This window comes from Lagenorhynchus albirostris, chromosome 16 (assembly GCF_949774975.1).
Source record: "Lagenorhynchus albirostris chromosome 16, mLagAlb1.1, whole genome shotgun sequence".
NCBI classification, from domain to species: domain Eukaryota; kingdom Metazoa; phylum Chordata; class Mammalia; order Artiodactyla; family Delphinidae; genus Lagenorhynchus; species Lagenorhynchus albirostris.
The window spans coordinates 65,250,901-65,539,258 of NC_083110.1; the positions used below are offsets into that span (position 1 = coordinate 65,250,901).

The 288,358-nt window shown below is 40.2% G+C and overlaps 5 protein-coding genes and 1 long non-coding RNA gene across 21 annotated transcripts in view; 5 read left to right on the forward strand and 1 right to left on the reverse strand.

The window, feature by feature from the left end:
- Positions 1-598: 598 nt before the first annotated feature.
- Positions 599-29,476, forward strand: PDCD4 (programmed cell death 4). Of its 2 annotated transcripts, none has more exons than XM_060126838.1 (12): positions 599-775; positions 6,326-6,433; positions 11,049-11,309; positions 12,901-12,995; positions 14,072-14,185; positions 16,265-16,486; positions 18,038-18,135; positions 19,074-19,188; positions 21,722-21,829; positions 23,211-23,321; positions 24,000-24,139; positions 28,747-29,476. In XM_060126838.1, exons 2-12 carry the CDS (start codon positions 6,391-6,393, stop codon positions 28,805-28,807), a joined length of 1,368 nt encoding a protein of 455 aa, XP_059982821.1. In that variant the 5' UTR covers positions 599-775; positions 6,326-6,390; the 3' UTR covers positions 28,808-29,476. The 2 variants fall into 2 exon arrangements, with proteins under 2 accessions (XP_059982821.1, XP_059982820.1); XM_060126837.1 differs by having other exon boundaries at positions 600-775; positions 11,007-11,309.
- BBIP1 (BBSome interacting protein 1) lies at positions 29,466-47,612 on the reverse strand. Of its 7 annotated transcripts, none has more exons than XM_060126842.1 (4): positions 47,593-47,612; positions 46,283-46,380; positions 35,591-35,661; positions 29,466-31,136 (listed from the first exon to the last, which is right to left on the reverse strand). In XM_060126842.1, the coding sequence occupies exons 3-4, from the start codon at positions 35,634-35,636 to the stop codon at positions 30,970-30,972; spliced, it is 213 nt and encodes a 70-aa protein (XP_059982825.1). In that variant the 5' UTR covers positions 35,637-35,661; positions 46,283-46,380; positions 47,593-47,612; the 3' UTR covers positions 29,466-30,969. The 7 variants fall into 7 exon arrangements, with proteins under 7 accessions (XP_059982825.1, XP_059982824.1, XP_059982826.1 ...); XM_060126841.1 differs by lacking the exon at positions 47,593-47,612 and adding an exon at positions 47,329-47,358; XM_060126843.1 differs by lacking the exon at positions 47,593-47,612 and adding an exon at positions 47,329-47,347 and having other exon boundaries at positions 46,283-46,368.
- Positions 47,168-160,793, forward strand: SHOC2 (SHOC2 leucine rich repeat scaffold protein). 9 transcript variants are annotated; one of them, XM_060126828.1, is made up of 10 exons: positions 47,816-47,873; positions 88,873-88,937; positions 114,234-115,164; positions 129,855-129,992; positions 144,626-144,756; positions 149,019-149,207; positions 154,556-154,678; positions 156,621-156,758; positions 157,080-157,197; positions 158,699-160,793. In XM_060126828.1, exons 3-10 carry the CDS (start codon positions 114,462-114,464, stop codon positions 158,905-158,907), a joined length of 1,749 nt encoding a protein of 582 aa, XP_059982811.1. In that variant the 5' UTR covers positions 47,816-47,873; positions 88,873-88,937; positions 114,234-114,461; the 3' UTR covers positions 158,908-160,793. The 9 variants fall into 9 exon arrangements, with proteins under 9 accessions (XP_059982814.1, XP_059982811.1, XP_059982810.1 ...); XM_060126831.1 differs by lacking the exons at positions 47,816-47,873; positions 88,873-88,937 and adding an exon at positions 47,168-47,183; XM_060126827.1 differs by lacking the exon at positions 88,873-88,937 and having other exon boundaries at positions 47,819-47,873.
- Positions 160,794-184,010: 23,217 nt separating this feature from the next.
- ADRA2A (adrenoceptor alpha 2A) lies at positions 184,011-187,777 on the forward strand. The gene has a single exon (XM_060126559.1). The coding sequence runs from the start codon at positions 184,950-184,952 to the stop codon at positions 186,345-186,347; it is 1,398 nt and encodes a 465-aa protein (XP_059982542.1). The 5' UTR covers positions 184,011-184,949; the 3' UTR covers positions 186,348-187,777.
- A 50,436-nt stretch (positions 187,778-238,213) lies between these two features.
- LOC132507348 (acylpyruvase FAHD1, mitochondrial-like) lies at positions 238,214-238,621 on the forward strand. Its single transcript, XM_060126610.1, has one exon. The coding sequence runs from the start codon at positions 238,214-238,216 to the stop codon at positions 238,619-238,621; it is 408 nt and encodes a 135-aa protein (XP_059982593.1).
- A 10,050-nt stretch (positions 238,622-248,671) lies between these two features.
- LOC132507577 (uncharacterized) overlaps positions 248,672-288,358 on the forward strand; it is an 84,010-nt gene continuing 44,323 nt past the window's right edge. Inside the window, exons 1-2 of the long non-coding RNA XR_009536223.1 lie at positions 248,672-249,055; positions 249,851-249,914. This is a non-coding gene — a long non-coding RNA (uncharacterized LOC132507577). The remainder of the gene's footprint in view (positions 249,056-249,850; positions 249,915-288,358) is intronic.

The following is a 288,358-nucleotide window of genomic DNA, read 5'->3' on the forward strand; positions in this document are numbered from 1 at the left end:
GTCCTGCCCCTAGGTTCTTCAGAACCATTTTTTTTTTTTTTTTTTTTTAGATTCTATATACGTGTGTGAGTTTGAACCCGAGGGACCCGATTAGGCATACTTAGCAACGGGACTTAAAAGAGTTTTTTAGTCTGTTTCCTCATCTATGAAATGGGAGTGATTTCAACCTCAAAGGACGGAGCACATTCGCAAATCTTCTTAGCATGGTGTTTGCACACAGTAAGAGCTAAGGAGAGAGCAGGGGCCAGTGGGAGAAGGAAATGTAGAGGTTAAGGGTATCCCCTTGAGGAGTGTCGGGAAATTGAGGCAGGGCCCCTCAGGAATCCCAAAGCCTTTGCTTCCGCCGAGTTTCTGACCGGCCTGTGAGAATGGGTGAGCGGCTTCAGCCTAGTCCGCAGCCCGATTCTCCCACACTTCCATCCCGCCGCACCTCCCAGCCTCCCCCAACTCCAGCCTCCCTCCAGCCTCTTGCTCCCGCTCCAGCCAGGCCCCGGAGCCCGACGCGCATGCGCCCTCCCGCGCCCTTGCCCAGCTTTCCACGTTTCACTTCCCTCCTATTCCCTCCGCAACTCCCGCTCTACCGCCACGATTGGCCAGAAGAGCTCTTCGCCTCGGCCAATAAACGCTGACCTGTCGCCTCCGTGTTACTGGGTAGAACAAAACAAAAACAGAGCGAAACTGGCCCGAGACGCTTCGAGGCGGCTGCAGGGGCTGAGGTGCTGTGTCGGGGCCGGCGGACCAGGGACGTGGACGAACGGCGGCGGCGGCCTGAGGGGTCAGTAGCGGCGGCGCGGCTCACGCGCTTGGGACGACTGCGACCTCTCCCGCAGCCCCTGCCTCTTCTCGGAGGCAGCCGCTCGTTGGGAGGGGGAGGGGGCGTGGAGGCCGCGGCCAGGTCAGGTCCGAGCCGGCGGGGAGGGGTCCGCTGCCTCTTTGGAGCTCGGCAGGCCCAGCCGCGCCCGCCCCAACGCCCCGGGCTGGGGAGGCCTGGGCCCAGAGCGTGGCGGCGCGGGCCCACCGCCTCCCGGACCCCCTCCGGGCTTAGAGGGGCGCGCGGGGCGCTCGCCGGCGAGGGGCTCCTCGTCCCCCAGAAGGCCGAGTTTATATTTTCCTTTGGGGGTGGGCGTCTGGAGGCGAGTTTCTGGCCTGACTGAAATCCTGTGAGGAAGGCTTGCGCCTTCCCCGCCCCGTGGCCTCCTTGGGGCCCCCGGCCCGTCTTCCCAGACCCGGCACTCCGGCCGCCCCGGTCCAGCATCCCCCGGGGGTCGGCCTTGAATGGGTGCTGCGAGAGTCCCGGCGGGGGAAGCGGGCCGGGCCGCGGCGGGAGTGGCTTCTGGGAGGCGGACACGTGCCCGCCGCCCGGGCTCTGCACGTACTTCGCAGACCGCCCCCCCCCACCCCCCGGTCGGGTAAAGGGTCGCTGTTTAGTTTAAATGAAATTTCCAGGAGAAAACAAAGGCAGGAAGGGAGCCCCCTTCTGTGAAACGCTTGCTGTATAGGCTGTATTTGTCAATTTGGTGCTGCAGTGTTCAAGGGGAGGGTGTTTGTTTTTCCAAGAGCTTCAAAACTGCAGACGTCAAAATCGCCTGTCTCCCAACACCCTAGTGAGAACTGACCGCATAGCTAGCAACTGTGTGATATCTACAGATGATTAAAATGATTAAAAATGCACCTTCCTCTGGGGGAATATAAAGTCACCGCCTGTGTTTTTGTTGCATTTTCACTGTTAAATTTTAGAATTTTGGCATTCTTACTAATGTAAGGCTTTTTAGGAACCACCATTCACTTTTTTTTAAAAAAGGACCACTGCAGATGTGTTGTAAATTATTGGTATTTATGCCCTTAACTTTCCTTTATTCCAGGTTTATTAAACTCCTTAATATCTCAGCAAGCGTCTTTGAGTTATATTTTGATTGGTTTTTCTGTTGTAGTAATGAGAAAGGAAACATGGTTGCTAGGAGTGCAAAAATAAATGATATTTTTCTTTCCTGCTTATTTTTGCATCATTGTGGTCGAATGCTTTTAGCTGATTTTGTTTTAAAAGGCTAGTTAGCTATGATTGTAGCCCTGGATGAATACAAGTAGTAGTTAATGTATGGCCTAAACTTGACTCCAAAAAAATGTTGAAGTGGTTTATGAGGTATATTTCAGGAAATAGATTTTTTGGGGGGAGGTGGGGTGGGAAAGCCAGACTCTTAGTAAATGTCTTGGCAATTGAATACTTCTGATTGTATGTTTCTGTGAAACACACTGGAGAAATGAAAACAATGTTTAATTTCAGCCTTTTGTCTAACTTACAGTTTTGTTTTCTTACTGAAAATTAATTTTATGGTTTAGTATGAAGGATGTGGAGTTTAGATTTTTTGCTTTACATTTAAGTTTGGGGCAAAAATTTTAAGGATTGTTAAGTAACTGGAAACCCTCATTACTTTGAAGAGAGTAAAAACAGGGAGCACATCTTTATCTTTCTGTAAACTCTTTTAAAACACCTGTGTTGCTATCAAGTGTGCCTGAGTTCTTGAATGTGTTATCATTGCCAAAAGACCCAGACAGGACTTTTTCTTCTTGTTGTGATAATTATTTAATAAAAACAAACCTGGTAAGTTATTTGTAGTCAATTACCTGATAATTTTCTTTGCCTGCCTTTTGTGTAATAGTTTAGGTATTATTTTTAGTGTTTGAAAAGCAATATTTAAAAATTTGTTGTAACAGTAGGGGTCTGTGTTTTTGTAAGCTTCTCTCTGTTAACCCTAGAAAAGAGTCTTCCTGTGGGATATTAAAGTCTTGCGTTGAACTTGTGCAAACAGTAGTGGATTTAGAAGGTCTGGGTTCTAATCCTGGTTCTTCCAGTGAGCAGCTATCTCTCTTTGGAGAGATTAGTGATCTACCTTCTCTGAATCTGTTTAGTTGTATGCAAAGTGGAGTTCCTACCTCAAGATTGTTCTGAGAGGTACATGAAATAATGCGTGTAAAATTCTATTTGAATTATAAAGGGCTTTTAAAACATTAGTTATAATCATTTCCTTTATTAGTTAGGTTCTTCAGAAAGTATTCTCTTGAAGATCATATTTGTAGCAAGAATGAAAATGATTTTTTAAATGTAACTCCAGTTTAAAAATCTCACACACGTATCATGTGACATTTTCACTCTCCTATAACATGTAATTCATATACTGAAATGAAACAAATAAGGCATTTTCAGTCCTGGAGGATACTAAATGTTTATGTTTACAAACTATTTTTGTATATATATCTTTTTTTATTTTTAACATCTTTATTGGGTATCATTGCTTTACAATGGTGTGTCAGTTTCTGCTTTACAACAAAGTGAATCAGTTATACATATACATATGTTCTCATATCTCTTCCCCCTTGCGTCTCCCTCCCTCCCACCGTCCCTATCCCACCCCTCCAGGCGGTCACAAAGCACTGAGCTGATCTCCCTGTGCTATGCAACTGCTTCCCACTAGCTATCTACCTTACGTTTGGTAGTGTATATATGTCCATTATCTCTATGTACTTATTTCTGAGGTTCATTTTTTTTCCCCTAAATCTGAAGTTGGTAGGAGAAAGGAGAAGTTTTCTGGAGAAAAGGGCTGTAAAACTTGTAACATGTTAGAATGGTATATATTGAGGAATTTAAAAGTCAGTTTTCCCTTTGAGTTTCAGGAGGCATCATATCGTCTTTCTAAAATGACAACTAACAGTAGGTTATGTTATATAAAAACTAAATGCTTTTTTGTAATTAGTTTATTAGTCATTCTTATTAATTTGTGCACTTTATATATTAAAAAAAGGTCACACTGTTGGGGAAATGATTATAAGTGGCCGGAAGGACTTACATCTAACCTATGTTACCTAAACAGATAAATTCTTAAACAGATAAATACTTAAGTACTCTAAACCACTATTTAAAAAATATTTCCAGAGAGATTCTGAAATCGCATTTGGTTAAATCTTCTGGTGATAGTTTTTATGAAAATATATTTTGATAGTGTTTTTTTTTTTTTACAAGTAACAGTTGATTTTTATCACTAATTGTCTAAATAAAAGGTAACTGATTTCATCAACCAGAACCTTCCATCATTAATAATTTTTAAGCCATTTTGAAACCAAGGTCTAAAATATAGAGATGCTAATGTCATTGTACTTATTCCTTTCTTAAATAGGTAAGATTTAAAAAAAAAAAGAATGGGTTTTTCAGATTATAAAAGTAATTCTCTCATTATAGAAAATGCTGATTTAAAAAATTTCTCCCAAAGGGAGCCCTCTTGCACTGTTGGTGGGAATGTAAATTGATACAGCCATTTTGGAGAACAGTATGGAGGTTCCTTAAAAAACTAAAAATAGAGTTACCATATGACCCAGCAATCCCACTACTGAGCATATACCCTGAGAAAACCATAATTCAACAAGAGTCGTGTACCACAATGTTCATTGCAGGTCTATTTACAATAACCAGGACATGGAAGCAACCTAAGTGTCCATCGACAGATAAATGGCTAAATAAGATGTGGTATATATATATATATATATATATATATATATATATATATATATATATATATGGTGGAATATTACTCAGCCATAAAAAGAAACAAAATTGCGTTATTTGTAGTGAGGTGGATGCACCTAGAATCTGTCAGAGTGAAGTAAGTCAGAAAGAGAAAAACAAATACCGTATGCTGATACATACATATGGAATCTAAAAGAAAAAAAAAAGGTTCTGAAGAACCTAGGGGCAGGACAGGAATAAGACGCAGATATAGAGAATGGACTTGAGGACACGGGGAGGGGGAAGGGTAAGTTGGGACAAAGTGAGAGAGTGGCATGGACATATATACACTACTAAATGTAAAACAGATAGTTAGTGGGAAGCAGCCGCATAGCACAGGGAGATCAGCTCTGTGCTTTGTGACCACCTAGAGGGGTGGGATAGGGAGGGTGGGAGGGAGATGCAAGAGGGAGAACATATGGGGATATATGTATATGTATAGTTGATTCACTTTGTTATAAAGCAGAAACTGACACACCATTGTAAAGCAATTATACTCCAATAAAGATGTTAAAAAATTTCTCCTGATCTCAGAGTCTTAGAACAGTAATTACAGATGCCTACGTGATGAAATGGCAGATTTATCTGCCTTCAGATATGTTTCAGTGTGAAAAATAAGTCAATCATGTCTTTTTTTTAACCAAAACCACGTTGTTTGCATTTTAGAGTACTAGTTCTTAGAGTTCATTGGTAACAAACTAATCAATATCTATGTATAGCAGATTAATTATGAGGCCTGGTATTCCTAAAAAATTTGGAATGTGTATATATTCCTTTAACTTGAAATAAGCATGTATAGCAAACATATCTTTTTCTTTTTAACATCTTTATTGGAGTATAATTGCTTTACAATGGTGTGTTAGTTTCTGCTTTATAACAAAGTGAATCAGCTATACATATACATATATCCCCATATCTCCTTCCTCTTGCGTCTCCCTCCCTCCCACCCTCCCTATCCCACCCCTCTAGGTGGTCACAAAGCACAGAGCTGATCTCCCTGTGCTATGCGGCTGCTTCCCACTAGCTATCTGTTTTACATTTGGTAGTGTATATATGTCCATGCCACTCTCTCACTTCGTTCCAGCTTACCCTTCCGCCTCCCCGTGTCCTCAAGTCCATTCTCTATATCTTTGCCTTTATTCCTGTCCAGCCCCAAGTTCGTCAGAACCATTTTTTTTTTTTTTTAGATTCCATATATATGTGTTAGCATATGGTATTTGTCTTTCTCTTTCTGACTTCTCTGTGTGTGACAGACTCTAGGTCCATCCACCTCAGTACGAATAACTCAGTTTTGTTTCTTTCTATGGCTGAGTAATATTCCATTGTATATATGTGCCACATCTTCTTTATCCATTCATCTGTCGATGGACACTTAGGTTGCTTCCATGTCCTGGCTATTGTAAATAGAGCTGCAATGAACACTGTGGTATATGACTTTTTGAGTTATGGTTTTCTCAGGATATATGCCCAGTAGTGGGATTGCTGGGTCGTATGGTAGCAAACACATCTTTTAATTCCAAGTTAAAGGGGTGCTTTGGCACATTCAGAAATACAGGCTTTTTTTTTTTTTTTGACACAGATAAACTTATCAAGAAGATTGAAACCAAATGTTAATTAGGGGAAGCTCTTTGAAAGTAAAGTGAATGCTTTAAAAAAATGGAATTATGTGGTGATTTTTTTTTTAACAGTCTGAGTAAGTAAATTGAATTTACGTTAATTATATTGGTTTGGAAGATGTTGAAGCTTTTTTTTTTTTTTTTCTTTTTAAAGAAATAACATCCCAGAGGAAGAGTTCCATTTGGTAATTTAATCAGTGCAAGTGAAATTAAGGAACGATGGATGTAGAAAACGAGCAGATACTGAATGTAAACCCTACAGGTAAATAATATCTTGAAGGAACCTTGACTGTATTGTGAGCAAGTTTCAGGCCATACCAAATTTTATGAAAACTTCTTTACTTTAAAAACCATCTTACTCATGCTATAAGAAAACAGGTCATATTTTAAAAATCAAGTTTGTGATTCTTATTTTTATGAAATTCATCACATGTTGTATTTTTCTGCCTGTCCTTTCACATTTCATATGTTTATTCTCCACTATTCATAATAAACTATATGGTGTAGAAGAGGAGAAGAATAGTGAACCTGCTCATTACTGTTCTCACATGAGCTAGTTAGTGGTCTTTATAATATAAACTATTGGTATCATTGATATCTTTCCTAACTAATAATCTGTATATTATAAATTAACTGTGTATTTCCCCTGATTTTCCATAATGCTTCAGTAGTACATTATTATCATAAAAACGGTTTTGTGGAATATGTCCAAAAGCTAAATAACTTCAGATCACTGAAAATGTATATATAGTTTTCAGAATAATCTTTGTAGAGAGTTAATTAGGATTTTGAAATAGTCTCAAGAGTGAGAACTTTTCATGTTGGTACACTTTAGATAATTCTTTGCTTAATGGTTAATATTGAAAAAATCTCTGTAAATATGTTTAACGTATTTCATTTTTTAATACTACAGCTTCATTTTTTCAGTGACTTTAATTCACTATTGTGTCCAGTTACATAGTTTTCTTTGATCTGAATGCATACTTTGAAGTTGAAACTTCTTTGCTATTTTGTATTTACGAACCTGATTTAAAGTGTACTAGAAAATTATAGTTGAAAAAATTACAATAATTAATGATTATTTTGGTGCTGCTTTATATACAATAGCTGTATGAGTACTTGTTTTTTAGGATTACAAATTGGTATCATGGCCCTGCTTCATTGAGGTGAGAATGGTAATAATAAAATTTAAGAATATATTTCACAGATAGGTAATTGTTTCTTCTCTGCACTGTCTGGTATAGCCAGTAGTCACATATGGCTGTTGAGCACTTGAAATGTGACTTACCTGAATTGGGATGTATCGTAGGTACAAAATTACATACCAGATTTCAAGAGACTTGGTATGAAAGAAAGAGATGAAATCCTCAATAATTTTTTCTATTGGCTACATGTTGAATTGATATAATGGATCTATTAGATTAAATAAAATATATTAAAATAAATTTTACTTGTTTCTTTTTAGTTTTTAATATGAATACTGAGAAATTTAAAATTATGTATTTGGCTTGCATTATATTTCTATTAGATGGCACAGCTCTAAGTTTTATACTTTTTGTTTTCTAACTATAACAAGTCCTTGTTTTAATCTTGTTCTTGATGCCTCTGCTGAGTACTTCCTTAAATACTTCAGTACTTCGATGAGCCTAAGGCAGACCTTCTTTGCAATAAATGCTTCCTGTAACAAATAGTCCAAGTCAGACAGACTAGTGTACTAATTCCAACTTCTACTTTTACCATCTCTGTTACTTGGGGAAAGTGGGTTATTTGCTTTGACCTTCAGTTCTTCATGTATAAAGCTGGGATTATAAATACCCTCTTTATAGGTTTATTGTTAGGATTAAGTGAGATACCGTGCATGTGTGTCATACCCATAGCACATATTATGTATGTCACAAATGAAAATGAGCTAATATTGTTAATTATGTAACTCAGTGGACCAGTAATTGAAAATGTGATCATCTGGTACTGTGGTGTAATATAAGTTGGGCTGGTTATTGAGATGTCAGAGAATTCAGAAAGAGGGAATTAGTACATAGTAGAAAAGAAGTCACCAGATTCTGTACTCAGGGTTTTTATCTTTTTAATTTTGGTCTTCTTAAAGTCAGATCAGTGGTGGTTATGGAACCCCAAAACTTAGGTGAGTATGAATAGCAGAATATAAAAGAGCAGTTGATACAAACATGGGTTAAAAATTATAAGATCTAATATATAAAATATACCTAGATGTGTCTACTGTTGTAGATACATAAATGTGTATTTGAAAGGATATTAAAATAGTTGAAGAGAAGAAACTGAAGTGTAGGATATATGATTGCTTGAATACTTTAGTACTCTGAGGGACATTTTAAAGCATTCTAAGAGAGGCCTTTATCTTCTGGATCAGTTGTGGCAGCTTACCTTAATTGTAGAATAATGAAAGCAATATGTTAGAGGTAGATGTTTAATGTTTTCTTAAGTCATCCACTCTTACATGAAATGCCATCTGATTTGTCTGGTCTCTGGTCTTTCCTTCCCTTTCCTCCTCTTCTTTTCTCTCTTTGTATTCATTCCCTTGTTGCCTATTTCTTTAGCTGTCACCACTCTGCTGTATTCTAGCTTTGTATTTTCTATAGTTACAGTCGTCTAAGAGTCAAATGTGGGTTTGAATCCTGGCCGCAGTCCTTTTTAGATATATAACTTTTCTATGAAACATCTTCTCTCTGAAAAATGAGGATAAACAGCTTCATTATAGAGCTTTGTGAGGATTATAGACCATGTATGTAAAGTGCTTGGAACCTGATACAGTAGGTAACAGTACTGATGGTAATGATAGAAGAAGTAATACGACTATTATGACTGACTACTGCTACTGCTGTTACTACTAGTCATAGTAGTTTAGTTATGATGATGTCTCAAACTGACCCTCCTAACACTGGCTTCCTTTCCTAGTCTAAAAATTTTTAAAACACTGTTTTATTCTTTATTCTCTTTGAAAGCCCTTTAGTTTTTCTTTGAAAGTGTCACTTTCTTATTTACCCCAAAGTTATTAACCTTGCCCTTTCCAGTTAGTTTGTGACTGAATACTGCAACATTTTCTTAGCTGGTCTCTCATTTTATAATTTCTCTTTTTTTTTTAATATATCCTGTATTCCTCTGACAAACTAATTCCCCCATCATCTACCTATGGTATCAAATCTCAGCTCTGACCATTTGAATGTGGGAGTGGTCAGCAGCTATTCTAGTGATACGGGCAAGATCATGAAGGACCTAACATTGCAATGTAATGAGTTTACACTTCATTTCGACCCAATAGGAATACCTAGGGTTTTCAGTGGGAGAAATCAGTCTCCATGCAGTTTGGAGAATGGTTTGAAGACTGAAGGCAGCAGACTACTTATGAGACTGCCGAAGTAATTTGGCTCTACTTAATGTTTTGTTTGTTTTTTGATTACTACAGGGTTTGTTACTAACTTTCATACTTTTTGTCAAGAATTGTAAAGATTTTAACACATCTGTGCTTCTTTTTATAGGTTGATTTAAAAAATTTTTAGTTTCTACATATTATTACTTAAAAAAAAATGTTAAAGCCCATGCATATAGACTTGACACATCCTAATTATTAGGAATATTTAAAAACATTTGAGGGATTCAGCTCTGAGTTGAGTGAGTCATAATGAACAAAACTTGGGCCCAGGGATAACTAATTCAGTAGCTTTCTGACTTAAAAAGTTTTTGGAGTAATGCCCAGTGTCTCCATGTCATTTGATCTCCGTTGACATTGGAGTTGATGGTATAAAGGATACTCTGCTAGGTGCTGAGGATACAAAAACTACAGTATAGGCATGGTTCCTCTTTTGAGGCTTATGACTTATTTGGAAAAGCAATGACATATAAAAAGAAATAAAGTGATTTCCATGATGTGGTAAATGAGCAGTGTATGAGTGTTATTGTGGCTAGAATTGTTAGGAAAGTTTTCATGGAGGAAGTAAGACTCCAGCTGTATATCCTAAAGGATTTTGGTAACTGAAAAGAGCAGTGAGGATGACATTCTAAATGGAGGACCTTTGGGAACTCCTAATGTTGCTGTCTTTCAGGGGATAATGTACAAATCTTACACAGTCTGGAAGATTTTCAGAGAATGGTAAGTAGTGTGAGTCAGGTTTGGAGAGATGAATTAGAACTTTGAGATGATGGCTTTCTTTGAAAGCAGTGAAGCATCAGCAGTTTGGCACAGTAATCGTATGTGATCACGTATTTGCTAAATGCCTTTCATGCTCTTTGGATTAGTACTATTTTCTAAGTGTCCACAATTAATTATGAGGTATTTGGCAAGTTATTTAAACAGTCTTAGCCTTAGTTTCCTTGTCTGTATAAATAATGTAGTAAATAGCTCTCAAACTTGTGGATAAATGACAAAGTGCCCAGCCTAGTGCCTGGTAAATAGGCATTCTGTAAATATTAGTTTATCTACCTTCCCTAAAGATCCTTAGTCTTTTCTTACTATCTCCAATTGCTTGACTGTCTTAGCTCATAAAAGTCTCAAAGGTTTTGTACTGTATTTGGTTGTTTATATTAACGAAGGTTTTATGATACAAACACATGAAATAACATGCTTTCAGTAAAATTTTTCATTAACATTCAGTGCCTTAGTTCATTTGGCATGGTAATGTGAAAAGTACTACTAGTTTGTTGTCATGTATTGGACTGAGCCATATGAAATTGCCAATATGTGACTGTAACCTACAAAAATGATAATTTCATGTGATTCAACTTGGTATAACTTATGACTATAACTGGTATAGCAGTAGATGGTTAAAATACTTAGAATTCTTTTCCTTCATTTTCTTTTTAAGAGCCTGATAATTTAAGTGACTCTCTCTTTTCTGGTGATGAAGAAAATGCTGGGACTGAGGAAATAAAGAATGAGATAAATGGAAATTGGATTTCGGCATCCTCCATTAATGAAGCTAAAATTAATGCCAAGGTGAAAAGGCGGCTACGGAAAAACTCGTCCCGGGACTCCGGCAGAGGCGATTCCGTCAGTGATAACGGAAGTGAAGGCCTTAGAAGTGGAGTAACTGTACCAACCAGTCCAAAGGGAAGGTTGCTAGATAGGCGATCCAGATCTGGGAAAGGAAGGGGACTACCAAAGAAAGGTTAGTATATACCACGTCCAAAGACACAAATGGAAAAAATATTATCTGATTATTATACTACAGTTTCCTTGTTCTAAGAATGAGAGAAATTTAAACAGTGATAATGTTAAGGTTTTACGGCTTGTATATGTTTTTACATAGTAATAATCTGAGGACCATACCACTTTTTCTTTTAAGTTGAACCTTTTTTTCTTGTTTGAGTAGATTAGTTTTCTTGAGCAGTACTTTATCTCATATTTCCAGCAAAATACACACCAGTGTTCTTCACAGTTAAGAATTGTGCATGTATTCTCTAATTCTGCTTGAAAGAAGTAGGGTCAGAAATTCATCATGTCTATTATCTAATGAATCTAATTAGTTATGTCCATTGTTAAGAATACATGATAAATATAATTTGACTGGTAATATCTGGGTCAGAATTTTAATAATTTTGTAGATCTGGTTCTGAGTTCTTTTCAGGTCTGTTTGTTTTAGGTACTGGAGTGGAATGGTCTTGTTTCACTGCTGTATCTCCAGTGCCTGGAGTAGTGACTAGCAATCTGGGTACTTAAATATTTGTTGAATGAGGGGTCTGTCAGCCTCTGTCTTTCATAGAATTTTGATGCAATTTGGAGATTTCACCAACTTCTAAATGGTGGGAGCTTCAAATTATGGCCTAGGATACTTGTAAAATGTTTTTGTGCCCTGTCAGAAATTGTTATTTTTGTTGAATGGCTCTGCAACCATTGGCTGGGTCAAAATGAAACCTAGTTATCAGATTCTGTTTTGCTCTGGTGGCAAGAGTTATACTCTATGTGTAAAATAAAAACCTCCCCCCCCAAAACTGGTGATACTGTACAAGTTCTTTAAAAATAATGCAATATACTGAGCTTATAAAAACATTTCAATACGTTTATTTAGTAAAGCAACCTTGAAAGTTGGAATTGTTAAACTTCTGCTGGTGAATTTGTATGTAGAGAAGTAGAAATGATGATTAGTTCTGTTAATGCTTCAATAGCAATTAGTTATTTGTAACATATTTCTAGTTGTGAAGTATTTGTTTCTTTTTATATCTAAAGAGTATTTGACTTTAAAACATTTGATGGTGGTCAGTGTACTTCGTTTTTGAATAATTTCTCCCTTGTGGCGTTTTCCATGCCACATCTTTCTGGCTCAGCATATTTCTTTTTTGTTGTTGCTGTTCCCAAGATATGTCAGATAGAATTTAGAGCTCCACTGCAGTATCACTTGCCTTGAGATCGCCACTACAGCTATTTTTCTGATTTTTTTCGTTTGTTTGTTTGTTTTTGCTTTTATTTTAAAGCATCTGCCTTTTTAGTTTTAACTTTGTAGGCTATTTCAACTTGTTTTTCTGGAAATAGGTTATAAACTATGTAATATCTAATCATTACTGAAAAATCAGTGATCTGAATAAAAAGAGGCTTAACATATAATTCTCAACTGGCAAAATCACTAGCATAGAAATTAAAATACAGTTTTTTAACTGCTATTGAATTAACACCTGAACATCTAGAATTATTTCAGATTTCAATTAAAATTTATGAACTATGGACATTATGCACTCTCCTTTCTCAGTTCTAAACTTTTTCAGGTGGTGCTGGAGGCAAAGGTGTCTGGGGTACACCTGGACAGGTATATGATGTGGAGGAGGTGGATGTGAAAGATCCTAACTATGATGATGACCAGGTAGAAGTGTTTTACTTTCTGTAATATATACTTAAAATACTTATAAACTTTTTGACCTCATGTTTGTAGTATACTCATACATTTGTCAAATCATGTATTCTATATGTATAGTCTATACCATTCAAATCATATATATATAATTTTATAATGTGTGATTATAATTTGTGTGATTATCTGATATGTATATGAGTGTGTATATATGTGTGTACACATATTACACACATTAGTATGTATATCTAAATCATATATATTCAGTCCTTTCAGACTGTCAGGTTAATTTTGGATTAGAAAACCAAGTTAACTGATAGTAATGTATGAATAATTTGCACTTGGTTTCTGAATTTAATAATTAGACATGGAAATATTTCTAAGGGAACATGAAAAATATATTTTAAAACCAGTAGGATTCAAGTACTATAAAATCTTTGCTAAATGTTCTAATTTTAATATATAGTCTTGAAAGACTTGAAAGTATGTTGTTAGACTGAAGCCAGTCACGAGTTGCATATAAACATTTCAGGGCTTTTTTTTGCAGAGAAGGGGGATAGAAGATTATTGGACATCTTATTCTTTTTGAAATTTCAGTTGAATAATGCTTTTTCCTTAAGAGATATTTTGGTCACTACAACATTGATTTTTGTTATAAGGGCTTTTTTATTATCATAATACTAATCATGAAGGCTTTGGCTCCTGCTGTTTTTTTTTTTTTTAAGTGAAGTTTTAATGGAACTACTAGGTGTGATAGGAAGCTTAAAGCTTTTTGGTCACTGAAGTATTGGTTTTGTGGGAGAGAGAAAAAAATTAACAGAAGATATGGGGAATCAGAAGCAAGTCATATATTTGCTGTAGTTAGTGGTTTTAATCTGTATGTTGGTTTATTGTATTCAGATTTTATAAAAGAACAGTGACATAGATTCTGTTTTTATATTATACAAGTGATCAAAGTATGTAGCATCTCTTTTTCTTGCCCTGAATGGGTATTACTAACCAGTTGGAGTATAAAATTGTGAAACAATTTCAGTTCATCTGAATATTTTGTTCTTTGATTTATAACTTTCTGCCCCTTCCCTTTCCAGGAAAACTGTGTTTATGAAACTGTAGTTTTGCCTTTGGATGAAATGGCATTTGAGAAGACTTTAACACCAATCATACAGGAATATTTTGAGCACGGAGATACTAATGAAGTTGCGGTAGGTTTAAAGTTGAAAGTATAATTTATTTAATATAGGAGAGCAGACACTGTTAAAAGCAAAACAGCGTATTCAGAATGATCTTGGATCACTGAAAAAGTTTAAGCATTTTCTTATGCATAAATGAATTTCTAACTAAGAAATGGACTAAAATTTTATTTAGACCACTTCTTACCTATTTGGGATCAGATGAGGGCTCTGTGCCATTTTCTTCTCTGAAAAATGGCACAACACAATAATTTTTATAATTATAGCATTTTTATAATTGATAGTTTATAAAATATAATTAATTTCAAGGCATTTATGGACCTTCTAAAATGTCCTTAGGGATCTCATTAAAAATGCCTCAGTTCCATTTTTTTGACATTCATTTCAATGCTTAGGACTAGAATAAAATTTATCTTTGTACTCTGTCCAGAAAAGAACACAGATACAAAAGTTTGGAAAAGAATGCATACAGAAATCAAGAGAACAAATGTGTGGTGGTTTTTTGCTTTAAATTTATATATTTAATTAATTAATTTTGGGCTGCTTTAGGTCTTGGTTGCTGTGTGCGGGCTTTCTCTAGTTGTGGTGAGCGGGGTCTACTCTTTGTTGTGGTGTGCGAGCTTCTCATTGTGGTGGCTTCTCGTTGTGGAGCACAGGCTCAAGGCACGTGGGCTTCAGTAGTTGTGGCACACGGGCTTCAGTAGTTGTAGTTTGCGGGCTCTAGAGCACAGGCTCAGTAGTTGTGGCACATGGGCTTAGTTGCTCCGTGGCATGTGGGATCTTCCCGGACCAGGGCTCGAACCCATGTCCCCTGCATTGGCAGGTGGATTCTTAACCACTGCACCACCAGGGGAGCCCCACAAATGTGTTTTTGAAGCATAATTTGTATGGGAACATTTACTGTGTTACAAATTGTAAAGTAAATCTAAAAGGGTAAAATTTAATTATTGGTCTAGTTCAGTAGTTTAGTATTACTGACTTAAAGTAATAAAATTGCATCTCCATAGAAGATTTTTATAATTTAGATTCTTTTAATTCAGACTGGTTTTCTTTTTTTTTTTTGTGGTACGTGGGCCTCTCACTGTTGTGGCCTCTCCCGTTGCGGAGCACAAGCTCCAGATGCGCAGGCTCAGCGGCCATGGCTCACGGGCCCAGCCGCTCCATGGCATGTGGGATCTTCCCGGACCGGGGTACGAACCCGTCAGCAGGCGGACTCTCAACCACTGTGCCACCAGGGCAGCCCCTAGACTGGGTTTTCTTGGTTTGTCTGATAATATGAGGTTTGATAGCTTTGAGGTTTTGTAGGAATAAAACCAAGTATTTGTTCAGCTTACCTAACCGGTGTCCTTGTTAGTAGTCGTTACTCTAAGTAACTGAGTTACAAGTTAGTCTCTGCGGTCATACTGCCTATATTCCACTTCCAACCTGGGCACTCCTCTGGGTGCCCTCAGCAAATACTTAATTTTTCTGTGCTTTGGGTGTGGTGAGTATGATGATAATACCTCCCTCAAAGAGTATAAACTAAGGTGGCTGTTATAATTCCTGATACACTGTAAGTGGTCAGTAAGTATTAGCTGCTGCTATTATATTTTTTAAGAGAAAATTTTACTTTATCCCAGCATTTAAAACAATAATCCCACTTAAAAACAGTGGTTTAAGATCTCATTTTAAACTTTATATGAAAGTATAAATATTTGGGTGAAGAGAGTATAAACAGCTTATGATAATGTAAAATGAATTTCCCTACAAATGCTCATAAAACACTATTTCTAGAAGTAATAGAGTATAAGGCAGAGGGTTAGTTAACTCCTAACACCAAACTTAGCAATACTATGTAGTTTAATAAACTATTTTAGGTGTAGTTCACATTCTTGATTTTAGTGATGTTCAGACAGTTGAAGCTTAAAGTGGATCAGTATTTATATGTAGAAAAAGATGTATTTATCTTATCCCCAAATTTTGAGTGTTTCTCTGATTTTTTCCAGTGAAGGAGAGAGAAGGATATATGGGTAATATCTTGATTTTTTTTCAAAAATTAAATTAAATTAAATTGAACTGTAGGCAGTGACATACTTTTTTTTTTTTGAATAGGAAATGCTAAGAGATTTAAATCTTGGCGAAATGAAAAGTGGAGTACCAGTGTTGGCAGTGTCATTGGCATTGGAGGGAAAAGCTAGTCATAGAGAAATGACATCTAAGCTTCTTTCTGACCTTTGTGGGACAGTAATGAGCACAAATGATGTAGAAAAATCATTTGATAAATTGTTGAAAGATCTACCTGAATTAGCATTGGATACTCCTAGAGCACCACAGGTTTGTATGATTCTTCCTCTTGTTCATTCTCTCCGTCTACTTCACTTGCAAGTATAGAACTAATACATACTCCTAGGAAATTTTATTAGATGAAAGAAGAAAAACTGGCCCATACTCCCTGTCACACAAAGATAGCCCTCTAATGTTTTAGTGTATTTTCCCTAGCTGTTTTCACCCCCGCAACATAGTTTTCATCACACTGTAATTTTATATCTTACTTTTCCCCCCCATGCTCTGTATAGTTTCTAGGTCATGTTTTTTTGCTGTCTGTATATTCTCTATTACATGTAGTTAAGCTGTTTCATGAGCTAGGATTTTTAAAAAATGTAGATTGTTATAATTGAGGATTGAGTTTGCTTCACTAATGTTTATTATAAAAATAATGATAAATAAGATTGTTCCCTTTTGTAGCTTTGTGGGGAAATAATTAGAAAATTCATGACTTATGTATGCTTTTGTTGTTTAGATTCTGTTCAAAGCCTTTTACTTTTATTAGATTTCATACATGCTGACACTATAATATGACTTTCTGGTTTGAAATTGAAAATGTGTGAAATCGTTGCTATTTACCTGAGCAGAGTTTTAATGCAAGGTAGGAGCACTTAAACATTAATTTAGGAATAGACTATAGGTAGGTTAACATAAATGCTGTTTCTGTTTTACTTTCCTGTGACAGACAGTAAGTAGTCTGTGTCAGTATTGAGCTGTGATTCAAACATGAATTTTTTTTCTTTTTATACAATACCCATACTTTAAAAAAAAAACTGTACATAAGTTAATAGTCATTATAGAAGTTTTGAAAAATAAAAGACAAAAGGAAGAAAGGACAGCAAAAATAACCACTGTTAACATTTTGGTGTTTAAATCTTCTGTTCTACTTTTTGTGGGTATATATCAGTGTATGGTTTTTACATATCCTTACGTTTTTTGTTTTAATAAAAAGTGGAATCATACTGTATATGTTACTTGGTAAACTTGATTTTTCTTACACCATAAAATGTGGTAAACATATTTGGCCACACGGTGTGCCGTCTTACATATATACCATTCAACCACACAATTACTGTTAGACACTAGGTTGTTTCCAGTTTTTTTAAGAAATAATGCTATGAACATACTTTCAGATAAATATTTGTGCACAGCTTTTCCCCCTCAGATAAATTCCTTTAATCAAACAGTTTTGAGAGACCGTAGTCCAATTTTTTTCTTTCCAGAAGAGATGTTTCTCTTGAGTATTAAGTCATTGACTTACTAGCAAGTATTTTTGATTATATGCTATGTTTCAAGCAGTGTGCAACGTGTTGGGGATTCAGTAGTGAGCAAAACAGATATTTTATGCCCCCATGGCTTTTAACTTGAAGGTTAAGATGTGGGAGTGTATGCCAGGCATAAACAGTAGGTGCTAAATAGGTGTTTTTTGAATACTCCAACATGTCTTAGGTATTGACTGTGTAGTTCAACCAGTCTTTATCATTTATGTTTTTAGAAATTGTGTCCTATAAAGCTTTATTTTAGATTTTTTTATATAGCTCTTTTTTTTTCTTATTATAGCTGGTGGGCCAGTTTATTGCTAGAGCTGTTGGAGATGGAATTTTATGTAATACCTATATTGATAGTTACAAAGGAACTGTAGATTGTGTACAGGCTAGGTAAGTAAATTAATTTTTCTACTTAGACTTTCAAAATAGGGGAAAGTTCTACAGGATTCTGTTGAAATGACACTTGAATTAATCAGACTTTGTGGATGCCTATTTGTCATTTTTGTGTACTCTTTACCATTAAAACAAAATTGAGAGATTCTTGACATGATATAACAGAAAGAAGACAGTACTATAATGCAAAAGTTCTGGGTTTTAGCTAAACTGTTAGCTACCTTTATGTCAAGCCACTTTTCTCTCGGCCTCAGTTTCCTTATTTATAAAATGAAAGGATGGGACTTGGAATGTTTTTTAAGGTCCCTTTAGGTTTTAATATTCTGTAATTATTTAATATTCTAATAAGATGGACAGTATTAACAAAGGAGCCCTGTTTTCAATTCTGTATTTATTTGCTATAGAAATCTTAGGAAATAATGTTTTTCACTTTTTTCTTTGGTATAATTTTAAGCTAAATGTGATATTTGGGAGTTATGCTCAGTGATTTTTCATAACTTCCTGGAAACTTAGACTTGTACTTAGCCATGTCTTAGGTTTTCACAGGTATAGATATTAATTTTCTAGGACTACTTCAGGTCAGAGTGGCATGGTTGCCCTGGTGGAAAGGCATGGATCTATGTAAAAGTTAGTTTTAGGTGAAACATTCCTTCTCAGGCTAGATCAGTAATTTTGAAATAACGTTATTAGACTTTTGTTGACCAAGAATTGGAAATGAGTGAGAGAATATTAATATGAGAAGCAACTTTTTTTGTTCCCAACTTTTTATCTTGAAAAATAGTTTTTTAAGAGACTTCTGAACTTTAGGTTGCTTTTATGTTATATGAAAGCTTTTAGTGTATATGGGGTTTTTTCCCCCAACTTCATCCATAATTTGGTCAATCTCAAGCATGTCCATATGTCAAAATTAACTTTTTTTTTTTTTTTTTTTGTAGAGCTGCTCTGGACAAGGCTACCGTGCTTCTGAGTATGTCTAAAGGTGGAAAGCGCAAGGACAGTGTTTGGGGCTCTGGAGGTGGGCAGCAGTCTCTTAACCACCTTGTTAAAGAGGTAAGTACTGGGCATTGTCTTTAGCTTAAATTTATATGTATTCTTCAGGGAAACAAACTCTACCCTCTAGCTGGTATTGTTGTGGACAAAAATTAATTTCAGTCTTATAGCTGCAAGTGGAAAATGGAATAATCCTTATATATTTGGATTTATGCCCTTTTGCTATAAATTATACAATAATTATATAGTCATCATTAAATTTTTATGGTTTCTCTGACTTAAACTAAGACTGTGTTAAGTTAAAGGGGTTTTCATGAAGAAGGCTGTGTAGGAACCTCAGAGGAATACCTAAAGTCTTTTTCTTGGAATGTAAAATTTTTCAGACTGTTGAGTTTCTGTTTTGTAGTTATTCAGTAAATGTCCATATTTATAAGAGCAGTTTGAAACAGGGTGGTCTCAGATTGTAAGTTATGCATTATGAACACTAGAGTAGATCAGAGTGGTAGATTTTTGTAGGGAAGTTCACTACCTGTATGCATTCTTCAAAAGAAAAAGTAATTGGTTTTTGCATTAATACCAGATTTATTCTCTCTGGATTTTTTTTTCTGGCAGCAAAGTGATATTCTATAATAAGAAACCAGAAAAAGTAGTTAATCCTATTTGAAGATTTTTAAGAAAATTAGAAGATTTATATAGTACATGTGCTTCTGATTTTTGAGTATAATCTTTCATGTGACTATAGTTTTGATATTTAATAAATATTTTAATGATATGTATACCAAGTTTGAGTGTTAAGGAGCTCTAAATATTGTTAGAGCTTTGACCAGTTTTGTTTTTATATATGTTAAGGTAGATGAGTTGGTGTTTGTAATGTCATGATTGCAATATCTGTTTTAAAAAATTTTTAAAGTTATTACAAAAATTGAGGTATAAAAACAGTGGAAGTACCGGAGCAGTTCAGCAAGAAAATAAAATAAAGGCATCTAAGTTGGAAAAGAAGAAGTAAAACTATCTCTGTTCCCAGATGACATGATCTGTATACAGAAAATCCAAGTGAATTCTCAAAAAAACAAAAACACCAAACTATTATAAACGAGTTCAGCACAGTTGCAGGATACAAGATCAGTGTACAGAATTTAATTCTAGGTCTTTTGTACACTAGCAATGCAATGAATGGTCTGAAATGAAATTAAGAAAACAGTTGCATTTGTAATAGCATAAAAAAGATTAAAATACAAAGGAATAAATTTAACAAAGGAAGTGCAAATCTTGTGCACCAAAAACTGCAAAACACTGTTGAAAGAAATTAAATAAGGCCTAAATAAGTAGAAAGATATCCCATGTTTATGGACTGAAAGATTTAATATTGTTAGGATGATAATGCTTCTCAAAATTAATATTTTGAGAAACTGCCGAACTGTTTTATGGTATGTGAATTATCACAACAACAAAAAATGGTCACGATGAAATTGAAGTAAAACTACCAATATATGAGGTTGACATTATTTGGATATTCATTTATTTTACATGGAAGGATGAGTTGGACAGAGAGGACTTTCAGAAATATATACATGTATTTATAATTTATCGTTCTCAACAATGCATGGGACCCAATGAGAAACACTTAAATACTTTAATAACAAAGTTAAAAAACTAAGTGATGTAATTTAAATAATAAATATATTAGCTTATAATTATAAAGTGAAAATACTTTATTCAAGTAACATGCTTCAAATATTTATTTTCCTAAAGCATAATAGCAATTATTCATCAAGATATATTCTGTTGATCAAATTTTACTATACTTTTAATGGAAATACATTGTAGAAGTTGAAAGTAGAACATACTTAAATGAGATTTCAGTCAGCCAATATTCATTGAGTGTCTACTAGGTGCAAAGATTATTTTAACAGGCGATGTATAGGGGAGGACATTCCTCGTTGAAGTTCTTGTGTTGAAAAACTTCTTTTCTCTGGAGCCATAGATGTTCTTGTGCAACTTTCAACAGGAGAGTCAAGACTTGCCTCCTTAGCTATAACTGGAAGCTGAATTACTGACGAACGTTTTAAATAATGGTCCTCAAATCTTCAGTTGTAGAGAAAAGAGAAAACTGCTTTGGAAATCTTTGCCCTGTCTAGTAAAGCCCTATTATCTCTCATTTTTTGGCTCCCACTTAATGTCATGCCGATGGAAATGGGTTTGCACCACTTTAAAAATTCATTTTGAGACTTTCAGTTAGTGCCCTCTAGTGGTATTTAAGGTCCCTTGTTTTACAGGGAGCATTGAAGCATTATGGTCACAACTCAGGCCAAACACATCTTAAGTCTACTCATCGATCGCAGTGGATTATTGAAACACACCGAAACACTGCATTACCTTCATGACTATGAACCATTTAAAATTTGGGAATTTGCTTTTTAATTATTAAAAAATTCTGTTATGATAGTGTCATGTCAAGACTATTCTTAGACAACTGTCTGTGACCTATTTATCATGTACTATATTGAGATGAGGGTAAATAAATCCTTAGGCAAAACAGAATTTTTTTTAAAAATCAAGAATTCTAACACATCTCAATCTTTAAATCTAATAGATTGTTATGCTGCTGAAAGAGTATTTACTCTCTGGAGACATATCTGAAGCTGAACATTGCCTTAAGGAACTGGAAGTACCTCATTTTCACCATGAGCTTGTATATGAAGTAAGATTACTTTGACATTCCAAAAAGAATTATTAAGTGTTCGTTTTTGCACCACAGTGACATAATGCTTCTTTAATAACATACATTTTTGTTTTCTTTTAAAAATTTTAATATTAAGGGGGAGAGGGTTTTACAATTTTTTCTTTTTTTATCAAGGTATAATTTAGAGTAAAATATACTCTTTAGCTGTGCAGTTCAATGAAGTTTTGACAAATGTATCAAGTCACATAATCACTATCTCAGAATATGGAACATTTCCATCACTTCCAAAAGTTTGGGGCTAACCTGCTCCCCTACCACTATCATCTCCTGGTAACCACTAATCTAATGTTTGTCCCTATAGTTGTGCCTTTCCCAGACTATCAGTCATATAAATGGAATCATACTGTGTGTCTGACCTTCTTCAGGTAGCATAATGCTTTTAAGATATGTCCATGTCATTTTATGTAACAGTAAATTCACTTTTTAGTGCTGGGTGATATTCCATTGAATAGACCTACCATATTGTTTCCAGTTTGAGTGATTATTAAAAAAAAGCAGTCATAAATATTCACTCACAGGTTTTGTGTGGACATATCTTTTCATTTTTCTCAGGTAAATACCTAGGTGTTGAATTTCTGGATCATACAGTAAGAGTATTTTTAACTTTATAAAAACATTCATATTCATGATATGTACTTTCCAGATTTTTCCTTTATTTTATAATATCTTTATTAAAATAATGTTTTCATTCCAGAATATGCCCCCTTAACATATTGTATTAGATGTTTGGCAATATGTTAACACAATGCATTGGCTTTAATTTCTATATAGCATCTGTCATTTTATCTCAGATAATGATAATGCCAGGAGGTTTGAGTTAAATGAAAAGTACTTAGATAATGTTTAGCAGTTCTAGATTTAAATCTTAGCCTTGCACTTCTCATCTGTGTGCTTTTGAGTGATTCATTTTAACTTTTAAAGTATTAGTTTCCTCATCTTTTATTATTTATTTATTTATTTCCCCCCCGACACACACACTGTATTTTATTTTTACAAGAGATAAATAAACTGACACCAAGCATTGTAAATGGATGATCGCAACAAAAGCAACAATGATTACAACTACTGAATATGAAACACACTCATATTATGTCATATGACACTCAGTCCAGTAATGCTCCACTGCAACAGCTCCTTTACTTTGCAGTGATAATTAATTTGTATATTTTTTGCTTCTGAGTCCTTGTTGGATTTTTTTTATTCAAACAAAGTCACAAAAATTATAATCATCCTCATCTATACATATATATACACATATTAGAGATGAGAGCTGATAGATTTTAGGAGTAGTTTCTTATATGAAAATGAGCAATAATTCAATCATTTATTCCATTTTTAGGCCATTGTAATGGTTTTAGAGTCAACTGGAGAAAGTACATTTAAAATGATTTTGGACTTATTAAAATCTCTTTGGAAATCTTCTACCATTACTCTAGACCAAATGAAAAGAGTAAGTATAACATTATTTTGAACAATTTTTAGGCTTACATCTTAAATATATATGATTGAATACAGATTACGAATTGTCAATGAATTTTCTTTTAGGCTTGTGTAGTAATATTATGCCTATATATATATATATATATATATATATTAATGGTACTGTTTATGTTTGAACCTCTTATAACTATTTCCTGGAAAGTAATAAATACTCCAGTATTTTTGAACCTGTATTTTGAAAAATGTGATGTGTATGTGTTCTTCAACAGTTCTAAGATACGATAATTTCTTTTTTATATCTAGAGAGAAACATGAATTTCTAACAAATTTATAAAGTACTTAATTTATTCCTATTTAAAATTGTATGCATTGTTATTAAATATTGGTGAGGTTCTTACTTGCCTTTTATTTTTTAAAAATGTAGTAAATGTATTATAGAGAAGTAGATGGGGAAGAAATGTGTCCAACGTCTAATGTCTGCCTGAAGCTCTTTTGAGAGAACAGTTTTAAAGAAAATATTCTGTAAAAAAATAGACTTACTCTTTGTACTTTTCGAGGTTAGGATCTGACTGCAGTCTAATTATATGAACATTTGGCCTTAAATATAGATTGATAATAGTGATGGATTGTATGGCATTATGTATTTTATATGGGCTAACAACTCTGTATGTAATTCCATTGTTTTTAGGGTTATGAGAGAATTTACAGTGAAATTCCAGACATTAATCTGGATGTCCCACATTCATACTCTGTGCTTGAGCGATTTGTAGAAGAATGTTTTCAGGCTGGAATAATTTCCAGACAACTCAGAGATCTTTGTCCCTCAAGGTACTTTCTTTATTACTTTCTCAACGTGAAATACTGGCTGAGGTGCTTGGGAGGGCTAAGCTAATTTTCTGTTATTCCAGCTGTGTCTGAAAAATAATAGTATCTTCCCTGAAGTCACTCATCAGTGAAAATCATCTGAATTTATGGAGAAACAAGGGTGAAGCTTATTTTGTTCTCTTGTAAATCTGTATAGGACTACCTCATGAAGCCACAGTTCATTGGAAGGAAAATAATTTTGTGGAGTAGTTCTGTGTACCAGGCTCTGTTCTAAGTGGTTTAAATATTATTTCAGAGTAGATATCACCAGTGAGATGAAAAAATTGAGGCTTACGGCAGTGTAATGTACCTTTTCTAAGGTCACGGTAGAAGCCAAGGATGGATCCAGACTTTTTCTGGCTTTTAAGATCTAGGTTCGTTCCTGTATTTCATGTGGGTTCCTTTTGCTCCCTCATAGAATGGAGAATTGGGACTGATTGGATTTTACCGCTCTAGAAAGTGTGTGTGTGATTCTTTTGGAGGTATTATATATGTGCTGCTAGGTTCAAACTCCTTAGGAGTTGATGAATTTTTTTTGTTATTGTTAAAGCTTATAATGAAGTTTGTATTGTAATAGATATAAAAGTTTAGCAACAGCTAACCCTCTGGTCTGGGTCTGTTTTATATTTTAAGTTTTTGTAATTTTTATATGAAGAAGTTTCAGTCTTTATGTATTTTTATTTAAGTGCACTGTGAGAATTAAATCTCAAAAAATACTTCCCGATAGTGTCCTTTGCTCTACAAAGTTTAGAAGCCATTAAGAGAGAAGAAAAAGATAATGGTGGAATATACATTTTAATGGCTTTGATAAAAATGTTTGAAAATGTAGATCTCTACTTTGGTGATGGCATCATTGATGTACTGATGTGTGAAGTGGTATACATCAGTAACAACTGCCAGCTTTGGCAAGGCTTTCTGCTACTTGCTGCTTCATTTCCAGCCTTGATCTCCTAATATTATAGTGTGAAGCCTTTACGTTCAGGAAAATATAGCTGGTTTACATTTAGACTTAGTATGAAAAGGGGTTAACTTTGGCACTGGCTCTTTTAAAAAGTTTTTCAGCCTCTATTCAAAGGTCTAACTAGTTACTTCTATTGTGGCTTTACTTTCAAGGATCATTTGAAGAGATGTCTAAACCTTCTATGTATTCCATAGAACTTTCACTTTTTATCTCTATCCTTTTGCTTATGTGGACGGAGTGCACATTTATGTGTGACCTTGAATGCCTGTGTGTATTGGTCTAGGGTCAGAGAATAATAAGGGCTAATCCTGCTCAAGTTCTGTTTAGCACTTACTGCTTTAGGCTGCTGTTCAACTGTTCCTCTTGGGCTGCTGTCACTACATGTAGCTAGTGTGTGGTTACATTATAGAGGAAGGTCTCTTGAGTTTGAAATAGCAGAAATCTCAAAATGGGGCATATGGGACTTCCATATGGGACGTCCAGTGGTAAAGAATCCGCCTTACAATGCAGGGGACATGGGTTCATTCACTGGTCGGGGAACTAAGATCCCACATGCTGCGGGGCAACTAAGCCCGCACACCACAACTATTGAACTCGTGTGCCTCAACAAGAGCCCGCGTGCCGCAAGCTACAGAGCCCACGTGCTGTGGAGCCTGCACGCCGTGACTGCAGAGCCCATGCACCCTGGAGCCCACGCACCACAGCTACAGAGCTGATGCGTCCTGGAGCCCACGAGTCACAACTAGCGCATGCCACGATTAGAGAGAAGCCTGCGTGCTGCAATGAGACAAGTCCACATGCCGCAATGAAGACCCAACACAGCCAAAAAAAAAAGAACATAAATAAATAAGTAAATATTTTTTAAAAAGGGGCATATACTGGAATTAACTGGACTCTGTTTTTCCACATTCAGGTTATGGCTTTTCTATATCTGAGAAAAAAATTAAACATTTTTAAACATAGATATTTTGATAGCTTCCGTAGCTCTAGTTTGCATAATTCCCAGTCATGTTGGTGTTTCCTATTTGGTTCAGTGTTCAGCTTTCAAATAATATTAATGACATACTAGAAATAAATACAGGCATACCTCATTTCATTGTGCTTTGCAGATGCTGTGTTTTTTACAAATTGAAGGTTTGTGGCAACCCAGCGTTGACAAGTCTGTTGGTGCCATTTTCCCAACCAGCATTTGCTCACTTTGTGTCTGTGTTGCATTTTGGTAGTTCTCAGTATTTCTAACCCTCCACCAGCAAAAAGATTAATGACCTGTTAAAGGCTCGGATAATAATTAGCATTTTTCAGCAATAAAGTAGTTTTAAATTTTGATATGTACATTGGGTTTTTAGACATAATGCTTATTGCACACTTAATAGGCCACAGTATTGTGTAAACATAGTTTTATATTCAGGAAACCAAAAAATTCATGTGATTGTAATGTGATAGCACTTTATTGTGGTGATCTGGACCTGAACCCACAATAATTTTGAGGCATGTTTGTATTAAATTTCCAAACAGCATAATAATGTTTGCCTTATTTATATTTTAATTTTTTTTTTTACATGACTTCATTTGGACAGTGAACTTATTTCAATCATCAAGCTTTTATTTAACTAAAAACTGCTCAGATTAAGCAGTTCATTTGATATGTTCTAGGATACGTATCAGGGGAAGTCTTTTCAAAAGACTTAGAGGAATGCTGACTTTTAAAAATATAAATGACAATACACCCCTTCAAAAATTAATGAATAACCAAAAAAGATGAAGTTTTAAATTCTTTTAGTTGACTGTAGTCAGAATTTGTTTTTTTTTTTTTTAACATCTTTATTGGAGTATAATTGCTTTACAATGGTGTGTTTCTGCTTTATAACAAAGTGAATCAGTGATACATATTATTATATCCCCATATCTCTTCCCTCTTGCGTCTCCCTCCCCCCCCATCCCACCCCTCTAGGTGGTCACAAAGCACTGAGCTGTTCTCCCTGTGCTATTTGGCTGCTTCCCACTAGCTGTTAGTTTTACATTTGGTAGTGTATATATGTCCATGCCACTCTCACACTTTGTCCCAGCTTACCCTTACCCTTCTCCGTGTCCTCAAGTCCATTCTCCAGTAGGTCTGTGTCTTTATTCCCATCTTGCCCCTAGGTTCTTCATGACCTTTTTTTTAGCTTCCATATATATGTGTCAGCATATGGTATTTGTTTATCTCTTACTGACTTACTTGACTCTGTATGACAGACTCTAGGTCCATCCACCTCACTACAGATAACTCAATTTCGTTTCTTTTTATGGCTGAGTAATACTCCATTGTATATATGTGCCACATCTTTATCCATTCATCTGTTGATGGACCCTTGGGTTGCTTCCATGTCCTGGCTATTGTGAATAGAGCTGCAGTGAACATTGTGGTACATGACTCTTTTTGAATTATGGTCTTCTCAGGGTATATGCCCAGTAGTGGGATTGCTGGGTCATATGGTAGTTCTATTTGTAGTTTTTTAAGGAACCTCCATACTGCTCTCCATAGTGGCTGTATCAATTTACATTCCCACCAGTAGTGCAAGAGGGTTCCCTTTTCTCCACACCCTCTCCAGCATTTATTGTTTCTAGATTTTTTTGATGGCCATTCTGACTGGTGTGAGATGGTATCTCATTGTAGTTTTGATTTGCATTTCTCTAACGATTAATGATGTTGAGCATTCTTTCATGTGTTTGTTGGCAATCTGTATATCTTTTTTGGAGAAATGTCTATTTAGGTCTTCTGCCCATTTTTGGATTGGGTTGTTTGTTTTTTTGATATTGAGCTGCCTGAGCTGCTTGTAAATTTTGGAGATTAATCCTTTGTCAGTTGCTTCATTTGCAAATATTTTCTCCCATTCTGAGGGTTGTCTTTTGGTCTTGTTTATGGTTTCCTTTGCTGTGCAAAAGCTTTAATTAGGTCCCATTTGTTTATTTTTGTTTTTATTTCCATTTCTCTAGGAGGTGGGTCAAAAAGGATCTTGCTGTGATTTATGTCATAGAGCGTTCTGCCTATATTTTCCTCTAAGAGTTTGATAGTGTCTGGCCTTACATTTAGGTCTTCAATCCATTTTGAGTTTATTTTTGTGTATGGTGTTAGAGAGTGTTCTAAGTTCATTCTTTCACATGTAGCTGTCCAGTTTTCCCAGCACCCCTTACTGAAGAGGCTGTCTTTTCTCCATTGTATATTCTCGTCTCCTTTATCAAAGATAAGGTGACCATATGTGCGTGGGTTTATCTCAGGGCTTTCTATCCTGTTCCACTGATTTATATTTCTGTTTTTGTGCCAGTACCATACTATCTTGATTACTGTAGCTTTGTAGTATAGTTTGAAGTCTGGGAGCCTGATTCCTCCAGCTCTGTTTCTAAAGATTGCTTTGGCTATTCAGGGCCTTTCGTGTTTCCATACAAATTGTGAAATTTTTTGTTTTAGTTCTGTGAAAAATGCCATTGGTAATTTGATAGGGATTGCATTGAATCTGTAGATTGCTTTGGAAATTAATGAATAACCAAAAAAGATGAAGTTTTAAATTCTTTTAGTTGACTGTAGTCAGAATTTGTATCTGTTTTCATGTTTGTGTTCTTTTCATTGCAGGGGCAGAAAACGTTTTGTAAGTGAAGGAGATGGAGGTCGTCTTAAACCAGAGAGCTACTGAATATAAGAACTCTTGCAGTCTTAGATGTTATAAAAAATATATATATCTGAATTGTAAGAGTTGTTAGCACAGTTTTTTGGTTTTTTTTTTTTTTAGCACTTGTTTTGGGTACAAGGCATTTTTGAAATTTTGTAAACTTACATTTAAGGGAAATTTTTAAAGTAAGTGTTTTTTCTTTTTCTTTTTTGAGCGTGTAAAGGAGGGACAGAAAAGTAACCACTTCTTAAGTGGGATATTCTCATAAGCTACCTTTTTTAAGTGCCATGTTTATGACATAATCATTCCAAGTTTTGCATTGATGTCTGACTGCCACTCCTTTCTTTCAAGGACAGTGTTTTTGTAGTAAAATCACTGGTTTATACAAAGCTTTATTTAGGGGGTAAAGTTAAGCTGCTAAAACCCCATGTTGGCTGCTGCTGTTGAAATACTGTGCTTTGGGAGTAAAAAAAAACAAAAAAAAAGTTATTCCTTTGTCTTAAAGAATTTTAAAAAAATGACTTAGTTATGAGACTTATTCATCTTTCCAGGGAACATTGCTCGGTCTTAAAGACTAGACAGTTAAGTAAATGGTGGCTGGAACATCTATTTTTCTACAAAACTGGACGAATGAACCCAGTTCTAGAAGAATGTATGACAAAATAAAACATGTGAAGCAGTGTTGATTCTTTATTGGGAGTACCTTTATTTTAGGGCTTTCAAAAAACATATTTCACACAACAAATTTTAAATCATATAAAAGAGCATGTTTGAACCTAGTGAATTTTAAACTTTGCTCCTAGAAAACTTTTAAAACGAGTACAGTAGTAAATGAATTATTTTAATATTATACTTGGTGGGAAATACTTGCACACTTACCTGTTTTTGATCTTATCTAGAGCTTAATGAAATTTCTAAAACATATATACCTTTCATAATTCTTAAGTTCTATTACCAAGTAATGCTTGTGTTACAAAAAATTATTCTTCAAAGATTCATAGTTTTACATTTACCCAGTGTCTGAGAAAATAGTTACCAATAAATAAGTTATCTAAAGAATGATCACATTTCTGACCTCTTTTGCCAAGCCTAAATACTCAGCAAGGCCTCAAGGTCCATACTAATTTAAATTGTCTGATACCGACTGCCGCAAACCAACCAAGAATTATATTGAGAATTCACAGAGGTATTCTTAGAACATACGCATTACAGGTTTAGCTACAGTCTTTTAGAACGAAAACTTCCAATTTTATGTTCATATTTACTTCATGGGCTCTTTCAAGTCCATATTAATTTCCATTTTTAGGGTTTTAAAATTGTGTTTGATACCTGGAAGACAAAGGTGGCCAGGTAAGTCTGTAAAATCAGTATAATTAAAAGCTTAGGTAACTACTGGATAGATGAGGGTTTCTTAAAAATTAAATTTGTTTAAGAAATACAGTTTTGTCATTACTAGTAGTATCAGTTGGTCAGGCAAGATAGCCTTAAATGTGTCATGACACAAAATTCTTCAAATTCAGTTTTTAATAAACATTTACAGGATTCTCTGACTATAAAAGGTGCATTTACTGACTTGTGCCTAAGAATGTTATCTAGAAAATTGATGGGAATGGTGAACAATAATTGGCAGTTCTAAAAACTTGGGTTAAAAAAAAACCAAAATCTGGGTTCAAAGTTTTAAAATTGCTTCTGTTTAGTACAAACTGGAGTGTTTTTTGTTGTAATTATTTTATATTTGTTTTTGGCTGTGTTGGGTCTTCGTTTCTGTGCGAGGGCTTTCTCCAGTTGCGGTGAGCGGGGCCCACTCTTCATCGTGGTGCGCAGGCCTCTCACTGTCGCGGCCTCTCCCATTGTGGAGCACAAGCTCCAGACGCGCAGGCTCAGTAGTTGTGGCTCACGGGCCTAGCCACTCCGTGGCATGTGGGATCTTCTCAGACCGGGACACGAACCCGTGTCCCTTGCACTGGCAGGCAGATTCCTAATCACTGTGCCACCAGGGAAGCCCCAAATCGGAGTGTTTAAATTCACAATCCAAGTTTTATTAATCTTGGTTATTTTTATGTTATGGGAATAAAATCTGTTTTATTAATACATAGTGCTTTCAGCATACAGATGCAGGTTATTTTCTAGCTATTGTTAATAATAAGGAAAATGGAGGGTGTTCTGCAGAAGTGCTAAGTTATCATTCAGTGACTTATTTGCGGTTTTTCCTTTTCTGCCATTTCCTGTTGGCGAATTGTATCCTGTGCTGCTTGCTGCATTTTCTCCAGTTTTTCCAGAGTCAGAGATTTTAGGGGTAAAAGTTTGGGTTTACACAGCACCATTGTGGTTATATCTTCTACAGACAACTGCCCTAAAGTATAAAAAGAAAGAATTGGAGTGAGATAACACAGCTGTTTGGTGGTTTGGAGTTGCAGCTAGAATTAAGGTGTAAAAACTTAATCCATTGACGTTGAAAAATCTCTTGTTCTCATAGTCCCCCCCCCCCAGTGTATCTTCAGTATAAAAATATAAAAGCAACATTTACCCTACAGCATATCTTCAATATAAAAGCAACATTTAATACTAGGACGTTCATAAGGTATTGAATTTTTTAAGATCCTAAGCTACAATGAGACAACTTTTTGTGTCAAACGTTTAATCTCAAAAAAAAAATTGGGGGGAAATACAATGTACATAAAAATAAGAGGAGGAACAAGATGGCACAGTAAAAGGACCTTGAGCTCACCCCCTCTCGTGAGCACACCAAAATCACAATGCTGAACAACCGTCGATAAAAAAAACTGAAACCTATCAAAAAAGATACATCCAAACACATAAGGCAGAAACCCAGTGAGATGGCAGGAGGGTCACACTTGCAATAGAATCATATCGCATACCCCCCAGGGTGGGTAACCCACAAACCAGAGAACAGTTACATTGCAGAAGTTCTCCCACAGGATTGAGAGTTCTGAGCCCCATGTCAGGCTCCCTAGCCCCGGGGTCTGGCATCAGGAGGGGAGCCCTCAGGGCATTTGGCTTAGAAGGTCAGTAGCGCCTGAATGCAGGAGCTCCATAGGACTGGGGGAAACAGACTCTCCACTCTTGGAACACACATACCAGGTATTGTGTGCCCTGGGACGCAGGGCAAAAGTGCAGTGATTTGATAGGAGCCTGGGCAAGATGGACCTGCTGGTCTTGGAGGGTCTGCTGGGGAGGTGTGAGGTGACTGGTTCTCAGGACATAAAGGCTGGTGGCAAACATATACAAGAGTACTCATCTGAAGGCTAACATCTTGCTTGGGACGTTAACAAAAACAATAGAAAAGATTAATGAGACTAAAAGCTGGTTCTCTGAAAAGATACATGAAATTGATAAACCTTTAGCCAGACTCATCAAGAAAAAGGGAGAGGGCCCAAATCAGTAAAACTAGAAAAAGGAGAAGTTACAAGCAGCTATATGCCAATTAAATGGACAACCTAGAGGAAATGGACATTTTTAGAAAAGTACAATCTCCCAAGACTGAACCAGGAAGCAATAGAAAATATGAACAGACCAATTACAAGCACTGAAATTGAATCTGTGATTAAAATACCCCTGAAAAAAGTCCAGGACCAGATGGCTTCACAGGTGAATTCTACCAAACATTCAGAGAAGAGTTAGCACCTGTCTTTCTGAAACTATTCCAAAAAATTGCAGAGGAAGGAACACTTCCAAACTCCTTCTATGAGGCCACCATCACCCTGATACCAAAACCACAGGTATCACAAAGATACCACAAAGAAGGACAATTACAGGCCAGTATCACTGATGAGCACAGATGCAAAAATCCTCAGCAAAATACTAACAAACTGAATCCAACAATATATTAAAAGGATCATACACCATGATCAAGTGCGATTTATCCTAGGGAAGCAAGGAGTTTTCAATATCTGCAAATCAGTGCCATATACCACATCAACAAATTGAAGAATAAAAGCCACACGATCATCTCAATAGATGCAGAAAAAGCTTCTGAAAGTTCAACATCCATTTATGATAAAAAAAAACTCTCCAGGAATTGGGCATAGAGGGAACATACCTCAACATAATAAAGGCCATATATGACAAGCCCACAGCTAACATACTCAACGGTGAAAAGCTGAAAGCATTCCTCTAAGGTCAGGTACAAGACAAGGATGCCCAATCTTGCCACTTTTATTCAACATAGTTTTGGAAGTCCTAGTCACAGCCATCAGGGAAGAAAAAGAAATAAAAGGAATCCAAATTGGAAAGGTAGAAGCAAAGCTGTCACAGTTTGCAGATGACATGATACTATACATAGGAAATCCTAAAGACACTACCAGAAAAATACTAGAGCTCATCAATGAATTCAGTAAAGTCACAGGATACAAAATTAATACACAGAAATTTGTTGTATTTCTATACACTAACAATGAAAGATCAGAAAGAGGAAATAAGGAAATAATCCAATTTACCATCACATCAAAAAGAATAAAATACCTAGGAAAATAAACCCATCTAGGGAGGCAAAAGACCTAACTCTGAAAACTATAATACAGGGATGAAAGAAATCAAAGATGACACAAACAGATGGAAAGATATACCATGTTCTTGGATTAGGAGAGTCATTATTGTCAAAATCACTATACTATGCAAGCCAATCTACAGAGTCAATGCAATCCCTATCAAATTAGCAATGGCATTTTTCACAGAACTAGAACAAAAAATTTTAAAATTTGTGTGTAAACACAAAAGACCCTGAATAGCCAAAGCAATCTTGAGAAAGAAAAACGGAGTTGGAGGAATCAGGTTCCCTGACATCGGACTATATGACAAAGCTACAGTAATCAAAACAGTATGGTATGGCACAAAACCAGACATACAGATCAATGGAACAGGATAGAAAGCCCAGAAATAAACCCACTCACCTATGGTCAATTAATCTATGACAAAGGAGTCAAGAATATACAACGGAGAAAAGACACTCTTCAGTAAGTGGTGCTGGGAAAACTAGACAGCTACATGTAAAAGAATGAAATTAGAACATTCTCTAACACCACACAGAAAAATAAAATGGATTAAAGACCTAAATGTAAGACCTGATTCTATAAAACTCCTAGAGGAAAACAGGCAGAACAGTCTTTGACATAAATTGCAGCAATATCTTTTTGGACCTGTCTCCTAGAGTAATGTAAATAAAAACAAAAATGAACAAATGGGACCTAATTAAAGGCTTTTGCACAGCAAAGGGAACCATAAACTAAACAAAAAGACAACCTACAGAATGGGAGAAAATGTTTGCAAATGATGAGACTGACAAGGGATTAATCGTCAAAATATACAAATACCTAATACAACTCAATATCAAAAAAACAAACAACCCAATCAAAAAATGGGCAAAAGATCTGAATAGACATTTCTCCAAAGACATACGGATGGCCAATAGACACATGAAAAAATGATCAACTTCACTAATTATTGGAGAAATGCAAATCAAAACTATAATGAGGTATCACCTCACACTGTCCAGAATGGCCATCATCAAAAAGTCTACAAATAATAAATGCTGGAGAGGGTGTCGAAAAAAAGGAACCCTCCTACACTGTTGGTGGGAATGTAAATTGGTACAGCCACTACGGAGAGCAGCATGGAGTTTCCTTAAAAAACTAAAAATAGAGCTACCATATGATCCTGCAATCCCACTCCTGGACATATATCTGAAGAAAACCATAATTTGAAAAAGATACATGCACCCCAATGTTCACTGCAGCACTATTTACAATAGCCAAGAACATGGAAGCAAACTAAATGTACGCTGACAGATGAATGGATAAAGATGTGGTATATATATGTGTGTGTGTGTATATATATATGTGTGTGTATATATATACACACACACACAATGGAATATTAGTCAACCATAAAAACGAATGAAATAATGCCATTTGCAGCAATATGGATGGACCTAGATACTTTCATACTAAGTGAAGTAAGTCAGAGAAAGACAAATATCATATGATATTGCTTATATGTGGAATCTAAAAAACATGATACAAATAAACTTACATACAAAACGGAAATAGACCCACAGACACAGAAAACAAACTTATGGTTACCAAAGGGGAAAGGTGTGGGAGGGATAACTTAGAAGTTTGGAATAAACATATACACACTACTATATATAAAATAAACACCAAGGACCTACTGTATAACACAGGGAACTATACTAAATATTTTGTAATAACCTATAAGGGAAAAGAATCTGAAAAAAAGTAGATATATATGTATGTATAACTGAATCACTTTGCGATACACCTGTAACACAACACTGTAAATCAACTATACTTCAATAAAAAAAAGAAATGGAAATACAACAACAACAAATATGTAGTAAAGTATGGTATTAACATGAATACTCAAATTACTGAATGTAATTGTAATTCGGCTTTTGCTACATTGTTTGATTTAGGTTTCTTTTCCCCCATTTTCAGACCTTATTTAGTATTATGGTAAATTATGGTGCTATTTTTTTCCACTGGAAATTCCTTATTGTAATCTGCAATCTTGAGTGTAACAGAATTTCTACATTTAAGAAACAATCCAACTGTCATTTTACATCCTTTTACTAGTGGGGGCGGGGAGGCAATGGATTACTCCTTTACAACCTACTCATGACAAAAGCATAGTAAAGGTGGAGAGTATGTGTGGTGTATAGAACACAAAATAGTTTCAGATATTTAGCTATTGAGCTTGCTACATGACACTGCCTATTAGTTTTTAGGTTCCTACAATATTCTATGACCTAAGTATTTGTAACTTAGATACCTTGTTTTGGAAGAACTTCCCGGAACATTGACTTCATTTCTGCCATATCTGAATTGTTGGATAGTTTCTTCCTTCAATAAGAAAACAATTATTAGTACTATTCAAGAATGAATTACCAAAGCATATTGCTTGAGATAGATATTTCCATTGTAGTTTAAGAAAATCACAATTCCTATAGAAAATGAACTATCCTATCCTTGCATAATTTTCCCATTAATTACCTGTGAGTCTTTTCATTGAAACAAGGTTGAGATAGTTCATATAAGCATGCAGATCTTGTCAACTTTCATTCATAAGTGGTGGTGGTAATTGGAAGGCTGCATGTTCTAAATTTTTCCCCTCCTAGTGAAAATTGGGCTTAAGTTTTTCAGGCAAAGGTAAATTATCCAATAGTTATCTATCCAGCTGAGGAAAACCAAAGGGATTTATGTGCAGCTGATAGCATCTCCCCTGAATGGTGGGTGATGTAAAAGACATGACCATTTGGGAGGTGGGGTAAGGCAGACTGTTAGGGAAAGGAGGAGGTAGTATGTAAATACTGCCTAACATCCCCACTTCCTTCAGTAACTAACAGCCAGTTTCTACTTTAATTCCTTTGCTATAATGACAAAAAGCATCTTAAGGATCAGTTACTGGCTACATAGCTGCAATTTGTAAGGAAGTAACACAAACAGGTGAAATTGGCTCTTGGATACCAGAAGCGAGGTGTGCTCTCAGTTTATTTTCCTCTAATACAGAGATACTCTATGCTGAAGAATCAGTGAATACACTCACGTGAGTATTTTGTTATGAATATCCCAGCATATATGTCATCTCTGGCTGATTACAACCGTTCCCAGTGTTACATCCCAGTTTATGCCATGTTATATATATTCAAGGTGTTCTGGACTGTAACTTGTAGCATGACCCCTTTCCAAACACAGATGCTACTCTAGACAGTCCCACCCATTTTGTGATATTTCGCCATACTGATGCAACTCACTGTATATCTTTCACAACATCACCACCACAGAAGAAAGATTATTTATAATGTGGTGATGCTGGCTTGGTGCCTGCCTTTACCACCCACTGCAAATTAGTTATAATCAAGTGAAGCTGCTTCTGGTCTTAGTTATTCCCATTACCTCTACTTTGACATTCCTAAAAAAAGCTTCATACTCCCCATCCACCAAGCCTCTTCCCCTTCTTGTTCAAATTCCTATTCTGGAAGATCTAAAGTTCCTGAGGAAGCTCTATCTGCTTTCCACAACTGTCACTGAAACTTACCCCTATACTGCTCTCTCTGGGAATGAAGATGAAGCAGGGAATGGACCAGGAATAAAGCAACTCATCACTACCTAGAATCTGAGATAACTGCAATATACAATTTACTCAGAATGCACAGCTTCTCCTTCTGACACATTCTTTCCTTCTTGTTACTTAGGCCTGCCAGTGGTAACTAGTGTTCATTCTTTTTTGTTGTTGTTGTTGAAGGTTTGTAATATTGCAGATCTCTGAGTAGCCTGAATACAACTATAACAAACAATACTTAGCCTCTCCATTAAGTATAACACAATGAAAATATTCATTAGGCCCTTATTTGGTACAAATCTGACATGATATGCTACTGAAAGGGAGGATAGACATTATAAATGTTGATGAATGTGAGAGAAATGCATAGCATCTAAGGGGTTTTTTTTTGCGGTATGCAGGCCTCTCACTGTTGTGGCCTCTCCTGTTGCGGAGCACAGGCTCCGGACGCGCAGGATCAGCAGCCATGGCTCATGGGCCCAGCCGCTCTGCGGCATGTGGGATCTTCCCGGACCGGGGCACGAACCTGTGTCCCCTGCATCGGCAGGCGGACTTTCAACCACTGTGCCACCAGGAAAGCCCTAAGGGTTTTTATATCACCAAATTTTTAATCACCAAAATGATAAAATGATGGATGAACAAATACTTAACTCTTAGCTGTTTTAGAGTAGCAACTCTAGTTACTCAGAATTTAATCACTATCTTTTGCTATCTCTTCTTTATACCTCTTTCACATCCAAAATCTGGCTTGCGGAAAACAATGAAGCTTGGTGCCCTACCAAACCTTAGTTCTCTGAGTAAGCTTCCATTGTTACTGGAAAGGGTGTGGAGCCAAAGGCCTTGTAGGGAGTGGGTTGGGCCTGGTGTGGGGAAGATCAGTGCTGTCACTTGCCTGGGTGGAGTGTCTACTTTGCTAGGGTTGATTCTTGTTCCTAGGCCCCCCTAGGCATTGGCAGGAGAGGAACAGGAAGGGAGGGCTAAAATAAGTAAGGTGGTGGTTGGATGCCCAGCACTGCCAAGGCTACACTGTCTTGATAATCAACTGCCCAGGGAGCCCAGCGTAGGAAGGAGCATTTATATCCTTCTCCAGGGTATCTTCTAATAGCCAAGCATGGGTGTTTTGCCTGGTGTGATGCACCCTAAGGAGTTGTGGCTACCCCTAAGGGTACTTTCTAATTGGTAAGGTAATATGTGTGTACCACCAGGGATAGATGGGCCAAAGAAGAAATATATCAGCTGGGGATGAAATTCATGTGTATTATTCAAGTGCCACATCATTCAATTCAATAAATATGTGAGTGTCTACCATGTGCCAGGCACCATTCATTAGTGAACAAAAGAGAAAAAAATGTTTGCTCTTTCAGAGCTTACAGTCTAGAGTATGGGGAGAGAAACAAATAACATAATGGTAGTAAGTGTTATAGAAAATAAAATAGTTTAAGGGGATTTAGGAGGGCTGGGTGTTGTGGTGATTACAATTTGAACAGGAAAATCATTATAGCCTCATTAAGAAAGTGAAAATCATTGTGGTCTCATTTTGGTGTGTGTGTTGTATCTTTCGAGATTGCAAGAAAATCAGAAGCCTAGTATTCAGTTAGGGAATGTATAGGGTAATGGACACTCTCTATTGGTGGGCGGGTTTGTTGGTACAGCTTTTTTAGAGGGATAATTTATAGTATCTTTTAATATTTTGTAGTATCTACTAAAACTAAATATGCACATTTTCTTTGACCCAAACCTTCTACTAGTAATGCTCACTAAAGAAACAAAGCATGAGTGTGTAAAGATATAAGAATAAGAATGTTCATTAGGGCACTGCATTCAGGCACATGTCACAGGTCAAATAAATCACGGAACCACCATACCATGGAGTACTATGCCAGATTTTAAAATGATACAGATGGGCAAGCCGTATTTTAAGAGAAAACATCAAATTGCAAAAGTAAAATGGGGCTTTCCTGGTGGCGCAGTGGTTGAGGGTCCGTCCGCCTGCCGATGCAGGGAATACGGGTTCGTGACCCGGTCCGAGAGGATCCCACGTGCCGCGGAGCGGCTGGGCCCGTGAGCCATGGCCGCTGAGCCTGCACGTCCGGAGCCTGTGCTCCGCAACGGGAGAGGCCACAACAGTGAGAGTCCCGCGTACCGCAAAAAAAAAAAAAGTAAAAGAAAATTCCTACAGTAATAGAACCCAAACTTTTAATGCCTAGAGAATGCAGTGTCAATTAGTCACTTTTTGAAGCTTTTAGCCTGGGTAATTAGAAAATAATCTGCTGTTTCCCTTCCCCCCAGTTTCTTTAGTTTGTAATTTCTCCCAGAGATAATGGTTTTGACGGATAATGTGTTTCAAAATCATGATAAAGGAACCAAACCTGTTGTAGCATTTGAGCTAGATGTCTAAAATTAACACAAAAGAACCCAGAGGGAAACCAAATCTTTGTCATGAAAAATTTTACTAAGTTGTTGGTGTGAGAGTTGAAAAGCATTTATGTCTAGGCAGGATTAGTACTTTAAGTCAATCATACACATGTTGATAACATAAATTAGTCATACAACTTGGACGAGTTAGAAATCTCTGGGGAGATTTAGTTTGATAACCAAACTAGATTTACTTTGACAACCAAACTAAATTATGGGTGTGGGACTGGACAAGAGCACTAGTGTGTCCTTCTGAACCTTAAGAATGTGTTCAGTAGTCCTCAAATTTTATCCTTGTATAACCCTTTTGAAAAAACTAGGCAGAGAAATTAGGTCACCTTTTACACATTTCTAGATAGACATATAAATTTGTTATAAGTTTAGTTACAAAGGATAAAATTTCCAGCGTATTTAAAAATAACATATTAATCCTTAAAAATATATATAATATAATCAAAATATCATAGCAATCTGATAGCTACCATCATCCATTAATAAAAAATGAACTTAAAAAAATTTTTTTTTTAAGATTTAATTTTATTTTTTTGGCTGTGTTGGGTCTTCGTTGCTGTGCGCGAGCTTTCTCTAGTTGCGGTGAGCGGGGGCTACTCTTTATTGTGGTGCGCGGGCTTTCTCTAGTTGCGGTGGCTTCTCTTGTTGCGGACCACGGGCTCTTGGCGTGCAGGCTTCAGTAGTTGTGGCTTGCGGGCTCTAGAGCGCAGGCTCAGTAGTTGTGGCGCACGGGTTTAGCTGCTTTGCGGCACGTGGGATCTTCCCAGACCACGGCTCGAACCTGTGTCCCCTGCACTGGCAGGCGGATTCTTATCCACTGCGCCACCAGGGAAGTCCCAAGAACTCTTTTTTAAGTCAGAAATTTTGTATCTTTTTTTCTCCCTACATCTCTATTTCCACTCCACTTAATTTTATTTTAATGTATGTTTTCATGCTTGAACATATTTTAGTAATTATCCTACCATACTTCTTTGCCACAAAAATGTTTATAAATTTAAATGAAAACTTAAAATATTTTGGATTGAGTTATTCCAATTATTAGTGAAAATCGATAAAAATAAATTACACATCAATAATATAATTACTGAGCATAAAGAATAAAGTTAATGGCTAAAAAAAATCTCTTAGTAGGAAAAAATACTTTTTGTCTGTGGGTTTTGTTTTATAGCATTAGTCTTATTTTTAAAAGATGCTGCCACTGGAACTGTCAGATCTCAAGCTTAATCAGCAATAAGCAACACTTGAAAAGCTTACAAGTTTTGCATATTTTTCATAGATTAGCTTATATGAAAACATACTGTTGAGACCAAGATCATGGGTTAAATAGCTAAACAGGACTGTTAGCTTTAAATTGTACTCTATTTTCATCTAGCCAGCTGGAAAATGTAGACTACAGTCAGATGGGGGCAGACAGAGAAGAGGAATAGATTACTCAAATCCAAATTCCATTCCCGGTAACTCAAAACATATACATATGGATCAGAAATATCAAAATGGAAACATACTGTGGATGCCAAAGCCAAGTCTTAGCTTCTAAAAATGCTCAGGCCAGGATTTGGATGTTTTAAAAACTCTCCTCCTAGGTCATACTAAAGTCTCCTTAGTCTAATATTTGATCTTTGATAGGAGCCCCAAAAGAGCCATTCTGTGGGTCAAGTGGTGTGCCTATCACTTCTAGTCCACCATTAGCTTTTCATCATTTTTTTCCCTCCATTAATTTATCTAAACTTACCAGCTTATCCTAATGGTACAAAACCCCATTTTTAAATTCTGAAATTGAATGCTTCAGAGTATTCTAGGATCCCAAGTATTTTAAACAAGCTGCAACAGTATAATCCAATGTATGATTTAAAACAAAAGCTTGTACTGGCATTTTTGTTTGTTTTTGTTTTTTTCGGGTCAGTATATTCCATGTTTATACTTTAAATGGGTTGTACTCTGGCTAATTAGCTTTGTGACATTGAAAACATTTCCTAACCAATTGGAGGTTTGATTTTCTCATAAAAAACATGTTTAGTACCAGTCTTGAGTTGCAAGGTTCAAATGAAAAGTGAATGTAAAAGTGCTTAGAAATACAGTGTGACATTTATTATTCCATGTCTAATTTTCGTACCTCTATAATAAAAAAACTTGTTGTAGATTTCCTGTTAAGTGCCTTCCCACACTTAAAAACCCTCTGAATCCTCATCAACACCACAGTACCTACAAAAGAGCATGATCTATTTAAAGATGTTTTCCTTTAAAAATCTGTCTTAATTATTTACTTTTAAAGAGCATGGGCTACCGGATTGTTCTTTCTTTTCTTTAAATTTAATTAATTAATTAATTAATTTTGGGCTGCGTTGGGTCTTTGTTGCTGCACGCCGGCTTTTCTTTAGTTGCGACCAGTGGAGGCTACTCTTCGTTGCGGTGCGCAGGCTTCTCACTGCAGTGGCTTCTCTTGTTGTGGAGCATGGGCTCTAGATGTGCGCAGACTTCAGTAGCTATGGCACGTGGGCTCAGTAGTTGTGGTGCACGGGCTTAGCTGCTCCACGGCATGTGGGATCTTCCTGGACCAGGGCTCGAATCCGTGTCCCCTGCATTGGCAGGCAGATTCTTAAGCACTGCACCACCAGGGAAATCCCATTTTTCTTAAATATATTAAAGATATGATAATAAAGAAAACTTATTTCCTAATATAATTCAAGGCTGAGAAAATGTGAACAAGTTTTTAATTTGGTGGAAAAGAGTAAAAACCTTTTAAATTGCAATCAAGGAAATAGACACTTAGTGTACATAAGAGTCTATCTTTAATTTTTTTTTTTTTTTTTTTTTTTTGCGGTACATGGGCCTCTCACTGTTGTGGCCTCTCCCGTTGCAGAGCACAGGCTCCGGACGCGCAGGCTCAGCGGCCATGGCTCACGGGCCCAGCCACTCCGTGGCATGTGGGATCTTCCCGGACCAGGGCACGAACCCGTGTTCCCTGCATCGGCTGGCAGACTCTCAACCACTGTGCCACCAGGGAAGCCCCTCTATCTTTAATTTTTGATGGAGGCGATAAGTGACTTGTTACCTTACTTAGAGAAGTAAATGCACCTGAAATACGGCAAAAAAGGAAACATTTCTAAAGCATTCTGAGATTTTCAACCAAAGTACCAATTGCGTTTTTATGCAAGAAACACAGAGGTCATAAACTCGTAGCCCTTGGTGTTACCCAGTTAAATGTTTTGCTGGCTTGATTAATGTTTAAAAAGTATTCGAACCAATGTTTAAAAGTCAGGAGATTTCAAAACAAAAAAAAAATTTAAAAAAAAATCAGGATATTTCACATTAAGTCCACATTTTAGTTCCTCTTGACAAATCTGGTAACACCAGGTCCATATCCCCAGATGGCAAAATTTGGCTGGGGCTGGGAAGTGATGCCCCATTTAGGTGAGCATGGGGAGTCCTCCAATCCCCACCACTGCCTATTGTTTCCCTTAACATTACCTGCCCGGCAACTATAGGCACCTGACTTCACAACTTCAGTAAAACAGAGCCACGCCAATATATTACATGCCAAACGATCCTCTTTTATCATTAATAGGCATTAAGAAGCAAAAATACAATCTCTGGGAACCGAGGGAGGCACTGGAAGCAACCTTGTTTATGTAGAATACAGTAAAGGATATTTTTCTTTTGTGACTATTTATTAATTCCTTTTAAGTAAGTTCAATCTCCCTGCTGCAGGTTGTCGATGGGGGTGGCAGGAATGGCAGGAACAAAAATGAAAAAATTTATCTTTTGTCTTATGCAAGACTTGTGTGGTTGACTGACAGATGAATTTTCAAACGTATATTAGATTTCTGAATGTAAACTAACATGAAAAAAGGTGAAAGAGGGAGTCCCAAAAAACGTGGTTTTCAGCAGATACAAATTAGTAATGCTCACTCTCACTCAAGTGGTTGACCACATGCTAGCAGACTGCTTAATTTGGATTGATAATGTTCAACCAGAGATGCCAAATAACATCATATGTCATGTAGTTGGAAACTAGAGTAGATTCTGTTTTGTTTTGCTATCTGGCATCTGCTGGTAGAAAAATGTTGCAACATGTTCAATTTGGCTAATTAATCCAGACTCATGTGAATAATATGTGCAGTGTCTTCTGAAACATGCCTAGGCCTAAGAACAGGAACTGCTCTTCTTGGGTGAACCTGGATGATGCCATTGGTTCTGTTACATTCCAGTAGCAGACACTACTGTTAAGTTAGTAGAAAATGACATATCCTACTCATGCAGAATACCTTTTTCTAATAATTTGTTTTTTCAAAATTCAGTACTAGAAAGTGGTTCTAAAACTGTTAGCTACTAACCCTTAAAAAAGGGTTAAACCTTTTTTAAAAAACGTATCTGAAGAACTTTTTATATTCTCAGCATCAGAGATATAAACCTACTTCAATAGTATGCAAGGAAGGGGAAATAAAGAATTGTTTGATACTTTACTATTTCTGAAAGCCTGAACCTCAGATCACCTATATCAAAATCCCCTGGACAATTATTAAAAATACAGATTCTTCAGGAGTCTTTCCCAGACTCATGAATCAGAATCTCTAATTTTTAATTAAGTTCCCCACATTAAAGTTGGAGAACCAACTTAAAGTCATTCACTCATCCAATAAATAAATATTTAATGCCTACAATGTACTCAGATTGGACTGCTTTAGAAGCTACTAATAACTACCATACACTGACCATATACCATGTACTATATACTATGCTAAAATAAAGCATTTTATGTGTTTGACTCATTCTGTTCAACAATTCTAAGAGGTTTTACAGCTCCATTTAATAGATGATAAACAGAATGAGTAAACTGTCCAAAGTCACCAGCTAATGAATGTGCCTGTTCCTGAAACCCAGGTCTGATTCTAAAATCTGTGGTCTTAATTGGTATATTATTTTGCCTTATTTGAATCTGGAGTAAACTTAAAACTGTTTCATAGTCCCACCATGAGCAAATTTTCTTCTACACAAAAGAGGTGACTGAAGGAGTGCATTACTTAACTTTCAATATGAAGGCTAAAACCATTCTATATCAATCTAAGAATTTTTGCCCTACCAGAGCATTTTCTTCTGTCCCCTTAAGTGCATTTTCTTCCTTCTGCTTATCTTTCATGATCAAATATAAGTCTAGGATAGAAGGAATACATAAGCTTGGCAATCTGGGGAGTTTTCCTCTTGTGATTATGAAGTAAATTCTGCAAACACTTCTCTATCCATTGGACACAGACTGTACCTAATGTACTAAGTGCTAAGTATAATCTTGATTTTGCAATTTTTAATAAGCTCTGATGAATGCTACCAAAAGCCTATCACAGAAATACCAGGACTAATTAGGACTTGCAAGAGTTTCAGGGAGAAAAATAACATTGCCAAAATTGGATGTGGCCAGATGGCCAGCAGTTGCCCCAGTCTCTGCTTTGATAACATCAAGATTCATCTGTATTTGAATTGCAGGGCCCACACATCTTTCATCAACTGTCCCTGGGGTGCCAGGAGTTGAAAACTCATGAAACTATGCTGACATCAGTACACTTTGCTGAAGATTACATTGCATCAGCTCCAAGTGTAGGCAAAGTAGCAGCAACACTTTATTAAAAGGTAGACAGTCTATGTTGCCATTGCAGGGCACTCTCATACTCTACGTAGGCAAGAGGATTAAATACCAAACTCTTCTTTGTAGGATATCATAGAAGGGTGGTATGTTGAGAAGTGGGATGGATTTAACAAGCAGCTCATGGTATGGTAAAAGTAGCTTCATTTGAGAAGACTTAATCATGATTGGAAAAGTATGAATACTGTGAAGTATTCTTGCAAAAAATGTTAAATTGAACCTAATCACACCTCCAGACCAACTTCTGATTTACAAGAAATAAGAAAAAAGGAGATATTCAAAAAGACCCCTGGCCTGAACACTTCAAAATGACAATGTCACAAGGGAAAGAGAGATGGGGGAACTGTTCTAGATTAAGGCCAAAGAGTTATAATACCCAAATACAATACATAAACCATGACTGGATCCTGGTTTTGTTTCTTTTTTGCAAGGAGGAGAAGGTATAAAAGACATTCTTGGTTCAAATGGGAAAATGTACATACATTCGGATTGAATTTCAAAGACTACAGGATTATTAACTTCCTTAGTTGTGATAATGATGTTTTGCAGGAGAACTTTATAATTCTTAGGAAATACATGTTGGGAATTTTAGAGATGTCTGCCTAACAATAGGTGTCTGCAACCTATTTCCAAATGTCTCAGTGACAAACAGTGTATGAGAAGGAGTGAAATAAATATGGCACGACGTTAACAACTGTTGGATCTAGGTGAAACCTACATGAATGTTTATTGTATTCTTTAAACTTTTTAATGTATGAATATTTCTTTAATAAAATATGGGGGGAAGAAATCATTTTGAAGAGACTTCAGAGTGGAAGCCTAAGAAAAGGTTGAGTAACAGGGACTATGCTGAATTTCTGATAAACTGAAGTTCCCTTCAACTTTGCTGGCAACATCTTGGGCATCCAGGAGACACCCAATATATTCCATTTTTCAGTATTTATCAAAATAATATCATGTGCAGGGTAAAGTAACAGGCAGATAAATCTGATACAAACCATTCTATTTAGGAGTAAATATGGTAGTGAAGCTAAGAACACAAGCAGCTGTTATACAAAATAGTGGTTGTCATAAAAGAGGTACAAAAAGTGCTAGGTAAGCTCAGAGAAAATTACTTCCTGCTGGGGAGAATCTGGAAACACATCTCCAATTATAACTAGGACATGGATACAGAATCACAAAAGGTTGGTGCTTCAGTGATAAACCTTGTTAGAGAAAAGAATACATAGTTCATTTTGGCTGGAGCATGAGTACTAAGGATACAAAAAGAAACTAAGCAAAGAAGGTAGGTGTGCACCCTTGTTGTTGACTGGCCTGGATATAAACAATTTTCAGTTTACCTGAAAGTTCTCCTGATCCTTTCTCCCGCAGCTTTAGGCACCCAACCCGATATTACCAAGATGACTCACAGCTGTTGACTCAAAACCTACAGAAGGAACTACATGAGATAATATGTGACAATTTTGGTAAAGAGCCATATAAAACTAATACGATAGTTTTACGAATATTCACAAACATTGTTTAATAAACCGTAGACACGCAGGATTAGGGCAGTATACCTTCATCCAGAGCTGCAGTCAATGCTTACAAACCCCCACCGGAGGAGAAACAAAGAAAAGGGAGAAAATTCAGAATCTGAAGACAGGAAGTGCGAAAATAAGACTTAGAGGTGTTGCCGCGGTGGTGGGTAACCATCTTTTTCCTTTATAGCTGGGAATGGAAAATGATTTCCTCAAGCTCCAGAATTCTCCCTCCTCAAAGGTCAGGGGGTGAAAGTACGTAACAGACTTTGCGGGGGCGTGGTCAGGAGCTCCACTTCGCGGGAGTTAAGGGCCACACCCAGGCCCCTCCCGTCCCAGCTTGCAGCAGCGCGGCGACGGGAGCCGGTTGAGCCGCCTCACCCCACAGGGAACCTCAAAGGGGCGGAGGGGGGTGGGGGGCGGGCCGCCGCCTGGCCAGCCCGGAAAGAAAACCTTCTTTCAGCGGAAGCGGCTCTGAGTTCGGCTAGCCCCATCTGCGCTTTGTCTCCCAGGGGCCGTTCGGCCTGCTCGGGCCTGACCCACGGTTCGGGACCAAGGGACACTTACCTTACTTCGCCACTCCTGTCAGAATGGGTACTCCCTGGGGCAAGGGGGGGCGCAAGCTATTCCCATCCTTCTGCCATAACCCCATTCAGAAGTGTCAAAGGCAACTTCCGGGCAAGACAGGGGATTCCGGAGCCCTAAACTCCTGTCCACCTAAGTAAGTGACCAGACGTCCCAGCAGAATAAGGGCCAGGAAACCTGCTCCCTCTATCCCCGAACCCGGGCAGGTAGTCCGGAATAGGAATTAACTTGTTTAACATGGGATGTCTGGTCACGTTTGGTTCTGTTTTGGGCCTACTTACAGATGCCTCTCTTCCCAGACGGCTCAACTGGGCGAAGGGAAAACTACGTCACACAGGAGACGGTAGGCCCGGAAACTCCCGATGCCATTATCAGTTATGGCTGCCTTAGCGTCAACAGTAACTTCGGATTGAGAGTTGTCTCTCTACCCAGCTGGAGGCTCTCTCTGTGGCCCAGCTAGCCAGCGGCGCCCTGTGGGCGGGAGAGAGCGCGCTGAGGAGCGGAGGAAAGGAAAAGGGCGGAGAGAGGGAAGCAGGCGCCCATACCTTACTCTGATTGGGTAGCGTCGCTGGCGACAGTGCCTCACTCTGATTGGGCAGCGTCTGTTGCCCTGGCTCCGCCTGTTTTTCTTCCCCAGCGATTGACGGGCCTGCACCGGAGGGGTGGGGCGGGGCGGTAGGAGCGAGAGTGTGTATAGGGGGCGGGCGGGCGGGGCGGGGCGAGTGGGGGAGGGGCGGGCGGGGGGCGGCGGTTGGGCAGAGTCGCCTCCAAGGAGGAGGAGGAAGGAGGGCGAGCGAGGAGGATGGCGGAGTCGCGGCTCCTGACGGTAACTGGGGGCCGCTGAGGCGGGAGGGTGCCTGTTGGCCGGTTCTTCCTGCCTTCCTTCCTGCCCGTCGGGCGGTCGGGCGGGCTGTCGATAGGGGGAGGCCCCGCGCGTCCTGACAGGCGCGAGCCGGCGGGGCCGGGGCGAGGCCCGAGGGGCCGGGGCCCTGGGAGGCGCCGCCGCCGCCGCTTTCCTGGGTGCTGTCTCCGGGAGGGCCGGGCCCTAGTAGCTGGCTCTCGTGCGGGGCCCACAGCCGAGCGCCGAGAGCGAGCCGGCCGGCTGACAGCGTCCGGGGCCGGGCCTGCGGTGGCGGCGGGCGACCAGGACAGCGCCCGGGCGAGGACTGAACCGGCTCGAGAACCGGGGCCGGGGGCGCCCGGAGGACGGTGCTGCTCCACTGGGCTCCCGGGGTCACCGCGCCCAAGCTGCCGGGCGCCCCGTGGGCGTGTGAATCGTTGGCGGGGGCCCTGGCGCGGCGGTAGTGCTACGGGGTGGAGTCTTTCCTCGCCCCTTCCCCAAAGCCCACCGCGCTCTCCCCGTCTTCTCTCCGTTCCTTGAAGAGTGGTGAGTCGGCTTTGGGTGTGTTGCTTGGTGAAGCGAGTTGTAGGCATCCAGGACTGCTCTGTTGGACATGCCTAATGGCAACCTCTTTCCGCGGTAGATTTTAGGGACAGAGGAAAAGTACTCTTCTTTCCCGCCCCCCCCCCCCCGCCCCATGCTAGAGGCTTCAGGACAAAACGATTTTTCCCCAGCCCCTCAGTATCCATTGTTTTGTACCATCCCCCTCCCCCCTTTCCTAGGTAGAAGAATAATGACGCCAAGCCATTAATTGCTCCTTTTTTAAAAAAAATCAAGAGGGTTTGTGTAATTGTGTTAATATGGATGTACAAACAGGTGAAATGAATACCGTTTCGGTAGTTGAAAAGAAGATGCTTTTGAGTGTGTGTGTGTTTAATTAAGCCTTCAACCCTTGCAGTTGGTGATTTGATTTTCTTGTCTGTTGCTTTGTATTATAATGAGGGTGATGAGAATAAAAGAGGAAGCAATGTTTTGCAACCTACCCAAAAAAATGTTTTCTAAGTCTTCGGGGATGCTGAAGCAAAATTGGGTTGCAGATGTGGACTGTATAGTATTTGCCTCCCTCACGATAAGTACCAACAGTCTACATCTAAGCTTACACCTGTGCAGTTTTGTACACTTCTTCATAAATGTCAGCACTTTCTCGTATCTGCTCAGAGTAATGGATAATTGTATCTAAAACTATTTTTTGTTATGTTTTTCAGAATCTTAGGGTACACTTGTGTAACTAAGTATTTTTTATCTAAATGTAGCATCAACACTGAAAGATTGTCTTAATTTTAAAAACCTGTTTATTAGTTGCTAACCTCTACCCTCAGCTTTACATGCCATAGCCCTTGTAACTGTTTGTTACTATGTATTTGAAGAGACATAGCTATTGGGTACAATTTGTAACATTCAGTAAGCTTAGTTCATAGTTTGAATTTGTCAAGTGTTGATGTTTTCTGTGTGACAGTGACAAGAATTATTAGGAATAAGTATGTAAATGACCATTCCCAACATAAGGATCTTAGGCTGAATGTGATAAATCTTTTAAATACTAATTTGGAAATCAGGTACACTGTAAAAGTTTTATTTAATCACGAATATGCATTTAAAAATAGCAGAGAAATAAAGGCTTTGTCTTAAGTTTTGTGACTTTCAGATGGCTTAAATGTAAGATAAAGCTGACATATAAAACTGTATTCTTGAAATGCCAGTTTGGAGATATGAACTTGGTCTATCTGTAAGGTTACTACTTTTCCCAAAGTGTTCAGTTTTTGAAGAAAACATTTATCTCAGGTTGGCACTTGTTTTCTGGTTTCTGATAATACAATTTTCAAGTGTTTAAGATTTTCTCTTATTTGTTATGAATTGTTGTGGATTAAAGAGTGATATTAAGAAATACATTAATAACTTGCAGATGGATTTTTTTTTAGTTTTTAAACTACTGTATTCAGAAAGTTGATCAGAGCTGTGTTTTGATAATTGTAGCAAGTAAGACTCATACAATAACTTGTGAACTAGAAACCAGTCAGAAATGTGAAACATTCCACTTTTCAAAAGGAGCACTAAAATTATAAATTCTTTTGTTATGCTTGCTGGAATTATACTTTTTAAATATTGTTTCTTCAGTGACTTGGGACAGGGCTTGTCCCACGTTCAAGAGAGATATAAACTGGAATTCTATGTGGAATGCTCATAGATGGCTTCTGAATAGCTGCTGGTTTTTTTTTTGCCTTGGCTTACCTATATGGATTTTGAGGGGAAGCGTGAATAAAATTGAAATTCTTTGTTATCCAGACAGTTAAATTGCATTCATATTTGTTTTAAACATATGCTGGATTATCAATATCTGTTGTGTAATTTAGTATTTCTGTAAGACGTGTTCTTTAAACAGTTTAAATAGTTTTTAGATTTTATATATCATCTTATGAGAAAAAATATCAAAATCTGTTGTGTTTTTTTACTAAAAAATATACACTAACCCTGACATACAGATATAAGGATGAAGTTTTTTGGAGGTTGAAGATTAAATGAAAGACTATATCTTTATAGGATTCAGTTCACTATATCATTCATGTATCATTCATGAATGGAAAAGCATAGAATCTATGCTTATAGTAATAAAAACCCCAAACAAGGCCAAAACACCCCCAAAACAATTAAAAAACCCAGAAAAACAAGTTGACTCCAAGTCCTTCAGTCAGTTCTGAGGTCTATAGCTTGGGCTTGGTGGAAGTGTTCTTTTTTTTTGGGGGGGGGTGGTGGTGGTGGTGGAAGTGTTCTTGAACTAGTTTATATCAATTAGGAGAGGAAACTTAGATACAGAAATGCCAAAGTTTTATAAGACTAGTGGGGAATTAGTAAATACTTTGTTATAGATGAATTAGAAATTGGCTGTCATTTAGCAGCAGAGTGGTAAAGTACTTTTATGTGGTACTTGAGAAATGACTACTGCAGATACTAAATTGGTTGCTATTTTTGCTTATTGTTGGACTTACATTTCATGCATTACATGTTATACATTAGGCATATTATAATTAATAATTTAAGGTTAAATCTTTAACCTGCTAAATAATATATAAAAGTTAAATCTTTAACCCGCTAAAGAATATATATGTAAAATTTGCTATTCCTGTCTTCTGAATTTTACATTGTATCAAAGTTGTGTGCTGTAGGCCTTTCTGGAAATATTTTTTTCTGTTAATGTAATAAAGTTTGTATTTTCCTAACTACACTGACTTTTAAAATATGAAAAGTTTCTGAGTTACAAGGTGACCTATGGTGTGCTTGAACTTGATATATTATAGAGTGTTCTGAAATCTAATTGTCAACCAGTGCAGGTAGAAAAGAGCATGCATAAGTCTAAGAAACTGAGTTATGTTCTAAAATACGTAACTGCATTATTTTAAGGTAAACTAATGTTCCTTCTGTCTTTGGCATTTTCTCCTGATTCCCAGTTTTTCAGCACATCATCTTTAACTCAGCAAATCAAAGTTCTAACATGTGAAAAGAGTATTCTAATTACAGAGGGCTCTTCAGCTTTTGAGATGTTGGTAACATATGTGCTTTTTGAGAAAGTATGATATTGCCATTATCAAGATTTAAAGAACTAATTAGATTATTTCACACTATATGTCTCATTCCAACTTTTCTAAAGATTAGAACTGATTGCAAAAAGTAGCTCATGCTGTAAAAGGTAAAGGTTTTTTTATCGGAAAGAATGAACAAATTGCTTGAAGCTAAAACATTACAGGTGACCTTAAAAGAGGGTATAATTGGTCCCTCTGTGAAATGAACCTGAAAGACTTTTATGAAGTATTTTGGCATGTCTGTCTTCTAATGTTCATAGCACTGTGAACACACAGTTTAAGCATTTTATTTGCCCTCAAACACTATTTATAAATCTTGAAAATATAATTAAGTAATTTCACAGTTGACAGATAAGTCTTTTTTCTTTTAGTTTTTCTGATGTCTTTGAGGTAAAGTGGAATGACTTTTTCTGACACAGATAATGTCTAGAATTTTGAGTTAGTTTCATCAGTTAAATTTGGGCTTTCTCAGTGTCCACTTTTGTGTTGTACAACAGTCCTTCCTGCTTTCAGGACTTTCACAATTTTGCAGATAGTCTTTAAGTTAACTTTTAAATTTTGTTCTATAAATATTTCTTACTAACTAGTTTCATACTCACTAATGTCATAGACCTTCTACTGAGTGCCATGTGTGTCCCATACTGTGAGGGAACAGGAATAAATATACTATGTTTCCTGCTTTCAGTAAGTTCACGGTTTGTTGCATGAACGGGACAAACAGTAAATTGTTTTACAATGTGACAAGCGCTTTGATAGCAGTATACACTGAAGAACTCAGATGAGTTAAGATTCAGACTGCATGTATAACCAGCAATGTTTACTGAAGGTTACAACCTCAACTAACTCTTGAGGAATAAGTTGGATAGGTAGAGGGTAGAAAAAGCATAGAAGTTAGAGATGTTAAGGTCCATTGGAGAACTGCAGGGAATAACAATATGGAGTCCATGTATGACCTAATCTTTTAAGTGATACAGTAGGCTCTCATTAAAGTTATCATTTTTAGAGATTGTTCTGTCTTGTGTACCTCATTTAATTTGGGCCTTGAACTATGGATCTCCATTAATGTTGGGGAGCTGCTCCAAATTATTATTTAAAACTTTTAACTGTATATTTTCCATTAATATTTTAATTAAATACAAGAACATATCAGCCTAATGTGGAATAATTCTGAGAATTAGAACTTGGATAATGATAAAATGTTTCAAAATCATATTTAAATATATATTTCTCAGCATGTATGCATCATGTTAAGGTAACATTTATGAATTTCCTTCCTTAGAACTCACGGTAAGGTTTTATTATACAAACATTTAAAATGTACTCTTCTGAGAACATTAAAAACACCTCTTCGGGCTTCCCTGGTGGCGCAGTGGTTGGGAATCTGCCTGCCAATGCAGGGGACATGGGTTCGTGCCCCAGTCCGGGAAGATCCCACATGCCGCGGAGCGGCTGGGCCCGTGAGCCATGGCCGCTGAGCCTGCGCGTCTGGAGCCTGTGCTCTGCAACAGGGAGAGGCCACAACAGTGAGAGGCCCGCGTACCGCAAAAAAAAAGCACAAAAGAAACACAAAACAACAACAACAACAACAAAACAACCTCTTCTCATACTTATTTCAAAGTGTCACTGTTTGCTTTAGGTAAGTCAGACTATGATCAGCAGTTATATCCTGGTAGAAGTCTTTATATGGCTTTATATGATTTAAAAGTTCTCTGAACTTGAATATTAAGTAATTTTTCATATAGGATGATTTAATACTTATTTGAGGGCACAATGAGGGACCTTATTTGTCATTCCAAACTTCATTCCCTCCAAAATGCCATAGTTTTCCCATTTAAAAATTCTTGTGTTGCTTTTTTTTTTTTGGTTTTGATTCTTCCTGTTATTTTCATTATAGAAATCTGAGAAATCCTTTTTAAATGTTCACGTTTTAGCAATTACCTCATAAATATTATAACATTTCACTTATCTCAAGGTTATTTTTTAGGAAACTAAAACGTTTCTGGTATCATCTCTTTGGATACAACCCCATGCTCTCTGCACCTGGCTAACTTCCTATAATTGCCCTTCAGGCCTCCATATCATATCCTTGGGGAGGCCTTTGATCTCTAGTTAGGTTCTCCTGTTTTAAGGTCCCTTACCACACCTGTATTTCCTTTTTATAAGACTAAATTATTTTTGTAACGATGTGTTTGTTTTTTTGCTAGACTGTAAGCTTCATGATGAGCATCAAGTATGTCCGCCGCCTTTACTACCATTTCTCCAGTATACAATGTCTTGACTTTGTAGGCTCTTAATAGAAAATTAGTTTAAATTAATAGTCTCGGGCCCCCAAACAAACAGGCCACTGAAAAGAACAAAGAGTTGTCATAGTGCTTTTGCTCTTAAACACATTTCCTGCTCTTTGAATCCCCTAGGTCTTAATTGAGGGCTCTCTAAACTCTTAAAATGTACAATTTAAAAAAGTTTGTTAACCAAATGTAAAAAGGACTGGGGTACTCCTCGAGACCACATGAAAGTTGAAAATAAGAGCAAGGGTAAAATACTTAAAAAGCAGATATAACACATTTAAAAGAATATAGCAGTTTAAGGCAAATTTATGGGATAAACATTTGAAATCTTTTTAAGATGTCATTTGTTTTATATGGAGAACAGTGTAGCAAAAATGATGTAGGATCATGACGAGATTAATTGCTGTTAGTAAATTTTGTTAAAGATGACACAGGAGCATGTATTATAGTTCAGAAAGATTTCCATCTAAAATGATACAGTTAAGAATTTTAATGTGTTAACCTTTTGTTATTGGGAAGATTCGCTTAATGAGACGAAACGTAATAGGTATTGTAAGTATTTACTGAGTAAAACCAAGTTGAAGCAAATAATTGTCTGAAAGTACTGAATCAGTGCAGTATAATATTACTGCCTTAAAGTTTGTAGGTTTTATACCTACCATGTGTTTCTTTATGTACTGAGGTATGAAATATGTAAAATTGAGTAACAACATGTTTTCATCAGTTTTGAATGAAAACATACCTGTTGCAACGATATGACAAAATGACATGAATATTTCTGCAACTTTTAAACTGTTAAAGAGAGTAAGTTTTGTTTATTTATTTATTTTTGGTATTTCTTGGTAACCTGGACTGGAAAAATTAGATTGCAGGTCATAATTACTTCTTTGCTTGGGTGACCTGAAATAGATTATATTTAATTCAACTTTGTTTTTTATATCTTCTGGGATAAAGAATTTGATATTTCACTGAAGGGCTTTAGTTCTGGTTCATATAAATTGCATTTTGTCTTAGTTTTGTAACCTGTTGAATTCTCTGAGTATTATAAGGATAGGTAAAAGAGCTAGTTATTTCTTATTTGTTGCTAAAACAAATACTGGTTTATCTACCATGTGTTAATTACAGTTTTAAACTCATAAAAATGGGATGCTTATATACCAGGGAGCTTAAAATAGTAAGGTTTTATGATTTAATCTTGAAAATAGTTATTTCTGTACTTTGGAAGTAGGGATTTGAAATTCTTAATACTAGAAATGTGGCCTAGTTTCAGAACACCCACTAAGCAACTGTGGAAACTCAGCATGTTAAATGGTTTGTAGTGCTGCAATATTTTTTAATTTTTCCCACCTCCTGTTATATAATAGCTTATAGTAGTACGCACAGAACATGAGTATTTAGGACAAGAACAAAGTGTATTGAAGTGCCAAAACATGTGAGACTGTCGGGCTTTGGGCAGTAAGGACCTAAAGGTGATCAAATATAATGATGGTCAGTGAGTGAGTGAGTGACATAGATCAGGTAGTAATGTTTTAGGTTGCAAATAAGGCATGAAAAGCAAGAATTGTTTTGGGGCTTGAGAAAAATGACTTTTTAAAAATGGAGTCACTATTTTTGAAGCACAAACATTAAAAAAAATCTATTAAAATTTAATATTTTTATTTAAAAAGTTTGACAACTGATGTAAACATTTCCATGATGCTTGTGTACAGGACTTAAATATTTCAGTGGAAATAATTTTAAACATTTCCCCTAGAATGTTGTGCAACCCAAACGTTGCAGCATTGTGTCAGACTGTGAGAACCAGATACTGAAACTGATTAGAAACTAAATATAAAGAATGAAATCCACTAGTTTATATCCATTGTTCAGGATAGTATATTGTGAAGGCATTTGGTAAAACATACTTTTACCAGCTTATTTTGTTAATTAAAAAAGGGACTGAGTTGATCTACACTAATTATAATATCAAGCAAATGGATATTAGAGTTAAATGTCTCAGTTTAAAGATTTTTGTGATATGAAAAAGGAATGACAATAAATTTGCCTTAAAAGTCAGCTATATAATTTTTATAGAGTCAGCTCTGTCAACAACACTTTGATGCATAACTAATTATCTGCATACAAAAATATAAAAAACTTATCTGACCTTTTTTCAACAGGAGCACACTTATGCCTGACATTTCCATACACACACACACACACACACACACACACACACACACTGTGATAATTGATATAATAATAATGATCCTGTGGTAAGATCTTGAAGATTTTTGTTTTATCAAAGAAAGTTGAAATTGTTTCATATAATTGAAGTTTTGCTATATTTTATTATATTCAAATTCTTTGAAGATGAATGATCTGCAAATGTAGATTCATGTCTAAAAATACAAATAATTTATTAATTGACACATCTTTTTTCTGACCATACCATTATCCAGTTTTTATAACTAACAATTTGATAATATTTGAGTTGCTTCTGAGAGTAATTGAAATTAAGTAAGGCCAAATAATGTTTTACCTTTCTGGCATAATTTAAGTACTATATCACTTGCAACCTGCACATTACTAAATGGGATTTACATCTTCGTGGTGTAAGAATTTTTTTACATCACAGCTTCTGTAAAGTAGGTGGGAATCATATTTTGCAGTTATAGTCACGCAATAGTAGATGGTACATACCAGTTGGGAACTGGTTAGATTTAATGTGTTAAGTTACAAAAATAAATGTGTGGTTTTTTTTTAATGTATATTCAAAACTATAAGCGAGGGATGCCTGTCAATATTTAGAGTAGCTTCTGATGGGAGAAATTCTTTATTAACCCTAAGTTAAATTGGGCCGGGTTGCTCAACGTATTTCTTTTGATCTTGTATGAGGAGGATTTTTTGCTTTGGGATATTTTTAAAAATGTAATACAGAGATAACAAGATTATATTTTTAAGGCCCAAAATGCACGGTGTAAATCCTATTTTAACAGCTATTAGGACAACTAGATAAATAATTAGTTGAACTTACGGTCTTCATCTAAATAATCTCAAAAATGAACTCTGTGAATGTGAGAAAGGCTATTTGTTTTATAATAATGGCAACTTACTAAATACTGATGCTTGAATGTAAGATATCTTCTTTGAGACCACACTTCTAATCTTGCTATGTGTAGTAAATTTTTTTTGTTTATATTTTTTTCTGACAGTTTCTGAAAAATAGTTTATAGAATGAGTAATGGAAAGGATTTATAATCAGATAAGACCTAGTGAAAGAATGTGTGGGTTTATACATACAAAAACAAAGCAGTTAAATGTAATTAATTTTTAGCTTAAAAGTACTGAAAATCATTTGTTTAAGTTGAAAATACTTTGTGAATACTGTAGTCACCTTAGTGCCTATAACCTAAGATAGCAATTACATTTTATCTCTTGTGCTTTACACTGATAATTAGGTAACCAGCTTTTTGATTTATTGCCAATTAGCCCATGTTAAATGAAGAGTAAAGTGTATGTTGGGAATACTTAGGTTCTGTGTGACGATTTGAGTTCATTGGAAAGAAAGGCAGTTTAAACAAATATTCACAAGCAAATCTTTGAGATTGTGTGGCATAAGAGTTTTTCAGATAAAGTTTGCTCAAGATATTTGATGTTTATTATTATATCTTAATCATATTGAGACATTTAAATCCCTTCTACCCCACCCCTGCCTTTTCTTTTGCTGGAGAATCTTGCAATTTATATATATATATAGTGAGTTGAAGTGTTATACAAGAGGGCTGTAGTCTCAATTATGGATTGACTTTTAGGTTGAATAAACAAATTTTCAATTCTTTGCTTAAAACTTCTGTTTGCTCAGAATCAAAATTACGTAATAAGTCTTATTCTTTCCCATAAGAAAGAACACCAGATTTCTTGAAAAACTCTCATGTATTTGCTACTATATAAAATTTAGTCCTTCTCCATGTCAGTCCAAACTATTTCATCTTGCCTCTTTACCACAGCGGGGAAAAGCTGAATGAATGAATTTAGAGGTGCTATGAGTTGTACACTCTTGGCATGATTCTAATTAAGATGGACTAATACAGAGCATTTTATTTCTTTATTTACAGCTATTTCTTTAGCCTCCATGAAAAGTACTCTCACCTCATGTTCACTCATGCTGTTTAAGGATGTGTTTTTCCATTTCTCTCTGAACAATAACATTCCCTTGAACATGTTAATTTTGGATGCTTTCTTGATCTTTGGTCTTCCAGTTTTGAAGATTTTTTTTTTTGACTTTTGAACTACAAAAATATATAGCTTTATGTGATTTGGAGGGGAGAGCAGTTTATTGTCCTTTAAACTATGTAAAAGAGTAAGGAGCATTTCAGATCTTTAAAAACAAAGGAAAATAGTTGAAATGTTGCCATTTTTAGGTATTCATTAAAAAATCGGAGTGATTTAGAGTTAATTTTAGGTAGAGTATAGGGAAACCTTGCAATGAGACAAGGTTTTTGTCTTTGCTTATTGTTCAACTGTCTTCAGCAAGTGTTTAATACATGCTTATTGAGTGCTTAACAAAAAGTTAATAGTATCTTTGAAGTTGTACTTTAGAAATTGTAAGGAGGCTGCTATTTAGTAGGGTAGATAAAGCCAAGTTAACAAATATTTATAATTCTTTCAGTAAATATAACTCCCAGGTATTATTTATAAATATTAGGATACAACTGTGAAAAAGAAGGCTCCCTGTTTTCCCACTACTTTAAATGAGAGAGTCAGACAACTAACCTGACAAATATGATACAGTGTGAAAAATATTCTAATGAGGGAGTTTTAAATGGGAGCACAGAGCGGGGGGAGGCAGTATTCAGAAAGGCTTTTGAGTAGTCAAGAAAGGCTTCCCTGACTTCTGAACTGAGATCTGAAGGATACATGGAGTTAGCTCAATGAAGAACTGTAAACCTGTTTCTGGTCGAATGAAATAGCTCATGCAAAGTCCTGGGGACAAGAGATAGCAGGACTTGCTATGGGATCTGAAAGAAGTTCATGTGACCAGAGGACAAGGTGGGGAATGTTGGAGTTATGGCAGGCGAAGTCAGGGGCCAGATATTGAAAGGCTTGGTAGTTATTGCCAAGAATTTTGGATTTTATCCTGAGGGCTGTGTTTGTGGGGCCACCTATTCTCCCCTCCAAGTGTTCTAAATTGGACAGTTGCTTGATTAGATTTGAATATTTGAATGATCACTCTAATTACAGTGTAGTGGTTAGGTTAGGGACAGGATGGGGAGTGCATGTTGTGAGACCAGTTACAAAGCTATTAGAGGAGAGTATTCAGTGTACCCTGGAACAGGGTAGTGGCAATGAGAATGAAGAGAAGTTGAAGAGTCAGAAGTTTTATGGGAAGAATGGGTAGGATTTAGTGATTGTTAGGATATGAAAGTTGGAGGAGAGAGAGGAGTCAGGATGATTCCAGGATTCCTGACTCCCTCCCACTCTTTTTAGTTGATTCCTTCTTAGATGTTATCTCTTTTAAGAAGAAGCCTGAGTCCCCCAAACTCCAAGGCTGGTTTAAGTGCCTTCTCTTTGTGCTTCAACAGCTCTTACCACACTATGTTTTTTGCCTTTTCCACTTGTTGGTGAGCTTACAGGTAAGGACTTTGCCTTGTTATTGTTGCATACTTAGCATCTTGCACAGTGCATAGCATTTAGTATGTATTAAATAAAATGTTGACTGGATGAAAATATAGTTTTTATATTTATAAAAATTGAAATATTCATAAATGGAGGGAAAGACTGGTTTCTGAACTGCCAATATTCAAAAACTTGGTTTATAACTTCAGTGTGAATCAGATCACTCCAGGTACTTTTGAATATCTCTTGTAAAACAATGTACATTACAATTCACATCTGAAGTATTGAATATATTTAGTTCCTCATGAGCTGTTGTAGACTAATTTAAATGGGCTTTGATTATGTTGAGCTCCTCTTGTATTATATATTCAGGTTTTCTTTGTAAATACATTTTATTATCCTTTGTCAGGTTAAAAGTGAACATAACCAAACTATCATTTTCTGTTTCAAAATGAACATACCTTTTCCCCCCCTCCCTGATTATAAAAGGAGGGAATGCTTATTGTATATATTAAAAAAATAATACAGAGATAAATAAAAGTGAAAGCCATCCTAATAACCAAGGGTAAACATTGCTATCATTTGATAGGTGTTTTTTAGACTTTAAGATTTTATATATATTTATATATATAGATAGATGAACAATATGATTAAGTTAAAAAAATCGAGAGAAAATATATATAATTACATGTATTTATATGTATGTGTATATATATGCATATATATATATACACACATATATATCTCCTTCATTGGAAGAATTCTGATAACTAGTACGTAAACAAATAACTCAATAGTAATGGGGTGCTAAACTTAAATTCCTACAGGAGATCAGGCAGGTAACATAAGTGAACTCAGTAAGGTTAATATATGAGATTGTTAAGTTGGAGAGCACTGGGTGGGCACAACTTCTATTTAGCACCAGTTGCTTTTTGTCATTAAGAAATGTTAACCCAGTGGTGCCCACTTTTTTTGAATTTTTTAAAATGAAAGTAGAGGTCTGAATTTATATGTGAAGCTCCCATTTATTAAATATTGGCACTGTAAGAAAAATTTAAACCACAATGTGTGTTAAAAATAGTGTAGCTATGGTCTGTTTTTTGTCTGAATACCACAAATAGTGAAAGAATGGAAAGATTTGTTCACCCTCACTAATCAAGGAAGTATAGATTAGATAATATATCATTTTTCATACATCAGATTGACAAAAACGAGAACAAATAATAATTGGCAATATTGGGAGAGTATAAATTGATGCCATCTCTTTAGAAGAAGACAGTTTGGAACTACCCATAAATATTTAAAATGCACATTAGATTTGACCAAACAGTCTGCTTTCAGGAATCTGCTTTATGGAAATACTGGTTCCTGTGTATGAAGATTTATGTTGGTTGAAGCATTGTTTGTACTGGCCAAAAAAAAAAAAAGGCTAATAGAAGCAACCTAAATGTCAGTTGATATGAGAATGATTAAGTAAATTATGGTGTAGTCATACCACAAATTATAGCAATGAAAAGGAACGAACTATATCTGTATTCTTGTATAGAAAGAGTCCATAATTTACTGTTTATCATTTATGAACAAAGTTATAATTTTATACATAAATTTATACTGCATGTATATGCTGTCATTTTAAATGTCTAAATGATACTCCATTGTGTGGCACCATAATTTATTGAGACTACTGATGTACATGTAGGTTATTTCTAATGTTTTGCTATTTATATGCACATTGCTATGAACACTTTTTAACATTTGTATTTGTAGTGTTGTCTCCAAAGATAAATACCCTTTGTATATTATGTAGTAACATATTAAATATCTGAACTTTCATAGGTACTTTGAAGAAATACATTTGTCTCTGAGAGTTTGCTATTTATGACCTTTGATCTGAGTAAACGTACCTTAGGCATAGTAGTCAGAGAACTAATCAGAAAAATAGCATTGTGTTCAGTCATCCTAGATTCCTTAACGTTTTTAAGGGTACTGATTTTTAAGTACTGATTTTTATCTGATCAGTATATGCTTATGATACAAAGTCCAAAAGATATAGACATGTGAAGCAAATCTCTCTCCCACTCTGAAACCTCTTCTGCCTGGTTTCCCTTCCTAGGAAACCACTATCAGTTTTGTGTGTACCTCTACAGATAATTTATACATATATAAGCATATGTTAATATATTAATTTTTTCATAAATGATAGCATACTATGCTGTTCTACAGCTGGGTTTTTCTCACTTAACTATAACTAATCTAATACTTATGCAGTGCTTTGTATGTTCTAGGCCCTGTTCTAAAAAGCACTTTGGTATTCATTATTAATCTTCTTCACAACCTTGAGAGTTGTGATAATATTATTTATCCCCTTCTTACAGAGGAAGAAACTGAGGCATAGAAACTTTAAGTAAAATGATAATAAGTTGTGGAGCTGGAAGTTCAACTCCAGCAGTCTGTCTGCAGAGCCCTTACTATTAGCCAGTATGCTTTACTATCTCAATTGTTTAATACCAGTACATGGTTGTTGCCCCATTCTTTTAAATAATTACATAATATTTCACTGAATAAAAAATAATTTATGTAACCAGGCCCTTGGTGATGGATATTTAGGTTGTTTGAATATATTGTTACATATAGTGTTACAGTGAATATTCTTGTGTCTACATAATATCTATGTCATTTTGAACATATAGAATCTGCCTGTATTTCATTTTCATTCTTTCAAATTTGGGTGAGGTGGCGTGAATCTAGTATGCATAGTTATATTTTGTTTTGTGATCTACTATCAGACTTTTTCCTTTAATGAGTGTATTTAGTTCATCTATATTATACTATCTATATTTATGCTTATTTCCTCATCTTTTATAGCTAAGAGATTAAGACATAGATCGAGCTGTAACAATTGAAGTATACTTAAAGGTATAAAGCGTACAGTATAAAGGTGTAAGCATACCTTAGTCCATTTCCTCTCCAGTTTTTGTTGGTTATATAACAGCATTGTTGGGATTGTAATATATACATTATATTCTGTAGCCATAAACATCTCTCTTTTTTTTAAAATTCTAAGACCAATAATGAAATGGAATTTCTGCTCAAAACTTGTCCTTTTGTCAGTAGTTTTTCTTTTTTTTCTTCCAGTTTTATTAAGATATACTTGATATACAGCCCTGTGTAAGTTTAAGGTGTACAGCATAATGATTTGACTTATGTACATCATAAAATGATTACCATAATAGATTTAGTGAACATCCATCATCTGATATAGATATGAATTAAAGATTTGTACAAATTAAAGAAATAGAAAAACTTTTTTTTCCCTGTGATGAGAACTCTTAGGATTTACTCTCTTAACAACTTTCATATGTAACATATAGCAGTGTTAATTATGTTTATCATGCTGTGCATTGCATCCCTAGTACTTGTTTATCTTATAACTGGAAGTTTGTACCTTTTGACTGCCTTCATCTAATCTCCCCTCCCCCTATGGTAACCACAGATCTGATCTATTTTTCTTTCAGGTTTTTTTGGTTTGTTTTTGAAGTATAATTGACCTACAGGACTGTGTTAGTTCTGGTACACAACATAGTGATTTGCTATTTCTGTACATTTCAAAATAATCATTATGATAAGTGTAGCTACCATCTGTCACCATAAAAAGATATTATGTAATTGTACTGTACATTATAATGTACATACTGTACATTTCAGACCCGTGACTCATTTAATTTGTAACTGAAAGTTTGTACCTCTTAATCTCCCTCACGTATTTCTCTTCTCCTCCACCCCTGTAAGCAACCACCTATCCTCTGTATCTATGACTCTGTTTCTGTTGTGTTATGTTTGTTCATTTGTTTTGTTTCTTAGATTCATATATAAGTGAAATCATATGGTATTTGTCTTTCTCTGTCTGACTTATTTCACTTAGCATAATATTCTCTAGGTCCATCCATGTTGTCATAAATGGTAAGATTTCATACTTTTTTAAGACTGAGTGATATTCCATTGTATATACCACATTCATTCACCTATTTGATGGGCACCTAGGTTGTTTACATATCTTGGCTATTATAAATAATGTTGCAGTGAACATAGGGATGCATATATCTTTTCAAATTAGTTTTCTTTGGGTAAATACCCAGGAGTGGAATTGTTGGATCACATGGTAGTTCTACTTTTAATTTTTTGAGGAACCTCCATACTGTTTTCCATAGTGGCTGTACCAATATACATTCCCTCTGGCAGTGCACAAGGATTCCTTTTTCTCCGCATCCTCTCCAACACTTGTTATTTGTTGTCTTTTTGATGACAGCCATTCTGACAGGTGTGAGGTGATATCTCATTGTGGTTTTGATTTTCATTTCCCTGATGATTGAAGATGTTGAATATCTTTTCATGTACCTGTTGGCCATCCGTATCTTCTTTGGAAAAATATCTATTCACGTTCTCTTCCCATGTTTTAATTAGGTTGTTTGTTTTATTGGCATTGAGTTGTATGAGTTCTTTATATATTTTGGATATTAACTCGTTATCAGATATGTCATTTGCAAATATCTAATCTCATTCAGTAGGTGGCCTTTTCATTTTATTGATAGTCTCCTTCACTAATGCAAAAGCTTTTCGTTTGATGTAGTCCCATTTGTTTGTTTTTGCTTTTGTTTCCCTTGCCTGAGGAGACATATACAAAAAAATACTTCTAAGACCGGTGTCAAAGAGTGTACTGCTTGTTTTCTTGTAAAAGTTTTATGCTTTCAAGGTCTTATATTTAAGTCTTTAATCCATTTTAAATTTATTTTTGTATACGGTCTGAGAAAGTCTAGTTTGATTCTTTTGCTTGTAGCTGTCCAGTTTTCCCAACACCGTTTATGGAAGAGGATGTCTTTTCCCCCTCTGTGTATTCTTGCCTCCTTTGTTGTAGATTAATTGACCATAAGTCCATGGGCTTAATTTCTGAGCTCTCCCTTTGTTTCCATTGATCTATGTGTCTGTTTTTGTGCCAGTACCATACAGTTTTGATTACTGTAGCTTTGTAGTATAGTTTGAAATCAGGTAGCATGATACTTTCAGCTTTGTTCTTCTTTCTTAAGATTGTTTTGGCTTTTTGGGGTCTTTTATGTTTTCATACAGATTTTAGAATTATTTATTCTAATTCTGTGAACAGTGCCATTGGTGTTTTGATAGGAATTGCATTGAATCTGCCTTGGGTAGTATGGAAAAATATTAATTCTTCCAGTCCATGAGCATGGTGTATCTATCCATCTGTTTGTATCATCTTTAGTTTCTTTCATCAGAGTCATATAGTTTTCTGGGTACAGGTCTTTTTTTTTTACCACATTAATTAGATTTATTCCCAGGTATTTTATTCTTTTTGATGCTGTTGTAAATGGAATTGTTTTCTTAATTTCTCTTTCTGATAGTTTAATTAGTGTATAGAAAAGCAACAGACTTCTGTCTGTAAATATGGTATCTTGCAGGCTTATGGAATTCATTAATGGGTTCTAGTGGTTTTTTTGATGGTGTCTTTAGGATTTTCTACGTATAATATCATGTTATCTACAAACAGTGACAGTTTCACCACTTCCTTTCCAATTTGGATTCCTTTTATTTCTTTTTCTTTTCTGGTTGTTGTGGCTAGGACTTCCTATAATATGTGAGTAAAAGCAGCAAGTCTTGTTCCTGGTCTTAGAAAAACTGATTTCAGCTTTCACCATTGAGTGTAATGTTAGGGTTGTCATAATGGCCTTTATTATGTTAGGATATGTTTCCTCTGTACCCACTTTGTTGAGAGTTTTTATCATAAATGGATGCTGGATTTTGTCAGAAGCTTTTCTGCATCTTATTGAGGTGGTCATATGATTTTTAGTCCCTAATTTCTGAATGTGGTGTATCACACTGATTGATTTGTGGATAATGAACTATCATTGTTGTACCCCTGGAAGAAATCCCGCTTGATCATGGTGTATGCTTTTTTTAATATGTTGTTGAATTTGGTCTGCTAATATTTCATTCATTGAGGATTTCTGCTTCTGTTTATCAGTGATATTGGGTGTAATCTTTTTTTTTTTTTTTTTCAGTGTTTTTTGTCTGGTTTTGGTATCAGTGATGGCTGGCTTCATAGAATGAGTTTGGAAACATTCCTTCCTCTGCCATTTTTTGGGGTAGTTTTAGAAGAATATGTATTAACTCTTCTCTAAATGTTTGGTAATATTCATCTGTGAAGCTCTCTGGTCCTGGACTTTTGTTTGTTGGGGATTTTTTGATTAATGATTTGATTTCATTCCTGGTAATTGGTCTGTTCATATTTTCTGTTTCTCCCTGATTCAGTCTTGGGAGATGGTACATTTCTAGGAATTTGTCCTTTTCTTCTGTGTTGTCCATTTTACTGGTGTATGTTTGTTCATAGTAATCTCTTGTGATCCTTTGTATTTTTGTGGTGTCAGTTGTAACTTCTCTTTCATTTCTGATTTTATTTATTTGGGCCCTCTCTTTGATGAGTCTGGCTAAATGCTTATCAGTTTTGTTTTTCTTTTCAAGAACTTGCTTTTAGTTTCATTGATCTTTTCTATTGTTTTTTAGTCTCTATTTCATTTATTTTTGCTCTGATCTTTATGATTTCTTTTTTTTTGGCTAACATTGGGTTTTGTTATTTCTTCTTCTAATTCCTTTAGGTGTAAGGTTAGGTTGTTTATTTGAGATTTTTAATGTTTCCTGAGGTATGCTTGTAAGCTTCCCTCTGAGAACTGTAAGCTTCCCTCTGAGAACTGCTTTTGCTATGTCCCATAGATTTTGCTTCATCGTATTTTCATTTTCATTTGTCTCTGGGTATTTATTTTATTTATTTCACTTTATTTCTTCAATGATCCATTGACTGTTTAGTAGCATATTGTGTAGCCTCCATGTGTTTGTGCTTTTTGCAGTTTTTTTCCCTTGTTGTTGATTTCTAGTCTCATAGCCTTGTGATTGGAAAACTTGATATGATTTTATTCTTCTTAAATTTACTGTGACTTGTTTTGTAGCCTAGCTTGTGATGTATCCTAGAGAATGTTCCATATGTACTTGAAAAGAGTGTGTATTCTGCTGCTTTTTGCATAGAATGTTCTCTATGTAGCTATTAAATCCATTTGGTCAAATGTGTCATTTAAGGCCAGTGTTTCCTTATTGATTTTTCTGTCTGGATGATCTGTCCATTGATGTAAGTGGGGTATTCAAGTCCCTTACTATTACTGTGTTACTGTCAGTTTTTTTCTTTATATCTATTAATATTTGCCTTATGTATTTAGCTGCCCTTTTGTTGGGTGCATATATGTATTTACAGTTGCTATAGCTTTTTCTTGGATTCATCCTTTTATCGTCATGTAATGTCCTTTGTCTCTGGTCACAGTCTTTGTTTTAAAGTCTATTTTGTCTGATATAAATATTGCTACCCTGATTTTCCATTTGTATGGTATACCTTTTTCCATTCCCTAGCTTTCAGTCTGTGTGTGTCTTTAGACCTGAAACGAGTCTCTTGTAGGCAGCATATATATGGGTCTTGTTTTTGTATCCATTCAGCTACTCTATGTCTTTTGTTTGGAGCATTTAGTCCATTTACATTAAAAGTGTTTGTTGATAGGTATGTATCTGTTGCCATTTTGTTTGTTTTGGGGTTATTTTTGTAGTGCTTTTTGTTCCTTCTTTTGCTCTTTTGTGGTTTGGTGACTATCCTTAGTGTTATGTTTGGATACTTTCCTCTTTTTTGTGTATGTATCTATTATAGATTTTTAGTTTGTAGTTACTATGAGGTTTATATTACAGCAATCTATACCTATGTATGTGAGTATTTTAAGTTTCTGATCTCAAGTTTGAATGCATTTTAACAACCCTCCATTTTTACTCCCCCTCTCTCATTTACTGTTTTGATTGGTGTAAGATATTTTGTATCTTCTTGTTTTACATATCCCTTAATTACTTATTGTGGATATAGATGATTTTACTACTTTTGTCTTTTAACCTTCCTGCAAGTTTTATTGATCTACTACCTTTATTGTATATTTCCCTTTACCAATGAGATTTTTCCTTTTGTAATTTTCATATTTCTAGTTGTGGGTTTAACCTTTCTTGTAAAGCTGGTTTTGTGGTGTTGAACTCTTTTAGCTTTTGCTTGTCTGTAAAACTTTTGATCTCTCTTCCAAATCTGAATGAAAGCCTTGTTGGGTTGAGTATTCTTCATTGTAGGTTTTACTCTTTCATCTCTTTAAATATATCATGCCATCCCCTTTTGACTTGCGGAATTTCTGCTGAAAAACAGCTGGTAGTCTTATGAGAGTTCCCTGTACATAAATTGTTGCTTTTCTCTTGCTGCTTTTAATATTCTCCCTTTATCTTTAATTTTTGCCATTTTAATTACAGTGTGTCTTGGCGTGGTCCTCTTTTGGTTGGTCCTGTTTGGGGCTGTCTGTGCTTTCTGGACCTGGATGTCTGTTTCTTTTCCCAGGTTAGGGAAGTTTCCAACTATTATCTACTCAAATATGTTCTCTGCGCCACCCCCAACCCTCACCCCCTTCCAGGATCCCTATAATGTGAATGTTAGTATGCTTTATGTTGTCCTAGAGGTTTCTTAAACTGTCCTCATTTCTTTTTATTCTTTTTTCTTTTTGGCTTCAGTGATTTCCTCTACTCTGACTTTCGTTTGCTGCTCCATTCCTCTGTATCATCTAATCTACTGTTGATTCCTTCTAATATATTAGTTATTTCAGTTATCGTTTTCATCTGTGGTTGCTCTTCATATTTTCTAACTCTTTGTTAAACTTCTCACTGTGTTTATTGATTCTTCTCTGGAGTTCTTTGAACATCTTTAAGATCATTACCTTGTACTCTTTATTGGGTATATTCCATACCTCCACTTAGTTCTTCTGGGGTTTTAACTTGTTCCTTCATTTGGGATATATTCCTCTGTTCCCCTGATTTTGCTTAATTTGCTACTTTTATTTCTATGTATTAAGTAGATTGGTTATATTTCCTGATCTTGGAATAGTGGCCTCATATAGGAAATGTCTTATGGATCCCAATAGCACACTCCCCTCTGGTCACCAGAGCTGTAAGTCCTAGGAATGTCCTCTTTGTGGGCTCTGTCAGCACTTATGTTGTGGTGGGCTGCCTGTTATGGGCACACTCCGGTATGGCTGGCCCCCAGTCTAGTTGGTTGCCAGGCCCCGCCTTTTGTGGAGGCTGCTGGCCGCTGGTGGGTGGGGCTGGGTCCTGGCACATTTGGCTACTTGGCCAGAGGAGTCCTGGGGTGGTCCTGGCCTGTTGGTGGGTAGGGTGGGTCTTTACATGGCTGGCTGTGGGGCCACAATAGTTCTGGGACTGATGTTGGCCCACTGGTGAGTGGGGCTGAGGCCCAGGGGTTCTAGGGGCTTGTGCCTGCCCAACAGTGGATGAGGCTGAGTCCTGGTGCCAGTGCTGGCCTACTGGTACATGGAGCTGTGTCTTGGGGTCTCTGGCTGTGGGACCTCGGGGTCCCAGACTTGGTGTTAGGCCACTGGTGGGTGGTGCTGAGGCCCAGGAGGTCGTAGTTTTTCTACTTGTCTTCTGGATGATTGAACTTTATAAACTAGTGTTTTCTTCAAGAGCAGTTCATAAGCACAATATTCCTTGAGTTCTTACATATTTAATAATATTTACCTGTTGTTTTTATACTGAACGATATTGTTAGACTCAGTATTAATTCTTGGTCAGATTTTTTGACCTTGAAGGCTCTATACATATTGATCCGCTGTTTCTGCTATTGACTTCCTTCTCCTGTTCATTTTTAGGTAGCAGTGAGTTTGTGTAGATTCTCAAAGAATTCTCTTTGAATCCTTGAAGTACAATAGTCTTTTCCCCACCCCAGGGAAAACATGTACCCTTTTAAACTCTATGATTTCTTGTTCAGTTCTGATTTTCCTATGTCTCAGTGATGCAAAATGAAATCTGTGAAAGCTTCCGATATGCCAAACAAGGGATTGTTGGCCTTACCTTCTGGCCATGCCAAGTACTTTAGAGAACTGAGGTATGATAATGTTGAGATTTGAAGCTGCAAGCCTTCTCCCTTGCTTGAGACCATCCAGCATCCCTCTTTAACCCATTGCATTCTCACATATGGTTAGGGATGTCTTCTGGTATGCTTAAGGATGAAAGTGTACTTTGTGTTTGTTTCTCATTGTTTTCTTAGTTTTGAGATTTTTTCAAGAGGAGAAAGAGGTCACATCATTTTTTACCCTGCCATTTTTAAACCAAAAATCATAAGGGCTGTAGGTCCAATTTTGTCAGAATTAAGATAATTTTTAAAGTACAAGGAATGGGGGTGGGTGGGATGAATTGGGAGATTGGGATTGCCATATATACCGTACTAAAATAGATAACTAATGAGAACCTACTGTATAGCACAAGGAACTCTCTCTACTCAGTGCTCGCTGGTGACCTAAATGGGAAGGAAATCCAAAAATGAGGGGTTAAACCACTGCGCCACCAGGGAAGCCCCCTAAACGAGCTTTTTATTCATTAGCTCACATGTTACTCCATTGCATATACAGTATTCTCATTGAGATTCAAGTATACATCTACTTTGTTTTGTTTGGGTTTTGTGATACTTTATGATCTTCGGGAATTATATTTACCATGGTATTTGTAGATAGGAATTCCAAAGTTAACATGGCAGGTTTTCCTTGAATGTTAAGGGAGATATATATATATATATATATATATATATGTATAGTGTTAGTAGCCTTCATTATGTGGTTAAATCATAGACTTTAGGGCTTCCCTGGTGGCACAGTGGTTGAGAGTCTGCCTGCTGATGAAGGGGACACGGATTCGTGCCCTGGTCCGGGAAGATCCCACATGCCGCAGAGCGGCTGGGCCCGTGAGCCATGGCCGCTGAGCCTGCGCGTCCAGAGCCTGTGCTCCGCAACGGGAAAGGCCACAACAGTGAGAGGCCTGCGTACTGCAAAAAAAAAAAAAAAAAAATCATAGACTTTAGAGTTAAATGTTAACCTTAGAGGTCATTAAAGTTATTTTGTCAGTTGAAAAAAAGAAAAAGTACAAGGAATAAAATATGTGCTGATGTAGTTTTCTGAAAGTTGAAAACAATTCATTTACAGAGGTTCTTTTAGATCATTTTTTTAATTAAAAAAACACAAACATTTGAGTTTGATTGTATTCCTTAATTTATATTTCTGAAGCCTTGTACATTACAAAGCATTAAAAATGAGACTAGAAACTAATGCCTGTAGTTAGGAATTAGAGTACTCTTTAGTTCTTTAGTTTATTTAGATGTTGATTCCTTTTTCAGTTGAATCTGAAAATTGAACTTTTGTACTTTAGTTGCTACCACTAGAATTTTTTATTTTAAGTCTTTTGGCATAATACATGTTAGTTCTGGAATAATCTGGTATTCTGAATGGCATCTTGTTTTTCAAGGGAAATGTCAATTATTTTCCTCACTTAATGACTCTATTAAAAGAAATATGTTTGAAAAATCTTGATAGCTTAGTGGGCAAGCTTTCTTCTTTTCTCTGATTTGAACATATATTCATTTGACCCAGTTCTGTTTTACCTACCCTTTGTCTACTAGCAGGAGCAGGGTGACAGCTCAGAGAAGGTAGATATTTTTTCCACCCCATTCCTATATGACTGTGTGACTGAATATATTACTTTGTTAGCCCCAGATACAAAAGCTCATTCTAATATCCTTACAGAGAATTGTAATGCCTGGTAGATTATTGGAGATTTCAGTTTTAAGTGTTTGTTACTCCAATTATTGATCCAGTGTTTTTTAAATATCAAATTTTTAAATAATTCTGTAAAGTTCTATCAGTGTTCTAATTTGTCTAACAGTGACTTTTATTTACTGCTAAATATTTGTGCTTTTCACTTGAAACTATGAGATACACATATTCCTCAGAAAAGGTTTTCTGATGCAAATAAATTGGGAACTCTTGTATATTATATTCTTCATCAAGAGTACATTATTATACTAGGTACTTCCCTAGTGGCGCAGAGGTTAAGAATCCGCCTGCCAGTGCAGGGGATATGGGTTTGATTGCTGGTCCAGGAAGATCCCACGTGCTGCGGAGCAGCTAAGCCTGTGAGCCACAACTACTGAGCCTGTGCTCTAGAGCCTGTGAGCCGCAACTGCTGGACACATGTGCCACAACTACTGAAGCCCACATGCTCTAAGGCCTGCATGCCACAACTCCTGAGCCCGTGTGCTGCAACTGCTGAAGCCCATGCCCCTAGAGCCCGAGCTCCACAGCAAGAGAAGCCGCCGCGATGAGAAGCCCGTGCACCACAACGAAGAGTAGCCCCTGCTTGCCGCAACTAGAGAAAGCCTGCGCACAGCAACGAAGACACAACTCAGCCAAAAAAAAAAGTACATTATTATATTAAAAGTACTAATAATTTCTGCTGTCAGACAGCAGAAACACATTTTATTCTAAACCTATTTGACCATGGAACTAGATGTTGTAGAAATACGTTTTGGGAAATGCTGAGACTGTATTACAGGACATATTGTGATTAATACATTGTAAGGGTATTTCCAAACATTTGCAGCTATGATTACCTATAGCCATGTGGACCAAGTAAGCTTTTTAATATATATAGATGGTAACTACTGTCGCAGAATGTAAATATAATCAGAACACACTTAATTTTGGAAGTATCTTTTCTGTAATTCTAAGGGTTTGGGTTTTGACCTGGACATTTTGTTAGAATGAATTTTCCAGTCTGAAGGTAATTCTTAAATATCCTACTATGTGTTGAACACCCAAAATTGGTCTTTGGAACTACTTTCTGTGAAGACTTAGCAGTAGGAGTTTTACAGCTTTAAGGTACCTATGAGATCATATAACTCCCCAAACTCATTTTTCAGATAAACTGAGGCCTAGAAATGTAAGGGAAGTAGAAATCACATTGTAATTAATCAAGGGATTTGGAGACCAAACCCACAGCCCCGGATCTTATGCTTTTTTTTTTTTTAATTGCATTTGTTTTTCTGTAGTACTTTTAACCAAAATCCTTTAGAGACAGAAGCTAGCTAGGTGATACCTACATTTAACATGAGAATACAGGGTAGAGACTGAATTAGATTATAAGGTGGGTCAAATTTAATATAGCTAGAACTCCTAAAGTCTCTGGACATCCAGTTCCCCCCTCACTTATCTGAATAATTCTCTTTATCCTAGACAAGAGAAAACTAGTTAAAAAATAAGCATGTACTCTTCTAAAAAAATTTATTGGAGTATAGTTGATTTACAATGTTGTGTTAGTTTCTACTGTACAGCAAAGTGAATCAGTTATACATATACATACATTCACTCTTTTTTAGATTCTTTTCCCATATAGATCATTACAGAGTGTTGAGTAGAGTTCCCTGTGCTGTACAGTAGGTTCTTTTTAGGTATCTATTTTATATATAGTAGTGTGTTTATGTCAAATCCCAATCTTCCAATTTACCCCTCCCCCCTTCCCCCTTAGTAACAATAAGTTTGTGTTCTGCATCTGTGACTCTATTTCTGTTTTGTAAATAGGTTCATTTGTACCATTTTTAAGATTCACATATAAGCAATATCATGGTATTTGTCATTGACTTACTCAGTATGACAATCTCTAGGGCCATCCACGTCACTGCAAATGGCATTATTTTGTTCTTTTTTATGGCTGTGTAATATTCCATTGTGTGTGTGTGTGTGTGTGTGTGTGTATATATGTGTGTGTATATATATATATATATATATATACACACCACATTTTCTTCATCCATTCCTCTGTTGATGGACATTTAGGTTGCTTCCATGTCCTGGCTATTGTAAATAGTGCTGCAGTGAACATTGGGGTACATGTAATTTTTGAATTATGGTTTTCTCTGGATATATGCCCAGGAGTGGGATTGCTGGATTATATGACAATATTACTGTAAGGGAATAGTCAGTGCTAGTTTTTAATAATTAGTGCATGGGCCAAGGATGCCTGAGTCAGGTTCTTTTCTAAATTGAGATGCATCATCACTTCCTAGTGGTCAGTTATTGAAACATTTATTTATATATTCTATTAATGGAAAAGTGGGCCTAAATGGTTGTAGAGTTAAACTCTAAGGTACTGAATTCAAATTAATTTATAAAATATATTGCTTTTATCATACTTTTCCAGAAGATACCACTCAGTAATAAATAATTTTTTTTAATTAATTATTTTGGCTGTGTTGGGTCTCTGTTGCTGTGTGCGGGCTTTATCTGGTTGTGGCGAGCGGGGGCTACTCTGCGTTGCGGTGCGCGGGCTTCTCGTTGCGGTGGCTTCTCTTGTTGCAGACCACAGGCTCTAGGCACACGGGCTTCAGTAGTTGCAGCATGTGGGCTCAGTAGTTGTGGCTTGCGGGCTCTAGAGCGCAGGCTCATTAGTTGTGGTGCACGGGCTTAGTTGCTCCGCGGCATGTGGGATCTTCCCGGACCAGGGCTCGAACCCGTGTCCCCTGCGTTGGCAGGCTGATTCTTAACCACTGCGCCACCAGGGAAGCCCAGTAGAAAATAGTTGAACTCGTTGAACTTGAGGTTATATGAATTATGCATATAGACATATAATAATATATTATTGGAAAACATTTACCTTTTAAATGCCAGATTGCTAAGTAAACTACTAGTGTGATCTATATGGGGGGCGATAATTTTTTAAAGACAGATATTTAGATTTTCTGTTTTGGCTTTTTTTTTTTTTTTTTTTTTTTTTTTTTTTGCGGTACACGGGCCTCTCACTGTTGTGGCCTCTCCCGTTGCAGAACACAACGCGCAGGCTCAGCGGCCATGGCTCACGGGGCCAGCTGCTCCGCGGCATGTGGGGTCTTCCCGGACCGGGGCACGAACCCGCGTCCCCTGCATCGGCAGGCGGACTCTCAACCACTGCGCCACCAGGGAAGCCCTGTTTTGGCTTTTTTTATTCAGCATTTCTTCAGACTATAGAAAGCAGTCAGTCCTACCTTTTCAAGTCTTGGTTTGTCAGAAATTTTCCTTGGTTCATGTGTCTAATCCTGCTTATTTACATGATTATGTGTAACCACTTAATGTATTCTGAAATAGTATATTGGTTAAGACAAGGATTTTGCAGTCAGAACTGTGTTAGTCTTGTGACTTGCCAATTATGGTCTATGTGGTCTTTGACAAGTTGTTTGATTGCTCTTGAGCCTTAGTTTCCTTATCTATAAATGGACTTTAATGTGCTTCAGAATTGTTGCAAGGACTTAACGATATATGAGCTAAAAAGCATTTAGCACTGCTGCTACCTCTAGTGGTGTTATTGTCAGATTCCCACCGTGCTATTGGGCAAATGATTTAACTTCCATAAACCTTGGTTAACTCATCTGTTAATGAGAATAACACTCTCGGGGTGCCTACTTCTCAGAGGGTTACTTGGGAAATCAAAGGTAATCATGTGATAGTAGTTGATAAACTTCTCAACCTATCTAAGCTGAGGTAACAAGTCTTACGCCATTAGGACTGGGCAGGTAAAAGCAGAGGGAGTGGAGATTTGCTTTTTGGGAAAGGGCTTAGCTGAAGTCTTGATGACAGATCTGTCTTCCTTCAGTACTGCTAGACTGTGGCACATGCAGACACATAACTTCCTTTCCAGATAAGTCAGGCTCAGAATGCATAGCTGTTTCATCACTGTCCTCCATGTGCTTGTAAGATCCTAGGTGAAGAATTTGTGATAGAGTCAAAACTCTTTTAGTTCAGTAGCTATGGCCCTTTATGATTTGCTCTCAACTTCCATTTCTTTACCTCATTCCCTGGCATTTCCTCTTATCTCTCTCTCATAACCTCTAACTCCTTTGTTTTTTCCAGAGAGAGGAGTAAGCACTTAAATGAACAGTTTGAGAGTATATTCTTTTATTTTTTTCTGTGTTCCTACACAGATGTGTAACTCTCACATACATTTATATTTTTCTTCAAACAAACAAAAAGTGCCAAGTCAATCATATTATGAAGACGCCACATTTTCAGAAAGTCTTTACTGGATTGTATGCCCATCAGCAGTCTGTGAGGGTGCAAGTTTCTCTGTGTCCTCACCAGCATGGTTCTTTTTTATTTTTTAATCAATTTGATAGATAAAACATTACTTCTCATTGTATTTGTTAAATAAATATTCTTCTAATAACTAGTGAAGATGTCTTTCTAGATCTTTCAAACAGCCAGGAGAGGAACTCAAGGTTCATTTGAGCATTTGCTTCAAAATGAAAACATAACTTTGGACTCTATGAAATCCACTTGTCAAACATTGGGTTAGCGTACTATCTTACCTTGTCTTTACCCTGAACTACAGCTTAGAAACCACCATCCCAAATTTGATGTTTCTCAATCCTTTGTGTATGTATGTATGTATGTATGTAATCACAGGCCATATACATTAATTTGTATGTTTTGAAACTTTATACACATGGAACCATTCTTTACCATTCTGCAACTTACATTTTTTGTCTTTTTTTAAAAAACTTTTTATTTTATATTGGAGTATAGTTGATTAACAATGTTGTGTAAGTTTCACATGTACAGTGAAGTGATTCAGTTATGCATGTACACGTATCTATTCTTTTTCAGATTCTTTTCCCATTTAGGTTAGTACATATTGAGCAGAGTTCCCTGTATATAGTAGGTCCTTGTTGGTTATCCATTTAAAATATAACACTGTGTACATGTCAGTCCCAAACTCCCTAACTATCCCTTCTCCCCACCCTTCCCCCCAGTAACCATTAGTTTGTTCTCTAAGTCTGTGAGTCTGTTTCTGTTCTGTGAATAAGTTCATTTGCATCTGTTTTTTAGATTCCACGTATAAGCAATATCATACGATATTTCACTTTGTCTGTCTGACTTCACTCAGTATGATAATCTCTAGGTCCATCCAGTTTGTTGCAAATGACATTATTTCATTCTTTTTTATGGCTGAGTAATATTCCATTGTATATATATATACTACATTTTTTTTATCCATTCCTCTGTCAGTGAACGTTTAGGTTGTTTCCATATCTTGGTTGTTGTAAACAATGCTGTAATGAACATCAGGGTGCATGTATCCTTTTGGACCATGTTTTTCTCTGGATATATGCCCAGGAGTGGGATTGCAGGATCATATAGTAGCTCTGTTTTTAGTTTTTAAGGAACCTCCATACTGTTCTCCATAGTGGCTGTACCAATTGGCATTCCCACCAACAGTGTAGGAGGGTTTCCTTCTCTCCACACCCTCTCCAGCATTTACTGTTTGTGGATTTTTTGATAATAGCCATTCTGACTGGTGTGAGGTGATATCTCAATGTAGTTTTGACTTGCATTTCTCTGATAATTAGCGATGTTGAACATCTTTTCATGTGCCCCTTGGCCATCTGTTTATCTTCTTTGGAGAAATGTCTATTTAGGTCTTCTACCCACTTTTTGATTGGATTCCTTGTTTTGATGATATTAAGCCACACGAGCTGTTTGTAAATATTGGAGACTAATCCATCGTCACATCATTTGCAAATATTTTCTCGCATTCTGTGAGTTGTCTTTTCATTTTATTTATGGTTTCCTTTGCTGTGTAAAAGCTTTTGAGTTTAATTAGGTCCCATTTGTTTCTTTTTGTTTTTATTTCCATTACTCTGGGAGATGGATCGAAAAAGATATTGCTGCAATTTATGTCAGATAGTGTTCTGCCTGTGTTTTCCTCTAAGAGTTTTATGGTGTTCAGCCTCACATTTAGGTCTTTAATCCATTTTGAGCTTATTTTTGTGTATGATATTAAAGATTTTTCTAATTTCATTTTTTTACACATAGCTGTCCAGTTTTCCCAGCACATTTGTTGAAGAGATTGTCTTTACACATTGTACGGTCTTGTCTCCTTTGTCATAGATTAATTGACCATAGGTGCGTGGGTTTATCTGTGGGCTTTCTATCCTGTTCCAGTGATCTATATTTCTGTTTTTGTGCCAGTACCATACTGTTTTGATGACTATAGCCTTGTAGTATTGTCTGAAGTCAGGGAGCCTGATTCCTCCAGCTCCGTTTTTCGTTTTCAAGATTGCTTTGGCTGTTCTAGGTCTTTTGTGTCTCCCTACAAATTTTAAGATTTTTTTGTTCTACTTCTATGAAAAATGCCAATGGCATTTGATAGGGATTTCATTGAATCTGCAGATTACCTTCCGTAATATAGTCATTTTGACAATACTGACTCTTCCAGTCCAAGAACATGGTATATCTTTCCATCTGTGTCATCTTTGATTTCTTACACCAGCATCTTATAGTTTTTGGAGTACAGGTCTTTGGTCTCCTTAGGTAGTTTATTCCTAGGTTTTTTATTCTTTTTGATGTGATGGTAAATGGGAGTGTTTCTTTTTTTTTTTTCCCATCTTTATTGTAGTATAATTGCTTTACAATGGTGTATTAGTTTCTGCTTTATAACAAAGTGAATCAGTTATACATATACATATATTCCTATATCTCTTCCCTCTTGCATCTCCCTCCCTCCCATCCTCCCTATCCCACCCCTCCAGGCGGTCACAAAGCACCGAGCTGATCTCCCTGTGCTTTGCGGCTGCTTCCTACTAGCTATCTACCTTACGTTTGGTAGTCTATATATGTCCATGCCTCTCTCTCGCTTTGTCCCAGCTTACCCTTCCCCCTCCCCATATCCTCAAGTCCATTCTCTAGTAGGTCTGTGTCTTTATTCCTGTCTTACTCCTAGGTTCTTCATGACATTTTTTTTCTTTAATTCCATATATATGTGTTAGTATACAGTATTTGTCTTTCTCTTTCTGACTTCACTCAGTATGACAGACTCTAGGTCTATCCACCTCATTACAAATAGCTCAGTTTTGTTTCTTTTTATGGCTGAGTAATATCGCATTGTATATATGTGCCACATCTTCTTTATCCATTCATCTGATGATGGACACTTAGGTTGTTTCCATCTCCGGGCCATTGTAAACAGAGCTGGAATGAACATTTTGGTACATGACTATTTTTGAATTATGGTATTCTCAGGGTATATGCCCAGTAGTGGGATTGCTGGGTCATATGGTAGATCTATTTTTAGTTTTTTTTTTTTTTTTTGCGGTACGCGGGTCTCTCACTGGTGTGCCCTCTCCCGTTGCGGAGCACAGGCTCCGGACGCGCAGACTCAGTGGCCATGGCTCATGGGCCCAGCTGCTCCGCAGCATGTGGGATCTTCCCGGACCGGGGCACGAACCCATGTCCCCTGCATTGGCAGGTGGACGCTCAACCACTGCGCCACCAGGGAAGCCCTATTTTTAGGTTTTTAAGGAACCTCCATACTGTTCTCCATAGTGGCTGTACCAATTTACCTTCCCACCAGCAGTGCAGGAGGGTTCCCTTTTCTCCACACCCTCTCCAGCATTTATTGTTTCTAGATTTTTTGATGATGCCCATTCTGACTGGTGTGAGATGATATCTCATTGTAGTTTTCATTTGCATTTCTCTAATGATTAATGATGTTGAGCATTCTTTCATGTGTTTGTTGGCAATCTGTATATCTTCTTTGGAGAAATGTCTATTTAGGTTTTCTGCCCATTTTTGGATTAGGTTGTTTGTTTTTTTGTTATTGAGCTGCTTATAAATTTTGGAGATTAAGTCATTGTCAGTTGCTTCATTTGGAAATATTTTCTCCCATTCTGAGGGTTATTTTTTCATCTTGTTTATGGTTTCCTTTGCTGTGCAAAAGCTTTTAAGTTTCATTAGGTCCCATTTGTTTATTTTTGTTTTTATTTCCATTTCTCTGGGAGGTGGGTCAGAAAGGATCTTGCTGTGATTTATGTCATAGAGTGTTCTATTTTTTTCTGTAAGACTTTGATAGTTTCTGGTCTTATATTTAGGTCTTTAATCCATTTTGAGATTATTTTTGTGGATGGGATTAGGGAGTGATCTAATCTCATACTTTTACATGTACCTGTCCAGGATTCCCAGCACCACTTATTGAAAAGGGTGTCCTTTCTCCACTGTACATTTCTGCCTCCTTTATCAAAGATAAGGTGACCGTATGTGCGTGGGTTTATCTCTGGGCTTTCTATCCTGTTCCATTGATCTATCTTTCTGTTTTTGTGCCAGTACCATACTGTCTTGATTACTGTAGCTTTGTAGTATAGTCTGAAGTCAGGGAGCCTGATTCCTCCAGCTCCGTTTTTCGTTCTCAAGATTGCTTTGGCTGTTTGGGGTCTTTTGTGTTTCCATACAAATTGTGAAATATTTTGTTCTATTTCTGTGAAAAATGCCAGTGGTAGTTTGATAGGGATTGCATTGAATCTGTAGATTGCTTTGGGTAGTAGAGTCATTTTCTCAATGTGGATTCTTCCAATCCAAGAACACAGTATGTCTCTCCATCTATTTGTATCATCTTTAATTTCTTTTATTAGTGTCTTATAATTTTCTGCATATAGGCCTTTTGTCTCCTTAGGTAGTTTTATTCCTAGATATTTTATTCTTTTTGTTGCAATGGTAAATGGGAGTGTTTTCTTGATTTCACTTTCAGATTTTTCATCATTAGTGTATAGGAATGCCAGAGATATCTGTGCATTAATTTTGTATCCTGCTCCTTTACCAAATTCATTGATTAGCTCTAGTAGTTTTCTGGTAGCATCTTTACGATTCTCTATGTATAGTATCATGTCATCTGCAAACAGTGACAGCTTTACTTCTTCTTTTCCAATTTGGATTCCTTTTATTTCCTTTTCTTCTCTGATTGCTGTGGCTAAAACTTCCAAAACTATGTTGAATAAGAGTGGTGAGAGTGGGCAACCTTGTCTTGTTCCTGATCTTAGTGGAAATGCTTTCAGTCTTTCACCATTGAGGACGATGTTGGCTGTGGGTTTGTCATATATGGCCTTTATTTTGTTGAGGAAAGTTCCCTCTATGCCTACTTTCTGCAGGGTTTTTATCATAAATGGGTGTTGAATTTGGTCAAAAGCTTTCTCTGCATCTATTGAGACGATCATATGGTTTTTCTCCTTCAATTTGTTGATATGGTTGATCACATTGATTTGCGTATATTGAAGAATCCTTGCATTCCTGGAATAAACCCCACTTGATCATGGTGTATGATCCTTTTAATGTGCTGTTGGATTCTGTTTGCTAGTATTGAGGATTTTTGCATCTGTGTTCATCGGTGATATTGGCCTGTAGTTTTCTTTCTATGTGACATCCTTGTCTGGTTTTGGTATCAAGGTGATGGTGGCCTCGTAGAATGAGTTTGGGTGTGTTCCTCCCTCTGCTATATTTTGGAAGAGTTTGAGAAGGATAGGTGTTAGCTCTTCTCTAAATGTTTGATAGAATTTCGCCTGTGAAGCCATCTGGTCCTGGGCTTTTGTTTGTTGGAAGATTTTTAATGACAGTTTCAATTTCAGTGCTTGTGATTGGTCTGTTCATATTTTCTATTTCTTCCTGATTCAGTCTTGGCAGGTTGTGCATTTCTAAGAATTTGTCCATTTCTTCCAGGTTGTCCATTTTATTGGCATAGAGTTGCTTGTAGTAATCTCTCATGATCTTTTGTATTTCTGCAGTGTCAGGTGTTACTTCTCCTTTTTCATTTCTAATTCTATTGATTTGAGTCTTCTCCCTTTTTTTCTTGATGAGTCTGGCTAATGGTTTATCAATTTTGTTTATCTTCTCAAAGAACCAGCTTTTAGTTTTATTGATCTTTGCTATTGTTTTCTTCATTTCTTTTTCATTTATTTCTGATCTGATTTTTATGATTTCTTTCCTTCTGCTAACTTTGGGGTTTTTTTGTCCTTCTTTCTCTAATTGCTTTAGGTGCAAGGTTAGGTTGTTTATTTGAGATACTTCTTGTTTCTTAAGGTAGGATTGTATTGCTATAAACTTCCCTCTTAGAACTGCTTTTGCTGCATCCCATAGGTTTTGGGTTGTCGTGTCTCCATTGTCATTTGTTTCTAGGTATTTTTAAATTTCCTCTTTGATTTCTTCAGTGATCACTTCGTTATTAAGTAGTGTATTGTTTAGCCTCCATGTGTTTGTATATTTTACAGATCTTGTCCTGTAATTAATATCTAGTCTCATAGCGTTGTGGTTGGAAAATATATTTGATACAATTTCAATTTTCTTAAATTTATCAAGGCTTGATTTGTGACCCAAGATATGATCTATCCTGGAGAATGTTCCATGAGCACTTGAGAAAAATGTGTATTCTGTTGTTTTTGGATGGAATGTCCTATAAGTATCAATTAAGTCCATCTTGTTTAATGTATCATTTAAAGCTTGTGTTTCCTTATTTATTTTCATTTTGGATGATCTGTCCATTGGTGAAAGTCGGGTGTTAAAGTCCCCTGCTATGAATGTGTTACTGTCGATTTTCCCTTTTATGGCTGTTAGTATTTGCATTATGTATTGAGGTGCTCCTATGTTGGGTGCATAATTATTTACAATTGTTATATCTTCTTCTTGGATCGATCCCTTGATCATTATGTAGTGTCCTTTGTCTCTTCTAATAGTCTTTATTTTAAAGTCTATTTTGTGTGATATGAGAATTGCTACTCCAGCTTTCTTTTGGTTTTCATTTGCATGGAAAATCTTTTTCCATCCCCTTACTTTCAGTCTGTATGTGTCTCTGGGTCCGAAGTGGCTCTCTGGTAGACAGCATATATATGGGTCTTGTTTTTGTATCCATTCAGCCAATCTGTGTCTTTTGGTGGGAGCATTTAGTCCATTTGCATTTAAGGTAATTATCGATATGTATGTTCCTATTACCATTTTCTTAATTGTTTTGGGTTCGTTATTGCAGGTCTTTTCCTTCTCTTGTGTTTCTTGCTTAGAGAAGTTCCTTTAGCATTTGTTGTAAAGCTGGTTTGGTGGTGCTGAACCCTCTCAGCTTTTGCTTGTCTGTAAAGCTTTTAATTTCTCCATCAAATCTGAATGAGATTCTTGCTGGGTAGAGTAATCTTGGTTGCAGGTTTTTCTCCTTCATTACGTTAAGTATGTCCTGCCACTCCCTTCTGGCTTGCAGAGGTTCTGCTGAAAGATCAGCTGTTAACCTTATGGGGATTCCCTTGTGTGTTATTTGTTGTTTTTCCCTTGCTGCTTTTAATATGTTTTCTTTGTATTTAATTTTTGACAGTTTGACTAATATGTGTCTTGGCATATTTCTCCTTGGGTTTATCCTGTATGGGACTCTCTGTGCTTCCTGGACTTGATTAACTATTTCCTTTCCCATATTAGGGAAGTTTTCAACTATATTCTCTTCAAATATTTTCTCAGTCCCTTTCTTTTTCTCTTCTTCTTCTGGAACCCCTATAATTCGAATGTTGGTGCGTTTAATGTTGTCCCAGAGGTCTCTGAGACTGTCCTCAGTTCTTTTCATTCTTTTTTCTTTATTGTGCTCTGCAGTAGTTATTTCCACTATTTTATCTTCCAGGTCACTTACTCGTTTTTCTGCCTCAGTTATTCTGCTATTGATCCCATCTAGAGTATTTTTAATTTCATTTATTGTGTTGTTCATCATTGTTTGTTTCCTCTTTAGTTCTTCCAGGTCCTTGTTAAATGTTTCTTGCATTTTGTCTATTCTATTTCCAAGATTGGATCATCTTTACTATCATTATTCTGAATTCTTTTTTAGGTAGACTGCCTATTTCCTCTTCATTTGTTAGGTTTGGTGTGTTTTTATCTTGCTCCTTCATCTGCTGTGTGTTTTTCTGTCTTCTCATTTTGCTTATCTTACTGTATTTGGGGTCTCCTTTTTGCAGGCTGCAGGTTCGTAGTTCCTGTTGTGTTTGGTGTCTGTCGCCAGTGGCTAAGGTTGGTTCTGTGGGTTGTGTAGGCTTCCGGGTGGAGGGGACTAGTGCCTGTGTTCTGGTGGATGACGCTGGCTCTTGTCTTTCTGGTGGGCAGGTCCACGTCTGGTGGTGTGTTTTGGGGTGTCTGTGGACTTATTATGATTTTAGGCAGCCTTTCTGCTAATGGGTGGGGTTGTGCTCCTGTCTTGCTAGTTGTTTGGCATAGGGTGTCCAGCACTGTAGCTTGCTGGTCGTTGAGTGAAGCTGGGTGCTGGTGTTGAGATGGAGATCTCTGGGAGATTTTCGCCCTTTGATATTATGTGCAGCTGGGAGGTCTCTTGTGGACCAATGTCCTGAAGTTGGCTCTCCCACTTCAGAGGCACAGCACTGACTCCTGGCTGCAGCACCAAGAGCCTTTCATCCACATGGCTCAGAATAAAAGGGAGAAAAAGTAGAAAGAAAGAATTAGTAGAAAGAAAGAAAGGAAGGAAGGAAAGAAGGAGGGAGGGAGGGAGGAAGGAGGAAAGGAAGGAAAAAAAGAAGATAAAGTAAAATAAAATACAGTGAGAAAAAATATAATGAAGTTATTAAAATAAAAAATAATTATTAAGAAAAAAATTTAAAAAAGAAAAAAAAACGGACGGATAGAACCCTAGAACAAATGGTGGAAGCAAAGCTATACAGACAAAATCTCACACAGAAGCATACACATACACACTCACAAAAAGAGGAAAAGGGGAAAAAATCTTAAATCTTGTTCTCAAAGTCCACCTCCTCAATTTGGGATGATTCGTTGTCTATTCATGTATTCCACAGATGCAGGGTACATCAAGTTGATTGTGGAGCTTTAATCCGCTGCTTCTGAGGCTGCTGGGAGAGATTTCCCTTTCTCTTCTTTGTTCTCACAGCTCCCAGGGGCTCAGCTTTGGATTTGGCCCCGCCTCTGCGTGTAGGTCGCCAGAGGACGTCTGTTCTTCGCTCAGACAGGACGGGGTTAAAGGAGCAGCTGCTTCGGGGACTCTGGCTCACTCAGGCCAGTGGCGGGGAGGGAGTGGCACGGAGTGCGGGGCGAGCCTGCGGCAGCAGAGGCCAGCATGACGTTGCACCAGCCTGAGGCACGCCGTGTGTTCTCCCGGTGAAATTGTCCCTGGATCCCGGGACCCTGGCAGTGGCGGCTCCCCGGAAGGGGGTTGTGGATAGTGACCTGTGCTTGCACCCAGGCTTCTTGGTGGTGGCAGCAGCAGCAGCCTTAGCGTCTTATGCCCGTCTCTGGGGTCCGCGCTGATAGCCGCGGCTCGCTCCCGTCTCTGGAGCTCCTTTAAGCAGCGCTCCCAGTCCCCTCTCACGCACCAGGAAACAAAGAGGGAAGAAAAAATCTCTTGCCTCTTCGGCGGGTCCAGACCTTTTCCCAGACTGCCTCCCGTCCAGCCACGGTGCACTAACCCCCTGTAGGCTGTGTTCACACCGCCAACTTCAGTCCTCTCCCTGCGCTCGGACCCCAAAGCCCGAGCCTCAGCTCCCCGCCCGCCCCGGCGGGTGAGCAGACAAGCCTCTCGGGCTGGTGAGTGCCGGTCGGAACCGATCCTCTGTGCGAGAATCTCTCCGCTTTGTCCTCCGCACCCCTGTTGCTGTGTTCTCTTCCGCGGCTCCAAAGCTTCCCCCTCCGCCACTCGCAGTCTCCGCCCGCAAAGGGGCTTCCTAGTGTGTGGAAACCTTTCCTCCTTCACAGCTCCCTCCCACTGGTGCTGGTCCCATCCCTATCCATTTGTCTCTGTTTATTCTTTTTTCTTTTGCCCTACCCAGGTACATGGGGAGTTTCTTGCCTTTTGGGAGGTCTGAGGTCTTCTGCCAGCGTTCAGTAGGTGTTCTGTAGGAGTTGTTCCACGTGTAGATGTATTTCTGGTGTATTTGTGGGGAGGAAGGTGATCTCTGCATCTTACTCTTCTGCCATCTTCCCCTTGTCTCTAATGTTCCTTATTAAATATAATTTATATTCACTGCTAGTGTTCGAGGGTCTCCTGCAGAGGCGGGAGGTGGCTCTGTTTCACCATGGGGACAAGGACACTGGCAGCAGAAGTTCTGGGAAGTACTCCTTGGCATGAGCCCTCCCAGAGTCTGAATGGGATTGTTTCTTGAATTACTCTGTCTGATCTTTCATTGTTAGTGTATAGCAATGCAACAGATTTCTGTATATTAGTTTTGTAACCTGCAACTTTACCAGATTCATTGATGAGCTCCAGTAGCTTTCTGGTAGCATCTTTAGGATTTTCGATGTTTAGTATCATGTCATCTGCAAACAGTGAGAGTTTTAACTGCTTTTCCAATTTGGATACCTTTTTTTTCTCTGATTGCTGTAGCTAGGATTTCCTAAACGGTGTTGAATAGAAGTGGTGAGAGTGGACATCCTTGTCTTATTCCTGATCTTAGAGGAAATGCTTTTAGCTTTTCACTGTTGAGTATGATTTTATCTGTAGGTTTGTCATATATGGCCTTTATTATGTTGAGGTATGTCCCCTCTATGCCCACTTTCTGGAGAGTTTTTATCATAAATGGGTGCTAAAGTTTGTCAAAAGCTTTTTCCTGCATCTGTTGAGATGATCATATGGTTTTTATTCTTCAGTTTGTTCATGTGGTGTATCACACTGATCGATTTGCAGATGTTGAAAAATCCCTGCATCCCTGGGATAAATCCCATTTCATCTTGTTGTATGATCCTTTTAATATATTGTTGGATTTGGATTGTTTGTTGAGGATATTTGCATCTGTGTTCATCAGTGATACTGGCCTACAATTTTTTATTCATGTGGTATCTTTGTCTGGTTTTGGTATCAGGGTGACGGTGGCATCATAGAATGAATTTGGGAGTTTTCGTTCCTCGGAACAGTTTCAGAAGGATAGGTGTTAGCTCTCCTCTAAATGTTTGATAGAATTCACCTGTGAAGCTATCAGGTCCTGGACTTCGTTTTTTGGAAGTTTTTAAATCACAGTTTTCAATTTCTATGCTTGTGATTGGTCTGTTCATATTTTTTATTTCTTCCTGGTTCAGTCTTGGGAGATTGTACCTTTCTAAGAAGTTGTCTGTTTCTTTCAGGTTGTCCATTTTATTGGCATACAGTTGCTTGTAGTAGTCTCTTATGGTCCTTTGCATTTCTGTGGTGTCAGTTGTAACTTATTATTCATTTTCAATTTTATTGATTTGAGTCCTCTTCCTTTTTTATTCTTGATGAGTCTGGCTAAAGGTTTATCAATTTTGTTTTTCTTTTCAAAGAACCAGCTTTTAGTTTCATTGATCTTTACTATTGTTTTCTTTGTCTCTATTTCATTTGTTTTTGCTCTGATCTTTATGATTTCTTCTAGTAACTTCAGGTTTTGATGTTCTTTCTCTAGTTGCTTTAGGTATAAGTTTATGTTGTTAATTTGAGATTTTTCATGTTTCCTGAGGTAAGGTTTTATTGCTATAAACTCCCCTCTTAGAACTGCTTTTGCTGCATCCCATAGGTTTTGGATTGTTGTGCTTTTGTTTTCATTTGTCTCTAGGTATTTTTTGATTTCTTCAGTGATCCATCGGTTGTTTAGTTGCATGTTGTTTAGCCACCACATGTTTGTGCTTTTTACATATTTTTCTTATAGTTTATTTCTAATCTCATAGCATTGAGGTTGGAAAAGGTGCTTGATATGATTTCAATTTTCTTAAATTTACTGAGGCTTGCTTTTTGTGGCCCAGCATGTGGTCAGTCCTGGAGAATGTTCCATGTGCACAGGAGAAGAACGTGTATTCTGTGGCATTTGGATAGAATGCTCTTCTATAAATGTCAATTAAGTCCATGTGGTCTGATGTGTCCTTTAAGGCCTGTGTTTCCTTATTTGATTTTCTGCCTGCATGATCTGTCCATTGATGGAAGTGGGTTATTAAAGTCCCCCACTATTGTTGTGTTACTGTTGGTTTCTCCCTTTTTGGCTGTTAGTATTTGCCTTATTTATTGAGGTGCTCCTATGTTGGGTGCATATATATTTACAATTGTTATATCTTGTTGTTGGACTGATCTCTTGATCATTATGTAGTATCCTTCTTTGTCTCTTTAACAGTCTTTATTTTAAAGTCTATTTTGTCTGAGATGAGTATTGCTATTCTAGCTTTCTTTTGATTTCCATTTGCATATAGTACCTTCTTCCATCCCCTCACTTTCAGTCTGTATGTGTCCCTAGGTCTGAAGTGGGTCTCTTGTAGACAGTATATATACAGGTCTTGTTTTTGTATCTATTCTTTGTGTTTTGGGTGGAGCATTTAATTCGTTTACATTTAAGGTAATTATTGATATGTATGTTCCTATTGCCATATTCTTAATTGTTTGGGTTTGTTTTTGTAGGTCTTTTTTCTTCCTTTCCTCTTTTTTCTGTGGTACACGGGCCCCTCACTGTGTGGCCCCTCCCGCTGTGGAGCACAGGCTCTGGACACGCAGGCCCAGTGGCCACGGCCCACGGGCCCAGCCGCTCCGCGGCATGTGAGATTGTCCCAGACCAGGGCGCGAACCCATGTCCTCTGCATCAGCAGGCGGACTCTCAACCACTGCGCCACCAGGGAAACCCCTTCCTTTCCTCTTTTGTTTTCTTCTCTTGTGGTTTGATGACCATCTTTAGTGTTGTGTTTGGGTGGCTTTTTCTCCTTTTATGTGTGTATCTGTTGTAGTTTCGGGGTTTACTGTTTCCATGAGGTTTTGATATAGCAGTCTGTATATGTACAAGGTTTGCTAAAGTTGCTGGACTCTTCCTGCCTAGAGAAGTTCGTCTAGCATTTATTGCAAAGCTGGTCTGGTAATGCTGAATTTTCTCAGTTTTTGCTTGTCTGTAAAGCTTTTGATTTCTCTGTCAAATCTGAATGAGAGCCTTGCTACATAGAGTATTCTGGTTGTAGCTTCTTCCCTTTCATCACTTTAAATATATTGTACCACTCCCTTCAGCCCTGCAGAGTTTATGCTGAGAAATCAGCTGATAACCTTATGGGAATTCCCTTGTGTCTTATTTGTTGTTTTCCCCTGTTGCTTTTAATATATTTTGTCTTTAATTTTTGTCATTTAGATTACTATGTGTCTTGGCATGTTCCTCCTTGGGTTTATCCTGCCTGGTACTGTCTGTGCTTCCTGGACTTGGGTGACTGTTTCCTTCCCCATATTAGAGATGTTTTCAGCTGTTACGTCTTCAAATATATTTTCAGGTCCTTTCTCTCACTCTTCTCCTTCTGGGACCCTTATAATGTAAATGTTGGTGTGTTTTAATGTTGTCCCAGAGGTCTCTTAGATATTCTTCATTTCTTTTCATTGTTTTTTCTTTATTCTGTTCAGCAGTGATTTCTACCATTGTGTCTTCCAGGTCACTTATCCATTTTTCTGCCTCAGTTATTCTGCTATTGATACCTTCTAGTGTATTTTTCACTTCGGTTACTGTATTGTTCATCTGTTCTTTTGTTCTTTTAGGTCTTTGTTAAACATTTCTTGCATCTTCTTGATCCTTGCCTCCATTTTTTTCCCAAGCTTCTGGATCATCTTCACTATCATTATTCTGAGTTCTTTTTCTGGAAGGTTGCCTATCTCCACTTCACTTAGTTGTTTTTCTGGGGTTTTATCTTGTTCCTTCATGTGGGACATATTCCTCTGCTGTTTCATTTTGTCTAACTTTCTATAATTGTGGTTTTTGTTCCCCAGGCTGCAGGATTGTAGTTCTTCTTGCTTCTGCTGTGTGCCCTCTGGTGGATGAAGCTATCTAAGAGGTTTGTGCAAGCTTCCTGACTGGGAGGAAGGGGTGGTGGGTGGAGCCTGGGTCTTGTCCCTCTGGTGGGTAGGGCTGTGCTCAGTAAAACTTTAACCCACTTGTCTGCTGATGGGTGTGGCTGTGTTCCCTCTCTGTTGGTTGTTTGGCCTGAGGCGACCCAGCACTGGTGCCTACAGGCTGTTTGGTGGGGCTCATGGTGGCCTCCGGGAGGTGAGGGTCTCAAGCCAATGAGTACTTCCCAGAACTACTGCTGCCAGTGTCTTTGTCCCCACAGTGAGCCACAACCACCCTCTGCCTCTGCAGGAGATCCTCCAATACTAGCAGTTAGGTCTGGCCCAGTCTCTTAAGAGGTCACTGCTTTTTTCCCCTGGGTCCTGGTTCACACGAGACTTTGTGTGTGCCCTCCAGGAGTGGAGTTTCTGTTTTCCCCAGTCCTGTGGAAGTCCTGTGATCAAATCCTGCTGGTCTTCAAAGCCATATTCTCTGGCGGGGACTCCTCCCATTGCCAGACCCCCAGGCAACTGGGAAGCCTGACATGGGGCTCAGATCTTTCAGTCCAGTGGGAGAACTTCTGTAGAATAATTGTTTTCCAGTTTGTGGGTTGCCCACCCATGGGTATGGGATTTGATTTCATCGCAGTTGCACCCCTCCTACTGTCTTGTCGTGACTTATTCTTTGTCTTTGGATGTAGGGTATCTTTTTTGGTAGGTTCTAGCATTTTTTTCTGTGGATGGTTGTTCAACAGTTAGTTGTGATTCTGGTGTTCTCATAAAAAAGGGTGAGTGCACATCCTTCTACTCTGCTATCTTGAGCTAACTCTGGAAGGAATTTTCTGTTTTTTTGTCTTGTTTTTATTGTTTACCATCTCTTCTGAGATCTGTTTCTGTTGCTTCCTTTAGGTGTAGTGATTTATTTTTCCATTGGGTAGTATAACCTTGCCGCAGTGGCTCCTTGTGCAAATACAGAAGTTTTCATACTGTAAATACCTAGAAGTAGAATTGATAGATCAAATGGGTTTACCTGGACATTTTCTAATTCATCAAATTTTTGCCATGTTACTCTCCAAAGTCGTTTTGACAATTGATACTTTTACCAGCAGAGTGTGAGTTCTCACAGCTCCACTTTCTCCCATGTTGGTTTTAGCAGACTTTTTCACCTGCTAACCTGATGGCAGTTACAGCTTTTCATATTTCTCTAATTATTAGTGCTATTGAGTATTTAATGGACTTTTAAATATCTCCTGTGAATTGCCTGCCCACTTCTTAGTGCAGTATTTGCCTTTTCTTAGAAATCTGCTAAGTTTTTTATGTTTTCTAGACTCAAATTCTTTTTTAGAAATGAGTTACAAAGATCTGTTCCTAGTCTGTAGCATGTTCTTTTGTTTCTATTATTTCTAATTAACATTTTAAAAGTTGTTAAATGTTCACAAACTTAGAAGTTTGGAGTTCAGTAAAATAACCTGTTTTTTCCCAAATTAATTGAGAGTAAGGTGTTCATCTGATGCTCCATCATCCCTGAGTATTTTAGCAGCAGTTCTCTATCCTTTTGGCCTAAGAACAACTTTACAGTCTTAAAAAATTATTTGGAACTTTAGAACTTATTTATATAACGGTTATATTTACTCATATTTACTATATTAGAAATTAAAATTAAGGAATTTAAAAATTAATTTTTAAAAGACATATTACATGTAATATAAATAAAAACTTCTATGAAAAATAACTACTTTTCAAAACAGGTGGATTTGTTTCACATTTTTTACAAATTTCCTTAATGTCTTCCTTAACAGATAATGGCTGAATTCTCATAATTGTTTCAGTCAGTTGCAATATGTTATTTTGGCTGAAGAATATGAAGAAAATCAGTCCTCAAACATATATGTAGTTGGAATATTTTAATATCTTTTTCAGATAATTGAAGATATTCAATGATAACTAGTTTAAAATGGCAGTGATAAATAACTTCTTGAAGATTAACTGCAATGTAGAATTTAAACCTATATTAATGAACTTTTTCCCCCTAACTTTTTATTTAGAAATAATGATAGACTCATAGGAAGTTGCAAAAATAACACTTCACTTAGCATCCCTTAATGTTAGCATCTTATATAATTGGAGTACAATATGAAAACCAGGAGATTGACATTGATACTATACGGGACTATAAGACCATATTCTGTTTTTTGCCTTTTTTTTAGGTGTTTTTGTGTGTGTCTATGATTCTGCATGTTTTTATCCCATGTATAGGTTCACAGTTAAGATATGGAATGGTTTCATCACCTCAAAGGAACTCTCCCTCCCTACCTTGTCCTTATCCCCTGAAAATTCCTGTTCCATTCTCCATCTGTATAGTTTCATCAGTTCAAAAAATGTTGCATAAATTGAATTATAAAGTATGTAAACTTTTCAGATTGACCTTTTCATTAAACTTAATAGCCTTGAGATCCAGCCAGGTTGTTGCATATATCAGTAGCTCATTCCTTTTTTTGCTGAGTAGTGTTACCTTGTGTGAATACCAGAGTTTAACCATTCACTCACCAAAGGACTTTTGGATTGATTCCTTTTTTGGGTGGGTGGGGGGATTACAAATAAATGGTATGAACATTGGTGTACAGGGTTTTTTAAAAAATATATTATTTATTTATTTGGCTGTGCAGGGTCTTAGTTGCAGCACGCCGGTTCTTCGTTGCTCTGTGCAGGATCTTCATTGCTGCGTGCAGGATCTTTAGTTGCGGCATGCAAGATATTTAGTTGCGGCATGTGGAATCTTTAGTTGCAGCACGTGAGATGTTTAGTTGTGGCATGTGGGATCTTTTAGTTGCGGCACGTGGGATCTTTTAGTTGCGGCACATGGGATCTAGTTCCCTGACCAGAGATTGAACCCAGGCCCCCTGCATTGGGAGCGCGGAGTATTTATTTATTTATAATTTTGGTTGCATTTGGTCTTTGTTGCTGCGTGTGGGCTTTCTCTAGTTGCGGTGAGCTGGGGCTACGCTTCATTGAGGTGCACGGGCTTCTCATTGCGGTGGCTTTTCTTGTTGAGCATGGGCTCTAGGCGCGCGGGCTCAGTAGTTGTGGCGCATGGGCTTAGTTGCTTCTGTGGCATGTGGGATCTCTCCAGACCAGTGCTCGAACCCATGTCCCCTGCATTGGCTGGCAGATTCTTAAACACTGGGGAGTGCAGAGTCTTAATCACTGGACCGCCAGGGAAGTCCCAGTGTACAGGTTTTTTGTGTGAGCACAAGTTTTCATTTTTCTGAGGTAAATGCCGAAGAGTGAAATGCTGGATTATATGGTAGGTATATGTACCATATACATATTAGTTATACGTTATAACTAATTAGTTATAAGTAATCACTAAACTATTTTTTCAGAATTTTTGTATTCACCTCTGTTTTACCTTCCCACCAGCAGTATATAAGATATTTGGCTTCTCTGCATTCTTGTCCGCATTTAATGTTATTACTATTTTTTATTTATTTAAGGTGCTCTGACAGAGTGTAGTAATATTTCATTGTGGTTTTAATTTTCATTTCCCTAATAGCTAATGATGTTGAACACCTTACTTGTGCTATTTGCCATATGTATCTGCTCTTTGGTGAAATGTTTACACCTCTCTTTTGCCCATTTTCCAGTTGGGTTGTTTTTTTAATGTTGAGTTTTGAGAGTTCTTTATGTGTTTAGATGTAAGACCTTTGTTGAATATGAGGTTTTCACATATTTTCTCCCATAGCTTGTCTTTCCATCCTCTTAACAGGGTCTTTTGCAGTGCAAAATTTTAAATTTTTAATGAAGTTCAGTTTATCAATCTTTTTCTTTTATGGGTTGTACTTTTGGTGTCGTGCCTGTGAGATCTTCACCTGGCTCTAGGTCCCAAAGATTTTCTCATTTCTTTACTTCTCCAAGTTTTATAGGTTTACATTTTATATCTAAAAATATCATAATTTTGAGTTAGCTTTTATTTAATTAATTTTAAATTAATTGAATTAATTTTTGTACAGTGTGAGATTTAGATTGAGGTTCTTTTTTTATTTTTCTCCTTCCTCCCTCCCTCCTCCCTCCCTCCTCCTCCTCCTCTCCTGTCCTCTCTCTCCTCTCCTCTTTTCTTTTCCTTTTGGCCTATGGATGTTCAGCTTTTCCAGTGCCAACCTGTGGACTTTTCATTCCATTACAATATGGCTCATTCATTTGTCTTGTAATTTGAGTGGCTCTGTTACCCATTTGTGATTTTCGAATCATCATAAATTAGTCAACTGGAAAATACTGTTTTATTGAGTTATGTAGATTTCCTAAATGTTGGCACACTTTATAGTACAATATTTTAAACATCCACATTTGTTAATAATGCCACTGATCTCATCAGAAAAGTCTTCAAAGGGCTTCCCTGGTGGCGCAGTGGTTGAGAGTCCGCCTGCCGATGCAGGGGACGCGGGTTCGTGCCCCGGTCCGGGAGGATCCCACATGCTGCAGAGGGGCTGGGCCCGTGAGCCATGGCCGCTGAGCCTGTGCGTTTGGAGCCTGTGCTCCGCAATGGGAGAGGCCACAACAGTGAGAGGCCCGTGTACCACAAAAAAAAAAAAGAAAGAAAAGTCTTTAAATACTGAGTAGCTTTTCAAGCTCATGATAAGAAGATACGTGTTTTCCAAAGTTCTGATTTTTGTTTTAACTCTAATTTTGTCATTGGCAACAAATATTCTCAGTTGTTTTATGTGAAGTGATGGGCTCACTTGCTTCATTTTTAAGAAAATGTCTGCCAAATACCTGGGTCTGCAGAGCTATGTATTCTCCTTATCTGGCTCAGGTTTGATAGTCCACATCAGGCCACTTCTAGTAACACCTTCCTTGGCTTACAGGGGCTCTGACTTCCTTTGCTAGGGAATTGGACACCCTCTTGTGTGGACACTCTTCTCATCTGCTTGGGATTCTAATTCCCTTTGTGGTTTCTTCATAGATTGTTTTAGGAATGTGGTTTTTAATTTCTACATATTTGTGAATTTTTCAGATTTCTTTCTTTTGTTGATTTTTAATTTTTTTACTTTGTGGTTGGAGAATGTATTTTCCATTTTACTTACAGAAACTTAAAGTTTTATGTTCCAAAATATAGTTTGTCCTAGAGAATGTTTTCTGTTCACTTGAGAAGAGTGTGAATATTCTACTGTTATTTGGTGGAGTATTGATAAATGTCTCTTAGGCCTAGTTGGCTTATAGTGTTGTTCAGGTCTTCTATTTCCTTGTTGATATGTCTAGTTGTTCTACCCAGTATTGAAAGTAGGGTATTGAAGTCACTATTATTGTTGAATCATCTGTTTTTTCCCTTCAATTCTGTGAGTTTTCATTTAATATATTTTGATGCTCTGTTAGGTGCATATGTGTTTGTAATTGTTTTATCTGCTTGATGGATTTACCCTTCTATTGTTATAAAATGTCCCTTGTCTTTAGTAATAATTTTTGTCTTAAAGTCTGTTTTGTCTGGTTAGTATTGGTGTGGTATACCTTTTTTCATCATTTTACTTTCAATCTATTCATGTGTTTTAATCTAAACTGTTATCCCTTGTAGACAGCATACAGTTGGATCACGTTTTTTTTAATCCATTCTACGAACTAATGGCTTTTATATGAGGGTTTAATATTATCTATTTACATTTAGTTATTGATAAGGTAGAATTTGCACCCTGCTACTTTGTTTTCTGTGTGTCACATGTTTTTTGTTTCTCTTTTCCTCCATCACTGTCTTCTTCTGTGTTAGATATTTTTTAGAGTACTTTTAAAATTCTTTTGTCATTTTTTAGTGGCTGTCCTACAATTAACATATTAAGTCATAAGAATCTAGTTTGGATTAAACCACGTTAATTTCAACAGTCTACTTAAACATTGTGCCTATATAGCTAGCTCCACTCCCCCCCCCACCTTTTGCTGTTACTGTCATACAGAATTACATCTTCGTACATTGTGTGCCCATCAACACATTTATAATTACTGCTTTGTGCAGTTCTCTTAAATTGGATAGGAGAAAAAAGCTATGGGCAAGAAATATATTTATAGTGTCTTTTATATTTATTTTTGTAGTTACTTTTGCCAGTGCTCTTTCTTTATTTGTATTCGAGTTATTGTCTAGTGCCCTTCCATTTCAGCCTGAAGGACTCACATTAGCACTTCTTGTAGGGCAGGTCTGCAACAAATTCTTTTAGTTTTTGCTTATCTGGGAATGTTTTAATTTTACCTTTATTGAAGGGTAGTTTTGCTGCATATAGAATTCTTGACATTTTTTGTTTATTTGGTTTTCCTTTCAGAACTTTGAGTATGTCCTCCCACTGCCTTTGGCCTCCATGTTTTCTGAAAAGAAATGACTTGCGGAAGTGACTGTTAATCTTCTTATGTCTCATACATGATGAGTTGCTTCTCTTGCTGCTTTCAAGATTTATTTGTTTTGTCTTTGTCATTTAGCAGTTGGTAAGGATGTGCCTATGTGTAGATCTTTTTAAGTTTATTCTGCTTGGAGTTTGTTCAGCTTCTTGGAGGTGTAGATTAATGTTTTTCTTCAAAACTTGGAAGGAAATTTTTGGCCCTTACTTCTTCCAGTATTTCTGCCACCTTCTCTCGTCTCCTTCCAGGACTCTATTTATGTGTATTGTTATTTAAAATGTTCACTTGATGGTGTGCGCAGATCTCTGATGCTCTGTGTATTTTTCTTCATTCTTTTTTCTTTCTATTCCTTCTGTCTCTTTTCTTTCTATTCCTCAATGGATAATATCAGTTGACCTATTTTGAGTTCACTGTTTCTTCTGCTTGCTTATATCAGCTGTTGAACCTTTCTAGAGAATTTTTCATTTCTAGAGTTCAAAGTTATTGTACTTTGAACTCTAGAATTTTATTTTTTGTTTTTTTGTGTGTTTTTTTGCAGTACGCAGGCCTCTCACTATTGTGACCTCTCCTGCTGAGGAGCACAGGCTCCGGACGCGCAGGCTCAGTGGCCATGGCTCACGGGCCCAGCCACTCTGCGGCATGTGGGATCTTCCCGGACCGGGGCACGAACCCATGTCCCCTGCATCGGCAGGTGGACTCTCAACCACTGCGCCACCAGGGAAGCCCTAGAATTTAATATTTTTAGTAACTTTTTTTCTCTTTATTCACATTCTCTGTTTGGTGAGACATTTTTCTCTTGCCTTCTTTTAGTTCTATAGACATGTTTTCTTTTAGCTCATATTTAAAATAGCTGGCTTAAAGTCATTGTCTAGTAAGTCCAACATCTGAATTTCCTTAGGGACAGTTTCTGTTGTTTGCTTTTCTTCCTGTGTTTGGGCCATTCTTTCTTATTTCTTTGCCTATCTTGTAATTTTTTATTGAAAAACTATGGACATTTAAAATACTAAATGTACATTTAAATAACGTGAGCATCTTAGATAGCATAAAAATGTCCAAATAACGGACACTTTAAATAACAAAATGTGGCAATTATGGAAATTAGATTTTGCCCCTTTCTGGGGGTGTTTATTGTTCCTGCTTATTGTGGTTGCTGTTGGTGTAGTAACTTTGTGAACTAATTCTGTTTCATGTGGCCAGTGAAGTCACTATTTGGTTAGCTTAGTGGTTGGCTAATGATTGGGCAGAGATTTCTTTAAATGCCTGCAACCAGTAAATCTCCCAGTCTTTGCCAAAGACCTCTGTGTGTATTAGGGCATACCTTCAGCACTCATCCAGGCAGTTAACTGCCTTAGCTGTTGCTTTCTGCTTGTACACAGCTCCAAAGTTAGTTTGTCAAAAGTGATACCTTAGGGCCTTCTCAGGTCTTGCTGAGTGTACACACAGCTCTAGCCATGCACATAGCATTAAGTGTGTACATAAGCTTCTAGATTCCCAGGAACGTGGGAGCTTTTCAAAGTTCCTATGATATCTCATTCTGAGATATTCCTTTCAATCTTTTTGATTAGTCTGTTTGCCCCAACTGTTGTTCACTGCCTTAAGCAACTGTGAGGATAAAATACTCGCCTGTAATTGTTTTCAACAAACGTCCTCTTGGGGAAAAGGTCTTTTGCACTGAGTAAGTTCTGAGTTAAGTCAAATACAGATAGTGTTGCAAATGGGGTCTTTCCAGGAGCCACCAGACAGGTCAAATAGTGATAATTCGGAGGGGCTGTTGGTGAATGAAGCTTTGAATGAGCTCCAGCTTTGTTCTGTTCCGTCTGGTGTCTGCTAAGCTGAGCTGGGAATGTGGACTGTAATTTTTCAAGGCTGTCATGGATTTGGAGAGCAGGGGAAGGGGCTAGGGCAAGTTAAAATGTCACAAAGCTTGTTGTTCTTACTGAGATCCTTTCTTCCTTTTTGTAAATGCATCCTGGGTACAAGCTCTTGGCTAATTTTGAGAGTTCTGATAGAGTTTATTCCAACTGTTTTTGTCATTTTTCTTGCTGTTTTTATGGAGGAGAGAATTTTCAGAGTTACTTACTGTACTGTTTTCTCTGATGTCACCTCCACTTGGCTTTGACATCCTGTGCTGACAGGCCTCCATGTTTGGAAGTCCTCCCAAACCTCCACCCCCCACCTCACCCAGACTTTGACTCCCCCTGTCAGACCACTCTGCATAGATGACCTCTTCACCTTGCTTGGATTTGTAACTTTCCATGCCATGCCACCTACCCCTTAACCACCCACCCCTCCACGTAGACATGTTCCTCACCATTCTTAGATTCCAGTATCGCACACTGGTTTGTTACCACCTGTGGATGCTCTTCTTGTCCCAATAAGACTCTGATTCTCCATGCTGAGCCATCTCCCTATGAGGATACCCATCCCCACCTCACTTGAACTCTAATACCTCTTGTGTGTTACCAGTACATGTTGATATCCACCCTGTCCTGCTCAGGCTCTGATACCCTATACTGAGCTGCCTCTTGTGGGATTGTCTTTCACATCTCACCCAGGCTTTGCAATCCAAGATGCAGTGGGTCTTCTATACTTATACCTCTTTAATCTGCTTGGGCTATGACTCTTTCTGCTGTGGGACATTTTGATTTGTCACCTCCCACGATCACTCGGGTGGATGCCCAACTTGCTCTGCAACATTCAGTTGCTTTAGTATTAGTTGTTCAGGATGCAGAATACATGTGCTTAATTTTTTGACACTCAACAATGTTATTACAGATTTACTAAAGAAATAAGAAAAACACAGATCCTAAATGGAACAGAGAGAATATATAAAAGACAAGTATACTGCTGTTGTGACAGTTAACAAGAATTTGAGGTGTAAAGATTTACCTAGGAACTTAAAATAAAACCAGTAATTTTTTTAAAATTCATGTTATATAGTGACAGACATTCATAAGAGCTCCTCCCAGGAGGAGGAGGCTAGATACCTAGCCTAATCAGAAGAATGTAGGAAAGACTTTCTGGCAAAAGTGATTCCCAGAAGTCTCAAGAGATGTTTATGGGTTCATCTGGAAAGGTGGTACTTGGAAAAGGAACAGATGTGAACGGGGAAGACGTACAAGCAGAGGAGCAAACAGCAAGAGTATAGGTATGGACACAGGAAGCAGTACCTTCTGTTCAGGAAATAGAATACTGATGAGGATAGTGTATACAGGGTATGGCCAGGGAGACTAGGGAGTAAATGTGGAGAGGAGGAAAAGATCATCCCCACAGAAGGAGCAGTCCGAGCAAAGATATGGTTATATGAAAGCATTTTAAGCCTACTGTGTCAATAGTATGGTAAGACTGGAATGGAGAGTGTATTAAGGGTGCAAAAGGTAAACATGGAAAAGATAGATTGGAGCCTGATTATGGAGAAACCTAATGTGTGTTTATACATATGTGTAGGTATATGTATGTGTACTTATTTGTGTGTGTGTTGAGTAGGGGAGTGGCTTCAAATCAGTGATTTAGCCTGAAGATGCTTAGTCTGGCATCACTGGTTGGGATGGAGAAGGGGTTGCTGTTTAGAATTTAGAGTCAGGGAGATGAATTTGGAATCTTACGTAATAGCTTAGTGAAGGTTAAGAATATGGTAAGAGTTGTGGGGATTGGGCACAATAAGAAGTAACACGGAGTTTGAGACGCTTGGGAATTGATCATTCGAGGAAGCCAGAGGGAAAAGAAATAGAAAAAGCTAAAACTTGGTGTAGAGATTGGATTATTGTTTAGGATTTAAAATTAAAACTGTGAAGAGGTAATTGGTTTAAGAAATGCTGGGATGGTCAAAGGAGAAATTATCAGCAAGCTCAGCTCCAAAAGTGGGACTTGTGACCCAAGTTGTTAAGATGTTAAGAATTGATTGATTGGCAGCTCTGGAGTGTAAGAGTCTTACATTGTGAGGACACATGGGAAAATGACTGAGCCTGAAGACAGTGAACACAAAGGAGAATGCAATACAGAACTCTAGTGGGTAGAGGGGAGAAGTGTTTGGAACTTTAGTGACTTGAGAATGGCATGAGAAAAGGCTAAGTTTATTTAAACCTTAGGCCTCATGTATAATATGGACAGTAGAGATTTGATATAATCAGTGGAAGGTTAAAAACTGAGAGGATAAACCAACATGAAGCCAGTGACTTATGATTAGGGGCTAGTTAACACCAAAAGACTAAGAGTGTTCCACTTATGAGACTTTGTTCCCCTTACATAAAGGAAACAGTAAGTTGTAGATTTCAGTATGTTGCTCCCTTTGTGTGTCAAGCAGGTTTCAGCTAATGTTACTATTTTGTTAGGTTTCCCAGAGATTTCTACTTGCTGTTATAGGATGAAAAAAATTAAGGAATATATGAATTGGAATGTTTTCATTTTTTAAAAATTGAGCATATCAGTTCATTGTAATTCAGCATTGTTCTTTTTCTCCTTTTGCATTAGTCTGCTTTGCTTACTTATTAGTACAATATGTTGCTAGTTTAATTTTATCTTTTATGCATGGCATCATTAATTCAGGTGCCCAGTGAGAACTAGATAAAAGTTTATTTAGATGATGATAGTGTCCTTTTTATGTAAAAAACACTCACTGTTTTCTCTTTCCTCACATCTCCCTTGGGGTTTTCTTGGTAGTATTTCCTTTCAGGTCCAAAGTTTGGACAGAAGTTTTTGAATTCGTAATTAGAATGTTTCCTTAATTCTAGGGAATAGTAATAAATGGATTAGAAATGTGAGACAAAAAGTAATCATTTCAAGTCAGTACTTGCAGGGTATAAAATATATTTTAGGATAATTGTTTTCAATTATATGAAAAAAATTTATTAAAATTTCCTGCCTTTCTGTTTCCTCTGTTTCTGTTCCCCAAACAAGTTGACAAACAGCTGTGACAGAAGCAATCTTAAAATAAACAAAAGTATCTTAAGTTGAATAGTATATGTCATAATATCACTCAATGAAATCCTTTGTATCTTGTTATTGTAGTGGTAACTCTTGATAGATGTGGGAAATGACACAATTCTATATTGTGCCTTCTATATTTTTCATTTTAGTTTTTGTTTTATTGAGGTATAAAAGGTATTTTGAAACTAATCATTTATATTTACTAAAGAGGAAGGAATTCTAAAAAATTATTATCTGGGTTTTTTCATTTGTTCTTTCATTTATGTGTTAAATACTTAATGGGCATCTAGTATTGGCCAGGTTCTAGGCTCTGAATATACAGCTGTAAACCAAACAATCAGAAGTCCTTGCTTTCAGAGAGCTCACATTCTTGGGAGAGAGGGAGACAATAAACAAAATCAATCATTAAGTATATTTTTTGCCAGGTAATGAGTGCTGCGAAGAAAAATAAAGCAGAGGAAGAAGAATAGGAAAGAGATATTTTTATTTTATATGTTGTAGTCAAGAATGAGATATTTAAGTAGGGAGCAAGCAATGTGGATATTTGGGAGAAAGGACTATATATAGAGAGAAAGGACTAGAGCATGAAAGGGCTCTTGAAGGTCAGAGTAAGAGCCTGGGAAACCATCAGATTTTTTAAAGTAAAAGAGTGACATAATCAGGCTTAACAGTTAAATGGATCACAGTGATTGCTAAGAGAACAGTTTGTTAAGGGGGTAAAGATGGAACGTAGGAGGCCAGAAGGCTAACAGTCCAGGCAAGAGGTGATGGGGGCTTTTAAATGCAGAGGTAGTATGAAGTGGTTGGATTCTTGGTAGATAGAGCAATGGTGTTTTCTGATGGATTGGATGTTAGATTGAGTGAAAGAAAAGTCAAGGAAGCCTCCACGGTTTTTGGCCTGAGCATTTGAAAGGATGCACTTGCCATTTATTGAGATGGAGAAGAAGATTGAGAAGATGGAACACATTCAGGAGTTCAACTTAAGTCATTTTAATTTGAGATGCTTGTTACATATCCAAGTAGAGATGCCAAATAGGCAACTGGATATACAGATCTCTGGAGTTAAGGAAAAACATCCAGATTGGAGATGGTATTTGAGCATCGAGAGCGTGTAGGTAGCATTAAAATAATGGGACTGGGTGAAATCATCGAGTCCCTACTTGAAAGTGAGTACGACAGAGAAGAGATGTGAGTCCTGGGAATTTCTTATGTTTGGAGATTGCGAAGATGGGAAGGAACCAGCACAGGCTACTGAGGAGTGCCAGTGAGATACCAAGGGAGAGTGGTATCCTGGAAGCCAATTGTAGAGTGTTTCAAGGAGAGAAGGATGATCAGTCTTGTTAAATGCTGTCGATAGTTTTGAGTAAGACAAGGATGAGGAACTGACTGTTAGACTTACCAATGTGGAAATGCTGAAAGTTTTTTATTAATATGTCAAAATATAAACTCTGAAAAATATTGTCTGCTTTTATGTGAAGAGGAAAAGAAATATACATGTTTAGAACTAGAATTATTTGGGGCAGGAGTCCTTAGTAGTAAGTTGGTTCAAAACAAATAAAATTTGTGATTTTCTGGTTCTGAGCCTACATGAGAAAAAAAAAGGCTGCTATAGCCTAAAATATGATCTAGCTAATAACATACAGCATTGACATTGTGTCCAAATCAGTATACCTTTTCTTAAGTTGTGAGCTCCCAAGGGAAAAAACTCTGTTTCCTCAATTCAGTTAATATAACACTTAACATGGTACCTAACTTTGTGGGAAGATACAAATAAGTGTGATTCTTGTAAATGATTTTAATAAGTTAAATTCTTACGTATTTATACGTAATAATTTACTCAAGTAGCTGGGTATAAGTGGAAATAACGTATCCATTAGTTATGTATGTATGGTATAGTAGAATGCGGTAGCAGAAAGATTCCTAGAAAGTAAAGCTGTGGTTCATTCCTGCCTCTGCCACTGATTGACTCTGTGAATAAAGAATCAAAGACTTGGCTATCTAGAATCAGCTGTCAGTACCTAGTTAGGTGACAAGAAAATGTTTATGTTGGCATTAAAAGGATAGTAAAGTCATTTTCTGTGCAATGATTTCTTAAAACACTTTTCTCTTTGAAATTAAGTTTAAATATCTGATTTCATTCTTTTAATATGTTATATAGTCTTAGTTTGTAAGCTATAAACAAGTTTTGAATTTATCCATACTGTCAGAGATACTCTCTCAATTTGACTTAGTCATTTAGCTCATATTTATTCAGCATCTGCTATATTCCAGACTGATACAGATGCTAACAGTATACCTGTGAAGAAGAGAGACAAGGACTCTATCTTATGGAAGTCTTATTGAGTAAGACTGCTTTCAGGGGACCTCGGGGAAAAATAGAATTTTTTAACCAAGAAACACATTATCTGAGGTAATCTCATTGCTCTGTCTTCTGTAGTTTTTTGTTTCAACCAGTACTTAAGAGCAGATTCGTTCAGCATTGAAAAAGTTCTGCTCTCATTGAACTTACATGCCAGTTGGGGAGAGGGAAGAGTATAAAGACATATAAGAAACAACGAGTAAAATACTTTCATATAATTTAGAGGTCATTGTCATAATAATCGTAGGATATGACAAGAGTTATAAATAGTGGAAATAGGCTTATTAAGTATGTGGGTAGCATGAAACTTAGATAAAAATTACTAAATTGAGGGCTTTGTAGAGTCACCTGTGTAGTTTCATCTACTGTCCATTTATGCCTCATTGCCTGAAGTGGCTTCTGTGGGCTCAGCAGGTTTTTACAATCCATGACTTTAAAGACCACCCTACTATACCAGGCTAGCCCTGGTCTGTTCACATAGAGAGGCAAGGGTCTGGAGAGAGAGAGCAGAAGCATGCAAGGCCTCTTGCAGTCTAAATTGGTACAGAATTGTTTTTGTTACATTCTATAGGTTAATGAAAGTTAAAAAGGCCAGCTCAGGTTGAAGGCATGGAGAAACAGGTTCTAGCACCTAAGTTTTGCCTCGGGCCTTATTTTCTGTGAAACTCAGACTATGAGATTGTCTATCACGCTACAGTTTTGTTTTGTTTTTTCTTTAGCCAATGTCCTTGAATATGCTTAAATTTTTTTTGGTATAAGTACTATTAAGGTATGATTAATAAAAATAAAACAATACAACATTGTAAATCAACTATACTCCAATAAAAAAATTTTTCAAATTATATATAGTCCCATTATCTCCACAATAAAACAGTCCATTATTTTCCAATTTTCTTTTCTAATGCTTTTCCATATACATTAAACATTTTGCAGTAATTCCTCCTTGACTACTTATCATAATATATTCAGCATTTTTTTCTTTTTTAACCTCACCCCAACATGATAGTCATTACCACTACTGAATTATCTTCAAAAATGTTCCTAATGGCACAATACTCAAATTTTGAGAGATCTGACAGATTATTTTCATTTTTGTTCTATTATTGACTCTGTGGTTTTACTATTAATGATACTCATAAAAATTTATATATAAAGATTTTCTGACCTCTGCTTTTCTAACATGTAGCATGATTGAATAAAAGATCAAAGAACTTGATATGAACAATCACTTAGTATAAAATGTGTTGCAAAATATAGTCACCAACAATAATCTGATTGTTAGCTTTATAATTTTGTGCAGTTTATATAGAAGAGATGAATTGTTTGATTTGTTCACTCAAAAAATATTTGTCATATGCCAGGCATCATTGTAGCCTTCTTAAATACAAATACAAATAAAATATGGAATTGACCTAAAAACAACAAAAACAAAAACACCCTGCTTCTTCAGATACAACTGCTTGCAACTTGTGGTCTGTGGTACTTTTGCTAGTTTTATATCTTTGTATATATATCTTTTCATCAAGGGCTCCTTGTCCTAAAGTTTCCTTCACTGCACTCCCACTTAAATTTTTTCTTTCTGCTTATAGTCCAGTCAGTTGAAATATGTACTTAACCAAATCAAGTGATATCTATGAATGGGTATATATTTTTATCTTATACTGAACAAGATTGAGAGAATCTTTTCCCAGCCAATTTGAATTGCTTATTCACTTATTTTAAAAAATTTTGATTTTCAAAATATGCTTTTTTAAATGTGCCTTTTAAACTTTCACTTATTTAAGAAACGCCAGTATACTTCTTTGTAATCTACATATGGTAGATTTGTATCGTCCATTGTATTTTATTTTTTACATTTTTCTTTTGAAATAATTTTAGACTCATAGAATTTATAAAATTATTAGTACAGAGAGTTCTCCTGTACCCTTTACTTATTTTTCACCAATGATAACATCTTACATAACTGTAGTACAATTATCAAAACCAGGAAGTTGACATTGGCACAATGTTGTTAATGAAACTACAGTTCTTGTTTGAGATTTCACCAGTTTTTCCATGCAGTCTTTTTTTGGAGGATGGGGGTTCATAGTCCTATGAAATTTGATCACATGTGTAGATTCTTATAACCACCAATAACCACTACCACAAAGTACAGAACTATTTCATCACTTCAAAGAAGCTCCCACATGCTACTCCTTTATAGTCACACTCTCACCCTAGTCCTAAGCCATGATAACCACTGATTTGTCCCCATCACTGTACTTTTGTCACTTAAGAATATTATGTGAACAGAATCATGTAGTTTGTAACCTTTTGATACTTTGTCACTAACCCCTAATGCCCCTGAGATTCATCGAAGATTTTGTGTGCAAGGATAGTTCGTTCCTTTTTATTTTTGAATAGTATTCCATTGTATGGATGTACCACAGTTTATCAGTTCACCCAGTAAAAGGCGTTTGGGTTGTTTTCACTTTGGAGGTATTACAAATAAAGCTGCTGTGAACATTTGTATACAGATTTTTGTGTGAACACAAGTTTTTATTTCCCTAGGACAAATATCTAGGGGTGCAATTGTTGGGTTGTGTGCTACAAGTGTATGTTTAACTATGAGAAACTGCCAAATTGTTTTCCATAGTGACTCTACCGTTTTACATTTTCATCAGTTTCTCCACATTTTCATCAGCACTCGGTAACATCTGTATTTTTAAATTTAGCTTTCTAATAAGTGTGTAGTTATATTTGCATTTTTCTAATGGCTAATGATGTCCAACATGTTTACATGTGCTTATTTGTCATTTTTACCTTTGGTGGAGTGTCTCTACAAGTCTTTTGCCCATTTTCTAATTCGATTGATTGTTTTCTTACTGATGAAAGGTGTCCTTTATGTATTCTTGGTACATTTTCTCCCAGGCTGTAGCCTGTCTTTTCGTCCTCTTAACTGAGTGAAATACAGTGCAAAAGTTTTTAATTTTGATGAAGTCCAGTTTATCAATTTTTTCCCTTTAATGTTTGTGCTTTTGCTGTCTTATTAATTCCTTACCTAACCATAGGTTATAAAGAGTTTCTCCTATGTTTTCTTCTAAAAGTTTTATAGTTTTTTTTTTCACATAGATCTTTGATCCGTTTTGAGTTAACTTTTTTATAAGGTATGAAATTTAGGTCAAAGGTCTTTTTCTTGCTTATAGAGGTCCAGTTATTCCAACAGCATTTGTTGAGAGGCTGTTCTCCTCCATTGGGTTGCTTTTGCATGTTTGTCAAAATCAACTGGACGTTGCCAAATGCTAGCGAAGATGTGGAGCAACAGTGCTGGTGGGAATGCAAAATGGTATAGCTACTTTGGAAGGCAGTTTGTTAGTTTCTTACAAGACTAAACATACTCTTATCATTACAACCCAGCAATCACTCTCCTTGGTATTTACCCAAATGAGTTGAAAGTTTATGTCTGAACAAAAACTTACACAAGAATGTTTATAACAGCTTTATTAATAATTGCCAAAACTTGGAGGCAACCAAGATGATCTTCAGTAGGTGATAGGTGAATAGATAAATAAATTATGGGACATCCAGACAATGGAATATTGTGTAGCAGTAAAAAGCTATCCAGACCCAGAAAGAAATGGAGGAAACTTAAATGAAGGTCATTTTTTATTTCTTTCATCATTGTTTTATAGTTTTAAGCATACATATTCCATATTATATATATACTTAAGTATTTAATTTTTTGGAGTGATTGCAAATGGTATTAATTTTGGTTTCCACTTGTTTGTTTCTAACAAAGAGAAATATGATTGATTTTTGTGTGTTGACCTTGTTTCCTTTGACCACGCTAAACTCTCTTATTAGTTCTCTGAGTTTTTTGAGAATCCCTGTAGTGTTCTACATAGATAAACATTTCATCTCCAAACAGGGACAGTTTTATTTCTTCCTTTGTAATCTGTATGTTGTTTCTTTTTCTTGCCTTATTGCACTGGTTAGGATTTTAAGTACTGTGTTCAATAGGAGTAGTAAAAGCTGTATTGATTTGTTTATATGTCATTGAAGATTTTTGCATCTCTGTTTCTGAGGGCTGTTGGCCTGTAGCTTGCTTGCTTGCTTTTTTTTCCCCTTATTGTTGTTGTATTGTCTTTATCTGGTTTTGGTATCAGGATAATGCTGGCTTCATAAAATGAGTACTTCCTGGAAGAGACTGTGTAGAATTGGTGTTATTTCTTTTTTAAATCTTTGTTAGAATTCTCCAGTGAAATCATTTGTGCCTAGCAATTTCCTTTTTTGGAAAGTTTTAAACTATTAATTCAGTTTCTTTAGCAATTATAGATAGGACTATTTAGATGATCTGTTTAATCTTGGGTGAGTTTCGGTAATTTGCGGTTATCAAGGATTTGGTCCACTTTAACTTGTTGAATTTAAATCCAAAGAGTTATTTTTAGTGTTCTCTTATTATTCTTTTAATGTCTGTGGAGTATTTAACTATATTCTCTGTTTCATTCCTGATATTGGTAATTTGTGTTCTCTTTTTTTTTTTCTTTGTCAGAGTTGCCAGATGTTTATCAATTCTGTTGATCTTTTTAAGGAACCAGCTTTCAGTTTTATTGATATTTATTTATTGCTTTTCAGTTTTCAATTTCATGGATTTCTGTTCTATATTGTATTTTCCTTCTGCTTGCTTCGTGTTCCTTTTGCCCTTTTCAAGTTTCTTGATGTGGGAACTTAGATTATTGATCTGCAGTTTTTCTTCTTTTCTAATGTAATCTAATATAATCATTCAGTAATATGTATTTCCCTTTAAGCACTACTTAAGCTACATCTCATAAATTCTGATATAGTTTTATTTTTATTCAGCTCAATATATAGTTTAATTTTCCTTATTACTGTTTTTGACCCACAGATTATTTAGAAGTATGGTGTTTAATTTTCAGGTGTTTGGAGATTTTTGTTATCTTCCTATTAGTGATTTCTAGTTTAATTCCATCATAGTAAGAGAACATACTTTGTATGATTTCAGTTCTTTAAGATTTTTTATGATATAAGATATAGTCTGTCTTGGGGAATGTTGCATATGCCTTGAAAAGAATATGTATTCTACTTTATCAAATGGAGTATTCTGCAAATGTCAATTTAAATCCATTTGATTTATGGTATTTGTTTGTTATCTTATATCCTTGCTAACTTTCTGTACTGTAGTTTGTCTGTTACTGAGAAGGGTTTTGAAATCCCCAACTGTAATTGTGGATTTGTGGATTTTTCTTAGTTCTATCAGTTTTTACTATGTCTTTTGAAGCTCTGTTCTTTGGTGCATACACAGTTAGGAAATGTTTTATCTTATTGGAGAAATGACCATTTTCTTTTTGTAGTCTAATCTCCCTCTTTGTCCCAGGTAGTTTTCTTTGCTCTGAATTTTATTTTGCTATTAATACATCCACTCAAACTTTCCTTGATTAGCATTTGCATGGTATAACTTTTTCTATACTTTTAACCCTCCCCCTTTGTTATTAAATTTGAATTGAGTTTCTTGTAGACGGTATATAGTTGCGTCATGTTTTTAAAAACTCATTCTGACAAATTCTTTTAATTGGTGTGTTGAGAATGTTTACATTTAATGTAATTATTGCTACATTTGGATTTAAATGTGCCAGTTCATAATTTTCTTTTTGTGCCCTCTGTTTTTCTTTTTTCTCTTTCCCTGTCTTACTCTGGGTTACTTGAACAAAGATTTCAATTTATCTGTAGTGTTTTTGAGTATACTTCTTTCTATATTTTTTCTTGTGATTGTTCTAGGAAATACAACATACATTCTTAAGTTATCATAGTCTACCAGTATCAACATTTTACCACTTCAAATACAATGTAGTAATCTTAGCATCACTCAGGTCCTTTCACTCTCATTCCCTTGTCATATACTTGTCTTAGTACCTCTATATACATTGACAACCACCTCAGAGATATATTCTTTGCTTTCAGCAGTCAAACATAATTTACAAAACTGAAGAGGAAAAGAATTGCCAGTTATATTAATCCATATTATTACTCTTTCCATAGATCTTTCTTCATTCCCGATGTTCTAATTTTCATTCTGTTTGCTTTCTTGTCTGACGGTCTTCCTTTGACAATTATTTTAGAGCAGATCTGCTGGCATCAAATTCTCTTTGTTTTCCTTCATCTCAAAATGTCATTATATTTCCTTCATTCCTGAAGAATGCTTATGCTGAATGAAGAAGGCTTGGTTGACTTCTTTTCTTTTTCAACACTTGAAAAATATCACTTCCTTAGGCCTGTTTGATTTCTCATGAGAAATCCACTGTCATTCAAATCATTGTTCCCCTATAGGTTTATGTTGTTTTCTGGCTGCCTTAGTTTTCAGAAATTTTATTATCATATTCTGGGAATGAATTTCTTTGGGTTTTTCCTGTTTGGGATTTGCTCAGCTTTTTGTCTCTGTAAGTCCAACCCCTCCCCGCCAAATTTCAGATGTTTCAGTCATTGTCTCTTTAAATAATTTTTCACCCCCATGTCCATTCTTCTCTTCTGGGATTCTGAAGAAACAAATATTAGACGTTTTGTTTCTGTCCCACAGCTTACTGAGGCTCTTTTGAGTTTTTTTTTTTTTTTTTTTTTTTTTTGCGGTACACGGACCTCTCACTATTGTGGCCTCTCCCGTTGCAGAGCACAGGCTCCGGACGCGCAGGCTCAGCGGCCACGGCTCACGGGCCCAGCCGCTCCGCGGCATGTGGGATCTTCCCGGACCGGAACACGATCCCGTGTCCCCTGCATCAGCAGGTGGACTCTCAACCACTGCGCCACCAGGGAAGCCCTCTTTTGAGTTTTTAAAATCTCTTTTCTTTCTGCTGTTGAGATTGGATCATTTCTACTGATCTTTCTTCAAATTCACTGAATTTTCAATAATCTCCATTATCCTATTGAGCCCCTCCAGTGAGTTTTAAAATTTCATTTATTATATTATTTGGCTCTAAAATTTTCATTTGATTCTCGATTTACCTTTTATTTCTTTGTTGAGACTTTATAGTTATTTGTATGTTTCCAGAGTATATGTAGTTGTTGGAGCATTTTTTTTTGGTTTTGTTTTTTGAGACCTGCTTTAGAATCCTTGTCAGATAATTCCAACATCTGTCATCTCATTGTTGGTATCTGTTGATTGTCTTTTCCCATTCAAGTTGATATTCTCCTAGTTCTTGGTATGATGAGTAATTTTGGATTACATCCTGGACATTTTGAGACTTATAAAATTTTGATTTCTTTTTAAGCCTTCTGTTTAGCAGTCAACTTGTTTTGTTTCAGAATACATGCCCTAACCCATTTTTGTGGTTTTTGGTTCCAATATAGTTTTTTTTCTTTTACATCTTTATTGGAGTATAATTGCTTTACGATGGTGTGTTAGTTTCTGTTTTATAGCAAAGTGAATCAGTTATACATATACATATGTTCCCATATCTGTTCCCTCTTACGTCTCCCTCCCTCCCACCCTCCCTATCCCACCCCTCCAGGCGGTCACAAAGCACCGAGCTGATCTCCCTGTGCTATGCGGCTGCTTCCCACTAGCTATCTACCTTACGTTTGGTAGTGTATATATGTCCATGCCTCTCTCTCGCTTTGTCACAACTTACCCTTTCCCCTCCCCATATCCTCGTCCATTCTCTAGTAGGTCTGTGTCTTTATTCCTGTCTTACCCCTAGGTTCTTCATGACATTTTTTTTCCTTAAATTCCATATATATGTGTTAGCATACGGTATTTGTCTTTCTCCTTCTGACTTACTTCACTTTGTATGACAGACTCTAGGTCTATCCACCTCATTACAAATAGCTCAATTTTGTTTCTTTTTATGGCTGAGTAATATTGCATTGTATGTATGTGCCACATCTTCTTTACCCATTCATCCGATGATGGACACTTAGGTTGTTTCCATCTCCAGGCTATTGTAAATAGAGCTGCAGTGAACATTTTGGTACATGACTCTTTTTGAATTATGGTTTTCTCAGGGTATATGCCCATTAGTGGGATTGCTGGGTCATATGGTGGTTCTATTTTTAGCTTTTTAAGGAACTTCCATACTGTTCTCCACAGTGGCTGTATCAATTTACATTCCCACCAACAGTGCAAGAGTGTTCCCTTTTCTCCACACCCTCTCCAGCATTTATTGTTTCTAGATTTTTTGATGATGGCCTGGTGTGAGATGATATCTCATTGTAGTTTTGATTTGTATTTCTCTAATGATTAATGAAGTTGAGCATTCTTTCCTGTGTTTGTTGGCAGTCTGTATATCTTCTTTGGAGAAATGTCTATTTAGGTCTTCTGCCCATTTTTGGATTGGGTTGTTTGTTTTTTTGTTATTGAGCTGCTTATAAATTTTGGAGATTAATTCATTGTCAGTTGCCTCATTTGCAAATATTTTCTCCCATTCTGAGGGTTGTCTTTTGGTCTTGTTTATGGTTTCCTTTGCTGTGCAAAAGCTTTTAAGTTTCATTAGGTCCCATTTGTTTATTTTTCTTTTTATTTCCATTTCTCTGGGAGGTGGGTCAGAAAGGATCTTGCTGTGATTTGTGTCATAGAGTGTTCTGCCTATGTTTTCCTCTAAGAGTTTGATAGTTTCTGACCTTACATTTAGATCTTTAATCCATTTTGAGATTATTTTGGTGTTAGAGAGTGATCTAATCTCATACTTTTACATGTACCTGTCCAGTTTTCCCAGCACCACTTATTGAAGAGGCAGTCCTTTCTCCACTGTACATTCCTGCCTCCTTTATCAAAGATAAGGTGACCATATGTACATGGGTTTATCTGTGGGCTTTCTATCGTGTTCCATTGATCTATCTTTCTGTTTTTGTGCCAGTACCATACTGTCTTGATTACTGTAGCTTTGTAGTATAGTCTGAAGTCAGGGAGCCTGATTCCTCCAGCTCCGTTTTTCGTTCTCAAGATTGCTTTGGCTATTCGGGGTCTTTTGTGTTTGCATACAAATTGTGAAATTTTTTGTTCTACTTCTGTGAAAAATGCCAGTGGTAGTTTGATAGGGATTGCATTGAATCTGTAGATTGCTTTGGGTAGTAGAGTCATTTTCACAATGTTGCTTCTTCCAATCCAAGAACACAGTATATCTCTTCATTTATTTGTATCATCTTTAATTTCTTTCATCAGTGTCTTATAATTTTCTGCATACAGGTCTTTTGTCTCCTTAGGTAGGTTTATTCTTAGATATTTTATTCTTTTTGTTGCAATGGTAAATGGGAGTGTTTTCTTAATTTCACTTTCAGATTTTTCATCATTAGTATATAGGAATGCCAGAGATTTCTGTGCATTAATTTTGTAGCCTGCTACTTTACCAAATATATTGATTAACTCTAGTAGTTTTCTGGTAGCATCTTTAGGATTCTCTATATATAGTATCATGTCATCTGCAAACAGTGACAGCTTTAGTTCTTCTTTTCTGATTTGAATTCCTTTTATTTCCTTTTCTTCTCTGATTGCTTGGGTAAAACTTCCAAAACTATGTTGAATAAGAGTGGTGAGAGTGGGCAGCCTTGTCTTGTTCCTGATCTTAGTGGAAATGCTTTCAGTCTTTCACCATTGAGGACGATGTTGGCTGTGGGTTTGTCATATATGGCCTTTATTTTGTTGAGGAAAGTTCCCTCTATGCCTACTTTCTGCAGGGTTTTTATCATAAATGGGTGTTGAATTTTGTCGAAAGCTTTCTCTGCATCTACTGAGATGATCATATGGTTTTTCTCCTTCAATTTGTTAATATGGTTTATCACATTAATTGTTTTGCGTATATTGAAGAATCCTTGCATTCCTGGAATAAACCTCACTTGATCATGGTGTATGATCCTTTTAATGTGCTTTTTAGGGGTATTCTGGTCTGCCCTGTTTGTATGCCACCCCAAGGCCAATCTGAAAAATAGGTGATATTCCACACTACAGTTCAGTTCTCAAAGCATTTGTTGTTTTCATTCTGGTTGGTTTCTTGCTGAGCTTCTAAGGAGTGTGCTTGGGAATACACAGATTGAAAGAATCCCTTTCTCCAGCTCCCTCCTCTCCATAATTTTCTCCTTCCCCCTCTAGTTGTGAAGGAGTGGTGTGCTGTCTCTTTGCTAACATTTGCTTAGTGCACGGCAGGGGATGATCCACAGGATTCTTCCTCATAGTACAGCTTTTGCACCAGTGGGGAGGGAGAGGGCTACCACTTCTTGGCTGACATTTACTAAGTACAGGGTGGGGATGGTCAACAGGGCTCTCCTCCATAGTTTCCATGGCTGCAGTACTGATGCCAAGGGGGATGTGTACTGCTTCTCTTCAAGTTAGTGCAGAGCTGGGTGGTTGGCAGAGTTTTACTCTACAGTCTTTGTGGCCTCAGTGCCAGTTGGGAGGGGTGGGACATGACTTCTTCTGTGGTGTTCAAGTGGAATAAGGAGGGGTATAGTCAAAAGGGTTCCATCCTGCAGTGCTATTCTCTTCATAGTCCTTTGACTAGAGATAGCAGACTTTTCTTGGACCTTGTTTTAGTCCATGCTTATTGGTGTTTTGTGTTTATGGGCTTCTCTACTGCCCAGGCCAGGATATATAGGAAATAAAAACAAAGCAAAACAAAAAACCCCTAGAGTACTAACCACCAGGTCATCTGCAAACCAAGGTTCCTAACCAGTCTGCCTTCTTTTCTCTACCTTTCAGAATATTCTGCTAGTTGCTTCATGTATTTTGTCAGGGTTTTAAGTTGTAATTAATGTGAGGAACAAGGTAGAGTGGGCTTATTCCATCTTGTATGGAATCAGAAGTCTTGTTTATTGTAATTCAAGATTCAATATTGTAAAGCTTTCACATCGGCATTTAAGGTAAGATTAAGGAATATATTTAGTATATATGGTCTATTGATGTGGTTTTTTAAGTAAATAATTATTAAATGTGATAATCATCATTATAATCTTATACCAAGAATAGATCTTATTAGGTTAGTGCTGTCTCACTTCCATCTCCCCTCATCTTTTCAATCTTTGTGGATCATTTTGGGTCAGTCATGTTACCAGTGAACCTTTTCTACTTCTAAGAACCTTTAATCCTTCTCACTATCAACTAAAAAAGCTACCTTTGCAGTTCCTAGAATCTGGTAATTAGCTGCAGATAGAGCAGTTTTACCGTAGTGATTAAGAATATAGGCAGTGTACCACCTACATTGGAATCTTAGCTCTGCCACTTTTCCAGGATCACAAAGCTAATTACTAAAAATATTTCTGTGCCTCAGTCGTCCCTGTGTGTAAAATAGAGATAAGAATTTATCTCATAGAGCAGTTATAATGTTTGTAAATTCCATACAATAGTGCTTGTACATAGAAAGCGCTCAGACATTAGCTGCTGTTGTGATTTCTCCCACTTTTCAGCTCTTAAAAACATTTGCAGTTTGGTGACTTGCATACCTATCTTACCTCTTCCTGTTAGATTGTAAATTCCTTAGAGAGCCCGCCTTGTTAATTTTTATAATTTTTCAATGGATTTTGCAAAGTAGAAGGTGTTCGATAAATATTTACTGTATCAAATCTTAGGAAAATAGCAAAATTTTCAGTAAGATTGTTTTTCAGAGCCCATTTACTTAATATAAATTTATAACCTAAAGTAATATAATACTCTCTCTGTATTATATTTCAGGAATTCTAATGAATCATTGATTGACCAGCACCATTTTACCAGTTGGAATGAGTTATCAGAAATGGGCATAGTGCTTTTAGACCCAACACGTAACAGATGGCGATTACTTCTTGAAGCCAACACCTTTTTTGATTGTGTAGGATTTTTGTCTCTTCATCTTTGAATTCCAGTTTCTGCTGTTGGCAAATAAAAGGAGTTCATGTAGTTTTTGCCCAAGCTTGAGTCACCATGAGTAGTAGTTTAGGAAAAGAAAAAGACTCTAAAGAGAAAGATCCCAAAGCACCATCAGCCAAGGAAAGAGAAAAGGAGGCAAAAGCCTCTGGAGGTTTTGGGAAAGAGAGCAAAGAAAAAGAACCTAAGACCAAAGGGAAAGATGCCAAAGATGGAAAGAAGGACTCCAGTGCTGCCCAACCAGGGGTGGCTTTTTCAGTTGATAATACGATCAAACGGCCAAATCCAGCACCTGGGACTAGAAAGAAATCTAGCAATGCAGAGGTGATTAAAGAGCTCAACAAATGCCGGGAAGAGAACTCAATGCGTTTGGACTTATCCAAGAGGTCTATACACATATTGCCATCATCAATCAAAGAGTTGACTCAATTAACAGAACTTTATTTATATAGCAACAAATTACAGTCCCTCCCAGCAGAAGTGGGCTGTCTAGTAAATCTCATGACACTTGCTCTAAGTGAAAATTCACTTACCAGTTTGCCTGACTCTCTTGATAACTTGAAGAAGCTGCGGATGCTTGATTTACGGCATAATAAACTGAGAGAAATTCCTTCAGTGGTGTATAGGCTGGATTCTCTTACCACTCTTTACCTTCGCTTTAATCGAATAACTACTGTGGAAAAAGACATCAAAAACCTGTCAAAACTCAGCATGCTTAGCATTCGAGAGAACAAAATCAAACAACTACCTGCTGAAATTGGTAAGAGGCCTTGGGTTACTATTATTGTGTGTAGTATTTGTTATGCCCAATAATTTTGTCCAGTGCTTTTCCATATCAGAAAATATCTGATACTTGTCTAAAAAACAGCTGGTTTCTAAGTTTTGTCTTCTTTATGGTTTACTTTAATCAGTTATAGCGGTATTAATAGTACATGGTTTGAGATTATTTTATAGACCTAGATAATTAGTTAGAATGTATATGTAATTGGGCCTTTTTCACACAAATCTAATCTGCTTTCATTTTCATTGGAAAAAAGTAAATTTGAAGCAGAAAAAGAATTTTTACCTAATTTTTTAATTTTTACCACCTGTTTTTAAAGTATTTACAAGATATGATTATATAAGATGCTTTAAGCCTGCATTTTCTCATTCTCTGACACCTTCTTTTTTACCTAAAAAGTGTTTGTTTAAATTCATATTACTTTTCTACCTAATTTACCACAAAAGATTGGCATATCAGAGCCTTGTGAAGAAGCAGGGTTGTAAGAAAGTTGAAAAGAAAATTTCATTTTGAAAGTACTTACATGTTCATTAAAAACAATCTAAGGATACAGAAAAGTAGAAAAGTTAGCGATAGTTAATGCCAACACTGTTAGTATTTCGGTAGATTTCATTCTTGTTTTTATATGTAAAGCTAAATTGTACTGAAAAAAGGGGACTGTTTTTAAAAGAATAGATAGTAGAATAAAAATAGGAAATACACATGTGTAAACAAGTCAGTAAAAAGAAGTTAGTTGTTTTGATACTTTTAATTAAAAAAAAATTTCAGCAACTTTTGGAATGTAGTCAACCGTTGACTTACCGATTTTGAGAAATTGATAGACGGTATTATCTTTGTGGGCCCTTTTTATGAGAGTTTGAAAAATTGACATAAAAATTGATTATACAGCTTTTAAAGGGAAATTTCCCTTTTTTGTGTGAAACACAAATTTATTCTGAATAAAACAGGTTAAATATATTGGTTGAGCATTGGTCTTATAGTGGGTGATGAAGGAAACTTTGTTTTTAGGCTGTGCAGCTATGTAGAGATATAATATTCTCTGGGTGTTTCAAAATTTTTATTTAGCTTTGAGAAAGATGCAGTTTAAATTTTAGGTATGGTGTTCTATTATATTTAGCTCTAACCAGACACTTAATTTAATTTTGGTTTAATTAAATGTATTTAGAAAATCCACAGTCATTTTTCTCAAGCAATGTACTTGTATTTATAAAGTGTGACACACTTATGAGATACTAAAATATCCCTAGGAATTCGAATGGATATGTTCCTTTCCATGTCTTCAGATAACAATGTGGTTGTTGAATGACATTTGATTTTTGTACCAGATTCAGTCAAAATTTGACCTGTTTGTATGACTCATTGTAGAATAGAATTATAAGCTGTTGGGGAAAGAAATGCTGAATTTTTATGTAGAAATATAAAATGTTATTTCCAGTCTTTGTACTTATTGTTGTTTTGTGCATGTGTTACACTCCATTCTAAAACGTTGGCTTTCATTCATATGAAAGTCTTTCTTTGAGGATTTTTTTTTTCTTTAGAAGATGTTGTCAAATTACCTGGGAATTAAGAACATGCATTTCTTAAGCAGGAAATTATTTCATAGGACTTTAAATTTACTTCACTTTATTCTTGAGCAGATGGTTACAACATTTTTACTAAAAAGTGAATTTATTTTTAAAAATTGGCAAATTATATTTAATTAAATGGTTGATTTTTGTGGCTGCCTAATCTTTGGAACTTTATTCCTAAATTTGTAATTTATAAAATAACCATTGATTTGTTTTTTAATGAGCACCCTCCCACCATTAGTGACATTGAAGTTTTGTGTTCTTGTAATTTCTGTATTTCTATAAAAATAGTAACTTCATAAATGTCATTTATTTTATTCCGAGCAGGGCATCAGATAGAAAGTAAACTGCTTTAAAAAATAAAACAATATTTCTTATAAGGAGTTAGAATTTATAAGGTTTAACTTACATGCATGGATTTGGGACAAACATTGCTGAAGTCTGCGTTATGTTTCCTTATAGGGAAAAAGAAAATAAAGATCTAGTAAAAATAACATAATTGTAATAATAAGAGTAGCTGTTGTTTGAGCACAGTATGTCATAGAACATACACTATTTTGTACACGTAAATTTACATCTAATATCTCATTAAATTCTTACAGTAATCCAATGAAATAGGTACTTCTCACCTCATTGTACTGAAAAAGGAACTGAAAATTTAGTGAGATTAGATAATTTACTAAAGATCATACAGTTAAGAAGATGGCATAGTCAGAGTTTGAATGTAGGTCTCACTGTACTGCTCCCACTAGTCTAGAAGAGTGGGTCTCATCCCATAGATTATGATTTACTGGTCTGGCAGGTCCAGGGGATCTGTACTTTTAATGAGTAAGTTGGGTTATTCCAAGTGTAGCTGCAGTTGAAAGCTATTACAGTAGATTTTTTTTTTTTTGAGAGGGGACAATGTTAACAGCTTAATTGAGATATAATTCACATACCATATGATTAATGCATTCGAAGTATACAATTCAGTGGGTTTTAGCATGTTCACAGACTTGTTCACTATCACAAACAATTATGGGAGATTTTCATCACCCCAGAAAGAAACTCTGTTCTGTTTGGCAGTTACCCCACCCCACCCATGTTTTCTCCCAACTCCTTAGCCCTAGGCAAACACTAATCTACTTTCTTTTTCTATAAATTTACCTATTCTGGACATTTCATATAAATGGAATCATAAAATATATAGTCTTTGGTGGCTAGCGTCTTTCACTTAGCATAATGTTTTCAAAATTCATCCAGGTCATAGCATCTATCAGTACATCGTTCCTTTTTATTGCTGAATGATATTCCACTGTATGATTATACCACATTTTGTTTATCCACTCATCAGTTGTTGAACATTTGGGTTGTTTTCACTTTCTGGCTATTATGAATAAAATTACTATGAACATTTGTGTAAAAGTTTTTGTGTAGACATTTGTTTTCATTTCTCTTCGGTGTATACCTAGAAGTAGATTTACTGAGTCATATGGTAACTCTATGTTTAATCTTTCGAGGAAATACTGGACTATTTTCTTAAGTGGCTACACCATTTTGCCTTCCCATTAGCAGTGTATGAGGGTTCCAATTCCTCTATATCGTCAACATTCTTGTGATTATCTGTCATTTTTTATTATAGCCATTCCATGAGTGTGAAGTGGTATCTCATTATGTTTTTTATTTATAGTTTCCTGATTATTATTGATTTGTTTTTAACTCTTGAAGGCTATCTTTTATTATAAAGGAAAGACAGAAATAGTTATTTTCTGTGATGCAGATCTTGCTTTACTGCTTTTTTAATTACAAAAAAACCCCCAAAATCCTGAGCTCCTTTGAGAATGCTTACAAAATAAGACTCATGCACCCAGATCAAATAAAATGGAATTTGACATTTCTAAAAGTTATACGTCTTTAATGCAATTTGACTTACTGCTGAAACTCATAACAAGAGAATTTACAATTCAAAATATATGCTAATTATCATTTTGTTAAACTTTCATTTATACGTATTAGATCCACATTATTATAGAGATATATATATTAGATTTATATTATGCATATTAAGTGCTTATTCTTCTCTGTTGTTTTTATGAGTATACCACTTTCAATCATGCCATCCAGTTTGCGTTCAGCAGTATATTTGAGGAATGTGAGAAATTAGAAGTTTGTGAAACATAGCCTAGTATTTAGTTTAAATAATGTATTTGGAATTTAGCAGCTGTGCTGTTGCCTTTATAGGGAAATTATGTTAAAATCTGAATACCTGTTTAAGCATTAATAGTATCTTTATTAATGCCATGTGATTTGATACTAATGATGCATATTCACGTGGGTGAATACTGGCAGAAAGCAGTAAAAGGATACTGAAAGACATACGAAGAGCCAGACATAATACATTAGAGAGCAGCCAAGAAAACTCTTCACTTGGTAATATTGACTTACTTTTTTCCTTTTGTATGGTAAGTCATGGACAAATAAAGTAAATGTCCTATCTTTTTGTGTTAAATAAGATAGATGGAAACCTTAGTCATTGCTTTTTTAGATTAGTGTTTCATTATTCCTGCCCATACCTCCTTTCACCATTTTTAATCTTGAAAGAGACTCTTCACTGAACACCAAGGCACTCAGGAAATCATGTTTTCAGAGGGAAAACAGTGAATAACCACTCCCTTACCCCATCCTTCCCTGCACCGCCCACCCCCCCCACACCACCCCCCCCCGCAATTGGCCTGGTTCCTTTGAGTTTCATGTTAGAGATGTGCTTTTGTAAATTTTTTTGGGTGGGCCTGAATAGATTAGAGTGAGGGTCATCAGGTTGTCAGTTTGAATAATTAATCACTTTACTTAAGGAAACTCTGATTAGTGCAGTTTTAAATGATTTTATTTTTCTAGAAAGAAAATGATTACTCTTTGAAACCAGAAATAAACTCCATCTTTGTCTCTTACTAATATTCCTACAACTTTTCCTTCATTGAATTAAAGGCTGGTTTAAGATTGCTTCTCCTTAAAGTTTCCTCCTATTATTATTTATAAAAACGGCTAAGTTAGAGGGAATCTTAAAAAAATCTGTTTGTCCTATATATTGTATGTTCAATAAAATGCTACATCATTTATATTGTATACAATTTTGTGTAAATTTCTCTTAGGAGAATGATCTGCTATGTTATGTATGCTTTTTGAGAACCCAGATCATTTTTACTCATTAAAAAAACCTCTCACAGCATTCAGATATATGAGAAATTAGAAACAGCAATTTTTTAACCCATATGACTCATTAACATTTATTGAAAACAATCAATTTTCTACTATATATACTATAGTACTGCAGTTATTTTTTATGTCAAGTAATATATAATAAATATGTATGTATAATCAATATATATAAAAATACTAAGAACAGAATCAGCAATTTTTTTAAGTTGAAGGACCTTAGAGATCTTATTTAATTCCCTATTATGTAATTTTCTATGAATTTTTGCAGGTAATAAATGGTGGGTTTTCAGTAAATGTGGCTTGAAGTGAATTTAGTGAAGCCAAATACTATTACCCAATTTTTAATATTAACCCAAATTGTAACCCTTAGTTCCTAAAATTCTTGAAGTTCTCCTAGGACTGCCAGAGGTGCTGCAATTGCTTTCATGGTCCAGGTAACATTATTTAATGATCTCATTTGAGTGTTTTGTACAAGTGCTAATGAGTAACTTAGTTTGGCAGGAAAACGAAATCAGGAAAGGGAGTTCATAGTTGTTAATAAATAACTTCTTTTCACTGGAAATCAGTAAGAAACCTTAGAGGCCTAGAAATGAACTGTTAACTTAGTTGATTGTTATCAAATTGTCAGGTGTTTCACTAAACAACAGAAACCTGGAAAAGTTACTCTTATTGCTAAAGGAGGATGTAAGAGAACAGAAAAAAACACTTCAACCATCTTAGAAGGATCTGATAGAACCAGAGGATACATTTGACTTCCCACACTGCTAAGGTGTAGGGAGGAGGGCAATCAATTGTACTCTAATGATAGCATGCTATCCATTCAAAGAATATAGACACTGTTGTCCATGTTGCTTAGTTACAGAAGCACTTGCTCAGAAGAACTACTAAAGTTTTCTTTGCAATGAAAGGGAGAATTAAGCTTTCAAGACAAATTTATGCAAATATAATAGTGTGTATTCTGACCTAAGTCCCTAAATCTATTCAAGCTTGTGTAATAAGTATTTCCAGCCCTTGTTAATTATGTAGTTTTACAAATGTATTTTAGTAAGATTTGATGTGATTTTTATAGAGCTAAGCTCTGAATGTTTGAAAAGTAACCCTATAAGCTCAGGAACGAGAGTTACTTTAAAAATGTAAGCGTCCTTATTAACGTGAGTCAAATGATAATATACGGAAGGCCACAACTTATGAAAGAAACCTAAATTATTTATTTACCAGTATTTGAGTGCCTGTTAATAGATATGTTTTAATAGGGCCTTTCTGTATGTTGCTAGGTTTAATTTACTAAAATTTAAAGAGTTTTTGCATTTATATTCATCATGGATATTGATCTGTAATTTCTTTTTTTTCTTCTGTTTTTTTGTAATGGTTTTCTATCAGGGCAATGCTGGCTTCATATTGTGGAATGAGTTGGAAGGTGTTCCTCTTTTATGTTCTGGAAGAGTTTGTGAAGAATTAGTATTATGTCTTCAAATGTTTAGAAGAATTTATCAGTCTTGTAATCTGGGACTGGGGTTTTCTTGGTAGGAAGGTTTTAAATGACTAACTTAATAGGAAGTTATTTGGGTTTTCTGTTTCTTCTCAGTTGAACTTTGATAGTTTGAATCTGTCAAAGCATTTGTCTATTTTATTTGATCTGTTGAATTTTTTGGCATAAAGTTCATAATGGTTCTTTATTCTTCTAAAGTTTGTAATATATATATTATCACATCCCTCTTTCATTCATTCCTGATATTGGCTTTATTGGTCCTTTCAAAAAAACTGCTTTTGGTTTTATTAAATTATCTTCCATTTTTTTTTGTTTTCTGCTCTTAATTATCTAGTTCCTTATTACTTTATGTTTAATATGTCCTTTGTCTTCTGTCTTAAGTTGTTAGATTGATTTTGTATCTTTCTTCTTTGCATTATGTAAGGGCATTGATAGCTATAAACCTCCAAGTACTATTTTAGCAGCAGCACATACATTTTGATATGTTCTGTTTTCATTATTATTTAGTTAAAAGTATTTTCTAAATATCTCTTGTTATTCTCTAATCCATGGATTATTTAATAGTGCATTGTTCAATTTCCAAGTATTTCAGAGATGTTTTCATATTTTTTTTTCCCTTTTTTAACTTTTTGGCTGCACCATGCAGCTTGTGGGATCCTAATTCCCTGACCAGGGATCGAACCTGAACCCTCAGCAATGAAGGTGTGGAGTCCTAACCACTGGGACTGCCAGGGAATTCCCTATTTTTTGTTACTGATTTATAAAATAGTCTGTCTTGGTAAATGTTCTATATGCAGTTGAAAAGAAGGTGCATTTTGCTGTTATTTTTGGAGCAAGGTCAAATTGGTTGATGATGTTATTAATTTCTTGTATACCCTTATCGATTTTCTGTCTACTTTTTTCTTCAATTAGTAAGAAATGAGTGTTGAAATACCCAACTATAGTAGTAGATTTGTCTTTCTCCCACTAGTGCTATTATTTTTGCTTCTTACATTTTGAAACTCTGTTACTAGTTGTATATATACTTAGGATTTTTTTTTTTTCTGATGCAGTTTATATCATTATGAACCATCTGTCTTTATGGTAATATTTCTGGTAGTATCTCTTTTTCTAAATTCTGATTTTATTTGATATACCATATCTTTTTCTATCTTTTTACTTTTTGTGTCTTTATATGTATTTAAAATTGTTTCTTGTAGACATCATATGGTTAGGTCTCTTGTTTTATTGTGACAGTTTGTCTTAATTGGAGGGTTTAGACCATTTACATTTAATATAGTTATCAATATGATTGGTTTAAATCTGTCAGCTGGCTGGCTATTTTCTATTTGTGCCATTTGTTACTTTTCCTTTTATCCTTCATTTCATGCCTTCTTTTGGATTTTTTTTATAGATTCCACTTATCTCAACTGCTGCATATTAGTTATACATCTCTGATACCTCTTTTAAGTGTCTGCTCTAATATTTACAGTGCATATCATAACAATACAGTCTACATTTATATAATATTATACCACTTTACATGTATCCTAAGAACCTTACAATAGAACACTTCTGTTTCTCCTGTTTTTTGTGCCATTATTGTCATACAATATATGACAATATACGTTATATATATTATGTTATTCATATATCATAAATCCCATAATAATATATTGCCATCGTTTTTACTTTAAACTTTATCTTTTTTTTTTTTTTTTTTTTTTGTGGCACGCGGGCCTCTCACTGTTGTGGCCTCTCCCGTTGCGGAGCACAGGCTCCGGATGCACAGGCTCAGTGGCCATGGCTCACGGGCTCAGCTGCTCCGCGGCATGTGGGATCCTCCCGGACCGGGGCACGAACCCGCGTCCCCTGCATCGGCAGACGGACTCTCAACCACTGCGCCACCAGGGAAGCCCTAAACTTTATCTTTTTTAAGCTATCCATTTTGGACAAATTTTAGAGGTAAAGAAAAATTGCAAAACAAATACTGAGGGTTCCTTGGTGGTTCTTCCCCAAAACAATTATTACTATATTCTAATGATGATTTTTTAAAATTTCCCTTGTTCCTTTTGCATTTATTAATTGAAATTCTTCTATAAGGAAGAGCTGTCCTTCACATTATTTATCATATTGGTGTATATAGTTAGAGAATATTCCTTCTCATTACTGCATAATATTTCATAGTGTGAATATACCATGATTTTATTTATTCATTCTATTGTTTTGGGTTGAACAATACCAAATGCTGGTGCAAACTCTCATTCATTAACTGGGAATGCAAAGTGGTACAGACACTTTGGAAGACGAAGACAGTGGCAGTTTCTTCCAAAACTAAACATAGTCTCACCATACAATCTATCAATCATGCTCCTATTTACTCAGATGAGTTGAAAACTTATGTCTATGCAAAAAACTGTACACAAAATGTTTTTAGCTGTTCTAAATTGTTAAAAATTGGAAGTAACCAAGATGTCCTTCAATAAATGAGTGAATAGTAAACTAGTACACCCATACAATGGAATATTTGTTCAGTGGTAAAAAAGAAATGAACTATCAAGCTACAAAAAGACATGGAGGAACCTTAAATGCATATTGCTAAATGAAAGAAGTCAATCTGGAAAAGCTGCATATTATATGATTCCAACTATACAACATTCTGGAAAAGGCAAAATAAAAGATCGATGGTTGCCAAGGGCCCCAGGAGAGAGATGGATCAATGAGTAGTGAAGCACAGGGGATTTTTAGAGCAGTGAAACTTCTGTATGATACTATGATGATGGATACATGATATTATGCACTTATCAAAACCTGTAGAACTGGACAACACAAAGAGTGGGTGGTGATGTAAAATATGGACTTCTAGTTAATAATAATAATGTATAAATGTTGGTTCATCAACTGTAACAAATGCACCAAATGCAGGATGTTAATAATAGTGGAAACTGTGGGGAGGTGGGGTATGTGGGAACTCTGTACTTTATGTGCAGTTTTTCTGTAGACCTGAAACTGCTCTAAAAACAAACAAAAAAACTACTCTTACTACCCTCACCACTACCGCCTTAGTCAAAGCTGAAGTCCTTACCTTGGCCCACAAGACCCTGACTCCGGGCTGCTTCATCTCCTGTCACTTTCTTCCTTACTCATTCTTCCAGCCACACTGGCTTTCTGTTGTGTTTTGAACTACTCTCTTGCCTCAGAGTCTTTGTGTTTGCTGTTCACTCAGCTTCCCCCAGATATTTCCATTGTTTCTTTCTTCTCCCATTATTCAGGTGTATACTCAAATGCTACTCCATCGGGGTTACTTTCCCCTTCTACTTACTATCAATATCTCTAATCTCCCCTTCCCCCATCACACTCTTTTATCCTGCTTTATTTTCTTTTATAGCTTTTATACGTCCTCACCTTGGTTATATATTATTTATTTTTTCCATATTAAAATATAAGTTCCATGAAGGCAGGAATTTTTTTTTGTTTTTTTTGTTTGTTTGTTTGCGGTACGCGGGCCTCTCACTGTTGTGGCCTCTCCCGTTGCGGAGCACAGGCTCCGGACGCGCAGGCTCAGTGGCCATGGCTCACGGGCCCAGCCGCTCTGCGGCATGTGGGATCTTCCCGGACTGGGGCACGAACCCATGTCCTCTGCATCGGCAGGCGGACTCTCAACCACTGCACCACCAGGGAAGCCCAAAGGCAGGAATTTTACCTCTTTTTTCCCTATTGTATCTTCAGTCCCTAGAATAGTGCCTAGTACATGGTAGGTGCTTAATAAGTATTCGTAGAATGGATCAGTGAATGAAGTCCGTGTTCTCTCTGTAGGCAAATCTATGTAGGAAGTCAAACTTAAAAGATTGCTTACTAAATATGGAATATGAGTCATAAGATGTATCGTATTAATGGCTCGTGTCATCAATATGATAACATGATGTGTTCATTTTCACTAAAAGATACATCTGCTCCACAGACAGGAAACTGCTATTTAAGAGTCAAAAAATGCTCTTCCATGTACAGTGTAGGAGAGACTGCTAGTATTTACCTCTTGAATCTCCCTTTTTTTTTTCTCTTTGGATTAAAAAATGTGTAAAAACAAGGAAAAATCACAAAATACAAATATATAAAGTAGAAAATAAAAACCACTCTTCAACCCAGCCAGAGACAAGTCACTGTTAAGACCTTGATTATTGTCCTTTAGAACCATCTGAGATGAACTTATATTTTGTTAATAATATTTGGATCATATAGTAAAATGTTTAAAGTACTAACTAACTGGACAGAGTATAGAAATAATAAATAGTGTGAAAGTAGTTTATGAACTCCTTAAATATTTAATATTCTGTCTTTTGTGATTTGTAGCACGAGCTCTTATCCTGGCACAGTATTGTCTAGTGCAGAATTTATCATATATTCAGAATTTTCAAATGTTTTTGATTATTTGAATATGAACAAGAAAAGCTTGGGCAGTTAGGAGTGTTGCTCTAAATAAGAGAGATCTTAAACTTTTTTTTCTCCTCACACTAGAAATGTTTTGTTAATTGCATTTAATAGGACATTTTGGATTAGTTCCAAAAATATTTTAGATTTTCCTGGAAACTATCTTTTATTAATTATAAACTTCCTGAAGTTTTTTAGATCTTTTTCATTAGACTGAAGAAAATTCAAAGTTCCTAAGAGAAAATGTTTTGCATGAGTCCTTTAAAATGTATACGTGGATTTTGGGGAAAATCTAAAGTTTCAAATTTAACTCAATAATATATATAATTTACTTGTGAGTTTATTGTATTTCATGGACTAAAATAAAATTTAAAAATCATGTTACTTTTGTGTGCTGATGCTGTTAAAAACTTAAATCACATTTCCTGAGTTTTAAGCATTTTCAAAACTTTTCGTCATTACTAGATTGTGAGAAAGAAGTATTAGTGTTATTAGATGACACTCTTCTTAATGTATCGGTGTTAACATGATTTCCTGACTTTGCAGAGTGTTGTATTGCTGGAGGATAATTTTCGGGAGAGAATATATACTCAAAATAATTCAGTTATTATATGGTGACTTATATAAATCAAAAAAGGATTTAGGATTTAACTTAATTTGAGTCTAGATAATTATATTCCCTGCTTTTTAAAAACACTTATTTTTTAGTTTAATATTAGGTAGTCATATGTAAGTTCCTGTCGTAAGATATTGGTAATTCATCTGCTTCTGTGTTCAGAGGTGTCAAACTGGCATCCTGAACACTGAAAAAAGCCCACAGATACGTTCGATAACACAGTGTTTTGTTCTGTTTCAACCTAAAAATTAGTTGTTAGTATTTGAACATTAGAAGATTTTATATGAAAATATAAATTTCCAACTTCTTTTGACAAGCATGAGAATTGGACAATATTGAGCTTTCTCGTCCCAACATTGCTGTGATTCTCAACCAGGGGCAATTTTGGCAGTTACAAAAAAGGACATTTGTCAATGTCTAGAGATAGTTTTGATTGTCATGACTTGGTGGGGAGGTGCTATTGGCATCTTATGGGTAAAGGCCGGGGATACTGCTTATGCACGGGACAGCCTCCTACAGCAAAGAATTATCTGGTCCGAAGTATTTCAGTATTGAAGTTGAGAAGTCCTGTAGTGTAGCAATAATTGACCTGAGTTGAATCATATCTGTTCCGAATAGGCTAAAGTTAGCCAGTCTCCTCCCAACTTGCTTTATTTACTTGCTGGGACTCTATACACTTTTGAATTTGTGCATATTCCTTTAAAGTAGTGGGATTTACTTTCGTGGGAACTGAAACAACTTCAAGTATTATTAGAAAAGTTGCGGCAAATACAAAAAACATTTATTACTTCTGGCCTGAAGAGTATTAGAATCCAAGTTTTATTTTCCCCAGTTATCATCATTTATTCTTTCAGTTGAACATGGTTCTGTGTACTAAGCACTATACTAGATATGGAGGAGATGAGCAGCTGCTTACACTTTAAGGATTATTATGTCTTGGAGATATGTTCTGTTTACCATTATGTAATGCTTTCTATATCTCTGATAATTTTCCTTGCTTTGAAGTTGACTTTGTCTGAAATCTATGTAGCTACTTCAGCTTTCTTTTGATTAACATTAGCATTGTATTTCTTTCTCCATCCCTTTATTTTTAATCCACTGTGTCTGTAAAGTAGGTTTTTCGAAGACAGTACTATTTAGTTGGGTTTCGTTTTTTAATCCACTTTGATAGTCTCTGTCTTTTATTTGGTGCATTCACATTTAAAGTGTTTATTGATTTAGTTGGCTTTTTTTAAATTAATTTTTATTGGAGTATAGTGGCTTTATAATATCAACTATATTTGGAACTGTTTTCTGTTAGTTGAACTTGTTCTTTTTTTTTTTGTCTTTCACCATTTTTCTGCATTATCTGGGTTTAATTGAGCATTTTGTATTATTTCATTTTCTCTCTCCTTAACATATCATTTATACTTGTTTTAATTTTTTTTGTTTGTTTGTATGTATGTATGTGTGTGATTGCCCTGGAGTTTGCAGTATGGATTTACAGCTAACATAAGTCCACCTTCAAACAACACTGTACCATTCAGGGGTAGTGTGGGTACCTTATAACAGAATATTCCCAGATCCTCCCTCCTGTCCCTTGTAACACTGCTGTCATTCATTTCATTTATCCTTAATCTATAATCACCTGCTATATTGTTGCTGTTAATACTTTGAACAAACTGTTATCTGTTAGATTAAGAATAAGAAAATAAAAGATTTTATTTTGTCTTTATTTATTACTTCTCTAAAGTTCTTCCTTTCTTTATGTAGATCTGAGCTTCTGACCTATATCATTTTCCTTCTTTCTGAAGAACTTATTTTAATATTTCTTGCAAGACAGGTCTGCTGGCAACAAATTCCCTCAATATCTGTTTGTCTGAGAAAGTCTTTATTTCTCCTTTCCTTTGAAGGATAATTTCATTGGATATAGACTTTAAGTTGGTGATTTCATTTTTTCTCTCAACACTTTAAATATTTCATTCCGTTCTCTTCTTGCTTGCATGGTTACTGAAGAGAAGTCCAATGTGTTCTTATCCTTATTCCTATATAGGTAAGGTGTTTTTTTTCCCCCCTCTATCTTCTTTCAGAAATTTCTCTTTGTCTTTGATTATCTGTATATGATTTTGAATATGATATGCCTAAGTGACAATAGGAGGGGACTTTTATCTTCACCCTGAGAACCTGGGGTGGGCCTCCTGGAGGTAAAGCACAAGGATTCCAATTTTTCCACATCCTTGCCAACATTTGTTTTGTTTGTTTGTTTTCTTTGTTTTTTTGTTTGTTTGTTTTGATTGTAGCCATCTTCATGGGTATGAAGTGGTATCTCATCGTATTGATTTGCATTTTTTAATGATTAGTGATGTTGAGCATCTTTTCATGTGTTTATTGGCCATTTGCGTATCTTTGGAGAAATGTCTGTTCCAGTTCTTTGTCCACTTTTAAATTGGGTGGTTTGTTTTTTTGTTGTTGAATTATGGGAGTTCTTTATACATTCTGGATAATTAATCCCTTAGCAGATATGTGATTTGTAAATATTTCCTCCTATTCTGTGGGTTGTCTTTTCATTCTCTTGATAGTGTCCTTTGATACATGTAAGTGTTAAATTTTGATGAAATCCAATTTACTTTCTCTTTTGTTGCTTATGTTTGTAATATGTGGCTTAATAATATGCCCTACACCCATTTTTCAGTTTTATGCACTTCATTTGCTTATCTTACTTTTTCAGTATTTCCAACCTCTGCCAAAAAAAAAAAGGAAAATCATGAGAGAGCCAATATAACTTTTATAAATAAGTTTTTGAAGACAGAAAAACACTAAGAATAATCTGAATTGCCAAATACAGTCCTTTCAACCAGAATGAGGAGAAAAATACCTTATTTTCTATCCTTTTGGAGTACTATTAAATTGAGAAGCAGTTTTGATTTATAAATCTCAGTTTACATATTTATATAACATCAGAACATATGCTTATTTGAAAGCATACATATTTTGAGGTAAAGGTGACCCTCAAGTTAAACTCAAGATGTATCTGATATTATTGTGTTGAATTTGGTTTAAAAAATTAGTAAGCTCTTTTTGAAGTAATGGAATATACAAATGTAAATGTGGTTAAATTGGTTACTTAAGTTAAAAAAATATATAATATTGGTTGGTAATGATTTACAACCAACATTTTAACATTATCAGATGTCATTTTCCTTTTTTCTTTAGGTATAATTGACATATAACCTTATATTAGCTTCATAATTCAGTATTTGTAAAATGTCATTTTCAAATAACAGCTTCAAATTTTGTGTTTGACTTTTACTTTTTCAGAAAAAGTATAGTTATGATATAGAAAATGTTTTTTCTTTCATTATTTAATATATTCTTTAAAAATTCTTATTAAATTTTTATGTTGGTCAATTTACAGGTGAATTATGTAACCTCATTACGCTGGATGTAGCTCACAATCAACTTGAACACCTTCCAAAGGAGATTGGAAACTGCACACAGATAACCAACCTTGACTTGCAGCACAATGAATTGCTAGACCTCCCAGATACTATAGGTATGAGAGGAGAAAGAAGATACTGTTCATCATTTATAGCTACTTGGACATTAAAATCCATTTTGATAATAAAAAATTAAAATTCAGTGTTGTCAAAGTGGTAAAACTTCTAAAAGACAGTATTTTAAAATCATTTTTTAATTTCCATTTCCAGGCAAAGAAAATAACTAAATTTTAGGAAATGATCTCAATTAAATTGTAAAGAAGACAGAATATTGAGTAATATGTATATGTTCTATAAATCTGCTTAAATTGCAGAATGGGTGCATTTTCTGTTTTTGCTTATTTCAGAATGTTGCATGCTCTTGTATAGGGTGTGGTCCCTTCTTTGCTAAAATAGACCACACTGAAAAATAAAATCATTGCTGTTTAGTTTTTAAAACATGGCCAGTATATTTTAAAGTTTGTTCATCTTAATATTGAGGGACTAAAAGATGTCTCAGAGTGCAAAATGTGTTTTGAAAGTGCATAGCCAAAGAACAGAAAGTTGGATTGCACTTACTCTGATGTGTTCCATATTTATATATTCTTGTTTCTTTTTCTAAATGACCCCAAATTTATACAAACAGTAGAGGGAATTTTTACATTAAAAAAATTACTCTATACTAAGTTTATATAATTTTGGTAATGAATATTTACAAGGTTCTCTTACTAAATCATTTGAGGCCTGTGATAATGTTATCTTTCTCCAGAAGGATTTTTGTTTGCTTCTCTCAGGTACCTAGGGTGACCACTTTATTCCATCTGTGTTCTAAGGTTTGTGATTTTTCTGGTCCCCCAAGTGATTCAGAGACAAGCGGCAGACTAATTGGAGGGTTGTTTTAATTCCGGTTTACCCCTTGTACTAGGGTGCAGCCCTGTAGGGTCTCAGTTGATATTGATTACTAGACTCCCCACCCTTGGCAGGCTCTAGATTTTGACTTTTGGTGGAAACATGCCTTAGCCTTTCAGCTGCATCTTCTAGCTAGGAAAGCACTCTCGGGACAAAATCTTCTCCAGTGTTCTGCTTGTTTCTGGGTTCCCAGCTGGTTTCCAGCCTGGTTACTAGTCATTATCTTGTTAGCTTTCTGGTTTTTGTTTTAGAAGTGTTTTTAGTTTTCTTCAATGGGAGGGTTGCTTGAATTATCTAGTCTACCACTACTTGAAACAGAAGCAGTTGTTACGGAATTTTTTAATAAGTTACAATAGACTGTCTTTGGTTAGATGACACCTGTTCACAGAAGAGTAATCTGAGACTTCTTCAGGATATAATAGCTAGCCATTAGAACCTATATCTTTCTGATTCTTGTCCCCTAGAGTCTAGAACAGACAGAAAAATACCAAATAAATACAAAATAAATGAAAAAAAAGTCATGGAAGACAGGACTAGAAGTTCTAGAAAGAGAATAGAGTAAGACAATGAAGAAGCTATAAAATATAATTTAATATTTCCCTGAACTTGACAAAAACCCAGATAATAAGATTGAAATTGCTTACCAAGAAGAAATAATGAAAAAACATACATTCTGGTAGAAGTTTTAAAAATTAGATTTACTTAATTAATTTTAACAAACAGTATATTCATACATAATGTTATAAAACCTGTTTTTGTCTAGTTTCAGTTTCAGGGTAATCCTGGCCATATATAATAAGTTGGGAAGTACTCCCTTCTCTTCAATTTTTGCAACAGTTTGTATAAAATTGACATATTTCTTCCTTTAATATTTGATAAAATTAATTGGTAAAGCCAGCTGGGTCAGGATTTTTCTTTGTTGGAATGTTTTTGAAAACAATTTCAATTTCTTTGATAGACATAGGGCTATTTAGGTTATCACTTTCTTTTTGAGAAAACTTGGTCATTTGTGTCTTTCAAAGAATGTGTCCATTTCTTTTAAGTTGCCACATTTAATGGGCATAAAATTGTTCATAATATTCCATTTTTATTTCAATATCTATAGAATCTGTGGTAATGCCATTTCTCTCATTCCTGATATTGGTAATTTATATCTTCTCTCTTTTTTTTTTCCCTAATCAGTCTGGTTAGAGGTTTATCAATTTTACCAGTTTTATTGATTGTCTCAAAGTATTGATTTTTCTCTATTCTTTCCTTGGTTTTTGTTTCATTGATTTCCACTTTGACCTTTCTTCTTCCCTTTCATCTGCTTACTTTGAGTTTTATTTGTTCTTTTTCTAGTTTCTTATGGCGGAAGATTGAGATTATTGATTTGAGACCTTTCTTCTCATACAGGCATTTAGTGCTATAAATTTTGCCTTACATACTGCTTTAACAACATCCCACAACTTCTGACATCTTGTGTTTTCTTTTTTGTTTTGTTCAAAATACTTTCTAATTTACCCTTTTGTTTTCTGTGATCTGTGTGTTATTTAAAAGTATGTTATTTAGTTCCCAACATCTGACAGTTTTCCAAGGGTTTTTCTGTTATTGATTTCTAGGTTAATTCCATTGTGGTCAAGAACATACTTTGTGTGACTTGAATCATTTAAATGTATTGAGACTTATTTTATGGCTCAGTGTATGGTCTATCTTGATAAGTGTTCCATGTGCAATTGAATGTGTATTCTATTTTTGTTGAGTAGAGTAATGTAGATGAGGCAATCAGAGAATTTATTCTACTACTTGCCCTTTTTGGTCTCTTTTCCTCCCAATTTTTATTAGCTTTGTTGTTAGGACATGCAACATTTATGTTATGTCTTGTTATGCCAGTCTGTATTTTTATTTTAGTCATAATGTTCATCATCAATGCTGTTGCCATAATTGCCCAAGTCATTTCTTGGTTGGCTGAAGTCAATCTTGTAGTAGTTTTCTCAGAAATGGTTCATGAACAGTAGTTCCCTAGTTCTTGTATGTTTGTAACCTTTATACTTAAAGAACAGTTTGATGGATGTAAAAATCACTGGGTTCAACTACTTTTCCTTGAGCATTTTAGGAGAACTAGGAGGTAGCTCTGTTGTCTTCTGGAATTGAATATAAAGTATGAAGCCAGTCTAATTTTTTTTCCATTATAAGTGACTTAATCTTTGTGCCTGGCCACCCAAAGTGTTCTTTATTTCTAAAGTTCAAGAACTGTATTATATCTCGCCACCCAAAGTGTTCTTTATTTCTAAAGTTCAAGAACTGTATTATATCCCAGGGCCCATTTCCCTGGGATACTCTGATCCAGTTCAACATATAGGTTTAATCTTTATTTCAGTATAGTTTTCTTAAATTACATATTGACATATTTACTTTGTGTTGTATGTTCTTACATTGAAATATGTCTAAATTTGCTTATTTTGAACAACCAACTAATTTTAATAGTAAAGGAGGAAAGAAAGAATAATGCATTTTAACATGATCACTTTTCGGTGGAATGAAACATGAAAGCACTTTAGAAAAGAAACTTATAAAATTAAAGGCTTGCTCAGTCTTAGAAAAAAGTAAAGGTTGTTTACTCTAGCAAATCAGACAGGGGAACTGAAATTAAAGATGCTTGAAATGTTATAAAGTTATGTCCTTATCACTCTTATTGAGGGATAATTATTGTATATTTCTTAGGATATTATAGATGCATATACTTTATTGTTCCTTGAGCATGTCAGCCAAGTTCTAGCCTCAGGGTCTTTGTACTTCTCAGTTTCTCTGCTTAGAACTCTTTTCTCCTAAATATACACATAATTTCCTCTACTCTTTCAACTGATCATATGGATATATAGAGTTCTATAAAGGGCATGGTCATCAGTCAGCCCTGTTCTTACTCTCAAATTATCTAACAATATTTTGTTATTTAGTATTTTATGCATGTGTCTGTTTTCCTGTCTTGTTAAATAACAAAGAGGGATGCAATTAAAGTACTAAAATGAATAGTCTTGGCAAACAGAGATAGCATAGGTAGTGGAGGATGGTAAAATCAGCCAGTTAGTAAGACTAGGGTGCTGTGGATTCACTTCCTCTGACAAAGGGTAACTTCTCCATGTATCCTTCTTTCTCCTGGCTTTCTTAATTTTACATTTCTTTTCTCTCTTCTATCAGAAGTAATTCTTCTGTATTTCAAGTGTGTTTATTAATATGAAAACATTTGACTTCATTATTAATCTCTACCAGTTGACATATTATCTCAGAATAACACAGGTGCCTCACTTCTAGCACATTCTACGTGGTCAGATTACAAATATGTATTGTAAATCAATGAGAACTGAAACATTAACAGTAATAAAAATTTAAATATCTCATTTATTTTTATATGCTTTGATAGTTGTCAGCAAACTAATACAGCTGTTATTCCAAGTAGTAGCAAAGTGAATAAGTATTGTTTATTGAAAGTTTTTATAATATTGTAGTCATTTATCATATACCATGTTTATTAAAATAATTATTTTGCCTTTCTCCATCCCTCTCATCCCCCATATTTTGATTGTATAGCGGAAGGTTGAGATTTGGTGAGAAATCAGAACATTTGGGTCTTGGTCTGTTACAAATCTCAGCAGTCATAATTGACCTTTGAGATCCTCCCTCTCATCTACTGGAGAAGAGCAATTCACCCCAAACCGTCAGTGGCAGACTTGTAGAATATAGTTCTCCTGATACTTTTCTTCTCTTTTCTGGACTGTTTCTTGAAAAGTATAACTTAAAATGAAAAACAACAACAAAAAATAACACCTATCCTGGAGAGTTGATGCTAGTCCCACAGAAGTTGCCGTGCTCTTTTCCCTGGTCTAAAGAAACTAGCCCTAAACTCACAATTGAAAAATCAAATCTTCTATCACCTTAAAATCACTTTTCCAAAAATCACTTTAATTCTTTGCCTTTTCTTTTTCTTGTAAGTAGACCCAGATATTTTAAACCCTCTCTTTATTTAACACAAATACTCCTAGAGTAGTTACCATTCTTTGGCAGCACGCACTGCCATTTACTTCCAGGCTGAGCAGTGCCAGGATCACTGACAACTCAGGATGTGAAGAAGAGGCAGAAGGAAATGGGGAGAGGGGCAGCTGGTTGCCGTTAAGTGAAAGAGCGCTTAAAAACATATTTAGAGTTTCTCTGATTTAACCATTAATCTGCCCTGTTGAAGAGTATAAAGTATATTCTTTTCATGTGAATATTTTCTAATTCAAGAATCAGCTATAAACTTAAGAAAATGTTAAGATTCATTATAGAAGTCGTTTTGTTTCAAGCTATGAACCTGATATCTTGAAGCCTTCTGAGGTCTCAGGTGGTTTTATGAAATCAGGGAGAGGAGGGTCTGAAGTAGGAAAAAATATTTTATTTTCTATTTCTTTTCAGAATGAGAGAAATAAGGAACAAGTCCTTGCCTTCAAGGCTGGAGCACAGAACAATTCACAGAGGTCTTTTTGTTGCAGTGGTCTCTGAAGAAATGTTACAGTAATTATGGTTATATCAACAAGCAGAGTTTTAGTGATTCAATTTTAGGTAATTACAGTGCTGCTTACATATAACAACTTGTTTGTTTTTTAATGGTGGCATTCTTTTGAGTTTTTAACTTTTAAGAATTTTTGTATAACTTTTCAGTTTATTTTCAGTTTCTCAGTTTAATGTTTCTGGAAAAAATTGTACCTTTGACATTATTTCATTGTTATAACTTGTGTGCCTTTTCTACTGATTTTTTGCTACTTTGTTAAAATAAGATAAAGACTATTTGAGGTAGAGTCTTACTCAAAAGACTAAATTAACCTAAAAATGCTGATTATATTTGCTGAAATTGAAAGCATCTAATTTTTTTTTTTTTTGAAAGCATCTAATTTTAACTCCTAGCCATTTGATGTTTCCATATTTTAAAAATCTGACAGCATAAGAAAGCAAGCTGTCAGAGCAGAACACAGAGCAACTTACAGTCAAAGTTAAGCACAACTGAATGCCAGTGATTGGCAGTGATCAGCCTACATTTATACACAGAAGCTCAGCAACGTTGATTTTATTTCTTAGTCACAATGGATCAATATTAAAGCAAGCTATGGCTTGATTTCTAGGTTGCAGTTTAGTTTGTGGTTAAAACCACTTATTGAAAGAGGTTAGAGTTGAAACCACTGCAGGGGGTGAATCACGGTAAATGCCAGACTTCTGATGTCAAGTTTTCTTCTGGCATAAGAAAGCGTTGATATTTTATCCTTACTTTTTTTCACCTCTTTTGTTTTGCTGGGAGTAACGGACTTTGACAAAATGTGGATGACTTCTTGAACATGCCATGCTCTCAAGAAAGTGACAAGTGCTTTGCAAATGTTAGTTTCTTCATCAGAATAGCATATTCTCATACGTTACAATTTTTAAAGTTCATGCTCTTCTACACACCCTCCCCCCCCCAAAAAAAAGGAGAAAAGAAAAAAAAATGTTTAGGAAAGTAGGAGGTATCATTTTTGTTTAAATAACCACTAGTTTTGGTACTAGATAATTTCATGTGGCATTTTCACTACTTCGTTTTCATCTTATAATTTTTATTTATTTTTTAATTTTTTTGTTTGTTTTTTTGGCTGTGCCGCACGGCATGAGGGATCTTAGTTCCCTGACCAGGTCAAACCTGTGCCCCCTGCAGTGGAAGCACCAAGTCCTAACCACTGGACCACCAGGGAATTCCCCATTTTGTAATTTTTAACTTCTAGAAACCTGTTCTGACTTTAAAACTGAGAAGCTTATTTTGCTTTTGGAAGAGAAATTTCAGGAATGTGGTTCTATTTACTGGGTTTGTGAGTTGATAAGCATTTAGAATTTGGTTACCATACTAATCTTTGTTACCAGAGAAAGTTTTTGGGTTTCATTGAGAATAAAAATTGGTTAAAATATTGTATTCACCTACTTTTCTACTGTAAACAATTATTGAGGCATGTCAGTTGGTGGAGCAAAATTATGGGGACTTTCTGCTATTAATAAGCCCTTTCCTCTTCTGGCAGATTTCATAGACCCTTTGGTAAATGCTTCTGCCATTTTATTACAATGGAACAACTTTCTTTCATAGGGAAAGCAGTGGTATGAAGGAGAGAAAGGGATGAGCTTCTTTACTTCCAGTTCTTTTTTAAGATTGAGCCTCTTTTATCTTCAACTTTGTATAGCAAATTAAAATTTTATCAGAAGATTTTGACATTCTTTGTAGTCAGACATTATCACTGCTTGCAAGAAAATTTCCACCTTTACCAGCCTTGTAGCTATAGTGGCCGTGGGCACGGGATAGACAAGGGATAAAATATTGATACCTTCCCTCCCTCCCCATTTTGAAAGGATATGAGTAAATGGCCGCTGTCCTTCAATTTTGGTGGGAATGAAATCGATATAGCCTAGTGGCACTGTCTTATCAAGATTTAAAATATCTATATCGGGGCTCCCCTGGTGGCGCAGTGGTTGAGAGTCCACCTGCCGATGCAGGGGACGCGGGTTCGTGCCCTGGTCTGGGAGAATACCACATGCCGCGGAGCGGCTGGGCCCGTGAGCCATGGCCACCAAGCCTGCGCATCCGGAGCCTGTGCTCCGCAACGGGAGAGGCCACAACAGTGAGAGGCCCGCGTACCGCAAAAAAAAAAAAAAAAATCTATATCTTTTGATACATCAGAAATATTTTCACATGTACGCACAGATATGTATTAGAATGTTCATTATAGAATTCCTTTTTAAAAATTAGAAACAAATGCTGTCAATTGGGGAATGTTTAGATAATGGTGCACATCGTAGAATACAATGGTTAAATAAAATTAAGTATATCTGAATTTACTCACCAGAAAATATTTCTGTGACCTGTTATATAGGGGGAAAAGTACGTAAAATGATCCCATTTATGTAAAAATAAACACGGAAACATTAAAAAAAAATCCTGTATTTGTATATGTGTAAGTAAATGCTTACAGAAAGGTCTCAATAGGTACATATTAGACTACAAACCATGGTTCTCTGGGGAAGAGAGTAAGTTGCACGTATATATTTTGTAATTAAAAAATGATTTGGTGGGATGGGAGGAGTGCAAAGAGTTGGAAATGATTAGTTCGTTCTCCGATATCTAAAAATGGGCTGCGTAGACATTGGGTGTCTCAGAAAAAATTATTGCAGATATTTGTAAAAGAACTAATTTGTACTCAGACCAGACAAATCTGATATGTATTTTAAAACCATGTCCAGTTAACATCTGTGTTTCATAGGCTATTTTATAAGATGAGAATGGGTCAAAGAAAAAATCTTTTTATGAACCTTTCATATAATTTTAAGTTTTTGCATCTTGTTCCTAATGGAAAGGAGGACAAAGTGAAATATTTTAGCTTCTATAATTATTAAGAAAGTATGAATGAGTGCCTGCTGTGTGCTTAGCACTGAATTCTGTGTGGAGACAGAAGTACATAGCAACCTCCCTTACTTAAAGGATTTTCAGTCTTTTGGGGGAGGTAACTAATCCATGAAACAACTAACAACATAAGACCAAATATAAGTAAATGCCAACGTATGATGAAAACAATGTGTGGCTATGAGTCCAGTTTATAGGGAAATCAATAAGGTCTTCATAGAATGGCCAGAGAAAGCTTCATGAACAAATATGCTGGACTCAGTATGGAATAGAAATGCATTCCATGAGCACAACAAGGACAGTCAAACAGCGTGGAGGCAAGAATGAACATATCATGCTTCTGTGTTAGGAGGAAACAAGCTCACTGGAGCAGAGTCGATGAAATTCACAAAAAATGATTACTTGATAAGGAGCCAACTGACTTTGATTCTAGCTCTGCCATTAATTCACTTTGCATATCTTATGCTAAAGTCTGTGCTGAGTACTCTCAGTTGGCTCTTACTGCTACTTCTTGGGTATCTTTCTTATCTCCTGTCTTTTTTATCAGAATGGCTATCTAAAACTTCAAACTACCGTGCTCTGTTTTTCCACAGCTTAGCTCATATCCTCACTGTATGGAGAAAACGAGCCTCACAATGTAAAATGTCCGAACATCTTGGTCTACATTAGTATAAAACTTCTCCAAAATGTAAAATATTCATTGAATAAAAGGCTGGTATAAAGATATCACAGTTTTTAAAAGTAAAATGACTTTAGAATTATAGACTTTTTCTTTATCAAAAGGGTGTTTTAAAATTACAAAATTATAGAAAATTAGGGAAATTATAGACAAGTTGACAGAAAAAAATTTAATCTTCCATAATTCTATCATGCAGAGATAACTGTTAGGGTTTTTTTGGTTGGTTTTTTTTTTTTTTGTGGTACGTGGGCCTCTCATTGCTGTGGCCTCTCCCGTTGTGGAGCACAGGCTCCGGACGCGCAGGCTCAGCGGCTATGGCTCACGGGCGTAGCCGCTCTGCGGCATGTGGGATCTTCCTGGACCGGGGCACGAACCCGTGTTCCCTGCATCGGCAGGCAGACTCTCAACCACTGCGCCACCAGGGAAGCCCTAACTGTTAGTTTTGATGTGTTTTTCCCCACTGTTTTTGCATGCATGTGTTTTTTACAATGTTGAGGTAATAAAAAGCATGTGATTTTGTTATCTGGCTTTTTTCATTTAATATCGTAACTTAGTCTTTCACATCTTAAAGATTTTTGTAACATAATTTTAATAAGTACAGACTGTAACAGAATATAGAAATACCATAGAATAAAATCATGTTCTGAAGATCTGTTAGGTATCAGTCATTGTGCTAAGTATCTTACACACATTGTATTTAATCCTTAGAGTGACCCTGTCGGATAGGTGGCATTATCCCCACTTTATGAGTGAGGAGATAGACTGTTGTTAAATAAGTTGCCCAGGGTCACATAGATAATATAATATCCTTCGTTTTTTCTATTACACTGTGGTACCTTCAATTTAAATAATTATTCATCTATTCTTGAACATATAGGTTGTCTCCATTTTTTGCTATTAGAAATATGACTATAATTAACATACTTCATCATAAAGCAGATTATTTTTTGCCATCCCAACTTCTAAGTAACATTTGTATCAAATTCAATGTCACAGTGCAGTGACAACAATAGTAAATATTATTCTTGCCCTTATTTCTGATCTCTAAATTCTCTGGAGCTTTGAAAAGTGACCCAGCCCTCTGCTTGTTTGTTTTTTCTCCCCTTCCAAAATTGACACATCTCACTGGAGTGTCATCAGAAAGATACTAGTGAAGCATCCTTAGTTAATTTAGAAAACAATTTAAAGGCAAATTTAACTTGTCTTTGCTAAGTGGTAGTTTTTTTTTTTTTAAAACCCACATTTGTTTATTTATTTATTTTTCTGGCTGTGTTGGGTCTTCGTTTCTGTGCGAGGGCTGTCTCTAGTTGTGGCAAGCGGGGGCCACTCTTCATCGCGGTGCGCGGGCCTCACTATCGCGGCCTCTCTTGTTGCGGAGCACAGGCTCCAGACGCGCAGGCTCAGTAGTTGTGGCTCACGGGCACATTTGCTCCGCGGCATGTGGGATCTTCCCAGACCAGGGCTCGAACCCGTGTCCCCTGCAGTAGCAGGCAGATTCTCAACCACTGCGCCACCAAGGAAGCCCTAAGTGGTAGTTTTTATTGTTGCTTTTTAATTCAGTTTTCTGCCTGTTGGAATCTTAATTAATCATAAATAGCAAACTCTCGGCCTAGTTTCCAAGCACTGTTATAAGAAAGTAATATAAATGAGCATAGCATACCTCTATAATAGTTCTAATTGCAGGAATTGAAATGGTTGCTAAGGTTTTTTTCACATTATAGTTGGCTAGACTTATGGTATAGAATTATCATAGTATTTTTTTAAAATATTTATTTGGCTGCACCGGGTCTTCGTTGAGGCATGTGGGATCTTTAGTTGTGGCATGTGGGATCTTTAGTTGTGGCATGCAGGATCTAGTTCCCTGGCCAGGGATCGAACATGGACCCCCTGCACTGGGAGCACAGAGTCTTAACCACTGGACCACCAGGGAAGTCCCCAGAGTATTTTTTTTTTTTTTTTTTTTCTGTACGTGGGCCTCTCACTGTTGTGGCCTCTCCCGTTGTGGGGCACAGGCTCCGGACGCGCAGGCTCAGCGGCCATGGCTCACGGGCCCAGCTGCTCCACTGCATGTGGGATTTTCCCGGACCGGGGCACGAACCCGCATCCCCTGCATCGGCAGGCAGACTCTCAACCACTGCGCCACCAGGGAAGCCCTCCCCAGAGTATTTTTGATAGCAATACTAACTCTTGAAAATGTAAAGGGTAAAAATTAGCTCCATTTAGTCATTTCTTAGAACCTTGATCACTGTTTTTTTCAGCAAAAGGGCAGGATGCAAATGAGTATAACAGGATAAGGAATATGAGGCATGGTGACTACCCTCCTAGGTTTTAAGGCTTAACTTATTCTATAGGCTAATATATATTTTCTGTAAATATTGAAGTAATGTTAGACATATCTAAGAAAGAAAATTATTCGTACAACAACTTTTTGAAAAGTGGTCAAAGCAAAAAGAAAGAAATGGACAAACATCAGAAAGTGGCTGAAAGTTGAAAGGCATAAAAATATTTATCTCCAAAAAGTTAAGTGTGACACAGGCATCCACTTCTATACAGGCATACCTTGGAGACATTACAGATTCCATCTCAGACCAGCACAACAAAGCGAATATCACAATAAAGCATCACACAATTTTTTTGTTTCCCAGTGTATATAAAAGTTATGTTCATACAGTACTGTAGTCTATTAAGTGTGCAATAGCATTATGTCTAAAAAATGTACAAATCTTAATTTAAAATAGTTTATTGATAAAAAGTACTAACCATAATCTGAGCCTTAAGGGTCTTGCCTTGGTCCTCATGGCTGCTGACTGATCAGGGTGGTGGCTGCTGAAACTTGGGTGGATGTGGCAGTTTCTTAAATCAAACCACATAAAGTTTGCTGCATTGACTGACTTTTCCTTTCATGCAGCATGTAATGGTATGTAATACCATTTTACCCACAATAGAGCTTCTTTCAAAATTGGAGTCAGTTCTCTCAAACCCCTGCCGCTGCTTTATCAATGAAAGCTTATGTAATATTCTAAATACTTCGTTGTCATTTCAACAGTCTTCACAGCATCTTTACCAGTAGAGTAGGTTCCACCTCCAGAAACCACTTTCTTTGTTCATCTATAAGAAGCAGTGCCTCATCTGTTAAAAGTCTTATCATAAGATTGCAGCAATTCAGTCACATCTTCAGGCTCCACTTCTAATTCTAGAAGTCTAGAGAGTCAGCCTGTCTGAAGCTTTGAAGCTAAGCATTGACTTCTCCTCTATAGCTGTGAAAGTTCTAAATGGCATCTTCAGTATAAGGCTGTTTTGTCTACATTGAAAACCTTGTTTAGTGTAGCCGCCTTCATTAATTATCTTAGCTGCATCTTCTGGATGACTTGCTACAGCTTCTACATTAGCACTTGCTGGTTCACCTTGTACTTTTTTTTGTTTGTTTTTTTTTTGCGGTATGTGGGTCTGTCACTGTTGTGGCCTTTTCCGTTGCGGAGCACAGGCTCCGGATGCGCAGGCTTAGCGGCAATGGCTCATGGGCCCAGCCGCTCTGTGGCACGTGGGATCTTCCCGGACCGGGGCACGAACCTGCGTCCCCTGCATCGGCAGGCGGACCCTCAACCACTGCGCCACCAGGGAAGCCCACCATGTACTTTTATGTATGGAGAGCCATCTCTTTTCTTAAACCTCATGAACCAACCTCAGTTAGCTTCTAACTTTTCTTCTGCAGCTTTATCACCTCTCTCAGCCTTCATAGAATTGAACAGAGTTAGGGCCTTGCTCTGAATTAGGCTTTGGCTTAAGGGAATGTAGTGGCTGGTTTGATCTTCTATCTGGACCACTAAAACATTCTTTACTTCAGCAATAAGGCTGTTTTCCTTTTCTATCATTCACGTGTTCACTACAGTAGCTCTTTTAATCTCCTTCAAGAACTTTTCCTTTGCATTCGCAACTTGGCTGACTGGCGCAAGAGGCCTAGCTTTCAACCTAGCTGTCCACATGCCTTTCTCACTAAGCTTAATCATTTCTAGCTTTTTATTTAAAGTGAAAGACATGCGACTCTAACTTTCACTTGGTTAGAGGTCACTGTAGGGTTATTATTGGCCTAATTTCAATATTGTTGTATCTTAGGGGAGAGGGAGAGAGACAGGGAAGCAGCTGGTAAGTGGAGCAGACAGAATACACACAGCATTTATCAATTTAAGTTCACCGTCTTAAATGGGTGCAGTTTGTGGCAACCCAAAACAATTATACTAGTAACATCAAAGACCACTGGTCAGGCTTCCCTGGTGGCGCAGTGGTTGAAAGTCCGCCTGCCGATGCAGGGGACACGGGTTCGTGCCCCGGTCCAGGAGGATCCCACATGCCACGGAGCGGCTGGGCCCGTGAGCCATGGCCGCTGGGCTTGCGCATCCGGAGCCTGTGCTCCGCAATAGGAGAGGCCACAGCAGTGAGAGGCCTGCGTACCGCAAAAACAAAAACAAAAACAAAGATCACTGGTCATAGATCACCATAACAAGTATAATAATAATGGAAAAGTTTGAAATATAGCAAGAATTACTAAAATGGGACACAGAGACATTAAGTGAGCAAATGATGTTGGAGAATGGCACCAATAGACTTGTTCAATGCACGGTTGCCACAGACCTTCAATACATAAAGTTGCAGTATCTGTGAAGCACAATAAAGCAAAGTACAGTAAAATGAAGTATGCCTATAATTTCTAATACTGGTAATACTGTTTAATTTAAAACTAGAGGCTACATTTAACATTTTAACCTAGCCCAACTAAAAATGTTATAGCAACAATTGCAATGTGGAATCAGAAAATAAATTAACCAGTCATGGCAAAGAAATACATTGAACTAAATTCTCATTACTCTTATCTTTTTTGCTATCAAAATGAACTTATTTTCTGATGTATATTTGGGAAATTAAATTTGATTTAAACCTTCTATGATAGCAGATATCATCATATTCATCCATGTAGCTTACATGTAGCTTGCCATGGGTCTTAGCAATAAAAGTAGAAAATGTCTGTTTTTATGCTTTGCTTATTTTAGTTATTCAATAGTGGCTAATATGCTCAAGCTGGATACGTTTAGATAATAAGAGAGACTATAACTTTCACTTTTGTTTGTAAAAAATTACTTTGAGAAATTTTTTTACCATCAGGTCAACTTTTTAGAGAAATTTTGGAATGTTTATATTTAAATTCATGGAAAATATTGAACCTTTCTGATCTCACAAAATAGTTGTGCATCTTACATTTTAAATAATACCATTTTAGAAATTTGAAAATTTTTTCTTCAAAATTACATGTACATTTTTATATATAGCCACTTGTTCTATATCGGATCACCATCACATAGATACAAATGGGATTAACTATTATAAATTTAAAATATTTACTACTTTGATGTTATTCAATTAGGCCTTATCTAAAGGTTATTTTTTTATTAAAGTATGACAATACTTTCCAATAATTGATTTTAAAAATTGACTTATAGCTGTGTATTTCATTATTTCTCTAAGAGGGCACGAAAGTGGTTTCAGTTTCATCCTAATTGATAGAGTGTAGTGTGCAGTTTCTTGGTACAAAAAGTTAAGGATCTTGCTGAAATAGCGCTTCAAAGTAATTCATAAATACTGCTTGATAGCCTGGGACAGTGACAGGCTCATCGGATTAAAAGAAATTCCCTTTTTTTGTGTGTTCACAGGAAACCTGTCCAGTTTAAGTCGTCTTGGTCTGAGATATAACAGACTGTCAGCAATACCCAGATCATTGGCAAAATGCAGTGCACTTGAAGAATTAAATTTAGAGAACAATAACATTTCTACTTTACCAGAGGTAAGAAGTGGATTACGGTAAACTCTTGAAACAAGCCTGTAAGATAATGAAGGGAAAACTAGTCAGTCTTTACAGCTGGGTAAATAATATGATGATTGAAATTGCTTAAATAATGGGTATGCTATGGACATATAGCCCACCACTAAGATAAAAATTCCGAAAAAGAAAGAGTAGATATGATTATAGGAACAGAAAGGAAGGTGGAAAATCAGTGTTCTACTTTCCGCTTTAGTACCATGTAAATCTTTCTCATGTCATTTGGGACTTGACAATAAAAGCCATTGAGGAGAGGTTGTATAGCTGGTTTTAAAACTCAGCTACCCCACCCAGTTCAGTAATAAAAGAAAAAAGATATTGTAGAAAGATGATAAAAGAATGACTATATAGAATACACTACTTATTATCCAGATTAATATGAGCTGCAACATGCCTGTGACCCAAATTATTGCCCTGCTTATACAATAACATTAAAGCCTGTTTAGCAATACCAGTCACCAGAATCTGCTATTTTTTTAACACATTATTTTAAATTTGGGTTTTGTTGGTTCTGTTAGAAAAATATTTTCACTTTTGCGTAGAGATTAATTGGGCAAGATGCAATATTCTTTTTTAAATTGTTTTTCTCAACTTTATTATTTTTTACTCTTGCCATTTCTTCTTTTGCTACCTGCTGTTTTAGCATACCCAACAACTAGTAAGTTTGCTTGTAGTTATTCAAGCATAATATCTTACTGTAGTATTCTAACAAGCAAAAGAATGGAATTGTGGAGTTATTGATTGAACTTTGCAAAGTCTTTTTTCTCTAATAATTAAAACTATATAAGTAGGCCTATTATGTTTAGATTATTACTAATTTTCCCATCTGTGTGTGTGTGTGTGTGTGTGTGTGTATTTGAATTAAGAATAAAGGTGCTTTGGATGAATGTTTTTCAGATATATGCTTTGATTTATAATGAACAATTTGAGTAGGTGAGGCTCTAGGTTTGTAGCAATTATTTTATCAAATAAATTTATTTAATTAATTTGTTTCTTAGGCATACAGAAATAAAGTAGCACCTATTAATTCGGTTCCTATTAATCTAGATGCTTGCGTTTTCAGAAAAAACTTGGTCAGAGTACAAAAATGAGTTTCCCAGGATTGTAGTTTCTAGTCTGGACCAGTTCACTAAAACTACTATGACAGTATATCACCTGTGTCAAAAGAGTACTATTGTTAGTAGTAGTTTAAGTGGGATAAGGATTAGAATCCACAGATTGTAGATATCGCCCTGACAGCTAGACTGTTTGGATTTTTTAATTTCTGTGATGTTGGTAATTTACAGTGATCAGAATGGGTGAGGTTCTACTGTTTAATGTCATCCTCTTTTTAACAGTAATTCATATCCATAATAAGGGAAATAATTAGCATATTAATTAGACCTTGTTGGGATTTTTTTAGGATGTGATTTGTGAGCTTAAGTAAGACTGACTGCTTTTACAATGTCAATATGCCTAAATATAAAGACTGGGTGTATATCAAGTTTCATCAAGTGAGAAATTTTAATATTTATTTATATATCCAGTCTTATTGTTACTGAAGGGAAACATAGTTATTGGAAACCTCTTAGGATAAAGACACGTGCTAAGTATATAATATTTTGTTACTGAAATAAGTTAGGATTTATTTTTGATAAGAGAATTATAAAGAAGACAGCTCTCTTCAGTCTGGCTGTGGAAGAAAGGGTATATGTGTATTTAAACAGGCCTGTTTTCAGATAGAGAAGCTATGGGGGAAATCCTTGATTGGCCTTGTTCAAATATTGGAAAACATTGTTTTATTTAAAAGTAGTCTATGTGCTTTGGAAGTAGTGTATTCTTAATGCAAATGTGTAATTATCTGCATTTATAATCACAATAAGAAAAATAATAAAATCCATTAAACAGCACTTAGACGTTCAAGCTGGCAAGAAAAATCAGGAAAGTGGTTTTCACTGGGGGCGCATTATATTGCTGAAATCAGAGCTGGCAAAATGACTACTTTTCCATTTGAAGACTGTCTGAAAATGGACTAGTTTTAATGTAGACATAAACACAAAAGGAGAAAGAACTTAATGAATTTAAGCACATATACTCAAGGCATAAGGCTAGGAGCTCTACATGTATTATTCCATTTACATCTTCACTATAATCCTACTAGTTATTGGGGTAGTCTCATCAAATAGGGAAATAAGACTTAAGAAAAGTCATGTTTTTGGCCAAATTTGTCACGCTTAAATATTTTTTCTGGAAATATGGTGAGAGATATATTATCTAATTAATTCACCAAAGATCACAAGGCTGGTAAGTAGAAGATGTGAGATGGGAACCCAGATGTGCCTGACTCTAAAGCAATGATAAGCAACCCCAAAGCTTCATAGCATGACCTAAGAATGGAAAGGTTGGGGAGCTGCATTCTTGTTGCCCCTTTTCAAATATCCTCAGGTGTTAACATTTTTTCATAAAAGAATATCAATTCAATAAAGTAAGTCAGCTCTAAGAATAATAAAAATAACATTTTTGCCATGAGACTCAATAGAACTCCTTTATTTACAGTGGAGTAGGATGTAGACATTTTCCCTGAATTGACTGCCATGAAAGTTTTCTCTTTCTCTATTCTTTCTTTTTTCTGTGTATAGCAGTTGATAAATGTTGACTAGCTTATTCATGTTCATCATAAAGGACAAGTTTCAGTTCACTTCACTAATTATAACTTCAATTATATAGTTATTTTTTTCCTTCAGTGGGCCTTGCAAATCACAGCTGACACTTCAGGTACTAAGTCTTCAGTTTCCTCATGGTGGATAGCCAAAATTAGAACATTATTTAAAACACACACCTCACAACGTTTGTTTTCTCCTTGCTTGGGCCTTTACATCAATCCAGAGTATTTTCTTCTGCTTCTCTGAGTATTTGAAATTTTTTTTCATCCTTTAAGATCTGGCACACTCTCAGACTCTCAGCCTTCTTCCTGCTTTTCTGGTTATTCCAGTATTTATTCTTTTCTTTGAATTTAAATAAAGAAGTGACTTAAAATTTGAGCACTTATTATAATACGAGGTATTGTAAAGCTGTTTATATATTTTTATTTCTTTTAAAAAACTCTATTATAGCCTATAAAATAAGGCATCATCATTTTACAAATGAATAAAACTAGTGTTCAGAGAAATAACTTGCCCAAAGTCACAAGCTACTAAAAGATAGGGCCAGGATATAAAACTGCTTTATAGCCTGTACCAGTGTTTCTCAGACATTAATGAGCATACAGATTACCTGGGAATCTTAAGACTCATATTATGATTCTGTAGGAGTGGGGCCTAAGAGTCCTTATTTCTAGCATGCTGTCAGGGGATTCTGATGCTGCTCTTCCTTGAGCCAGACTTTGAATAGCAAGAGCCTATTCTGTATACTTTATTACTGATTATATACAGTTATATATTATTTTCTTTTTCCTATCTGTGTGCTTTATTTCTCTAAGTGGGATTTAGTCTTCTTAATGGCAGAGACTCTTTTATAACACCTAGCACTGTGGTTTCATGGTGGGAGACTGAAATAAGAGGGAATATGGGGTTATATGCTAAGTAAATACTTGTTTGGTAGATGTATATTCCCTCAGAAATTTACTGTATGGAAAAGCAATATATAATATGAGGAAGTATATTATCTTCTGAATTTAATATTCCTAAAAGGAACATTTAAATTACTGAATGACACATTACTCTGTGCTAAGCATTATATTAACCTTAGTAATAATTTAGAGATAGGTACTTAACTAAGACCTGGATAGGATTGATCACATAGCAGGTGGCAGAGTCAGGACTCAGACCCAGGACTGTCTGATACCAATGTTTCTGCTTTTATAGAGGTCTAAAACTAGCCACTCATGAAACACCTCTTACCCACAGATATATTTTCTTTACCCTGTAGACTGTTCTAAATAAATTAAAGCCAAAGAATAAAAATCAAGAGATTTAATATAAATAAATGAATTTCCTGTTTCTTTGTAAAGTCTGGAAATCTGACTACATTGGCTCCACATTCCTGCAAGGCAACAGTTAGCTAGAGCTGAGTAGTGAGTGACTTTCCTCTAGATGAGGCATCACAGAACCGGTCCAACCGGTCTGTCATTTGTTACCTGCAAGGCCCTTTGAGGCATTTGTTTGGGACTGCTGCTCTGTACTCTACAGAATAAGTCTTGTTACAGTTCTAATTCTTATGTTTATTTCATTTTTTTTTTTTTTTTACAGAGTCTTTTATCAAGTCTTGTGAAACTGAATAGTTTGACCTTAGCTAGAAACTGCTTCCAGTTATATCCAGTAGGTGGTCCATCTCAGTTTTCCACCATCTATTCCCTCAACATGGAACACAATCGAATCAACAAAATCCCATTCGGAATTTTCTCCAGAGCAAAAGTATTAAGTAAGCTGAATATGAAGGTAAGCCTCTATTTGTATTAGGGGAAAATAACTACTATGACTAGTACTTCTAATATTTATGGTTTATCAGAATGGGTACTTGTTTCTGGCTGATGAGAATCTAAACTGATAATAAGGATACTTCAGGACAATTTGTGTTAGACAACAAATAGCTTAGAACCATGCAATATCCTTAGCAGTTTGAATAATCATGAATATCCATAAAGCATAGTTGTAGGGATATTTATTACAGAGCTTTCCATTTAACTGGTACCAACTTATTGAAATTAATAGGGATTTCATTTCTTAAAAGTACTATATCTTCAGTGAAATAATATGAAGCAATTACAAATAATACTCTAGTGTAGAAGAATATTAAATAGCAGTTGAAATATTCTCAATTTATTAAGTAGGAAAAAGTTAAGCATGTAAAGATTCTCTTTGTACACATTGTTTTTAAAAGCTGTTTTTAATGTGTTCAATTATATATTAAATATCTGTAGATTTATATGCATACATACAGCCAGTGTTTACTAAAATATAATGTTTATCTTTGAATATCAGAATTATTTATGGGTGATCTCTTTTTTTTTAATCTTTTTTATTGAGGTATAATTGACCTCCAACATTATATTAGTTTCAGATGTACAACATAATGATTCAGTATTTGTATATATTGTTAAATGATCACCGCAGTAGGTCTAGTTAAAATCCATCACCATACATAGTTACAGAATTTTTTTTTCTTGTAATGAGAACTTTTAAGATTTACTCTCTCATCAACTTTCAAATATGCAATACAATATTATTAACTATAATCATCATGCTGTACTTTTGACTCTCTTCATCCATTTCATCTACCCTCTACCCCCCTGCCTCTGGCAACCACCAATATGTTCTTTTTCTCTCTGAGCTTGGTTTTTGTTATTGCTGTTGCTTGTTTGTTTTTTTTGGATTCCACATATAAGTGAGATCATATGGTATTTTTCTTTCTTTGTCTGACTTATTTCATTTAGCATAATGCCTTCAAAGTCCATCCATGTCCTCACAAATAACAAGGTTTTTATACTTTTTTATGACTGGATAGTATTCCATTGAATATATATACCACATCTTCTTTATCCATTGATTCATTGGTGGACACTTAGGTTGTTTCCATATCTTGGCTGTTGTAAATAATGTTGCAATGAACATAAAGGTGTATATTTCTTTTTGAGTTAGTGTTTTTGTTTTCTTTGGGTAAATACATTGGAGTAGAAATGCTGGATCATATGGTAATTCTCTTTTTAATTTTTTGAGGAACCTCCATACTGTTTTCCATTGGGACTGCACCGATTTACATTCCCACCAACAGTGCAGAAGGATTCCTTTTTCTCCACATTCTCACCAACACTTGTTATTTCTTGTCTTTTTGATAATAGCCATTCTGACAGCAGTGAAGTGATATCTCATTATGGTTTTGATTTGCATTTCCCTGATAATTAGTGATATTGAGTACATTTTCATGTATCTGTTGGCCATCTGTATGTCTTCTTTGGAAAAATATCTATTCAGATCCTGTGCTCATTTTTTTTTTTTTGCGGTATGCGGGCCTCTCACTGTTGTGGCCTCTCCCGTTGTGGAGCACAGGCTCCAGACGCGCAGGTTCAGCAGCCATGGCTCACGGGCCCAGCCACTCCACGGCATGTGGGATCTTCCCAGACCGGGGCACGAACCCGCGTCCCCTGCATCGGCAGGCAGACTCTCAACCACTGCGCCACCAGGGAAGCCCCTGTGCTCATTTTTTAATTGGATTGTTTGGGGGTTTTTTTGCTGTTGAGTTGTATGAGTTCTTTATATATTTTGGATATTAATCCCTTGTCAGATAGATGATTTGCAAATATTTTTTCCTAACGGGTGATTTTTAGTTTCTTTTTACTTGTCTGTATTCTCTATAGTGAATGAATTTCACATTTGTAATAAGAAAAAGGAATTTTATTGCAAAAGGAGGAAAGAAATGAAAAATGATTTGTCCAGTGATTTAATTTGTAGTGAACAAACTTTAGGCCCACAGGTAATAATAATTGGCCACATAAGTAATTCATGGCTGAGGTAGGAATCCAGAAAGCGTAGATTTCCTGCTTTCAGGTATAGTGTTGTTTATATTGTATCATACTACATCCTTTTGTCTTTGAACCATTTCAGAATAATTGTGGTTCTTTAAACTACAGTCTAGTTGTATAATTTTTAATTCTATGTATACTTCTTCATAAGTATATGTATCTTTTATAATTGTTTGGAAGTATATAGTAAGTGAACCAGTGGAAGTTCAAAATAGTCTTATAATCTTAAACAAATAAAATATACTGTTAACTAGTCTGGTTATATGAGGTTTACCAGTGGTAATGGCATTAGTTCTGAATGTTCAATTTGTAATACGAGGCTTAGACAGCAGTCCAGGTATTCATTTGGTTAAACATTTTCTTTAAAATAAATTTATTCATTTATCTATTTTTGGCTGCACTGGGTCTTCGTTGCTGCACATGGACTTTCTCTGGTTGCGGCGAGCGGGGGCTACTCTTTGATATTGTGCACAGGCTTCTTATTGCAGCGGCTTCTCTTGTTGCGGAGCACGGGCTCTAGGCACACAGGCTTCAGTAGTTGTGGTGCACAGGCTCTAGAGCACAGGCTCAGTAGTTGTGGCACATGGGCTTAGTTGCTCCATGGCATGTGGGATCTTCCCGGACCAGGGCTCGAACCCTTGTCCACTGCATTGGCAGGCGGATTCTTAACCACTGCGCCACCAGGGAAGTCCCATTTGGTTAAACATTTTTATGGATGTTATGTTATTGTAATATGTTAGCTTGGAAAAGCTTGCTGTTTTCAGTGAAATGATAAAAAAATATTGCATAGAGCTTTGAAATTAATTTTTCTTCAAAATCGAGACAAATGGTTAACAAAACATTTTCTTGAAAGAAGTCAGAATGATGCCTGACATTCTCCTCCTCACATAAGCATCAGTAGTAAATTTTTTTAATGAAAATGCTTTATCGTGCTAATAACTATCAGTGGTTTGGGCATAGGTAGATAAGAAGTTTAAATAGGTAATAAGTTTAAATATTATAATAAAAGAAAAACTTGGCTTTCAAATGTATGTTTGCTACTTGGAATTTCTCTTACGGATGATTTTGTGTAAAATGAGATCAGTAATTAATGTACATTGCAGAAAAAATTTTAAATACAGATGAACAAAAAGGACATAAAATTTTAAAATTCCACTGCTGCTAATAAATTGGCACATATCATTGATACCCAACTGGGACAGGGAATACTGATGGTCCCATCTCAGTACCAAAATACCCTGACCACACAACAGTGTGGTAAGAGTTGTTTTATAAGTGAATATGAGGAAGCGGAGAAAAAAAACTAATGAATCACTGGCATGTATTTCACTCTATTTTCTGTGTATAGCTATATCTAATTTTTAAATAAAATTAGAATCACAGTGTTTCATCATTTGTTTTTATTATATAATGATAAGTATGTTTTTACCATCTTTTCGTATGGATTTTTAAAGTAAAATCATGAATACTTAGTGTTTTAATGATTTAATTTGCTGTCTTATTACAACTTTTTTCCTCTCCTACTTTATTGTTCAGCATCTCTAGAATTGCTGAGCTTATCTGGATTCCTTGTGGGCTATAGTTAGATATGTCTTCTTCCATTGTGCTCATGAACATTCAGATTTTATTCAGTGATTTCTATACATTACTGTGAAGTGAGGAAAACATTATATTTATCACTGGGACCTTTGAAATCTCAAGTGTTCATCTGTATAGTGTATTTTTCCATATCCAACACAGATAATCGCATAGGGAACAAACTTCTAGTTTAGACTTAAAAATAAAAACCTAATTACGGTTTGAAAAACTTTGGAGGCTTAGAGTTTTTGTTCCTTTTCTTTTCTTTCTATTGGGTGGGCCAGAAGGTTCGTTCGGTTTTTTCCTTAAGATGGCTCTAGTAGCACTTAGTTGTCTTTAACTTCATTCAAAACAATTTTGTTAGATTGTATGTGACAGCTGTCATATCATTGTGCATTTAAAAAAAGACTTACCAAAATTGGTGAATTTTCGTGTAGCCATTTTAATATTGAAGAATAAGAAGAATATTGAAAAAAGCAACATTTTTGGCATATTATGCTTTATTATTTCAAGAAAGGTAAAAATGCAACTGAAATGCAAAAAGAAGATTTGTTCAGTGTATGGAGAAGGTGCTGTGACTGATCGAACGTGTCAAAAGTGGTTTGCGAAGTTTCATGCTGGAGATTTCTCGCTGGACGATGCTCCACGGTCAGGTAGACCAGTTGAAGTTGATAACGATCAAATTGAAACAATAATTGAGAACAATGAACATTATATTATGCGGGAGATAGCCGACATACTCAGAATATCCAAATCAAGCATTGAAAATAATTTACACCAGCTTGGTTATGTTAATCGCTTTGATGTTTGGGTTCCACATAAGTTAGGCGAAGAAACCTTCTTGACCATATTTCCACATGTGATTCTCTACTGAAACGTAATGAAAATGTTCCCTTTTTAAAACAAATTGTGATGGGCGATGAAAAGTGGATAGTGTACCACAATGTGGAATGGAAGAGATTATGGGGCAAACAGAATGAACCACCACCAACCACACCAAAGGCTGGTCTTCATCCAAAGAAGATGATGTTGTGTATATGGTGGGATTGGAAGGGAGTCCTCTATTATGAGCTCCTTCTGGAAAACCAAATGATTAATTCCAACAAGTACTGCTCGCAGTTAGACCCACTGAAGGCGGCACCTGACGAAAAGCGTCTAGAATTAGTCAACAGAAAACGCATAATCTTCCATCAGGATAACGCAGGACTGCGTGTTTCTTTGATGACCAGGCAAAAGCTGTTACAGCTTGGCTGGGAAGTTCTGATTAATCTGCTGTATTCACCAGACATTGCACCTTTGGGTTTCCATTTATTTCGGTCTTTACAGAATTCTCTTAATGGGAAAATTTTCAATTCCCTGGAAGACTGTAAAAGGCACCTGGACCAGTTCTTTGCTCAAAAACATAAAAAGTTTTGGGAAGATGGAATTATGAAGTTGCCTGAAAAATGGCAGAACTTAGTGGAACAAAAGGGTGAATACGTTGTTCAATAAAGTTCTTGGTGAAAATGAAAAAATGTGTCCTTTATTTTTACTTAGAAAACCAAAGGTGCTTTTTGGCCCACCCAATATATTTAGACATCAAAAAAGGGAATGACTTTTTCTGTTTAAGAAATCTCTTTCTATAGGGAGGTACATATGGTGCTTTGTTTTTGTGGTTTTACCTTGAATGCTTCTTTTTGTCTTTGTCAGGACAATCAGTTGACATCACTTCCCTTGGATTTTGGAACTTGGACCAGTATGGTAGAATTGAATTTAGCTACAAATCAGCTCACGAAGATCCCTGAGGATGTGTCTGGTCTTGTTTCTCTTGAGGTGAGTATAAAAGAGCATCTAGAACTCCTTAGACTCTTCCACAGTTTTCTCACTTGTGAAGTTTCCAGTTAAACAATTTCTAAGTGGGTGAAGATCATAATTACCGGGGTTGGCCAAAAAGTTCGTTCGGGTTTTTCTGTAAGATGTTACGGAAAAACCCGAACGAACCTTTTGGCCAACCCAATAGAAATGTTAGTGCTCTCGGGACTTCCCTGGCAGTCCAGTGGTTACAACCGTGTGCTTCCAGTGCAGGGGGCATGGGTTCCATCCCTGGTCTGGAACTAAGATCCCACATGCCATGTAGCATGGCCATAAGTAAATAGATAAAGTCCAGATTTAATCAGTTAAGAAAAAGAAAAGAAAAGAAATGTTAGTGCTCTCTTAAACATGCAGCCCTATTAGGATGATGAAGTGTTGACTTAATCTGGGCTCAATGCTTTTGAATTACTCTTGCCCACTAAAAGTTGGTAGGTTTGAATGCTATAAAGTATCTTTGAAAGAAAGGGTCTCTAAAACTTAGCATCCTTTAGAACATATTTTTTTCTTAGCTCTGTTTAAGAATGTTGCACCATTGTCCTCTAAAATAATTATGGGGTCCTCAGATGGGAATTCAGAACCCTTCATGTAATTCTGACCTACTTTTCTGTCCTGAATACCCACCTCCTCTTTTATTTACTAAGTTGATTATTTTCTTTGTTGGCAGTGTGTGCATATTTCTAGCTCTGTACCTTTAGTCTTATTGTTCCCAATATCTAGTATGCTCTCTTCTCATCCCCATAAATTTTTCTTTTAAAATTATTTCTCATAATTAAAGATCCATCTTCCTGTCACCTCCTCAGTCAAGGATGATTTCTCCTGCCTCTAAGTTACTAACATTTTCACCCTTTGATGAAAAAGTTTACTAATAGTAAATAAGCATTTCTAAAAATGTCCTCTGTATTCATGTTTTAAAAAAATCTGATTTCTCTATTATTATTGTATTTAGTAAGGTGAAATAGTATGGTGTAGTGGTTAACAGCAGGAGCTTTGAAGCCGAACAGATCTGGGTACAGTTCCACTTGAACTCTCTCTATTTATGGATTTAACATGCCCAAGCTTCAGTTTCCTCAGCTGTGAAATGGGGATGATAGTATTCTCCTCATAAAGTTTTAGTTAGGATTAAATGCAATAATGCACATTTCTCATTTAGTATAGTACAATGCAAATAGTAGTAAACTCAGTAAATGATAGCTCAATAAATGATATCATTTCTTGGTCTTACTGAATATGTTTACTTCATTATGTGTAGTATAACTTTGGGAGAAATAAGTGGGCATAAAAAATTAGCCAGAACTTTATATAGATCTTTTCATTTAGTGCTCTTTTCACTATCCCTGTACCCAGTATTGTTTCCCCACCTAACCCTCCCCCATTGTAACTTCTCTGAGAATAAGGACTGTTATCTTCTTCAACCTTTTTTTTTTCCTTCTTCAGGATATTTCAGGATGCCTTGCAATGTAATAAATTTTCTACAAATAATAACTGTAGTGGATTGATATGGGCAGTTTAGAAGTCAATTGTCTCCCTTAAATGATGGTTTGTAAGGAGTTTTGAATAAATAATTGGTTTCCTATTAGATACATATTTGTAACTATTCAGTATCAAAATACCATTAACTATGAATCTTAGTGCAAGTAGTTAATAATTTTATATTTTTTGTAATTTAGTTAAAATTAAATTCTTTCCTTTTGCTTTTATTAGTTTTGTCTTAAACTATTTTGTTTCCAATAACTATGGTGATTTTTTTTTAGAATAGTAAGTTTAATGTTTTGTTATATAATTAAACATTACCCTTAACATTCACTGTTTAGGAAATTAGCATTGCTTAATAAATTTTAAGCCACACAATAATACATAATTCTGTTTTGTGAGCTGTCAAACATTATCAAAAATTTCTCTTTAGGTTCTGATATTATCAAACAATCTTCTAAAGAAGCTTCCCCATGGTCTTGGAAACCTTAGGAAGTTAAGAGAGTTGGATTTAGAGGAGAACAAATTAGAATCCTTGCCAAATGAAATTGCTTATCTTAAGGATTTACAGGTAAAACATTATCCTGATGATTTTATAGGTATATAATTAAAGTTTTTGTAATGCATTCCAAATTGCATGTTATTCTTGGACCAAATAGATTTTCCTGTTATAGCATTAGGGCTGAATTTTATGTTCATGTAACCTATCTGCTTTTGTCTTCCTAACAAATGATATTTTTTGAAAGAAAAGCTTATTTAGTGATTCTTATATTATCCAATCTAATTTCTATGTTTATTTTATTGGTTTAGTAGTTTAGATGTAGTTTTTAAAAATTTACATCAGTTATAGGAAATATATATGTAACCGTCTTTTATTTTGTTAATCTTTTAGAAATTAGTCTTGACAAACAACCAATTAACCACTCTTCCGAGAGGCATTGGTCACCTTACCAATCTTACACATCTAGGCCTTGGAGAGAACCTACTTACTCATCTTCCTGAGGAAATTGGTATGAACCCTTTGGATACTTGACTTTGTAGTAATAATTTGCTTTTGTGTGTTCAAGCAGTATTTCAGATAAATATAACAAATCTACTATTTTTTTCATCTTAATCAGGTTACATCAGGCTCAAGATTTTTTTATAGAGCACCAGTAGTGGTTGGTTGGTTGGTTGGTTTTGATTAGGTTTCCTCGTGGGGTTTTAGGGTTAATATTATATTTGACAGTGTTTTAGCATACTTATATTTCAGTAGATTTAACCTCAATTTAGAAGAGTTATTTTTCTTCCAAATTTAAAAAGTACACAAGCTTGAATTAAATTAGTAGTGTCCTATGCCAAAAGAACCTTCCCTTGTGAGGTTTTAGGATTGATATTAATATTTGATTAACATTAGTATTTGAGAGTACTTTAGAATTTTCTAAGTGTTTTCATATCCATTATTTCATACTATCAATGTAAACACCTTAAATTTTAGGCAGTGTAAATTGCCTCATTTTACAAAGAGAGTTAATTGATTAAGGTCACATAGTAATTCTAAAATTAGTAATCCCATGTATTATATTCTCCCATCTGTATACCATGCTGTTTCAGAGGCACTATAGATTAGTGGTTAAGAATGGTTTTGGAGTAAAATAGACAATTCAAAATCTGGCTCTGCTGCTTATTGGTTTTGTGGCTTGGATAAGGTACAGAAACTCCCTAAGCTTCAAGTTTCCTACCTGTAAAATAAGGATAGTAGTAACTTCTCATAGAGTTGCTTTGAATAATAAATAAAATCTTAAATGTGAACAAATCCATTACCTAGTAACTGTTGTTTTTTTATTTTCTACATACCACTATCAAATAATTATAAATTTTGAAGTTTAAAAATTGGAAACAATAAGGCAGCTATACACTTTTATTTCTAGTATGTTTATCCATCTGGCCTCATGCAATTGCTAGAAACATTTGCCTAGAAAGTATGAGTATCCTAAGACAGTCTAAGAAAAAATTTTAAAAGATTACATAAATTGATTTTTGGCCTACTGTCAAATATGTAATAACTCTCTTAGTGAAAGATTTATACAAAGTAATAAAAACCTTTCACATGAGAAATTTATTACTGAGAGAGATTATCACATTTTCTCCAAGAGGAAAGTGATTATAGGCATTGACTGTATAATAAACTTACCTCTGGAATTTTGAAAAACTACACATGAATGCCAAGCTATCCCAAACAGAGTCTCTGGAGTTGTAGTATATGTTTTTTCAAATAAACTCCAAGCTTGAAAACTAACCATAAAGGAAGAGATTCTGATTTAATTAGTATAGAGCGTGATCTGGACATCAGTTTATGTGAATATGCGGGAACGTTTGAGATCCACAGTTGTAGAGTTTTAAAACTAAGAGAAGAGAGTAAAAGGAAATGTGTGTTCAGTATGCATAATACCCAGGATAAGGATCATGCCCAGTTGAACTTTTTAAATAGTAATTAATTTTCTTAAAAAATAATTTTGTTTTTTAAAACAGGTACACTGGAGAATCTAGAAGAGCTGTATTTGAATGACAACCCCAACCTGCATAGCCTTCCCTTTGAGCTGGCTCTTTGCAGCAAGCTTTCAATCATGAGTATTGAGAACTGTCCACTCAGCCATCTTCCACCTCAGATTGTTGCTGGGGGTCCTTCTTTCATCATTCAGTTCCTAAAGATGCAGGGTCCATATCGTGCCATGGTCTGATACAAATCTGCTGGTCCCACACACTGTTCGAAAATAGACTGCCGTTAATGTTTCATATCTATATCTGTATCTATTTATGTAGATATTGATATATTTGGCAGATTTATAAAGACTGCGTTATGTGTTTCTGCTAATAGAGGAATCATAGCCATTTAGATTTTTTTAAATTCTGTACAAAAGGCTTATATAAGTTTTCTTTGCTGAACTTGATGGATGTTTTCTGTTGTGTAATATGATATGCCAGTTTGCTTAAAACATTTGCCAACAAATTATGAAGTTATTAAATTTAAGGGCCAGAGGTAGTATAGTTAGATATACTTTCTCTTAGCAAAAATACTGGGCAAACAATTTTGTTGCAACTTTTCATATATATTTTCCCCTTACCAATTGTCAGATCTTTATAGTATTATAGGCCCTGAAGGTATAATTTTTCTTTAACTTATTTTGAAATTTGAGATTTGAATTTTATATATTGTTTACAGTCAGAGTAAATCACTGGATTTTTTTTTTTTTTGGTTTTGATTTGCTCTGTTTTGATCAGTGAAATCTAGAGTTTATATCCTCTGCTAAAGAATTTGCATCAGCTGATTTAAATATTAAACGATATTTGCTTGTTAAAACAACTGGCAAAGTGAAAAGATACAGTCAGAAATTCTAGAATTCCTTTAATTATGTTTCTCTGATCAATTGTGAAGCAAAATATCTGAAGTGAGTCTTTGGGTTTGCGGGGAGGGTATTGAGACCTTTTCTAGTATAAATATCTTTTCTTAAGTTTGGGGGAACAGAAACTTGTAGTGTAAAGGAGTTTTCATTCCTGAAAGTTGCAGATCCACAAAAACTAACAGAATAATTTGGCAAAAAAAAAGACAAAGATACACATAAACACACATTCTATATATGTATATACAATGCTATATAGATATGTATTTATTATATCATAAACTACGATAGGTAACTTTAAGGATTTCTCCCTAGCCTTGTACAATGAAATGAATGTTTTTCTTTGAACACTGCAATATATGTATGTTTCAAGGTTATTTAACAGTGTACTATGGTTTTATATCTTGACTTGCCTTGTACATCTTTCAGTTCTGGAATATCTGCGTCTAAGCACAATATCTTCACACTGTGCTATATTGCTGCTGAACTAAATGCACTTTTCCCCACATGTGGAGTACTGGCTTCAGACAATTCAGTTCAGTACCTTTGATTTCAATCTCATCTTTCCTTTTTTGGTAGTTAATACAGTTATGGAAAAGAGCACATTGCATAGAAGCCATTGATAGTTCAGTGGAAGTTCTGTAAGATATGCATGTGCTGTTTGGTATATTTTCTTTTGCTTTACTGCTTTTAAGGCTAGCAGTATTGTGTGTGCCCCTTATTACAGTATGCTTACTTTTGATAGTGTCAGTCTAGTCGATTTAATTTTTGAAGAGACAGAGCAAGTGCATTCTAGATATCATCCTAAAAAACACTTCCCATATAATGAATAACTATTATGTATAATTACATATTGCTGCTTGGTTTTCTTTTCTTTTTTTTTCCATTTAGATGGGCATTGTAGTTTAAATAAAACCATTTTTGAAGTAAGGTTATAACATTAAGATAGAAATTTGGAGTGTTGTTTTGCTTTTCCTGGCACTCAAAATCAGGACTAAGTTTGAGGTTCAACCTGTAGACGTAATTGGCAATTTTTAAAGGAGCAACTAAGAAATGGAAGGCAGGTAAAGATATAAAACCGTAGAATGCTTAAATGTGCTGTAAAACTATTGTAGATGTCACTGGATTTTACCAAGTAATATCCTTTCTTCTTTTTTTCCATCTACTGTGGCTTTTCAGTTAAAGTTGTGTTTATAAAAGGAATTTGTTTATTACAGCTCTACCTAGAGCTTGTGTGTATGTGTGGTTTTTAAAAATCTCATATCCAGGTGTGTTTATATCTTAAGATAATGGAACTTGAACTTTAAAGGCAGTAACATAATGTCTTTTTTTTTTTGAAAAAAATATGGGTATTGTTGCTTAAAAATGAATATAGATATGGTTTTTAAAACATTTTGGTCCCCCTACTCTCATTTATGTTAGTTTGCAGGAGATATGCAAAGTGATCACAGTCCTACATGTAGAAGTGATATAACAGGCAAACCATCTATAGCTGAGGAATTATATATATATTTTTAAGATGCATATAACGTGTCACATGTATGGCTGCCGCCTTGCAAGAACTCATGAATTTCATTACTTCTAACACAAAACTAAAATGGACTCTAATTTCCCAATTATCCTGTGCGATCATACTTAATATTTAAGTAGTTTGAGTATAGTAAGGGATATTGTTGAATGACTACATATGAACTAATATTTTCCTAAAACTGCAGTGGGACGAATTGCCATATCCATCAATTGTCCTTTATTTTTTTTTTAAAAGAATTTAGGTTTGGTTTCTCTGTGAGGCTCAGTAAATAGAAAATGTCATAGAATGTTACACTGTAAAAACATTGCTCTAAACTTTGCTTTTTGTTAATATATATAGTAGCAAACTGACAATGTCAAACAATCCTTTTGTGGTAGTTTAATACTTTTAAAATCCCAAATGATTATTTCATACAGAAAGAATCGGGAGATGCTAAGTAATTTATGGATTTGACGGATACATATGAAAACAATAGAAGATAGAAACCCTTGGAGGAGAAAATACACATAAAATATTTATTTGTACTTTTAGTAAAAGGTGGATAATACAATTGAAATGAGCTCTATAAATGTAATTGCGTATTTCTAATTTATCTCACTGTAAAAGCCTGAATCATTTAACGTAGATAAACTGTTATACATCACAATTTAGTCTTTCTCTGATAACTTTTGTTGTAACTTTTGCTTTTCATCTCAGTTATTGCTAAGCCATGTATAAATAGTGAGTCCAAATTTCAGCTTGCAGAATTTGTAATTGTTCATCAGTAAGAAAGGGTCGTGGTTAAAGTGTATAAAGTGGTACACTTTGAAATGGAAAGGGGGCTATAAATTGTTGTGTTGGGCCAGTAGCCATACATCAGAACTGTCTGGAAAACCAGGATATATGGTTATTCTTGCATGATTAAAACTTAGATGAAAGCAAGTGATACAACCCAAAATAAGAAAAAGAATACATTCCTGAAATTTTCAAATTTAACTAAAATAAATAACTTGTGAAGAAAGATTTCCTTCTGCCTATACCAGAAGAAGATGGTATACCACATATCCTTAGCTAGAACTTTTCTCTTGCCTTATTCTTTTGGTTGGTTTAGCCTTTAAGAGCCAATTTGGGGAACTGGAATACACATGACAATCTTTGGTTAATTATCAAATCTCAGAATTTAAATATGCAAGAGTTGTAATACTGATTTGGTATCTAAGGGAGTATCTTGAATGCTGTTGTATTACAAAAATATTATGAGAATGTTTTATAAAACATCAGTACTTTGTTATTGAATAGAATGTCTTCTTAAACCTGACAACACTAATTCTAAGAAAACATTTGTGGGGTTAATTTTTAATTTTGAAATTTAATTTAAAATATAAAGTTTGAATTTTTTGTTTTAACTTTTAAAACTGAAGTTGGTCCTCAGTACCTTTTGAAAAACTTTCTCTTTACACACTTATTTTCCTGTTGATAGCATACATTCTAAATGTAAACTGTTTTGAATATAAATACCTGTTAGTGATTAAGACTTCAACTGGATAGTAGTTTATAGTGTTTCAGACTGGGGACTTTTTAAAGTTTGGTAGGAGGAATAGTGTCCACTATTGAAAGTAGTATGGGCAGGGCTATCACGTACGGGTTTTGCAGGTTGTGCAGCATACAACACTACATGTTGGGGGGATTTAGTCACACCATAGATTTGCATATTTATTATGACAGTTTTTCAGCAGATGGCAGTAAAGTGCCTTGTTCTAACAAAATCATGATATTATGTCAAATTTCTGATACATGGAAGTAAAGAGTCTTGAGGAAGGAGCATTTTCCCTCCTCATTTGCACAAATGGCACTAGGTGGGATAGTGGAGAGACTTTGATCTTCATGCAAATTATTAGAGCTCCATCCTAACAATCCTAATAACAAATAATATTTAAATGACATTAAAATCAGTTTATTTGTTATAGGTACTACTAAAAAGGATCTTACTCTAAAAGTCTAATTAGAGCCTATAGGTGCTTTATCAGTGACCATTATTATTTAGATTTCATATGTTATCTAATTTACCTTTTATCATTACTGGTATTATTTATATGCTGAATTTAACCTTCCACTGGTCTGATGAGGCTTAATATACAAATAACATTTGCATTAGTCATCTATACCACTTTTATCATGATTTTGTAGAAATTATTTTTCAATAAGTCTAGCTAGCTAGCTAGCACATAAAACCTCATTCCACCACCAAAGGGAATGTTTCATATATGGCTCAAAACATTTATTTTAATATTAGTCTTTAATAGAAAAGTATACTGATGTATATTTTTTCCTCATTTCTCACCTCGAAACTCATTTTTAACAGAGTTCAGAAAGTTATCTTGTAATTAAGAATGAAACAAAGTATTTTATATGATGATGGTGTCTTTTGATTATATTTTAATCTGCACACCAGAACTTGTTTTTAATTAGATAGATGATAATTTACATAGTACACAGTTTACAAGGAATAGACAGAACACTACAAAAATGATACCTGAGAACAATATTTAACAGTTTTGACTTTTCTCCTAGTAAAAATCAGCCTTCCACCGATGTTTAACGTGGTTTGTGCTATTCTGAGTTATGACTCAAGGCTAAAAGGTATAAACAGCCTTCAGAAAATGTACTTTTAACCTGATTTATACTGTTGATTATTTTGACTACATAAAAATTTCCTTTTTTAGTCAGTCATTAGTAGGTATTCAGTATAAATAATGTATTTTTTAATGTTTTGCCATTGAATCTTTTAAGAAACCTGCAATCCTATGTGTAACTGAAGTTGGACATGAAATCAGTCTTTGCAATGTCATTGAACCACAAGAATGTGGAACTAAGAGAAATGACTCTTCACTACCATTTAATCTTCTGGAAAACTTTAAAAAAGCAAATGGCATGCATAAGATACACAAAAACAGATGCACAGAAAAATGCAACAAAGTATTTTGTGTGGTGAATAGTGACCTTCAGCATAATTATTATATTGTTCATATTTACTATTTATAAAATTCCAAACTTATAGGATTTTGGGAGATTTTTAAAAAACAGTATATAATGAATATATCCTGTAATGAAGACTGTCCTATAATGGAGACATTGAATTATTAGAGGTAATTCCCCATTCTCTGAGCCTTCATTGAAGAAAATGCTTTCTGTTTTGTTTGTAACCTTTCATAAGAAAGTCTGCCGTTTAAGATGTCTTGGTAACTAAAGGTGGAAATTGAGTACAGGATTCCTAGAAAAAGAAAGTTTTAATATTGGCTAATAAAGACCATTAAGTTGTGTTTTCAAATGTTAATGAGAACAAAAACTATAAGGGTAAAAGAGACCTTACCCAGTGGGAACTATTTAATTGGCTGAAGAAAACTTACCAGGGCAGGTAACAAATATTTGTCCTGTTCACAATGTGATTAACTGTCATCTTTCCTCTTAACATTCTATGATATGTGTTGAATATTTTTAAAACTTCACTCTGGCCATCTTGAGAAGAATGGATTGGAGGGAATCAAAACTAGGAGCCAAGTGGCCACATGGGAGGCTGTTGGTGTGATCCAGGTGAGAGATGACAGTGGCTTTGATTGGGATTGTAGCATTGGGGATGGAAAGCAATAAACATTTAAGGGAGTCTTAGGAAGAAAGTTTAGTAAGACTTGATGACTGGTTGGAAAAAGTGAGTTAGAGAATCAAAGGTTACTTCCAGGATTATGGCTTAAGCACCTGCATGTATTTGCTAAACTATGGTACTTTGCAGGAGGACCAGGTTCTTTTAGTTGTCTGGGTGTGAGGGGAAGATGCGTTCTAGTACCTGTGGGACATTAAGTGGAGATGTCAAGTAAGCAATTAGATACTTAGATCTGGTGCTTAGAAGTTAGGCCTGGAAACTGATGATCCAGCAAATAGATGGTAATTGAAGCAAGAATTTCCTAGGGAGAACATGGAGAATGGGAAGAGGGTGGAATACTGATGAACTCCAACATTTAGCTTTTGCAGAGAAAGGGAAGAATCTGCAGAAATTGAGAAGTAGCTGTAGTAAAACTGTGAAGGAGACAAGGAATATGGTATTTTGGAAATAGAATAGTCAATTTCATTCAGAGTTTACTTTTTCTAACCTCTCAATGTATTCTTCAATATCATTTTACTTTCTATGCCCATTTTTCTAGGACTCTGCACTGTCTGAAATAGTTGCCACTAGCCACATGTGGCTAGTTAGATTAATTAAAATTAATTTCTCAGTCACACTAGTCACGTGTATGTGAGTACATATATATGAATATGAGAAAGCACAATGGTGAAAACATAAATGAAGTAAACTTTATGTGTTTTAACTCAGGCAGGTGACTGATTTGTAAAGAAGTTCTCTGGGTTTTCTTGATTTGGAGGGTTGTTATGTGTCGCTCAGTTTTATTATAGGTTCCATACTTTTAACTAGCACTATTACTTGGTGCAAAGCAATGTTTATCATATACCTTGTCAAACACACACTACGGACACAAAATTTTGCCTTTGAGGAGATTACAATCTAATGAATTTCACACCTATTTGAGTAATCTGCTTAAAAAAAATTAAGAATAGCTGATTTCATTGAGAGTTCAGTTTTTCTAACCTCCAGAGCAACTCCTGTTACTGTTTAATAAAGGCCATCCCAAGGCAATTGAGAACACTAATTGAGTTATTAAAAGTACTGATAGACTGGTTTAGAATAAAATACTAACGAGTTATGAAGGAGCCTGGGTTTGGAGTGATAACCATTTTTCCACCAAATGTTTGGTGATTTCTTTTTCCTTCCTTGAACATCAGCGTAGATGCAAGTAATCTACACATTTTGACCTTTGATGTCAACTTGAAAAGAACCCTGTACAGTCAAGAATTCTTCTAAGTAACTACTAATTCGGATTGCAGAAGCAAAATTTTTCTAGTTTTATACTTTTGTACAGTCATAACTTATTCTGTTACTTTTCCCAAGACAATTAGTCTTACCACATTCATTAGATGCTATCACAGATGAGATATCTGAGTATTAGGATTTACTTTTTTCATTTTATATGCATACACATGCATACACACACCACTCACTCTTTGTCGAGATTACATTTCTCCAGTTTGAATACCATGTAGTAAATACCAGCTTTTTAAAATATTGTAAAATATACAAATCTTTCAAGGGAAGTCTTTAAAACAAGTTCTAAGGTCAAAAAGGGTTTGCTTATACCAAATTGCCTTGGCAGTTATTTTATCACTTTTTTCCACTCTACTATTATTTCTCCAACAGTGAATTTTAAAATAATTTGAATTACTACAATTCCATGGCCTATGAATTTTATTGAGGATTCAATTTTATTAAGGATTCGGTTTACTTCTGTATCTTAAAAAACAACATTGATAATTTCTCCTACTTTCTTGGTTTGGGTTATGTTTAGCTTTAAGGATCAGTTGTGTATTACTCTAAGTAACTAAGCTAGTTTCATTATTCCCTTGCTGTTCTTTTGGTTTTTATGTAAATCTGACTCCATTATCTTTATTTTCAAGATGAGAGAATATCCAGGGTAATTAAATGAGTTACACACTGGTGAGTATCATGTCAACATTGAAATTAGAGCCTGCGTCTTCTGACTCCTTAGTCGGTATTCTTCCTACTCCACTCCCAATAAACCATGTCATCTGCACGGCCCCAGTTGAAATAGGTTACTCAAGTGAAAGCTGATGAAGTGAGGCCTGATTTAAACAGGTTAACCAGGTGAAAGCCAAATCAAATTTTCCTCTGTTAAGAATCTGCTAATTTGAAAAATCATACATTGTAACAGCCATAATTTTGAACAGTTTAGATTGAGTTCCCCACTTCTTTCCTTCTCATCCTTTTAAACCAAATGCAAGATACAGAGTGTCAGACTTAAGTCTATAATGTATAATTTATATACTTAACTGCTACTGTTTTTGTGTGGGTAGTCTTTCCTCTTGATTATAGGTGAAATATTATTAATGAAATATTTGTTTTGGACAAAGGATCAATGATTTTAGAATTGGGGATTCAAAGACATCACATGGACCATTCCCTTTCAGGTAGATAAGACATTACCTATTTTAAAGATAAACCAAACCAAAGAGCTTGTTAAGTCAACTAATAAGTAGTGCAGTGGACCTGGGGACTACCTCTACTAGTGCAGTGTTCTTTTGACTCTATCATGTTGACTTTGTGATGTTGTATGCTTAGCTGTGAACACATTCTCCTTACTAAAAATTCAGCTTTGGGAGAGAGATGTTTGGAGCTGTGTGAGTAGTAATTAAGAAAGGTGGCTTCCTGGCTAGCCATCCTGATCAGTTTAAATTAATCCAAGGGAACAATGGAGTGACAGGTGTTGTAACTAGACTTCATTTGCTTCCAAGACCATTGAATCCAGGTGGCCTGCAGGGTATAAATCCAAATTAAAGTTATCACAGTTGTCTTTTGTGGTATGGCTGATAGAGGATTCTGCATTGAAGTTCATTTGTTTTTCTATACCCTAGACTTGGATATGAAGAAATGGTGGGCATCCATTCAGCAAATATTTGAGCACTCTCTGACATGCCAGGCACTGAGCTAGGTGCAGGATATATTAGTGAGCAAAACACCAGAATAAATGAAACTTACATTCTAGTGGAGTAAGGCAAGTGATGAACATAATAAAACTTCCAGTCTATTAGAGGCTGATAAATGCTATAAAAAACAACAACAAAAACAAAATTCGAGTTTCTAGTCCTGCATGTAAGGAGCTTGGGAGTTGTCACTATGTCCTAACAACAAATGGAAAGCTAAACAAACTGAAAACAACTCTTATTAGATTTGTCAGAGAATTGAGGTCACAGGGAAAATTGCTGCCCCCCCAGATTGGAGAGGTGAGTGGATACAGATAATCACAATTACCAGAGCAGAAACCGATGAGCGTAAGTTTCCATGGAAACCAGTGCTGGGGTAGGAAACCTAAACTGTAATTAATAATTGCTGATGGTTCAGCATGGACAAGTCTTGAGAATTAAAAACTTGCTGTGGCCCAGTCTAAAGGGGTCCCCACACTTAGAGTTTCTATCTCCAGAAGCTCTAACAGGTTCTCACAGTGAAGATTGGAGAAGAATCTCTTCATACTTCTAGCATGGGGAGGTAAAAAGTAGCCATTTTGAAATATACGGAGAGCATTTCTGTTCTTAAAAAGCCCTGCCCTCAAGAGAAACTATTTTACCAGAGCCTAACCTCTGGGATTTTATCAGGGCCTGACTGTTCTTGGGGAAGAGAGATATCCAACTATAGGTCCCTCCAGCTCTCCACGTGTGGGAATGGAAATATCTAACTCTAGCCTTCCTGTCCCACTGACGATGGGGCAGGGGGGAGTAGAACTAAGTATTTCTTGGTCACAGCCTAGGAGCAAAAGCACAATGATGTGCCTATGCATAAGGCTATGGAGCACTTCCCTTTCCCCCAACCTCTTAGCACCACATCACTGAAGCCGTATCTACATCAGCTCCTTTTACCCAATATGTCATGTCTAGCTTTCAACAAAATGTTATAAGGCATACTAAAAGAGGTACTTGAAGAGACAATCATCAGAACCAGATTCAGATATCACAGGGATGCTGGAATCATCAGACCAGGAATTTAAAATAATGACTAACATGCTAAAGACTCTAATGGAATAAGTACACAATGTGCCAGAAAGAAGGGGTAATATAAGCATAGATGGAAATTTAAGGAATTTTAAAATGCTAGAAATGGAAAACCATAACAAAAGAAGACTGCCTTTGATGGGTTCCGTAGATGACACTGCTGAGGAAAGAATCAGCTTGAAGATATGTCAGTAGAAATATTTCAAATGAAAAGCAAAGAGAAAAAAAAAAAAAAACAAGAACTATGGGACAGGGACATCCCTGGTGGTCCAGTGGTGAAGAATCCACCTTACAATGCAGGGGATGCAGATTCGATCCCTGGTTGGAGAACTAGGATCCCACATGCCGTGGGGCAACTAGGCCCTCATGCCACAGCTACTGAGCTTATGCACCTCAACTAGCACTTGCGTGCCACAAACTACAGAGCTCACACACTCTGGAACCCGTGCGCCACAACTACAGAGCCCATGTGTCCTGGAGCCTGCGCACCACAGCTAGAGAGAGAAAACCTGCAAGCCACAACTAGAGAGAAGCCCTCGTGCCACAATGAAGAGCCCATGCACCACAATGAAAGATCCCGCATGCCTCAACAAAGACCCCGTGCCATAACTAAGGCCCGATGCAGCCAAAAATAAATAAATAAAAAATAAATCTTAAAAATAGAACTATGGGACATCTACAAAAAGTTTGATGTACATGTAATGGGAATACCAGAAGGAGAAGAAAGAGAGGAACAATGTTTGAGCAATAATGACTGAGAATTTCCCAAATTTAATGTCAGATGCCAAAGTACAGATCCAGGGAGCTGAGAGAATACCAAACAGGATAAATACCCTCAAATCTATACCTAGGCATAGTACATTCAAATGACAGAAAAATCAAAACTAAAGAAAAAAAATTTGAAAGCCAGAGAGAAAAAAAAAACTTACGTGTGGAGGAACAAGGAGAAGAATTTCATCAGACTTGTTTTCAAAACCATGCAAGAAGAGGGTGGAGTAAAATATTTTGTGTGTTGAGAGGAAGGAAAAAAAAACCAACCTAGAGTTCTGTACCCTGTGAAGTATTTCCTTCAGAAATACTTCCTTACACAACTAAAATTTAGGGAATTTGTCACCAGTGGACTTGGCTTGCAAGAATTGCTACAAGAAATTCTTAAGAAAGAAGGAAAGTGATGTAGGTGAGAAACTTAATCTACATAAAGGAAGAGCATTAAGGAATAAATGAAGGTAAAATAAAATCTTCCATTTTTCTTAACTGATTTAACATAACTTCAAAATAATAACTATATTTGGTGACTATAGATTATGGATAAGTGAAATGGCAGTAATGTTATATATAAAGGATGAAAGAGAGGAATTGGAAACACTCTACTATAAAGTGCTTGCCCTACCCATTAAGTGATGTAAGTATTATTTGAAAGTGAACTTGGATTAGTCATAAATGTATATTGCAAACTCTAGGTCAACCACTAAAAAAAGTTAAAATATACTTAATATGTTAAGAGGAGAGAAAATGGAATCATAAAATGCTCCATTCAAAGCACAGAAGGCAGAAAAATTATGGAAGACAGAAAAAGAGAACAAGGGTAATGAAGTTAGATATTAATTCAACTATATCAGTGATCACGTCAAGCACCAATGAAAAGAGATTGACGCAGTAGATAAAGAAACAAGACCAAATATATGTTGCCTCCAAGAAGCACACTTTAAATATAAAGATACATATATATTAAAAGCAAAAGAATGGAGAAAGATATACCATGCTAACACTAATCAAAGTTGAAGTAGCTATATTTCAGACAAAACAAACATAAGAGCAAAGAAAATTATCAGGGGTAAAGAGGCATTACAAAATGATTAAAAGATCAATTCTCTAAGAAGACATAATTTTAATGTGTGGATGCCTAACAACAGAGCATCAAAATATGTGAGACAAACACTGATAGAACTGACTGTAAGGAGAAATAGATCAATCCACTGTTGCTGTTGGAAACCTCAATACTCTTCTGTCTCTGAGGGATAGATCCAGCAGTTAGAAAATCAATAAGGACATAGTTAAACTCAATAGCACCACCAATCAACTGATCTAATTGAAATCTACAGACTATTTTACGCAACACTATATGAAGAGAAGGCTTTATGCACTGATATGGAGTCACTTGCCGGAGGTAACTTGTTCAGTTAAAAAATGGAAGTGGAGGGCTTTCCTGGTGGCACAGTGGTTGGGAGTCTGCCTGCCGATGCAGGGGACGTGGGTTCGTGCCTCGGTCCGGGAAGATCCCACATGCCGCGGAGCGGCTAGGCCCGTGAGCCATGGCCGCTGAGCCTGCATGTCCGGAGCCTATGCTCCGCAACGGGAGAGGCCACAACAGTGAGAGGCCCGCATACCGCAAAAGAAAAGAAAAAAAAAGGAAGTGGATATTACATATATACTACCTTTTGTTTAGAAATAAGGGGAAAGAGGAAAAATAAATATATGTTTATCTTTATAGAAGGAAGACGATTAAGTTTGTTCAAGTGGTGGTGTATTACAGACCGGAAGGGATAAAGGTGGGAGTGACACTTCTCTGAGTATAACTTTTGGGTATAGCTTTCACTTTTGGAAGCATAGTCAGCACATTCACAATATAAAATATTAAAGGATTGGAATGGGAAATTGAAAAACCCGAAAACTGGAAGCAAACGTACAAACTCAATTGTATTTGACTGTATTCCCTCAGTCATTGGGGTTGCAGGATAGGGGAAAACTGCTTATGATTTCTGAATTCTTTAAAAAAAAAATTAGGTGAAATTCACATAACATAAAATTAACCATTTTAAAGTGAATATTTCAAAGTGCTCTTTGGTACATTCATTATGTGTAACCACTACCTCCATCTGGTTCCAACAATTTTTATCACCCCCAAAGAAAACCTCATACCCCAAAGCAGTCATTCCCTATTTCTCCCTTCTCCCAGACTCTGGCAACCAGAAATCTGCTATTGGCCACAGTGAATTTACCAGTTCTGGATATTGCATATAAATGGAATCATATAATATGTGAATTTTGTGTCTGGCTTCTTTCATTTAGCCTACTGTTATCTCTGAAATCTTTTGAGGAACTTGATTTTTTTTTTTGTAGTGGTTTAGGTGAAGTGATCCTGAAATTATTTTATATGTATTATAAAATTGAGCAAATGGATGGGAGCCAGGATTCTCACTATGAAAGAAGTGTCGTACACATTTGGAATGGGGAAAGCAAGAAAGAACCCTGTGGGGATGGACTGACACTGGAAGTAACAATGTAAGCTCATGATTTCCAAAATATGTACATGTGCACATGTATGTGTGTGTGTGTATCTAGGTGTGTGTATGTGTATATACATTTGTATACTTCTTAGCTCACTGGAAGGACCTAGAAGAAGACACCCCAGGAGCAAAGAGTACTCCTCGTATCCAGATCTTTGTTTCTATTACCCCACTAACAGAATCCAGGGCTCCTCAGAAATGGCTGATTCCAAGGCTGCAGAATCCTTGAAACATCTTGTTAAGTAAGAGCAAGAAAGTGCTCCCCAAATTAATGGGAGCATGTCACAATGACAGAGAAGACAGCTTGAAGGACTGGCCAAATCAGGGATTATTTGGACACCAAAATAAGAGGAGTATTTAATTATAAATCATGAAAAAAACAGGAAGCCATGAATCCATATTTGTGATAGACACATAAACAGGGAAGAAGTGAGGGTTCTGTGCAATGTCGTAAATGAAGAGGCAGTGCTGAGAAAATAATTTTGCAACCATCACAGTAAAAAATGATTCAAGCAAATATCAGTGATGATAATTTTTTATTTTATATTTTGGCCTCGCTGCATGTGGAATCTTAGTTCCCCGACCAGGGATCAACCTGCGCCCCCTGCAGTGGAAGCGCAGAGTCTTAACCACTAGACCGCCAGGGAAGTCCCATCAATGGATGTTCAATCTAGGGGAGAAGTTTTGATGAGGAGCAGGACATTTGCATGACCAAAAAGTGGGTCCCCACAGATTGCTCATTAGTTGCAAGGGGGAAAATCATAGTTATTTTTTTTTAAAAAATTCAATAAACATCTTAGCTAGGTGATTAAAATTAAGATCACCAATGAGGGGCAGATGGATATGAAGTTACTCTGGATGTGATACACTAAGAAGGATACAATGTCACACATATTAGTATTCCTGCTGGGAATGTATAACTGGAACCTAATCAGGAGGACATCAGACAGACCCAAAATGAGGAATCTTCTATTAAAAAACAAAATGAAACTCTGTTCTTCAAAAATGTCAATGTTGGGCTTCCCTGGTGGCGCAGTGGTTGAAAATCTGCCTGCTAATGCAGGGGACACGGGTTCGAGCCCTGGCCTGGGAGGATCCCACATGTCGTGGAGCAACTAGGCCTGTGAGCCACAACTACTGAGCCTGCGCATCTGGAGCCTGTGCTCCGCAACAAGAGAGGCCGCGATAGTGAGAGGCCCGCGCACCGCAATGAAGAGTGGCCCCCGCTTGCCGCAACTAGAGAAAGCCCTCGCACAGAAATGAAGACCCAACACAGCAAAAATAAGTAAATTAATAAACTCCTACCCCCAACATATAAAAAAAAATGTCAATGTTATAAGAGACAAAGAAAGGCTGTAGAATAATCTGTTGGCGGCTACTCTAAAAACATGACAAGTACAGTAAGTCCCCATACATACTAACGAATTCCATTCTGAGAGCCCGTTCGCAAATCCAATTTGTTGGTAAGTCCAACAAAGTTAGCCTAGGTATCCAATTAACACAATCGGCTATATAGTACTGTACTGTAATAGGTTTATAATACTTTTCACACAAATACATAACAAACACAAACATTTTTAATCTTACAGTACAGTACAACGGCTGGCATACAGGGGCTGCCATCAAGGGAACGGGCAAGAAGAGTTACTGACTGGAGGAAGGAGAGGAGGTGGGAGATGGTAGAGCTGAAGGATCGCCAGCAATAGGAGATGGAGCGCAAGCTGCAATTTCACTCACGCCTGACGTTGATGGAACACATGTTCTCATCTTTGAAAATTCGCAACTTGAAGGTTCGTATGTAGGGGACCTACCTAAATGCATCCTAGACTGACTTCTGTATTGGAGAAAAAATGCTGTTGGGTCAATTGACAAAACTGAAATACAAAAGGAGATTGATAAAATAATGTACCAATGGAAGTTGATAACTGTCCTGTGATTATGTAAAAGAACATTTCTATTCTTAGGAAATGAACACTGAGGTATCTAGAGGTGAAGTTCCATGATATTTGCGACTTACCCTCAGGTAGTTCTGAAAAGTAATATTGTGTAATTATGTGTGTGTGTGTGTGTGTGTGTGTGTGTGTGTGTGTTTGAGACACACACATACATACACACATAGAAAGTATATGATAAAGCAATTGGGATAAAATAGGTGAATCTAGGTAAAGGGCATATGAATCTTCTTTACACTATTCTTATAACATTTTTTGTAAGTTTGAAATTATTTTAAACAGTTTCTGTAAAAAAAATGATTTGGTGATTGCCTGACATATACACAAAAACTAGTTTAGCTAGATCAAAAAATAAATAATTTTCATTTATTTCTTATTAGAAACCAAAATATTCAAAGTCTGGGAAGATAAAAGGCTTTTAATACTTAACAAACATCTCTTTAAGGCACAGCCAGGAAATCCTTACCTCTGCTTCCTTTAACCTAACATCACGTTGGGGTGATGCTTCTTTTGCCAGAGAGTTTTAAGAATTTCCATTAGCTTAGAAATATTGTGCTATAATTACTCTGTCTTCACACTTTATTCACCCTCAGTTCAAAATCTGGCTTTCAACATCAATAGACCAAGAAGTGAAGAGTGACCATTAAGAGAAAATGAACGTGCCCTGTCTCTTTGCAGCCAACAGGTATCATTATCCCGTGTCGTATCATTGGTCATTTTGGTTAGAGGTTGATCAATTTTATGTATCTGTTCAAATAACCAGCTTTTGGTTTTATAGATATTTTCTCCATAGTTGTCCTGTTTTTAATTGATTTCTGCCCTTCATTTTTCCTTCCTTGTTTGTTTTGGGTTTAATTTACTTCATTCACTTAGTATTGAGATATAAATTAACATATAACATTTTATTAGCCTCAGGTATACAACATAATGATTCAATATTTGTATATATTGTGAAATGATCACTACAATACATCTAGTTAACATCCATCACCATATATAGTTACAAATTATTTTTTCTTGTGAGAACTTTTAAGATTTAGTCTCTTAGTGACTTTCAAATATGCAATACAGTATTATTAACTATAGTCATCATGCTGTACACTACATCCCCATGACTTATTTATTTTATAACTGGAAGTTTGTACCCTTTGCCCTTCACCCATTTTGCTCACCCCTTATTCCTCACCTCTGGCAACCACCAATCTGTTCTCTGTATCTATGAACTTGGTTTTTGGTTTTCTTTTTGTTTGTTTGGTTGAATTTTCCTTAGATTCCACATGTACAAGTCAGATCATATGGTATTTGTCTTTCTCCGTCTGACGTATTTCACTTAGCATAATGCTCTAAGGGTCCATCCATGCTGTCACAAATGGCAGGATTTCTTTCTTTTTTATGGCTGAGTAGTATTCCATTTATATATATATATATATATATATATCACATTTTCTTTATCCATTGATCTACTAATGGACACAGGTTGTTTCCATACCTTGGCTATTGTAAATAATGCTTCCATATCTTGGCTATTGTAAGTAAGGCTGCAGTGAACGTGAGGGTGCATGTATCTTTTTGAGTTAGTGTTTTATCCAGAGGTGGCATTGCTGAACCATATGGTAGTTCTATTTTTCATTTTTTGAGGAACCTCCATACTGTTTTCCATAGTGGCTGCACTAATTTATGTTCCCATCAATAGTGCACAAGGGTTCCCTTTCTTGTCTTTTTGATAATAGCCATTCTAACAGGTGTGAGGTGGTGTCTCATTGTGGTTTTGATTTGCATTTCCCTGATGATTAGTGATTTTGAGCACCTTTTCTTGTACCTGCTGGCCATCTGTATGTCTTCTTTGGAAAAAATGTCTATTCATATCCTCTGCCAATTTAAAAAAATTAGATTATTTATATTTTTGTGATTGAATTGTGTGGATTCTTTATGTATTTTGGATATTAACCCCTTATCAGATACATGATTTGCAAATATATTCTCCCATTCTGTAGGTTGCCTTTTCATTTTGTTGATGGTTTTACTTTGCTGTGCAGAAGCTTTTTACTTTTATGTAGTCTCGAGGCAAGGGACTTCCACCACCTCCCTTGCCGTTCGCACACACAAAAAGGAATAAATACCTGTTAAAACTCATTAAAGTCACGTTTCCCCAGTTTTATTTTGTTTTTTAATTCTTACTTCTCATGCCAATTTAAAAATATTTATTTATTTATTTTTGGCTGCATTGGATCTTCATTGCTGCATGCAGGCTTTCTCTAGTTGCTGTGAGCGGGGGCTGCTCTTCAATGCAGTGCGTGGGCTTCTCACTGCAGTGGCTTCTTTTGTTGTGGAGCACGGGCCTCTCACTGCAGTGGCTTCTTTTGTTGTGGAGTACGGGCTGTAGGTGCACAGGCTTCAGTAGTTGTGGCACATGGGCTTAGTAGTTGTGGCACACGGGCTTAGTTGCTCTGCAGCATGTGGGAATCTTCCCAGACCAGGAAGCAAACCCGTGTCCCCTGCATTGGCAGGTGGATTCTTAACCACTGCACCACCAGGGAAGTCCCTCTCATGCCAATTTATTAACTAACTATCAAACTTTAAGTGGGCAGGTCTTAGGATCTCTTTGCATCTGTCTGAGGAAGCATCAGATTAATAAAGAAGAAAGTTTTGCCAAATAAACAAATGTACTTAATGCATGTTAAGCTTTTATTAAATACTGAACACTGGGTTAGGTATTTTCCATGTATTTGTTCATTTAACACTCACTTAAGAGCCTGCATGAGGTGCTTACTACTATTTTCCCCATTTCCATATGAGAAAAACAAGGTCCAGAAGGTTAAGTTAATACTGTTACTAAGTGACAGAAGCAGGACCAGAGCCCAGGTTTATCTTATTCCAAAGCTCAAATTCTTAATGACTCCACTCTAATGCCTCCCAGGAGCTGGCAGGCACCACTCCCTTTAGAAGGGAGAAGCTTGTGCTTTGCTGGTGTCATTAACTAGGGAGAATGGAAAAAAGAAATCATTTCCAGGGAGCAGAATGACCAGATTACCTTTTATACTGTGTGTGTGTGTGTGTGTGTGTGTGTGTGTGTGTGTGTGTGTGTGTGTGTGTGTGTTTCAGGCATGGGGTCTCCATGGTTTCTTTACGTGAATGTGAAGGGGGATTCACCTTACCTAATTTGGTTAATGAATGTTAGTTTAAAAGTTATTAATGTTGGTGACAGATATCTCCTTTACACCCAAGGGCCAGTGGCCAGTTATTAATGTTGGTGACAGATATCTCCTTTACACCCAAGGGCCAGTGGCTCTCGCTCACCTGTGTGCCACAAATAGCCATCACTCACCATAACTGATTCAAGGTGTGCTTTTTCTTATGCTTCTGGACAAAGCAGTCAAGGCAATTCACCTGGATGTGGTGGGAAAGGGCCCTTATTTGTGAGAACTGACCTGGAAAACTCAGGAGGTGGTGGTAAGTTTCATGTGTGCGGACAGCTCTCAGCAGTCACATTTTAGGGGAAACACACATATGTCCTGCAAGGTTGGCAGCCACAAAGAGCCAGATGGGAGCCCAACCTTTCTTGGCATCCTTAAGGTAGAGTTGATCCTGGCACAGACTGCTGTCTTTTGGGTCTTGGCCGGAGGCCCTTGCAGGGGCAGAAAACACTTGGCTTCTCTTCCAGGTGGGGGCAGGATGGGCTAGCACCTTGGAAAAAAGATGAAGGTGGCGGTAGGACTTCACACTTGTTTTCATGGGAAAAGCAGGATGGACCTGCCAGTCAGTGACGAGAAACACGGAAGGTGGTAAGTAAGGCAGCTCCTTCCAACAACACTCTTGGAGGTGATGCTTTTCTTTTGGCTTACATTCACCTTCAGGAACAATGTGCTTGCAAAGAGCTCCAGCACTGGTAGCAAGAAAGTGGAGGAATTAAATTATAGCTCAGAGGAAGCAATAGATATTTTTCTGGTGACTGCCACCCCCTCCCTGCCCCTGCCCCTGTGTCAGCAATGCAGTGACTTGACAGATGTTTGTAGTTTACTGCAGCATTCGGTTCCAGCTGTGTGTGGGGCATGGGCGGCAGTGGGAACATTGTGTTCCCCACCTGCTCATCATGTTCAGACGGATGACCGTGTGTTTTTTGTTTGTTTTTGTTTTTGTTTTTTGCTGTACGCGGGCCTCTCACTGTTGTGGCCTCTCCCATTGCGGAGCAAAGGCTCCAGACGCGCAGGCCCAGCAGCCATGGCTCAAGGGTCCAGCCGCTCCGCAGCATGTGGGATCTTCCTGGACCGGGGCATGAACCTGTGTCCCCTGCATCGGCAGGCGGACTCTCAACCACTGTGCCACCAGGGAAGCCCCAATAGTACATTATTATTGACTAAATTCCCCACACTGTACATTTCATACAGGTGACTCATTTATTTTAGAGCTGAAAGTTTGTGCCTCTTAATCTCCTTCACCTATTTTTCTTCCCCACCCCCTCCCCTCTGACAAACACCTATTTGTTCTCTGTATCTATAACTCTGTTTCTATTTTGTTTTGTTTATACATTTGTTTTTTAGATTCCACATATAAGTGAAATCATGCAGTATTTGTTTTTCTCTGACTTATTTCACTTAGCACAATACCCTCAGGGTCCATCCATGTCATCACAAATGGCAAGCTTTTATTCTTTTTTATGGCTGAGTAATATTCCATTGTATATATATATAACACATCTTCTTTATCCATTCATCTATTGATGGGTACTTAGGTTGCTTCCATATCTTGACTATTGTAAATAATGCTGCCATGAACATATATATATATACATCCATATATATTTAAATTTTATTGGAGTATAAATTGATTTACAATGTGGTATTAATTTCAGGTGTACAGCATAGTGATTCAGTTATAAATATACATATATTCATTCCTTTTTCAGATTCTTTTCCCATACAGGTTGTTACAGAATATTGAGTAGAGTTCTCTGTGCTATAAAGTAGGTCCTTGTTGGTTATCTATTTTATATATAGTAGTGTGTGTATGTTAATCCCAAGCTCCTAATTTATCCCTCCCCCACCATGTTTCCCCTTTGGTAACCATAAGTTTGTTTTTGAAATCTTTGTTTCTGTTTTGTAAATAAGTTCATTTATATAATTTTTTTAAAAATTAGATTCCACATATGAGTGATATCATATATTTGTCTTCCTCTGTCTGACTTACTTCACTTAGTATGATAATCTCTAGGTCTATCCATGTTGCTGCAAATGGCATTATTTTGTTTGTTTTTTTATGGCTGAGTAACATTCCATTGTATATATGTATCACATCTTCTTTACCCATTCCTCTGTCAATGGACATTTAGGTTGCTTCCATGTCTTGGCTATTGTAAATAGTGCTGCAATGGACATTGGGGTGCATGTATCTTTTCGATTTATGGTTTTCTCTGGATATATGCCCAGGAGTGGGATTGCTGGATCATATAGTAGTCCTATTTTTAGTTTTTAAAGGAACCTTCATATTGTTCTCCATAGTGGTAATGTAATTGTACCAATTTCCATTCCCACTAACAGTGTAGGAGTGTTCCCTTTTCTCCACACCCTCTCCAGCATTTGTTGATTGTAGACGTTTTCTTTTTCCTTTTTCCTTTTTTGGCCATACCACACAGCATGTGGGATCTTAATTCCCCAACCAGGGATCAAACCCGAGCCCTCTGCAGTGGAAACGCAGAGTCTTAACTACTGGACCACTGGGGAAGTCCATAGACTTTTTCATGATGGTCATTCTGACTGGTGTGAGGTGATACCTCACTGCAGTTTTGATTTGCATTTCTCTGATAATTAGTGATGTTGAGCATTTTTCTTGTGCCTTTTGGCCATCAGTATGTCTTCTTTGGAGAAATGTCTATTTAGATCTTCTGCTCGTTTTTTGATTGGGTTGTTTGTTTCTTTGACATAGAGCTTCATGAGCTGTTTGTATATTTTGGAGATTAATCCCTTGTTGGTCACTTCGTTTGCAAATATTTTCTCCCATTCTGAGGGTTGTCTTCTCGTTTTGTTTATGGTTTCCTTTGCTGTGCAAAAGCTTGTAAGTTTAATTAGGTCCCATTTGTTTACTTTTGTCTTTATTTTCATTACTGTAGGAGGTGGATCAGAAAAGGTATTGCTGCGATTTATGTCAAAGAGTGTTCTGCCTATGTTTTCTTCTAAGAGTTTTATAGTGCCTGGCCTCATATAGATCTAAGTCTTTGATCCATTTGGAATTTATTTTTGTGTATGGTGTTAGAGAATGTTCTAATTTCATTCTTTTACATATGGCTGTCCAGTTTTCTTAGCACCACTTATTTAAGAGACTGTCTTTTCTCCATTGTATATTCTTGCCTCCTTTGTCATAGATTAATTGACCACAGGTATGTGGGTTTATTTCTGGGCTTTCTATCCTATTCCATTGATCTATATGTCTGTTTTTGTGCCAGTACCATACTGTTTTGATTTCTGTAGCTTTGTAGTATAGTCTGAAGACAGGGAGCCTGATTCTTACAGCTCTGTTTTTCTTTCTCAGGATTCGCTAGTTGGGGTCTTTTGTCATGAACATATATATTTTTTGCATATATTTTTTCTAATTAATGTTGTCATTTTCTTTAGTTATATACTCAGGAGTGGAATTGCTGGATCATATGTTAGTCTGTTTTTAAGTTTTGAGGAATCTCCATACTGTTTTCCACCATGGCTGCACCAATTTACATTCCCACCAACAGTGCACAAGTGTTCCCTTTTCTCTGCATCCTCACCAACACTTGTTATTTGTGATCTTTTTTGATGATAGCCATTCTGACAGGCGTGAGGTGATATCATTGTGGTTTTGATTTGCATTTCTCTGATGATTAGCGATGTTGAGCATATTTTCATGTGCCTGTTGGCCGTTCATATGTCTTCTTTGGGAAAATGTCTATTCAGATCCTCTGTAGTATCTACTAATAGTAGAAATAATAGTGGATCCCCATTTGTGTGCCCAGGAGTGACTTCTCCTCAGGCCAGGAATGCCAACCTCCATATTTACAGTGGCTCTCAACTGTTTGTTATGCCTCATGTGCCTGGAGGGTTGTGACACCCTCCTGGCTGTCCCAGGAGAATCAGGACAGTTATTCTCAATTTGGAGCCCATTCTTGGTAGCTCAGGCTGGCTTGATAAAAGTTCCCAGGTCATTTGGACACCCCCTTCTTGCCCCCACCAAGGCAATTGCTCATCACTCCTGCCCCCACTGAGATTTATTACTTAGAGCAGCGAGTCTTAACTGAGCACGCATATTAGCATCTCTCACAGAGCTTTGTTAAAATACACACTCTGCATCCCATCGCAGACCTGATGAATCATAATTACCCTGGTGGAGCACCAGTAAGTGTATTTCACCTTCCCAGGCAATGCTGATATACAGGCCTGGTTAAGAATTATTGTCTTTGTGGATATCTCTCTGCTCAATGCTGTCTCACTCAGCAAGCACAACACTAAATCTTCTAGCAATAAATAAATAAATAAATGGCATCCACACAGCTTTTTAAAGCTCAGAGATACTGACCATGAGTGTCAAACTAAGGAGGCAGAGCCTTTGGTGATAAGATATGTGTATCCAGAGGAAGAACTCTGCATGTAAGAGGGCTCTGTATATAGCCCTGGACGTGTTGCATACTAGGAACTTAACAAAAGGCAGCTATTGTTATTATTAATAATTGTGGTGTATTGGCCTCCGAGACCCTAGCTCTTTGAAAAGCCTGTTTCCATTTTAGGAGAAAAGTTTCCAAACCCAGGAATTAAGAAAATGACTGGCTGTTTGGGAAGCATTTAGAAAACGTGACAAGAGGTGTCATACACAGGCTAGCAGCAGAGATTCCAAGAAAGGAAAGCACTGTGGCCTGTGTTTTCATTTCCCTTTTTGCTTCTGAAATGAGATAGGAAGGAGAGATGTGTGTCAGCAGCTGGTGTGGAGATGGGAGTCGATGGCCTCTCAAAACTCAGTCCCTAAGGTCTGGGAACAACACAGCGAAGTCCACATTGCCATGGGCTTTGGCTTTTGGCTCTCTTAGCATTCATACTTGAGGTTTGGGGCTCCTAGTTTCTGTGCAAAGGTGAGTGGAACCACATCTCCAGCTGAGCCTAGTGCAATGTCTCTGCCCCCTGACAGAATATACAGAGCTGAGAATTGGTTAGAAGATGGAAAAGAATGGACTCAACAGAGGGAGGAAATTCTGCCTTAACTTTCTTTAGATGCTCCAGAAAAGGGGATTAGAAAGGCTCTTCAGAATTAAGACTGGAAAGGGAGGTCATCCCACTGGAGCAAAAATCGGGAGATAAACCTACTCAAGTCACATGAGACACCTGTGAAGTAGTCTGAAAAGTAAAGACCTCAGGACTATCTACATCAAGAGCAACAGCATCAATCACTGTATCACTGGCCTGTATCACTGGTGGGGGCTGTAGACATCAGCTGCTGTTGAGGGTGATGCTCAAGGTCCTTAATCTAGTCCTCAGCCCCTGAGCCTGAACCCTGCCGGGCAGAGACGCAATCTGCTCAATACTTGGAACTTCCAGCTTAGTTGACTACATAAGGTATTTTGGTTTAGTAGGTCCTTAAATAAGACAATTTTTCTTTAGGTCTAATCTCTCTCCTGCTGACAGTTCCTATCCTCCTGGGCCTCACCCTTAAACTGCCTGCTGTTTATTTGAAAAGTGCAGATAGCACAATGCAAGCTGGTACTCTAGCAAACGTTAAAATCTATCTCAGGACATCTAGCAGGCAGAGGAAAACTGCACTCACCCCCACTCCGTGCTATTCCTATCAGAGAGGACATAGAAAATATTCTCTCTTCTCTTGGCCGGCATCCTCCCCTTACTGAAAGACGCAGCGTGTGTGCATCTGAAATGGAGGTGTGGAGTGGGGGGTGGAGTCTAGCTTTCTGGCCTCAACAAAGACACAATGGTTCAGAGAAGGCCAGAGCAGAGCAACCAGCCAGGCAGAATCCAGGCCTCTCGGATCTGCGGGAAGGGTGGGCTGCCCTGTGCCGGTCCAGGGTGGAATGCCAGTCCTGGGCTCTGTTGCCTGCCGAGCCCTTCCTGATGTGACTTTATCAGAACAATCCTCACTCTCGCTGGTGGAGAGGGTACACACACGAGATTTCTCCTTAGGAAGATTTCTCCAACATGACAAAGTGCAATTAGAAATCTGGGTTCTCTTTTCCTGAGCTTGGACACAAATTTGTCCTGAGATGGGAGAAGGCTCTGTAGGCAAAGGACTGCAGGGGCGGGAGTAGGCTACAGGCGCTGGCCTGTAGCTTCGCAGCGGTGACGGCAAGCGGCCGGCAGGTGTCAGTGCGCCCTCGCTCTGCCGCCGCGCGCGGCCTCCGCTCCAGGACCCTTCCTCACCGCGGTCTAGGGGGCGCGGTTCAGATCCTGCCTGCTAGTGTCTCTCAGACAGCTCTGCAGCTGGGACAAGTGGCCGTTTCTCCCCAGAGCGGAGCTCTGAACTCTGGCGGGGCCCGCTCCCCGGGGGATGCTTCCCATTTTGCCCCAGGAGTTGCATCCGGACGTGCACCTTCCTCTCTCACCAGCCCCACTGCCCCGCCGTCAGGAGCACTTGGGGGGCTGCTCCGGATGCGACCCGTACCGGTGTGTTGCTTCTCCCGATTCGGCCGGGGATCCCCTACCCTTTCCGCCCGAGTCCCACTCAGCTCGATGTGGGCACTCCCGGGTGCCCGACGCGTTCTGCTCGGCGGTCCCAGAGATGCTTGGCCAATTCCCAGCAGGGACCGCTGCTCACTGCCCGGGCACGCTCTTTAAATCCCTCGCTCAAGGTACCCGCCTCCCCAAAGGGCCAGTTTTGCCAGGGGGCCAGGGCTCCAGTGGGTCCGGCGCCCGGCGCGGACTCCAGACCCGCGGAGGGGAGGCGCAAGGGGCGGGGGAGGGTCGGCTTCCCACGTGGGGGTGACGCCGGCTGCTCGGCAACGCCGGCTTGATCCTGGGGCTATAAAACCAGTCCACCGTGAGCGCCACGGAGAAGCACCGGCCCCAGCTCCCGTGCAGACGCCCAGCAGCCGGCGCGCCGCCGCCCGGCCACCCCCAGCACCTTCTCCCCCAAGCCCTGCGCTCCTGCCCCAACTCACGCTGCCCTCGGACCCCAGCTGTCCCGTCGCGCTCAGCGCCCGAAGCTCGCCGGGCCGACGCCCAGGAGACCCCCTGCCTCGGCCGCGGCTCCTGGAGGGCCGATCGCCCACCCGCCTGGGCCCGCCTTAGGACGGGGGCGCCTTCATGCGGCCCGCACACCCCTCACCCCGCCGCCGCCTCCGAGCTCCACGCGCTGCGCCCCAGCCCCTGCAGGGCACGCAACTTTGGAAGTCCCGCGGCGCTCCGAGAGGCGGCAGAGTCTGCGCCCTGGCCCTAGCCCGGGCCTCGCCGACCCCGCAGCGTCTGGGGGAAGCGAGAGAGTCGGTAATCGCTTCGGGGATGTAAGGAGACAGACATAGGACCCCAAGCCAGCATCAGCACCCCTCGGCTGCCTCTCGGGGTGGGGGCGGGCCCCGCACACGGTAAGACCTCTTGCTTTCGCTCAGGCTCCAGAGTCAAAGATATAGATATATTTAATTTCCTGTTATCCTTCCAAGTCATCAGGCCACCGATTATTTTTGTTCTCTCTTCTTGAAGAATAAATCTCTCTTTCCTCATCGGCTCGACCTACTACTCTCTCCCGCCGCTTAGAAATAAAACTTGGCGGTGCTTAGGAGCTGGGAGCGAGAAGGCGCCGACCCCGAGCGCTCGAAGCGCGGGCCGGGCGTGCTTCCCGGGAGCCGGGTCCATGGGCCGTTAGCGGTCCCCCAGCTCGGGCTCGGCCTCCCAGAGGCCGCTTCTCCATGTGAGGCGCGGCGGGGCGAGCGGGGCGCAGGAGGAAGAGGAGGCTCAACGGGCGCCGGCCGGAAGGCAGCTGGCAGCAGGCCCAGGCGAGCGGGCACCCGCGTTCATGTTCCGCCAGGAGCAGGCGCTGGCCGAAGGCAGCTTCGCGCCCATGGGCTCCCTGCAGCCGGACGCGAGCAACGCTAGCTGGAACGGGACCGAGGCCCCGGGGGGTGGCGCCCGGGCCACCCCCTACTCCCTGCAGGTGACGCTGACGCTGGTGTGCCTGGCCGGCCTGCTCATGCTGTTCACGGTGTTCGGTAACGTGCTTGTCATCATTGCCGTGTTCACAAGCCGCGCGCTCAAGGCGCCCCAGAACCTCTTCCTGGTGTCTCTGGCCTCGGCCGACATCCTGGTGGCCACGCTTGTCATCCCTTTCTCGCTGGCCAACGAGGTCATGGGCTACTGGTACTTCGGCAAGGCATGGTGTGAGACCTACCTGGCGCTCGACGTGCTCTTCTGCACGTCGTCCATCGTGCACCTGTGCGCCATCAGCCTGGATCGTTACTGGTCCATCACCCAGGCCATAGAGTACAACCTGAAGCGCACCCCACGCCGCATCAAGGCCATCATCGTCACCGTGTGGGTCATCTCGGCCGTCATCTCCTTCCCGCCGCTCATCTCCATCGAGAAGAAAGGAGGCAGTGGTGGCCAGCAGCCGGCCGAACCGCGCTGCGAGATCAACGACCAGAAGTGGTACGTCATCTCGTCGTGCATCGGCTCCTTCTTCGCGCCCTGCCTCATCATGATCCTGGTCTACGTGCGCATTTACCAGATCGCCAAGCGCCGCACCCGCGTGCCGCCCAGTCGCAGGGGTCCTGATGCCGCCGCCACGCTGCCGGGGGGCGCCAAGCGCAGACCCAACGGCTTGGGCCCGGAGCGCGGCGTGGGCCCCGTGGGCGCCGAGGCGGAGTCGCTGCCGGCCCAGCTCAACGGTGCCCCGAGGGAGCCCACGCCGGCAGGGCCGCGGGACGCCGACGCGCTGGACCTCGAGGAGAGCTCCTCGTCCGAGCACGCCGAGCGGCCCCTGGGGACCCTCAGGTCCGAGCGCGGCCCCCGGGCCAAGGGTAAGGCCCGGGCGAGCCAGGTGAAGCCCGGGGACAGCCTGCCGCGGCGCGGGCCAGGGGCGACGGGGCCGGGGGCACCCGCGGCCGGGCACGGGGAGGAGCGCGGCGGAGGCGCCAAGGCGTCGCGCTGGCGCGGGCGGCAAAACCGCGAGAAGCGCTTCACTTTCGTGCTGGCGGTGGTCATCGGAGTGTTCGTGGCGTGCTGGTTCCCCTTCTTCTTCACCTACACGCTCACGGCCGTCGGCTGCTCGGTGCCGCGCACACTCTTCAAGTTCTTTTTCTGGTTCGGCTACTGCAACAGCTCGCTGAACCCGGTCATCTACACCATCTTCAATCACGACTTCCGCCGCGCCTTCAAGAAGATCCTTTGCCGGGGGGACAGGAAGCGGATCGTGTGAGCGCGGAGTCCGCGCCCCGCGAACAGACTCGCGCCGACAGCGGCCGCTGGGATCCAGGGGTGCGTCTACGCAGTCCCAGTACTCCGAAACCTGGGTCCTGCCTATTCCGAGTTTCTTGGCCTGAAGGTTGCTCTGCGGCGCCCTGCCGGCATCTGCACTCTCCTACCAGAGAAAAGTACTGGCTGGGGGTGGGTGGGGGACCGTAAGGGCACACGCCCCCCCCAATTGTTCTTAGGGCCGCTCCTCACTCGGAGCCATCTTCCTGGGTTCTTAGGCGGGCCCCCAAATCAGTATTGTTTCCTAAAAGTATTTTCACCTCCCCTGGATCCAGCTCTCACCGTGGTTCAGAGCAAGCACGAGAGCTCGGAGGGGATGGCTCTCAAAGGGTTAATAGATGGTGGTACCCAGCCCTGGCTCTCCTCCTCCCCCGACTCTATTTTTAAACAAAAGCTCAGGGCAGCCCTGCCCGCCCTCCCATCCCCCCCCTTGTAAATATACACTATTTTTGATAGGACACGTTGTCCGCAATGTCGCTTGGCTTTTGATGTTGGCATCCTGGCTGTTGGAGATGCTCTCCAGGCAGACACATTGTGGCTAGCTCAGGGCAAGCCTCTTTGCAATGTGAGCCCTTTTCTGTTGTCATTACCTCCCTCTGTGTCATTTTCACCAGCAACTGGTGACTGTCCCTTGGGACTGGACCTGCTTTGAGATTTCCTGAGGGGGAAAAGATTTCTGTCCATTTTTTCCCCTGTGCCTAACAGCATGATTGCCTTTTCCTATGTAAATATTACAATGATGGACCAAGACAGAAGTAAATGAACCTTTCTGCCTTGCAGCAGCCCTGTGTATAAAGCCATTATCCTCTGATGCATCCTTCTTCGCCCCAGTACCTCACTTTAAAACCTCCTCTTTCCAGTGTCCCCTCCCTCCTTTCCTCGGGGGCCACTGCTTGAAAAATATGTATGTTTCCATCTTGTATGTATGTGCACCCCTCCCTCCCCCAAAGTGCTGACTGTGGGGAATCTTTTACCTGCTGTTTTTAGACACGGAGAAGTGGAAATTATGTGGAAGAAGCAAACCTGATACAATTTGCCCAAGGTAAACAGTCTGAAGAGACAAATGGGCCTGCCAAACTGTACAGTTCCTGCCCCAAGAGCTCCTAGGTATCAAAGTGTTGTCCATTTTTTCCTCCCTGTTTTTTCTGGTTGAGATCAAGTCATTAATGAACTCCCAAAGTCAAGGCAGGAGGGTGGAGACCTTGTTTACATCCAAGTTTCCCCATGTTTTAGACAGAGACTCTTTAAGGCCTGTGCTCTTATTTCACTAAAGAAAAACTAATGTCAGCACATGTTGTTAATGACAGTGGAATTTTTTTTTAAATAAAAAGTTTACAGATCAAATGTGAAATAAATATGAATTAAATGGTCTGTCTGTTATCTGAGTTTTCAAAATCATTAAGACTCTGGGAATGTCTGAATTTATGTATATTTGAAATTCAAAGATACTTATGCATTATAAAACACCTTTAAAAGTGCAAGCAATAACAAAGCTGTCATTTACCATGTGTTTCTCCTGTGCTAGACACGATGGTAAGTCTGTTATAAGCTCTGTTTCATTTAATCGTCCCCCAAACCCCATGAGGTAGGTACTATTATGATCCCCATTTAACAGGTGAGGAAACTGAGTCTCAGAGGACAAGTGATTTGCTCAAGGTTAACCACAGTGGTGGGAGTGCACTGCATGCAGCATGATCAGGTTCTAGGGTCTGTACTCTTCACCCTGCAGCCTTGCTGGAGTTACATCACTAACACTTTGCAGAATGCTCCCAGAAGTGAGGTCTCTACACAAGGTGTGCTGTATCCACAGAGCATGGGGTATATCCCAAGTGTGGAGATATACACAAAGTGTGTACGTGCTGTAAAGCGTCTTTATGCCCTAAAGTTTGTTATGCCTCAAAGTGTATGTATCCCCCAAGTACGGTACATGCACAAAGTGTGACATATACTCCAAAATGTGTACCACACCTTACAGTGTGATGATATATAACATGTGGTATACAGCCCATAGTATGGTATATGCACCAAGTGTGGTATAGACACCTAAAGGGAACCACGCAGAAGGTTCCCTTTGTTCCCTGGTTCCTGCTGGTCTCTGGCAGAAGGTTGGGGTGCTTCTGCTGCATTCCTGTAATATCAAGTTCTGTCCTGATGTCCAGGAGGGCCTAAGACCCCTGCCCTGTGCTTATGGGTACGGCACTTTGAAGCTGGAAGTGTCCTTAGAGATCCAGGAATCCAGCCCCTCATCTTCCCAGAGGAAGTGACTGCTTAGGGTCCCACAGCTCTGGGTGACATTCAGTTAGAAGCAGCTGCCCAAGAGCGGAATAGTTCTTGGATGTGTATAATCAGATGCTGTGCTGGTGAAGGAGAGACGCTGCCCCAGGAGCTGGGTTTGAGGGGCAGTCAGAAGTGACAGGTCACGGTTTGGGGGAAGATGGGTTTGTAAGGCCAGCCGCCTACAACACAGGTGCAGCCCAGCTCTGGACACCCCGGAAGCAGGGCTTCAGCTCTCCTCCACGTGTTCCCTCTGGGCAGCACCTGCAGCATCTCCTTATCTTATTAAGGAGGGTAGGTGTGCAGGGGTGGGAGGGTGCAGAGCCCTGAGAAGTTACCTGGGCCTTGAGGAGCCTGGGAGAAGAAAGACCATGGTTCTGAGGGGTTTTGTTAGAGGTGGGAAGGAGTTTCCACCGTCATCAGGGTCCCCTGATGCTGAAGAGAGGACGGTGGGCAGGCCCTTAGCTCCAGCGACCCTTGTCTGGAGCTTCAGAAGCCATGGCCTTTGGCACCAAGGCTGCCTGGTCTCGGGCTGTGCCCTGCTCCCCACCTCCACTTCAGCCTCCTTGTCCCTCCCCGCTCAAGGCAACCATTGCCCCAAAGGCAACAGTGCCAGACAGTAGGCCACCTGGCAGGTCCCCAGGAACTGGGCTGTGTGTCCCAGACATGGGGCAGATACAAACACTGCTTGCTATTAACTCTGTGTTCTGCTCCGTCTTCAGGGAAGTGACCCTGCTCCCTGGGAAAGAGGGAAGTGTGGGCATTGGTGCCACAGAGGGCAGGCCTCTGGTGTCAAATACCACCCCCCCTCCATTCCAGCTGCAGAGAAGCCTCAGAGATGGATGGGGCCTGGGGAAAGTGGGGGAGAGAGGGCTGGAGCCAGGCTAGGATGCTGGGGGCATCCCTGTTTGTTCACTGCAGAGAGCTCAAGCCACAGTCTAAAAGGTCTCAGGTGGGGAGGGGATTTGAGGAAGATAAATGGCTCACTCGGGGCTCTCAGCCTAAAAATCAGGAGATGAGACGGTCACCCTACATCTTCCTGTCCCTACCTGGTCCTGATTATCTGGGCCTGTCACTGTGGTGGAGTCTTCTATTTTATGCGACTTTGGTTGGGGCATCAAAAACCACTGGCTTTGGGGTCTGAAGTGTCTTGCCAGATACACTCCCACAGGGTGCCTGGAGTTGGGGGAGGGGCAGCCTTGTTTGAGCCTGGGCACCAGTGCTACATCCTCCCTGCAAGTCTTTGTTCAATTTCTTCTGTGCTAAAGGGCTGGAGAAGAGAATGACAACAAAGTGGCTTAGGCTTTCCCCTCTGTATGATTCTATAATAGAATTGCATCAGAGTTTTAGAGCTAGAAGGGTCCACCTACATCCTCAACTCCCATGTTGTGTGGTGGGGGGCACTGAGACCCTGAAAAGCAGGCTGGTTCTGTGGCTTCCTGGGGTCCCTCGAGCCTGCCCCTCCCCATGACTCTCTGCCTGTTGCCACAGATATCCAACAGGAATTCATCTTGCTGTTGGACATGGTGAGTTGCTACAAACCCCAAACACCCTGGCAGGCACTCTTCCATCCATGTGTGTGCCCTGCAGAGCCCAGCCCTCGTCCCTGGGAAGCTAGCAGAGATTAGGGCCTGCCCTGCACCCAGCAATCCTGAAGGCGCTGTAGGGAGACAGGATGTGTCTGCGTGAGGCATTAAGTAGCTGCCATGTAACAGCGAGAGCTGGGGGCAGTAGTGGACATTGAGTGTCCACTGAGGGTAATGTGCCTCTTTCTGGACGGTGAGCATGCGGTGGGATAGAGGTCGCTGTGGCTGCAGGAGCTCAGAGATGCCCAGGGAGCAGGGGCAGGAAGGCAGATCTGGTTCTAGCAGCTGAGCCCCATGAAGCAGTGCCAGGCCTAGGCGGTGCCCCGAGGCCTAGGTCAGGCCCCAGATTTCCTTTCTGCAACCCCATCCCTGGGGACAGCATGGCAAGTGTCTGTTCCCATTTGGGGACACACATCAGGAAGCCCGCCTCAGCTCCAGCAGAGTAGCAGGATCCAGGTACCCAGAGCCAGGGCTCAACATCACCCTCACCTGCAGGCCTCTGTCCTGGGCCCTGCCACCCCGCCACGGTGGGCCTGGAGTCTGGGATGCAGGAAAGAGCGCCTTCCGCAGCAGAGAACACACTTGAGAGGGAAGCCCTGCGAATTCACTGAGTGCAGTCACAAGCACCAGGGTCTGTTTTGGAAATAGCATCCATCTCTTTCATCACCAGAAGTCCTGGGGGTTAGAGTTAAACGGAAAAGGAAACAGGGCCTATTGGAAAGAGCATTAAGAGGCCTGGGCTCTAGCGCCAGCTTTGCCTTTTACCAGCGGTGTGACCTTGGGCAAAGCCCTTTCTGAGCCCCCATGTCTTCATTATAAAATGAAAATTGTTGATCTGGATCCGTGTTATTTAAAAGTCTGTTCTGTTGAATTTATGTAACTATAAAATCAGTCTCTCTCTTTCTCTCTCCCATCTATCATCTGCCTCTCTGTCTGTCTGTCTATCCATCTACATCATTTAGCTGATGAAATGCTGGGTTAAGTGACCTTTAACAAGTATCTTTTGTTTAGGACCTCTCAGAACTTTGGCTATGCCAGTGTGGATGTGATTCTCAAAAGGGGATGATATGGTGTGCTGTTTCCCAAACTCCCTGGACTGCAGAATCGCATTTTTCACAGAGCATCTCAGTGAATTGTGTTTTGCTGGAACATTTGTTGGATCTCACCAGGCTTTTCTGTTGATGAGTTTTGCGCTTCTATGAAATGCCGGCTATGCTCTCTCCTGTCCCTGCTTTAGGTGAGGCCCACTGGCTCGGACAGGAATGTTCTTCTTGGGGACAGCCGGCTCTAAGAGGCATTGGCTTTACTGATGCTTGGGGTAAAAGTGAGTTTGGTGTGTTTTTCAAATGTGGGCTGTGCCTTTGTGTGTGTGTGTGTGTGTGTAAACATGTGAATAAGTGTGTGTGTGTGTACATGTGTGAAAAGTGGATGTGAATGTGTCTGTGTCTGTGAATGGATGTGTGTGTGTGAACACCTGTTTTAAATGGATATTTCGCTCACCAGGATCTGGGGAGTAAGCAGCAGGGGAGTTGAGGGTAGATGTGTATGTACCGGATGAAGAGGTCATAAGGGGTGTGAAGGGCAGAGCAGGGTTGTGCCGTCAATCCTACTTATAAAAGCCCCTCCAGCTTGTGAGGTGCTCCCCCCGTCCCCCGCGCTGCAATCCCACTCGCCTGTCAGGCAGTGGAGCTGAGTCAGAAGGAGGAGGCTTGGAGGACGGGGTTGGCTGTTTTGGAGAAGCTGATGCGGGTTCTGTAGCAGTTTACTTAGCAACCGGGCTGTCCTGTTCTCCATGGAGGGGGGAGTCTGACCCCAGGGAGCTCAGGAGGGTGTGGGAGCCCAGGTGGGAGTGGCCTTTAAGGCACCAGTCTGCTCAAGGGCAGGAACTTGGGGCCTCTTTGGAATCTGCATCTGAGAAAAACAAGATGGTGCACTGAGAAGGGGTGGATAAAGAAGATGTGGCACATGTATACAATGGAATATTACTCAGCCATAAAAAGGAACGAAATTGAGTTATTTGTAGTGAGATCGATGGACCTAGAGTCTGTCATACAGAGTGAAGTAAGTCAGAAAGAGAAAAACAAATATCGTATGCTAACACATATATATGGAATTTAAGAAAAAAAATTGTCATGAAGAACCTAAGGGTAAGATGGAAATAAAGGCACAGACCTACTAGAGAATGGACTTGAGGATATGGGGAGGGGGAAGGGTAAGCTGTGAGGAAGTGAGAGAGTGGCATGGACATATATACACTACCAAACGTAAAATAGATAGCTAGTGGGAAGCAGCCGCATCGCACAGGGAGATCAGCTCGGTGCTTTGTGACCACCTAGAGGGGTGGGATAGGGAGAGTGGGAGGGAGATGCAAGAGAGAGGACATATGTATATGTATAGCTGATTCACTTTGTTATAAAGCGGAAACTAACACACCATTGTAAAGCAATTATACTCCAATAAAGATGTTAAAAAAAAAGGAACTATTTACAAGGTGCAGCTGGGTTAAATCTGACAAGGGGAGGTGAAGCGCCCTGGTGGGAGCTGTCAGGGGTGAGGGGAGGGGAGGGAGGGAGCTGTAACTCAATCCATTAGAACTGCAGTTTGGAGGGAGGATGGCTGGAAGGTGCTGTTGGTCGAGGGTCATTGTAGCCCACAGGCAGAGAGAGAGCCCCGGGGGTCAACACCTCCTCCTTGGCCACGTCACCCCTGCGCCCACACCTGCTGGTGTGTGCCCGCAGCCAGGACCTGAGAGCATGGCAGAGACAAAGAGGAAGGCAGCAGCTCCTGGGGGCCGCCTTCCAGGGCTTGGAGCAGATGGGCAACGGCAGGGGCAGGTGGGCACTACCCAGCACAGGACCCACCACCTGAGAAAGGCTGAGCGATGTCGCTGCTTTTCAGGATGGGCTGGAGGGAGGTCAGCCCATGGACAAATTCCTTCAATTTGTCCATGGCCAGCTGTGTGGGCCACTGGGCAGGTGTCGAAGAAAAACTCAGGCCCTCCTTCCTCCTGGACTTCGTGGATGGGAGGGCGTGTACTGGAGTCGTTATGAACATGGCCAGGCTGTGCACACACACAGATATACAGACATGCACAGACACAGAGACACAGACGCACACACCTGCCAGCTGGCGCGTCAGGTGAGAGAGAGCCCCAGACACCCTCTGGCTGGCTCTTGGCCAAAGTTCTCTAGACCGTCTTCACATCTGTGGCTCAGGTCCAGCTTCGGAGGCCAAGAAGCAGACGCTGAGCTGCCCGGAAGTGATGACCCAGGACGCTGGGCCTGGGTGAGGAGTGGTGGGACTGGCCCAGCTCAGTGACCCCATCTGTCCCCTGGGTACACTAGGGATTCGGCTGCTTGTTACTCGGCCCCCGTGGACACCCCTTAGCCTTCCTTCCCAGCATATATGCACCTTTAGGATTCTTTTTCATGCGTTGGCCTCAGAGGAGGCACTGAGAGTTTTAATGCATGACAGATTCCTTTCTTCATTCATTCATTCATTCATTCCCTCAACAACTATTTTTTGGAGCTGTCCCCAAACTCATATCACTGACAGTGCTCTATTCGTGTTTGGTGAGGCGGGTAGAGTGGTGAACACGATAATTAGATCTTTACCCTGCGGAGCTTCTTCTGTGGGGCAGTCAGATATTAAGTGGGTACTGAGGAGGGGTAAGCAGGTTGACAAGGATGAGACAGTGGATGACAGGGACTCACTGTGCGGGTAACTGGCCTGGGCTAAGGTGTCAGGGGAGGGGCCTGGAGAAGTGACAGCCGGATGAGAACTGAAGGCTGGGCAGGAACAGGTCTGGCGAAGGGACTGCGGTTGAGAGTGGGAGAAACAGATGTTCAAGCAACTAAACGAAGTCCACTTTGGTTGGAGCATGTGTCGTGAGAGGCCGAAAGGAGGACGGAGAGGCTGGAGGAGGTTGGGGCCAGATCATGCAGCCACCTGGAAAGACTTATCTTGAGGGCAATGGGGAGCCCCTGGAGGGATTTTAAGCAGAGGGTGAACGTGATCCGATTTTTTTTTTATTTGGAACAATATTCTGGCTGCTGGGTCGAGACTGATGGGCAGGGGTGTGTCGGGAGCAAGAACCTGGAGATGGGGGCTTCCCTGGTGGCGCAGTGGTTGAGAGTCTGCCTGACGATGCAGGGGATGCGGGTTCGTGCCCCGGTCCGGGAAGATCCCACATGCCGCGGAGCGGCTGGGCCCGTGAGCCATGGCCACTGAGCCTGTGCGTCTGGAGCCTGTGCTCCACAACGGGAGAGACCACAACAGTGAGAGGCCCGCGTACCGCAAAAAAAAAAAAAAAAAAAAAAAAAAAAAAAAGAACCTGGAGAGGACAGGGGCCTGGAAAGTCTAGGGCCCCTGCCTCCCCCAAGGTCACTCAAGGGCAGGGCCAGTCTCCGTGCAGACCGAGATATTGGGATTTCAGAGGTGCCCTTGCTTGCAAAGTACTGTACACCACCACCCCTACCCTCTGTGAATTTCCATCTCTAGAGGGTGGTTCCGGGCTCAGAGCTTCCTGTTGCCGTTGACACGAAAACATCTTGAAGCGTTAACTCCGTCATCTTGGTGGTCTGTAGACCTAACTGGTCGTGCGACCTGGTCTGACTTGCTGCCCATTTTGAACCTCAGTCGCCTTGTCTTTACGACGGTCAGGGAGGATTAGAGGAGACCATGAGAACAGCAGGCTGTGTGCTCTACTGAGCCTCCCAAAGCCTTGTTGGCAATGCAAGAGCATGAGAGTTGGAGGCCCTCAGCAGCCCATGGATTCCGCTTGGGATCAGAAAATCTGATAACCCACAAATCGGGGACTCGCCCCACTTACTCCTGCACCCGGCTTAACCAGGACTCTCCAGGAGAAAAGCCCCCTGTTTGCAAGGAGTTCAGGAAACCCGTAACTTGGCACACCTGTCTGTTCTGCCTGCTGCCAGGCGCTCGCAGCTGCAGACCCATGACTCCTGAGCGCCTCTTCCTCTGACTCTCTACACCTGCTTGTTTGCTTAAAACCCAATCCCTAGGCTTTCAACAAGTGCTTATTTGCTAGCGAGCTCTCTCTCCCAGGAGTTCCCAGAGAACGTGTCCAGGTCTTGGAGGGAATGGCTGGCATTTCTGAGAAGGACATTTTAAAGTTAAGACTTGGGAGTCAGAAGACCTGATTGCAATCCTGGTTCTACCACATCGCTTTGATTTTAACCTTGAACAGATGACCAAGCCTCATTTTCCCCACCGGTAACTTGGAGATAATGGTTCCTAGCGTTTCAGTGAGTTGCCCGGGCCGGTGCTCGCATAGGGCAGAGACCAGTACTGTTAATCTTTTCTGCTCCAGTTTGGAAGCTGGAGGCTTCTTTTTGCTCAGGAAGCTGCTCTGGGCTGAGTCAGGCTGGGCTGGCCAGTTTGGGTGGTGCTAGCATCACGCCCTTAGAACCGCTGTTTTAGGGAGATTTGTGATGGTGATTTGAACTGTTAGGCTGTTAGCTTTCTCTATTTCAAGCCGGATGAAAGGAAGACCTTGTGTTCTTTATTAGAGCCAGAGGGTGGGACTGGATGAACTCCAAGACCCAGACCAGACCCATGGTGACCACGATGGTTTCTCTTGAAGCAACCTTGAAACAGAGGCCTCCTGGTGGCCAGGTTGGTGCCCTTCCCTGCCTTGCTGCACCCCAGGCTGTTTTTACTGTGTCCTGATGATAACACTCTTGCTCTTGCCTCCATAACTCTGCTTCTCCTACATGGGGAATGCCACACCACTCTTCCCCGGCTGCCTAGAAAAATCATACCCAAACTTTAAAGCCAAGCTGCGCCACAACACCCTTGAATGTTAATAGTGGGAAGAACCTGGGATCTGGCATCAATTATTCCAGGACTTAAACCTTGGGTCTGACTCCCTGTCACCTTCCCTCCCTGTCCCTGAAGGTGGCAAATGGGGGTGCATGGGGAGGGGTACCACGCTTCTACTCAGAGGGGCTGCTCCTGGGCTTGCCGCCTGCCCAAGCCCATCCTCCAAAGCTCTGAGGGAACGTCTTTTCACCACTCCTTCTTGCTCAAATGGCTTGAGGCTGAGGACTGGTGTCTTCACCAACTCTACTGTACTCGCTTCATGGGGGAACTTTTGTCAGAAGAGTTTCAGACATGAACCAAGAGGAAAACGTGAGAAATGTAGATATTTTGCTTTTGAAAAGTTCTCTCCCTTTCAGCTACGCTTAGCCTACAAGTTCTCCCAAGCTCTCCAGCACCTGGGTAAGAGGAGCTTAGATTTTGGTGTTAGAAGTGGGGTCACACCGTGGCTCCATCTCTGGCTGTCTATATGACCTTTTTCCATGGTGTCATGGCTGCATGGTTATCATGTCATATCCACATGTTCATCATGTTTTATCCGTGAGAGTTTAAGTTCCACAAGGGGAGGGACTTTGTAACCTGCTGAATCTCAGGCATCTACAGCCCATAGTAGGTACCCAGTAAACGTTTGTTAGGTAATGAGTGAGTGATGCTTAGTGTGATAGAGTACACCCAGGGCAGTAGACATGACCATTGAGAACCAGGATAAAACACAGAATGGTGAGCGCAAAAGTGAAGGCATGGTGTCAAGTGGGAAAAGGAAAGCCTAAAGCAGGTGCATATACTATGTGATGCTCCCCACAGGTACCTGCCCACTGGGCAGGACAGAACAGGGGGTGTGCTGTCCAGCAGAGAAGAACCTGTCTCCAGGTAGATGAAGTCCCGTCTCCTAAAGGTATTTAAGTAGGGGTTGATTTCGTCAAATGTTTCTTCTCTGGGCTCGGGTTGAATCAACCGAATTCACAGGTCTTCTGACCTCCAAGAACTGCGGTTCTGCTGTGCTTTGGTGCCTGAAATGACTAGAGAATGAAGGCAGGTGTTCCAGGGTATGTGGACAGACTTAAAGGCTGTAGAGGTCCCAAGGGGCCTGACATGAGCACAGGCTGGAGGGTCATGGAGGGATCCCCAGAGAGAATACTTCTGTGCAGGGCCTTGAGGGTATAGAGGAGTATGTGTGTGTATCTATCTATCTATCTATCTACCTACCTATCTATCTATTATCTACCTACCTACCTATCTATGTAGATTAATTTTAGAGAATTGGCTCACACAATTGTGGAGGCTGGCAAGTTCAACATCTATAGGGTAGGCTGGCAGGTTGGAGGGCCAGTGAAGAGCTGTAGTTTGAGTCCAAAGGTGGTCTGCTGGCAGAATTCCCTCTTGCTTGGTGGGGGGGGGGGTGTCAGTCTTTTTCCAGTAAGGCCCCCAGCGGAAAGGCTGAGGTGCCCCCACATTATGGAGGTCAATCTGCCTTACTTAAAGTCTACCTATTTAAATATTAATCTCATCTAAATAAAAACCACCTTCTCAGAAACATCTTGAATAACGTTTAATCAAATATCTGGGTACTGTGGCCTAGCCATTTCATTCTTCAAATACAAATATGTATATACAAATGTATAAAATTAACTGTCATAGGTAGGTTTAAAACAGCCCTGATCTAGGAGTTCGTCTGTACTCAGGACATTGGAGTTGGCTGGGACAGGTTTTCCTGTCCCAGCTTTTAACCGAAACACAAAAGGTAGTCTCGGCTCATTAAGACTGGCCCTGACTCAGCGGGGAAGGACCAGAAAGGGCGCAGAACTAATTACCTCACGTGACTCAGTGCTTCACAGTCCTGATGACCCTTTGTGGGTGCAGCTAAGACACCAGCCTTTATTTTGCTCCCTGGGTTACTCAACTGCTCCCTGCCACTCTCCATGGAGACTGCGAGAGGAGAGCCTCAAAGTCAGGGTCACGCTGGGACTGCCTTAGTAGCCGCTCTGGGTTCTGTGTCGTGTGGCCTCCTTGTGTGTGGCCTCCTGTCGTGTGGCAGGATCTGGGCCTCCTTATCATCACGCTTGCTCAACCTTCAAGCAGATCTGGCTGTACTCACTGTTCACAGTATTGGTCCTGAACCACTCATTGCAACTCACTTGCCTACGCCATCGTGTCTGACTCCGGGCTGTCCTGGCGGCCAACGTGGTCACTGCCTCTCCTGTGATTGGCTGGGTCTTGGTTTTGGCACGTGCTCTTGTCTTCTGGGTCTTGGTTCCTCTTGGTGATAGTGATGATGGTGGTGATGATGATACTCGCTCAGTAATAGTGATGTCTGCTCTCTGTCCCAGCAACACACGGAGAATGTCTTGGGCATGCCTCCCTGACCCAGTCCCTGGGGCCTTACTAGGAGGGTGACAGGGATGACTTATACTCTGCTGGGCTCACCTTTGCAGATGAGGCTAGACAGTTCCCCTGGTGGGGGGGCGGGGGTGGACCATGGGGGCAAAGTGGAGGGGGGCAGTAGATGTAGAGTGTTTTTTCTAGGCTCCACCTCCAAGATCTTCATGGAGTCAGACACTTTGTCTGACCTTCTGCATATCCCAGCTTCACGGCAGCACCCCCAGGACTCTGCCCTGCACCAGGCAGAGGGAACAGAGGTGATGGTTTCTGCCTGTAGCTCCTCAAGGTCACGTGTATGATGGAGTCCACTAGTGACAGTTGATCCAGTTGCTGTAGGTCCTGTGGTGAGCATCGTGCTTTGCCCCCGCCCCCCTCCCCCAGCCTCCATTCCCTCTCCAATGGGAGGGGCCTAACCACCCCTCCAATCTGCCTTTGGATGCTTTCCTCTCAGTCCATGTAGCTGGGGTGGGCCCCAAGGTGACCATCTGAGCTAAACCCAGGCCAGTAACCCGCCAGTGTAACTCCCTCCCTGACTTCAGTGATTGGGTCGTCGTCCTGGTCCCTTCAGTCTGCTGTAACACAGACTATGTATCACACACGGAGTGGTTTTTTTTTTTTTTAATTTTTGCTGTGTTGGGTCTTCGTTTCTGTGCGAGGGCTTTCTCTAGTTGTGGCAAGCAGGGGCCACTCTTCATCGCGGTACACGGGCCTCTCACTATCGCAGTCTCTCTTGTTGCGGAGCACAGGCTCCAGACGCACAGGCTCAGTAGTTGTGGCTCACGGCCCCAGCTGCTCCGCGGCATGTGGGATCCTCCCAGACCAGGGCTCGAACCCGTGTCCCCTGCATTAGCAGGCAGATTCTCAACCGCTGCGCCACCAGGGAAGCCCCAACGGAGTGGTTTATAAACAACAGAAATGTGTTGCTCACAGTTCTGGAGGCTGGAAAGTCCAAGATCAGGGTGCCAGCATGGTTGGTGAGGACCCTCCTCTGGGTTGAAGAGTTGTATCCTCACATGGCAGAAGGGGCAAGAGAACTCCTCAGGGTCCTTTTCATAAGAACACTAATCTCATTCATGAGGGCTCCGCCCTCATGCCCTAAGCACCTCCCAAATGCCCCACCCCCTAATACCATCATATTGGGGGTTAGGATTTAAACATACAAATTTTGAGTGGATGTAAACATTCAGACCACAGCAGTCATGGTCCCATCCCTGAATCCATCAGAGCCAGAAGACTTTTGTTGGCTTTGTTGAGGGAGAGGCAGGTGTACTCTCCCACCGGACCTGCTGAGTTTATCTGTTGCCTGGGTTCACCATGGTAGATGGCAGAGTCTGAAGGGATGGAGCGTTGGTGACATCAATTTAGCCCTCAGTCCAGATGTATGTGAAGTAAGCTCTGCCTCTAGACTTAAAAAATGTTTTTTTCATGAGCAAATAAATTCCCTTGCTTTTATTTAAGCCAATCTCAATTGGGTTTTCTGCCATTTGCAACCGAGAAAATATTAATGGATACAGCCCTGTGACCTTTGCGTCAAAGTCACCTCGTCAGTATTCTCAAAGGCTGCATGATTTTGAAGCGAGTTTAGTTGTTTCACTTCTTTAGTTGGGTGTCCCTTGGTCCTTGTGTGATGATTAGCTGTCTAATCCAAACTGTGTTGACATTGCTTTTGGTTTTCAACAGCCTCAGACTGTTCTTTGTCTGAACTTGTCTGAAAGTTGGAAACCCATACCTCACTTGTACTATGGGAACCAACAGGTTGAATGTATAGGACTAGTTGGTGCAACTCCTTGGATGAGTGGAGAGGAGCTTGCAGCTGGAATTGTTTTCTGCTGTGGATAGGAGGTGAAAGATTCCTGGTCATCTGGGCTTCCACTCCCAGGATCCAACTTATCCTCCATATGTTTCTAAAGAGGACAGGGCAGTTGTTCTCACAACAGTCTCCTGGCTGAGCAAATACTACAACATGGCCATCAGCACCAAAGGCAACCGAGCTCATGACGCAAATGCTGACTGTCCCTGAAGAGGAGCTATTGCCACCCAGTGATTTATTTCACGGCTAAGCCTTCCAGGAAATGGATTTAGAGGTTGTTGGAATGCATGTGTATTTTTTTGTGTTCAGTTTTGGGGATATTCTTCTTTGACCTAGTTGGCAAAATGAAACCGTATGAGCTGAGAGCATGCGCCATTTGGGCTTCCAGCTTTCTGCCTTTACATTCTGCCTCTTTTCACATTTTTATAGCTGTTCAGCCTTCAAAGCTGTGCAACGGTGATTGGGCACGAATCCTATAAGTGCCAGTAATATCTGCAAGTCAGCTCTGTGTGAATGTGGGTCCAGTGAAAAATGAGGGAGCCCTGTGGTCAAAAATGTGTACACTGGGTCTGCAGACCTGTGCTCCTTACAAGCTATGTGATTCCAGAAAAAGAGGAATGTCTGGGGACCACATTTCTCTCATCTTTCCAAGATAAGCTGGGGTGTCACCAACTCTCCAAATTCCTCAGGTTTTTTCTCACTTAGGATCTTTCTCTGTTGCTTCCACCACGTACAGGGATGAATTCTGGATATGTGTCTTGCCATATGGTTTGATGGTTTTTTTTTTGGGGGGGAGGTTGGTCAATATGAGCCTTTCCTTTGTCTCAAGCTAGCCTGAAACCGCTGGGTAGGTCAAGACTGTGCTTTACTTCTCTACAAATCCACCTCTCCTTCTCCCTCAGTCCCCAGCGACTATCGCAGGGCCCTGCATATAGAGGGTGTTTGGCATGGCCTTTTGCCCGCAGGCCTTTGCTGTCCGGGGCGTGGGGCGTGGTCAGTGAGTGTGGGGGAAGAGTCTGAGGGCAGACGTTGGGTATAGGAGGGGAGGTACAGGTGGAGTAGAGGGTGGAAGTGGCCAGTGAAAGGCGGAGGCTAAATGCCTGCTCTGTTGTCCAATCTGTGTTCAGGTGCTTCATAGCTGCACTGAGCCTCAATAGCGTCAGACTGGATTCATGGCTTGAGGTAGAAGCAAAAGTGACCACAGCCACTTACACGAGGTGGATTGACTTGCAGGTCTGGTGTCCTTCCCCTGGGCCAGCCCTTCCCGTGGGCCAGCCCTTTTGGGTGGTCTGTGTCCTGACCCATGACCTGTGAATGACATGGAAGGGCTAGAGGCCAAAGAGCTGTGGGCGAAGGGCTTGCCCTGGCCCTTCTTCCACAGAGAGCATGGAAGGCATCTGGAGTTGTTTCTGATCCTCTCCTGTCTGCAGTCTTATCCTAAGGATCTCATGGCGGCAGGAATCTTGAAAGTCCCAGCCCTGTTCTCAGAATGGCTGCATTGATATTAGGACCTTCTTCCCTACTATCTCAGCCCCAGGATGACCGCTACCCACTCCGTGGGAGACACCCCTCACCCACTGGCCTTGCACATCGACTCTGTGTTTGATTGTTGGCCAGGAAAGAAATTTAAGCTCCCCAGAGGAGCAGCCTTACCCCTCCCCCTCCCATCTGAGATGGCCTGGGGGTCTCTTGGATGCTGGATCCCAGACTCACCTGGGGGCATGTGTGCATGTGTGTTTGTGTCTGTGTGTATGGAGGGAGAGAGAGACAGACAGACAGACTGATTGAGGACTGGACAGGAATAGGGGGCAGAGACAAGTAGAAAGTCACAGAAAGGACTTCCTCTGTCTCTGCTGCCCTGGTCCCCGGCCCTGTGGATGGTGACTGTCCTGGCATGAGGAAGCTGTGGTGGGAGTGAAGTACAGAGGGCCCAGGCACTTGCGGGACCCCTCACTTCCCGCAGTGGGCAGTGCGCTTCAGGGAGAGGAAACACATGAACAGCGACCTCTCCTTGGTTACCCAGTGTGTGGACAAAAATGGGCATCTGGGCCTGGCTTCTGAGCCAAGGCCCTGGGGCCATGTGAAGGCCGACCCTCCCACTTACTGTCTCTGTGGCTTGGATACATCATCTTCCTCTACACTGCCTTGACTTCCCCATCTGTAAAATAGGTATCCTACCACCACCTCCATAGGTCAGTCAAATGAGACCATGGATGAGGCAGCGCTTTGCAAACTGTAATGTTCCTGCTGTAGTGATGATGGGCAGGGCAGACGCCAGAGCACGGGAACCCCGCATTGCTGTGCTGTGGGTCTGCAGAGGGACAGGAGGGACAGGACAGGCTGCTCCGAGGAAGGCAGTTTGGTCCCCACAGGCGTCTCGGATCTTTCTCCTTTTGCGCTGGGGCACGAGAAACCAGGAGCTCAGTGTGGTTTCGGGGTGGTGAGTGTAGGTGGCTGGAGTGGACGGAAAAACAAGCAGAGCGACCACTTTCCTCCTTGCCTCCAATTTATCCGGTCACTTGCCGCTGTTCTCGGAGCTGATGCCCTTGTCGACTGCAGCAGCAACTACAGGGGCCCTTGGACCTTCAAGTGTAATCTTTTAATGGAGGTGGTGTTTGGGGACTCAGGAAGAAAAGCAGCCCTCTGGCATTGTCTCAGTCTTGGCTGCCCCTAAAAATACGATGTGATAACGGCTAATGAGAAAGCACAGCAGGGCTGGCTCGGCATGACCTAATATAGCCTGGCGTTCGAGCCCAAACCAGGACAGAAACGGGGACTGGTAATTGAAAGCACAAGATGTCTCTCCGATGGGGCGGCAGGGAGCCTGCTGTGATCTCCAGAGCCCGCCCTCCCGGGGGCTCTCCTGGATTTCCCAGTGTGGTGGGGTGAGGGCCCGGCTGAGATCACCCTGCAGCCTCTTGCCCCCTCTTTGGCAGACGGCTCAGCAGCAGGTTGACTGGCCCAATTAGCTCTTGTGGGGAGGATCAGTGTGCCTGTGCCACCAGGGGCGTCATAAATTCCATTCCTCCAACCCTTTGGAGAGCGGCACGGACCAGCCTGCCCTGCCCCCAGACCTGTGGACCGCTGGCTAGCCTGGTCTTGGCCCTCCATCGATCTCTGAGAGACTCTGGCCCAACCCTCCCATCTCAAACGATGGGTTGATGCCAACCTTCAGTGTGGAAACATGGCAGCAACACCAAAGCCTTACTCATCCTCTGTCTCCCTCCTTCTACATAGATGCGGTCCCATGGGTCAGCCGTGAAGCCAAAGGGCTCAGATGCTGCTCTGTGTTGACTTGTGACTCAGATCTGGGAAGAGGAGTTGGCAGAACATGAGAGGGAGAACCAAGACTGTGAGTGACCAACTCATTCCTCTTTGCTTGAAACTTTCCTGGTCTTGGCACTGAAAGTCCTGAATCCCAGGAAATCTCTCAGTCCCGTGAAAGCCAGGATGGTTGGTCTCCCTACTGCATTACCCCCCGCGCCCCTAAACCGGCTCATTGTGGGGGTCCAGCCTGCTCACTGGAGTCCCAGGCGACCCACCCAAGGTCACAGGGCTGCCAACCGGGAGAGCAAGGAGTTGAATCCAGGCCCTCTGCCTGCAAGTTCAGGGATGGACGTGGTGGTGATAGAGCAGAAAGAGGGCGTAGAGGGGGGAATTGGTCACCCTCGGGGGATTGAAGGCTCAGGGCTATGAGACTTAAAGAAGGGAAGAACTTAATCTCTGCTCTTAAGAATCTGACACTCTGGTTAGAAAAATGCAGCAGGCTGGCCTGTGGCTGCCTGGCTGAGGTGCCACTTTGCGCCTCCCACCTCACACACACACGCACACACACGCACACACACACGCACACACACACGCACACACACGCACGCACATACCACGGAACAATAGATAAAAGATACGGCTTATGGAGACTGTATTACTCTCACTTCCCTTAAAGAACTTATTAGTTCAACAAATATTTATTGAATATTTTTTCTTAAACATGTTGTTCCCTCTGTCTGGAACACAGTCTTCCTCTCCCTCCTCCTTTATCTCTGCCCCATCCCTGCAGCCCAATTCCATCCATTCTTCTGGCCTCAGCTTAATATATCATATTTATTGAACACTTAGTATGAAGCACTTTGCACTGAATAACTCACTTAATCGCAATGAATATGGTATGAAGCTATTATACCCAGTTCACAGGTGAGGAAATTGACCGGTTAACTGGCTTGCCCAAGGACACATGGATCTTAACTGTTAGGCTGGGGTGCAGCCTGGCTTGTGCTTTTCCTGGAAGGAAGGCTTTCCCAATCCCCACTTCCCTGCTCCCAAAGCCCTCTGGTTCTTCCCTGTTGGGACACTGGTCACAGAGCCATGAAACGCCTAGTCTCATCTGTTTCTTCCATGAGACAGTTCCTGGAGGGCTGGGATCCTCCTTGCTACATCACGAGTTCTAGGCATTTAAAAAGAGTTTAGTAAATACCTGTTGAATGGATGGATGGATGGATGGATGGATGGATAGATAGATGATTTACTTCAATGGCTGAAGGAGCTCTGAGGCTGAGGTCCTCAGTGAAAGCTTTTGTTTTGTCCCCGTGGGGCACCACACACAACGTTGAGTCACTGGACTCTTGATGTCACGGGATAAACACAGCTCTCCTGTCTGGGTGGCACTATAACTGTGAGATAAGAGAACAAACTGATTTTTAAACACTAAGACAAACTTGGACTATGTTTTTGAAATAGAGTGAGATATTTTTGTGAATTCTTAGGATAAAACTGAGATTTGGAGGGAACTTCATACTTGCGGAGCACTTGACAGGCAATTCTCAGATATTGCTTCCCTCCCCGCTCCAACCTTCCACTGCAATTTCTCCTCTGCTCTTCGGGGTGCTTTGGCGGAAAAAATTTGAGAGGAGCCACTCAGAGGAGTGGCTGGAACTCAGGGCTTGGGGCGGCGTGACTCAGTGTTGGGGAGAGGGGAGGCCATTCTGGGGAGAGCACAGCATGAGAAAGACGTGGAGATGAGAGCAAGGTGCGGCTCTGCTGGCCCCCGGGAGCTGGGTGACCAGTCTGTCACCGTCACAACAACCATCACGGTGAGTGGCCTTGGCTTTGAGCTCACCAGTAGCTGTTGAAATAAAGGCTTCATAGCCACATCCTGAAGTACCACTACAGCCTCTTGGAAAACCTCACACTATTTTTAGTCCTTTTAGCTCAAGAAAATGCCATCTCTTTTCCTCCCCACAAGCCAATTCATTGTTGATCTTGCCTGGGTTTTAAAACCTCGTTCTCCTTTTTAGCTCAGGGAGACCAATCAGCTGTGGGGTGGAGTTCCTCTGTCCATTTCTATTTTCATATCTTGTGTCACTCATTCACATGGGAAAAATCCAACCATTTCCCCACACGGGGGCCCCGTGTAACCTGCTTTCTCAAGTAGGCATGTGATTGTTGTGAATCACGTAGGGGGGCAGACGTGAATGACGGAACATCAGGATTTAGGGTTCAAGGTGCCTGAAGTTGGTACAACTTGGGCTTGACACAGAGCTTGTTTATTTCAGAAAGCATTTCCAAGGTGAAGAGGAGGAACCAGTGCCTTCTAGGCTGTGAGGAACAAAGAGGGGTGATTCTCTCCACTGGAGGAGTTCACTCTAATTCATCAGGAACCAGGGGACGCACAGCAGTCAGTCCTCTGCAGTTTACCAAATGCTTTTCTTGAGTTGCCTGCCTATATGTGTGCTTCTGCATTAGGGAACTGAACACAAGGTTGTGGGCAAACAGATGTTGGAGGGGCTGAGTCTGTCCGGAGGGATCAGAAAAGACTTCACAGAGGAAGTGACATGTTAGCTGGCTCTTAAAGGCTGAGAAGAAAGGGAGACATGTTCCAGGCAGAGGGAACAGCACGTGCAACGCAAGGACGTATGAAAGGGCGCGTGCTGAGGAGACGAGGGAGCCAGGTTGGGTCCAGAATTGGAAGGGCCACAGGTTTTGCTGGAGGCAGCAGGGAGCTGTCAGTGTCTATTTTGTAGGACGCTCACTCTGGAAGCTGAGTAGAGGCTAGACCATTCTGGAGTGTGTAGGGGGCTGTGCTGAGCACAGCATGTTGGACCCCAGTGTGAGACGACTGACCTTTTATTTTAAAGGTCATATGGCTACAGACTGGACAGGCCAGGGTGGGGAGATTTAATTTAATCCCCCAAATAGGATTCTGTTGGTGTTTTATAAACCAGTGGTTAGGCGTACAGGTTCTGGAGTGAGACTGCCTGTGTTCAAATCCCTGTTGCCACTTACTCTGTGAGTTTGGGCAAATTTGTTAATTTTTTAAAGCCTCACTTTCCCCATTGTATATTTCATAAGAAACTGTATCATATCATGAGAATCTTCACGTAAAGAACACAGCCAACGCATTTCATCTACTGTGTACCAGGTACGATACAATGATTATTTCTGATGTTATTCTTATAATCATCATCAAAATAGCTCCGTGACAAAGTGTGTCCACATCAGAGTAGCCATATCTCGATATCATGTGTCGCTTGTGGGTGACAGAGAAAGCGGGCTCTAGCAGCTCCTGTGTGGCTGTGAGATTGGGGTGATGAGGGTGGAGGGCCTTGGGTAGGCTCTTACCAGCGGTTCTTCAAAACCCCTGTTCCCTAATATTTAATGTATTGCAGTTTCTGGGGGCTGGGAGTGTTGTTGGCTGGACTTTAAGTCTCAGAAAACAACTCCCCTCTTTGCTCCTCCCCCCCATTCTCAGCTCCTCCCTCCAGCAGAGAGAGCAGCCTGAATAATAACAAGAACGATGATAATAACAACGTTTGCCAGACGTCTCTTACCATGAATCCTCCCAACAACCTGGAAGCAGAAGCTGGGAAGGCACCTAAATCCTCTTGGCCGTTCCATATTTGTCAGGTTTTTTTTTTTTCCATCAATATGCATCTTCCAACAATTACTCTTGGGCCGGAGTTCTGCATCTTTTTCTTGCTACTTGGAGATGACCAGATTCTGCCACGTGAAGAGCTGCAGGCAAGTGTATGAAAACATCACACCTGTTCCTATGAGCTGGGAGAGCTCCTTGCTCTGTCCTTGGTGCTGGGACAGCTCCATGCATGAAACCACTCCAGGTGGAAGAAACAGTGTTTGGATGGCAGGACCTGCCACCCTTCTAGGCAAATTAGGTGACAGACCCCTCTATTAGGTAGGGAGTGGGGCATACACGACCAAAGGGAACACTAGTCCTCTGCTAGGTGGCTGGGTTTCTGAATTCTTGAATCCTGTTTATGCAAAGACAGTCTTTCCAGCCAGCCCCGTTCCTTGAACCCCTATCATTTCACCCATGGCAAGTATATCTGATCTCCTTTAGGTCAGGCTACAGACCCTATGGTTCAAATTTAGAAAAGGATATTTGAAGCCCTTGGTAGCACCTTCTTTTTTTTTTTTTTTTTTTTTTGCGGTACACGGGCCTCTCACTGTTGTGGCCTCTTCCATTGCAGAGCACAGGCTCCGGACACGCAGGCTCAGCGGCCATGGCTCACAGGCCCAGCCGCTCCGCGGCATGTGGGATCTTCCCGGACCGGGGCACGAACCCATGTCCCCTGCATCAGCAGGCGGACTCTCAACCACTGCGCCACCAGGGAAGCCTGGTAGCACCTTCTTAGAGTGTCTGGACAGGGAACTGCAATTATTGACTAATTGCCTCAGAGTGAAGATGACAGTAAATTTATATACACATATACATTTACTTCACATTGTTTATACATAAGTATTTTAAAGTAAGTAATAGATGACATAATAGGGACTTATTTTAACCCTGACTTCACACATGGGGAAACTAAGCCTCAGGAAGTAGAAGCAACTTGCCCAAGGTCACATAGCCACTGATTGGGGTGCCAGGATTAGAACCCAGGGCTCCACCAGCCCAAAGTCTAGTCCTCTGCCCTATCCAGCTTTTCCTGAACAAGACTCAGAGCCCTTGGGATCCTCCATCGGAATGGCCTCCATAGAGTCTGGGTGAGGGCTCTGGCTTAGGGTGGCTTTAGACCCTCGGTTCCAGGGCCTCAAGGAACTGGTGGGAAGGGGCCAGGGCCCAGGCCCTGGAATCAGCTCTGCCACTTCCAGCTGCGTGACCTTGGGCAGATTACTGCATTTCCCTGAGCCTCAGGTTTCCCTTCTGTGCAGTGTGAATGATAATTCCAACATCACACAGTGTGTATGAAGAGCTTAATTCAGGGCCCAGTACTTACTAGATGTGGAACAACTTTTGCAGTCATTGTAAGGAATAGAACTCCCAGCTTGAACTGGTTTAATCGTGAAAGGTGATGTTTGGTTCATGTAACCAGAAAGCCTGGAGGTGGGTGAGTTGCAGGACTGGTTGACCCAGGGCTTCAGTGATGTCACCAGGGACCCAGCTTCTTTCCGTCTCTCTGTCTGATGCACAGTGACTGCCGGCTGCCTCAGGCTGCATAGCTGGGCTTTTAGGCCAAGACAGAGTCTCAGGGATCCTTCTGACTGATGGGCTTTGGGCTTTGGTCACATGTGCTCCCTCAGACCAAGGACTCTGACCAGGAGATAGAATGTACTGATTGGCTTAGCCCATTTGGGGCCTACCCCTTGAGCTGTAGGTTTCAATTCCTGCAAAGCACGTGGTGTGTGTGTGTGTAAAGGGTGGCTATCCCAGTGTCAATCTGGGTTTGGTTGGGCAGAGGAAAAGAGGGCTGGGAGATGAGTGGGCAGCCAACAAGCGCTCTTAATGGTTTTCTTTTTTCCCTTTTCCTCCACCCCAGCAAGTATAAAGAAAACTGCCCCCCCATGACATCATTGCTGCCCTGTGGTGGACCTGGGCACCAGAATTTCTTCTCTGCCCCACAGATGGCCAGGAATCACTCCTGTCCTGTGTGTTGTTCTCATTTTGGACACCCCCAGCCTGTCCAAATGGGTCCTCTGTGAGGTTTCTCCAGGAAGCCTTCCAGAGGCTTCCAGCCATCACAAATGGGAGCCTCCCTGCACTGCGGCCTCACAAGCGGGCACCCAGGAGCACTCTGCCTGCCATGCTTTCTAACTGCCTTGTGGAGACTGACTCCCCACTAAATGCGTGCGTGTGCAGGAGCCCTCACCCTGAGCGTGTCCCCTGGCTGCACTCCTGGTCCTTCACCCGGCAGGTGTCATCCCAGTCATGGGCTGAGCCATTCCTAACCAGGGTGGAGTGTAGAGGGAAGCACTGTGGCCTCCACATGGAGAACAGGGCTGGGCATTGATCTTGCAGCCCTAAATCCTCTTGCCCTTTTCCACCTCAGGGCCTTTGCACTTGCTGCACCATCTACCTGAAAATCTCTTCCCAGAGCTGGCTCTTTCACATCCGTTAGATCCTTGTGAATATGTTACCACTTTGACGAGGACTTGCTTGATCACCTTTCTAAAGCTGGACTCTATAATTCTTTATCTCAGCTCTCATGTTCCCCTCACAGAACTGCCCGTGATGTGCAGTTATTTCATGCATTTGTTTGGGTCCAGCTCTCCCAGTATAAGAAAGCTCTTCCATGGAGGCAGGGGCCATAGCTGTCATGTTCACCCTTATATCCCCAGTGCTTAGCACAGGGCCCAGGGCAGATGAGATAATTAATTTTGTGGAATGAATGAATGAACATATATGTAAAGAAGCAAGGGAATGAATGCCTGACCTGGAATCTGGCATGAACTCAGGTATCCAAGGGTCTATCCAGCTGCCCTTTACTTCTTTCATTGTCTCTGCTGTTGGTTTCCTGTGGCTTCTGTTCGGGTTCCATGAACCTCCCTGGCTGGGCCTGGAGCCACGTCCTGAGTCATAGCTTGAACTACGCTTGTCAGAATTCTGAGACCCCAAGGTTGTCAGAGCTCTGAGACCATGTGGTTCTGAGGGTGTGATGGGGGACAGAGGGCTTCCCTTCCTCCATCTCATGCTGCCTGCAGGGCATTGTTTCCTCCCTGAGCTCACCCTCGAGGCCGGACCAGCCCCCATTCATCAGTTCATCCCTCTTCCTCCTCAAAACTGCCCAACCCCCAGCTGGTTTCCAGGTTCAGATCTCACACTAAGTCAGCTTAGCCCTCCCTTTCTTCCTCTTTTCTCTCCTCCCTCAAGAGCCTCATCCTTGCCTAGTCATCCCCACTTCCCCGCCTGGTGGGATGGGGCCAGGGATGGAAGCAGCCACAGCCCATGCCGTGTGCTCTCTGTGTTGGTTGATGGGCTGTGGGCTTATCTGTGAACAAGCCCTCTGAGGTAAGGGCTCTTCTTCTCCCCATTTCACAGATGAGAAAATTGAGTCAAGACAGGTTGGCCGTGAGCTCTGTTTGTTGGCCAGGGCTCATTTTGACTAGTAACAGGGCACTCGTGTGAGTGGCCTGCTGCTGGTGGGGGCAGCGGGGCTCCCTGGAGCTGCTGAAGGGGGCGGGATCAAGCCCCACAGGTGATCCTTCCATGTGGACGCCCACCTGTTAGAACAATACTCCAGACCTCTCTTCTCCCAAGGGAGTGGGTGGGAGGAAAGCAGACAGGATTTAGCTGATGGGTGAGCTTGGGAGAAGAAACAGGTCATGAGAACCTTCATTTCCTCTTGCCTGAGTCTCCATTGTTGTCGTCGTTTTAAAGAAGGATGTTTTTAAAAAATTGAAGAATAGTTGATTTACAAGGTTGTGTTAATTACTGCTGTACAGTAAAGTGATTCAGTTATACATAGATATGCATTTGTTTTTAAAAATTCTTTTCCATTATGGTTTATCATAGGATATTGAATATAGCCCTCTGGGCTATACAGTAGGACCTTGTTGTTTATCCATTCTATGCCATTTGCAGCAACTAGAGATTATCAAACTAAGTGAAGCAAGTCAGAGGGAGAAAGTCTCCATTGTTCTTGGTCCTGCTAAGGGTTAGGGAGATGGCAGTTCCCCTCCCCGACCCCGCCCACAGTAGGGCTGGAGGATCCAGGGCTGCCTGGGGCTGGGTAGGTGATTTGTCTAATTCTGGGGTTCACTGTTAGGAGGCCCAGGTGCTTGCAGCTCTCAGCCATGATTCCCCCAAATCGGCTTTCTCAGCCATCAAGGTGATATTTTGTCTCCTCTCCTGCCCACTCCTCTCTCTTGGTCGTTTGTTAGGCTGTGGTAGGGAAGAGGGACCGTATATTGGGCCCCCTCCAGCCCTAACCCCATAGCACTGGGGGGGCATAAGGTGGTCTGTAAGCACATCCTAGGCTGCCCCAGGGGGTGTATTGGTGCTCCCCCAGAAGCCCCCTAGGGCAGTGGAACCATTTTGGAGCACAGTCCACTACTAGGTAAGAGAAGATGAGGGACTTGGAGAGTAGAGTTGCAGGGAAAATGTAAGATGCCAAGTTACATTGAATTTCAGTTAAACAAATGAATAATTTTTTAGGATAAATATGTCCCCAGTATAGTACAGGACATACTTATCCTAGAAAAAGTATTCCTTCTTTACCCGAAGTCTAAATTTAACTGGGTGTCATGTATTTTTATTTGCTAACCCTAGTTTCGATAGGCTCTGGACGTTTCTCAAGCTGGATGTGGGGACAGGAGGGGAGATGGGATCCCTAAATCTCTTAGAAGGCCTGTAGCTGCCGGTAACAAAACTCTGAGTGGATGGACTTGGGCATACAGACATATATTACTGCTCATAATAAGAAGTCCAGAGGCAGGGAGGTATCCCCCCTGCCCCCTGAGTTCCAGCTGCACCTGCTCTGAGCTTCTCTCAGCTCTGTCTCCAGGATGGTGCCCCTCAGGGTCACTGGATGGATGCAGTATCTCCAGGTGACATATCCATGTTGTTGCCATCTGGTGGCCATCACCCACCTGCAAGGAGACCTTGCCCAGTGGCCCTCCAGCAGGCTTATATCTCATTGGCCAGAATCACATATCCAAGCCCAAAGGACCACCATGACTGGCTAAAAGCAATCAGACTCACCTCTTAGGGCGTGGTCTCTACAGGAGCCTCTCACAGAGGAGAGGGTGGGTACCTGCACTAGTACTTGGGGTTCTCCAGGGTCTGAGGTCACCCCCTGCTCCATGGAAGGGGGACAGCATGTGTGAGAGCAGCTTCCAGGGCTCTCTCCTCTGGCCGCTTCCCCTGATCCCTGCATATGGGTGTCTTTCTCTCCAAGTCAGTGTTTCTCTGAGCACCCCTGGATCCCAGGTGCATGGACTTAGTGTCCCTGTGCTTCAGATGCTCATCCCTGCCTTTCCTGTGACCCCACCTCACCAGGAACGACCCATATTCTCTTGTCATCTATATCCTATCCCCTGGGAGCACTTCTCCACTGGTCTGTAAGCACCTCTCTGACGGATGGGGTGCTAGTTCTGTGTCCCCGCTAAAGCACCCCTGGGAACCCTGCAGATCGATGTTGCATCTGTGAGAGGTCCCTGTGGCCCTTTCCACCGCAGCCTCAGATGATGGGCACTGGTGCTGTCATCCTTCTCCCTCCCTCCCTCTGCAGACTGAGTGCCCTGTTCTCCCCTGTAAGGGACACAGAGCCTGGCACACAACAGGTGCCCGACTGTTAACAGAGTTGTCCGAATAGGCCCAGTGCCAGGAGCCCAGGCCGGCTGGGGGTTAGTGCCCAGGCCCACAGTCGCCTGTAGGCCTTTCTCAATGGGTTGGTCAAGCAGTCAGGGAAGGCTGCTGGGGCCAATTGTGACAGGTGTGGGTCCAACTCCCTTCTGGACTCACTCAAGAAGCCCCTGCAGAGGAGGCCCTTTAATTGAGGACAGGATGGGCATCAGGCAGAGAGACGTTAGAACATTCAGGCTAAAGCTGCCTGGGCCTGATAGACAGAGGAGCGAGACCTACTGGGAGGTCTCCCTCCCCGGCCCCTGGGCTGAAGGAGCTGTGACTTTGAAGCGGCTTCAGCTGCATGAGCCGTGGGCTCCCTGAACTCGGCAGAGCTCTTGTCTTCCCCGGGAGAGCTCGGACGGGGATGTCCCCATCTCCCTGGCCTTGGGTCCTGCTGACACAGGAGAGGGGGTGCCAGGACACAGCTGCCTCCACCCCTGGAATCCACTTTAGGACAGACCTGGGAGCTGGTGAGTATTCCTGACAGAACCTAGCTTGATTCAGTTTGATGGGCATTTAGTCAGAGGCCGCTCTGTGCCAGGCTTGGAGGCCAGGGTATCTCCAATGAGGTGTGACTCCCACGTTGATTCAGGATGGAATGCCAAGGATCAGGCTAAGTGTTTTATGTGCTTTAATCTTTTTTTAATCTCATGACATCCCTGCGAAGCAGGTATTATTCGTATTCTCATTCCCATTTTACAGATGAAGAAACCGAGGTTCTGAGAGCTTTAGTTACCTCACAAGTACACAGGTATGAGCAACAGGGCCAGGATTTGAAGTTAGGACTATCTGCCTGACCCCCAGATCTGTCCTTGGCCTTGAGCGACTCCCTGTTCCCACAGGAAGAATAAATGAGCCCCCATCCCCGAGGGGTAGGAGGACATGGAAGGCTGTTCCTTCCCGTGTTGGGGCAAAGAGTCTCCCTAGATGGTCCAACACCCAACCCCACAGCTGGGCCCAGGTACCCACCCCTCCCTGCTGTGGTTCTGCCCTTTTCATCCTATTTCTCTCCCAGGCTTTCTTCTCTTGTACCAGGAGGGTGGTGGGGTGCAGGAGATGAGGATATAAGGCTGCATGGAGCCACATGTGTTTGGGGAAGCAGTGTTTTCTCTCTCAGGAGGCTTTGCTCAGCATGGAGGGAATTATCAGCCACGTGTATGAGGCGAGCAGCACGTGGCTGGTGAGTCCTGGGGGCACATCCAGAAAGTACAGAATGACGAGCAAAATATTCCACAGCTGGTCACTGGCTGTTGGGCAGACCAGACCCCCAGTTTGCCAGACATTAACCCTTTGGTTGCTAGACTGTGGGCGTCCGGGGGTCCTAGGGTAGGGGCTGGGGCAGAGGGTACTGAGGGAACTGTCTTGACTGGTATAGATAAGGCGTTCCAACATCTGACCAAGCAGGGTGGCTGCCGGAGCATCCTGGCAACATGGCAGCCCTGGTCTGGGAGGCTGCGGGAGGACAGGCCCGTGGTTTCATGGGGAGTGGGGGATGGGCTATTTGGACACGCTGCTTCTCTGGCCGGCACATGTACTGATTCTTTTTCCTATTTTCCTCCCAAAGGGCCTGGTAATGGAATTGAAGAAATCTGAATGAATTGTCTGAGGCGTCATGACTAAGCTTGCAATGTGCCAAGTGTCCCCTGGGAGAGGCCCTCGGGTAGCTGGGCTGGAGTGCCAGGATTGCGCGTTGGAGAACATTCTCAGGAACAGCCACTGATGTCAGCTGCTCCAAGTTCGAGAAGTGCTCGAGGGTTTGAGGAATTGTCCCATGGATTTGTGACGCCAGCCTCGTGGCCTGGGACGAAGGGGTGGTGGTGCAGTTTGCTGGCCCGGCTCTGGGGGCGGATGGATCTCTCAGTCCACGTGGCATGCTTCACTTCTGGACAGCGTCGATTACTCTCAAGTCCTGTTATTGATCCCATCTTGACTTCCCAGGAAGCTCCGTCTCTTGGTCTTTGTTTAACCTTCTGGAGCCTTGCAGGATAATTCTCACCTCATTTCCACGAACACTCTATTTCAAGTGTGTTCAGGGAGCCCTTAATCATTTCTTTTTGGGGAGCCTTCACTCCCCCTCTGCCTCCTTCCTACATCTATTTTTCTCCAGGGAGAATGTTGTCAATTTTATTAATTGTTCTTCCTGTGGTTTTACGTCTAGGTCCCTTTACCGTGCTCATCAACGGATGTGGGATTTATTTATAACTTACTTTACATGGACTCTAAAATCTGGTGCACATAGTGTATTAATGGTGGTAGCCAACAGATTTTACTGGGCTTGGACTCTGTGCCACTGTACTTCGTGTTCATTTTCTCTTTAATTTCACAATGACCTTTTAAAGTCGATACTATCATTAGCCACCGCTTTATGGATGAGGGTACTGAGATTCATGCAGGGTAAGTACCACTCTCACTCAGAGTTATATAGCAAGTGAGGGGGTAGAGCTGGGCCTGGACCTGGGAATCTAATCCCAGGGCCTGTGCTCTTAACCCCTCCACCCTGTTCCTCAAAGTGTGGCCTTCAGACCGGCAGCAGGCAGTCCCTGGGGCCTTGTGAGAAACGCTGAATCTCAGGCCCCCACCCGGGATCCCCGGTGATTCACATGCACATTCGAATCAGGACAGCTCTGGTCTAGCCTCCCTGAAAGCAGACAGGTCCCTTGACTTCTACTGATGCTGCCTGAGACCACACTGGAGTTGGTCGTCACAGGCCTTCTACCCTAGTTGACCCTGCCCTCAGGCTCACCTTTGTCCTGCTTAGGCCCTTCCCTCAGGAAACACAATTTGTTAGAAAGAAGAGAGGACGGTTAATTTTATGTGTCAAATTTGCTAGGCCTTGGGACCCAGATATTTGATCTAACGTTATTCTAGATGTTTCTATGATTGTTTTTTTTGAGATGAGATTATCATTTAACTCAACAGACTTTGAGGAAAGCGGATTGGCCTCAATAAGATGGGTGAGCTCATCCTGCCCCCTCTGCTCCAGAAGATGGGGTGTCTCTACTCTTCAGAAGTTCATCCATCCAGATGGGGGGCAGACGTGAACAGGTAACTAACAGCTCGAGACCGAAATGCCAGTATGGAGCAGAGAAGATTGGTCACTGGTCTGGGTGTGCATCTGCCCCAGGAAAGCTGCTGGAGTTCTCTGGGAGCTGCCCCACTAGGCAGAGCTTGTTGTTCTCTGCACTTTGGGGAGAGAAATAGGATTCTCTCAACTCAGTTGACTTAAGCAAACATTTGTTCTGTGCATATTGTCCATCAGGTGTTGGGTCCCTAAAGACGAGCAGACTTGGCTCTGCCTTTGAGGGTTTCTGAGTCTGATGAGTGAGGCGGATGGGTGACCAGCACATGGGTGCTGCACGGGGTAGGGGGGAAGGCAGATGTGTCTCGGTTCATCAGCTGATGAGGTGAGACTTCCATGGTGGTCCTGAATTGTGCCTGGGCTGGCTTGGCTTTGGGACAGGAATGTTTGAGAGCTCTGCCTTCCGTCTGTGCCACCTCCCTCACTTCCTATTCGTAAGGGGTGTTCTGTCATGTGGCCGTTACGTGAGCAACCGGGGACTGGGAACCTGCCAGTGTAGAGACTTTCCTGTTTGTTCTGTTTATGTTGTACAGCAGAAGCTCACAGGGCTCGGACACCTTTGTCTCTGAGAGTGTGTAGAGTGGGCCTGGGGGAGTGTCTCAGGGACACGCATTGTGGGATTGTGGCTCTTTTCCTTTGGGGAGGTGTGAGTGGACATCGGGGTCCTAGCTTCCAGCCCTCCAAATGGATACTTTTCAAACCCTAAACCTGTGCCTTGATGGTATAATAATGAAAATAGCTAAAATCGATTGAGCTCTTCCACGTGCCAGGCACTGTGCTAAGTGCTCTCCAGGCATTCTCTGGATGCATTTGTACCTTATTCAACCTTATGCAGTAGGTCCAGGAGGAAACTGAAGCTTTACAGGACTAAGGGACTTGCCCAAGATCACACAGTTCCTACGCGGCACAGCCAGAATATCCCTCAGCCCTGTCTGCCGGGGGAATGTCACCTGGGCGTGAAGGTGCTGAAAGGTGCTGGCTTCCAGTTCTGCATCACTCACTGCCCTGTAGGATCTAAACCTCTTGTCTGCACGTATGATGGACTCGTTGACCTTTATCACTGCCACTCAGGCTCTCCTCTGATGTACAGACTGTGCGGGAAGCCAGAGCAGATCTCTGCAGAGCCACCCAACTCAAATAAGCCCCCTGAAATGTAGACAAGATGGAAGGAGGCTGGGGACCGAGAACAGCATGAGACCTGACCACCCAAGCTTCCCTCCCCTCTCCCCACAAGGGCAAGAAAAAGAATCAGAGGGCAAGCAGTGTTGATATCAGACGTGGTGGGTGAGAAGGCACTCATCCTTCAAAGCACAGGCACTCTTCTCTGAAGCACAACACTGTTATTCTTTGCTTTTGGTCTGACCTGTTCTGGTAGGAAGCAGGATGTACTTCAGTCGACTCTCTGGTTCACATCCTACTCAGCTGGGTGTGGTGTCCACTGGGAAATGACAAGGGATCCATTCAGCCATTCATAATATGTGAGAACTCCACAGTTAGCAAAATCCTTTCATGTTTTATATGGTCTTCAGAATAACCGTACGTGGGAGGAACTCATCATCTCTGGTTTAGAGATAAGGAAACTGAGGCTCAGAGATGTCAAGTCCCTTATCCCAAATCACCAACCTAACATGAGTCTGGACGTTTATTTCACAAACATTCATGGAGTCCTGGCCAGCTCCAGGCCCTGTGTTAGGGGACTGGGGATACAGAGATGAGCCCAACCCTGTCGTCCAGGGGCCCTGGGCACAGATGGCAATGTTGATACACTTCCCAGTTTGCTGCCTCTGTCTTAACAAGTCAAACCATTTTCTGAGTACCAACTCTGTGCTAGGTGGGTACCCAAGGGGCACCTGCCTATCTTCATCACTCCTGCCCTCCAGGAGCTTACCGTCTCCTCGCAGAGATAAGAAGTGCGTGTGAAACAGTAACCAATGCCATTAGGCCAAGTCAGTGCTGCTGGGGAAGATGTAAAACTTCAAGAAGAGCTCAGCTGGCTCCAGCTGTGGTTGGGAGGGGGCGGATCCCTAGAGTTGTCAGAAAGGAGGTGGGATTTAAGCTGTTTTCTGCCGGAAGAATAGTCCATGTTCAGTTAGAGAGGACGCGGAACAGAATTGTAAGGAGGAACCTCATAACCTTGGTGGTAAGAAAGCAGAAAACTTGTTCTGGAGACAGAGGCCAGTCTAGTGCAGCCAAGGGGAGAAGAGGAAGGCACTATGGGACTTCATACAAGAGAAAAGAGAGATGTGTTGCGTTATAGAAGGAAGCCCTCAAGTGGGTCCTGTAGAGGGGAGAGAGGAGATTGGGAAAGCAGATGTTAATGGAGGATCTTCATCTCAAGGCTACTGGGCTTAGCACTAGTGCCATCTGCCCTCGCAGTCTTGGCTTCTGCTACGGGCTGTGTTGTCCTAAGATTACCGTTGATTCCTTACCACGGTCTTCAGGATAGCTCTGACTCCCCTTGCAGTGGGGAAGGACACCCAGGATCTGGGTCAGGTAGCATGAACACACACCCAGAGCCTGCACAATCAGGCCCATGCTGACCTCTCTGAATCCACCTCCCATCACACCACCTGCCACTGCCCACTTGACTCAGTAAGGCTTCACCACACTGGCCTTCTGTCCATCCATCCAGCACACTGATCTCTTCCTGCCACGTGGCCTTTGCACTTGCTGTTCCCTCTGCCTGGAATGTTCTTCTTTTAGTTTGGCACAGGTCTGGCTCCTTCTGACCCTTCACTTCTGATTTCAGGTGGCTCCTCTCAGAGTGGCCTTCCCTGAGCGCTCCGTCTAAAGTAGGTCTCTCTCCACCTCCCAGTTACTCTGTGACATCACATTGTTGTTCGTTACCTTGACAGTACTTACTACCTGCTGTAACTTCCTCATTTATTATCTGTTTATCCCCTCTATAAGATCTGTGAGGGCATAGACCTCCCACCCAGACCTCCCACTACTATGTCAGAATATGCCTGACATAGTAGATACTCAATTGACATTTATCGAATTGATGAATGAGCACTACTTCTCCCCAATCTGCTTTGACCATGGTAAGAAAGTGTAAAGGGTGGACCAGGCTTTGGAACGGGGTGGGGAGCTATGGACCTCCTGGAATTATGGGCAAGCTTCTAAATTGCATTCTTTTCCCTGGGAAGTAGGTTGGTGGTAATCCTTAGTGTTCTTTACCAAATACTTCTGACTCTCTCTCTTCTGGGTACAGGGTAGGACTGTACTTCTTTGGCTTCTTTGAAATGAGGCATCGCCCTGGGACTTGTTTTGGCCTTTGAAATGTGAATGGAAGTGACATAGGTCACTTCTGATCAGATGCTGTAAGTGACAACGTGTGAGTCACTGTGTGCCTTTCCTCCACCAGGATATGGTCATGGACTTTTACTTATATGTTGAGATGGGGCCTCCATCAGGCTGAGTCTCTGAATGACCATAATGGGAGAAGTCCTGCTGACCCATGCTGGACGTGTAGCAGGAACAGGAAGTAAACTTTGGTTGTGTTAAGCCACGAAGATTCTGGACTTGGTTGTTACCACAGCACAGCCTTGCCCATCCTGACTGCTAAAGAGCCTTGAGTTTTCATTGGGTTCTCTGAGGGGTCTCTTAGCCAAACAAGGTCAAGAATCACTGGCTCGGGGGTCAGCTAGAAAGGTGTGGAAGGGCAGAGAAGCTCATATTAATTACATGCCCCATTATGTGCCAGACACTTTGCTGAGTGCTCCGCATGTGTCATGGTGTTTAATCTCCAACAGCCTTGTGAGGTAGCTAGTGTGAACCCCATTTTATAGACAAGACTGAGGCTCAGAGAGTTTAGGGCATTGCTACTCAAATGGTCTGCAGACCAGTAGCATCTACATTTCTAACCAGTAGTAGAGCTTGTTAGAAATGCAGAATTTCAGGTCCCTCCCCAGTCCCATATCAAAATATCCAAATCTATGTTTTAACAATAGCTCGCTAGGTGATTTGTGTGCACATTAAAATTTGAGACGCACTGATTTGGGGGATTTGCTTGACGTTGTCTAGCTAGCTCATGGCAGATATAGATAAGGGGTCCAGGCAGCCATCGTTCAAGAGATGGGGATGGCTCTACCCTCCACACCCACGTTAGGAGGGTGGGGACCAGGATGTGCAAAACTTGGGTCAGGCACCTGGATCTCGCTCCCAGATGGTGTTCTTTGGCTCCCTGGCAGGCACATCTTCAAATAGTTTGAGTGGCTTATGCTAAACAGAGCTATTTATTGATTTACAAAACCACCCAGACTGTGTCCAGGGCGTATGTTCCTTCCAGATGTGGATTACTGAGTGAACGCGGATGGTGGGCTGGGAGTGGGGTCAGACATATTGTCCATGGTGGGGAAGTCTCACTCCCAGCACATGGAATGTGACTGGAGACCCAGGATAACTCCTTGATAATGGCAGCCACATGTCTTGGGCCTCTGCATGTGGCCGAGTTGGGCCCCCTAGGCTTTGAGCTTGGTGTCTGCCTGGACCATGAAGTGCCCTGACTCCCTGGCACTGAACCCTCCAGAAGATCTCACACAGTGCCTGGGTCCGGGCTCTGCCTACAGGGGCTGAGCCTTGCTGCTCTGTTATCACGTTATAGATGAGGAAGCGACCAGCGAACTGCTCCCTGGGTCCATGGCCAGGGCTGGGCATCTGGGAAAGGCAGATTTCTGTGGCCCATGGCCTCTGGTACCCTTATCAGTTGGTGGCATTCATCTCTTTGGAGCCACGATGGAGTTGCTGAGGAAATCGGAGCTCTTGGTAGAGGAGCATACTTTGGCTTCTCTTTACTGGAATTATGAGATCGTCATCAGCTCTCCTCCAGATATTTAGAGTTTCCGTGAAAAAGGGACAGTTCCCTGTCCCTTGGTTGTGATCTGGTTATCCATTCAGCTAAGTGAGAAATTTCATATTACAGAGAGATCAATTAATTCAACAAATATACATTGGGTTACCCGTTGAGTGTCAAGCGCTGGGAATGCAAAAAAGCACTTTTGCCTTTGGTTAGGCTCTGGACTAGTTCAGACATAAAGAAGAAAGCAATAGGGCGGAGACAGGACTTCGCTTTGCTGTGAGGTAGATGACTGAGGAGGCTGCAGAGCATTCCCTGGGCCCACATGGGAGGGGATGACAGTGCAGGGCCGGGGCTCAGAGTGCTGGCTGAGGACCTAGATGTGGGTCCCTGTTCTGGATCCACCATGGGCTCCCTCAGGACCACATCTGTTAGACACAGAGAGCAATATACCTGGCGGTGGGGAGGGAAGGAGACCATTGCCATTGGCTGAGCTCTTCTTATAAGCCAAGTGTTGGACTTAGGCACAAGGGTTATTGGAAGTTTGAATCAGTCGGTGCTTAGGGGATGTTGGCGGGGAGGGCATGACCATTTGAGAATCTCACGTATGAGCCGGGAATGAGTCGCCCAGGGCCCCAGAGCCAGTTGGTGGCAGAGTTGCCTCCACCTCCCAGGCCTCTGGTCTCTTTCCGCATTGACTGGGCACTTGTCCCATTTTCCCAAGCTGGGCTCGGTTTTTGTTCTGGTATGGAAATGTGGCTGCAGGGGGATGAATGTAGCAGAGAGGCGCACGCAGGACCATCGCCAGCTCCCTTCCCATAGATAAATGGAGCCTGGACCTCCATATGGCAATCAGCAGAAAAACAAATTAAAACAGAGCAGCTCTCATCTCCTTTTCCCCGCTCATCCCACTCTGACAAATTTATTTTGGAAAGCGACAGGAGGCTAATGGAATCACTTAATTTTCCTGATAATAAATTACCCCCAAGTGCGACAATAAAACGTTTCACAATAGTTTCCTTCTGCATAAGCTTCCTCACAGTCTCCTCCCACTCTGACAGCCCTAGCCCCGCCCCTGCCCCGTCCTACCGCGCCCCCCCCCCCCCCCAGTCTGCCCTGAGCTGGCCTGGCCTCTCTGGTGAGTCATTTTTATTTCCGGGCTTTGGGATCCTGACCAGGTAATAACAATAGCAGGAGGACCTGACAGGATTGTGGGAAGAAAGGAAAGAAAGTGTGATGAGAGAATCAAGCAGATCCTGTGATGCATGATTAACGTACAATTGACTGTGGGATGCACAGCTGTTGGATATTTTCAAGGCAACTGGCTCCATAAGACCGAGAAAATACCCAGGGCTCATACACTGCAAGGTCTGGCCTTGATGTTAGTTACAGACAGTAGGCAAGAGTCAGCCCTGCTCTCCCCCAGGCCTGGAGGATGGGGACAGGGTGTCTGGTGGCCCTTTCAGTGTCTGCACCCCCCGCAAAACATCCTGTATTCCGATGGTTTCCTCTTGTGTTACCCACGTGGCCTTGTGGGCTCCAGCCCTGGGCTCAGCTCACTTGGGATCCAAGATGGACAAGACACATGAGCCTGGCACCCAAGTGCAGTCCAGAGGGGCCTCAAATGTATGCCCATCTCTTCTAAGGACAGAGGCAGGGGAAAGCGCTGTCCTATGTTGGGGGACTTTAGAGAGGCACCCACCTCTAATTAGGAAAATGAGGAAGGCGTCGTGGATGGTGGGTGAAAGGCACGCCATGAATTGAGCCTTTAAAAAATGTCATTTATGAGGGTAGTTGAGAGGAGCTACAGATTTGCTTTCTTGCACCGTCAGCCTACATCTTTGTGTCTCAGGCCCATCACTTACAAAGAAGAGATAATAGTTCCTGTTTCGCTTGAAAATTAAATGAGATAATGTCTGCCCAGTGTACAGCACATGCTGGACCTGCTGCAAGAGCTTGAGGGCAGGCAGCTGCTCTGATGCTCTTAGACAGGGTTATTCAGTCAGCTGAGTGGGTGGTGGGCAACTTGCCCTGAGCCCAAGATTTCCCTTCAGTCCTTTCTTCCGTTCTTCTGCCTGACAATCTTTACACGTTTGTACTAGAATTGCTTGTCTGGGAGGGCGTGGCCTGAGCTGCCCAGGAGGGCTGGGAGAGGGCGGACAGCTCACCATAGCTCCTCCTCCTTGTGGAATCCATGCACCCCTGTCTCCCCCCCTCCCCGCTTCTTTCCTGCCTCCTTCTAGGATCAACCCCTTACCCTCTTGGACCAAAGCCATTCTGGGATGCTCATCCTGCCTGCCTTTGTCCAGCAAAAACAAGGTGCCTCTAGGGCTCTGCCCCAGCTCATTTGGGAATAAATTTCAGTCTGTTTCAGAAGTCCAGCTTTCAGTTAATGGAATTTAGCTGGAACCTGGGGGGGTCATCCAATAACCACAAACACGGAGGATGAAAGCTGCACTGGCCTTGTGCTTGTTCAGGAAACCTATGGAATTAACTGGGCGGGAAGACAGTGTTATTTACCCACCAAGCCCTCTGTTTGGCATGTGGCTCAGGTGAGAAACTTGAGAGGCTTGTGTGGCTGGAGCTGAGCTGTCGAATATCATAGCAGAGCATAATCAGTGCAGTTTAGGCCTGAAAAGGCCCCAGAGAGAATGCAGTCCAAGAGTCTCCTTTACAAGTGAGGGGACCCATGCTTAGAGGCTTAGAGAGGGTAGTGTTAAGCCTTCCCAGTTGGTTTTTCTTTCTGTAAATTGAGTGCCCGATTTAAGCTTGGATTGTTCAGGCATCCACTCCAAAGATGGCAAAGATTCACTTCTTGAATAAACATGTTGAATAAACACACTGCCAGCCACAGGACTAGACCCAGGCCACATTCCCCCACCCCTGACAAGTTCCTTTGTTTCAGCGATCTTTGGATGGTTTAGATAACTGACCGGTTGCCCACTTCTTTTTTTCTTTTCTTTCTGAACTTTAATTCCCACTCTTATGTTTCTTTTTTTTGGGGGGGCGGGTACGCGGGCCTCTCACTGTTGCGGCCTTTCCTGTTGCGGAGCACAGGCTCCGGACGCGCAGGCTCAGCGGCTATGGCTCACGGGCCCAGCTGCTCCGCGGCATGTGGGATCTTCCCGGACCAGGGCACGAACCCGTGTCCCCTGCATCGGCAGGTGGACTCTCAAACCACTGCGCCACCAGCGAAGCCCCCCCACTCTTATGTTTTAAATTCGCCAATAAAGAGTGAACCCCACCCTTAACCCCAGTAAAAGCAGAGTCCCAGGCTCCCTGACCTCACCATCCACGAGACCTGGCTGTGTGGCCCCCGGTGTGCTGCGTACCTTCTAGGACTTGTGAGTAATGAACCTTCTCTTTCAAAGTTTCCTGATGGTTATTGCTGAGGGCGTCTTGCAGTCATAATAAGCACCACAGGGGTGGTCCAGCCACAACATGGGTTCTGAAAGGGGAACCCGGGCCCAGGAGACTGCCCCCTGGCGTCTCTAGCATCACTATCGTAGGCTGAGACTGGCACAAAACAGAAAGCTGCCCTTGGTTCTCTGCAATGTCCAGCGTTCTGTTCTTTCCCTTGGGGCCAGTGAACTCATGCCTTAACTGCAGCTACCTGTAGCATGTGACCTGCGCAGCCTTGATAGGAAAAGTGTTCTGTTGCTGTGTTACTGTGTGTCCCATAGCAACAAATATCTGTTGAGAGAGCAGATTTTTATTTGCTCTTTCAATTTAAACTATTGTCTCCAGAAAACCCAATGAAAATGTAAATATGATTTCTGGGAAAGGTAGCCTGTTAAGCTATTAAGTCTATATCACCAGTTTGTTGCATTAGTTCTGGCTACGTAACTGGATTCTGAGGGGCCCCAGATGGCCATTTGGTGACCGGATATAGAAGCGCAGAATAGGATGATAGGGTGGGTTTGTTTTCGGTTAAGGACCTGCCAGGGAGTGTCAGGCTCCAGAAGGAATGGGCTCCTTCAACCTTTTGCCAGCCCTGTTGGCAGGGTTTTGGACATTCACAAGGAGGAATTGGAAAGACTATCCCTTCAGGATCCTTCCAAATGCAGGTCTCCAGAAAGGCACTGACGTTGGGACGTTTCCCCCGTTGCCAGTTTGCCAGCTATTGTACTGAAACGATTAAGGAGAAATTGAGAAGCATCCCAATCACTGCGTCACAGAAATGTATTCCATATATATTTTAAAGTGTTTAAAAAGTGTGATAAAATAGACACAGCATAAAATTTACTGTTTTAACCACCTTTAAGTGTAGAATTTAGTGGTACCAAGTACATTCACAGGTTGTACAGCCATCATCACTGTCTAGCTCCAGAACTTTTCATCATCCCAGTCAGAAATTCTGTACCCATTAAACAAAAATCCCCCATTGCCTCTTCCTCCTTAACCCTCGTAGCCACAATTCTACTTTCTGTCTGTGTGAATTTGGCTATTCTAGTTGCCTCTTATAAGTAGAACCATACAAAATTTGTCCTTTTATGTCTGGCTTATTTCACTTAGCATAACGTCTTCAAGGTTCATGCATGTTGTAGCACTGTATCAGAATTTCCTTCCTTTTTAAGGCTGAGTAATATTCCATTGTATGCATATACCACATATTGTTTAACCATTCATCTTTTGATGGACATTTGGGTTGTATCCACGTTTTGGCTACCATGAATGATGCTGCTATGAACATTGGTGTATAAGTATCTAAGTTCCTGGTTTTAATCCTTTCGGGTATATTATATCCAGAAGTGGAGTTGCTGGATTATATGGTACTTCTATGTTTAACTTTCTGAGGAACTGTCATGGTGTTTTCCACAGTGGCTGTACCATTCTAAAGTCCTACTAGCAATGTACAAGGATTCCAATTTTTCCATATGCTTACCAACACTTGTTATTTTACAATTTTTTGTTGGTTAATTGCCATATGAATGGGTACATCCAAATATTTTTTAAGTTGCTCTTTCTTTAGTCACAAATATGAACAAATATGAACAAGAGCCAACATACCCTTTGATTTTTAAAAATAGTGACTGTTTGACTCCAACAAATAAGCAACACACTATGAGATGCAGCATGCATACTGACATATAGCAAGTGAAGCCAACGTATAATTTAATAATGTGCACGGCATAAAACTGGGCACAAATGGTAAGTGCTTTCCGTAAGGGGAGTACTTTGTCAGATTTTATAGAGCCAAAATAAACTGGGTGTTTCTCTGAATTTGTCCCCAGTATCACACTCAGTGTCTGGGGTGTGTGTGTATGTGATGGTTTTCCCTGATGCTTTCTCTTAGTCCCACCTCTAGTCCAATTGGATAAAGTACCTTTTCTTCCAAGGACTCAGTCTTTCCGTTCTGTTTTCTACTCTTCCTTCATCCTCTTGTATTGGATGCTGGTAGATGGATAGGAATACAATTCTGGGTCCTGAAGTTGAGGGTCATGAAAGAAGCTGAGCAAAGCCACAGAGCCAAGTTCATACCCTACAGATGTCCATGGTCCACCCCATCAGGCCTATGCTAGATACCTTCTGATGTATTGATTTTGTGGCATCCCCACAACAAGGCAAGGGAAATCATCCCTGTTTTACAGATAAGGACACTGTTTCCCAGAGAGGCAAATGATTTGTCCAAAGTCACCCAACTGCTAAGCAGCAGGGCTAAAACTTAAACCTGGGTCTTCTGACTGAATGCTTTTCTTCCTTGCAACACCACCTCTTCCTTCATAACTGAGGTGGTTGAACCAGAGGTGTGTGGACAGTTGACTTCCAAGCTGGCACTGTGGGAGAGCTGCTTTACACCATGAATACTCATAATGCAAGTATTTACCAGGGTGCCTACTGCATATGCTGCCCCTGTGAACACAGGCTTCCCTGTGCCTCTGCAAGAGCAATAAATCAACCTTTGAACGGTCCTTGCGCTTTTGCCATCTCATAGCAGATTGGCTGTATGAGGAAGGTAGTTATATCTGAGACCTCTAAGAAAGCCTTTCGATTGACACTGGTTATTTATGAGAACAATGCAAGAAAATTCTCCTTCGAGGGTCCTAAGTTTTCTCAGTTACACGGGCTGTGTTGCTGGGATCTTAATGAGCTTGAGGAGGAGGATGACGAGGATGAGGGAGCTACTATTTATTGAGACCAGACAAAATTCTGGTTTGCTGGAGTGATTTTTTTCACTAACATTGAAAGTTATTTATTGATTTATTTACTCGGTACTTGACATGGGCAGGTACTAGGGATACAAAGATGGAAGATGACCAGGACATGACTCCAACCTTGAGCAGTTCACTATCCATGACTAACAGTGGAGACAGACACATAAACCTTTAATTAACACACGATGTAAGAAGTGCTGCAGTAGAGAGGTATTCAAAAGGACCGTGGTTACAGGGCTGCAGTAACAATGACCTCTCTCCACAGAAATCATTGAAGGCTCTACTAAGCAGGGGACATTAGAGTTGGGTATGAGTAGAAGCTTGCAATACGCAGGAATGGAAGGTTAGTGTGTGAGGTGATAAGACTGGTAATTTGGCCTGAGGCAGCTTGATAGGATTCGTGTAGGGCATGCTCAGGCGTTGGACTTTTACCTATTGGCATTAAGGACTTATTGAAGGAAGGATTTTAAATGAGCTACTAAAGGCACAGGGCTCCCTTCTGCCTCTCATGCTCTAACAAATCTTTCCCAGGTTGCCAGGACAACTGGTAAACCCAATGTCTCTGAACATGTGCGCATCGTAAGCATTCTATAAACCACAAAATGATTTCCAAATTACCTACAAGCTACTTTTGGATTTTTAAAAAAAAATTCTGAGGGATCTTTCAAGTTTGGTGGTTTCAAAACTCTTTCCAGTCCTTCACCTCAAAAGTCTCCCTGCCAAGTGGATTATGCCTTTCTCGTCAGGCTGTTTTTAGGGATTAATGAGCTCATTGCCATAATGTGCTTGGCACACAGAACTGCAATAGCTGGGATTTCATTGAGCTAACTTGCAATTTCACAGATGAGGAAACTCAGCCATGAGGATGATGAATGCCCTGAACGAGGTCTCACAGCTTGTCATCTGGAGCCAGGATTTAAACCCAGTATGCCAAACTGCAGGATCCTGTTCTTATCCATGACACCATTCTCCCCCCAGTAAAAATCCCTAAGTATGGCTTAGTAATTCACAATCCACAGGGAGAGTCTTAAAGTTTACCAGAAAACACTGAATAGTGGAGAGAAAAGGAATATGGAGTTAGATCACAGGTTTAAATCCTGACGTCACAAATTTTGAGTAATTAGACCTTAGGCAAGTCACTATACCTCTCTTTGCCTTAATTTTTCCATTTCTAACATGAAGTTAGGACTTACCTTGAGGTATTATTGTAATTATTAGAGACAGTATACATAGAACACACAGAATGGACCTGGTTCATAGAAGATGCATAGTACATGAAGGCGATTACTACTACTAATGATGACAGTAATGCAATTATAATGAGTTTCTTTCATAGAGATCTTTTCCTAACCTCAGACTTCAGAATATTAGGTAGGTAAGTGTTTAATCATGGTTGTTGGAAATGATGGTAAAACCATTCTATTTCACAGGGAATCAGAGCACAGGAAACCCAAGCCAAGGCACACCACGGCCACGTACTTGGTTTTATGCTGTATGCAAAGCATAAGGGAGCAGGAGGTGGTGGTCTTTCCTCTCTGTATGAGATGATAATCTCCCTCACAACAGCTGTCCCCCCACCCACCCCTCTACTACCCTTACATGCTCGTTTCAGAAATGTGGGAGAGAAGGAAAAGAAAGTGCTCTGTGGTGAGAGTGTGGATTGGTTCAGCCACAGTGCAAAACAGTATGGACATTTCTCAGAAAACTAAAAATAGAACTACCATGTGACCCAGCAATTCCAGTCCTGGGTATATAACTGAAAAACACCAAAACACTAATTTGAAAAGATACATGCACCCCAAAATTCATAACAGCATTATTTACAATTGCCAAGATATGGAAGCAACCTAAGTGTCCATCAACAGATGAATGGCTAAAGAAGATGCGATATATGTATACAATGGATTACTACTCAGCCATAACAAAGAATGATATCTTGCCATTTGCAGCAACATGGATGGACTTGGAGGGTCTTATGCTAGGTGAAATAAGTCAGACAGAGAAAGACAAATACTGTACATTATCTCTTATATGTGGGATCTAAAAAATACAACAAACTAGTAAATATAATAAAGATACAGACTAACAGATATAGAGAACAGATCAGTGGTTACCGGTGGGGAGGGAGGGAGGGGGGAGGGACAACATAGAGGTGGGGGAGTGAGACGTACAAACTATTAAGAATAAAATAAGCTGCAAGGATATATTGTACAACACAGGAAATATTGTCAATATTTTATAATAACTATAACCTTTAAAAATTGTGAATCACTCTATTGTACAACTGTAACTTGTATAATATTGTACATCAACTATAATTCAATAAAAGAAAAAGAAAGTGCTGGGTAAGCACTTGAGAGTGGGCATATTTTCCACTAACGAAAGCGGGGGAGATATCAAGAGGAGGGGCTTTAGCCAGACTCGGAAGGACAGGAAGGACAGGTGGAGATGCTGGGGAGTAGAGACCCGTTGGGCAGACAGGGGGCGTGGGAGGATCGGGGGAGGACAGCAAGTGGGCGCCCTTTGCATCTTCACTGGAGACTGTGGCACCTAGGGAGAGGGAAGCAAGTGGCCCCGAAGAGTCCTGGAGGGCAATGAAGAGAGACAAGGGGCTGTGATGAGGCCACATGGCTGTGAGTCATGGAGATGAGTAATGAGGGCATCAGTGTGGAGCCAGCTCAGGGGTTTTCAGGATAAACACACAGAGGTGCTTCACGGAGGCTGACAGAACCTTCCCCTAATGCATCCAGGGGATCCTAAGTGCTTTAGTATATTCTCTGATGAATAATTTCTCCAACTCTAACCACGTTAGGGACACACGCGGCCACGGCTCAGTGTTCTGTCTGTCAGATGTCGTTGCCATTTAAGTGAGTGATGCAGAATGGGTCGCCCACAGTGCCTGGGTCTGTGGAGGAAGCAGGCAGCCAGGAGAGCTGGCCTCAGAGGTTTTATTTCTTCGGCTTTGTAATCAGATTTGAGGCAGAATGTTTTTCTGTGGTTCCTCCATATAATCTCTCTGTTTTGATTCCATCTCCCCTCCTCTGCCATTCTGCTCCCTGTTGGTCTTGAGGGTTGACATGGTAAATTGCTGTGTCTCTCGTCCTTCCAGACCCACTGCCCAGGCAGGATTAGAGAGGGGAAATGACCCCACAGTGGGCCGTCCGCAATTCTGTGTCCGTGGGGAGGGGAGGAGGGAAGAGAAAGCGTGCTTATCAAATTTCCCAAAGGTTCAGAGCCAGAAAGCTAAAGTGTCCATGGCAGCATGGGGTCGAAAGGCCCCTAACAGGCTGGAAGTCAGAAATGAATGAAATTCTGCTGGGATAGATGCAAAAGATGGCATTTAGTTCCCAGAAGTCAACTGCATAAGATCAGGGGGAAATTCCCTGGACTTTATTTTTTGTGAAAGACTTAACATGGACTAATTGTGTGATAGAGCTTCTTAAAACACTGAATGTAATCTTAGGTTAAATACAAAATTTTACGATTAGAAAAGAAACTCGTATTCGTTCCCCCTCAGAATTAGAAAATTACAGAGGGCAGAGAGAGAGATGGTAGTGGTGCATAATTACCCTTAATTCTCACAATTATCTGTTAACCCATTGGGTTATAACCTATTTTTTTCCCCTAGACAAATACACACACACACACGTGTATATATAAATATATAGTTTTTGAAAGAATATAGTTTAGAAAACTGGCTTAATAGCTCACTATTATAAACAACTTTCAGTTATATATTTTTCTGCAACACCATTTTCATTTTCTTTTTAAAAAAATTTATTTTAAAGTATAGTTGATTTACAATGTTGTGTTAATTTCTGCTGTACAGCAAAGTGATTCAGTTATACATATATATACATTCTTTTTCATATTCTTTTCCATTATGGTTTATCATAGGATACTGAATATAGTTCCCTGTGGTATACAGTAGGACCTTGTTGTTTATCCATCCTATCTATAATAGTTGCAACACCATTTTCAGGTATTGCAAGCATTCTAAGGATTTACCAAAATTTATTTACAAAATTTTATTTTGTACATTTTTCCTCTCAATTTTTCTCTAATACATTAAATGCTGGAATGAACAGCCTTGGACATAAATTTTTGTGCACACTCTTGAGTATTTCTTTAATATAAAGTCCTAGAAGTGGAAGTTCTAGGATTTAAAGGATTATGAACATTTTAAAGGGTTTTATTTTGTTGTTTTTGATGCATATGACCAAACTGTTCCCTAGCTGTGCCACTAATGTACCTGTGTTGCCCCACATTCTCCCTAGTACTGGGTATTATGAGTTTAAAATAACTTGCCAGATTGATAAGTGAAATGTGGTATCTTATTTTAATTTGTTTGTTTTGGATTATTAGTGAGGTTAAATATTTTTTCTTTCATATTTGGCATTTTTAATCTCTTTTTACAAATGCCTATTTGTGTTTTTGCCCATTTTTTTTCTGTCGGTATTATCTTTTGTTTACTGACTTTAAACGTTTTTAATGTTAAGGCTATTAGCTCTTTATCTGCCATCCAGGTTGCAAATATTTCTTTTCAGTTTGCTTCTTGCCTTTGAGTTAGTGTATGCATATTTCAAATTTTTATATTGTCCAATCCATAAAATTTTTATTTTTTAATCCATAAAAAATTTTATTCAATTTTTCCTTTTGTGTCATATCTAGAAAAATCTCTCCTAACCTAAGATTATATGTTCACCTGTATATTTTTCCCAATGCCTTTTAGGTTTTGTTTTTACACTTAAATCCTCATAATTTAATTACAATGCAGTTTAAACTAATATCCAAATCAAAGGATTTAAGTTATCAGGAGGAAGATTTTGATTCACTATGTGAGTGAAATTTCTAATGATTTAAAAGCGGACAAAAAGAGAAGAGATTGACAACTGCGGAAATAAGCTAATCTCATAGCTTGACCTTCTACCGGGTTTTTTTTTTTTTAACATCTTTATTGGGGTATAATTGCTTTACAATGGTGTGTTAGTTTCTGCTTTATAACAAAATGAATCAGTTATACATATACATATGTTCCCATATCTCTTCCCTCTTGTGTCTCCCTCCCTCCCACCCTCCCTATCCCACCCCTCCAGGCGGTCACAAAGCACCGAGCTGGTATCCCCGTGCTATGCGGCTGCTTCCCACTAGCTATCTACCTTACGTTTGGTAGTGTATATATGTACACTTCTACCGGGTTTTAAGAATTGCCTGGCATTCTCTAAGTGCTCAATTAACATTTGCTGAAAGAACGATGGTACGAGAGAGCTTCGTGGCGCCTTTCAACGCTGCTTCTCTGACTTGGTTTGGTTTCCAGCTCACGCCATCTCCACAGATCCTTCCAGAATTGGAGATTGTGCCTCTCAGGGGTGAAGCAGACAAGAGGACGGGATGACACGGAGAGAGCTAATTCCAGGGCGTCTCCTTTTCAAATTTCAACCTCCACATGTTGAGTAAAGATTTGAGGGTTCATCTCTGTTTGTTGGTCACTAAAATGGGAGTGAAATAAGTAGGCGAGCCAGTCCTTAGTCAAAGGGATTTACAAGCAGATTGAGCAGGTGAAGCAGGTACCCGTGAGGACTGAAGGGAAAGCACGTGTACCATCAAGGAAGAGGGCTGTAGGAAAGAAGGGTGGGCGGGGTGCTGCTGCAGGGTCTTGAAAACAGCCAAGATGCATTTTATGAGTTGTGTCCAGAGGTTGCTCCAAGTGGTTCTCTCCTGAATGACTCTTCTAAGAAGCTCTCTGTTCAGAAAACTGAAGAAATCACAAGAGGTAAGAGTTTCTTTTCTACTTTTTCAAAGGACTCTGTGACTCAGGGGAGAAGAAAATGTACAGACTTTTTAAAATGATAAGTGAAGCATGACTACACATAATGTCTATACATGCATCTGCATACAAAACCCGTGTGTGTGTACATGTGCATGTATACCTGTCTGATGCTTGATTTATTGTTATATTTTTTCTCAATAAAGATACTGTACATTCTAGATTATACCAGCCCAGGGTAAAAGTAGGGTCTTGATGATAGTGACAAATAAGAATTTCTGTCTCTACCTCATGTGTTCTGTGGAGATGCCAGCATCCCTTAAAGGGCTCATGAACACATCTGCCTGCCTCCTGGTAACCCAAGGCACCTGCCGTCTCTGACACTCTGGTTTTCCCATCTCAGGGATGCCAAGAGTGGCGGCTCTGCCTCCTGTCTTCTGGCTGCCCCTGCTGAGCCGTCTGTGCCTGGCTGACCAACAGCAAGAGGCAGAGGATGATGTCTGCATCCAGGGGCTGCCTTCGGTAGCACCTGAGTCTGCCCAGGGTTCCAGCAGTTTTCATTTTAATGGCTCTGTAATTTTACCTTCCGTGGCCAAGATTCACGTGAATCTTTGGGGATTGGGCAGGGGGATGATTTGATGGGCGGCTGTATGGGAAGCCCCTTGCCATCCTGACACTGGTTTATTTTGTTTGGAGAGGATGTGGGCAACTCTGCACCTCTTCTCCTTTCCTGGACTCCTTGTTCCTTCAGGCAAAGTCTTCTTGCCCTGATGTGACTGAAGTCTAGGATGAACATAGTTTATCGGACACGCTGACCCACTGAGGACTCACATGATGGGTTTCCAAATGGGCTCCAAAGCCAGCTGCTTTGGTTCGTACCATTTATTAGCTGGGTGATCCCAGTCACATGGCTTCACCTCTTTGGGCCTTGTTACTCATCTGTAAAGTGGAGATAATAGTACCTACATCATAATATTGCTATAGAGATTCTCTGAGTTAATATAAATGAAATGGTTAAAAAAAGTGCTAGGTAGATGCTAAGCACCTAGGTCAAAAAACAACAACTGTTATTTTAACTGCAGGCTCATTCTCCTGTTTTTTAGATTTTGCTTGATTGGAAAGTTCTAATCGACATGGACTCCTCATGGACTTCAAAGGGTTGAAAGATGAAAACAGAGGGAAGCCACTCAAATAGTGCTGGTCATCACAAATACCCAGGTTTGGGGCTACTTTTGAGGACCAGTGGCTTGGCTAGACCAACTTTCCTTCTTGCTTTCCTGTGTCCTTCCTTAAATATTTTTTGGACAGAACAGACTTGTTTCCTGTTCTCACTGAGCTCCAGTTCTTATAGAGAAGGAATAAAAGGAGAGAAAACAATTGGGAGAATGGGAGACAAAAGAGATTCATAGGGTGGGCAGTGGTGTTGGGCATACAAGTTTTGGAGTCTGACAAAGACTGTCCTTGTCATCTCTAGTGTGGCCTTAATTGCTTAGCTATTTAGAACCCAAGATCTTTACAAGGGGGTTACTATCTACCTATCTTATGGGGTGGGGGTGAGGATTAAAGGAGAGAACTTATATGGTAGCTACTCAATAAATATTAATTTCTTACCTCCCTCCTGTCCTTACCCTACCAAGATAAAGCCAAGGTCATAAGTTGCCTGCCCATGCCATAGACCTTGGAAGAATTCAGAAGCCTTCAAAAGATTATTTTAAAACAGTTTATCTAGCAACACTCATTCCGTAATGATTTCCCTTAACAGATTTTTTTTTTGGTCTTTTAAAGCAGGGGGCTGGTCTGAAGCAGGTACAGGTGAAATCTGCCAATGGTAGCTGGATCCAAAGATGGCAGTTCCCTCACTTGGAAACTGACTTCTTCTGACTGCTGGTGTTGTGAAATGATGTTGACAATTGACACATTTTGTCAGTTTCCATCTGCTCCTTCCTCTCCCCACCTTCGTTGGTATTTTTGGAAGAATGGTTAAGTACATCAACCTTCAAAAAAAAAAGTAATTATTAAATCTTTCTTGTCATCAAGACGTAGTGAGGTTGTGTGTCATGCATAACTCTTGGCAGTGTCTAAATCTGGATTTTAGAAACAAGATGAATTTTTTCCTTGGCCCTTTTTTTCCTTTTAAAAAAGTTCAGCTTCTGCAGGAGCCTGATGGTTACCTTTCAGAGCTTGTCTTGATTTGATCGGTAGCAAAATGACTTTCCCATTTTGAACAGCTCTGCCGAGGTCCACCAAACCACACAGAGCTGGGTGGTGACTACAATGAACTTTGCCACTTACAAAAAATAGTTTTTTGGTTTATTAACCTTTTATGTCTGGAGCCTGAAATATGGAGGTTCAGCAATATGCTCACGTGAGCCTACTGGCTGGTTGGGCTGCTGGATGAATGAAATGGTGCTTAAGGGGGTTACTATGGAGAAGTAATTACCGCCATTATTGAATAAGCTCACCCCGTGCGAGCAACTGGAGAAGTACTTTAGGTGCCTTATTTCCACTGAGACCCTCCAAAACCGCAGCTAGTATTTATCGAGTGCTCACTGTGCATCAGGTTGTGCTCAGTGATTTTATAGCGTCTCATTTGACCTTCATATCTTCCTAGGAAGTGTAATTACCTAGTGAGGATGCAAGTGAGAGTAACTTGACTCAGCTCTCTTCAATTTCCAAGCTAGTTTTATTGGATGATGAAACTGAAAAAAAAAAAAAAAAGTCTTTGGGATAAATCTGGATAGCTTTAGGCCTGGCTGTATCCAGGTGCTCAAATGATATGATCAGACCTCTCTCTCCTCATACTGCTTTGCCTTCCTTTATATTGACTTTGTTCTCAGCAGAAACTCTCTAAGCCAGAGTGGCTCTGGCTTATATCCTCCCAGCGTAGAGGCCCAAGTAGAAAGAAAGTGCTTTTGCATAGTGGCTCCGGCAGTCACTCTGAGTGTACTACATTTGGTTGCGTGCTCCAAAGGTAGTCTTCAAACCTGAACCAGGGAGGTAGACTAGATTGAGTGGCCAGAGCTGGGTCTTGTGCTTATACCGGGTCCTTTGAGGGGAGGAGTAAGGTCCACCCCATCCATAGCATATGAAGTGAGACTGGGAAGGGATGGTACTCCCAAAGAAAACTGGGGCCCTTTAATCCAAAGAAGACAAAATATCAGGCATCCACCACAGATCTATTATTGGGCCCATTTCATAGACGAAGAGACTGAGGGTCAGAGAATTTGTGTAATTTAAGATCTCTCCACTGGGAAGTGCCGGAACTGGAATTTGAACCCTCAGTCCGTCTTCCTTCCATTATTTGGCCTATTTTGGGCCTGACCAAATATATTACAGTCCCTGACTCAGGAGCACCTCTTGCGTCTTTCCGCGGGCTTGGCTTCCTACAGGTTAGTGGTGAGCAATTAGAGTCAGTTGTCAAACAAGAAGTAATCCAGTTACGCAGGTGGAAGATTAGAAAAAAGCTCTGCTGTGTGCTGTGAATCTGATTCCTGTACACGACGAATCTGCCCCCAAAGAACCTTGGCAGAGCGGACAGGCACAGAGCGAGTTCCCTGGGAAGCAGGGAAGGTTCATGAACTTGCCACCCTAATATGTCACTAGGGAGCCTTCTGCTAGGCTCTGTTCTCGGGTGCATAGGAAACATGAGGCAGGTGGGCTGATTCTGCTGTCCTCGCGGTTGGGGTTGGCAACTCCCTGCAGTTGAACCAGGACCACTTGCTCCGGACACTGAGTGATCACCGGGAAGGAGATCTGTGGGCTCCCAGACCACCCTTCCATAACCTGCAGTGTTGTATCTGCAAGTGTTGGATGGGAACTTCTGGTTGCACAGGAGAGGATTCAGATGGGATATACACAGCAGTAGCATTAAATTCCAGAGAGTACATGGTGAGAAGTGTATTCCGTCCCCTGTTCTCTATCAGTCCTTCTGGTCAGCATCTCCCCAAGACTTTGTCCTTGATGGAAGCACATCCCAGCACCAAATCACCACTCTCTCATTTTCTTTCTGACACTAGCAGGATGGGCCTCACGCTCAGAGCCTTTGGCAGGCAGTAGCATCCAGCTGGAATTCCATGGCACTGCTTTTGTTTTTATTGTATTTATCTTTATGGTTTCCTTCCATTATGGCAGGTGGCACTGGTTTTCTACTTACGATAGGCACATACATTTTGTGCACAAAATACATTGCTTTTAGTAAAATAAGGTGAGTGGGTTGAAAGAAAACCTTCTTAATTAGATGTGTCATGTATCAGTCAGGGTTCAACCAAATAAACAGAGGCAGGAGGAGATATGTATGGCGATTTATTGCAAGGGGCTCACATAGGTGTGGGTCTGGCTAGGTGAGCTTGAAATCCATAGGTGGGTGGTCAGGGAGGGCAGGCTGGGCTGAACCTGCTTCCACAGGGGGAATTCCTTCTGCTTCTGGGAAACCTCAGCTCTCAAGGTGTCTGAACTAATTGAATCGATCCATCCAGATCATCTGGGATCATCTCCCTTACTTAAAGTCAACTGATTACGGACTTTAATCCTATCTACAGATGCTTTCACCTAGACTAGTGTTTGATTGAGTAACTGGGGCTGTTGCTTTGCCAAGTTAACACACAGGAGTTCCCACTAGATAGCGGCACAGGTGACACAGCTTAGCGGAGGTTGTGAAGGAGGTAAGTCAGTGATGGGCAGTTACTACCTGAACTAAGCAGGTGGGGCAAATGACTAGGATATTTAAGTCCTGATGAGGGAGCTGGGCGTTCAAGCCGGAAGTGAGGCTTTCTGGGCTTGGAGATGGTATTTTAGCCGTGTGGGTGCTGGCAGGAGCCTTGGGGAGTGGCGCAGGGAGAGCAGAGCACAGCAGCCTGCCTTTTGGACCACCTTCTCTTAGGCACATTTTCTATGGGACCAGCTCCTGTCTGCCTCTCTTTTCCTAATTTCGTCTGTTCAGCTTAAGAGAGGTAAGTTTGGTCTTTTATTTTTTTTAACATCTTTTCTGGAGTATAATTGCTTTACAATGGTGTGTTAGTTTCTGCTTTATAACAAAGTGAATCAGCCATATGCATACGTGTCCTCCCTCTTCCGTCTCCCTCCCACCCTCCCTATCCCACCCCTCTAGGTGGTCACACAGCACCCAGCTGATCCCCCTGAGCTATGCGGCTGCTTCCCACTAGCTCTCTATTTGACACTTGGTAGTGTATATATGTCCATGCCACTCTCTCACGTGGGTTTCTTCTCAGAAAAAAGTCTGCAGGCCCGGTGTGGGGCTGCTGAGGGCCACCTGAGAGGCAGCGTCGGCTGGAGAGCTGCGCCGGAGCCTCCGCCTCTCTCCGGGGACCAGGCTGCGTCCCCAGGCCGGGCAGCGCACAGGGAGCCACCAGACAGCGGCTCCCAGGCACCGAGGTCAGAGTCGGGGACAGCGCTCCGAGGTAGTCGGTCCTCTCTGGGCAGCTGTAGGCGTCCGATGGCCGGCCAGGCAGAGTCCACGTGACTCCTGGGGCCACGGGTAGGAGCGCGGCAGCCGCCAGGCCGCCGTCCCGCTCCTGAGGGTGGGGGATGAGCATCGTGTGCTCGGGCAGGAGCCGCGCGGCTCCTGTCGGGGAGATGCAGAGCGCCCTGCAGAGAAAGCCAGCCGGAGCTCTTCCCCGGAGCCTCCACTGCCTGCGCTCGCGGGTCCTCGTGCCCACCTACGCGTATAGCCTGCACCACGAGCTCCAGCTGGGGGTGGTGATGCGCAAGCGGTTGTGCGCCGGCCGGCAGGCCGCGGTCGTGGACTGCGTGGCCGGCTACGCTCTGTGCTTGGACGAGACCGCCAGGGACATGCAGGAAGAGTGCAAGAAGAAGGGGCTGCTTGCGACTCAGGCCAAGAGCTCCACGGCCTCCTGCCCTGTCAGAGTGTTGGTGCCCAAAGAGAAGATTCCTGACCCTCAAAGCCTGAAGCTCTGGCTCAAAGTCAGTGGCTAACTCAGGCAGGCGGGTGAAATATCCTTCATGATTTTTTTCCATCCTCCTATACCATCAGCTACGTTTCGAAGATAATGAACTTGAAGAAGGAGGTATTATCTTGACCGGGACGCCAAAGGGAGTGGGACCTGTTAAAGAGAACAATGAGATCCAGGCTGGTATACAGGGGGTCGTCAGTATGAGATTTAAGGTGGAAAGGCCAGACTATTGAGTCTATACAAAGCACCCTAACTTCTTAACAGAAGTTTCAGGGGAAAAGGGACCAAGACAAAAGCAAGAAAAGGTTATTTAATTAAATGTGATAATCCTTTAATAAGAAACCACTCTTTAAAAATGACTGGACTGCCATGCCTCAACTCAAGGAAAAACCTGATCTAGAAGAGCTGGGCTGGAAATGGAGATGAGAAACAGTGTCTTCTAGGAATCAACGAACCAAATGTTCAGAAGACTTACTTTCCTTTCCTAGAGCTGGACTGGATAAGACTTTTCACTGGGTCATTCTGGGACCAGGTGTTCAAGACTTAAAATCTGCAAAGAAAGCAGAAAAGCACGTTTCATCAGTGTTTCCCAAATTTCCTTGATCATTAAAATCACCTGGAAGTATTTGTAAAATTAAAATTTCCAAATTACTGGCCCATCCCAGGCCCCATGTATTAGTTAATGGAATTAATCTCTAGGACTCCAGGTGATCTTATCATGGAAATGTGGGAAAACACTACACAGTCAGTTAATTAAAAGTTTTATTTAATAACTGAGCAATTAATGAGGACCTCACTCATTCGCTTAGGGGGTGTATTCTGGCCCATAGATTCTGGTTTCAGGATAATTTTGAAACTATTGTTTCCCAAATAAATACTCTGTCTTTTGTTTGCTCTGCACCCCCCCCAACAAAAAAGAAAAAAGTGCAAAAGGGTAGGACTCCAATCATATAACCAGGTGGTGACTGTGATTCTCATGAAGCCTCCCCTCATCACCAGTGACACCCCTTTACTAAACTCTTCACTGTCAGATGGACTTCATCTTTGAAGGCCCGAGGTGGTCCCATCCAGTGATAATGGTCATTGAATTGGAAATGTAATTACATGATTATTAATCATTTTTTTTCCCTCCAGATTGAAGAAAAAACTGAAAAAGTCCATGGGGAACTTCTTGTTGTGACAATTGGAAAAGGCTGTGGAACTTGCACTTAGATGAGAAGATTGATTCCAGGTGAGTTTCCTGGGGATGTGAGGGGAGGGGAGGGCAGTTGGTTTCATTTTTTAAAGACTGGAATTTTCTGTTTCCTTTGGAGGCCTTAATTAACTTTCTGGACCATGAGCCATGCCTTCATAGAACACAGAACTGATCAGATTTCCAGTGCTTGACCCACGGAGCAGTGATGGTAAGTGAACGTCTTTGCTAACATTGAGATTGATATTGTGACAAGTGAAGTGTGGCCTGGAAATCTTTTCCATCACTGAGAACGTACAGTGTTTGTCACGGTGATTGCCCTGGTCTAGCCCTCCTCCCAGAGCTTCAGAAGCAGGAGTTCCCCCTCTGGTGACCAGAGGAAGGACTGGATCACTTGGATCACTTTCTAACATTAGCCACAAAGAGATGGGTGGGTTTGGGTGCCTGTTTCATGTTCACCGGTATCTGAAAGGCAAATCATATTCTGGGGATCCCTAGGGGGAAATCGTCTTACTTCAGTCTGTTGAGATGAGAGGAAAAAGCATGTTGCAGCTTTCTTTTCCGTGGCCTAAAATCTTCAAGTTTGCAGATGACATCCAGCCGGGTAAATAGGTCTCATTTCAAGGGCCAACCTCACCTGAGTGGTAGGGGCTGCCTGAGGGCAGGGAGGATGCCAGGCCTTCCCTAGGCCCAAAGGGGAAAGTCCTGAGACTGTTACTGATGTCTGTCATGGGTGGTGGGCATGGGGGTAAGAGTGGCCTGGGGACGAAGCCACAGAATGTAAAGATTAATGTTTAGATTAAGGTAGAATTTCTGTGCTTTCTTCCTCTCACTTAGATTGTAAACTACTTGAGGGCAGGGTTTGGGAGTCGTTCATTTATACTGCAGGTGACTGCTTCTTTTGGACAGCCTCTTCTCTTGCCCTATGGATGCTTTAAACACGGAGCAACTCTCTCATGCCCACCTCCCTCCAGAAGCCCCTCTCTGACCCTGCCAAGGCTCTCCAAAGGCATCGGGGAGGGGATTTCACTGAACGTCTTGTCCAAGGACAAGGAGTCCCATTGCTCACTCTCCGTCTGCATCTCCTCCGGATTATTTTGGGACGTGGGCTTGGCTGCAGGGAGTGCTGGCTTGACTCACAGGGCTTAATCCCATGGGAGTTTATTTTTCTCTTATAACAAGGATTCTGGAGGTGGGCTTCCCAGGGGCAACAGCTCCACCTTGGTGGAGGTTTTCCTGGCTTCCTCTGTCTTCGTGCTCTGCCATCTCTAGCACATGGCTTTCATGCTCAGGCTTACCATCTCATGGTAGCGAGAGGACTGCTTCCCCTGCGGGCCTCAGGTCCATATTCTGGAGGAAGGAGGGGAAGAGAGGAGAGCATGTCACGTTGCCAGTTAGCTGGTCCCTTTTTATCAACATCCAGCAGGTTTCTGCTTCCATACTTCCATCTCTCCAGGCAGAATTGGGTCACATGGCCGCTTCCAGCTGCACGGGAGTCTAGGGTGTTTCTGGGTTTCAGCAGGAAGGGCAGAGCACACACTGGCAGGCAACCATCCAGGATAGGCACAGCCTCCCAGCCACCTCCTCATCTTGCCTCTGTGGCCTGAAGACATTCCCCACGCCTCCAGCCATGTTGATTCCAGACTCCCCTTCCCACCCCAAATATCCCCCCACTCTGGGGGGTCATGGAGGTGCCCTGCTCGGATCTCCTTGCTGGGGCACAGCTGCTGCACAGCCTCAGCTGCCTGCCTTTCGATTCCCCGCCATGTTCATGGTGAGACCACATTTCCCCTGTGTCCACCCGGCCCCTGACTGAGTGCAGCAGGGTCACTAGAGTTGGCCATTCCTCCTCAGCGTGGGACTCTTCTAACAGACAGCCTTTTCTCAGAGCCTTTCCATCAGCCTGGCCAAGGCTTTCCGGGAGCTGCCCTGAAGTCTAATTTTCCCTCCCCCCACCCCTCCCCCTCCCCCCCACACCGCCTCCTCTCCTGGGGGTTAGGCCTGCATCATGGTCTGAAGGCTCTTCTCTCCCCTCCTGCTTCCTCCCCTTTTATCCTTTACAGGCATTTCCCCTAAATAAACCTCTGCTCATCTAACGCTGTCTTGTTGTCTGCTTCTCGGAAGGCTGACACTGACTTGCCTCCCTTCCCACGTCTTCAGAGCCTTTCCCTTATGTGGAGAAATTTCACTCGCTGTAATCTCCAGTTTGCAGTGAGAGCCACATAGTTTTCCTTGTAACCTCTTCATTACCCCTTGACTTCTAAAGAAGGTAGTGCCCGAGGTGGATTCTTCGTTTGAATTCTTTTAGGAATATGTCCCTTGCCACAAAATGAATCAGTCACGCTTATTGAGAGTTTGTTATGCGCCAGGTCTTGTTTTAAGTGCTGGGGGAGACTAAGATTTATCAGTCTGGGTCCCTGCCCTGCTGGCGTTCACAGGCTAGTGGATTTAGGGAAGAGCCTTGCTTTTTCATTGGAAGGGGGTGTGCCCTGTCCACCTGCAGTCTCTCTAAACCCTGGGGTCCTATCCAGCATTTCTACCTCGAGCCTCTCTGCCACTTTCCTGGCAAATTACAGAAGAAGCAAAGCAGCTGTTGCCCCTGCAACCAGCACATCAAAAGTCCAGGTAACACGGGCTTGGTGTAACCATGGCAACCTTAATGGGGCACAATGACCCAGCATAAATCCAGCCCCAAGCTCACTGTAAAATGTGAGGGAGCTCTGTCTCTGCTCCAGAGCGTTTGGAGGAAAGGTGCCTTGCTCTCCGTGCATGCCCAGTAGGTTTCCCTAATACAACAGGAGCATCAGGTGATGCTACCCTTGGAGTGTAGAAGAGCAGGAAGCCCTGTTGTTAGTGCAGGATGGTTTTCCGTGGCCTGTGAACTGGGTTGATAGATTCATCTGGCCATTTATTTACATGCTCTGGATCTGCCTTGGGCTTGCTAAATAAAGCCAGATGGGCGCTCTAGCTGTGGAAGGAACATGGGACGTCTTATATGCAAATATGCATGTACAAGTGCGCACAGTGCCATGCATGTGGATGAGTCAGAACTGCCCTGTGAGTAATTCCTTACATCTGTCTGTTGTCTCTTTTCACCTTGCATGGCTGGGAACGGCTCCATCGCTATGCCTACTGACGCCAGTGATACATTTTCTGCTCCCTTTGCTGAAACCTGCCTTCTTCATAGCCTCCAGGTTTTGCCCCAGGTGTCATGTGCTCAGAGTGGCCCTCCCTGGCTATTGTAGCAAGCCCCCAGCCCCCAGTGACCCTCTCTTCCATCACTCTGTCTCCCCCATAGTCCTTAACCTTTTCTGCATCTAACCTTTCTCATTTGTGTGCTTTTTTAATAGATCTTCATTGGAGTATAATTGCTTCACAAGACTGTGTTAGTTTCTGTTGTACAACAAAGTGCATCAGCCATATGCATACATATGTCCCCATATCCCCTCCCTCTCGAGCCTCCCTCCCACCCTCCCTATCTCACACATCTAGGTCATTGCAAAGCCCCGAGCCAATCGCCCTGTGCTATGCTGCTGCTTCCCACTAGCTAACTATTTTATATTCGGTAGTGTATATATGTCGATGCTACTATCACTTTGCCCTAGTTTCCCCCTCCCTCGCCTTGTCCTCAAGTCCATTCTCTATGTCTTTATTCTTGCCCTGCCACTAGGTCCATCAGTACCTTTTTTTTTTTAAATTCAATATATATGTGTTAGCATACAGTGTTTGTTTTTCTCTTTGAAAAAGGAACCCTCCTGCACTGTTGGTGGGAATGTAAGTTGATACAACCACTATGGAGAACAGTATGGAGGTTCCTTAAAAAACTAAAAATAGAGCTGGTTTGTTTTTGTTCTCTATCCGCACTTGCATGTCACTTGCGTATCTATCGTGTTTTATCTCCTGAGCATCTAGCAAAGGGCCTGGCACAAAGTAGGTGCTCAATAAATACCCATTGAATGACCAATTGAATACTTTTTCCAGGCCCTTGGTGTCCAATAGTGGCAGCAGTATTTGGAATCCATAACCAGGGCAGTACAGGGAAGACCCCAATCTTGAAGGACTTTTTCCCTCCTTTTTCTGGAAGCTCCCCCTCTTGCCCCTCCAGGTGCCATGACCTTTAGATGTAGTTTGGCTGTAGACAGGCTGTCAGTTCTCACCTGTTGGAGAGAGAGCAGGGGAATCAGTGATTGAGGGGAAGTGGGGGGAGGGCAATGGAAAGGGGGTGGCTCCACTCTCCATCTTTTGGTGTTTATGCATATTTCCGAATCTTTATCCTATTATTAATAAAGGACTCTGGGCTAAGTACAGCAAGCTGGGAGGTCTCAAGTAGAACCAGACAGATGTCTCTGTTTAACTCATAAGCTGATTACATCTTGCTGTGTCTCAAAAAATCAAATGAAAAATAAAAACTCCTCAACCCCTGCCTCTTCACACTTCATTTGACAAGACACGAGTCACGCTCCTTTGGTAATAGCCGTACCAAAGGAAAGGCTGGAAAGGCTTACTTCTACTGTTACTCTGCTGCGTGTTGACTTCCTTCCACAGTTGCAGTCCTGACGGGATCATCAAGGTTATCGAATGTTTGAATGGCTTTGGGCTGGAAGATAATTTGTAAATGGGATTGACACCCTTCTGTTTAGCATGATGCTGGTGATACGACACTGTGACCAGGGCCTGGGTTAAATGCCCTGTGGCAGATGTTTTGGAGAGAAGACAATGGGATTGTCTCACATTCCTTTGACAAGTGACTACAGTCGTAGAATGACATTTGTACCAGTCCCAGTGACGCTGCATGTTGGTTGAGCCTGACCCTTGCCTTCTCCCTGATTAGAGAGGCCAGCATGCAGGCAATCTACCTGGAGAGCTGGGAAGTCCACTCCATCAGGATGGATGGGGAGGGGCTGGCAGCCTCTTTAGCAGCACCTCTGCCAGCCTGCTCTTGCCCTCTGCCACCCCTCCACCTGCATCTGGTTGTTATGACTGGATGGTAATGGCTTGGTCCCTTGGTGAGGACCGCTCCCTCCTTTGGGTTGAGCTCTCCGGCTCTTGAGAGTTCCAAAGGCTTTACTCTGCCACTCACTCCCCTGTGCTTGTGGTCCTGGAGCAGACAGGCTTGATTGGTCCTTGCTGAGGCTGATGTGATGAACTCTCAGCCTCTGTCCCCAATCATGTCATTTTCTAGGTGCTTTGGAGTTATTGAATGGTTTCTTTTTCTGGCTTTACTTGTCCCTTCAGCTACGATCTTCACTTTCCTCCTCTTCTGGCAGCCAAAGGCTTTTGATGTCAAGCCTACTTTCCCGAAATCTGATGAAAGGCACAGAAGCTGAACTGTCACCCAGTGTCAGGGATCAGGTGTCGCTTGCTCCCCCAGTGACTCTTCCTGTTCTTCTAGCAAACAATTTTGGAACTGCTTAATTGCTCAGAGCCCATCTGAATTCTCCTGGTGTGAACAGGGCTGTATTCTTGATCACATTAAGACAGTTAAAATGGACTTCAGGGGTTTCCCCGTGAGCACCTACTTTGTCTCATTGCCAGGGACAAGGGTCTCCTTGGCTCTCCATTGAAGGGTGAGATTAATTTTCTCTGCAACATCTTTAAGTCTCAGGGGTGGTGAAATTGTGATGGTTGGCTCTGTACTGGGAAACCTTGAGAAGACTCGTGGGCTTGAAGTATAGAGGTGAGACCAAAGAGGGGGGAGAAGCCATTGGCATGTGAGATTGACAGTTGATGAGCTGCGTCCACACACTTGTCCTTGGGAACATAATTCTTATGGTTCTGATGTTTCCTGACAACAAAGTAGGACAAAGTGAATCAAGTGTGTGGTGTCAGGTATTGGACATTGGAGTTAGGTGAAGGCAGAGAAAATCTCTGTGCGAGATCTCTGAGGTTGGATTTGTGTGGCGGGCATTATTCAGTTTAGCTTCAAGACAATGGTGTTTTTAGGAAGAAAAAGGAAGAACTATAGCCTAAACGTGTCCAGTGTACCAACAAATATTCTGATGCTTAATTTAAAAAAATAAAATATTTTTTATTAATTGAGCTCCTGTTTCTTAAAGAACTTTGCATGTATTATCTCCAATCATTACAAAAGCCATTCAGGCTGGTGGAATTATCTCCACCTTACAGGTAAGACCCAACACATTGAACAGGTCCAAGGGGACGTCTTGATGCCCAGCCTTGCCCATCTGAGCAAAAGGCACTGCTCTCCCCTTGTAGAAGCTGCAAAATTGGCTGTTGTCCCAAATTTCCTCCCCCTTACCCTGACCTTCAGTCTGTGAGTGTGTGTCAATTCTACCTCATCCCTGGGACTTGTACATTTCTCTGTTTCCACATTTACTAGCCCCATCCAGATCTGCATGGTCTTCTGAGTTTGTCTCTTGCCCCTCCAAATGTCTTCTCCACTCAGCATCAGAGCAGTCTTTACAAAACACAAACCACCCATGGTACTCGACTGCTTAAGATTCTTCAAGGACTCGCCATTCCCAGCCCGCCCCTTCTGCCCCATCCTATCTGGTTTCCTTCTCACCCACCTCCCATTACACCCCCCTTCCACTCTCTGAAGCATGCCCCCATGTAGCCTTCCTGCGTTGGTTTCCCCTGCCTCAAGCACTCTGCATCCTCCTTCTCCCAGGTCAGTGCCTCTTCTTCTTTAGGTCCTGTCAGAAGCCTCCTTGGGCTCCCTTGTTATTCTCCATCAGTGGATTCATTTTAATTTCCTCACGTTCAGAATGGGGCTGTGAAATCTGCATTTTGACTAGCTCCCTCGACCCCATGATTCTAATGCAGGTGGTCCATTACTTCCATGGAAAACGTAAGGGCAGTTTTCTTGCATGCTGCTACAGCTCAAGACAATTTTTTGAGAAATGCAAGCAGAAAAGGAGTCCTCTTTGGGCAGTGCCTGTAGAAAAGCCAAGTGAGATCAGAGACTTTCTATGTCCTTGATAATATGTAGGAGGTATTATGAAAACCAAAACATTATGTTACTCTGCTTGACCTTCCAGTTAGGCACCAGGCTTGACCCCGAATGTTTTTTAGACACTTCCCCAAGGCCTCATTCTTTGAACCTCAACAGGTAAAAGTAGCCATGTACTACTTTTAGGTTATGTACGTAAAGATAGTTGCAAAGGTGGTTTGGATAGCAGCTGTATATTAGGAGTGTTTGATCTCTCAGGGTGACAGCTGTGGCGGGGTTGCTGGCTGTGGAATGGATGTGTTTGGATGTTTGTCATGTGGTCTCATTACCCTCGGCAGCCCTGAGCCCAGGTAACATTGGACTGGTGTGAACCCTACTGCACAGACTTTCCAATCTGGCAGCTGTTTGGACATTTCTCATTTTCAGTTGACAGATTCGATGCTGTCCCACAGCAATCAATTCTAGAACTACACTGATGCCACCAAAGATCTGGAAAATTTTTAGTGTCCCCAAAGGACCTGTGTGGTTTTTGGAAGAGGGGAAAAAAAAGGTTATTAAAAGAAGATTATCACACAAAAAGTGCAGTAGACACCAGGGATTTCTTCAGTTCTTTGTTTATTCCTGTTATTTGGAATCCAGGAAGATGGTGGTTTGCCATAGTGAGTTGAGTTTTCTGAACATGGTCTTGATTTTTAATTGATGCCTTTCCTTCAAAGGGTTCCATTTTTGTCAAGTTTTATGTGTAAGCCTAAGCTTGGATTTTTTTGGATTTCCTTATTAAAGTAATGAGGAAGAAATAAAATATATTGATATTTATATGTACACAAATGCACATACTTCTTCAAAAACAACAAATGCACATACTTCTTCAAAAACAACTTTCCTTCAAGTCATCTATTCCTATTCCATCTATTTCCTTCAAAACATCTTCAAGTCAAACTATTTTTCCTGTATTCCAATCATAAAGGAGAAATTTGTTCAAAAAAGAACCAACTGTCCTTCTCACTGATTCTCCCTCTTTATTTCCCATCTGTCCTCCCAAGGACCTTTACTGAGTGTTTTTCTTTGCGTCTATCTTGTTCACAGTTGCATACATAGAAAGTAGGATATCATCTGGTATAGTCTCTGCCCTCACTGAGCTTACAGTTTGGGAATTGGGGTGAGGGAGGGGGAGATAGGCATTTAATAAATTTTTTAAGAAATGATTACATTTTCATAAATACTATGAAAAAATACAAGATGCTGTGAGAGCTCTTTACAGAGGGTCAGGAAAGCTTCCTTGAGAAGGTGCCATTTAAGCTGAGACCTGAGGGATGATGAGGGGTTGGCTGAGTGACCCTGAATGGGGGCCCAGCATTCCATGCAGGTATCAACAAAGCAGCATGTGCAAAGGCTCTGGGGCAGGAAGCACAGTGCATTTGAGCAAACAAAAGAAGGCCAATATGTTAGGGGAGAGATTTGCAGGGGTCAGACCTATGCAGGCCTCTGTAAGCCAAAGCCAAATCTGTGTACTTAATTCTAAAAGCAGTAGGAAGCCATGGGAACGTTTATGCAATGGTTTGTGTTTTTAAAAGCACGTTCTAATGTTGAAGCTAATTGAAGAGAGTCAAGAGTGAGGAGTGGGAAGACTGGCCAGGAGGCTATTATAGCTGAGTCATGAAATCATGGTGGTTTGAAAGGGTAGTGAGGTGGGAGAGTAAAGACTATATTGGAGAAATATCCAGCAGGTAACATTCATGATTGAGGGAGAAGGAGGTGTCAGAATGACTCCAGCATTTCTTCTTTCAACATACAGAAATGCCGTTTTCTATGATGGGGAACCTGGAGACGGTTGGAGGCGGGGAAGAAGGCCAGTTTGGTTCTGCGCTTGTGGAGCTGAAGCTGCTTTGTCACCCCGGTGGAGCTGTCGAGAAGGCAGGTGACGTGTGAGACTGTGCTTGGAACACAGATCTGTCCCAGAAAGATACATTTTGGAAATTTCACCATTTGCTAGAACAAGTTTTTCTTGACTCTGAATGTCCCTTACCTAAAGAACATTACCACTTCAGCTGCAATGCAGGATTCACAAAAGTGCCAAACACTTGTTCCACCGGCTTGGACTTTGAATAATAGGTGTCTGAAACCCCTTCAAAGTGGATGAGAGAGAGAGAGAGAGGGTGAAAGAGACCCTGACACATCCAATTAACCATCACCATCGGATACTAGAGTCTACAGAGCTGGGGCAGCAGGCAGTGGTCACGAGGCACCGTGGTACCAGGGCTGGTCATGAGCTAGGGAGCGGATGAAGACAGCCCATCTGAAGTCTCATCTAGAGAGTGATTCACAGGTTTCAAAAGTCAATGGAGAGTCAGGTAAGCAAGCTCCACGGAAAGAGAAGAATGATACCAGAGATGAGCAGGGAAAAGCCCTGAGTCAAGTATTCAGAGAGGCTGGTAGGGCAAATTAATAGAAACCAGCCTGTGAAATGCCCAGGATACGGGTCATAAATACATGATGCTGGGAGGGTAGCAGGTCCATGCCTCCTAAAAACTCTCCCGGGAGGAAAAAATTTTAACTGTTGCAACTCTAATAGATTCTCAAAATGATCTGAAACCGCTACATAAATTGTGAAATGTAGCTCCTAGTTCTATTTGTGTTCCCACAGTGTAAAAAGCATACTCCTCCCAGCCATCAAAATAGCAAAGCAAAGGAGAAAAGGAAGGGTTTTGTTTGGACGTTGGAAAGGATCTTTCACTGGCTGACTCTATCCTTTTACTCTCTCTCTCCCCTCCCCACCCCCCTGATCCTTCTCCCTACATAAGCCCCTCCCCGAACCTCCCTCTTCACTCCTTCTGCCATGTGAGTTAACATTTCTGGAAGATTCTGGAATAATTAGGTGGAGTCATAAGAGACAGAGAAATAGCTGTGTTGTGGTGCAAAGTGAGAAATCACGGTTAAAGACCGTGACGTGTGTGATGGTGGAGGGCACTGTTAGTCTCGGTACATACTGAGGCAGGTTTCTGCTTCCCCTGCCTCTCCCCCAAGAACTTCTTATTTGTTTATTTAGAGAAGGTGGGTGCCTGGGTGAGAGAAGGTGAGTGTACTTCACTGTAAAGCGTGTTCATATTGACTTGGTGCATAAATTCATTTTTCTTTCTTTTTTTCAGTTACAAAATTATGAGACCCCAGTTAGATTCTCAAAGCTGTGTTTTCCTGGCCATGTTGTCTTGGGTGAGTCACTTAGTCTTCCTGATTCTCGGTTTACTGAAAATCTGAGATGACAGTGGTAATCCCTGTCCTACCTTCATGACAACTTTTAAAAATTGAGGATTAAATGAAATGACACATGTAAATTCTTTATAAAGTAATTAGTTATTGTTATTCCCTTTGACATGAATTTGAATTCAGTTGCATATACAATAGAACTATAGAAATATGGGTTAAAAAAACGTAAGAAAGCAATGCAATGAACACTAAGGAGGGCAACTGCATATAGCAGAAATCTGAGGCCAAAGAGAGTTCTTATCAGCACTGAGTATTGAACTTCCTAGCAAATAAAGGGAAATAAGCTAGTAACGATGCTTGGTATTTCAGCAGGAGTCATCAAATTTTTACCAGAAATTACAGCTGGTAATTGTATGCCCTGCTTCTAGCTTAGGGTAGGCTCAAAATATTTGCTGAATTGAACAAATTCAAATAAGACCTTGGCTTTAGCCTAGCGGGAAGGAGTTTGTCATGTGTATCCTTGTATATTAAGGGACCACATACAACACAAGGGGCCAGTTTCCAAAAGCTGCTTTAGCAGTGGTACAGAAATTGTATTCTTAGGACCATTTCTTTTACTGACTCCCATTGTTTGGTCAGTTAATCATTTCTGGGGCACTGTTTGCTACGGACACTGCACCAGTTCTCTGCAGAGGGAAAGGAGAGCTGTAAGGACCCAGCCTTTCAACTTCTAGAATGTAACCCAGAAAGATACTCCCTGTGGGCACAAAAAGATATGCACAGAAAAGTTTACAGTGGTATTGTTTGTATAACAAGGAAAATGGATATAATGCAGAAGTCCTTCCGTAGAAGAGTAGGTAAGTAAACTATAGGACCTCCCAAAGATGGAGTACTGTGCAACTGTTAAAATGAGTAAGGCAGAACCATGGACTTCATGAGGGAAGTGTGCTCCTGTCTTATGCTACTTAGTGGTAAAAGCAGTTTGCAAAACAGCATGTAGGCAATGGTTTCATCTTCAGGAAAAACTATAATTATTAATAATTTATATTTTTTGATACACAAATTGTTGACAAAATACGCACCAAACTGGCAGTGGTTATCTTGTGACAGAAAGATTCTGGGGGAGATTTCATTGCCTACACTCTGTATCTCTCTGAGATGTGAATTTTATATTGCCTTGTATTACATGTGTTATCAGAAGGAGCAATAAAGATACGAAGTACTGTGCAGGGAGCTGTGGATAACATGTATAAGTTACTGTCCCCACCCTTGTAAAGGTCAAAGTCCAGTAGGGGAGAAAGCCACTGAAGGAATTATGCCATCATGTGAGCCCTGCAGTGATAGAACTGTGTCTAGGGGGCACAGGTGCCATGGGGAGGGGCAGGGAGGGGCAAAGGTGATTGGAAGGGCATTGCAGGGAAGTTGATCCTGAACATGGTCTGGAAAAACACCCAGCGTGACCATGACCAGGAAGCTACATCAACAAGCGCCCAGTGAGGAGTCAAAATGGTCACCAGCATGTTGGTAGCTCAGGAGGTATCTCTGTCCCTGGGACATTCTGACTCATGAAATGCCACAGGAGGCCAGACGATGGAGGGGACACTTTAAAGACACATGTTCTAAGGGAGTCACAGAGGGTCAACTCCAGTTTTCTACAGGCCAGTCACATGGTTCTGTGCATTCCCCCGTTTGAAAGAACTTGGCATTAAATCAGAGCTTAGTTGGTGATCTAAGGATGAATTTCGATACTCCTAATTAATCCCTAAGCTTCCTGCATCACATTGTTCTTAAATCTTGACTTTATAGTCCACAGGTAAGACCCAAGTGTCATCAGAGCGTATATTTATTCTGAGATGAAGTCACCAAGATACTTTGATTGATAGCGGGGTGAAGGACAGGGCCTCAAGTTTCTTACTGACAGAAAGAACATGTTTTCCCAATGTCTTCACATTTGTTTATCCCATGAAGAGCTTTGGCGGACACGTTGGTGACCTGCCTCTGTTTTCTCTAGTCTTTAGAGTTGGTCTTCCTGGCACTGCATTCCCCCCAGAAAGCTGCTTGTTAGACTTTGGCATCCTGACTTGGGAGGTGGTTAGGAAACACAGTTCGGGATGGAGTGAGTCCAATGTGAGCTGTCTCTCTCCAACCCTATTCTCGTGCAGAAGAACTAGAGATGGAAAAGGAGAGAGAGAAATGGGAAGGGTGGGCCGACTGAGTCAAGGACTGCTCGCCAAAAGGAGCTGTTCTCACCAGAGCCTTACATCCCGGCTGATTGGGGATCTTTATTTCCTCCCAGTTTTGCTTCCACTGGCTGACCCCATACACAGGCTCTTGGACGCCATTTGATCAGTAAAGTGTGTGTTGGACAGTGCTCATATCTCTCTTGGTAACCTATATACATGCCTTTTAGAGGCATGTATATAACTTTCTGTCCCCCAGTAAACTTATTAATGCGTATAACATACATTTAGAAAGGTACACAAATCATAAATGCATCACGTGATGAATATTCACAAACTGAACATACCTGTCGAATCAGCTCCAGATCAAAACACAGAATATTATCAGCACCTTGGATGCCACCCGCCCTACTGACACAGATTACCCACAACCCTGCCTTATAATGCCTTAGATCAGTTTTACCCGTTTTTGAACTTCAAATTATACTTTTGTGTGTTTCTGATTTATTTGGTTCAACATCATGCAATTGTATTTTTATGAATACTCACCTTACTCTTGATGGACATCCTGGTTATTTGAATTTTTGGATATTACTATGGTACGATGAACATTCTTGTACATGTGTTTAGGTGAACATATGTACCCATATCTGCTGGGTATGTTCTTGGGAGTAAAGTTGCTGGGTTGTAGGAATGCATATGTTCAATTTTAGCAGCTACTGCTAAATGGTTGTTCAACATAGTTGTACTAATTTGTACTTTTACCAGCAGCAGTGTGTAAGAGTCTCAGTTGATTTACATCCTTTCCCACACTTGGCATGGTTTGCCTTTTTCATTGTAACCATTCTGGTGGGGGCATGGCGGTATCTGTAGCTTTTTAATCTTGCTTTTCCCTGATGACTAACTGAAACCAATCACCTTTTCATCTACGTTAGCTAATTTAGATATTCTCTTTTGTGAAGCACCTGTTCAAGTCTTTGGCCTATTTTATTGGGCTGTCTTTTACTTAATGATTACAGGATTTCTTTATATATTTTGGATGAGTCTTTTGTTAGATAAGTGTATTGCAAATACATATATCTGTGGCTTTAAAAAAATCTCTTAACGATGTCTTTTGATGAAAAGTTCTCAATTGCAATGTAGTGTAATTTATCAATCTTTTCCTTTATGGCTAGTGCCTTTTTAAAAAAATATATTTTAAAATATTTATTTATTTATTTTTGGCTGCATCTGGGCTTAGTTGTGGCACACGGGATCTTTCGTTGTGGCATGTGAGCTCTTCACTGCAGTGCACAGGCTTCTGTCTAGTTGTGGCTTGCAGGCTCACTAGTTGTGGCACGTGGGCCTAGTTGCCACACAGCATGTGGGATCTTAGTTCCCTGACCAGGGATCAAACCAACGTCCCCTGCATTGCAAGACAGATTCTTAACCACTGGACCACCAGGAAGTCCCCTGGCTAGTGCTTTTTGTGATACTGGTTAAGACATCTTTGTCTAGTCTAATGTAATAAAAATACTCTCTGTGTTTTCTTATAAAAATCTTACGTTTTTCCCTTCGGCATTTAGGCCAACTGTTCATCTGAAACTGATGTTTGTGAGTGGTGTGTGGTAGGGGTCATGTTTCCCCATATGGATATCCAATTGAATTAGCGCCCGTAATTTAAAAGAGTGGCCTTTCCTACTGTGCTGCGTATTCACTTTTGTTATAGCCCAGATGACTGCATCTTTGTGTGTTTATGTCCCTAGACTGTCTTCTGTGTCTTTGGTCAGTTTGTCTGTTCTTATGCCAATACCACCACACTGTCCTACTTACCGAAGGTTTGACTTCAGGTAATATAAGTCCTTTGTTGTTATTCTTCAAGGTTTTTTCTTTGTACATTTCCATATAGATTTAGAATCACTTGTCAATTTCCAAAGGAAAACCTGCTGGAATTTTGAGTGAGATTACTCACAACTGGTAGATTAATTTGGAATTTGACATCTTTTTGACATTGGCTCTTCCAGTTCACCAACATGATATAGCCCTCCATTTATTTGAGTTTTCTTTACCTATTTCATAATGTGTTGTAGTGTTCAATGTAGAGATCTTCTTTTAATTTGTTTCATTTTTCATTGTATTTTCTCTTTTATTGGTCAGTTGTCCTAGGAGTTTATCCGTTTTATTAATCTTTCAAAGTTGAACTTTTGGATTTGCTGATTGAAGCCATATTTTTCCCCCTTTTTCCTTTTGCAGTAATTCTAGATTTACAAGAAGAATTGTGAAGATAGTACAGAGAGATCTCACATATTTTCCCCTCAGTTTCCTCTAATGTTAACTTGTTATATAACCATGGTACGTTTTTTACAACTAAAAAATTATTGTTGGCACAATACTGTTAACTATATTGTAGACATTTTTTCATATCCCCCAAGTTTTTCCGCAAGTATCCTTTTTTTCCCCCCTGTTCCTGGATCCAATCCAAGATACCACCTTACATTTATTTCTCATGTCTTTCTAGTCTCCTCCAGCCTTTGACAGTTTTTTTGGGTTTTCCTTGTCTTTCGTGACCTTGATACTTTGGATGAATGCTGGTGAGGTATTTTGTAGAGTGTCTCTCAATTTGGTTTTGTCTGCTATTTTCTCATAGTTGGACTAAGGTTATAGATTTTGGGGAAAGATACCTCAGAAATGATAATTCATTACATCAGATTGTGGGTTACATGATGTCAGTATGACAAGACGCTGGTGTTATTAACTTTGATCACTTCGTGAAGGTAGTGTCTGCCAGGTTTCTACACTGTAAAATTGCTATTTTTCCCTTTCCATACTTTGTCCATTAGAAGTGAGCCACTAAGTCCAGCTGTCACTCAAGGTGAGGGAAAGTAAACTCCACCTTCTAAAGGGAGAAGTGTCAAAGAATTTGTGGACGTGTTAAGATTTCCACAGTAGTTAAAGATTTTAGGAGACATACTTTGAGGCTATGCAAATATCCTGTTTCTCCTTAAAATTTCACCCATTAATTTTAACACTCATTAAAGGATATTGTCTGCAGCAACTATGACTGTAGTGTTCTAATAGTGTTTTTCTGTTTCTCTCATTCCTTATGTTTTTTTACATTGGAATTTTTCTGTAGTACACGATTGTTAATTATAGGTACAATGTTGTCCAGCAATTCTCTAGAACTGATTCATCTTGCTTGACCGAAACATTTTGCCCAATGACTAGAACCCCTCCCCGTTTCCTCCTCCCCCAGCTCCTGGCAGCTACCATTTCATTTTTTGATTCTATGAAATTTGACTATTTTGCATACCTCATGTAAGTGGAATTGTGCAGTATTTGTCTTTCTGTAACTAGTTTATGTCTCTCTTTTTTTTTTAAAGCAGTTTCTTACTTTATAGAACTGTGAGATGCTTCAGGCCCTTTATTGGGAAATGGTATGTAGAAACCAAGATCTGGGTATTAGCTGTGCTCATTGCCACTGGGATGTCATTGATTCTAGGCTTTCTGAGTGGACAGAGCTAGGAAATGATATATACAGCACACACATACACACAGATCTATGGATCTTACTCTTCCATATCTACATTTATTTCTGTGTTCATTTGTATATGTGTTTGAATAAATCAAGAGTTTCTACTGATATCTCTGACTCAAATCCAGCAGGGCTCATTTTAGACACCCCCCACCCCCCACTTGTGGTTTATCTTCTTTCTCTCATAGTGAAAAACATGGTTCTCATTATGTTCAAGGTATTTATTTATTGTTCAGTCCTAGTATATAAGTAGTTTTAGACTTGTTAACCTATGCCCCTGTGAGACAAATTTACCAACTATAATACTCTGCCTTTATGTCTTTAGCATTACAGTATCTAGATAAAACCCTGTTTTTCTAGAGGTTGTGTCATAAATCAGCTTCATTTGTCACATGTGTAAAGTTTAATCAGGAAAAACTTGTGATCTTGGTGGAGCAGATTATGAATCCAATAATATATTGGAAAGGAGGTTAGGCAAGGCCTCTCCTTTTCTCAAGATTCTGACCAGCTGGAAATAGACACAAGTTGCCAAATAGGAATTGGGTCTAGTATCACATTCGATACTGATGAAGATGCATTGCAGAATACAGTGGGACAGCTTCCTCTCAAGGGGAAGTCACAGCTGTTCTGAGGCAGAGGTAGAAAACAGTGGATCTGACTTGCAGTGGGATAGGATGAGTGGAAGGTGGGGAGAAGCCTGTATAGGTGAGGAAGAATTCAGACTTTGCTTAGAGAGTAAGAGAATAGAAGGAGAGGGACAGGCAGAGAAGGAGGTCAGTTCTACTTTGAAGTGCTGGTGGGTTACAAGGACTAATTGTATGTCAGGCTCTCCAGGAGGTGAAAGGGTGTAATGTAGTGAGCAGAAGCAGGTGTATTCATTCCAGGACTGGAGTCATCTGGAGTAGAGTGGGGATCTCTTAAGTGGCAAACCTGGGTAGGAGGTGTTCCCTCTCTGAGTTACTTTACCTGATCAACAGACTTTAGGGAAGACAGTTCTGTCTTTCCTTGGAGAGCAAGGCACTGAAATTCTTCTGAAATAAACACAGAAGTGGTAATTTTAAAAATAAGGTTTTGATTTTCTGATTATATCTTGTGCTCATTAAAAATATTTAGAAAATATAAAATTAAACAACTATAAATGTCCAAGAAAAAGAAATGTTAACATTTTGGGGTATTTTCTGTTTTTATTTTTCCTCATTTATTATTTTTTTCAAAGAACTGGCTTTTGGTTTCATAGATTTTTCTCTTTTTGTCAGCTCTGTTTCATTAATTTTTGTTCTTGATCTCATTTCTTCTACTTATTTTGGACTTAACTTTTGTTTTTTTTTTCTAGCTTTTAATATGGAAATTTAGACCTTTTATTTTAGATTGTTTTTCTTTTCTTGAATATATCTTTAAATTTCCCTCTAAGGACTGCTTTGCTGTATTGCACAGATTTTGATACATTGGTTTTTCTTTTCATCCTGTTGAAAATATTTTCTAGTTTCCTTGGTAATTTCTTCTTTGGCCCAGGGGTTATTTACAAGTCCATTTACTTAATTTCTAAATAATTGAAGATTTTCCAAATTTTCTCTTGTTTATTACTAACTTAACTTCAATGTGGTCAGAAAAGCTACTCTGCATGTTTCAGTCCTTTTAAACTTACTGAAATTTATTTTATGGCCCAGAAGATTACTTATCTCAGTGAAATTTCCATGAGCACTTGGGAACAAAGTGTATTTTATTGTTCTTGGGTGTAGTGTCTATAGTCAATTAGGTTAAGTTGTTGCAAAGTGTTCAAATCTTTTATATACTTTACTGATTTTTTTGCTACTTTAATTAATGAGAGGACTATTAATATCTCTAACTATAATTTTAGATTTGTCTGTTTTTCCTTTTAGTTTGTTAAGTTATTTGAAGCTTTGTGTAATTTGAAGTTTTCTTATTTAGTACGTAGGCATTTAGGATTATGTCTTCTTGATTAAAGACATAATTCTTGAATTTGAGGAAAGCAGATTGCCCTTCATAATGTGGGTGAACCTCATCCAATCAATTGAAAGTCTTAATAGAACAAAGACTGACCTTCTCTCCTGTGAGAAGGAATTCTCAAAGGAGATGGCCTTAAACTTGAACTGCAACATTGACTCTTCCTTGGGTCTCTAGGCTGCCAGCACATCTTGCAGATCTTGGACTTTCCAGCCTCCATAATAATGCAAGGCAGTTCCTTAAAATCAATCCCTATCTATCTCAAATTGGTTCTATTTCTCTGTAGAATTCTGATACAATTACATTCAGTAAATTTTTCCCTTTTGATATATTTTTCATGTCTAGAGTTTCCCTTTGGTTCTCTCTCTTTTTTTTTTTTTTTTTTTTTTTGCGGTATGGGGACCTCTCACTGTTGTGGCCTTTCCCGTTGCAGAGCACAGGCTCCGGACACGCAGGCTCAGTGGCCATGGCTCATGGGCCCAGCCGCCCCGCGGCATGTGGGATCTTCCCGGACCGGGGCACGAACCCGTGTCCCCTGCATCGGCAGGCAGACTCTCAACCACTGCACCACCAGGGAAGCCCTGGTTCTCTTTTTTATGTTTTTAATATCTGCACTTATTATGCTAATGTTATTCTTTATTCTTGAGCATGTTTCTAATAGATGTTTAAAAAATCTTACCTGCTATTTCCATCACTTCTGGATCTGTTTCATTTGATTGATTTTTCTCCAGTTGAGTCACATGGCTTTTCCTTTTGTGCATGCTCCCCTATGTCTCTTCCTTTTCTTATGAAGACCCTAGTCATATTGGATTAGGGCTTATGACCTCATTTAAGCTTAACTACCTCTTAAAAGGCTCTGTCTCTAAATACAGTCACATTGAGAGGGCTAAAGGCTTCAGCATATGAATTTTGGGGGGGATACAATTCAGTCCATAACGTTATTTCGTTTTGTTTTCCCTTAATGAGTGTCATTTAATGAGGCTTTGTTCTGGCAGGGAGTTATGTTGCTTGGGGAACAGCCTAATTCTTTCAGGGCTTGTTTTCAGTTTTGTTAGGGCAGTTCCATAGAAGCCTTTACTCTAGATCTGGTTAGCCCCACTGCTAGGGCATGGTCCTTTTGAGTGGTGATCAATGATAAGTCACTACCCTGGCTGGTCAGAACGTAAGTTTCTTTCAGTCCTTTCAGCTGTCAGAGTGTTCAGCTTACAAATCCCTGGCTATTATATTCCTGGCTCTGGAGTTTCACCCTATTAATGCACACCTTAATACTGGGCAGCAAAGTGAAGGGGGCTCGGAGGAGTTTTCTGAAACTCTCTCTGCCTAGCTCTCTCCTCTCTAGAATTTTGCCTCTACAAAGTCCAGCTGTCCCAGCCCACTCAAATTCAGATGTCTGTATCCTCAGTCCATCAAGATTGTCCACCTGCTTGGGACTCTCCTCCCTTTCTGTGGTCTATAAAGTTCCTCTGGTCAAGAGCTAGGGCAAAAACAGGGCTGATCTTGTTTTCCTTTTTTCAGAGATCATAGCCCTGCAATTACTGTCGCTCAATATTTGGAAACCATTGTTTGTATATTTTTCCAACTACCTAGTTGCTTACAGTAAAAGGAGATATGTATTCCCAGTTATTCTATCAAGGCATATTTGTTTATTCCCACATATTTAAGACCTATGAAAGAAACAGAAAAAAATTTTTTTAAAGAAAAAACCCTATGGTGTCTAGATGTTGTATCTCTTTGTTTCAGTTATTTTGTCTCAAAACCATTTCCCTCATCATTAAAAACTCCTTAGGATACTGTGTTAATAGGAGGCTGTATGTTTGGACTGAAGAATAAGGCCAGGGACTTGGCCTCAGTCCTGATGAGGCATTGGCACACGGAGAGAGGGGCCACTGGGCTGTGGAAGGTAGGACACTGGGGCCCTGGGGCTCCATGAGGACAAACGTCTTGTCCTCCCTTATAGCTGCACTTTTATCCATTCTCTCCAATCATATCCTGACTTTTCATCTTACCAAATAAATACCTCTGGTTTTAGATAAGTATCTTGCTGTCCAGGCAGCTGGATGTAAACTGGAAAAGCATGGCCTTTAGATGGCAGACATATTTAGCCTTGAGGCTCTCAGCTTCTTTACTCAATAATAAAGTGCTCTTGGGAAAGCCGTGGTACCTCTGCAGAGCCTCTGCTCACCTGTAAGACAGGGAATGAGGATAATGACCTCACTGGGCTATTATCAGGTCTAATTGAGATAATATCCTCAAGAGCACTGGGTATCATGTCTGATACAGGATAGGTTTTCTCTAGCTGCCTATAGGGTTTCTTTATAAAATTGGATGTAAAGCTGTGAGCTGGATGTGTTCAGGCCTAAGGTGAGCTGCAGGGGACTTGAGGACCTGAACGACTCTCTGTATCATTTCTTGCCTCTCTTTGTTCACGGACCAGAAAATAAAACCAGGCAGATGATCTCCACCAAGGTTATCATCAAATTCATGGCTGTGAGAGTCTAGCCAGGTGAGGCTTATCTTTATCTGACAGTTTTCAGAACTGGCTGCCCAGGCAGCAGTTTCGGTCCCTCACACAGCCTGGGACGCCAGTTGTCCTGCCTTTCATAGTGGCTGCCAGCAGCTATGCCCAGGACAGGCTGTGGTGGCTGCTACACATATGAGAATAATAGGGATCATTACAGAACAGTCTGCGTTTGGGTTATAGGCGATTAGGGGCTAGACCTTTACAAAAGACTTTTCATTCACCCAAAACAAGAAACTCAGATTTCATCTATTGTTCTTCTTCTTCTTTGCCTTGTCTTTTAGCTAGTTTCTTCCCTTTCATCATTGCTGCTGCTCTAATACGTGTGTGTCTTTTGTTTCTTCCTCCTGGAATGCCCACGTCTCCATCCTTGTCTGGCTGCCCTGATTCATCCTTCAGAACATGGCCCCTGATTGGCTCACATTTCCCTCCTTGACACTTGCTCTCATCCTGGCTCTTACTGTACTACTTAGTCATTCCCTGTTTGTTCATACATATTTTCTGGCACCTGGCAGGCATGTTTTTGAATAGCTGAGGAAATAGGGAGGGAAGATGGTTAATCAGTTAATCTGATAAGTAAAATGAATAGAGGTCGGAGGGATGACACAACTTGTTTCGTACCCACCACCATCTAGGAGGGAATTGTCAAAGAAGAGAGTTCCTTCACATTATAGGAAAGTCACATGTGAGATGGTCACAGATGTGTGGCAGCATGAGAAGATTCTGAAGGTTCTCCAGAATCTGCTTGAGGCCTGTCCAAGTACTCCTTTGCTTGCTTGTTCCTTCATCCACTCATTCATATTTATTAATGTATATGTGTGTCAGGCACAGTTCTAGATGCTGGAAAATCACTGGTGAACAAAACCAAAAATTCCTGTTTTCCTGGAGCTTATACTTTAGTCAGGGGCAAATGATAATGAAAGAAGAGCTCTAATAAGCGAGGTGGCAATAAGTCCAGTGAAGAAGAATAAGGCTTCATTAGGGAGGAGGGGATGGGAGGAGCTACTTTAGCTGGAATGACCAGGGAAACTTTCTTTGAGGACATTTGAATAGAGACCTGGATGAAGTGAGGAGTCAGGCATTCATATTCTGGGGAAAACAGTGTTCTAGGTAGAAGGAGGAGGAATGAGAAGGCCCTGGGGTGGGACCAGGCTTGAGAGCAGTTAATCATCATATTTTTCTCAATGGTAAGATGAGCACCGAACTTTCATTTTGCATTTTATCCTTTTGCATTATAGCTCTCACAAGATAAACCAAATAATGTCGTAGGTCCGCTTCACTATATACAGTGGGTATATTCCGGGAAAAGTGAGCCTATCTATGTGAAATTTTGTAATTAAATTCCATTCTAAAGGCAAACAAGGACCTTGTCCTTTTAAGGGATCCCATGGCTAATTCTTTCAATAGGGTGAATAATCATCCTTAGACGATCCCTTAGGTTCTTCTCATTTTAAAAATCCTATGGTTTTATGTCTCTACCGAGGCTGAACTTTCATATATTTTCATGAAGGTGGAGAAAACACAGCACGAAGTATATATAAGTGGCAGCCAGCGGTTAGTCAGGTAAAATTTCATTGGAAGAGACTGAAGGGTTTTTTTCCCTGAAATGTAAGGCTTATCAATCTCTACCTTCCTTCCCCTGTTATGCAAAGGTGGCAAATTTGGGCATAAAGGAAATAAAGATTAGAAGTCAGAGGACTGGGAAAAAAGGCTGTAAAGTAGCTGTTTCCTAAATCTCTATTTAAAAGAGCAAAAGCCCACATTTCTTCTCTTAAGGGAAGTAACTCCTTTGGAATTTCAGTTCGTGTGGTCTGTGTTATGATAAGAGCAAGTAAGGACGGTCCAGCTCTGAATTTTCTTCAGTTTCCCAGTATCATCTTGATTATTGTAAACAAACAAATGAGGCGTAAATGAATCATGCAGAGTGTGTGTGTGTGTGTGTGTGTGTGTGCATGTATGTGTGTGTGTGGAGGAGGGGTTGACAAATGAATTTTTTACAAGTCTCCGTGTAAAGGTCCGGGTTGGGCATGGTGACTACACTTAAGAGGGCAGGGATGACATTGGCAATGTGGCTCATACTGGAGATGCTTTTGGTGAATGGATTGTTTGCTTGGGTACCCAACTCGTATGTCATGTGACAGCCTCACATGCTTTTTAAACTATTCATTTAAAATGATTCATTAGCTACTAAAGCAAAAAGGGGAAAAGAAAAGAGATCAATTACGTATTATTCACAGAGTAATTTTCTGGCTTGAACAAGGAGCCAGTCCTCAACAAAGCGAGTGCAGAAGGTTCATCCTCCAGCCATTCAAGGGTCTTCCTGAGCCACCATCACCCGCCCAGCTCATTGGTGCTGCGTGGACTTCATTTGCAGCCTACTTTACTTGACTGTGGATGGGAGGGAAGACTCTTTTCTTTTGTCCTCCTCTTTTTACCATTAGTGAGTCAGTAGGAATGCTGGTTCTGAAGACAGTTTCCTATGCTGTGTACGTTTCCCACCTCTTTACAAAGGGAGCAGTTTCGTCATGATTTTGTTGTGGTTTCTAAACCTTGAGAGGTATAGGCAGTTCCACACTCGGCCCCAAAAGTGAACAGAGACGTCTAATGCTGAGGGTAACTCCCACCAGCAGAGCCGTTTGTTTGGTATCTATAAAGTGCCTCACCGCAGTCCTATAGGTATCATCTTCATCTCCGCTCTCAGTGTGACAAGGGAACAAAAGAAGGTCTGTCTGGAATTACCTTTGGGTGAAGTTCTTAGCCTCGCCCTCCTCCTAAAACATCTTCCGAGCTCTCTCTCTCTTTCGAGTTGACATAGCTCTTGTCTGGCCCACTGGTCTGTTGCTCTTCCAATCCAAATGTTGGGTGGAATTTTTCCATGTTTGTGATATGTTTAGATGGTAAAGGCCACTTACTCATTTAGCCAAAAATAGATATCTATGGCTGCTCTGGGCCAAGCACTGCTCCCGTGTCCAGCTGTGTGGATTCCCATGGTCATGGCAGTGCTGCTTATCAATCTAGGGTCCACTTACCTCTGGCAATTTCATAGATGGACACTGTACCTCCAACAGTGCCTGATTCATTGCTCATGTGCTAGTGCTGGTGGGAACACAGAGGCTTTTAGGTCCAGTGGGCTTGCAATGAATGTTGATATTGATAAGGCAGGTGGCGATGGGATGGTTGTCAGAGATCAGAGAAAGACATTAAGGTCACTTAGTGCACTTTTATTCATTCCTCTCATATCCTCAAGGTCAACATCTCTCTCTCTCCCCCTGCTCCTCTCTTTCTCTCAAACCATATTGGATGGTTTGGCAGAGAACTCCCTCGCATTTTGAGCTCTGACAAAGAGCTTTTCTATCAGGGCTTTTTTAAAAAGCAAATTAAACAGAACCCAACAAAGTTTTTAAAAGTATTTTTTCTCAACATGTTATTATGGAACTAAAGGTTTTGTGAGAGATTAAAAGCAAAATAATCATGTATGGACCTCATTGTATTTTTTTTTTTTTTGCGGAACGCGGGCCTCTCACTGTTGGGGCCTCTCCCATTGCGGAGCACAGGCTCCGGACGCGCAGGCTCAGCGGCCATGGCTCACGGGCCCAGCCGCTCCGCGGCATGTGGGATCTTCCCGGACCGGGGCACAAACTCGTGTCCCCTGCATCGGCAGGCGGACTCTCAACCACTGCGCCACCAGGGAAGCCCCTCATTGTATGTATTTGATCTAGTCCTGGAAGATTGCATGTAAACCAAAATTTTGTAACCCAAGTTCTATTTTAAGTCCACCCCGAACAGTTGTTATTTAAAGAAATCCTGTAAAAAGAATAACCAGGAACCCCTGAAATTTAGAGCTCGTGGAGGCAGCAGGTGTTTTCTGTGAAGGAAGGTGGGAACATGACTCTACAGCCATCTTGGTTTAGCCCCAGACTGGTGTGTGGCATGAGAATCATGATTTTATTCTTAGGGAATTTGGGGAATCAGGAAAGAGACAATGGATCAAAAGTTATTCAGAGAATGGACAATGGCTTCATTTTTCTCCTGTGGGAAAAATTGACTCCCTGACCCTCCCTTCCCAGAAAGGATTCAGGGAAATGGCCGCAGTTCGTTCTGAAATGGCTGGAAGGAGAGCGGGGTATGGCTTGCTTTCACAATACCCAGTCACTGGACAGGGGATCATTTCTCAGGAGCCCCAGGATGCAACATTATAGGGAAAGGGGGGATTTCTACTCCTGCAGGGAAACATTCCTGAGGATGTAATTGTAATATTTTGTTTAGAAAAGAGGCAAGATCGTTTGTTTGAATATCTGGATTGGCTATAGGAACTTCATAATTTGCATTTGTTGGGGGCATTTTGTGGGTTGTTATCTTGAAGAAACAAAGAAAAATTTGGTTTCAAACCCAACGTTCCACAAGGAAATGGAAATTTCACTGTTCCTTTCTGACATAAAAGGTCATCTTGTTGTTTATCTCCAAAGCCAGGGGAAATTGGCTGTTGAGTATTTTGCGTTTGGAAAGACTGGCCCAAATTCAAAGAAGTCTGATGCTTTCTCCCCTCCCTGCCCTGTTTTTATTTAAAGATGCTGGACTCATGAATCACTGGGTGAAAGCTTGAAATACAGCTCCTTCTGTTTCAGAAGATGAGGGCTTTAGTGCAAAAGGAGGAACCCAAGGTCAAGGATGCCTTAGAATGCCTAAGAATGTAGACACTGAGAACATAGTTGCTATAAAGCTCCTGGTTACTGGGTTACAGGATACACTGTACTCTCTTGTACTTGATGAAATCACTATAAAAATCTTTGACAAGATGGGGATCTCAGGCCCATCCTGAAGTTTACTACAAAGCCTCAGAATAGTTACCCTTCAAGCAGGGTAGTGACATAATTGGCCAAATGCAGAATGAAAATGTGGGGTCCTTTGTTAAAAAAAAAAAAGTACAGTTAAAGGGGTTAAAACATCAACCTTTTCCTTTAAAAATATGTTATTACTTATAAAACGTAATGGTGTAATTGTGATATATCAGCAACAGCAATTATAAATAGTAAAAAATAGGTTTGTTGCCATAATTTTATATACTACAATAAAAAATAATACCTTATCAATGTGATATCTTGATTGACCATAAGATTTTTCTGGCTCTCTCTTCTGGAAATCCATTTGTCAGATTTATGAAAATTTATACTTTTAGCAATTTCATTTTCAGTTGACATAATTGAAAGCAGCATGAGTTGCTCTTTGCAAGTGCAAGATCACAGATAAGTTTTGATCATTTTAAATTTTAAAATGGATCTTTCTGCTGACGTAACTGTTACTGGGAGTTAAGCGTATCTTATTGGCTATAATAGCATTAGGATAAATTTCTAAAGAATTATTTTGAAATATAGACTGGTACATCCAGAGCTGATGATTCTGGCCTAACAGGTTTTCTAAAAAGATTTAACTCTTCATACAAATTAGTTCTGTGTAAATTCGGATTTAATTTTAAATGTAAATTTTCAGAGTGTCATTTTAATGTTTTCTCTGACATTTCCTGTCACTTGTAAAGATTCCATAAGCAACTGAAAGTGGTCTCACAAGTCATATATATTTCCAAATGCTTGTTTAGGTCATCTATTGTCTTTCTTCATACAAGGATGAATTAATTTAAAAACTGTCCTTCTTTTAAAATTGGTTATTTTAAAGTTTCATATGAAAATGTTCTTTTCCGTGGCATGTGACCACCTTTAAATTCAATTTCTGTTTCGAAGCCTGTGGATACTTGCTTTGCAATGTTGCAGTTTTCAAAACTGGATTCTTTGAAGAATCCTAATAACTTGTGGATATGCTTTATTGCAATGTCCATGTGTACATTTTTATTTTGTGATAATTTACTGACAAAGTTTATTGCCTAAGCACTAGCAGTTCCTGTCCTGGCACTCAGGACAGGGAGTTCATATTTATGCGGATGTCACAGAGCTGGGCTCTGAGGACTGACAGATGAGCAGGCCTCCTGCTTCCGGGGCTGTTGCAGCCGCTCTTGCTGCTGTAACTGCCCTTGCCATCCCCACCTGGGCTCAGGTCCCAGCCCTGGCTTCCCCCACAGGGTCCCATGACATCCTGGATGCCCCTGGCCTGTACTGCTGCCTGGTGTACATCCTCTCTGCTCGTATGTATCCTCCATTGTCACATCAGACTTCACTTACAAAACGCACATTCAGCGATAAAATTATTAAGAATTTCAAGACAGCAACCCTAGAGCATAAACCAAGTATGGGGTCCCTTCTGGGAGCGAGTCCCTCTGTGAGTGCACAGGTCACATACGTGTGAAGCCTGCCCCTCCTGGACTAGAGAATGTGGCCAATTGAAGGAATGCAGCCTAGCTTAGTTTCTGGTGAATTATCTTCATATTCCAGGAAGAAGGAAGGAATGCAGCCTAGCTTAGTTTCTGGTGAATTATCTTCATATTCCAGGAAGATAGAACTCCAGGAAGTTCTCCCTCATGTCCAGCCTCGGCCTCAACAAGGCCATTTTTTATTTTTTTATCCTTTCTGCAAACATTTTACCGTTCACATTTATCAAAGCCTTTCATTAGTTCACCCAGTGAACCAAGGTTCACCTGAGTACAGACTAGCACCTGTTTTCACATCTGGGGACACTGATTTCTTATATCCCTAGCCTTACTTAGAGACCATGAGGTTTCACAATTAGAAGGGGCTTTATACCTCTCCTAATCCAGTGGGTCACCAACCTGGTTCATCATCAGAGTCCCCCGCAGGATTGTAAAAATGTGATACTCCCTGTTCCTATCCCTAGAGATTCGGATTCAGGACATCCAGGACGAGGCTCAGACAGCTGCATTTTACCAAGTGTTAGCTGGGGATTCTGATGGGCAGCCTGGTTTGGGAATATCTGATGATTTTCCTGATTAGGAATTTGTTCAAGGCTCCGCAGTTTTATTCCCTTCTTTGTCCCTGACTCCAGGGCTCATCTCATTCTTCCTGTAATTTGTCTTGCTTTATCTGACTCAGCAGTACAAGCCCCTTCTGCTATGTTTTCCCATCTTCAGTCACATAGCTGTAAAACGGAAGAGGCCAGAGGCCACTCCCTCTGGACACTCCTTTTATGTTAAATCCTTTCTGTAGCTCTGTGAAGTCACTTTCAACCAATGTAACAAGGAAGGTACCAGGTTGCCAGGTCCTTGACAAGCTGGCACCATTGAATGGAGAAGGATGTGTAAATGTGGGAGCACGTATGAGTGCGTGTGAGTGCTCCGGTGTACGTGTGTGTGTGAGAGTGCATGCGTGAGCGGGCTTGGCGATGATAATGGTGGAGGAGATGAATCAGGGTGGACTTTAAGTGCTACGGTATTTCAGACTAGAAATACCAAACCCGACGAGGGATTTCATCGAGGCCTAAACCTCATGAATGGTTCAGAAGGGTCAGCAAGGACTAGCTTATCTAATTCACGAATATACCTTTTGAGGCATAAAAGAGGTAGTTTTAACAACTTGTACCATTTAAGATAGTCTCTGTTTCACTGCAATAATAACCCCCAAATCTTAGTGGCTGTAATAACTCACAGCACATGTCCGCTGCACATCTTTGGGGAACTTAGAACTTGTCTCTTCTTTTTGAGACTCAGGCTGATGGAGTAACCTCTCCCCAACACTGCAGTTTTCCAGCAGAGGGAACATCCCACTCAGCAAAAAATGCCCTGGCCTGCAAATGACGCATCATCTCTGCTCACAACTCTTTGGCCAGAGCTAGTCACGTGGGCCATAGAACAGAGACAATGAGATCATACAGAAATGAGAACTGTTGAGCACTCTTCAAGTTCAGTTACTCTTGAGGTATTTTAAGGAAGGTACCGCTTTATCTAGCAGGGCGTAAGCATCTGACCTAAGGAGTGGGAGAGTCCAGAAATAGGCCATCTTAGAAGATTAGATGTATTCACGGATAATAGATCCCCACCACTGAAGGCTGGAGGAGCCGCTCTGGGAGGATCTGGCTGAGATGAAAATGTTTCATGTTGTTTTCTCTCATTGTATCAGAGATCCAGGTGGTAAAATGGGCTTTCTTCCTGGTTCATTTCCTGGGCATTTTTCTAATCCATGTTCTTCTCATGCCTCCATGTAGATCTTGATGGTGAAGATGGAGATTGGTGGGTATGATTATACATCACAGAGCTTAGAGGTGACTGACTGGGAGTTGTTTTTCTAGTTCTCCCATAATTCTATGTTGTCCTAGATCTTAATCTTACCCCTTAGCCACCTTGCCTCCTGTTTCAGTGTTTGATTCCCTATTATGTGATCGCTTTGGACAAAAAGTTCAAATTAAACGGGAGGTCCTCATTTTATCAGGACTTGGGACTTAGGGAGAACTTTGAAGTTATTACAAGTGGATGAGAAACTGTGGGTCCCAACACGGGACAGCCACGTATGATCAAAGTGTTTTATGTTTTTGAGTTTTAGAAGCTGTGGAAAGTAAAGGATAGATGTAAAATAACAACAACACAACTCTGGACATCCTAGAACTTGGAGAAGATATTCACCTTTTAGGAAAACAAGTCGATTTTTCATTGACATATTGTATCTGAAGAATTGCAACGTTGTCAAGAGTTCTTGCTTTGGAGTCTGACATACATAGATTGAAGGCCCAGCTTCAATAGTCAGAGTTCTCCAGAGAAACAGATCCAAGAGTCCAGTAGGCTCGCTCTCGCTCTCTCTCTCACATCTCTCTCTCACATCTCTATCAGGCTTGGGACATCTCATGTATCTCATCTCATGTATGTATGGAGTTTTATTAGAAGGAGTTGACTCCCATAATTTTGGAGGCTGAGAAGTCTCAAGATCTGTAGTCAGCAAGCTAGAGAGCTAGGAGAGCCAATGATGTATTGACATGTTCTGGTCTGAAAGCCAATAGGATTGAGACCCAAGAAGAGCCAGTGTTTTCAGTCTGAGTCTAAAGACTGGAAAAGACCAAATGTCCCAGGTCAATCTGTCAAGAAGGAGGAGTTTTCTCTTAGCCTTTTTCTTCTATCCAGGTCTTCAGTTGATAGGCTGAGGCCACCCACATTAGGGAGTACAACCTGCTTTACTCAGTCTACTGATTCAGATGTTACTCTCACATCCAGAAACTCCCTCACACACGCACACACACACCCAGATAATGTTTGGCCAGCTCTCAGGGCTTGACTGGTCCAGTCAAGTCGATACAGAAAATTAACAACCACAGCAGCTCTTTTACTTAAGAGCTGTGTGAACTTGAGCAAGTTACCTAGCATCTTTTTGCTTCATTTTCCCGCTCTGTAAAGTGGGATAATTAAAGTGTTTGCTCATAGGCTTGTCTTATGGTCTGAATGAGAATATATAACAGTCAGTGAAAATGTACTGAGTGCTTAGGGTATACCTGGCACTGTGCTGCTGCTGCTGTTATCACCCCCATCATCATCCCCAAGAAGAAGCTGTTGATGATGGGTCTCCTCTCATCCAGGGTGAGTTGAGAGAGGCAGGGTGAAGGGGGGTCTGTGGAACAGTATAATTGTTCTCTGGTATCATAATTTCATGGTTGGTTGTCACATATGCTGCTTTAAACTTCTCATTTCCTTTTCTTCCTTTTGAATGTGAGTCTCTTTCGAGAACCATTTCAGTCTACATGTTTGTGATTTATTTACTGTGAACACATTGCTCAGTAACTAGGAAGTGCATTTTAAAAAACATGGACCTTCTGAGCCTCTTTAAGGGAGGTAGAGCAGAGAGGTTTCTGCAGGCAGCAAACTACTTTGCCCAATGGTGACTGTTGGCCCAGAGGCTAATAATTCAGGAGGTTCAAGGGAGTTCCAAGCTAGGCCCCCCCACCCAAAAAAAGCCTTCTTCTCATCTTTACTTGCTGTTAAGTAAAGTGATATTTATATTTAAAATGCCTGACAAACTCCATCACTTCTTTTATATGTAGGTTGATCAAGGCATAATGTTTACATACAGCAAAATTCACTCTCGTAAAGTTTACAATTTGATGAGTTTTGACAAATGAATATGATCGTGCAGCCCCCAAAACAATAAAGATACATAACATTTTTATTACTTTGACAAAGTTCCTGTGGCCCTTTGCAATCAGTCCCCTCTGCACATTCCGAGCCCAGAAACCACAGATTTGTTTCTGTCCCTATTGTTTTATCTTTCGTGGACTGTGATGTATGTGGGATCATATGGTGTGGAAATTCTCGTGTCTGGCTTCTGTCATTTAACATAATGCTTTGGGGATTCATCCCTGTTGTTGCACACATCAGTAGTTCTCTTTTTAATTGCTGAGTTGTAGCCCACCGTAGTGATATACTAAAACTTGTTAATCCATTTTCTAGATGAAGGACAGTGGTTTGCAGTTTTATTATAAATAAACTGCAATGAGCATTCACATACAGGTTTCTGAATGAACATAGATTTTTATTTCTCTTGGGTAAATAACTAGTAGTGGGATTTCTGGGTTGTATGGTAAGTATATGTTGAACATTGTAAGAAATTGCCGTATTCTTTTCTAAAGTGGCTGTATCGTTCAGCATTTCCACTAGCAATGTATGAGAAGTCCAGTTGTTCCGCACTCTCGTTAACACTTGGTATGGTCAGTCCTTCTAATTTTGGCTACAAGTGAGTGATGTGAGCATCTTTTCATGTGCTGATTGACTATTCGTAAACATTTTTTTGTAAACTGTTTAAATTATTTGCCCCCTTTTACTCCTTTATTTCTTATTGAGTTTTAAAAATATATATTCTGTATTCATTTTTGGGGTCAGATATGTGTTTTGCAAACATTTTCACCCAATATGATGCTATTGTTTTAATTTTCATAAGTCTTTTGAAGAACAGAAGTTTTTAATTTTGGTGAAATCTAGTTTATTATATTTTTCTTTTATGGTTCATATATTTTTTTGTCCTATCGAGGAAGTCTTGAGTAATCCAAAGTCATAAAATTTTGTCTTGCTTTCTTCAAGAAATGTAATTGTTTTAGCTCTTGTAATTGTCTGTGTATATGGAGTGAGATAGGGTTAGGAATATTTTATTCTTTCTGTCTGTCTGCCTATTAATAGCCAACTGTTCAAGCACCATTTGTTGAAAAGACTCTCCTTTCTCATGGAATCTTTGTTGAGAACCAATTGGACTCTCTTTGCTTTATTCATCTATATGTTTATTCTTATACCATTAGCACACTTCTGATTTCTGTGGCTTCACAGTGAGTCTTGAAATATGTTAATGTGTATGCTCCACCTTTGTTACTCTTTTTCAAAATTGTTTTGACTATTCTAAGTCCTTGCATTTCCATATAAATTTGGAATCAGCTTGCCAATTCCTAAACAAAATCCCATTGGGATTTTGGCTGGCATAACATTTAATCTACAGGTTAATTTGTTGAGAAATGACATCTAAACAATATCGATCTTCTAATCCATGTATTTCAGTCTTCTTTATCTTAGTAAAGCTTGTAGCTCTCAGTGTACAGATATTACAAATATTTTGTTATATTCCTAAATTCTTTTTTGTTTAATGCTATTGTAATGGCATTTAAACATTTCAGTTAACAGCTGTTTGTTGTTAATATATAGAAATAAATATTTTTGGCCATCCTTACTCTTTTAGCTTATGTAGGCCTTTGCTTTTAAAATGAGTTTCTCAGTGTGTAGTTAGATCTTACTTATTTTTATCCGATTTGACAATCTCTGTCTTATAATTGGACTGTTTAGATTATTTACATTTAATTCATAATAGTACATTACTATTTGCATTTAATGTTATTATTCATGATTGGATTTAAAACTACTGTCTTGCTATTTGTTTTCTATTTGTCACATCTGTTATTTCTCATATTTTCATAAATACAGGCTATATAAATATATATTTCAGTCCTAAATTGTTTCATATATATAATAACCTTTGTTTATTGTCCTCTGAGGTCTAGGGCTTTTAAGGCATGTTGAATGAGGAGAAATAGCTTTGGTATCAGTTAGCTTATGTTTGAATCCTAGCTTTGCTGTGAGCTTGGGAGAACTACTGAGCAACTTTGTCTTAAGTTTTTCATCTCTAAAATGAGGACAGTAATAGCCCCCTCCCTACCCATAGGGTTCCGTGAGGATGAAAAGAGATAATGCATGCAAATTGTGTAACAGAGGGAGCTCATAGTAAGTGCTCAATATATAGAAACCGTTTTTCAACCTTCAATTACATCAGAAACATGACTTCATATTTTATGCAATCTTTATAACTGTCATTCTTATGGCTGGATAATAGTCTATGATGCAAACACAAACCACTATGACTAACTCACTTTCATTTGGTTTGACAGGTTATTTCCAGTTTGGGGCCATTCTAGATAATACTGCAATAGTTAATGTCTCTTTTCCATAAAATATCCTTTTTTGTTTTAGTTTACCGATTTCCTTTAGAAAAATCCTTGGAATGGTATTTCTGGGTAAAGGATATGAACCTTGACATGGTTCTTGCTATATACCCAAGCATGCCTTTGGGAGTCACAGTAGGGACCGGAAAAAGATGTCACCCTCCAACTCTGATTCTAACGGGAACTGGAAGATATTCCTCGCTCATGTCCCTTTGAAAGAGGCACCTTCATTTTGTCTCTTCCTCTGTTGAGTGAACCGTCCTGGCCTTTCCCGCTCATCCTAATGGCTCATTACTCACACCTGTCATCCTTTCAGTGGTTCTGCAAAATTGCAAGGCTCATTTTCATGTCGGTTGTCTCTGCTTGGAGGCCCTCAAGAAGAAAATCAGCCTGCTGTTGATGGTGGGATGTCTGCTTTGCAGCTCTCTCCTTATTCGGCTCAGCTGGAAGTGTACATTCTCTGGGAGGGGTCCTTCCTGAGCTGCTTAGAAGTTTTCAAGCTGGAGAGAGAAGCGGGTCCTGGTGTCCCTGCCTAAGAGACCTGATTTCTCGTGCAGATGCTGTTGCTTGAGGATAAAAAATAGGGAGAAGAGCCCTCCTTTTCCCATAGTGTCAGCGCCCATGGCTGCTCCCACCGCAAGATCTGTCTGTTCCTTTTTCCTGCCTTCTCCTCTCAGGAACTCACTCTCTGAGCAGTCTCACTGTTTCACTAGAGTCTAGCTTAGAGGAAACAAACATACACACAAAAACATGTGGTTTCAAATTAGGCCAAGAAGTCCAGTTTTGAGGGAGAATTCTGCAGCTATATCCAGGTAGGACAGGAAAGTTGCCAAGTTTACAGAAGTCGGATGTTTGGCAGGAGGTCATGGTGAGCCAGGCTATACTCTGAGCCTAGAGCCTTTCTTTATGCTCCCTCAGGGCATCTTGGACTCCAGGCATTGATCAAACGGTGGCAGTACCGAGACTGTCCATTTGCTGTACAACTCAACTTGGTTCTAAGTTGAGAATGTTTCAGGTGGGCAATATTTAAATTTGAAGACACTGAGTTCAGTCCCACAATATTTAATGTATCAATACGTCCATTCATTCGGTCTCCCAGGTCAGCTCTCTGCTGCCCCGTGGGCTCACCTGGAGAGCCACAGAGGCTTAGGGCAAAGGCTTCAACCTGCATCCTCTTAAATCCAGCCAGCCTTAGATCAACCAGCTTTTCTTCAGTTCTCCTCTTTTCACCTCAACTCCTGTTGATATTTCAAGTCTTTTATCCCCGGCCATCAACAGTCTTGGGTGAGGGTCAGCTTCCTGCCTCTGTCACTTCTCAGATTCCTCTTTATCAGGATAATGTAAAGTGTTCCTTCGGTATTAGATACACCTGTCACACACCTGCTTTTTCACATTGGCTCCTTAAAATCCTACTTCCACATGTATATTTCTCTAAGGTACCGGGTGGTTGTGGCTGTGAAAGGGGATGTAGAGATGAGGGGAGGGGAGCCTCCAAGGAGGTGAATTTATTGGCTTTGAATCCACACTAGAAAAGTGAGTGACGGGGAGGGAGGTTCTTATTACAGAGAAAGTGATATACTCAAGTAATACACTCTGAATTAAAAATGAACATCCTGTGCAGAGAAATCCCATGCTCATTCGTGGTTTATAAAGTTACCTTGCTCTACCTGTCTTAATGGTTGCTCTTCAGTTCGTGCCAAAGTCATAACGTAGGAGTCTTATTGTAGGGAAACCACGTTTGTATGTGTGTGCCTCTAAGGGGCCTGGAACAGCACAAATGCATTTTTTTTCAATTATGAAAAGAAGTTGGAGTCACAGTCAGAGGCGCTATGCCTGAGTTTACGAGTTCCGACTCCCCTGTGGGAGGGGCAGTGACACCAGCCGAGACCCCATGTCTCTTGTCCATGATGGTACCTCTCAGCCTTTTCCCTCCCAGGCTCTGGGCAATTTGTGCTCAGAAAGCAAGCCAGGATAAAAGGGTTTCTGAGAGAGAACCCAGGAGTAGCTTGTCTGGAGTTAAATATTGATAGAACTTCCTGAGCACCCAGAAGAAAAAGGAGGGATAAAGAGGCTTTTCCAGAAGGCGTATTCTTCTGTGCAATGAAGTAGCTTTCTTTCATCCATCTTCCAGACCCTCTTGTTATATTATTTTCCTGGGAAGAAGGTTTTAGGTAGTGTCGTGTTGAGTTAGTCCATAGGCAGATAAATACACGCTTGAGGTGTCAGCCAGACAGAGGCATCCGAATGAGGACTGCATGTGTATTTTGTTTCATAGCCGTATCCACAAACATATATATGATACAGATAGATTTTAAAACAAAACAAAATGTGCATGTATGATATAGATTTAAAATAAAACAATGTACATGAATATTTACATCCACACACATTTACATAATAGAGTGACATGCAGGGGTGGTAATATATAGGCTTCAGAGGTGTTTTTTATTGACATGTAGTTGATCTACCATGTTGTGTTAGTTTCTTCTGTACAACAAAATGATTTGGTTATACATGTGTATACATTCTTTTTTTATATTCTTTTATATTTTTATATTCTTTTTCCATTCATTCATTCCATATTGAATATAGCTCCCTGTGCTATACAGTAGAACCTTGTTATTTATCCATTCTGCATATAATAGTTTGCATCTAACAACCCCAAACTCCCAACCCACTCCTCCCTCACCTTCCTTCTCCTTGGCAACCACAAGTCTGTTCTCTATGTCTGTGAGTTTGTTTCTGTTTTGTAGATAGGTTCATTTGTGTCATGTTTTAGATTCCACATGTAAGTGATATCATATAGTATTTGTCTTTCTCTTTCTGAGTTACTTCACTTAGTATGATAATCTCTAAGTCCAGCAGTGTTGCATCAAACGGCATTATTTTATTCTTTTTTATGACTGCATAGTATTCCATTGTGTGTGTGTGTATATATATATATACATGCACCACATCTTCTCTATCCATTCATCTGTCGATGGACATTTAGGTTGTTTTCATGTCTATTGTGAATAGCGCTGCTATGAACATAGCGGTACATGTAAATTTTAGAATTAGAGTTTTGTCTAGATATATGTAGGGCCTCAGAGTTTTAATTAGACCCTGAGGAGGTTGGGACCTTGCCTACTTTTATGAAACCCAGACCCTAGGGTACGTACCAAGACTACTTGCGGCCTCCTTTTCCCTGGAATTACTGAATAAGGAGGGGGAAATGAATCTTTCTGGGAAGGTTTGGTCTTTTCCAGATGTACTGGAAGGTTCAGGGTGGTGTGACAAGCAGCTTGGGACTTCTTTGTCACTCACAGTGTGGAGGCATAGTTGCTGCAACACTGGTCCTCAGTTTGGGTCCAGCTGGGTGCACATGTGACAGTAAGCATGGGGAGTTTGGGATCACTCTGCCTGGTTTGATGATTTTTGTATTCCCAGGAAATTTACTAATTTTTAACAGTTCCAGAAATGAATTCATTTTCACTCTTCAGGAGAATATATAGGATGTGAACTTTGGAGCCAGGAAGTTATGAATTAAACTCTTAGCTCTTGCACTGATCAGCTTGTGATCTTGAAAGTTACTTAAGCTCTCTGGGCTTTAGCTTCCTTGTCTGTAAAATGGGGCATAAAATGGACCCCTTCATGGAGCAGTTGGAGGATGCTCAAGAAACGTTTTGTTCCTTCCTTCTTCCCTCCTTGCTCTCTGAATTCCTTCCTCCTTTCTCTTCTTCCATCCTGCCTCAGGTTCTACTACTTTCCCACACTGCACTTGGGTATGCTTTTTGGGAAGGATCCAAAAACTCGATTGGCGGAGGAGCACAGACCGAGCTCGTGGGCGGGGCTGGCCGGGGGCCGGCGTGCTCTGTGCATGGGAAAGGCTGGCAGACGGGGGTGTCCAGGACAGGAAGAGTTAGTGCCGGATCTGGAGGCCTGCAGCCTACCAAAGGCAGAAGGCCTGGCCGTGTACCCCACTTCTTGTTAACAGAGAAACAGGAGCCTCCTGGAGGATATTACATACCTGACATGAGTCACGGTCAGGTACTTCGGATGCCTTTTACTGTTGGTGACTGCAGTGGACGCTCAGAGTAGGGAGGGCTCTAGGGGTGGGTTGGGGAGGCGTGGAGTCCATAGTGAGACCCAGCGGGCTCACATTTAAGGTGATCGCCTGGGGCACTTGCGGGAGTTAGGATGGGACAAGGCCCTTTCTGATTGGGTGGGGCTTTTCCTTTTAGTTTTCTAAGCCTTCGGTTCTGACTGACTTCTCACCTTTGCTCAACCTTGCTTCAAATCCAGAAAATGCACCGGAAATGAGGATAGCATTTGAGTCACTTGAGCGTTATCCTGACTGTTCTTTTCCAGGGCTAATATGGACATTCTTCTAAAGTATGCTTGAAAGAGAATGAATGTGTGTGCTGCCTAAATTAATTTATTGTGAAAACAAAAGCACTTCATTCTCCAGATTCCTTCAAACACTTGATCTTTCCTCTGGTTTTCTGGCCCTCGTCCTTCATGACCCATCTCTTTTCTGGGAACTTTTTCCTGGCTTAGAATCCTAGCCTTGCCCTGCAGGAGGCAAAGGGAGGCCATACCCAGATCACTTTTGGGGAGCCAAGGGGAGGACCTACCCTATCCACTGAGCCCCAGGGCTGCACGCCAAGGTCCTAAGCAGAAACTCGGTTTCTTAACATGTCCATCTGAAAATAGTTTTCCTGTCATAAAGTCGGTCCCAAGGGGATTGTCAAACTGTCCAAGGAAACTAAGTAAATATAGACATTTGCACGTTAAAATTTTATATTATCTGTGTGGTCCACTCTATGGTTCCAGTTTAGCTTGGTGACTTTTGAAAATGAGTCATTTAATGTTAGCTATGTTCCCAGATCCTTCTCAAACCTTCTCCCACCACGTCTCCAGCCTCGCTGGAGCCAGAGTTGGGCCTGGCGTACAACAGGTCTGTCTTGGAAGCAGTTAGGGCTCTGGGTTAAGGGTTTGCTGGTGCCGCCCTTTCACCTGGCTTCTTGGATGTTGCTTCGGTCAGGATATTGTGGTTTTTGTAGATCATTCTCTCTTCTCCCCTTCTTATTCATTTTAAATTATTTTACTTATTCTTCCAGCATTTATCAGTTGCTTGCTCTGTCCCAAACCCTAGAGGAAAGGGGGATCTGAAATGGAATATGGTTCTTGGCCCCTATCCGGGGCTTTGCAGTCAGACGGATAAGCCATGTTCCCCATTAAGGTAAATAATACAGGGTAGGGCACTTGGAATGTGCTAACCCTTTGCCAAGTAGGATTGTCCCCCCTGCCCCAGCTTTATTGAGATATAATTGACATACAATATTGTATAAGTTTAAAGTGCACACTGTGTTGATTTGATACAGCTATACTATAATATGATTAACACCGTAGCTTAGCTAACACCTCCATCACGTCACATAAGTACCATTTCTTTTTTGTGGTGAGAACATTCCAGAGCTACTCTCTCAGCAGCTTTCAAGGGTATAACATAGTATTGTTAACTCTGTGCACTCGATCCCCTGTCTTTGGACCTTGGCCACCAGGGCCCCTTCCCTGGGCCCTGACTTTGGAGGGCCCTGCTCTGGCTGTCCTTCCGCCATGCCTTCCCCAAGAGGGGAGGTGTCTGTGCAACAGACCCAATGGAACATGCCCATTGAAAGCCTTCATCTCCTCGACTACTGGGAACCCTAGAATTTCCTGCCCACTTAGGCAGGCGTCTTCCCTGAATCCGTATTCCCGAGGTCAGACCATGTTGCTAGTTTGCACAACCGTAGGCCCAGAGGGTCTGGGGGTGTGGGGCAGTGTTTTCAGTGCATGTGGATGAAGCTTCGAGTTGTCTGCCCTTGATCCTAGTGCAAGATCCTAGGGCTGTAGCATAGAACCTGGCTGGGAAGTGAAGGGCAGTGAGCTGCAGGCCAGGGGGCCTCTGCTGGTGCTTTGCACAAAATGTTAGGGGTGAGCTTGTGCCAGGCACTTTCCTGAGTTACTCCCTGTAAACCAGTCCATGTGGTGTGCACTCCACCATCTGCAGATGGAGAAGCTGGGGCTCACATAGCTTAAGTGACTTGTTCAAGGTCATGGACCTGGGCTTCTAACTCAAGTGTCTTTCCAAAGCTCAGCTTATAAACCACCACCTGACATCCACAAGCATTGGAGTCACTTTGAGGTGCTGGTTAAAAATGCAGATTCCTGGACTTCCTCCCACACTGATGCCTCAGGATCTCTAAGGTGGAGATCTGCTAGGAGATCTGTCTTTAAATGGTCTCCTTGTAGGACTCTTTGCTCACTAGCAGGGATCAAGTCCAGACCTGCCCTATCCTATCCATGTGACCTTGACCAAGTACATCAGCCTTGTTGTGCCTCTGACACCTCCTCTGTCAGTGGGGGTAACAGCACCTGCTCTGGCAAGGATTGCAATGGAAACAGATTGTGTGTGTGTGTGTTATGCATTTGCGATAGGGTAGGTGCTTCGACAGGGTGAGTTGAATATCTCACCCTTCTTTTGATCTTTCTACCCAACTGGAGTCTCACCCTTCCCAGAGGGTTTATTACGTTGGTTCTACTTTCCCAGGGCCAAATTATCAGGAGTATCTCCTAAATTAATTTGTTTCTGAGATCTTAGCTACTAAGAGTTGATGGTTTAATAACCCCTTCCTTGGCTATTGGCAGAGGACAGGAGACTCTTGGAGATGAAAAAACATTCAGCATCCATGGGTCTGGCTCCCTGACATGGACTTCTGTGCTCTGTCGGGTAGGGGAGAAAGCCACAGCTTTTTTTATCAAAAGAGAGGCACCACATAGGAAGCTGCTAAGTGTGGCCCCTTCCTGGGCTAGCTTCTGCGACCTTCTGAAAACACCTGTCACTCGGAACCCTGCATCTGTGTTCTTGGGTCTCTGCTGTAGTTTAGCTCCTCTTCTCTCTGGTTTCCCCTGTCTTGATTTTTCTGCACTGAAAAGTGGAGGAAAAAAAGAAAAAAGGTACCTCCCTTTAGATGGGCTGTGTTCCGATTCCATGAACAGAACCCACCCTTGGAGGGCCACAGAGGAGGTGTTAGAGTCTGACAAATGCCAGGAGAAGTTGATCACAGGGAAGGTAAGATGTCAGGGAATCACTTGCTGTCTCTCCTGGGCAGACACCCAGACAGACAAGCTGTCAGGAAGGGCCTGCACTGCTTGTACCACATAGCTGTGTTCAGGAGAGGAGGGAGCTGCCTTTATAACCCTTAGTCTCTTTCACACCCTCAGCATGTGCCGTGTGGCCCTAGGTGTTGTGAAGGTGCCGCTGTGGTCTCTGGCCCCAGAAGCCCCAGGCTTACTGAGGAGGCCAGGCACAGGACTCAGGAAACACTCAGCAGCGCCAGACATGCATGGGGGTGGGTGTCCCGCCAGGGTGCAGGACACCCAGAGGGAGGGGTTCTCCCCCTAGGCTCAGAGCAGCTTCCTTCAGGATATGCGCCTGACTGGCCGTGAGGGTGGGCTGCTTCTGTTTTGTTTTTGTTTTTTTTTAAATAAATTTTTTTATTTTATTTTATTTTATTTTTGGCTGTGTTGGGTCTTCGTTGCTGTGCGCGGGCTTCTCATTGCGGTGGCTTCTCTTGTTGCGGAGCACGGGCTCTAGGTGCACGGGCTTCAGTAGTTGTGGCTTGTGGGCTCAGTAGTTGTGGCTCATGGGCTCTAGAGCACAAGCTCAGTAGTTCTGGCTCACAGGCGTAGTTGCTCCGCGGCATGTGGGATCTTCCCAGACCAGGGCTCGAACCCGTGTCCCCTGTCTGAGGACACCACCTCAGACACCACGCTCCCAGGTGGGGTAACCATCACACAGGTTTTGCCAGGAATAAGCTGCTGTGGCTCCCTTTGAAATCCTTTGACTCTTTTTTTTTTTTTTTGCGGTACGCGGGCCTCTCACTGTTGTGGCCTCTCCCGTTGCAGAGCACAGGCTCCGGACGCACAGGCTCAGCGGCCATGGCTCACAGGCCCAGCCGCGCTGCGGCACATGGGATCTTCCTGGACCGGGGCACGAACCCGCGTCCCCTGCATCGGCAGGCGGACTCTCAACCACCGCATCACCAGGGAAGCCCTCCTTTGACTCTTAAATGTCACTGTGGTTCCCTCTTGTGGAAATGGCTTTCTCCATCTAGACCTGGGGAGAGCGCTCCCTTCCTCCTGTTGAGCTGCCCCAGTCTGTCACACCCTTGCTTCTGAGGCTCCTACCACACTGAGCTGCCTGGCCGGGCCATGCCCGCTCACGCCTTTGCCCACATAGCTCCTTCCGGGCTGATAATGCTGCTTCCTCCTGCAGTGCCCCACCTGCTGAATGCCAGCTCATCTTCAGGCCCTTCAAGTCGCGGCTCTTCCCCTGCTCCTGCGTGCAGTGTCCCCAAGGAAGGCGGAGGGGCTCCTTCTTCTGTGCTCCTAGCACACCGGGGTGCACACCTTCCTCACGGCAATCCCTGTGGGCCTCCACTGTGGTTTGTGCATCAATTTTCCCACCAGACTCTAAACAATCCTAAGGGCTTCACCACTGTTCTTTCACCCGGCTTCCGGCACAGGCCTGGCCGTGCTGACTCAGCCCATGTTTGTTGAATGACTGAAGGATTGTGAGGTGAAACAGCACCAGACTTAGAATCAAAGGACGTGGGGGGCCTCTAGAGCTGACTTGAGGGTGCCAAATAGCTGTGAGACATTGCCCCAAATGGCCTCACCTGTGTGAGACAACATTTACAAAAGCACGTGGGAAAGTACAGATAAGAAGCCAAAGTTCCCGGAAAGTTGTCTTTATTTCCTGGTAAGCCTGTGACATTATGGAGAACAGCCAGGAGACGTGCTTTTAATCATGAATAAAAACATGCAAGAGCTGGCCTCGTTCCCAATACAAAGTCCTTAAAGCCAGTAATTTAGTTTAACCATCCACATAAGTCAAATATAGGGTTCTGTAAAAGACACTTGAGGCCTGGGGTTTTGGTCACGGCTCTCCCCTTGTTAGGCTGTGAGATTTTGGGAAATGCGTCTGGGACTCGTTTTCCCCAAACACACTTGCCTCTTACTTGTAAAATGTAATTATCAAAAGCTCTTGCCCTGCTGGCCTCACAGGGAGGCTGTGAGGACCTAGTGAGAGAATGATTTTTCCCGGGGAAAGCACCTGGGATGTCGTAAAGTAGAAACAGGAGGGTCAGTGCAGGGATGCTGCTGGTGCCCCACGCAGGTACCCCCGGAACCAATGACTGTGAGCGTTGGCCGTGAGGGGGCACAGTTGTGCCCTTCCTGTGCCCTCGGAGGAATGGGTGCCTCCTCGCAGAGAGCTGACCACCCTCCTGGGCTCCTGCAGCCCACAGGCCTGGTGGACGACACAAAGCTACAAAAGAAAGGCCGGCCGCCTCGCTTCAGGAGAGGCCAGCGTCTGGTGCAATTGGTGCCTTGACTTCCCCTCCTGAATCCCTTGGGAACCCCAGACAGCCCATTTTTAAGTGAGTTGCTCTCCTAATCATTGTGTTAGTTCTCCAGAGAAGACCATCTAATCTCTGTATCAAATACCAAAGTCACTACAAAAACTAGAATGACCAGTATGTCTGGCTTGCTCTTCAGAGCCCCAGGGGCCTGGCGGGATGCCCCAGGGGATGGAGGTGCTTGTGGGAAGAAGAGGGAGGCCCAGAGGGTGTGTAGGCTTCCCTGCACGGATCCAGCCCTCATTCTGATGATGCGTTTGGGAGCTGTGGCTCAGAGAGGTGAAGTGTCTGGTCGAGGTCCCATGGCTAGTCAGAAGCAGAGCAGTGTCTAGAACCCAGGTTCCCTTAATCCAAGATTAACGCCCTTTCCACTGCATGTCTTTCCCTGCCAGAGCCCTGCCGGGAAACACAATTCCTCCTGGATGGTTTGATGAGGGGAGTTTATAGAGCAAAGGGCAGGGTTATGAGAATCCACAAGGGATGTTGAGGTACCCAGAGTCAAGCAGGAGCAGGAAGCTTCCACCATCACTGGGTTTGAAATATCCAGGGGAGAGAACGGTCTTCTTGGAACCCCCCGAGAGCTGTGAGTGGAGAAGTGGCCGTGGCAGGGGCTGAGGTGTGGAGGGAGCAGCCCCTGCCTGCGATGCGGCCCAAGGCAGGGAGGGGGGAGGGGAAGGATGCTCTGGCAGCACATCCATCGGCTGAGCCTATCGGAAGGCAGCCGCAGGCCCTGGTGATGCAGTTCCTGGGCAGAGAAGGGCGGAGAATGGAACTGAGGAGACAGAGAACGACCAGCACACCCTAACCACACAGTCATGCCATCTGCCCAGGGTGGCGGCTGGACAGTGACAGGACAAGACCTCAGCAGATTTCAAGGCAGGCTTCCTGGCCCTTTGTGTACTTGGCGGTGAGTTCAGTCCTTGTGAACATGCACCGTGTTCCCTGAACCCCAGAGCTGTCTACTGTTCTGAGGGGGGCTTGTCTTTCTGAGGGGCCGGGGAAGCAAAGTTTCCTTGGTGGAGGATGAGGGAGTGAGTGATGGGACAGAATCCTCTGGACGACTCCATGAGAAACGCACCAGGTTCTAGAGTGGCCAGCCTCTGCAGAGTTGGCATCAGTGATTCCTGGGCGTGCACCTGAAGGGTTCGGACAAACCTTGGAACTGGGTTTTGCTGACAAAGCCCCGCCCCACCATGACAGGCAGATTGTGCAGATTCGGAGGCTCAGCGTCTGCACACCGTCTCAGTGAAGAACTTTATTCAAAGCTGGGCTATTCGTTATGGTCTCGTGTGTCCTAGAGAGAAAGGCTCAGTTCTGCAGGAATAATTTTTATGTTGTATAAAACAGTCTTTTCTTCCAAATTTTTACCCCCGAGGAGCAGAGCCTTTCCTTGGCAGGAGCTCTGGAGGGAATGCCCAGGGGACCAGGCAACACTCCAGTTATTTTAAAGTCAAGCATATTCACACTGATTTCAAGGACAGTGTGGTGCTCTTGTTGACTCAATAAGCATGATCCTGCATAAGCGATGATTGACTAGCAGGCTGGGCTGCAAGGTGGAATGGGGAACATGCAACATGCTGTCCACCCACCCCAGAACCCAACGTGGCGAAAGGAAAGGGATGCACATTAAATGTGATTCTCTGCTTCATATGGTCATGCCCAGAACATCTGCCACCACAGACTGTTGGCTGTTTGCCTTTCCATGCTCTTTCAGGCCAGCTTCCTACATTGAGGTTCTCCCTGGATGTTAGTAATGTTTTATTTTCTGATTGTGGGGTAAGGAGTGCTGTGCCTCTGAACATCATTGCCTGCAGATTCTTGTGGGTGCAGCCAGGACAGTTGATGGTCTCCAAGCAGTTCTTCTCAGGGATCCTTGGGAAACTCCTGTCCTCTCTGCTCTGAGCTCTTCTATTAGGTCTTTAGAAAGCCTGTTTAACTTCTAGGTATTCCCAACTTAAGTGGGCTGTGCGAACAAAAATCGGCCTAAAAGGAGCTGGTCTTCTAATTTTCCTCATCAGCGTTAGTAAAACCTGGTGGAGAAGCTGAGATACGGGAGTCAAACTTACGTTGAGTATGTGGACAAGCTCTGAATGCCTCTACCTTTTAGCATTTGGCACAGGGAGACTGCTTGTCAGCTACTTTCTTTTCATTTCTCTTCTGTTTAACAAATATTTCTATTTTTTTTAACATCTTTATTGGAGTATAATTGCTTTACAGTGTTGTGTTAGTTTCTGCTGTATAACAAAGTGAATCAGCTATATGCATAAGTATATCCCCATATCCCCTCCCTCTTACATCTCCCTCCCACCCTCCTTATCTCACCAATCTAGGTGGTCACAAAGCACTGAGCTGATCTCCCTGTGCTATGCAGCTGCTTCCCACTAGCTATCTGTTTTACATTTGGTAGTGTATATATGTCCATGCCACTCTCTTACTTCATCCCAGCTTACCCTTCCCCCTCCCTGTGTCCTCAAGTCCATTCTCTACGTCTGTGTCTTTATTCCTGTCCTGCCTCTGGGTTCATTAGAACCATTTTTTTTTTTTTTTAGATTCCATATATATGTATTAGCTTATAGTATTTGTTTTTCTCTTTCTGACTTACTTCACTCGTATGACAGACTCTAGGTCCATCCACCTCACTACAAATAACTCAATTTCATTTCTTTTTATGGCTGAGTAATATTCCATTGTATATATATGCCACATCTTCTTTATCCATTCATCTGTCGATGGACCCTTAGGTTGCTTCCATGTCCTGACTGTTGTAAATAGAGCTGCAATGAACATTTTGGTACATGACTCTTTTTGAATTATGGTCTTCTCAGGGTATATGCCCAGTAGTGGGATTGCTGGGTCATATGGTAGTTCTATTTCTAGTTTTTTAAGGAACCTCCATACTGTTCTCCATAGTGGCTGTACCAATTCAGGTTCCCACCAACAGTGCAAGAGGGTTCCCTTTTCTCCACACCCTCTCAAGCATTTATTGTTTGTAGATTTTTTGATGATGGCCATTCTGACTGGTGTGAGGTGATACCTCATTGTAGTTTCGATTTGCATTTCTCTAATGATTAGTGATGTTGAGCATCCTTTCATGTGTTTGTTGGCAATCTGTATATCTTCTTTGGAGAAATGTCTAGTTAGGTCTTTTGCCCATTTTTCGATTGGATTCTTTGTTTTTTTAATATTGAGCTGCATAAGCTGCTTTTAAATTTTGGAGATTAATCCTTTGTCAGTTGCTTCATTTGCAAATATTTTCTCCCATTCTGAGGGTTGTCTTTTCATCTTGTTTATGTTTTCCTTTGCTGTGCAAAAGCTTTGAAGTTTCATTAGGTCCCATTTGTTTACTTTGGGTTTTATTTCCATTTCTGTATGAGGTGGGTCAAAAAGGATCTTGCTGTGATTTATGTCATAGAGTGTTCTGCCTATGTTTTCCTCTAAGAGTTTGATAGTGTCTGGCCTTACATTTAGGTCTCTAATCCATTTTGAGTTTATTTTTGTGTATGGTGTTAGGGAGTGTTCTAATTTCATTCTTTTACATGTAGCTGTCCAGTTTTCCCAGCACCATTTATTGAAGAGGCTGTCTTTTCTGCATTGTATATTCTTACCTCCTTTCTCAAAGATAAGGTGACCATATGTGCATGGGTTTATCTCTGGGCTTTCTATCCTGTTCCATTGATCTGTATTTCTGTTTTTGTGCCAGTACCATACTGTCTTGATTACTGTAGCTTTGTAGTATAGTCTGAAGTCAGGGAGCCTGATTCCTCCAGCTCTGTTTTTCTTTCTCAGGATTGTTTTGGCTATTCGGGGTCTTTTGTGTTTCCATAAAAATTGTGCAATTTTTTGATCTAGTTCTGTGAAAAATGCCATTGGTAGTTTGATAGGGATTTCATTTAATCTGTAGATTGCTTTGGGTAGTATAGTCATTCTCCCAATGTTGATTTTTCCAATCCAAGAACATGGTACATCTCTCCATCTGTTTGTATCATCTTTAATTTCTTTCATCAGTGTCTTATAGTTTTCTGCATACAGATCTTTTGTCTCCTTAGGTAAGTTTAACCTAGGTATTTTATTCTATTTGTTGCAGTGGTAAATGGGAGTGTTTCCTTAATCTCACTGTCAGATTTTTCATCATTAGTGTATAGGAATGCAAGAGATTTCTGTGCATTAATTTTGTATCCTGTTACTTTACCAAATTCATTGATTAGCTCTAGTAGTTTTCTGGTAGCATCTTTAGGATTCTCTATGTATAGTATCATGTCATCTGCAAACAGTGACAACTTCTTCTTTTCCAATTTGGATTGCTTCTGTTTCTTTTTCTTCTCTGATTGCTGTGGCTAAAACTTCCAAAACTATGTTGAATAAGAGTGGTGAGAGTGGACAACCTTGTCTTGTTCCTGATCTTAGAGGAAATGGTTTCAGTTTTTCACCATTGAGAATGATGTTGGCTGTGGGTTTGTCATATATGGCCTGTATTATGTTGAGGTAGGTTCCCTCTATGCCTACTTTCTGGAGAGTTTTTATCCTAAATGGGTGTTGAATTTTGTTGAAAGCTTTTTCTGCATCTATTGAAATGATCATATGGTTTTTATCCTTCAGTTTGTTAATATGGTGTATCACATTGATTGATTTGCGTATATGGAAGAATCCTTGCATTCCTGGAATAAACTCCACTTGATCGTGGTGTATGATCCTTTTAATGTGCTGTTGGATTCTGTTTGCTAGTATTTTGTTGAGGATTTTTGCATCTATGTTCATCATTGATATTGGCCTGTAGTTTTCTTTCTTTGTGACATCTTTGTCTGGTTTTGGTAGCAGGGTGATGGTGGCCTCATGTAATGAGTTTGGAAGTGTTCCTCCCTCTGCTATATTTTGGAAGAATTTGAGAAGGATAGGTGTTAGCTCTTCTCTATATGTTTCATAGAATTCGCCTGTGAAGCCATCTGGTCCTGGGCTTTTTTTGTTGGAAGATTTTTAATCACAGTTTCAATTTCAGTGCTTGTAATTGGTCCGTTTATATTTTCTATTTCTTCCTGGTTCAGTCTCGGAAGGTTGTGCTTTTCTAAGAATTTGTTCATTTCTTCCAGGTTGTCCATTTTATTGGCATATAGTTGCTTCTAGTAATCTCTCATGATCCTTTGTATTTCTGCAGTGTCCATTGTTACTTCTCCTTTTTCATTTCTAATTCTATTGATTTAAGTCTTCTCCCTTTTTTTCTTGATGAGTCTGGCTAATGGTTTATCAATTTTGTTTATCTTCTCAAGGAACCAGCTTTTAGTTTTATGGATCTTTGTTATCATTTCCTTCATTTCTTTTTCATTTATTTCTGATCTGATCTTTATGATTTTTTTCCTTCTGCTAACTTTGGGGTTTTTTTGTTGTTCTTCTTTCTCTAATTGCTTTAGGAGTAAGGTTAGGTTGTTTATTTGAGATGTTTCTTGTTTCTTGAGGTAGAATTGTATTGCTATAAACTTCCCTCTTAGACCTGCTTTTGCTACATCCCATAGGTTTTGGGTCGTTGTGCTTTCAGTGTCATTTGTTTCTAGGTATTTTTAAATTTCCTCTTTGATTTCTTCAGTGATCTCTCGGTTATTTAGTAGCGTATTGTTTAGCTTCTATGTGTTTGTATTTTTTACAGTTTTTTTCCTGTAATTGATACCTAGTCTCATAGCGTTGTGGTCGGATAAGATAGTTGATATGATTTCAATTTTCTTAAGTTTACCAAGGCTTGATTTGTGACCCAAGATATGATCTATCCTGGAGAATGTTCCATGAGCACTTGAGAAGAATGTGTGTTCTGTTGTTTTTGGATGGAATGTCCTATAAATATCAAGTTAAGTCCATCTTGTTTAATGTGTCATTTAAAGCTTGTGTTTCTTATTTATTTTCATTTTGGATGATCTGTCCATTGGTGAAAGTGGGGTGTTAAAGTCCCCTACCATGGTTGTGTTACTGTTGATTTCCCCTTTTATGGCTGTTAGCATTTGCCTTATGTATTGAGGTGCTCCTATGTTGGCTGCATAAATATATTTACACTTGATATATCTTCTTGGATTGATCCCTTGATCATTATGTATTGTCCTTCTTTGTCTCTTGTAATAGTCCTTATTTTAAAGTCTATTTTGTCTGATGAGAATTGCTACTCCAGCTTTCTCTTCATTTCCATTTGCATGGAATATCTTTTTCCATCCCCTTACTTTCAGTCTGTATGTGTCCCTAGGTCTGACGTGGGTCTCTTGTAGACAGTATATCTATGGATCTTGTTTTTGTGTCCATTCAGCCAGTCTATGTCTTTTGGCTGGAGCATTTAATCCATTTACATTTAAGGTAATTATTGATATGTATGTTCCTATTACCATTTTCTTAATTATTTTGGGTTGGTTTTTGTAGGTCTTTTCCTTCTCTTGTGCTTCTTGTCTAGAGACATTCCTTTAGCATTTGTTGTAAAGCTGGTTTGGTGGTGCTGAATTCTCTTAACT

What these genes read in the sequence shown, in the direction of transcription:
- BBIP1 (XM_060126842.1), bottom strand. Translation starts at nt 35,636, where the DNA reads ATGGCAGAAATGAAGTCAATGTTCCGGGAAGTTCTTCCAAAACAAG. An exon ending in GGAAGTTCTTCCAAAACAAG is followed by an intron (nt 31,137 to 35,590) that starts GTATCTAAGTTA and finishes TTTATACTTTAG; the next exon opens with GGCAGTTGTCTGTAGAAGAT.
- ADRA2A (XM_060126559.1), top strand. Translation starts at nt 184,950, where the DNA reads ATGTTCCGCCAGGAGCAGGCGCTGGCCGAAGGCAGCTTCGCGCCCATG.
- PDCD4 (XM_060126837.1), top strand. Translation starts at nt 6,391, where the DNA reads ATGGATGTAGAAAACGAGCAGATACTGAATGTAAACCCTACAG. An exon ending in GAGATACTAATGAAGTTGCG is followed by an intron (nt 14,186 to 16,264) that starts GTAGGTTTAAAG and finishes TTTTTTGAATAG; the next exon opens with GAAATGCTAAGAGATTTAAA. An exon ending in GTAGATTGTGTACAGGCTAG is followed by an intron (nt 18,136 to 19,073) that starts GTAAGTAAATTA and finishes TTTTTTTTGTAG; the next exon opens with AGCTGCTCTGGACAAGGCTA.
- LOC132507348 (XM_060126610.1), top strand. Translation starts at nt 238,214, where the DNA reads ATGAGCATCGTGTGCTCGGGCAGGAGCCGCGCGGCTCCTGTCGGGGAG.
- SHOC2 (XM_060126831.1), top strand. Translation starts at nt 114,462, where the DNA reads ATGAGTAGTAGTTTAGGAAAAGAAAAAGACTCTAAAGAGAAAGATCCC. An exon ending in CTGGTCTTGTTTCTCTTGAG is followed by an intron (nt 154,679 to 156,620) that starts GTGAGTATAAAA and finishes ATTTCTCTTTAG; the next exon opens with GTTCTGATATTATCAAACAA. An exon ending in CTTATCTTAAGGATTTACAG is followed by an intron (nt 156,759 to 157,079) that starts GTAAAACATTAT and finishes TTAATCTTTTAG; the next exon opens with AAATTAGTCTTGACAAACAA.